This window comes from Oncorhynchus gorbuscha, linkage group LG16 (assembly GCF_021184085.1).
Source record: "Oncorhynchus gorbuscha isolate QuinsamMale2020 ecotype Even-year linkage group LG16, OgorEven_v1.0, whole genome shotgun sequence".
Classification (NCBI taxonomy): Eukaryota; Metazoa; Chordata; class Actinopteri; order Salmoniformes; family Salmonidae; genus Oncorhynchus; species Oncorhynchus gorbuscha.
In genome coordinates, this window is record NC_060188.1 from 42495834 (window position 1) to 42784191 (window position 288358).

The following is a 288358-nucleotide window of genomic DNA, read 5'->3' on the forward strand; positions in this document are numbered from 1 at the left end:
AAGACCTCTGGGGCCTAAAGTATTGATCCAGAACATCTCTCTGGGCTGTCGATGTTTGTCAACGTCGCAACAGCGTTTGTTTTTGCTAACATTCAATTCCAAAATAACTCACAAGCTGAGTGTCCTCTCTTTTTTAAACAGAGGGACACTGGGCTGTTGAGGTCATAACATTGAATGGCACTTCGGCGCTCACACATTCTAGTGCGTAACTTCCTTGAGGTCTCGCCTACGTTAAATTAGTTGCACAGGCAGCAAATCACATAGATCACACTGCGAGAATTGCAGTTGATGGTACCTTTGAATTTAGGGTCACGATCCGATCTGGGGTGCAGGAAACATCATACATTTGGTGTTACTGGCATTGGGTACAATTGCCACACGTGCATTTGCTGGGAGGAACAGGCAGGATGTTGGTCTTGTTTGCGCTTTGGCTTAGATCGGACAACATTGTCTTAAATGTTTTTAGCGCTATGTCAAGCAGCATGGGAGGCTGCTGAAATGTATTGCCTAGAGCTGGGTCTAAGCAGAGAATATGCCAACATGTTTTGATGATGCCTAGGAGTTCTGGACTTTGCTCAGTGTAGGTAGTGACCATTTGGATGGAGGATCTAGCTCGTGGGCTTGCTCAGTAGCTGCGCTATAGGAATTTCCACGAGTTTACTTGGTTTAACCATGTGTAGCCCTTTGCTCTAAATCTGTAATCTTCTGTCGAATGCACTTTGACTGAAGCAGAAGCTCTGACCCTATGTTGTTAACTTTGAGCATGGAGGAAGTTGTTTGTCGGTGCTCGTTCTGAATAGATGAGGGAGGTACCGGTTTTGGTGACGCCTATGTCCGGGAAGTCCAGACCTCCCTCGCAGGTGTCCCGTAATGAAATTCAGAAATTGGTGAAAGGACACCAGGAAGTTTAGGTTACCCTTGTAGAAAACAAACATGTCATCAATGTAGCATTTCCAAACAACCAGGCTCTCAAAAAAATGGTTAATTCTAAACGTCTCGTTTAGAATGAACTTTTTCCCACTTATCCGAGGTGCAGTTTAGTGAAGTCGGTTGCCATCCTTGTGCCCATGGCAGTCCTACTACACTGCAGGAAGTCGGCATCGTCAAACTTAAAGTAGTATTAGGTGACCATCAACCTCATGGGTTCAGCTAGGAAAGAAGAGGGTGGCTTGGGTTCTCATGTCAAGGAAATGGACAGCGTTCAATTCCTAGTTCATAAGGAATGACGGTGTACAGGGACTGAACGTCAAAAGACACTAAGAGACACTGTTCTGTTATCCCAATCAGTCAGTCAATAGTTTTAGAAAGTCACTGATGTCTTTGAGATAAGATGGCAGATTTGAGACAATGGGTTTCAGGTGGTTGACAGAGTGAGCTATTCTAAAATTAGTCTCCCAATCCCTGACATGATGGGTCTGCCCAGAGGGTTATCCGTGTTCTTGTGTAGCTTAGGCACCATGTAAACTCAGCAAAAAAAAGAAACATTGTTTTTTCAGAACCCTGTCTTTCAAAGATCATTTGTAAAAATGCAAATAACTTCACAGATCTTCATTGTAAAGGGTTTAAATGCTGTTTCCCATGCTTGTTCAATAAACCATAAACAACTAATGAACATGCACCTGTGGAACGGTCGTTAAGACACTAACAGCTTACAGATGGTAGGCAATTAAGGTCACAGTTATGAAAACTTTTAGAACAGGGCGTGTGAGTTTAGAACAGGGCGTGTGAGGTTGTGTTGGAAATATCTTAACACTCGTACTTTTTCATTTTTTTAAATCTATGATTTTGTGATTGAATGCTTCCTCCAATGTCTCTGATCTGTTCATTGTAGGTGGAGTCAGAGGGAAGTGGCATGTAGAAGTTTCAGTCTGAGCCTCACTTCTAAACAACAAAAAACTCCTGTAATCTGACTGTTCTGAAAAATGTCTGAAGGTCTACAGAGATGAAGTCATTAATGGGAACAAAAGACGAACCTCGATTCAGGAGGGATACTTCCGATGGTTCAAGATGCTTTAGGGAAAGGTTGACTATTTGGCTTTTTGTTTGTGTAGTGTTGTACCGGTGCGTAGTTTCCTCCTTGTTTTTCTGGTCTCATCTCATCCGCCTGTCCATTGGTTCACTGTGAATTGTGCTGTTCACCCAATTTTGTTGTTCCATTGGCATCTGTAGTTCAGTGTCTGTTGTACTAGAGGTGGATACTAGAGTTTACGGGGTGCATGGAATTGTCACAAACAACTAGTCTCCCCTAGCTGGGTTGACGCGGCCTCTTTTATGTCTTCTGTATTGTGCTCTAGGGGCTGACTTGGATAGCCAAGAGTACAGATAAACCTCAGAGTAATCTCGTTGTCCCTGCGGAACTTCTCCTTTTTGCACTCTCTCTCTCAGCTCATTTTAGGTTTGCTGGTTAGTTGCCCATCTTTCAAACACTCTTCTAATTGTGTCTCTATTAGGGTTTGTTCTCCTTATTTTGTAGGTAAGAGATTGTGGCTGCCTTCAACACGAAAGAGCATCTATTCAAGGTGTCAGTCCAGGTGTTGGTTAGTCAGATAATGTCACCCCAGGTAGATGGGTTTTGTCCGGTCCTAGTTGGATGTCTTTCCATTCAGAATGGAATACATTACTTGTCCGTCCTCGGTGACTCCAGCATAATAGCATTTTCAAAGGAGTTATCGCTTAAAAGGGTGTCCAAAAATGTATTGGAATGATTGATACTGTTATTTACTCCTTGGGCTATGGTTGGGGGAGCATTTACTCCTTGGGCTATGGTTGGGGGAGCATTTACTCCTTGGGCTATGGTTGGGGGAGCATTTACTCCTTGGGCTATGGTTGGGGGAGCATTTACTCCTTGGGCTATGGTTGGGGGAGCAAGCTGTCAAATCTTATATGTTAAGAAATTAAGGGTGATCTATAAATGTGAATTGAGGTGCAACCAAAATGTTTCATCACAAGGCGCATCGCTCACTCATCATTTAAAAGAGGACATTTCAGCCTTCATCAGAATAATTACGCAAAGGGAATGGACAATTATTGATCAATCAAGTACAAAGGAGGAGCGAAAACCCACAGAAACTCGGCCCTCCAAGGAATGAGTTTGTCACGCGAAATAGGGCATGGGGAAGACAATTAGGGTGAACTCTTCAGCTGGTGGTGCTAATGAGAGAGGGTGTGGTAGGTTATACAGGTTGGTCCTCAGTGTGGTCAATGTATCCACCTAGTGGTAAAACAGCAGAAAAGGAAACGGTTAAACAATTGGAAAGATAAGGTGAGCATATTTCAACTGCAGTTGATATAATAGATGTAAAACCATTACTATAGAATACATGTTGAATATGTTATGTCAGGGGTATCAAACACATCCCATGGAGTGCCTAGTGTCTGCAGGTTTTTCCTTTCAATTAAGCCCTAGACAACCAGGTGTTGAGAGTTCCTTACTAATTAGTGACCTTAATTCATCAATCAGGTACAAGGGAGGATCGAAAACCTGCAGACACTATTTTATTTATTTTTTATTTCACCTTTAACCAGGTAAGCTAGTTGAGAACAAGTTCTCATTTACAACTGTGACCTGGCCAAGATAAAGCAAAGCAGTGTGGCACACACAACACAGAGTTACACATGGAATAAACAAGCGTACAGTCAATAACACAATAGAAAAAAAGAACGTCTATATACAGTGTGCAAATGGCGCCAGGCCCTCCGTGGAATGAGTTTGACACCTGTGTGTTAGGTATTGGAAAATAAACAAGAGGGCTAAGTTCTTCAGCTTTATATATGCTTTTTTGGGGGGCATTCTACTGTCATAATTTGCATAATGCATCATTTTTGGTGGCAGCTAGTTTACTGTGCAATGACTTGAATCAAACAAATGAAGACATCAATTAGTGCTGTCTGTAAGCAAAAAAAAATGTTTCTCATATTTGTGCTTGTTTTGATGACTAACTCTAGGTCATGTGGGGGCACCACTGCCATGTAACCTCATCAAGCTGGTGGATGTGGCTGAAAAGAACTACTTTGCTGCCAAAGGAGAAGGAGAGGTGAGTTGAATGAAACGTCAAGGATATTTTTGTTGTTGATCATCTGTACTTGAACAGGGTCACAGACAGTTGGTCATTGAGGCTACTATAGTGGGTATCATCATTATTCACCCCACTGTGGATTTGTTCACATTTTGTTCCGTGACAATAGGATTCAAATGGATTTGGTTGTGATTTTTTTGTTGCTGTTCTTGTAAATAAACCTACACAAAGTACTCAATGTCAAAGTGAAAAGAAAATTCTACAAATGTTAACAAACTAAGACAAATGTAATAACTAAAATATAGTTGCAAAAGTGTTCACCCCTTTTGTTTGGGTAAGACTTTATTATTTCAGGAGTAGAATTTGGCTTAACAAATCACAAAATAAGACTCCCTCTTTGTGAAATAATAGGGGTTGACATGATTTTTCATTCTATCCCTTCCTCTGTCCTCCATGTGTACGTACAACATACTGTAAGGTCCCTCAGTGAAGTATTGAATTTCAACTACAAAGACCAGGGAGCTTTTCAAAAGCCTCGTAAAGAAGGGCAGTGATGGGTAACCATAACATATCAGACATTGAATATCTCTTTTTAAGAATGGTCACGTTAATAATTATGCCGTGGATGGTGTATTAAACCACCCAGACACAACACGTATACAATCATCCTCCTGATCTGCTGCAGGAAAGGATGTCAGGGATGTCACCTTGAGGCCAATTGGTGAATTTTAACTGCTACAGAGTTCAACTGCTGTGAAGGAAGAACTGAGGGTGCATTAACAACATTGTAGTCCACAATAATTGCCTAAATGACAGAGTGAAAAGAATGAAAATGTACAGAGTAACAAATATTCCAAAATATGACAGAAGGCACTGAAGTAATACTGAAGAAGGGAGAGAAAAGGAATACACCTTTTGGCCTTAATGCAAAGCCTTAGGTGTGGGGCAAATCCAACACAACACATCAATGAGTAACTCCCTCCTTATTTTCAAGCATAGTGGGGGCTGAATTCATTTCAATCCTACTTTGAAACACAACAAAATGTAAAACAATGCAATTGGGGGGGGGGGTGAATACTTCTGATAGCCACTGTATGTACAATATGTTAGCAATAGTCAAAATGATAGTTGGGTGCTGAACATATTCTCCTTAATTATCACTTTGTTTTCCTCTCTCTCTCGCTCTCTCTCTCTCTCCAATCATCCATTAGGTGTGTGTGAAAGGGCCCAATGTTTTTAAGGGCTACCTTAAAGACCCAGGGAGGACGGCTGAAACGCTAGACACAGACGGCTGGCTCCACACCGGAGACATAGGGAAATGGTTACCTGTACGTACACACGCTTGTCTATGACCCTTCACTTGCAAAGACAATTCCTCAAACATCTCTTTGCCATCCTTGTACAATATTCTATTTTATGGTTGAATCCGATCCACAAGTATCTCAGTTAAAATGTAAGGTATGAGCGTATTTCAAGACAGGATTCAGACCGGTTTCCCACTATCTCCTCATGACGTCTGCCCTCTTCTCTCCTGTCCCCTACACTCCTCAGAACGGTACACTAAAGATCGTTGACCGGAAGAAGCACATCTTTAAGCTGGCCCAGGGAGAGTACATCTCCCCTGAGAAGATAGAGAACATTTACATCCGCTGTGAGCCTGTGACCCAGCTCTACGTCCATGGTGACAGTCTACAGGTGAACTAACCTACCTCACTAACCACCTCTTCCTTATCACATCACAGCACGTGGTTTCGTTGCTTGAGCATTATGAGAGATGGTCACTGGACCCAGAACCACCTGAGGATACCTAGACTGTGTCCAGACTGTACATGTACCCATGTGCTCTAAACCAAACCCATGCAGTTTTAGTTTTTCTGTTTGTTGCCAGAGGACATAGATAATCGGGTCAAGCCAATTCATTATATATGTCGCTCAATTTGTTTATAAACCACTTATCCAGTCAAGTCAGTAGTGGATTTTCTTAATGCCACAGTATATGCTTGCCACTGTTTACTGTTTTACAGCTAGTTTCATAGAGACACAGACTTACTTAGGTCCATACTGTAGCTCCTTTGGGAGGATTGGTCATTGACTACTTGAACACACCCAGTTCTAATCAGTCTTCACCAGCTCATTCCCTCCCGTGTGCGTGTGTGTGTGTGTGTGTGTGTGTGTGTGTGTGTGTGTGTGTGTGTGTGTGTGTGTGTGTGTGTGTGTGTGTGTGTGTGTGTGTGTGTGTGTGTGTGTGTGTGTGTGTGTGTGTGTGTGTGTGTGTGTGTGTGTGTGTGGAGAGATGTATGTATGAAAATTATTATTATAAAATGGAGTCACAGGAGAATTTCCATAATCCAGAAAAAAAAAACATAAATTGATATATACACTACTGTTCTAAAGTTTGGGGTCACTTAGAAATGTCCTTGTTTTTGAAAGAAAAGCACTTTTCTGTCCATTAAAATAACATCAAACTGATCAGAAATAGGGTGTAGACATTGTTAATGTTGTAAATTACTATTGTAGCTGGAAACTTCTGATTTTTATTTTATGGAATATCTACATAGGTGTACAGAGGCCCATTATCAGCAACCATCACTCCAGTTTTCCAAGTTTATAATTTTAAAAGGCTAATTGATCATTAGAAACCCTTTTGAAATGATGTTAGCACAGCTGAAAACTGTTTTGTTTAAAGAAGCAATGAAACTGGCCTTTAGACTAGTTGAGTATCTGGAGCATCAGCATTTGTGGGTTCAGTTACAGGCTCAAAATGGCCAGAAACAAAGCAGTTTCTTCTGAAACTCGTCAGTCTATTCTTGTTCTGAGAAATGAAGGCTATTCCATGCGAGAAATTGCCAAGAAACTGAAGATGTCATACAACGCTGTGAACTACTCCCCTTCACAGAACAGCACAAACTAGCCCTAACCAGAATAGAAAGAAGAGTGTGAGGCCCCGGTGCAAAATGAATAGGAAATATAGTCAAGAGGTTGACAAGGTTATAAATAGTGATTTATTTTGCAACTCATTTCATGTATGTTTTCCAAAGAAAACAAGGACATTTCTAAGTGACACCAAACTTTTGAACGGTAGTGAATGTTTGGACACACCTACTCACTCAAGGGTTTTTCTTTATTTTTACAATTTTCTACATTGCAGAATAATAGTGAAGACATAGAATAATGTAGTAACCAAAAAAGTTTAAAAAATAAAAATAGATTTTATATTTGAGATTCTTCGCAGTAGCCACCCTTTGCCTTGATGACAGCTTTGCACACTCTTGGCATTCTCTCAACCAGCTTAATGAGGTGGTCACCTGGAAGGCATTTCAATTAACAGATGTGCCTTGTTAAAAGTTAATTTGTGGAATTTATTTCCTTAATGAGCTTGAGACAATCAGTTGTGATGTGACAAGGTAGGGGTGGCATGCAGAAGATTTGGTAAAAGACCAATTCCATACTATGGCAAGAACAGCTCAAATAAGCAAACAAAAACAACAGTCCATCATTACTTTAAGACATGAAGGTCAGTCAATCCAGAAAATGTCAAGAACTTTGAAAGTTTCTTCAAGTGCAGTCACAAAAACCATCAAGCACTATGATGAAATTGGGTCTCATGAGGACCGCCACAGGAAAGGAAGACCCAGAGTTACCTCTGCTGCAGAGGATATGTTCATTAGAGTTAACTGCACCTCAGATTGCAGCCCAAATAAATGCTTCACAGAGTTCAAGTAACAGACACATCTCAACAACTGTTCAGAGGAGACTGCGTGAGTCAGGCCTTCATGGTCGAATTACTGCAAAGAAACCACTACTAAAGGACACCATTAAGAAGAGACTTGCTCCGTGCAAGAAACACGAGCAATGGACATTAGACCGGTGGAAATCTGTCGTTTGGTCTGATGAGTCCAAATGTTTGGTTGTAACCACCGTGTCTTTGTGAGACGTGGAGTAGTTGAACGGATGGTCTCTGCATGTGTGATTCCCACCGTGAAGCATGGAGGAGGAGGTGTGATGGTGTGGGGGTGCTTTGCTATTGACACTGTCTGTGACTTATTTAGAATTCAAGGCACACTCAACCAGCATGGCTACCACAGAATTCTGCAGCGATATGCCATCCTGTCTGGTTTGCACTTAGTCCCACTATCACTTGTTTTTCGTCAGGACAATGACCCAACACACCTCCCGGCTGTGTACGGGCTATTTGACCAAGAAGAAGAGCGATGGAGTGCTGCATTAGATCTCCTGGCCTCCACAATCACCAGACCTCAACCCAATTGAGATGGTTTGGGATGAGTTGGAGCGCAGAATAAAGGAAAAGCACCCAACAAGTGCTCAGCATATGTGGGAACTCTTTCAAGACTGTTGGAAAAGCATTCTAGGTGAAGCTGGTTGAGAGAATGCCAAGAGTGTGCAACGCTGTCATCAAGGCAAAGGGTGGCTACTTTGAAGAATCTAAAATATATTTGAACTTTTCTCTCAAACACCACTAAAATTATAATTGCTAGCCTTTCCTTTGAGTTTGAGTCAACCTTTTTAGGTTACTGCTAACTTTTTTTTAGTTACTACATGATTCCATGTGTGTTATTTCATTGTTTTGATATCTTCTCTATTATCCTACAATGTAGAAAATAGTAAAGAAATTTAAGAAAAACCCTTGAATGAGTAAATTATGTAAAAAGGGCTTCATAAAAACATTTGATTGATAGGTGTGTCCACACTTTTGACTGGTTCTGTATATATTTATTTTCTCCCCTTTCTAACTTCTAATGTTCATATGCTATATGGTCTGTTACTCTTCCAGTCCTGTCTGGTTGCCATAGTTGTTCCTGACCCAGAGACAATGCCTGCTTGGGCCCTGAAGAAAGGCATGGAGGGGAGCTATCGGGACCTTTGTAAAAATACTGTATGTGATTTTAAATTAGTCTACATTCAATGGTGTGTTTGTTCCATTTGTTGCCATGATGAAAGGTGTCAACTATGTGTTATGTGAATAGAGAAATAGCCCTAGATTCTCAGTAAACTGATTAAACAAAATGAAAGTGTGCCCTGTTGAACACATTTTTGTTAAGAGTTGGACCCTTTGTTGAATAGGTTGGCACAACACACGGTATCATTTTCGAGAGTCATAGCGTGGTGGTGTTGTGTCTCTGTTTGTGTAAAGGTCCTGAAGAAAGCCATCATGGAAGACTTGCAGCGACTGGGCAAGGCGAGCGGCCTCCACTCGTTTGAGCAGGTGGGTGTGTCAATTGGGAGGTGTTCATTGGTGGGGGCAACTGACACTCCGTTTTAACAAATTACAAGTATCTGAAAGAGAACTCTATGATGACACAGGATCCTGTCTACATTTTATAATGTCTTCATTCTCTCCTAAGGTGAAAAACATCTACGTCCATAATGAGCTATTCTCGATACAGAATGGCCTGTTGACTCCGACACTAAAAGCAAAGAGACCTGAGCTGAGGGAGTTTTTCAAGGAGAAGATTGAAGACCTGTACGAAAACATCTCCATGTGAAACACGATCCACAAACTAAAAGCCTGGTTCTCAGCAACATCACTCCTCATTCACCCTTCACTCCACTTCACCCCTATGAAACCACAAAAACAGACTAAAATCAGGCAAACAAGTTACTGACTGTGGTTCAGGAAGGAATAATCGATTTCTCTTTTGACGCCCGCTGACCGGGTGTTGCCCGCTGCCCCACGGCAGCCAATGTAGATCTTCAACCAAATCAACCATCTAGAAACGGCAGCAACAGACAGTCAACATAGCCTGCACGTTCCTCTTTCCTTTGTAGGCCTATCAAAACACAACTTAAAGATTGCATCAGTTTTTTTTCCCGACATGATGTGCTCAGAGTTTGCCTGGTAAGAACATGCATACATGGGCTAAGGGCAGTGCATGCAGTGTGCTCTGCATTGTTGGGACTATTGTTACATGATACTTCAAAATTTGTCCTGGGATTTTCTGGCCGGCGATAGTCAAACTGTATGGCTTTCTCATGTAGTCGATATCGACAAGCTCCACCCATTTGACGGAGGTTAGAACAAAATGGACAGTGACATTTTGAGTTTACATAGTACAAATGTATAGGCTTTGGAGTTCATTTTGGTCGCAAAGTATTACTATGTAGATGTAAGCATATGAATGGATTTTTTTTGTTTTGCGTGTAGTGAGATGAATTGTAACTTATTGAATTTTCTGTCATATGGAATCATCACCATATCCTTGTATTGAATGAGTGCATCAATAGCGATTAGGGGTGGGGATGGGGCAGAGAAAAATCAAATAAATTCTGGAATGATTGATTTATTTTCCATGTCAAGCGATGCTCAATCAAACTAAAACAGGATTATCTTTGCATTTCAACACTGACTCATTTGGCTGGGCGATATAGACAAAGTGTTAACTATGATCACGATCGAGATAAAGGGTCATATGTTTACTATGGCACAACAAAAGTCTACGTCGAGCTAGCAGATGCTAGTGCCTGCTTCTTCTCAGCAGCCAACAACCACAATGTTGAGCGCCGAAGGTCTATAGTGTATATTTTCTTCAAGTACCTCAGATGATGTTTCATCATCATATTTGATGTCTGATTTTAGTGGGGGAAAGGCTGCACTTACAGAGCCTCTGAAATATGTTTGCGGGCAGTGGAACCTCACATTGTCGGTTACAGCTAACCAATTAACCTCCATATCGAAGTTGCATGGGGGTAAGGGTTTCGACTCAAGCTCAAAGGAAAGGCTAGCAATTGTAATTTTACTGGGTTTCGAGTGAACCGAGGCCTGACGACTAGCCTACAAAGTACATGCCTACATGATTTAGCTCTGCAGGCTAACACAGTGTTGTGACACAGTCAGCCAGGGCTCAAATCATAGCGTCCATCACATAGATTAATATAATGTATTTGTAACATCCAGCTCATTTTATTTGGTAAAACACTTTACATTTTTTACACCGTGTCAAAAGAAATTATTGACTTAAGCCCTTGGCTCCTATAAGGACCATAGGCCGTTGATGGTAGTCCTCCATCTCACTTATTTTGGGGCAAGTTTTTCAACTTTGCACCAATTGAGGCCGCTCTCAGTCATTTCGGCCTGGACAAATACACCTGTCAGATAAATATCTAACTGGATTTTTTTTTTTCATTAAAAAAAATCCTGAGTCACAATCACAAGTCTCTGCTTACCAACAAGCTGTTCAGAGGATAACATGAATCCACTTCACAGATAAGATGTGATTGACATATGTAGGGAAGAGTATGAGGATTGTGTGCATTGCATCTGGCAGAACAAGCATGCTTGTACAGCACTTTTGTAAATTAATGTAAAGTATAAAAGGTCAACAATTTTTCTTTGCATGTAAAACCATGGGACTGGTGAGGAATCAATAAAAATGTATAGTCAAATTCCAACTGATGAATTTAAACAGGGCAGAATATAAATAATCATGTAGTATGTTTAAAAATATATAAATAATAGTATGTTTTATAGTAAATCTAAATGATGGGCAGGAGAGGAATAAAGCTGTACATGTTGGATATTTGAATACTCTTGTGTTTTTCCTTCTTTGACTAATGACACGACTCCAGGTGAGGTCATGTTTCAAACCTGATACAGCGTTAGGACAGATAGAATAATGAGTTAGTTATAAAATGGGGTGATTCTAAAAAATGATTTAGCGCAAGTGTACTCTATTTTTGCATCTCACTTTTATGACCAGCAGGGGTCGCAGAAATACATTTTAGGGGGGTTCACCGCCATTCAAAATCATTTCTGAATAGCTCGAGAGGCTCAAGCTCATTCAAGTTGCTGAAGATCCAGAATGGAAATGCTCGCTATGGCCAATTACAATATTTTAATAATTTAATTAATAATATTTTGTTCAAACTATCTTTCTGATTCGCTGGCTTTCTAATTTGATCTAACAAGTGAAACACTTGGGCAAAAAAGTTATGTTGCCTAGCTAGCAGTAGCTAGTTTAGCAGGGGTCATTTCCTGGTCACTCAAAAACGTTTGTTAGCTCGTATTCATATTTTGTTTGAACAATTACAGTATGAGCTACTATGATTATACCTGAAGGCCTTATCTCCCTAGACTTATTTTAATGTATTCCTACACAGATAAGATATACAGTAGCCATCTATAACATTATTAGAAAAAAACATTTCTGACAACCAGCTACACACATTTACCTACAGCACAACTGGTTGACAAAAAAATTACCCAAGCCCAATGTGCTCACCAAACTAGTTTTCTACCTTCCAGAGAAAGTTAAACCCTGCTCATAGCTGATCAGTAGGTTTTCCTACTATGGTTGCTGTTCACTTGCCTGGCAGAAGCAAATTGGTCTGGATGCCAAACAAGCTGGTCATTACGCACATCTTTTGTTTAATTCTCAGAACTGAAGTGACTCTTCGCTAAACCCCTCTCTGTGTAACGGATGTGAAACGGCTAGCTTAGTTAGCAGTGTTCGCGTTTAATAGCGTTTCAATCGGTGACGTCACCTGCTCTGAGACCTTGAAGTAGTAGTTCCCCTTGCTCTGCAAGTTTTGTGGAGCGATGGGTAACGATGCTTCGTGGGTGACTGTTGTTGATGTGTGCAGAGGGTCCCTGGTTCGCGCGAGGGGACGGTCTAAAGATATTATGTTACATCTGCACAGCAAAAAGGTCCCAACACCCATAAATGAATCAACATGCACTAACCACAGGTGAGCTGCTTCATCGGCTTAGCAATTAATAGCAGTCATAAGGCTTGAGTCCCAAATGGTACCCTATGCTGTCAGGTAAGATTTGCAGCTACAATAAAGTGACATCCCATTACAGTGCTTACCTCAACAGATCTGTCTCTTCAACTGCTCCCCTCATTACTGAAAACATTAAATAAAACCAGTTTGCTTCACCTCTGATTTACTCTAGTGTAAGAGGTGCATAAACTGGCTGCAGGAGAGCAGACATAGGTAACAACCAGAGCAGTTTATTTAGGCAAAACAAACTGCACCCAGAAACAACGGGTTTAAATAACCTGTCGCAAACCAGTTAGAAATGCACATACACTTTACAACAAACAATTCCACACACAGACATGGGGGGGAACAGAGGGTTATATACATGTCACGTAATGAGGGAATGTAAACCAGGTGTGTGGGAAAACAAGACAAAACAAATGGAAAATGAAAAGTGGATCGGCGATGGCTAGAAGACTGGTGACGTCGACCGCCGAACGCCACCCGAACAGGGAGAGGAACCGACTTCGGCAGAAGTCATAACATCTAGCTTATCACTGCACAGAAGATCGTGCAAGTTGAGTTTGGAACATGCCCTCACTCACCTGCTTCTCCCAGCATCCTCTACCAGCGCTCACTCACCTGCTTCTCTCCGCATCCCCTACCGGCCCTCACTAACCTGCTTCTCTCCGCATCCCCTAACAGCCCTCACTCACCTGCTTCTCTCTGTTTTAGAGTGAAGTACATCAAAAAAATCAAGAGAAAACTGCAAGACTCAATAGAAGACAAAACAAGGAACAAACTAAACAAGACAGGCTTTTGAAAAATTAACTATTTTTTTCATAAAATTGTACAGTTATCTTAGCTAGGTGAATTGCTAGCAGAATTGTTTACTTGTTGCTAGGCAGTTGCTAGGGACTCTCCTGGAAGAAGCTAGCTAGTTTACAAAGAATAACAACAAAAAATATCTAGTTAACAGAAGAAAGGAAGACAAAATAAGGACAAAAGAAGGACAGAAGAAAAAGGAAAAGAAAGAGGACAACAAAGTGAAACAGTCAGCACTTCTATTGCAACTTCGTATTTCGTCGTCCTAACGTAGTCTACACTGCTATCTGCCCAGCAGCTAGCCAGCTAGCAAACGTCCACCGTCTACCGAATAGCAGCACTGTAGAAACTATTACACTCAACTGAACGACTTGATTAGTGTAGTGTTAGCTAGCTACATAGTTGTCTTTGCTGTCTTCGTATCCAAGATAATTGTGTAGTTTAGAGCGTGTAGTCTTAGAGTGATTATCTTAATTTACCGAGGTTAGCTAGCCAGCTATTTGTCGTCCTTAACGTAGGAGACACTGCTAGCTAGCCAACAGCTAGCCAACGTCTACTGAATAGAACTTCCGCACTCAACAACCCGGTCGCATTCCACTTCGCTCCACAGGTAGTATCACATTTTTCATTTCATTTCATTACAGCACAACGGTTTGATTTGTTTGATCGTAGCTAGCTACATAGCTAGCTACATAGCCGTCTGTGTATCAAAGATAATTGTGTAGTCTAGAGCGATTTTCTAGGTTAGCTAGCCAGCTATTGTCGTTCTTTTAACGCAACGTAACGTAATCAACACTGCTAGCTAGCCAGCTAGCCCCCGAATAGCAGCACTGTAGAAACTACTACACTCAACGGAACGACTTGATTAGTGTAGTGTCAACAACGCAGCCACTGTCAGCTAGCCTACAAAGTCAACAACGCAGCCACTGCCAGCTAGCCTACTTCAGCAGTACTGTATCATTTTTAATAATTTTAGTCAATAAGATTCTTGCTACGTAAGCTTAACTTTCTGAACATTCGAGACGTGTAGTCCACTTGTCATTCCAATCTCCTTGCATTAGCGTAGCCTCTTCTGTAGCCTGTCAACTATGTGTCTGTCTATCCCTATTCTCTCCTCTCTGCACAGACCATACAAACGCTCCACACCGCGTGGCCGCTGCCACCCTAATCTGGTGGTCCCAGCGCGCACGACCCACGTGGAGTTCCAGGTCTCCGGTAGCCTCTGGAACTGCCGATCTGCAGCCAACAAGGCAGAGTTCATCTCAGCCTATGCCTCCCTCCAGTCCCTCGACTTCTTGGCACTGACAGAAACATGGATCACCACAGATAACACTGCTACTCCTACTGCTCTCTCTTCGTCCGCCCACGTGTTCTCGCACACCCCGAGAGCTTCTGGTCAGCGGGGTGGTGGCATAGGGATCCTTATCTCTCCCATGTGGTCATTCTCTCTTTCTCCCTTACCCATCTGTCTATCGCCTCCTTTGAATTTCATGCTGTCACAGTTACCAGCCCTTTCAAGCTTAACATCCTTATCATTTATCGCCCTCCAGGTCCCCTCGGAGAGTTCATCAATGAGCTTGATGCCTTGATAAGCTCCTTTCCTGAGGACGGCTCACCTCTCACAGTTCTGGGCGACTTTAACCTCCCCACGTCTACCTTTGACTCATTCCTCTCTGCCTCCTTCTTTCCACTCCTCTCCTCTTTTGACCTCACCCTCTCACCTTCCCCCCTACTCACAAGGCAGGCAATACGCTCGACCTCATCTTTACTAGATGCTGTTCTTCCACTAACCTCATTGCAACTCCCCTCCAAGTCTCCGACCACTACCTTGTATCCTTTTCCCTCTCGCTCTCATCCAACACTTCCCACACTGCCCCTACTCGGATGGTATCGCGCCATCCCAACCTTCGCTCTCTCTCCCCCGCTACTCTCTCCTCTTCCATCCTATCATCTCTTCCCTCTGCTCAAACCTTCTCCAACCTATCTCCTGATTCTGCCTCCTCAACCCTCCTCTCCTCCCTTTCTGCATCCTTTGACTCTCTATGTCCCCTATCTTCCAGGCCGGCTCGGTCCTCCCCTCTCCCGCTCCGTGGCTTGACGACTCAATGCGAGCTCACAGAACAGGGCTCCGGAAGGCCGAGCGGAAATGGAGGAGGCGGTGGCCCGTTCCTGTAGGTTCATGCTCTACAACATCCGCAGAGTACGACCCTCCTCACACAGGAAGCGGCGCAGGTCCTAATCCAGGCACTTGTCATCTCCCGTCTGGATTACTGCAACTTCGCTGTTGGCTGGGCTCCCTGCCTGTGCCATTAAACCCCTACAACTCATCCAGAACGCCGCAACTCGCCTCCAATGGTGGAACAAACTCCCTCATGGTCAATCACCACCTGGGTCTAGGGATAGGATAAAGTAAACCCCCCCCCTCCCGGACCTGGCATCCTTTCACTCCCTCCTCTCTACATTTTCCTCCTCTGTCTCTGCTGCTAAAGCCACTTTCAACCACTCTAAATTCCAAGCATCTGCCTCTAACCCTAGGAAGCTCTTTGCCACATTCTCCTCCCTCCTGAATCCTCCTCCCCCTGCACCCCCCTCCTCCCTCTCTGCAGATGACTCTGCGTCAACCATTTTGAAAAGAAGATCGACGACATCCGATCCTCGTTTGCTAAGTCAAACAACACCGCTGGTTCTGCTCAAACTGCCCTACCCTGTGCTCTGACCTCTTTCTCCCCTCTCTCTCCAGATGAAATCTCGCGTCTTGTGACGGCCGGCCGCCCAACAACCTGCCCGCTCGACCCTATCCCCTCCTCTCTTCTCCAGACCATTTCCGGAGACCTTCTCCCTTACCTCACCTCGCTCATCAACTTATCCCTGACCGCTGGCTACGTCCCTTCCGTCTTCAAGAGAGCGAGAGTTGCACCCCTTCTGAAAAACCACTCGATCCCTCCGATGTCAACAACTACAGACCAGTATCCCTTCTTTCTTTTCTCTCCAAAACTCTTGAACGTGCCGTCCTTGGTCAGCTCTCCCGCTATCTCTCTCAGAATGACCTTCTTGATCCAAATCAGTCAGGTTTCAAGACTAGTCATTCAACTGAGACTGCTCTTCTCTGTATCACGGAGGCGCTCCGCACCGCTAAAGCTAACTCTCTCTCCTCTGCTCTCATCCTTCTAGACCTATCGGCTGCCTTCGATACTGTGAACCATCAGATCCTCCTCTCCACCCTCTCCGAGTTGGGCATCTCCGGCGCGGCCCACGCTTGGATTGCGTCCTACCTGACAGGTCGCTCCTACCAGGTGGCGTGGCGAGAATCTGTCTCTCACCACGCGCCTCACCACTGGTGTCCCCCAGGGCTCTGTTCTAGGCCCTCTCCTATTCTCGCTATACACCAAGTCACTTGGCTCTGTCATAACCTCACATGGTCTCTCCTATCATTGCTATGCAGACGACACACAATTAATCTTCTCCTTTCCCCCTTCTGATGACCAGGTGGCGAATCGCATCTCTGCATGTCTGGCAGACATATCAGTGTGGATGACGGATCACCACCTCAAGCTGAACTTCGGCAAGACAGAGCTGCTCTTCCTCCCGGGGAAGGACTGCCCGTTCCATGATCTCGCCATCATGGTTGACAACTCCATTGTGTCCTCCTCCCAGAGCGCTAAGAACCTTGGCGTGATCCTGGACAACAAACTGTCGTTCTCAACTAACATCAAGGCGGTGGCCCGTTCCTGTAGGTTCATGCTCTACAACATCCGCAGAGTACGACCCTGCCTCACACAGGAAGCGGCGCAGGTCCTAATCCAGGCACTTGTCATCTCCCGTCTGGATTACTGCAACTCGCTGTTGGCTGGGCTCCCTGCCTGTGCCATTAAACCCCTACAACTCATCCAGAACGCCGCAGCCCGTCTAGTGTTCAACCTTCCCAAGTTCTCTCACGTCACCCCGCTCCTCCGCTCTCTCCACTGGCTTCCAGTTGAAGCTCGCATCCGCTACAAGACCATGGTGCTTGCCTACGGAGCTGTGAGGGGAACGGCACCTCAGTACCTCCAGGCTCTGATCAGGCCCTACACCCAAATAAGGGCACTGCGTTCATCCACCTCTGGCCTGCTCGCCTCCCTACCACTGAGGAAGTACAGTTCCCGCTCAGCTCAGTCAAAACTGTTCGCTGCTCTGGCTCCCCAATGGTGGAACAAACTCCCTCACGACGCCAGGACAGCGGAGTCAATCACCACCTTCCGGAGACACCTGAAACCCCACCTCTTTAAGGAATACCTAGGATAGGATAAAGTAATCCTTCTCACCCCCTCCCCCCTTAAAATATTTAGATGCACTATTGTAAAGTGGTTGTTCCACTGGATGTCATAAGGTGAATGCACCCATTTGTAAGTCGCTCTGGATAAGAGCGTCTGCTAAATGACTTAAATGTAAATGTAAATGTTTGCTCTTCTATTCCTCCATCAGTTTAATTTTTATTTATTTATCTGTCATGCTGAGCGGGGATGCAGACCCTACTACTCAGTATCGTGATACTTGGTAATGTATTGTTAGTCAAATTGTGGTATCGTTACAACACTAATTCAATCCCATCATTCTTTCGGTTTAGAAGAGACAGTGGCCTTCCCCAGTGAGGAGCATTTTGACCTGCATGTGAAGAACTCTATTATCCTAGATGTCAGCCATGCTGAGGACATGAATATGCAGCAGACTTCTATCCTGTCCTCCATCATAGGTAAGGGATACAGTGCACTACTGGACATACTGTACAACCTGTGTCCCAAATGACACCCTATCCCTACATAGTGCACTACTTTGACCATGGCTCACTGGTCTCTGGTCAAGAGTAGTGCACTATCTAGCTAATAGGTTGCCATAGGACACAGACAATGTGTCGTTTTTAAAAGGAAAGTGAAACGTTGCCAACCTGGGATATAAAGTATTCCATGCTTCTTTATGTGTGCACAATGTTATTTGTATCTTTGCAGACATCTCCAAAATGAATGATAGATAAGATCAGGAAAAGAGGTAGATTGGATTCAATGTATTAGATGTCACATTCATTTTTTCATAGAATGAAACAGTATATCCTAACAAATGACATTTCTTTGTTCACAGCCATTTAGCACTGCCCATTAGAAACACATTTTTAGGGATTTGTTTATCATTGGTATTTTTTGTTTATAATATATAATTGACTTATTTCTGTCAAACACCTAACAAAAGCAGGAGGACACATTTCGAACTGATGATTTATTTCCCATGTATTTGTAGACAAGCTGTACAGTGCCTATTTCCATTGAAAGTGCACCCTTACCTGGAGAAGTAACTGTGCCCTCAGTCCCCAAGGAAACAACACGAGTATGAAAACGCTCACCTGTCTTTTTGTATTTCTCAGATTCCGACTGTATATCAGTGGCGTTTAAAGAGAAATTGTTTCATTCTCAAGAGAAATTGTGAATCGTCTGAAAAAGAGACTCTGCGTATCAAGGGGCTTTTCCTGGTTGAATAAAGGTTATAAAAAAAACACACACGCAAAAATAGTGTATTAATGTTAGCAATGAAATCTTTCTCTCAAAGTCAGTGATGATTAGACCCAGGACGATCAAATGCAGGAAGAGAGTAACATTCAGTGACTCTGTTACCACTGAGAAGATGGTGGTGAACAATGTGAGCCTGTCAGTGGCCACACGGCCAGTGAAATCACTGAGAGGACCGGAAACACAGGGGGCGACAGAGAGACGTCTGCCCCTGGAGAAGCCCCAGAAGTCCAGAAAAGACCCACACAACACTCCCCGGAGCAAACCAAGTTCTTTGACTTTGCAGACGAGAAAGAAAAGGACACTTCTTTCAAAAATTGTGGCAGAGGTACTCCTCCCTGAGGGTAAGCATTCTCTCTGGTCAATCTGGATGAGTCGCTGTCATAGAATGTTGTTTGACTGACCATGGGCCTGGTATTTTTCGCCACCAGATGATATTCACCAATGTTGGTGTACCTTCGAACAGATGCATTTGAAGATGAGGATGTAGCTGTTTGGTATGCTCACAATTTCTACACAGGATGACACAGGATGACGTCAGATTTTTGTAAAACAAACTGTAAATTCCACATCCTCGGTCTCTGTTTACCCTGCACTGAAATGTCTTGAAGAAATATGTCATTACTCAAAATGTCCATTAGAGGTCATGCCTTTCTCATGAGACCTTTCATCATGTCCTTTCAAGCATTTCCATGAGTAGGGCCAGGAGCTTTTCCTGACTATTGTGACTGGGCCAGGAAAAACTTGTCTCTATTTATTGGCTGTAAATTGGGCTCAAATCCTGCCACCCTATCCATGAAACATATTGTTTTGTTATAATCATTTATAGTGGTGGTTATTGAGTATGATTAATCTGCTGCTACATCTGTTCATTTTCTATTGTTTTTATTGAATATTGTGCTTTATTCACTCAGTTCCAGAACCAGCTGTGCAAGGTGTGCCGGTCCCACCCCTCCAGGAAGGAAAGCTACCACAACTTGTTAAAGCTGTCATCAATCGAGGTGAGAAAGCAAACAAACCACATTGGCTGAAGCTCATATATAACCTTATTTTACCTGTCATTTTCACAACACATTCATCTCACAAGGCCCCGTAAGCATGTTTTGAAATAGTTTTGCAAACTTGTAATTCAATACACAATTGTAAAAGATATACAACACTAATAAAAAGGCAGTTTGTACATTTGTTTAATTATTTATTTTAGGACAATTTTGTAAAAAAAAAAGAGAGAATGTTTTCACAGTCCATGTACAGGTTGTCTGTTTGTTTAAAAATAATAATTAAAACAATAAACATGTATGAAATTCTGTTGCTGTAATACATAATGTACATTGATTTTGTTTAACTAAATACATTGATAATATTACCACCCTGTTGGAGAAGAGCTGGTATTTGAGCTATTTGACATGTGACATACAGTATGTTTCAGGCTAGGAATTGAATATGAACCATATTTAACTCATCAAAATATGTAATCTTCTACGGTGTCCTGGCCTGGGATATATATATGGATTATTTATTATGTTTTGGGAGTTTTAAATGTACATTTTATTTCGTATCTCGACCAGATGGTAACTTTAAGCCAAAACATCAACACAGCATTTCTATTGACCACGTGGTGCTTGTCCAAAAATATCAGCCAATCAAGTATTTTCGACAAGGAGCAGTGGATCATCGTCCAATCAGAAACATGTAGTGGGTTTCCAAGCAGCTCGTGTGACTAATGCTTGTCATATGACTCCGACACAAATGGAATTAGTTTCAAGGAACTAGCGTTGCTCTTGGATTTAAAAGAAAGCGAGACGTTCTGTACCTAAATATTTGGTACAAAATGCCTCCAACTCTTTTCCATAAACTTTTTAATAAAAGAAATGCCTTTTCGCCGCCCCCAAGATGCAACAAAGAGGATCCCGCGTTCAGGTACGTGCGCATGCTATCAATAATAAACTAGCTAGCTAACGTCAGTTGAGCAGCTCATCTTGTGAAAGAGGTGAACAGAAGGTCCGGAGCCCTGTGTTAGGATACTGCTATGCAATCCGTATTAGTGTAACTAATGTCTGATGACAGCAGCTGAATGCGGCCCTTATTGTTGCCACCGGCTAGCTAACGTTAACCCACCTTGTGAACTCGCTCGAGGAACATGTTGGGTCAACTTGGTAGGAAATAAGGCAATGCCGCCACTCTTGGTGGAAATTACTTGAAGACGTTTCTGTAACACGAGACAAAGCAAGTGTTCACTTCTAATGCTACTCATTTGGGCTGGATAGGGTGTTCATAATTGGGGTGTGTTACCGTGGAATAAATGGTCGATTTTTAGAATTATTAAATATTCATAACTAGCTTGCTACAATTCCAGATTATTATCAACACTCGGTGCAATGTACAACGGCGCTGCAGACATGCTACTGTACCAATGTGTGTGTGTGTGTGTGTGTGTGTGTGTGTGTGTGTATATATAAATCATTGTACAGTAGCAGGCATTGAGATGTGGTTACAAGCCAGCCAGTCAACCAGGGACAGTATGTGCTCTGTGCACGTGACTGTTCAATGGGCCTATGACAAATGGATGGCTGGCAAACTGAAGCTGCTCTGTGAAGGCGCAGAAAATACTACATTAGTTGTGCTATAGTTTCTCTGATTACTATGGACATTACAAAACGTTTGATATTTATCTTCTGTCACTGCACATTGGGATATCCTTTTATACATTCTTTAAAAATATAGATCTTATGAATTATAGGCCTATCATTTTAAGAGATTTCAATGAATTCAGGTGGATTCCATTTATATCTGTCACTCATGAGAACCCATGATACTAAATACCTCCCCTATATGTGTCAAATCCACATTCATAAAGATGTCCAGGCTGAGAGAGAGATGCAGGGGAGATAATTTTGCACTGGCCCCCATCGTGGCATGGGGGGACTGATAGTTCACTTTAACACACACTCAAGCATTTTGGTGTCTCCTACTACAAAATTATTGATTTGCTTATCTGACAGTAAAACGACTCAGATACTGGACTGACTAAGAATACCAGGCAGGGCAGCAGGTTGGTTGACCCTCTGAGGAAAACCCTTAACAGAGCTCATATTTCCCTGGCTACGTGTGACCAAGGGCAGTATACTGTATATCGCTGAGAGATACCTGCCAAAGGCTTTGTTTGCTTCCCAGCCTGCCCGAATGCAAACGACTTCCTTCCTGTACCACAGAACAACACACACAGCCTTGAGTCAGTACTCAAAACACACTGCTCCTTCCCCAGTCAGATGTTATTCACACCCCTTTTTTTACACATTTTGTTGTGTTACCGCCTGAATTTAAAATTGATTAAATTGAGATTGTGTCTCACTGATCTACACACAATACCCCATAATGTCAAAGTGGAATAATGTTAATTTTTTTAATTTTTTAATTCTCCAATTAATGAAAAGAGATGTCTTGAGTCAAGTGTTCAACCCCTTTGTTATGGCAAGCCTAAATCCGTTCAGGAGTAATAATCTGCTTAACAAGTCACATAAATTGCGTGGACTCACTCTGTGTGCAATAATAGTGTTTCACACAATTTTTGAATGACTACCTCATCTCTGTATCCCACACATTAAATTATCTCTAAGGTCACAGTCGATCAGTGAATTTCAAACACAGATTCAACCAGAAAGACCAGGTAGGTTTTCCAATTTCTCGCAAAGAAGGGCACCTATTGGTAGATGGGTAAAAAAAATTTTTTTAAATACAGACATTCAATATCCCTTTGAACATGGTGAAGTTATTCATTACACTTGGAAATGTGTATCAATACACCCAGTCACAACAAAGATACAGGCGTCCTTCCTAACTCAGTTGCTGGAGAGGAAGGAAAACGCTCGGGGATTTCACCATGAGGCCAATTGTGACTTTAACTGCTCTGGGATATGTGGGACACCCACCTGGCCAAAAGCCAGTGAAAATGCAGAGTGCCAAATTTCAAATAAATTACTGTAAAAATCAAACTTTCATGAAATCACACATGTAAGATACCAAATTAAAGCTACATGTGTTGTGAATCCAGCCAACATGTCAGATTTCAAAAAGTATTTTTGTTCGAAAGCAAACAATGCTATTATTTGAGGGTAGCACCTCCGTAAACAAAGAAGGAAAACATATTTCAACCCTGCAGGCGCTACACAAAACGCAGAAATAAAAATATAAATCATGCCTTTGACGAGCTTCTTTTGTTGGCACTCCAATATGTCCCATAACCATAAACATCACAAATGGTCCTTTTGTTCGATTTAATTCCGTCGATTATATATCCAAAATGTCAATTTATTTGGCGCGTTTGATCCAGAAAAACACCGGTTCCAACTTGCGCAATGTGACTACAAAATATCTCAAAAGTTACCTGTACACTTTGCCAAAACTTTTCAAAGTACTTTTGTAATACAACTTTAGGTATTTTTTAAAAGTAAATAATCGGATCAAATTGAAGACTGGATGATCTGTGTTCAATACAGGAAGAAAAAAAACTGACGCCAACTTTCTGGTCACACCCCTAATAATAATAATAATATAATATATGATAATAATAAATAATAATATAATAATATAATATATAATAATAATATATGCCATTTAGCAGACGCTTTTATCCAAAGCGACTTACAGTCATGTGTGCATAGATTCTACGTATGGGTGGTCCCGGGAATCGAACCCACTACCCTGGCGTTACAAGCGCCATGCTCTACCAACTGAGCTACAGAAGGACCCCTCTTATCTAACAGTACACTTGAAGTGACCCTCGTTATGAACAGGGCTACTTCTTCATTACACAAAGGAAAAACCTCAACCAATTTCTAAAGACTTCGCCTGCTACATAAGTTCTCTTATACTCACAGACATGATTCAAACTCATAGACATGATTCAATATGCATATATTATCTTCTGGGGATGAGTAGCAGGCAGTTGAATTTGGGCATGCATTTCATCTGGATGTGAAAATACTGCCCCCTGTCAGAAGTTAAAACAGTTACAGAGTTGAATGGCTTTGATAGGAAAAAACTGAGGATGGATCAACATTGTATTTACTCCACAATACTAAACTAAATGACAGAGTGAAAAGAAGGAAGCCTGTACAGAATAAAAAAATATTCCAAAACATGCATCCCGTTTGCAATAAGGCACTAAAGTAAAATTGCAGTGAAGAAATTAACTTCATGTTCTGAATACAAAGCATTATGTTCGGGGCAACACAACACGAAGTGCTACACTTCATATTTTTAAGCATGTTGGTGTGGCTGCCTCCATGTAAAAAACAAAAATTAGATGAAAACCTGGTTGCTCATAGCCAAATAATGTTGTTGACTCGACATTTACTTATTGGCCAAAGCATAAATTCGAGAAAAAACACTCGGTTCTAGTGATGCACTGATAAGACATTTTTGGCTGATACCGATATCTGATATTTTCCTTGCCAAAAACAAACAAACTGATATCCGATATTTACAATTTTAGCGGCCTTTTAAGCATTCCAGTACAGTTAAATAGTTAACACACACACATGGATGATGCGGTCTAAGGCACTGCATCTCATTGCAAGAGGCATCACTACAGTCCCTGGTTTGAATCCAGGCTGTATCACATCCGGCCATGATTGGCCCAGTGTCTTCCTGGCCATCATTGTAAATAGAAATGTGTTCTTAACTGACTTGCCTAGTTAAATAAAAGTTACACACACCACTCTGACCAAAAAGTTATTTTGTTGGCATTTATGTATGTTCCCATTACAAGTAAAACATAATCATAACCTATTTCTTTCATTTACTTGCTGTGTTGATTAGAGGTCGACAGATTATGATTTTTCAACCCCGATACCGATTATTGGAGGACCAAAAAAAGCCGATACCGATTAATCGGACGTTTTTTATTTGTAATAATGACAATTACAACAATACTGAATGAACACGTATTTTAACTTAATATAATGGATCAATAAAATCAATTTAGCCTCAAGTAAATAACGAAACATGTTCAATTTGGTTTAAATAACGTAATAACAAAGTGTTGGAGAAGAAAGTAAAAGTTCAATATGTGCTATGTAAGAAAGCTAACGTTTCAGTTCCTTGCTCAGAACATGAGAACATATGAAAGCTGGTGGTTCCTTTTAACATGAGTCTTCAATATTCCCAGGTAAGAAGTTTTAGGTTGTAGTTATTATAGGACTATTTCCCTCTATACCATTTGTATTTCATTAACCTTTGAGAATTGGATGTTCTTATAAGCATTTTAGTATTGCCAGTGTAACAGCATAGCTTCCGTGCCTCTACTCGCTCCTCCCTGGGCTCGAACCAGCAACACAACGATAACAGCCACCCTCGAAGCAGCGTTACCCATGCAGAGCAAGGGGAACAACTACTAGAAGGCTCAGAGCGAGTGACGTTTGAAACTCTATTAGCGCGAGCTAACTAGCTAGCCATTTCACTTCGGTTACACCAGCCTCATCTTGGGAGTTGATAGGCTTGAAGTCATAAACAGCGCAATGCTTAACGCACAAGGAAGAGCTGCTGGCAAAATGCACGAAAGTGCTGTTTGAATTCATCTTTACGCGCTTGCTTCTGCCTACCACCGCTCAGTCAGATACTTAGATACCTGTATGCTTGTATGCTCAGTCAGATTATATGCAACGCAGGACACGCTAGATAATAGCTAGTAATATCATCAACCATGTGTAGTTAACTAGTGATTATGATTGTTTTTTATAAGAAGTTCAAGTGTTGGCTAGCAACTTACCTTGGCTTACTGCATTCGCGTAACAGGCAGTCTCCTTGTGGAGTGCAACGAGAGAGAGGCAGGTCGTTATTGCGATGGACTAGTTAACTGTAAGGTTGAAAGATTGGATCCCCCGAGCTGACAAGTTAAAAATCTGTCGTTCTGCCCCTGAACAAGGCAGTTAACCCACAGTTCATAGGCCGTCATTGAAAATAAGAATGTGTTCTTAACTAACTTGCCTAGTTAAATAAAGGTATATAAAAAAATAAAACCGTCTCCCAAAAATACGTCAAATAACACTATTTGATGTGTCAAATAACATGACATCTATTTCAGTAGCTATAGTTAGCTAGCTAACTATATAGCTAGCTGTCATCTAAAATAATCCTAATTTATAAGACGGTTCTTATTTGATTAATGGTGGTCAGACCATCTATGTGAAGCTAGCCACAATAAGGATTAGCCACAATGGTGGACTTTGCAGTTAGTCTTCAAAATAAAAGTATGGCATAATTCTACTATTTGTATTCATTTGCATTACTGTCAATGGCATACATTTTATTTTGAAGGCAAACCGCAAATTCCACTATTGTGCCTAATCCTTATTGTGGCTAGCGTCACATCACAACCCGTTGCGGTCGAGCCTTACTAGTCAGATGAAGCTAGCTGGCCGCTTTATAACGTTAGCTTTAGGAAACAGGGTTAAGTTGCGGTCATGTACCTACTTTATAGGTATGCATGGTACCTTTGACATCGGGTTTTGCACATCGGGGCGTTAAACTAGACATCCGATGTTGGCATTTTTAGCTAATATCGTCCGATTCCGATATGTTAACAGATATATTGTGCATCCCTCCCCAGTGCACTTGTTTTTGAAGCAAACTGTTTAAAAAAATAAATAAAAACACTTGAAATTTGCTTAGATAATGACATCATCCTCTTTGGCCAAGATGTGCCCTTATGTGGTTAGTCAAGCAGCTTCGTGCACAGAAATGTTTTTCACAAGGGAAGCCAAAGTCTACACTCTTTTGTCAGTGATTTGTCAACAGTAGGGGTTCTTCAATGAAGTGTTTGTCATTCAATGACACTTTATATGCAACAAAAAATTACTTGAGAAATACTGCACCAAACATCTTAATGTAAAATTGCACGACCATTTTATTTTTATTTTTATTTCACCTTTATTTAACCAGGTAGGCTAGTTGAGAACAAGTTCTCATTTGCAACTGCGACCTGGCCAAGATAAAAGCATAGCAGTGTGAACAGACAACACAGAGTTACACATGGAATAAACAATTAACAAGTCAGTAACACAGTAGAAAAAAAACTGATGGCTTAACTCCCCTCAGAATTCTAACCTTAACTAAAATACCATGATCTCTTCTGCAAAAAGGTGTAAATTCATGACAGATTTCTTAAGTTATCTCCGATTTAATTCGGAATATTTTGAGGAAGTGTAAAGATGGACAAACAGTACACTGACCGCTTTTTTCTTGTTTTTCAAGCAAAGGAATATAGTGGCAAAGGACAGAAACGACTCACACTTGTGAAATGAACAGTCTGCATTTATTGCTGTTATGGTAAAGTGCACTAGTAGTTCCATCAGTGTTTCCAAATCCTGAATCTATCCATACTATTTGACTTGGTCCTTCTGGGCTCAGGCAGACTGCCCCAGTGCCCACACATGGAAGCTTTGAATATCCAGGTGTATGCAAGTTTCATTGGATGAGCTGTCAAAGCAGTTTTCTTATTTACCAGTATACTCCCAAACCACTCTTTCCTAACAGGCCAAGCAGAGGCACAGAGAAACTCTGCTTTTTAACATCCTTAGTTATATTTTTGGGGAAGGACATCTATTTAATTAATGTTGTAATTAATTATAAGTAATATTTCATAAACATTCTCGAACACTGGACAAATACTTTAAGATGTAGTAGTGGAATGGTTGAGAGAGGTGAAATCTAGGCTCAAGTTCCCTCTGCACATAGTTTCAGAACAGTGTGTGTGTGTCATGTGCGGGATCATCAATCATAACGTCTGTCACAGTATCACTTCTATTCCCTAGTCAGTCACAACCTGTAAAAGTAGCTGCCAGGTTAGATGAGGGAAAGTTGTTGCTTTCATTTTTTTAGTTTTTTTTTTACATCTAATCTCCTGCTTCCCCGTCTTGAGTTGTAGTTTGGCTACTTTTTATTTATTTTTATGAATTGATCTCGTGAGTGTGTTGCATCTCATTAGGCAGGCCAGTAAGACAGCTTGTCGACATGTTCTTCCTATCAGTGCTATTTTAAGTGACCCAAGCATTCTCAGAACAGCAGGGTCATGGTAAAGATATATATTTTGCATAAAAGACCCTACCCTGTCTTTGCCTATGGTACTGGCATGGTAAGTACTAATAGTTGCCTATGTCATAATTAAAACAGAATAGCCTATTTGTGTGAGATTTAGGCTATCAAATGTAAAGTTATCTAGTCTACTAGGCCTTTTTCTGGAGCTCTTCCATGCTCTCTTAGTTAGCAGCACAATCAAGGTTTCCTCATAAACCACATCAAAGCCTTTGGAAAGCTGGTGTTTGAATGGTGTAGGCCTACCAGCATTTGTCCTAGATTTTAATATGCAGGCTTAAAAGCGCCCATGTTTCCCAGCTGATAACAGTTCGGAACTGTTTGTGCGTATATTATGACACATTTTATCTTAATTTGGTCTTCGGCAAGTTTTTTTTTGGGGGGGGTTGTTCATGCACATTATACTTTTTCTCGTAGCAAGCTGAGGCCGGCAGCCAGCTATGTGCCTTCGTCTGTGATTGGTCAACAGTAGGGATTCTTCCATTTTTGTCATTCAACGAAATGTTTTCACACACTTAAAAAAAATATTGAAATACACCACCAAACATCTTTGAAGGAAAATTATGCAACTAAGATCTCCTTAACTCAAGAAATGTGTCATTAATTGACTTAGATTTATTTAGACTTTGAGGAAGTTCTCTCAGAATGGTACTGTTGGCCTTTTAAGGGAGTATGCGCGCGCGCACACGTTCGTTTTGCCTAGCCGAGTTCAGCAAGGTGCCAGCTGAACTGAAGCATGCTGATGGCTTAACTCCCCTCAGAATTCTAACCCTAACTAAAATACCAACTTTGCCAGAAACCCTTTTTGCTGTTTCTTAGAATTGGCAGTCAGAGCTTGTCCCAAATGGCACCCTATTCCCTATATAGGTCAGTGCACTACTTTTTAACTAGAACCCAATGTGTCCTGGTCAGAAGTAATGCACTACATAGGGAATAGGGTGCTATTTGGGTTGCTGTGAGTCATGGAACTGGGCTTGTGGTATCAGTAATGTTTAAGATTTTACTGAGTTCATATAAGGAAATCAGTCAATTAAAATAAATTAATCAGGCCCTAATCTATGAGTTTCACATGACTGGGAATACAGATATGGATGTGTTGGTCACAGATGCCTTACAATGGGCCTCAGAATCTCATCACGGTATCTCTGTGCATTCCAATTGCCATCGATTTGAAATGCAATTGTGTTCATTGTCCGTAGCTTATGCCTGACCATACCATAACCCCACCGCCACCATAGGGCACTTTCAATGTTTACATCAACAAACCTCTCACCCACACAAGGCCGAACATGTGGTCTGTGGTTGAGGTCAGTTGGACGTACTGCCAAATTCTATGACATGATATTGCAGGCGGCTTATGGTAGAGAAAATAACATTAAATTATCTGCCAACAGCTCTGGGGGACATTCCTGCAGTCAGTATGCCAATTGCACACTCCCACAAAACTTGAGATATCTGTGGAATTGTGGTATGAAAAAACTGCACATTTTAGTGGCCTTTTATTGTCCCTAGCACAAGGTGCGCCTGTTTAATGATCATGCTGTTTATCATCAGCTTCTTGATATGCCACACCTGTCAAGTGGATTAATTATCTTGGCATAGAGGAAATGCTCAATTAATTAGGGATGTAAACACATTTGTGCACAACATTTGAGAGAAATATGCTTTTGTCAATCATGTTCATGTGTAATGTTACACCATAAACTGATATGAACACTTAAAGGCCTCTCGGAATGTAATCTAGCTCTAGCCTATTTAGTTGAGAGTCCCATATCAGTGATGTATCCCATATCACCTGACAACCTACTTTCTGTACAGTCTGGCAAAACAGAGACACTCAGTATTGTAGGGTCTTTCAGACAGCCATTTCTTGGTCTAGAACTGAAGGCCAGAATTAGGCATAGTCCCCTTCCACTCAGCTTGACTTAGAGTAGAATAACTATATTCCCCAGAGAGAAAGTGAGTTTGGCAATCATGTAACAGCAAGAACGTTACACCGTTCTTACACGTGTGATGCAGCATGATCCACTCAGTCATAGACACACAGCCCCTGGGTTTGTAGTTTCCTCTGGCATCCTTTCCATTGGACAATCAGGGGTTGAACTTGGGTTGATGAGAATGTGGATGTGATCCACACACATGGATCATGTGACTCATGGAGTGGAATGCAGAAGTGAGCGGTCACCTGGCTGAAACCAAGGAAACACAACAGGTTGTGGGTCAGGTGTCGAAGTGAGTCAGCCGTGGTGGGGACTTGGAGCTTTCAAGCTTCCTTGCATTAGCATCTTGTGGCTTCTCTGGGGCTGTTGAGAGAGATTGGAGAAAGGTTTCCCCCTTCAGCTCCCACTGACCCCTCCCCAGTTCAGACGCAGTCACTTGTGTTTTTAGTTTTAGCAGGGAGGGTATGTGTGTGTTGCCCACAGATCCAGTTGTGTGTGTGAGAGATGGTGTTTGTGTGTTGGAGTCGGTAAGCAGGTGTCCTCTTTCACCCATAAGAAAGTGTGATTAGGTTATTCTAGCACCCAGCGTCCTAAAGCAGGGTTTCATTTTCAGCCCAGAGTGTTTATAATATAGCCTAGCTGGACTGGTTCACCAGAATGCTTATCTGGAAAAGTACCCTCTGTGTATTCAAAAACAACCCCCATTATCAGACAGAGGAAAAGCGTCACAGCTTAGGTTGATTGTTTATGTAACATGCATGTTCACCCCACTTGGCTGCCCACCACACACACACACACACACACACACACACACACACACACACACACACACACACACACACACACACACACACACACACACACACACACACACACACACACACACACACACACACACACACACACACACACACACACACACACAGTGTCCCAATGGCCTCTGCAGCGTGTGCCTTTCTGGTGGGAGGGAGGGCTGTTTTGCAGTCACAGCGAGGAGGACATATTATTCCCTGTGAAGACTTCCAGTGGATGGCTGTGCCTGTCACTTTCTTTAGTTTCAGAGGGTGACTAGACTCCCGCCCAGTGGGCAGCGGCAGTGCCGGGATGCCTTTGTCCAGGCGCTGTCCAGCACAGCGCAAAGATCACCTGACAGTCTCATGTTGTTGTGTGAATTTAGTTCAGTGCTATTCTTAGCCACGCAGTGGATGAGAGGGCAAGGAGAGGGCCGGGGGAAAGACTGGCAGATGCACAATGATGCCCAGGTACCTAGAAATATTTCAAACGGCTTGCTGCTTGTGTGCATGATTATTGCCAGGTGTTTGTGATAGTGTTCAGGATTTGACCGTGTTGGATTTGAATGTGGTTAGAATACCTAACTCAAGGTTACTTTCTGCTTCACAGAGAGAGAGCTGCAGCTGTGTGTCGCGGTGCTTGAATCTACTTGTTTTTACGTGGCGCAAGGCTATATATTTTCACTATAATTGTGGTGACAGTGTGCTGCTGTGTTATGTAATGTGGTGATTAGTGCTCTGACAGCTTGCAGTTGCTTCTCGATTTGGAACCAGTGTGGATGCAGTGTTTACCGCCTTTCAGTCAAAGGCTGTACGTCTTTGTAATTTTTAGGGAGTTTACTTTGGCACTGCAGGGCTCCGACTCACACAATGCTTCTTTGTAGATTGTATGCTCTTTTGTAGATTGTATGCTCTGATTGATACAGCTGAGCTATAAGCAAATTGTTGTTGTTATTACAAATGCCCTCGTCTAAATGGTACATTTGAAGCATTCATAGACTGAGGGATGGAGAAACGCATTAAGAGGTGGATACTGCAAGGAAATTAATTTGTTTATAGGCCTTTTTTTGTAGCCTATTTTATACGCGCAGTCTGAATTGAGGTCAGCACTGTGCTGCTGTATGTAACAGTCTTGTGTGCTGCTGCTTTTATGAATGGCTCATAATAGCCAACTGTCACAGGGTCTGTTTCCTTGTTTCTCCCTGCTCCCTTTCTGTCCCTGGTTGATGGACACAAAGTTCTTAAAACTGCTCCACTTTCTCTCGTCTGCTGACTTCTGTTCTGATAAGATGGAGAGCTGCGTTGTCTTTTATCCTCTGCTGAAAGCATTTGCCAAGCTCATATTATGTTTTTGTACTCCCTTCTGTTTGTTAGGCTGAATGAATCCTATTACTAGCTTTAGCTAGGCCTAGTCTACATGTAAATGTGTCATGCTAAGGAGTAATGCCATGGTCCTTAAAACATATTGATGGGCTCGAGGCCTGCGCTACTGTCATTTGATCCTATCATTTAGGCCAATTATAGGACACTTCCGTTCACCTACTAACAAATTGACACTTCTCAACTACACGATAACTCACGAAAGAGAGAGGACTGACTTTTGCCCCAATGAGAAAAGTGAATGCCTCATGCATAACTCAGAGCCAACATCATTGATGACTTGGTTGTCTGAGGGGAATTGGATGTTTCTGAACAGAATATATAGGCTAGCTATGGAGAGCCTGGGGTGTAACGGGTTGGTTGCATCCCAAATGACATCTTTTAATCCCTATATAGTGCACTACTTTTGTGGAACAAGTAGTGCCCTATGTAGCGAATAGGGTGCCGTTTGGGACAAAGGCGCATTAACTTTGACTAGTCTGCTCTTTGCTACGTTCTACAATGGGTAGGGGAGTATTCTTGGCCTGCCATGGAATGCTGATTCCCGCCAGGGTAGGCCTTGCTTTCAAAATGGACAACTTTTGCACTCCTGAATGAGTCCAAGGATTATTACTTTATAGGATTTGTATACCATCACCTCATTCGCTTTCAAGGTTTATTTTCTTGAATGTTGTTTTTCGTTTAACCGACCTCCTCGATTAGTGCTGTCATTGAGTGAAGGTCTGATGGGCACATAAAGGGAATATTGTACTCGGACTTAGAAATGATTGTGAGGACCCTGATAATAACATCTATCATTGAAATAGATTCCTTATGTTAGGCCGATGTGATACGAGCTAGGCTTGGGCAGTATCCAGTGTCATACTTTCCTACCGACCGTGTACCATACTGGGATATTAGGTAATATTGGCGCTGAACACAAGGGGCAATGTTTTCAACCCCACCGAGGCTCTAATCCGAAGGTTATCAATGCTAACAAGTACATGTAAAATTCCGGAGAGAATGCTAACTAAATTCAAACAAAGGCATTGCAAACATTGTATAGTTTCCGACAAACTATACAAGTATCTAAAAAATGCTACTCAAAGTTTGCTGCACATACAAAACAAATATTAAACAGTATTAAACATTAAACAGTTAGTCCAGGAGGGGATTCTCTGCTGTTACCAAGCAAATCTTGATTTTGGAACTACTGTAGCTAACCACTTAGCTAGATAGCTAACTAGCTACTAAATTAGCAAACCAAATGCACAACTGCGGAGTATTTGGCATATTTTAGACCATTAACTTAATAGTAATAAGATACCTGGCTGGCAAACATTTAGTTGTGAATTCCATACTGTAACTAGATCATCTGGCGCGTGCAGCACAACAGTGGGTGACAAATAAGGCTCCTGTCTTTTGTCGTCGTGTGCTTGTAAACAAACACCACGTGAGGCTTTACCTGGGGACTGCAGGTAAGCCTTCTAATAAAAAATTGTGACAGGTGAAATGAAGAAACAGTCTTCTTTATCTTCTGAGGTACTGCACAAGTTGACTGCAAGTATTTACTTAACAAGTATCTGTAAATGTTCAAATGTATTACACTTCAAAGAAATAGTTTCAATGGTATTGACTGTGTTGAAAAAACATCCGGGTGCTTTTTCCCAAATCCCCCGGTATAGTGTGTGTGTGTACACGCAGTAGAGGTCGACCGATTTAATAGGAATGGCAGATTTTCAAGTTTTCATTACAATTGGAAATTTTGGGGCGCCGATTTGCCGATCTTTAGAATAACTTTTTTTTACAATTTTAATACCTTTTATTTAACTAGGCAAGTCAGTTAAGAACACATTCTTATTTTCAATGACTGCCTAGGAACAGTGGGTTAACTGCCTTGTTCAGGGGCAGAAAGACAGACTTTCACCTTGTCAGCTTAGGGGATTCAATCTGGCAAACTTAGTTATCTAGTACAATGCAATAACGACCTGCCTGTCTCTCGTTGCACTCCACAAGGAGAATGCCTGTTACGCGAATGCAGTAAGCCAAGGTAAGTTGCTAGCTAGCATTAACTTATCTTATAAAAGTTTCCTATAAGAACATCCAATAGTCAAAGGTTAATGAAATACAAATGGTATAGAGGGAAATAGTCCTATAATAACTACAACCTAAAACTTAAAACTGTATTATATTAAGTTAAAGTAAGTGTTCATTCAGTATTGTTGTAATTGTCATTATTACAAATAAATCAAATTAAAAACCGGCCGATTTAATTGGTATCTGCTTTTTTGGTCCTCCAATAATTGGTATCGGCGTTGAAAAATCATAATCGGTCGAAATCTAATATACAGTGTACCATCCAAGCCCCTAATAAATTATCAAACGACTTGAGATGAGCAAAGGATAATTTGATTAAAAGTTCCTTTAGATTAGAGGCTTAAGAAGACCTAGGAGTGTAGGTTATAATGTGACTGACACCAGTGTTTTGGTAAACAACGCGTCACACAACACACATGTACTTAGCCCAGACCAGTACACATCCCAGGTCCTGATGGACCACAGTAATGCAGAGAACATAAATACCAGTGGGCTGTGACTTGGGGTATTGACAGGGAGCTAGGACAGCTAAGCCCCCTCACCCCTCCTCAAAACAGTGGCATTTAAGAGGACCCCTCACAGACTCTCCAATAAACAGCTAGAAATAGGCCTATCCACTCCCTGTTTCCCATCCCTCAGATTTGAGAAAAATCCTCCTCTGTCTCGTCGTTCTGTCCATCACATTTTTTACGGCCCTCCAAACCAAGCAGGCCCTGTGGTGGAGGCTGGGAGGTGGCCATAGCTGTCTCTGCTCCCCATCAGGCAGGCGGCAGAATGAGGGGAGGAATGACAGCAATGGCACGACAGGCAGGCCCACCGACCGAAAGGGCTGACCGCTTCAGAGGACTTATTAACCAACTGTCAGTCTATCACTGTGAACCTGAACTTATCCTTTTATTTAATGGTGTTTACCTGGGCCAATATGGACCTCTGCTTGGTTCTGGTATTCTGACTGGGTGAAAACAGGTCTGACTGGGGAATGTCTGTCTTTACACACTGCTGATATTTTGAGAGTCAGTTTGATAGTTTGATTAACAGGTCTACATTCATTGCTAGTAGTGCCATCATGGTCATATGCTTCATGCTTGTCCCTCTCTCGCTCTCTCTCTCTAGCTGGTCATCCCCACAGCTGGACCCTAGCCAGATCAGATTGATAGTGTACCAAGACTGTGAGCGACGGGGGAGAAATGTCCTCTTCGACTCCAGTGCCAAAAAGAGGAGTGCAGAGGAAGCCCCTGCCTCGGTGAGTGACACTTCGGTGAGGGCTATGGGGAGGTTGTGTGTCTGTCTTGTCTGGGGAAGGTGTTTTATGAGGCTGTACACATAGCGTGGGGGAAATGGGTAGTGCTGTCTATAGCTCCTGTGGCTGTATTAGAGAGGGCTTGACCGGTTTGAACTGGACCTCTTATCTCCAATAATAATAGCATCAGCTGACACCCGCCACCGATGTGTAAACATTCCTCCAGACTCACATGACCACAGTCTCTGACTCTCTCTCACACATCTTCAGCCCTTTTGGAATTGCATTGTCATTGGTTGCTGCAATGTACTTTGGTGTTGACAACACCCCAACCGCTTGACCTGTATCACCCTTGTGTCCAAATAGAACATGTGTATTTACTTTAACAATCTATTGTACATTTTTGCATCAAAAAGCAATATGAGTTTATTGATTAAGGGCCACAATTAGCTAGGCCTGTCTATGCAACAAGTGTTGGTACCATGTTAGTCATTGCCTTTCAATGCATTCTGCAGCATGATTAAGGTTTAGTTCGCTCCTGTGTGACCCCTGTCACATGATGGTTTTTTGCCTGAGGATATTGTTTCTCCCTAGAGAGGTGGAGAGCAAGTTAGAGTGAGCGAGTTGGCTTGAGAGATGGAGAGCTAGAGAGGGAGGGGGGAGCAATGAGGTTGTACAAGCTACAAAGAGGGTGAGCAGTGAGTGAGCCGAGAGGGGGAGGGAGTGGGTGCTGCAGAGAGGGAGGGGGAGGGAGGGAGGGAGAGCAAGAGAGAGCAAGAGTGCGGTTGCAGCTCCAGCTCACGAGTTCCTGAGGAAGTCATATGACAGGCACTCGCATGTACCAAGCCTTTGTGTACTCTATCAGGGCGTGGCGAGACATTTGTTTGATGTGAGCCATTACTAAAGCAAAGCAACACACGCAGTCCAGTATAATAGGGTGCCATTCTCTGCAGACAAATTAAGTCACATCACATGGGGGGGGATACGATTTGTGTTTTAATCTGTATGGATTTAAGACCAACAGAAATAACTTTAAATGCTCTGACATCAATCTAATTTTGTGAGATACAGAAAGGCTCTATGTTGGTTGTGTTTGCGTAGAAATACGAGATAAAGCTTTGATAAAGGCTTGATTTAAAAAATATATTTTATTATTTACATTTAACGTCACTAACACTTTGGTTTCTTAGGAAATTCCTCAATGCACTGTTTGTTATTATCATTATTTAAGCAATGTATGTCTATAAAACATCAATCATTCATACATGAACAGAAGAACATTTTTGTCGCTCTACACGCATATCTTTTGGGGGAAAGTTTGTACCGCTAAACTATTGAATTCCATCCAGGTATGTGTAATTATACTGTCAGACAATTCCTCTAAATGTGCCCTCTGTGCAAAAGATATCCAGCATTTATGTTTAAAGATCAGTCAGAAGCTCATCAAACCTAGGACAGAGGCAATATGCTTCTTATTTATGTGATGGGCCATGACAAATACTAGTGTTTTTTTGGTGGGGGGGTGTATGTGTTAAACTCCAAGGACCAGGGCCTTATTCTACAATACTACTACATACATTACCAAAAGTATGTGGACACCTGCTCAAACATATCATTCCAAAATCATGGCCATTAATATGGAGTTGGTCCCAACCTTTGCTGCTATAACAGCCTCCACTCTTCTGAGAAGGATTTCCACTAGATATTGGAACATTGCTGCGGGGACTTGCTTCCATTCAGCCACGAGCATTAGTGAGGTCAGGCACTGATGTTGGGTGATTAGACCTGGCTCGCAGTTGGCGTTCTAATTCATCCCAACTGTGTTTGATGGGTTTGACGTCAGGTCTCTGTGCAGGCCAGTCGTGTTCTTTCACAATGATATCGACAAACCATTTCATTATTGCTCTCGCTTTGTGCAAAGTGGAAGCACAGAATCACCTGGAATGTCATTGTGTGCTATAGCGTTAAGATTTCCCTTCACTTGAACTAAGGGGCCGGAACCATGAAAAACAGCCCAGACCATTATTCCTCCACCAGACTTTACATTTACATTTACATTTAAGTCATTTAGCAGACTTTACAGTTGACATTGGGGAAGGTAGAGTTCCCCTGGCGTCTGCCAACCCAGATTCATCCATCGGAACTACCAGATGGTGATGCGTGATTCATCACTCCAGAGAACGCGTTTTCACTGCTCCAGACTCCAATGGCGGCGAACATTACACCACTCCAGCCGACGCTTGGCATTGCGCATGGTGATCTTAGGCTTTTTTTCGGCTGCACGGCCATGAAACCCCATTTCATGATGCTCCCGCCGAACAGTTATTGTGCTGACGTTGCTTCCAGAGGCAATTTCGAACTCGGTAGTGAGCGTTGCAATCGTGGACAGATGATTTTTACACGCTTCAGCACTCGGCGGTCATGTTCTGTGAGCTTGTGTGGCCTGCCAAGTCGCGGCTGAGCCGTTGTTCCTAGACGTTTCCGTCAGCAACAGGTGTGGCTGAAATAGCCGAATCCACTAATTTGAAGAGTTGTGTGTGTGTGTGTGTGTATAATTTGTTTGGTCCTCCCCCTGCAGAAGATATGCAGTAGTGAGGCCCAGATGAAGGTGTTTGGGAAGTGCTGCCAGCTGAGGCCTACAGGGGGCAGCTCCAGCTCTCTAGACAGCTCCTCCTCCTGCGCCTCCGAGCCCCGGGAACCCAGGGAACAGGGCCTGCGCTTCCAGGTGAGAACATACTGTTGGATAGAGAGGCGCACTTGGCTCAAGGCCTGTTTTGGCATGCGAAACACCATTGGAAAGGAGATTTAACTCTAGTACATCTCTATGGGTAAGAATGGTCCCTCTGACACCTCACACGCTGTTTGGATAGATGGGCCACAGCTCCTCAAAGCATACCACTGAGAGCTATTTCATGATCAAAAGACACTGGCTTGAACCCTAATAGTTTGACACTTGCCTGGGGCAAGTAAACTGAACAGTCACTCATGGACAGGTGTTTGTTACATACATACATGCATACATACATACATGCATGCAGTTGAAGTCGGAAGTTTTACAAACACTTAGGTTGGAGTCATTAAAACTCATTTTTCAACAACTCCACAAATTTCTTGTTAACAAACAAACTATATTTTTGGGCAAGTCTGTTAGGACATCTACTTTTTGCATGACACAAGTAATTTTTCCAACAATTGTTTACAGACAGATTCACTTCTAATTCACTGTATCACAATTCCAGTGGGTCAGAAGTTTACATACACTAAGTTGACTGTGCCTTTAAACAGCTTGGAAAATTCCAGAAAATGATGTTATGGATTTAGAAGCTTCTGATAGGCTAATTGACATAATTTGTGTCAATTGGAGGTGTACCTGTGGATGTATTTCAAGGCCTACCTTCAAACTCCATGCCTTTTTGCTTGACATCATGAGAAAATCAAAAGAAATCAGCCAAGACCTCAGACTAGACCTCCACCAGTCTGGTTCATTTTTGGGAGCAATTTCCAAACGACTGAAGGTACCACGTTCATCTGTACAAACAATAGTACGCAAGTATAAACACCATGGGACCACGCAGCCGTCATACCGCTCAGGAAGGAGACACATTCTGTCTCCTAGAGATGAACGTACTTTGGTGCGAAAAGTGCAAATCAATCCCAGAACAACAGCAAAGGCCCTTGTGAGATGCTTTAGGAAACCGGTACAAAAGTATCTATATCTACAGTAAAACGAGTCCTGTATCGACATAACCTGAAAGGCCGCTCATCAAGGAAGAAGCCACTGCTCCGAAACCGCCATAAAAATCCAGACTACGGTTTGCAACTGGACATGGGGACAAAGATGATACTTTTTGGAGAAATGTCCTCTGGTCTTAGGAAACAATAATAGAACTGTTTGGCCATAATGACCATTGTTATGTTTGGAGGAAAAGGAGGCTTGTAAGTCAAAGAACACTAGGATTAAATATCAGGAATTATGAAACTGGGTTTTACATGTATTTGGCTAAGGTATATGTAAACTTCAACTCTGTGTGTGTGTGTGTGTGTGTGTGTGTGTGTGTGTGTGTGTGTGTGTGTGTGTGTGTGTGTGTGTGTGTGTGTGTGTGTGTGTGTGTGTGTGTGTGTGTGTGTGTGTGTGTGTGTGTGTGTGTGTGTGTGTGTGTGTGTGTGTGTGTGTGTGTGTGTGTGTGTGTGTGTGATTGCGAAAAAAGAAAAAAAAACTACAACGACTTCCAGTAGCCTACAACTGATATTTCTGGTTTCTCCCCATTTGAGTGAAAGACAGACCATTTATGGCAGTCAGGCAAGTTGAGCCTGCTCTTAGAATTGTTTTACGAATAGTTTCTTATTTGTCCCCTATGTGTTGGTGAAAGGCAGGCAATATATGGTTCTGGATAAGAGCGTCTGCTAAATGACTTAAATGTAAATGTAATGTAAATGTTCTCTGCATGAAAAGCTCATTTACATTTGAGGGCAAGTGATCAAAGTGTTTGGACAACCAAAAAAATAAATGCCTTTCAGACTTTGTCAATCCAATGTATTATGGTTGTCTTGATGGTAGAAAACCATGCAGTTTACTCACCCTCTCCTCTCCTGTCTCTCAGGGGTCACGGTGCTCCTCTGACGCCAACATGTTGGGGGAGATGATGTTTGGCTCTGTGGCCATGAGCTACAAGGGCTCCACACTCAAAATCCATCAGATACGGTGAGATTCAGGGGAGGGGGGAAAGATTGTGTCCCACCGCACTTTGAACTGGAGATCTAAGAAATGTACACAGCAGCTGTCTTGATGTGATGTCATTATTGAATAGTGTAATAATAGTGAAGTCATCATAACTATGAAATAACACATATGGAATCATGTAGTAACCAAAGAAGTGTTAAACAAATCACAATATATTTGAGATTCGTCAAAGCCACCCCTTGCCTTGATGACAGCTTTGCACACTCTCTGCATGTCTTCAATATTATTCTACAATGTAGAAAATAGTGAAAATAAAGGAAAACCATTGAATGAGTCCAAACTTTTGACTGGTACAGTACATCACACATTAGGAGCACCAAGTCATCATTAATCCCCCCCCCCCTCCATCTTTCTCGCCCCTTCTCCCTTGTCTGCCCACAGGTCGCCCCATCAGCTGATGCTGAGTAAAGTGTTTACAGCCCGAACAGGGAGCAGTGTCTATGGCAGCCTGAACACGTAAGCCCTACTACCACCTGCCCTCATGTCTCTCATTCTCTCTCTCTCCTGTCTCTCTCTCGTCTCTCTCCTGTCTTCCTCTTCCTTCTCCTCTTTCTATACTTGCTCCATCTATCTCGATCTCTTCTACTGATGCCCTTTGAACCTGTGCCATTGTCTGTGTGCTCCTGGCAGACTGCAAGACAGCCTGGAGTTCATCGGTCAGGACCCCAATGCTCTGAGGCCGGATCAGAACACTGTGGCTAACGGTCTCCTGGGGAACATAGGTAACCACAACCACAGTACAACTGACTGGTCTGGCACCTACAATGTCTCACACATGAATGGCTGTATACTGTTCATATCGACACCTATGGGTTTTATTTTATTTTGGTTGTACTGAAGCACTGTTTTGTTTATCTATCATGTCTTTGTTTATCGTTTTATCCATGCATAGACACAGTTAACTTCCAAAATAAAGGAAACGCCAACATAAAGTGTCTTAATAGAGCGTTGGGTCACCACAAGCCAGAACAGCTTCACTGTGCCTTGGCATAGATCCTACAAATGTCTGGAACTCCACTGGAGGGATGCGACACCATTCTTTCACAAGAAGTTCCATAATTTGGTGTTTTGTTGATGGCGATGGAAAACAGTCTCAGGCACCACTCCAGAACCTCCCATACCTGTTAAATTTGGTTGTGATCTGGTGTCTTGAGACACAGACACACCCTTGAAAACCCCTATGCTCCTTTGAGACCCCTCTTTCAAAGTCCCTGAGAACTCCTCTTTTAGCCATGGTGGCCAAAATGAATGGCATTTTTATACATTACATTACCCTAAGACTGATTTGAATGTTAATTGCTTAATTAACTCAGGAACCACAATTGTGTGGAAGCACCTGCTTTCAATATACTTTGTATCCTTCATTTCCTCATGTTTCCTTTATTTGGGATGTGATCTGTGTTGCAAATCTTTATCAGACACTGGCTCTCTTTTTACGTGTGTTACATGTAAATGGACTTTATCTGAATTGATGTTTATTCTCCAGTCAAACGGTTTGTTCCCTTTCCTCGAATGTCCATTTCAGGACCGTTTTTAAAACGGGCTGAATTGAATTTGAGTTCTCCGCTGGAGCCTGTGCCTCTAGAGATTTATGAAGCAAACACAGATCTTTTGGCAAATTCATCTCTTGTTTTCTCTCTGTCATCCCCACAGAAAATACACTCTTCTCTACAATTTCGGGAATGTTTTCTAAAAAAGTATTTCACTGAGGTTGTATTTTCTGTGCGGGATCTTGGTCCACCTGACCGACTACTCTCCGTGCCAACTAAACATATCCGACGGACGTTGCGGTTCCGTTGTGGTCACATTGTGGTCCCGGACTGCTCCAGGTTGTCCGTCTCTCCGCCCGGGTTCGAGTGCCTACATGGTAGTCGGCCTCCTGCTTCTTTACTAATAGTGGTTCATGTCCGGTTTTGTTTTGTCTCTTCTCTCTGTCCGTTTTGTGCTGCGCAGGTTTATCTCAGCTCTGCAGCCCGCGGCGGGCCTTCTCTGAGCAGGGCCCTCTCCGTCTCATCAAGAGTGCCTCTTTCTTTTCAGGTTTGCGATGTGCTTGTGTGCAGTTGCATGCATGTGTACGCACGCTGCATGTGTCAGCAAGTGTATTGCGGGGCATGGTCAATATCTGCTTAATGGTTGTTGTACCCCTCACTTTCTTCACTCCCTTTGAACCATAACCTCTCCACCCCCTCCCCGCCTCCTTTTCCTCCCTCCCTCTCCAAACCGCCGAAACCTCTCCCCTTGTTTTAATGGAGTGGTGGCAGGGGTGGTGATTTACGTATAAATAGCCTCCATGTGACCCTCTGTAAGCCACTGCTAGGTGGCACGGCATGTTGCTCCCTAGCTATGCTATAGTGGAATGTTCATAAGGTGCAGGCCAGGGTGGGCAGGGGGGCAACGGCGCGTTGTAGCCAAGCTTGTGTTGATTTGACCGTAAATCATATCAACAGCACCACACCAAACAATGCCTTGGCCACCACATTTTTCTGCACTCGTAAACTATGGCGTGAACTTTCCCCTTGTCATTTAGCCCATTGTGTTCACGCCAAGTTAGACCTCTGCGAACGTACATGTTGTGTATCTCCGATGCTACTGCTGCTGCACCTGCTTCAACAGAGTGGGGTTAGAGTGAACACAACAAACCACAGTACCCTAGTAGAGGGCCCTGTAGGAAGTTTCTTGCACTGTGGCGGTATGTAATTGGTGGACTTGGTCATTGGGAAATGAAGGTTGCCCCTTGCTTTGAGAGTGGTGGTGGGTAAAGCACTGGCACCCCTCCCGGCTTGCGCTCCTCAGTGGGCCGAGTCGACCTGGTCTGTTTCTCAGTCTTTCCCCTTCTCTCTCTCTCCCTTTCTCTTTCTCTCGTTCTCTCCTGCAGGCCACAGTAACCCCATGGATATGCCGGGCAGAAACCTGTACGACGAGAGAGACAGTGGAATCGCCAGATCAGGTAATGCCTATTAACTAAATCCAGGATTAGCCTTGCTAGACACCCTGCACTGATCCTAAGCCTTATATGTCTCTCTCTCTCTGAGATGCTGCGCCTCGGTTACTAGGTTTTAGTACTAGATTCGTCTCACTGGTGTGTCCTCTCTCGCTGAACCATCTCGAAACAAGAGTGCTATAACAACTAATGGGGTTTAGATGAAGCCACATTCCTCTGGGTCACGACTGTAGACCAGTCAGCTCCACACAGCGTTTCTTTCTCTTCAAGGTCAAACTGGATTGATAGTGTCACCACGGCTGCATCCCAAATGGCACCCTGTGCCCTACACAGTGCATTACGTTTGACCAGGGCCTTTCTAATGGAGGCATGGCGCAGATGTTAACGGCCACCCTTTTTTTCCATTCATTGACCCCCACTGCCACCATGTAGCGATCCTTCATGGGGGTGTGGAGGAGAGAGAGAGATGCTGGAAAATCTTTTGCAGTGGAAACTGACCCCCAGCCCTGGCATTGCCAGCATGAGAGGAATCTCACTTTCTGTCAACCACCCGCGTCACAGGCAGATGCTTAAATATAGCACCTCTGAAAACCTGGTACTAGTAAATGAGGTTCTAATTTGGTCCCCTCTACCGCGTACACACACACACACACAAAAAGCTCCCCTTCTCCTACACCCATACACCTCCCTAGTCCTCAATCACAAACATTTGGCATGCCTCCATTGATCTATGCCTACGTGGTGCCTGGTATTGGGTCAGCTTTCCTTGTGACTGTGAGGTGATATTGAATGTCCCAGCCATGCTGTAATAATCAGGGAGGGCTGTGGGAAGCTGAACGAATGCAGTGCAGACGTCTGCTATGTGAGTTTCCCCTGTTCTGTTGTCTATGAGTAACCTTCCTGACTGACTCACTCTCCCTCTTTTCTCTCTGTTACCCTCCCCCTCTCTTCTATTCTCTCCTTTTGTTCTCTCTCCTTTCTCATTCCTCAACTCCTCTCTTTTGCTCTCTCCACTTCTATGGCTCTCTGTTACTCCCATTTCCCCCTCTGTCATTCCTCTTCTCTTACTCCCTCTATCCATGCCTCCCTCCCTCCACAGCATCTCTGAGCAGTCTCTTGATCACTCCGTTCCCCTCCCCGGGCTCCTCCCTCACCAGCAGCCAGGCCAGTAGCTACCAGAGACGCTGGCTCCGCAGCCAGACCACCAGTCTGGAAAACGGGGTCTTCCCAAGATGGTGAGACAGCAGCTCAACACAATGACACGCATTCCCCTTCTGGCGTGTGTCGTCCCCCCCCCCCCCCCCCGTCAGGGCCTCTCGAACGCCCGTGTGAAGTGGAGCCCCTCTAGGCCTTCCTCAAATTCCAGCAGGCATCGCTACTGTATATACAAATGACTGGACTGGAGGATCATAAAACTGTGTAATACACCGATCAATTACAGGACCCCAAACCGCATAGTCACTGGTATTGGCTTAATAGTACATGACCAGTTGCAAATGACATTTAGTTATTTCAGCGCATTGTTTATTCTGGGAGTTGTCCCTGTTGAAGAGTATCAACTACTCTTGGTGTTCTATCTATCCTGATTAGTGAGTTCTATTGCTCTCCCCCCTTTTCCAGGTTGAGATCTTATGTCATCTGTAAGGCATAATTTAACTCTCTCCTTTTGCCTGTTAAGAATACTGACGTTCACTTCATAGTCGCGATGTCTCTTGTGTCCCCCGTATAATTTCTGTGTTTTTTTTTCTTCCCTGCCCCAGGTCTGTGGAGGAGAGCTTTAACATGTCGGACGAGAGCGGCGGTCCTAGCTTGGGCGTGGCGAGAAAGAAGAAGATAGCCATCGGCGTCATCTTCCTCCTCTCCCAGGACGAGGAGGAGAACAGCAAGTTCCAGGACTTCTTCTTCTCCCACTTCCCCCTCTTCGAGAGCCACATGAACAAACTCAAAAGTGCCATTGAGCAGGTGAGGAGCTGCTCCCATAGATATTGTTGCCGGTGTGTGGAGAAGTCTCCCTGGCGTATTTGACAGTGATGGTAGATATACAAAATGATATGTTGTGAACGGAGAGGCATTTCAATCCAATACAACACATTACTGAGTAGCACTATTGATATAGTGGTGGCTACATCATGTTATGGGTATGCTTGTAATCGTTAAGGACTGGAGAGTTTTTCACAGGCAAAATCCAAGAGGAAAGCCGGGTTCAGTCTGCTTTCCAACAGACACTGGGAGATTAATTCTCATTTCAACGGGACAATAATCTAAAACACAAGGCCAAATCTATACTGGAATTGCTTACCAAGAAGACAGTGAATATTCCTGAGTGGCCGTTTTGATTTAAATCTGCTTGAAAATCTATGGCAAAACCTCGTTATCTAGCATTGATCAACAGCAAAAATCATTTTTGAAAGAATAATGGGCAAATGTTTCACAATCCGGGTGTGGAAAGCTCTTCGAGACTTACCCAGAAATACTCACAGCTGTTATCGCTGCCAAAAGTGATTCTAACATGTATGAATTCTTGTATGAATTCTTATCTAATCAAGATATATTAGTGTTTTATTGTTCATAAATGTTTTACAAATGTTCAAATTGTTCTTCTACTTTGACATTAAAGAGTTCTTTTTTTGTGTAGATCGTTGACAAAAAAATGACAAATCATTTTTAATACCACTATGCAACACAACACAATGTGGAAAAAGTAAACGGGTGTGAAACACTTTCTGAAGGCACTGTATCCAGTCTCTGTTCTTGTCCGTGTGTGTAGTCTCAGGGGGGGTTCCCTCTCTCTCTTCTCCCTCTCTAACTACATGCCTCTTAACATGCCTCTGTTCTCATTTACAAGGCCATGAAAATGAGCCGGCGATCAGCTGATGCCAGTCAGAGGGCTCTGGCTTACAGCCGCATGGTGGATGGCCTCAATGAATTCAGGTGAGTTACTGTTACTGTCATGCGTTTACTGAGACCGAGGCAAACCACACTGACAATGAGGAAGAGGCAAATCCCTTAGCTTGTTACCTAGGAGCCTGGGCAAGGAGGGAGGACAGGTGGAGGCATAATTTGTTGCCATAGGGTCTGTATATTTCCTTTTATGTAACATATATCAAAGTGTCGGAGAGCAGTAGATCATTAATCCACACATTAGTTCAAGTTGGTGTGACGTAGATAGCTTTTGACCTTCCTAACAGTGGGCAGTCCCCACAGGGTGTTCTCACATGCCCGGCCAAAATAAGCTCATTAATAATCTGCACTGTAAGCAGAGAGGGAGCATGCAGTCTCTACCTGTCCTGTCCACACTCGCACACGGTGAAGACAGGCCAGCTATACCCCTGCTGCTCCCAGTGCATGCTGGGAAATCCCCTGCTGCAGAGCCACTGACGCTGTGGGAGGGGAGGGAGAGACGTGTTGGGCACAGTGTGAAGTCTTCCTGTTGCTGCAGTCATATGCCTGTTGGTGCTGTGCCATGGCAACCCAAGCCCCTGCGCTGAGGAAACACGATCTCCCTCAGACAGTGTCCGGGCTACCAGAAGAGTAAATAATGTCAGTGCCATCAGCAGGAAGGCCAATATAGTTGCAGATTTATATTTGTGTTTGACCTTTAGGTCTCTGAGGTCATGGAAACATAATGGCGCAAAATGGAAGAAATGCTGCTTGATGACGAAGTCTGTTGTAAATTGCCGCAGTCTGGTATAATACACACCCATACCCCCCCCCCCCAAGGCAACATGGAAACACGCATACGATGCCAATTGGATATCTCCTGGATTGGGATATGATAAAAACCGATCAAAGTCTCTTCCTTCTTTGACTGACTTAAAATGATCTGCCCGCACAACAGTGGTATGGAGGTCACATGGAATGAATGTAGTATAAACTTAGACTCAGTCGGTTTTATAAATGTCCAGTGGACTTGACGTTCCTTCACGTCCGTCGCTGCCTTAATGTTCACCTGGAGGGCTGGTCAGATGGGCCGTAAGGCTAGACCGTGGGCTGGCTTCTCCACGTCAGGGAAAAAACCTCTCTACCCATGCCATGGGCTTTTAATAGGGTTCTTCACACTGGCGGCTGAGAAGTGTTGCTGTTATGAACTTTAGCAAAAGGTTCTGCATTTATGTGTTCGTTGAATAATAACATACGGTAGAGTAGGGTTGAAGGGATATTAGTTAGGCGATGTCTGCATATTACCTAGCAGTGTGTCAAATTGTCCCAGTCATTTCAAACCAAAATCTGATGTTTAACAACACTACTGCTGTAAAAGGAGACACAATATGCCTCCGGCAACTTGAGCCCTGGAATCAAGTGGGGTTATTTGTGTTCATCTTTTAGTTTCTGTGAATTAAATTCAGGGAAAGACCTTTTACAAATCATCGATCTCCTCACTACCTGTCATCTCCTTCCTATTACCTATAGCTCTTGTTCGATAGTTACACTACTTGTTTTCCCTGCTCACCAGCAAACATCTGGGATCTAAAACTATAATGCCGCACATTCCTCCATCCTCAGAGATTCCCTCAGTTCTGTGTAAAACTCTGGACTTCTTCCCGCTGTGGAATTTCCAGACGCTGAATTGCCTCAGAGAGAGGGTCTCCCTTGTAAGCAGGGCCTGGACCTAGAACTGTGGCCCTCTTGTTCACCCCGAGACAATGATGGCTTGTGTTTCTCCCTCCCCCTCTCCAGGACGACCATCGTCAACCTTTACACCATGCCCCGCGTGGCCGAGCCCGTTTGGCTCACCATGATGTCTGGAGCCCCCGAGAAGAACCAGCTCTGTGGACAGTTCATGAGGGAGCTCTCCCTGCTCATGGAGCAGGCTTCAAAGAACCAGTTGAGTGCTCCTGTCTGTCTGTGTTTCTCTGAGTGCTGTATGTGTGCAATAGTGAACGAGCTGAAAAGTCAGAGATCCCTGCCAATCTTTAGCTTGTTTTTTTCGAGGTTACAAAACTAAGCTTAATCATTTGCTAATGTAGCAAGACATTCATAGAACTCACTGTATTAGGATGCAGTAGTCTACTGCCACGTGATTTAGACTGACCACTATGATGTATTTCGGAATGATCATGAGTTCGAGAAGAGGGGAAACACGAGGCTGCGGAGGGGGTGGAGATTGAGAAAAATGAGTCAGACAGAGAGTGGAAGCGGTAGACAGTGTTTGCGTCCAAAATGTCACCCTATTTCCTATGTAGTGCACTACTTTTGACCAGAGCCCTATGAACCCTGGTCAAAAGTAGAGCACTAAATAATTCTCTCTTCCTCTTCTCCCAGGTTCCTCCCTGCCCTCCTCACAGCCATCCTCACCAACCACTTGGCCTGGGTTCCCACCGTCATGCCCAACGGACAGCCGCCCATCAAGATCTTTCTGGAGAAACACTCTTCTCAGAGCGTGGATATGCTGGCCAAGACCCACCCCTACAACCCACTGTGGGCCCAGCTCGGTAAGGACAGACCAAAATGTTACCTCGGTTAGTAGAAATCGCAGTCTACTAAATCGGCTGGCCAGTGCACACAATCCTTAAATTTCATCCCATCGTGGCATGTCAGGATCCATTTTTTTTTAAGCTGTTAAATGCTACGAAATTCATAATCACTCACTTCATGTTAAATAACATGGCAGAAATATATCTGTATATTTCACTATTAAAAGACGCTCTTATACTTAACAGTAACTAGCTGTAAATACCAAATAGTGGGCTTCATTTTAGCACATATAACTTTAGTGTACAACTCCACCTAGTGGCTGAAAAGGATCAAATGTAGCACAGAGCGCTGATTCCCTCTCCCAAATGTAATAGGGAAAGAATAAGTTATACACTTTTGACCACATTTTAATATTTTAATTGTAGCTGTACATATGTAACAAAGTGAAAATGAGAAATATGTAGTTAATTGGGATGAACTGTAGTTAACTGTGGTGTTTGTTTTGTGCCTGTAGGTGACTTGTACGGGGCCATCGGCTCCCCGGTGCGTCTGTCCAGGACGGTAGTGGTGGGTCGGAGACAGGAGCTAGTCCAGAGACTCCTCTACGTGCTCACTTACTTCATCCGCTGCTCGGAGCTGCTGGAGACTCACATGCTGGACAGCGCTGAGGACGAGGCTATCGTCATCCCCGGCTCCCTCATCACTACCTCACTGCGGCGCGGGGAGGTGGAGGAGTCCGACTATGTGCTGGTCACCATGCACAAGCCTAGCGGAGACTACCTGAGCCAGGGTCCCGAGTCCCGAGAGGACAGCAGCTACCCCTCAGACGGCAACAACAGCCTGCAGAGCAGCACCTACACAGACACTGACGCTGGAAATGGGCCTGAGGAGGAGGACGACGAGGAGGGGGACAGTAATAAGAACAGTCAGGGCTCCAAGAGCAGCGTCCTGCTGGCCCTGGCCCACTCCAGCCACAACACCAACGCTGTGCCCATCATCGTCCACACGGAGGATGATAGTGAGCCCGCGCCGCTGAAGGAGTCACCAACCTCCTGTGTGGATGCCAAGCTGGAGACGCTGGTGCGTGTGGGCTCAGCCTCCCCCGGGGAGCAAGCCTGTGTGCTCCTGGAGACCGAGCCTGAGGCAGAGCTGGAGGTCAAGGCCAGCCAGGAGGAGATGACAGAGGAGATGCCCATCAAGGTGTTCCACTCCTCAGGGATACCACTGGAGAAGAAGCCCCCTGACAAGACCGTACCTGTACCTGTACCCGGCCCCTTTCTGTCAAACCACCAGGAGGAGCCTGCCACCAAAGTGCTGTTTCTTATCGGCGACCCCCAGTCTCCAGGGTCAGACACCGAGAACAGGAGGAAGAAGGTGGAGGAGGACATTAAGAAGCACAAGAAATACATCATGGAGAAACAGAGGCAGCAGCAGCTACTACATCAAGCTCAACAACAGCTGTTACAACAACAACATCAACAGAAACTACGACGACAACAACAGCAGCAACAGTTACTACTACAGCAGCAACAGTTACTACTACAACAGCTACTGCAGCAGAAACAACAGCAGCAGCAGAGTGAGAGCTGTAGCGGTGGTGATCAGCGGGTGAAGTCCACAACCGGCACATCAGCGGACCAAACCAAGGCCAACGGTGGGGGGGAGAAGACTCTGATGCGCGTCTCCAGTAAGATGCCCCAGTGGAACCCTGTCAGCGAGGAGGAGTGCTCGGAGCTGTTCGACGAATACTTCAGTGACGAAAACCCTGTCGAGACCAGGACTATAGACGACGTGGCGAAACGCCTAGAGTTGTCGAGCGGCACGGACAAAACCCAGAAAGAGCTGCTGGACCCTTCGGGGGTCCAGAGCAGCAGTAGCACTAAGGGACAGGAGGGTACGGGACAGGGTGTTATGGGACAGGTAGGTGGGGCTGGAGGGGGGGCTGATGTCCAGACCAGGTGTAGGTGTGGCTCCACAGACACGTCCGAGGCAGGCTCCTGTCGGAGCTGTTCTGCTGAGCAGGACAAGGGCATTGTGATTTCAGTAACTGTCCGCAAAGGGGACAACATAGAGGACCAACAAAAGAAGGTGGCCCCGCTTAATGACTGGGAGATCCCCCGGAACGAGAGTTCGGACAGTGCGTTGGGGGACAGCGAGAGCGAAGATGCAGGGCAGGACATCCACAGGCAGAGCGAGAGCGACATCTACTACAGAGAGGATCAGGAACCAGACGAGTGGCAGGAGGAGGTGGAGGTCCCCTTCCCTGGGTGAGATACACACTGCCTCTGAACCAATGACTTGGCCACTTTCACACAGTATACGTCTTGAGTTTTACAGGGCATATTGATGTCAACATTAAAAACATTGTTTTCAACTCACATATCAACCTCTGACTTATGTGTCAGAATATGTTCTGATGTCGTCTATTCCATGTCTTAAATCAACAGGTCAAAGCTCGTGGAGAATTTCTCCAAACCGAGCATTGCCAACTTTGGGAGGTCCCTGTTCGGAGGGTACTGTCCGACCAACGTGCCAGACTTTGTTCTGCAGGGGATGCCCAACGATGACAAGTTAAGGCAGGGCCTCATGTCAGAATTGGCCCACGCTGTACAGGTAAAAGACTGCTATATACCTCAAGCACTAAACAGCTGGATTGTGAGGCTTCATGAGACCCTAAAGTCTAACTCGCTTAATCCTCAACATGCTGTATCTAATCTGCAGCCGTCTTGAGTCCAAAGTCTTCTCCTATTTCTTTTTTTTTTTGCAGCATCCAGTGTTGGATGAGCCCATTGCGGAGGCTGTCTGCATTATCGCAGACACTGATAAGTGGACGGTGCAGATAGCCAGCAGCCAGAGACGAGCAATGGACAACAACAAACTGGGGAAGGAAGTCCTGGTGTCCAGCCTTGTGTCCAGCCTCCTCCAGTCCACCCACCAGCTCTACAAAATGAATGTCTCCCCCAACTTTGTAAGTTCATACAAATGCCAAATTAGCATGCAGTTATTAGCAGTGTGAGTACTCCCTACTTTGGCTACTCGGTATCACAAACATGTAACAAGAGTATAACTCTCTTCAGTGCATAATGCACCTTGAGGACAGACTCCAGGAGATCTACTTCAAGAGTAAAATGCTGGCAGAGTACCTGAAGGGACAGACTAGAGTGCACGTCAAGGAGCTGGGGATGGTCCTGGGGTGAGCAGCTAAACTGTTCTTATACAATGGCATTCCGTCCCAAATGGCACCTATTCCCCTATATATTGCACTACTTTGGACCAGCGCCCTATTGCCCTGGTCCAAAGTAGTGCACTATATAAGGGGGTAGGGTGCCATTTATTGTCAAATATAAATGTTGTGATCAATGTTCTATCTGTTCTTAACATGCTGCACTTTGTTATTTACATCTGAATAACATTCACAGTAACGGCGTTAGAATATACCCATGGCTTGTTGCTCAGCTATGTACAATAATCTAAGCATGGCTTTTCTTATCATTTCAGTATTGAGTCCAGTGACCTTCCACTGCTGGCAGCTGTGGCGAGCACTCACTCTCCCTATGTGGCCCAAATTCTGCTATAATAGATGGAACCATAGCCAGAGGTGGTGTATGACTGATACTGTGCTCTGCCCTGGCCTAACATGGAGGCTTGACCCTGTCCGCCAACGCCCTGCTGACGTTCTCCGAGAGGGTCTCCTGGACAAGATGTGCATCCAAAATGGCATCCTATTCAAAATTTGTGTACTATGTAGGGAGTATGGTGTCATTTGGGATGAAGAAAGGGCCACCTCGATGAATCCGAGACCTCGGTGGAAACTGCTGTTGCTGCCACTGGGCATACAAACACACTGCCACAAGGGGGCAGCCTAGCCCACAGTCTACTCTCCGCTAGTAAGTGCTGAAGCTCTGCTGGCTAACTCCAGGCCAAGGAGGCATGCTGCTGCTGTGGAGCGTCCCTAAATCGTTCTCTTCTTTTTGAATGTTTTTTTTCCCCACCTCCAGACTATTTTAACCCTGTTAAAGGACAAGAAAGCCAAAGTCAGACATTTTCTGTTGAGTATGAATAATAAAGACAGCGATACTAAAATATGATAATTTTTTCATGTACTTTGTTTCTGTACAATCTTTAACCAGTTCATAGGAAGCAACGGACTCCGGAGATGGATGGGATGCTTTTTTGTTGTTGTAAATATCATAGAGAATATTGTTACTTTATGCCAGTTATGTTTGTGTTCTTCATGTATTTGTTTACACGTGTACTTGCCCTAAAATGTCTCTCTAAATGATCCATAATTCATTGGATTTCATTTGAAAATTAACTACATCTTTTCACTAATTATAAACATAGGCCTAGAGGTCATATCTGGGTAATCGATAGTCATTTTAATTATTAACCAAGGTTGAAAAATGCTTAATATGGCTTTGTCATACTTTATCACAGGTACAACACTACCTCAGATCTGCTTTTTATAGTTGCCCGCTAGAAATGCCTGAGGGAATAATATTTAGTTATTTTTAATCGGAGGAAATAAAACTGTGCGAACACAATGCTGTGCTTTATTGAAAAAGGGATGTTAATTGAATTCTTGAAAATAGGAAAACTATTGTATTTCTCTTGAGTACAATGAGAGCCCATTTCTACTGCGGTATGTTGAAAAAATACTAAATGATCTACATATATTTTCAAACTGAAATATTTTCAAGGTTTAAAACTTTTTTATCGCTTTGCCACCATTATACCATGTTTACGGCTGTATTGAATGCTACAAAAGGAGAGTGTGGAATATATGTTGGCAATATGTGTATCAGTTCATTACACTATACTCCAATGTTTAATTATGGCTAACTAAACACTGCGTTTGATTTTACAAAAGCAAGAGGTGAAACCACAAATCAGTTGTTTTTTTACAAATATTTTTACCAACCAAGAAATTGATGTTGCATTTGATTTTGAAGTACTTTGTCTGGAGAAAGAATGCCATGCAATGGATTCTCAGCGAAATGACGTTGCCATGAGCCGCGCCGGAGATATTGAGATGGAAGACTTCGCTTTCACACAGTCACACTGCTGTTCACAGCATGGTAGCCATGGCACAAAAACAGCAGAGAAGTTGAACTTCAGAAATTGAGCTTCACACTTCAACACTCTTAGTTGTTGTGGAACTTAGTTGTTGTGGAACCCGCTATGCTGTTTACTTTCTGCATCTACGTCATATCGCTGAGTCTACCTTTTAATGGACATGTAGCGTGAATGGATCAGGGGCTTCTGAAGAATTTATTTTGCTGTAAACATTTTTTTACATGCTTATCATGTATGATGCTAGGCCACTGCAGGATATGTTGTACTTATTGCATTTTGTAAAATCCCTGATTATTTCTTGGAGGTATGACTTTATATCTACTTTTGTCTTTATACATGAATATGAATAAATAATTTAGTATGATGTGTAATGGTTAATGTAAACTATACATATTCATTTTATTTCAATATGAATTGTTTCTCAAATGATCCTTTCCCAATTTTATGGGAATGTTGTGCAATAAAGATGCCAATGTTATAGATGCAAGTGTCTCAGGAAATACTTTCAGTATACATTTTTCATTTCAAATTCATGTTTCATTTCAGTACAAAGTATTCAGACCCCTTAACTTTTCCACATTTTGTTACGTTACAGCCTTATTCTAAAATGGATGAAACTGTTTTTTTCCCCCCATCAAACTACACACAGTACCCCATAATGACAAAGCAAAAAAAATGTTTTGCTAATATATTAATCATGAAAAGCATCACATTTACATAAGTATTCAGTATTTGCCCCAGTCTGAGGACCTGAGCGCTCTGGGGCAGGTTTTCATCAAAGACCTCTCTGTACTTGGCTCCGTTCATCTTTGCCTCGATCCTGGCTAGTCTCCCAGTCCCTGCCAATGAAAAACATCCCTACAGCACGATGCTGCCACCACCATGCTTCACCGTAGGGATGGTGCCAGGTTTCCTCCAGACGGGACTCTTAGCATTCAGGCCAAATATTTACATCTTGGTTTCATCAGAACAGAGAATCTTATTTCTCATGGCCTGAGAGTCTTTAGGTGCCTTTTGGCAAACTCCAAGCGGGCTGTCGTGTGTCTTACTGAGGAGTGGCTTCCGTCTGGCCACTACCATACAGGCCTGATTGCTGGAATGATGCAGAGATCGTTCCAGAAGGACAACTTTCTCCCATCTCCACAGAGGAACTCTGAAGCTCTGTCAGAGTGACCATTGGGTTCTTGGTCACCTCCCTGACAAAGGCCCTTCTCCACCGACTGCACAGTTTAGCCGGACAGCCAGCTCTAGGAATACTCTTGGTGGTTCCAAACTTCTTCCATTTAAGAATGATGGAGAACACTGTGTTCTTGGGGATCTTCAATGCTGCAGAATCTTTTCTGCCTCGACACAATCCTTTCTCAATTCCTTCAACCTCATTGGCTGGCTTTTGCTCTGACATGCACTGTCAACTGTGGGACCTTGTATAGACAGGGGTGTGCCTTTCCAAATCATGTCCAATCAATTTAATTTACCACAGGTGGACTCCAATCAAGTTGTAGAAACATCTTAAGGATGATCAATGGAAACATGGTGCACCTGAGCTCAATTTTGACTCTTAGAGCAAAGGGGCTGAATACTTTCAGTATTTCTGTTTTTTTATGAAATCAAATCAAATTTATTGATATAGCCCTTCGTACATCAGCTGATATCTCAAAGTGCTGTACAGAAACCCAGCCTAAAACCCCAAACAGCAAGCAATGCAGGTGTAGAAGCATGGTGGCTAGGAAAAACTCCCTAGAAAGGCCAAAACCTAGGAAGAAACCTAGAGAGGAACCAGGCTATGTGGGGTGGCCAGTCCTCTTCTGGCTGTGCCGGGTGGAGATTATAACAGAACATGGCCAAGATGTTCAAATGTTCATGAATGACCAGCATGGTCGAATAATAATAAGGCAGAACAGTTGAAACTGGAGCAGCAGCACGGCCAGGTGGACTGGGGACAGCAAGGAGTCATCATGTCAGGTAGTCCTGGGGCATGGTCCTAGGGCTCAGGTCCTCCGAGAGAGAGAGAAAGAAAGAGAGAAAGAGAATTAGAGAAAGCACACTTAAATTCACAAAGGACACCGAATAGGACAGGAGAAGTACTCCAGATATAACAAACTGACCCTAGGCCCCCGACACAAACTACTGCAGCATAAATACTGGAGGCTGAGACATTAAAAATCCCAAAAATTGTTTTCGCTTTGTCATTAAGGGGTATTGTGTGTAGATTGCTGAGGATTGGTTTTAAATCCATTTTAGAATAAGGCTGTAATGTAACCAAATGTGGAAAAAATCAAGGGGTCTGAATACTTTCCGAAGGCACTGTACATGCATACATACATATACAGTAAGCTACTGCAACTTACTGCGTTAGCTTTTAACCTGGGGAAGTGCCTTGGGAGTTTTGTCATAGCCTGGTATACAAAACCACCTTTATATTATCAGTTAACATCTATTGAGGGTTTTCAATGTGCCAAATCACTGCTAAACAACTAATATACTGTAGGTGTTTTTACTCATGGTCTCTCATGCCTGATTTAGCCACTATAGACTCTCATAGTGGATTTTCATAATGGATTTTCAAACAAACTACTAAGGATGCTGCTGGGTTATTATTTTCAATCAAGGAAAGGTGGAAGTTTTTCAGATGTGCCGATGCAGCATCTCTACACTGCAGTTTTACAAATAATTCCACGTCAGAAAATTACCGACTTGAAATACTGTACTATATTCTCGATTAACTAATTTATTTATACCTGATCTGCACAGGTATAGAAATGCCCGTTGCCAGTGATGCAATTGGTGGGATACGTTTTTCTCACAATATTTTGGAAATGAACGAAGTTATACAATCAAGGTTTTACCTTTTCAATGCATAACAAAAAAATATGCTAATACAGTAAACTAATATTTCATTTATGGAGGAGTTTAACACGTGTAGTATAATGTCATTTCTTACAGAAGAACTCGCTAGCTCTGCCAGGTCGTTCAAGATTGACATTGAAATTGGAGGATGTCGGGAAATGCCTTCAAAACTGTCCACTAGGGGAAACAGTGAGTGCTATTATCATCAAGTAGGCTTGGGTTTTGTTAGGGCGCTGTGGACGGAGTGGTGAAAGGGCGTAATCCTATGACTGGATCAGGTTGTACATTCAATCCTAGTCGTGGACGCTGGTTTTAACCCTATCCCAAACCTTAACTCTTACTCTCAGTTAACATGACCTTTATGAATTATAAAGCCTTTATGTGCTTAAAATAAGTCTGCTGCTAATGAGTCACTGACTGTCAGAGAAATGGAACTACAACATTAGTTGCAACATTTTTCACGTCACCCCCATGCAAACTAGTCTACACTACTGTTTGACAAAAAGCTAGTTAGTTTAGTAAACTTTCTGCTTCCCAGCTTGAACGAAAACACAAGGAGTGGGATGGTGCTCATTTGGTTCCTGAACAATGCTGTCCAGAGGAGACTTTAGGTCTGTTTTATAAGGTCAGCTAAAAGCGTCCGCAGACATAGGTTCGGTTTGCTCTTAGCAGAATTCGGCTAGGCATAGCGAACGTCTGTGTCTAGCATACTCCCTTAAAACACCTTCGCTTGAAAAACTGCAATATTACTGTATGTCCCTCTTGAGATGCTGTAGCAACAACATAGCCCGTATACACTTCTCCAGAACAGTTTTCGTGAGGTCCGGAGTTGAAGCGCTTTAAATGCATTTCTATACAATTTATAAACTCTAAAGTGTTATTTGGAGAACAGCAAAAAACAAGCAAAAATTACCCCAGCCATTATCACATTGGTTTCTGTAGCTTCATTCACCTGAGTCAATCTACAAACACCTAGCATATTTATATATATATTTTTTTTAATTGAATATTTAAAACATACAACATACTTGCAGTGAAGCCGCTCAACAACCACATCACAACAGTCATCTAACAGACACCCATCCAGAGCGACACACACAAGCAACCAGGGTCAACGTCCTGCTCAAGGGCACGTCGACAGTTCTCCTTCAAGAACTGAAACAGGGACCCGAACCAGCGATCCATCAGCCACCGGCCCAAGGTCCCAATCGCCAGGCCACCAGCCCTCCAAGATCCTCCCCACAGTTCCCCAAGAGCTGCCCTTCAACCATCCGTGACCCTCCCCCCAACAGTCCAACCCACAGAAAAATATATATAAAATAAAAAATTACATTCTCCACCCCCAAGACCATCAACCAACAAATTGAATGAAAGGCAAATACAAAGGTAAACAGAAAACCACAATGCAACAAACAAAAGACAAAGGACAACAAAAATCATAACAGCAAGGCCAACTGAATATGTTGAATATTGCTGATCTTTGTCTGGCGCGGGCTCTAGGCTGATCGTAAGAGGTGCAGTACTTAAGAATGACTGGGGGGGGGGCCTGTGGTGGAGAGCCTTCAAGGTCCCACACCCCTATCAGCCTGATAACCATGCATGTGGAGCGTTTGTGTGCTAAATAGCTGGACATTGGAGACAAGACATGAGCATTCTCCTGTATATAGTTCCTGTCCTGCATTGTTTTCTGTCAGATTTAAGATTTTTCTTATTTTCAGTTTGGGGAAGAAACTTGCTTTCTCCTATGGAAATGAAAAACACCTAGACCAAATGCGCTATGCAATAGCTCTGTACTTGATGAGCAAATCAGGTATGTTAAATTAACTATTGACAGTGTTGATGACAGGGGCACAACTTTCACCGGGGATGGGGGACATGACCCCTCCCAAATTCTAAAATAGTATTTTTGGCCCCGCCCAGTTTTATCATTGCACAAAAAAAGCATAATAGGTGTGATTTAGAACCATGCCGACACCTCAGAGCAGTCGGGTAGGGGACCGCAGGACCAGCACAGTACTGCTGAATTGTAAAAGCAAGCAGAGCAGAAACTGGCTACTCTTTATTTGACTGATGTAGCTGGCAAGGTAACTGCTGTTTGACTTAACAGAAGAATACTGTCACACCCTGATCTGTTTCACCTGTCTTTGTGATTGTCTCCACCCTGCTCCAGGTGTCACCCATCTTCCCAATTATCCCCTGTGAATTTATACCTGTGTTCTCTGTTTTTCTAGTGCCAGTTAATTTTGTTTCGTCAAGCCTACCAGCATTTTCCCCTCTGCTCCTGTCTTTCGATTGTTCCTGTTTCCTAGTTATCCCAGTGTTGACCATTCTGCCTGCCTTGACCCTAAGTGTGCCTTCCGTCCTGTACCTTTGCCCCACCTTTCTGGATTACTGACCTTTCCCTGCCCTGACCCTGAGCCTACCTACCTGCCGTCCTGTACCTTTGCCCCACCTATCTGGATTACCGACCTCTGCCTGCCCTTGACCTGTTTCTTGCCTGCCCCTGTTCAAATAATAAACTGTTGATACTTCAACGTTGTCTGAATCTGGGTCTTACCTGAAACGTGATACATAAAGTACCTACCAGTCAAACGTTTGAACACACAGAGTTATTCTTTATTTTTACTATTTTCTACACTGTTTAATAATAGTGAAGACATCAAAACTATGGAATAAAACATATAGAATCATGTAGTAACCAAAAAACAAATCAAAATATACAGTGGCTTGCGAAAGTATTCACCCCCCTTGGCATTTTCCAATTTTGTTGCCTTACAACCTGGAATTAAAATAGATTTTTGGGGGGTTTGTATCATTTGTTTTACACAACATGCCTACCACTTTGATGATGCAAACTATATTTTATTGTGGAACAAACAAGAAATACACAAAAGAACTGAAAACTTGAGCGTGCATAACTATTCACCCCCCAAAGTCAATACCTTGTAGGGTCAGTCCCCTTTTGCAGCAATTACAGCTGCAAGTCTCTTGGGGTATGTCTCTATAAGCTTGGCACATCTAGCCACTGGAATATTTGCCCATTTTTCAAGGCATAACTGCTCCAGCTCATTCAAGTCGGATGGGTTCTGCTGGTGTAGAGCAATCTTTAAGTCATACCACCGATTCTCAATTGGATTGAGGACTGGGCTTTGACTTGGCCATTCCAAGACATTTAAATGTTTCCCCTTAAACCACTCGAGTGTTGTTTAGGCAGTATGCTTAGGGTCAATGTCCTGCAATTTTAGTCTCATCTGACCAGAGCACCTTCTTCCATATGTTTGGGGAGTCTCCCACATGCGGTTTGGTGAACACCAAACATGTTTGCTTATTTCTTTCATAAAGCAATGGCTTTTTTTCTGGACACTCTTCAGTAAAGTTCCAATGGTGGAACAAACTCCCTCACGACGCCAGGACAGCGGAGTCAATCACCACCTTCCGGAGACACCTGAAACCCCACCTCTTTAAGGAATACCTAGGATAGGATAAAGTAATCCTTCTCACCCCCCCCCCTTAAAATATTTAGATGCACTATTGTAAAGTGGTTGTTCCACTGGATGTCATAAGGTGAATGCACCAATTTGTAAGTCGCTCTGGATAAGAGCGTCTGCTAAATGACTTAAATGTAAATGTAATGTAAATGTAAAGTCCAGCTCTGTGGAGAGTACGGCTTATAGTGGTCTTTGGACGAATACTCCAATCTCCACTCCGCTTTGCAGCTCCTTCAGGGTTATCTTTGGTCTCTTTGTTGCCTCTCTGATTCATTCCCTCCTTGCCTGGTCCGTGAGTTTTGGTGGGTGGCCCTCTCATGGCAGGTTTGTTATGGTGCCATACTCTTCCCATGTTTTAATAATGGATTTAATGGTGCTCAGCGGAATGTTAAAAGTTTCATGTATTTTTTTATAACCCAACCCTGATCTGTACTTCTCCACAACTTTGTCCCTGACCTGTTTGGAGAGCTCATTGGTCTTAATGGGCCACTTGCTTGGTGGTGCCCCTTAGTGGTGTTAGAGACTCTCGGGACTTTCGGGAACAGGTCTATAAACTCAAAGATAATTAGTAAAAATCCAAATAACTTCACAGATCTTCATTGTAAAGGGTTTAAACACTGTTTCCCATGCTTGATCAATGAACCATAAAAATGAATGAACTGTGGAATTGTCGTGAAAAAACTAACAGCTTACAGACGGTAGCCAATTAAGGTCACAGTTTGAAAAACTTACTCTGAAAAACACAAAAATAAAGATGCCCAGGGTCCCTATTCATCTGCGTGAACGTGCCTTAGGCATGCTGCAAGAAGGCATGAGGACTGCAGATTTGGCCAGGGCAATAAATAGCACTGTCCATACTGTGAGACGCCTAAGACAGCGCTACAGGGAGACAGGACATACAGCTGATCGTCCTCACAGTAGCAGACCACGTGTAACAACACCTGCACAGGATCGGTACATCCGAACATCCCACCTGCGGGACAGGTTCAGGATGGCAACAACAACTGTAAGAGTTACACGAGGAACCCACAATCCCTCCCTCAGTGCTCAGACTGTCCACAGTAGGCTGAGAGAGGCTGGACTGAGGGCTCGTAGGCCTGTTGTATCACCGGCAACAACGTCGCATATGGGTACAAACCCACCGTCGCTGGACCAGAACTGGCAAAAAGTGCTCTTTACTGACAAGTAGTGGTTTTGTCTCAACAGGGGTGATGGTCGGATTCGCATTTATCATCGAAGGAATGAGCGTTACACCGAGGCCTGTACTCTGAAACAGGATCGATTTGGAGGTGGAGGGTCTGTCATGGTCTGGGGCGGTGTGTCACACGATCATCGGACTTAGCTTGTTGTCATTGCAGGCAATCTCAACACTGTGTTTTAGAGGGAAGACATCCTCCCCCCTCATGTGATAACCTTCCTGCAGGCTCACCCTGACATTACCCTTTTGCATGACAATGCCATTAGCCATACTGCTCGTTCTGTGTACGATTTCCTGCAAGACAGGAATGTCACTGTTCTGCCATGGCCAGGTGAAGAGCCCGGATCTCAATCCAATTGAGCACGTCTGTGACCTGTTGGATCGGAGGGTGAGAGCTAAGGCCATTCCCCCCAGAAATGTACGGGAACTTGCAGGTGCCTTGGTGGAAGAGTGGGGTAACATCTCACAGCAAGAACTGGCAAATCTGGTGCAGTCCATGAGGAGGAGATGCACTGCAGTTCTTAATGCAGCTGGTGGCCACACCAGATAATGACTGTTACTTTTGATTTTGACCCCCCCTTTGTTCAGCGACACATTATTCAATTGCTGTTAGTCAAATGTCAGTTAGTCACATAAACTTGTTCAGTTTAGGTCTCAGTTGTTGAATCTTGTTATGTTCATACAAATATTTACACGTCAAGTTTGCTGAAAATCAACACAGTTGACAGTGAGAGGACCTTTCTGTTTTTTCTGAGTTTATATACTGAGATCATGTGACACTTAGATTGTACACAGGTGGGCTTTATTTAACTAATTATGTGACTTCTGAAGGTAAGTGGTTGCACCAGACCTTATTTAGGGGCTTCATAGCAAAGGGGTTGAATACATATGCACACACCACTTTAAAGTTTTTTAAAAATTTTATTTTGAAACAAGTACATTTTTGCATTTCACTTCACCAATTTGGATTATTTTGTGTATGTCCATCACATGAAATCCCAATAAAAATACATTTAAATTACAGTTCGTAATGTAACAAAATAGGAAAAACGCCAAGCGGGATGAATACTTTTGCAAGGCACTGTATGTTCTATTTTAGATTCTTCAACGTAGCCACCCTTTGCCTTGATGACTGCTTTGCACACTCTTGGCATTCTCTCAACTAGCTTCACCTGAATGCTTTTCCAACAGTCTTGAAGGAGTTCCCACATATGCTGAGCACTTGTTGGATGCTTTTCCTTCACTCTGTGGTCCAACTCATCTCCAGCCATCTCAATTGGGTTGAGGCCGGGTGATTGTGGAGGCCAGGTCATCTGATGCAGCACTTCATCACTCTCCTTCTTGGCACACATCTCTCCAGAATGTGCTCTCTCCCGCCAGGACCCCCTGCCAGTTCTATGACCAAAGTTGCGCTCCTGTATCTCATTATGGTAAATAAGTTTTGGCAGTTATAATTGTAATGGCTTAATTCAAATTGAACGACGACCAGGGTACTGCAGGCTGACATTAGCATCTAAAATATGTTAACTTCTTCTGTGTGCGATTTTAAAAGAATTGTAATAGGGGATCCTGTGTTTTGCTAACAATGCAGTACCTCTGTCGGCCTTTAAATTCAGAGGCTTCGACGAGAGTGGGCAGTTCTCCCCTGGTCAATACGCAGCCAAAGTGTACAGAGATCGGACACGGGTCAATGACAATAATGTGAATTTAATGTCAACGAGCACGGACTTATCCAAGTACTAGTGGTAACTAAAACCCATTTCCCAATTTGTTACTCAAACATATTTTACTTATTAAGTCTAAGACAAACATAACTGCAATTACACTTGTCTCAAACAAGCGTTTCGCTACACTCGCATTAACATCTGCTAACCATGTGTATATGACAAATATGATTTGTTTTGAAATATATTAGCGTAAGAACCATTGCGGACTCATAACATTGTAAAATGAGAGGCCTACGTCTGTATTAAAACATGTCCCAGTACAACCATGCCTAGATCCGCCCACTGTGGCGTAGTGTATGGAGCGGTCTTTACAAATACATTCGTATTATCACACCGTGGTGAGATTACCGTTCTCCTGGCTGCAGTAAACTATCTGTGGTGGAAAAAGTACCCAATTGTCATACTTGAGAAATAGTAAAGAAACCTTAATAGAAAATTACTCAAGTAAAGGTCTCCCACATAAACACTTACTTGAGTAAAAGCCTAAAAGTATTTGGTTTTACAGTTTTTCCCCAATTGTTTACACACAAAAATTGGAACTTGAAACGCAATCACCCGAAACCTGAAACCCATGTACCACATTCCCTAAACCAAGTCTGCAAAATTGCAAGCACAATTCCTGCTTTACACTCAGCTTTCAATTCTATGTCACATTTTTTTGCAAAACACTACACACAGTTCTCTACATTAGGCACAACATTCAAAATTTTGTCCCTTTTGGAAAGCAACGCCAATCACAATGCCAAGCTCTATACACCAATTGGCAACACCCACTCCTCACAGGTGTAAACGCAAACTGCTGAATTGTTCACTTAGAAATTAGAGCTTTAGCACTATAAAAGGAAATCAGTGGTGAAGTAAGAGCTAGATGTGAAGGAATGAGAGGAAGAGACGGACAGGCGGCTCAGATTAGATCGGGGCCACATTGGTTGACCATGTGCTCAACCGTGGATTGGGTATGAGGGAGGCTGGGCATAGTTCAGCCCAACCTGAGCCGCTAGATGGTTGCATCTATCATCCGTACATCCAGAAATGAGAACTGGTATTTACCTACTATCTACACTAGGCTCTTTATGTATGTATACTGCAGTCTGACATGTTACTCAGTGATTGTTGACCGATGTTGCAGTAATGTAATTTCATATTGAATGAAAATTGATTATTTTAGCTTACTGTAACCAATCATATATTTGTTGATCTTCTGCAGAACTGAGAGACGGCCAGGCCATGGTGGAAGATACCGGCTGTTCACACCAGAACAGGAGACCGCCATTGTGAACATGGTGGTGGCAAACAACACCATTAGACTAGGAGAAATCCAGAACCACATAATTGCAGACCAACACAATATTCAATAACATTCACCAGGTGGGCTTGTCTACATTGGACTGTGTATTACAGCGCAACCCAATCTGGATGAAACCGGTTTACAGGGGAGCCATTTGAGCAAAAAGTCGGAGGGTTAAAGAACAGCGCTATGAACATGTGCAAGTAAGTACTATACTGTGAATTTACTATCATATCAGCACTGTATAGACACAGTACTGTAATCCTGTGTACTGTGCTCTAGGTCTATGTCACATATTGTCTCGTCTGTTTTAGAGAGTCTTGGAGCTGGATGCCACTGCATTTGTATATTTACTTTTAGGCTTGCTTCAACCGAGCCAAAAAAAGGGAATGGAACATTATTGGCCACCATGCCATTGTGAATATCCCTGGACAGCGTGGAGGGAATCTCACCATGTGCGCAGCCGTTGGCCAGCAAGGCGTCCTCCATCGCCATGCCAACCATGGTCCCTACAACACCGGCTTTCTCGTCACATTCCTGGACACACTACATGGCATCCTCATTCTAGCCGAGCAGAGGGGTGGGCCAGTACAGCCCAGGTATGTTGTCATTTGGGACAATGTGAGTTTCCACTGGGCTGCTCTGGTCCGCAACTGGTTCATCCACCACCCAGAAGTTATTGTTCTATACCTCCCACCATATTCCCCATTCCTAAACACAATTGAAGCATTTTATTTCCCGGCATGGCAATGGAAGGTGTATGACCGACATCCCCTCGCACGCACACTTCTTCTCCAGGCAATGGTGGATTGCATGTGTTGAAGTTGATGTGGGGACTTTCGGCGGCTGGAGCCGTCACTCCAGGAGATTCCTTCCAAGCTGTTTAGCCAGAGAGAAACATTGCTTGTGATGTAAATGAGGTGCTGTGGCCAGACCAAACTAGAAGGCATATCAGATAGGGCTATGTCCTGGGAAATGTTCTTGTTACTTACAACGTCAAGCCAATCACATTAGCGCACATTAGCTCAACCGTCCCGCGGGGGGACTCCGATCCCATAGAGGTTCAAATCCCCAGCTACAATAAATGTGTCCTCAGGATATGGGGTTTCTAGTTTGCATAAAGCCCAGTGAAATTCTTTGAGGGCAGTCGTGGTATCGGTTTGAGGGGGAATATACACGGTTGTGACTATAACCGAAGAGAATTCTCTCGAGAGGTAATACGGTCGGCATTTGATTGTGAGGTATTCTAAGTTGGGTGAACAAAAAGACTTGAGTTTCTGTATTATCACAATCACAACATGAGTAGTTAATCATGAAACATACACCCCAGCCTTTCTTCTTCCCAGAGAGTACTTTTTTCCTGTTTGCACAATGTACTGAGAACCCAGCTGGCTGTATGGATGGGGACAGTATATTCCAAAAGATTAATGTATGTTACAATCCCTGATGTCTCTCTGGATGGAGATCCTCGCCCTGAGCTGGTCTACTTTATTATCCAGAGACTGAACATTAGCGAGTAATATACTCGGAAGTGGTGGATGGAGTGCACGCCTCCTGAGTTGGAATAGAAGTCCACTCCAAATAGCTATTTTCCACCGGCTGTGTTTTGGAGCAAACTCTGGAATAAGTTCAATTGCAAAAGTAATTGTTCAATTGTAAAAGCAAAAGAATCCAATTCGGGAAAGTCATATTCCTGGTCGTAATGCTGGTGAGTTGCCGCCGCTCTGTTATCCAGAAGTTCTTTCCGGCTGTATGTAATAACATAAAAAATGTCTGGGCTAATAATGTAAGAAATAACAAATGTAAGAAATAACACACAAAAAAAACAAAATATTGCAAAGTTGCTTAGGAGATAGATCAGAGCTGCCATATCTGTAGGCTCCATCTTTTGTCGTGACTCATAGCAGCCACATTGTATTCCTTCTCGTGTCTATGCGCTCTCCTCCTCTCACCTTTTCCCTTTGCTTGTTTACTTTAATGCACAACACATCAGCTGTATGTGATCAGGCTAAAAAACTTTCCAAGCCAAACCATATCATAACTGCTACACACAGCCTACATCCTTGTAGTAACGTCAAAGTCAACATAGCTAATATAACTTCTGCAATAGTAAACCCACTACAATCATGCAGTAACTACACAGCGAGCCCCTGTGGAAAATAAATGAGTAAATCCAAAATCTTACCTTGACTAGGAAGATCTCCAGTGTTGGATAGACATAGCCAGCTAGCTAGCTCTGTTTAAGTGGGGTGTTTGAGTAGGCTAAACTAGCTTGCTGAATTTGCTAGCTAAGTAAGTGAAACTGAAAGTGAAAGAGAGGGATTTCATCATTATTTATCTCTCTCTTGTTTCTCCTTCCTTTTGGAAGAAATTAATTTGTTCAAAGCGGATCAACTATGTTTTTCTCTCTCTATGAGTTAACTACTCACCACATTTTATGCACTACAGTGGTAGCTTGCTGTAGCTTATACTTTCAGTACTAGATTCATTCTCTGATTGTTTGATTCAGTGTACAATATGCTGCAAGAGCGCTGATAGGTTGGAGCACGTCCTCCGGAAGTTGTCATAATTACTGTGTAAGTCTATGGGAGGGGCTGAGAACCATAAGTCTTCTCGGTTTCGTTTGGAAGTCAATGTACCCAGAGGAGGAGGGAAGCTTGCTGTCCTCTGGCTACCCCATGGGGCTACCCTACAGAGTGCTGTTGAGGCTACTGTAGACCTTCATTGCAAAATTGTGTGTTTTAATCAATTATTAAGTGACGTGATTATATTTAGTATAGTTTTATCTAAAAATGATAACTTTTTAAATGGTCTGTTTAAAAATAAAAAATAAATTCACTTTGGAGGATGGTCCTCTCCTTCCTACTGTGAGGATCCTTAACTGATAGATTCTACAGACCCTACTGAGTACTTAAACCCCACTTTTATATTGGCACAAATAGTAGTTTTTTCCCTATAAACCCAATATTGTCAACATACCAGTCTGAACATTGTATTTGTCAACAGTGGTCTTAAAATAATGTTTAAAAACACATTTCAAAATAAATTCCTTCTTGCATTTCATTGTAAGCACAAAACAAATTGATTAACATGTAGTACCTTTTGAATGAGTTATACTCTTTGCAATGTTTTGAAATGCGGGCTTTTATTTCGAAGGTGCATTACCATAGGAAAGTGACATCACCGTTAGTGCTGCTAGCAGAATAGTAGTGTCAGCAGTCAATTCTTCCCAAATGAAGAATTGATCAGAGGGAGACAACTTTCTAACTGGACGCTAAATATGCATATCGTTCTTCACTAGTATTTTCACATATCCAATTTTGTATTATGTACTTTCGGTCAATTTGATGTGAACCAGTTGCGTTATTGAGGTTAGTTTTGTTCTCATTTTAACAAGGACTTTTCCCTCCATGTTCGGGCGAAGAAACGGGATAGCAACGGGATGGGTGAATAGCGGCATCGGCCTAAAGTGAGATGGGATCATTGCATTGATTTCTTGGGGATTTGTTTCTGGTGTGAAGTTATGACAATGACTGGATCGATGGAAACTTCTTTCAAACAAGCTTTAAAGAAACCTCCATCACAAAGGACAACAGAGGTACGCAAGCTAACGTTAGCTATGTGTTCTTAGTTTGAATTTCTCAAGTCAAAAAGTTAGCTAGCTAGCTGGAATAATTATCTCGATAGCTAGCATTCTAACGCACTAGTTGACGAGGAGCAATGTTTTATCCATTCACCCAACCAGTCACTCAGTTGTTTTTATTTCCAGGAAAGTGAGAATGAACCACCTTGGTGTGTGTGTGTGTGTGTGATATATATATATATATATATATATATATATATATATATATATACACACACACACACTGAAGTTACTCTAGCTAGCTATCCAAACTGAGAGCGAGTTTGCTAACTACTGCAATGGAAAGTGAGTTGTCAATGTTATTTAGATGACGTCATGAATGTCATTTAGTACGGTTTCCCTTTTAAGTTTTCTGAAAAGTTGATTAAACGATTATGCAATTGTTGTCCTATTCTACTATGGGGGCCTCCGGTCATATGTTCAATAGTATCTCTCTCTGGCTATCAGTTTGATTACTCGTAAGAGTTTTGTGGGATTGTCCATCACAAGGGATCTATCATCTGAAGATATTAAGATATTACGTTTTTAAAAGACAACTGTACCCCCCCCCCACACACACACAATGATTCTTTATCAACAGTAGCCTTTATATGATCTACCCATTTGATTGACTATTTCCAAGTTCTCTGACCTCTGAATGTGCTTCTTTGCTTCTACTTTTAGAATACTTTCATATTCCATGATTCATTCCTTCCCCTGTCATCCCACAGAGATGCAGAAGTTATTTATCTAAACCTCAGCTTAAATTAAGTTTTAGTCACGGCTCTTCCCTGACAATCCAAACCTCAGCCCAGTTTAGTTGGCATTGCTTTTGCCATAAGGCAATTCCACAGTAACTGAGTGAAAATGTTACTAAAACAGATGTACTTGAAATACATTTTCAGATGCGCAGTTTTATAACAGAACGACTTTTTGTGCTGTTTGTTTAACTCTCTTTGGTTTTTGTTTCACATACTTTTTTAAAGTGTACAAATCTGAGTCTCAGCATCACTCTGTTACTGTGGAATTGCCAGACTATTTCCCCAAATAGCCTACTCTGTTAAGCTGCAGAACATTTTGAATTGCAAGCACTTTTCAAGGCACAATTGGCTAAATCCTACCTACAACCTAGTTAAAAAGCCAATTTCTTTCACTGATCCACTGCTTTTTTCACTCAATGAACAGAAAGCCCTCTTTGCACCTTTTTGAGAGAGGGTGAGTGCATAATACAAAGTGACAACACACTCTACGCAACAGGTTCTGGTCCTCAAACATAAACAGACAGCTTGGGTAAAATTGCTATTGAGGAAGGTAAGTTTATCAGGTGAGTGATAAGAATGAAAATGTGGTCTTGGTGCTTATCTTGGAGGCAGACATAGGCATTGCATGCCTTGTTCTCAGATGTAGGGCTTTATTAGTGACTTTTATGCTGCAGGTATGGGTTGCATCCAGAATGGTGCCCTTTTCCCTACAAATTACATACTAAACTACTGATCAAAAGTATTGCGCTAGGGAACAGGGTGCCATTTGCGATGCACAATGATGTCCGTGTCCTGAGTTTCCTGTTAATCTCATCCTGCTCTATCCACTAAGAGGCTGTGCGAGTAGAGGTGCCCACTACTGTATGATTTACTGCAGGGTTGTTACGATATCAGTACTGCGCTACTCGGAAGAATTGTGTCAAGGAAACAAAACAGAAAGCGGATATAATTTATTTTTAACATTTGTATTGGTACAAGACAAGCACATATTTCCAGCCTGTAATGACTGAGTTGTGTGAAGGCTGCCTGCATGTAAAGCAGCATTCCATGCAGGACTCAGGGCGTGAAGAGGCATATTCCCTCGGAGCCAGTACTGATAGTGAAAGCAGACGCTGCAGGGCCACTCTGAAGTAGGCAGGCTACATTAGTCACAAAGGTCAACGTTTCACTGTGGTGAAGCAATGGGAATTCCTGTTGAATTCCTGAAAACAACACACCCTGAAAGTAAATTGTAGACGCTTTAAGGTTTTGTTATTTTATTCTGAACAAAAATGTAAACGCAACAATTTCAATAAACAAAACATGCAACAATTTCATCACTGAGTTTACAGTTCATATAGGAAATCAGTCAATATAAAATAAATAAATTAGACCTTAATCTATGGATTTCACATCACTGGGCAGGGGCGCAGCTATGAGTGGGCCTGGGAGGACATATGCCCACACACTTGGGCGCCAGGCCCACCCACTGGGAGCCAGCTCCAGCCAATTAGAATGAGTTTTTCCCAACAAAAAGGCTTTTATTACAGATACAAATACTCCTCAGTTTCATCAGCTGTCCGGGTGGCTGGTCTCGGACGATCCCGCAGGTGAATAAGCCGGATGCGGAGGTCCTGGGCTGGCGTGGTTACACGTGGTCTGTGGTTGAGGCCGGTTGGACGTACTGCCAAATTATTTAAAATGACGTTTGAGCCGGTTTATGGTAGAGAAATTAACATTTTATTCTCTGGCAACCGCTCTGGTGGACATTCCTGCAGTCAGCAAGCCAATTACACGCTCCTTCTAAACATGAAACATTGTGGCATTGTTGTGTGACACAACTGTACATTTGGCCTTTTATTGTCCTCAGCTCAAGGTGCACCGGTGGAATGAATGATCATGCTGTTTAATGAGCTTCTTGATATGCCACACCGGTCTGGTGGATTAATTATCTTGGCAAAGGAGAAATGCTCACTAACAGAGATGTAAACTCATTTGTTCTGCATATTTGAGAGAAATAAGCTTTTTGTGTGGTATTTTATTTCAGCCCATGAAACATGGCACCAACACTTTAAATGTTGCGTTCTATATTTTTGTTCAGTATACACGCAGAGCATGTCTACAAACAATTTTCACAGCATTAAAGTTTTTTTAAAGACTTTCTTTTTGATGTTTGTCTCTTATTGTTCTTATCCCTCAATACGGGCTACCAGAGCAGTAGACTACAAGCTCTTGCTTTTAAAACTTTCGACATGGTAGTCTTATTAAAGTGTATTTATTACTTTGCAGGAATCCCTGTCTGTCAGTTTGACTCCCCTCTCTGTGATTTATAGAAAAGGAAAGTGGGCCTTGTAACACCTCTATCCCACCGACAGCGGCATTGCGTTTTTGGTACACCAGAAGTACACTGATTTCCAATGGAATGCTGTGTTTGTCTTGCAGTGCATTCTGTGTTCTTTTTGGTGCGTAGGTTAGATATATCCAACGTATGCGTCAAATTGTATGTGCAGACTTGACAGAAGTGGAAGCAGAAGGTGAATGCTGAACTTCTTTTGCAAACATATCCAGTAAAAATTGTGGATTACGTAATGAAAAAAGTTTGACTGCAGAGTTTGGTACGCGGCATTTATGCAATGACGCTGTCGGTCTGATCGAGGCCCGACTCCTCTCCTATTCTTTCAAGGCAGCTCAAATATGTAGGTCACAAACATCCTGCGTACAGCCCTTTCAGACTTAATTTAGCACAATAACATTCCACTCAATAGCCTTGCACAGGTACACTAGAGAAGGACCTGGAAAATGTGAAGTTTGAGTATCTTTGGACATAAAAGTCTACATTGGGCTTTGTCCGTTCTTTTTTTCTTTTGAATTGTGTCCCCTTTAAGAAGTTTGGCTGTATAAAAAAGCTGGTGATAGGGCTCCCGAGTGGCGCAGCAGTCTGAGGCACTGCATCTCGGTGCAAGAGGCATCACTACAGACCCTGGTTCGATTCCAGGCTGTATCACAATTGGCCATTATTGGGAGTCCCATAGGGCGGCGCACAGTTGGCCCAGCTTCATCCGGGGTTAGGGTTTGGCCAGGGTAGGCTGCCATTGTAAATAAGAATTTGTTCTTAACTGAATATATATATATATATATATATATATAGCAGTGTTCTACTCCAAATTGTCCAGATTTCAAATATATATATATTTGTTTGAGATCTGGACAATTTGGAGCAGAACACTGCTCATGCAGCAAGTCTAAACAACCACAGTTTCCTGAGCTGATGAGCCATGCTGCCTTTATTTTCCCTTCAATTAATATATTGGCACTTTTTATTTGAGGTGAACTTGTTGTTTAGGGTTGAATTCTATGTACTGTCATTGGTCTTAAGGCAGTACCATTTTGTCAATGTTGAGACCCCCCCCTTTAATGGTACTATGGAAAAGATGAGTCACTCAGTACAACACAATACCTTATTGCAGTGAGTCCCACATTTCCTCTCGGTCTGGTCCTCTAAACAATGCTCTGGAAGTGGAACATCTGTTTCTTGGTTTAATTGCAAGGCTATGCACCCGCCCCCTCTCACACATTATTTTGTCATCACTAGAAGCCCATTTTCGGACATAAATATAGGCAAGACACAATATTTTTTGTGGCATTGCTTTAAAACACTCTGTTAAAATACCTTACAAGTCCACAGAATGTGCGCCGATTCTGAACATTGACTCTACTGGCAGTCCACCTCAGAGCACTAACATGAAAGAATGAAGCCGGACTTGAACTGACTCTTTAAAGCCCTAACTTAGCTGACACGTGCGGCAAGAATGCAACGTGCACACCTCTTGCATGCCGGGAATATGAGCTGGTTCCGTGAAGTGCCCACCCCTCAGGCTGTTCACTCATTGTGATGGAAGTTATCAGTCCTGGATCTGCTGGTGACTAAGTAAGGCAGCGCTATCATTATCTACTGGTTTTCATGTCTATGGGTTGGCCCAAAGAAGAACGACTGCCCCCTCTCATTTGAAGCCACAGAAGTTCAAGGCCGACCACGGTACTTCTGGCATTGTTTGCAGGAAATAGGATCCCCCCATTATAGTTGATGGGAAAATGGGATTCTTCATGTAAAAAAAAAAAACGTTTAGAAGACAATCATGGTACCAATAATTGCTTCTAATACAGCAGATGAACAGTACATTCAGAAAGTATTCAGACCCCTTTACTTTTTCCACATTTTGTTACGTTACAGCCTTATTCTAAAATGGATTCAATTGTTTTTTCACCTCATCCATCTACACACAATAGCCTAAAACAGAAATATTACATTTACGTAAGTATTCAGACCCTTTACTCAGTACTTTGTTGAAGCACCTTTGGCAGTGACTACAGCACCGAGTCTTCTTGAATTTGACACTACAAGCTTGGCACACCTGTATTTGGGGAGTTTCTCCCATTCTTTTCTGCAGATCCTCTCAAGCTCTGTCAGGTTGGATGGGGAGCTTCTCTGCACAGCTTTTTTCAGGTCTCCAGAGATGTTCGAATGGGTTCAAGTCCGGGCTCTGGCTGGGCCAATCAAGGACATTTAGAGACTTTTACTGAAGCCACTCCTGTGTTGGCTTGCCTGTGTGTTTAGGGGTCGTTGTCCTGTTGGAAAGGGAACCTTCGCTCCACTATTCTCTACGGACAGTTCCTTTGACCTCCATGACTTGGTTTTTGCTTTGACATGCGCTGTCAACTGTGGGACCTTTATATAGACAGGTGTGTGCCTTTCTAAATCCTGTCCAATCAGTTGAATTTACCACAGGTAGACTCCAATCAAGTTGTTGAAACATCTCAAGGATCATCAATGAACACAGGATAGCCCTGAGCTCAATTTTGAGTCTCATAGCAAAGGGTTTGAATACTTCTATAAATACGGTATTTTGGGCCTCCCGAGTGGCACAGGGGTCTAAGGCACTGCATCACGGTGCTAGCTGTGCCACTAGAGATTCTGTGTTCGAGCCCAGGCTCTGTCGCAGCCGGCCGCCACCGGGAGGCCCATGGGGCGGTGCACAATTGGCCTAGCGTCGTCCCCGGTAGGGAGGGTTTGGCCAGCTGGAATATCCTTATTTCATCGCACACTAGCGACTCCTGTGGCGGGCCGGGTGCAGTGCACGCTGAAACGGTCGCCAGGTGTACGGTGTTTCCTCTGGCTTCCGGGTTGGATGGGCATTGTGTCAAGAAGCAGTGCAGCTTGCTTGGGTTGTGTTTCGGAGGACGCATGGCTCTCAACCTTCACCTCTGCCGAGTCCGTACGGGAGTTGCAGCGATGAGACAAGACTGTAACTACTACCAATTAGATACCATGAAATTGGTTTTTTATTTTTTAATAAAAGAGCAAACATTTCTAAATTGTTTTCACTAATGAGGTATTGTGTATAGATTGGTGAAGGGATCTGAGTACTTTAAGAATGCACTATGTCCTTGAACCATTAAAAAAAAATCACACACAGAAAAGGTTATAAGGATACATTATAGCACCGGTTGGTATGGCTGCTGTTTTACGGGCTCCTAACCAATCATGCTGTTCTGTGTGTGTTTTCATGTTCCTTACTTTTTTGTTGTTGTTGTGCATAATGTTTCTGATATGTCTCTTATGACTGTAAAGAATTTCTGGATATCAGAACAGCGATTACTCACCTCGGACTGGATGAAGATTTTTTTTGTCTTTAACGAATCAGAGGGCAAAAAATGTACGGCTCCTCCCAGATGAGGCCCAAATCCTGTCATTTGCACGAAGGGGAGGTACCGATACAGGTGTGCAGATTCAGGTGCTTGGTGAGAATTCAACAGCGAGTAGATAATCCACCTTTGCACGCTCACCAGTAGGACAGATTTATTTATTTATATTATTTATTTTTATTTGACCTTTATTTAACTAGGCAAGTCAGTTAAGAACAGATTCTTATTTTCAATGATGGCCTAGGAACAGTGGGTGAACTGCCTTGTTCAGGGGCAGAGCAACAGATTTGTACCCTGTCAGCTCGGGGGTTTGAACTTGCAACCTTCCGGTTACTAGTCCAACGCTCTAACCACTAGGCTACCCTGCTGCCCCATGGTAATCACTGGAGAATAAAATGGATGAGCTCCGTTCGAGACTATCCTTCCAACGGGACATTTAATGACTGTAATATCTTATCTTTCACCGAGTGGTGGCTGATCAAGGACATGGATAATATACAGTTGGCTGGGTTTCTCGTGCATCGGCAAGACAAAACAGCAACCTCTGGTAAGATGAGGGGTGGTGGTCTGTCTATTTGTCAACAACAGCAGTCCACGATCTGTAATATTTAACCTCTTCAGTCGACCCTCTACTTTTTCGAACATTCTGTTAAAAATCGCGCAACATTTCAGCGCCCTGCTACTCATGCCAGGAATATAGTATATGCATATGATTAGTATGTGTGGATAGAAAACACTCAGACGTTTATAAAACTGGTTAAATCACGGCTGTGACTTTAACAGAATGTGCGTTTCATTGAAAAGTGCAGGAAAATCTGATCACTGAAAGTGGAAAAATATATCCATCCGCCACTTCAACCCATTGTAATGGGCGAAATACATTAAATAGGGCTGAGGTTGCAGTACCTACAGCTTCCACACGATGTCAACAGTCTTGTCATTTGCCAATTCTTTGTTTCTTGGTCAAACGGACAAGAGACAGGCTTTTTCTTCAGGTCTCCGACCGGATATTTTGGTTGAGAAATACACGGACAGTATTTCAAGACGGACCCCTATAGAAAACACTTCGTCTCGTGATTAATTTGATCGCTTATTAACGTTTACTAATACCTAAGGTTGCATTACAAAAGTATTTCGAAGTGTTTTGTGAAAGTTTATCGTTGACTTTTTGAATTAAAAAAAATGACGTTACGTTATGAAACGCTATTTTTTTTCGTTTATCACACAGTCTTCATAGATCGATATCTAGGCTATATATGGACCGATTTAATCGAAAAAAAGACCCAATAATGATTATGGGACATCTAGGAGTGCCAACAAAGAAGATGGTCAATGGTAATGAATTTTATTTTATTTTATTTGTGCGGTTTGTGTAGCGCCGACTATGCTAATTATTTTGTTTACATCCCCTGCGTGTCTTTTGGGGTGTTACATGCTATCAGATAATAGCTTCTCATGCTTTCGCCGAAAAGCATTTAAAAATCTGACTTGTTGCCTGGATCACAACGAGTGTAGCTTTAATTCAATACCCTGCATGTGTATTTTAATGAACGTTTGAGTTTTAACTAATACTATTAGCATTTAGCGTAGCGCATTTGCATTTCCAGAGCTCTAGATGGGACGCCTGCGTGCCAGGTAGGAGCAAGAGGTTAAGCAAGTCTCGAGATTTTGCTCACCTGAGGTAGTTTTAATCTATATTTTTCGTAGCTGTCTATTTACCACCACAAACCGAATCAGGCTCTTAGACTGCATTCAACAAGCTATATAAGGCCATAAGCAAATGAGAATGCTCACCCAGAAGCAGCGCTCCAAGTAGCTGGGGACTTGAATGCAGAAAAACTGAAATCTGTTTTACCTAATTCCTATCAGCATATCATGTGTTCATAGAGATGCGTACAAAGCTCTCCCTCACCCTTCATTTGGATAATCTGAACATAATTCTCTCCTCCTGATTCCTGCTTACAAGCAATAACTCAAGCAGTAAGTGCCCAGTGATGCTAGCCTACCAGACAAGCTAAATGCCTTATATGCTCGCTTCGAGGCAAGCAACACTGAACCATGCATGAGAGCACCAGCTGTACTGGATGACCGTGATTGTGCTCTCCGTGGACAATGTGCATAAGACCTTTAAACAGGTCAACATTCACAAGACCGCATGGCCAGACGGATTACCAGGACGCATACTCTGAGCATGTGCTGACCAACTGGCAAGTGTCTTCACTGACATTTTCAAACTCTCCCTTACCCATTGTGTAATACCTACGTTTCAAGCAGACCACCATAGTCCCTATGCCCAAGTAAACCTGCCTAAATGACTACTGCTTGTAGCACTCACGTCTGTAGCCATGAAGTCCTTTGAAAGGCTGGTCATGGCTCACATCAACACCATCATCCAAGAAACCCTAGACATAGTACAATTTACATACCGCCCCAAGAGATCCATAGAGGACACAATCTCCATTGCACTCCACAGTGCCTTTTCCCACCTGGACAAAGGAACACGTGAGAATGCTGTTAGTTGACTACAGCTCAGCTTTCAACACCATAGTGCCCTCACTAAGCTAAGGACCCTGGGACTAAACACCTCCCTCTGCAACTGGATCCTGGACTTCCTGACGGGCCGCCTCCATGTGGTAAGGGTTGGCAACATGCACCTGCCACGCTGATCCTCAACATGGTGGCCCCGCAGGGTTGCGTGCTTATTTATTTGGTGTATATAGTATTATTTATAATTTGACCAAGTGACAACCTTATGTGTTGTGCAAGAAGTTGGGCTATTGTATTTGTAGCGAGCTGTATTGCTGTAAAAGTATTGGTCCACATTCTAGCCCGTGTCCATCACTACATGCAGTAATTGCTTTTCTTGGCTCTCTACAAAAATCTTTCGGGCCAACTGTTATATTGTTTGTCTAGTAGCCAGCTAGCGGGGATATTGGCTATGACCATTGGCATTGTAGAACAACCGAGCTACAATGTATAACCTCAACATCTCCCTCCTGTACTGCATCCTGCATGTTGGACATGAAGAAGCCAAAGCTCAGTCTCGCCTCACTTGTCCAGTCATGTGAAATCCATAGATTAGGGCCTAATTAATTTATTTCAATTGACTGATTTCCTTTTATGAACTGTGAAATCTTTGAAATGGTTGTGTTTGTTTTTGCTCAGTATAGTTTGTTTGCCCTTGTTTAGTTAAGAAATATGAACAATTCCGACTTCAAGGGGCCTTGTGTTCTAACCGTCACCCTAGGCCAATTATCATGTTAGTAGTAACAATGTGTCAAGATCACAATTCCGGAATTATCAGCGCTTGAACTTCTGCACAGAGAATGTATTGCTTGTGACTTTCATCAAACGAGTAAACAGCAAGCGATCGAGGCACTGGAAGTACAACATGTTGTTCTGTGTCTTCCTTCCCAGTACACCAAATGCTGTTATGTCCCCCTGATAAGATGCCATTCCCCCAGGGCTACCGACTTGTTTGTGCTGCCAAGGCGATAAGTGACACTGTTGTCACCATCACGGGAGCCATGTTCAGTCAACATACCATCTTATTTCCCATGCAAATGTATTCAAACCGGGGGGGGGGGTGTGGTTGAGAGCTCTTCTTTAAATTTGGGCTAATCCCTATTGTGACGTCCCTTTTTATAATATCACTGGAGTTTATTAGGGCGGCAGGTAGCCTAGCCGTTAAGAGTGTTGGGCCAGTAACTGAAGCTGAAGCTGGTTTGTATTCCCGAGCCGGCAAGGCAGTTTAACCACCTCCTCCCCGGATGCCGATGACGTCGTTTTTTTTTTTTTTTTTTAAGGCAGTCCCCCGCACCTCTCTGATTCAGAGGGGTTGGGTTAAATGTGGAAGACTCATACCAGTTGAATTTATTCAGTTGTGCAATTGACTAGGTATCTCCCGTTCCCTGTTTAAAAAGTGTCCTTTTCTGTGTATTTAATATCCACCAGCCACACAGTTGTCTGGATAAATGTTATTGTACTTGACTTATTGACTAAATGTCTTAACAGATGCGGATTCGTCTTCAAGTGAAACACCTAGCTAGGCCTTGCAGGCAGCCTGTGGTCTCAAACAAGTGAAAGCATGTAGGCCACAGCCTCACAGAACCTGCAGTTTTCCTCCGCCCGATCTATGTAGCTAGCTACAGTATTGTATGCCTTCAGAAAGTGTTCATACCCCTTGACATATTCCACATTTTGTTGTGTTACAGCCTGAATTTGAACCTTTTTTTAATTATTATTTTTTTTTCTCTCTCACCAATCTACACATAATGACGGGGGGTATATAATCACAATACCCCAGACATATCGAATTTATGTGAGTATTCACACCCCCTGATTCAATACATGTTAGAATGACCTCTGCCAGTGATTACAGCTATGAGTGAGTCTTCCTGCGTACTTCTCTAAGACCATACATACCTGGACTACAGTATTTGCACATTATTCTTTACCATATTATTCAAGCTCTGTCAAGTTGGTTGTTGATCATTGCTCGACAGCCATTTTCTTGGCATAGATTTTCAAGCCGATTTAAAAAAAATATATATATATATATTTTTAAAGTCAAAACTTTAACTAGGCCGCGCAGGAACATTTGAATGTTGTATGTTGTCTTGGGAAGCTACTCCAGTGTATATTTGTCCTTGTGTTTTAGGTTATTGTCCTGCTCAACCAGGTTTTCCTGTATGATTTTTGCTTGTGCTTAGCTCTATTCTTCTTCTTTTTATCCTAAAAAACTCCCTAGTCCTTGCCGATATCAAGCATATCCATAACACGATGCAGCCACCACCATTCTTGAAAATGTCAGTGGTACTCAGTGATGTGTTGGATTTGCCCCAAACATAACACTTTATATTCAGTACATTTATTTGCCACATTTTTTTGCCGTTTTACTTTAGTGTCTTGTTGCGAACAGGATGTATTTAAAAAAAGATTTGTATTCTGTACAGGCCACCTCCTTTTCACTCTGTCATTTAGGTTAGTATTGTGGAGTAACTACAATGTTGTTGACCCGTTCTCATTTTTCCTCCTATCACTGCCATTATACTCTGTAACTGTTTTACATTACACCATTGGCCTCGAGGTGAAATCCCTGAGTGGTGAAATCCTCTCCGGGAAGGACGCCTCTATCTTTGTAGTGACTGGGTGTATTGATAGACCATCCAAAGTGTAATTAATAACATCACCATATTCAAAGAGATATTCAATATCTCTTTTTTTATTTTTTTTAACCATCCCAATAAGTGCCCTTCATTGCAAAGCATTGGAAAACCTCCCTGGTCTTTGTGGTTGAATCTGTGTCAGAAATCCACTGCTCGACTGAGGGACCTTACAGATAATTGCATGTGTGGTGCTCAGAGATGAGGTAGTCATTCAAAATTCATTTTTATTGCGCACAGAGTGAGTCCATTGAATTTATTATGTGATTTGTTAAGCTCATTTTTACTCCTGAACTTACTTTGGCTTGCCATAACGAAAGGGTTTGAATACTTATTGACTCAACACCTTTTCAGCGATTTGATTTTGTATTCATTTGTAAACATTTCAAAGAACTTAATTCCACTTTTGACATTTTGCTACTTTGTCTAGGCCAGTGACGCAACATCTGAATGTAAGCCATTTTAAATGCGTACTCTAACATAACAAAATGTGGAAAAAGTCTAGGGGTGTGAGTACTTTGTGAAGACACTGTAAGCCCAGCCGCCCACCCTTAAACACTTATTTTCGGGCTGGCAGCAGAGAGACTACAGCCTCACCAAAGTGAGCTCAGCACTTCTGCTCTCTCTCTCACTTCTGCTTTTTTTTGGTAGTTGAACCACTTTTTGCTACTCCCACAAGGTGTCTTCCAGGCTTATGGATAGAGAGAAAACGACCGTAGCCCTTGGATTATGACTTGGAGTTGACATCCCAAGTTGCTGTCATAACTTTGCTGTTCTTTTCAGCCCTCGTCGTGTCTGAAATGTCAATCTCTGCGAATTAGTTAAGATTACATAATGGAAAAACATTTTCCAACGTCAGGATTTGTGTTTTCCAGTCGAGCTTTTGGCTGTCTTGTCTGGCACAGGGGCTGGTGGATAGATGACAGCTGTACTGTAGTGTGGCGGTGGTACAGTAGCACTCTACCTTTTCCCATGATGCCCCATTACTACCCTTTCTATAAACTTCTTGTTTTTTTCCCCACAGGCTTTTAAGGATTTCACTAAAGACCCACTTTTATTTTTTTATTCCGTAAGGGATCAACCGCGTTGAAAGTATCGACTTTGGGGGCCAAGGAACCTGACTGCCCCCTTCTAAAAGCGCCATACTGCAGTGGTGGAAAAAGTACCCAATTGTCATACTTGAGTAAAGTGAAGATGTGTTATTTGAAACTGACTCAAGTGAAAGTCACCCAGTAAAATACTACTTGCTTTTAAATATACTTAAGTATCAAAAGTAAATGTAATTGCAAAAATATACTTCAGTATCAAAAGTAAAAGTATAAATAATTTAAAATGACTTCTATTTGACAATCCAAACGACAAAATAGTCTTAAAAAAAAATGTATTTGTATATTTTACATTTACGGATAGTCGAGGGCACACTCCAACACTCAGACTCATTTGTGTTTAGTGAGTCTGCCAGATCACTCGGTATGGATGACCCGGGATGTTCTCTTTTAATTCTGTGAATTGGACAATTTTCATGTCCTGCTAAGCATTCAAAATGTAACGAGTACTTTTGGGTGTTTGGGAAAATGTAAAAAGTAGATTTATTTTCTTTAGGAATGTAGTAATCCAAAAGTTGTCAATTATGTACAGTACAGATACTACTTAAGTATTTTTACTTAATTTAGTATTTTATGCCACTGCATAAAGGCTAGGCTAAGTACCATTTGATTAGTTTGAAGCTCTCATGGCAAAATGTAAGCGCTCTAGTCCTACCTGAAAGCCATGCATGATTCTGACTCTTTTATAAAAAATAATATATATATAACTCGGCAAGTCGGTTAAGAACAAATTCTTATTTTACAATGACGGCCAAACCCGGACGACGCTGGGCCAATTGTGTGCCGCCCTATGGGACTCCTAATCGCGGAACGGTTGTGATACAGCCTGGAATCAAAACAGGGTCTGCATTGACTCCTTTAGCACTGAGAGGCAGTACCTTAGACCGCTGCGCCACTCGGGACTCCTTGATAAAGCGCTAACAGGATAGAGGATTTACCCGAGCACTTTGCTGCTTTCTGATTTTTATTCTGCTTAAGACCGTTGGTCATATCTGACCTTACAGGCCTGCATGTCAAACCGCTAATGGAAACAACATTTTTTTCTCACAGAAGTTAAGCCTTAATGTCAAGTAAGGAGATTTGTAGCATAGTGCCGCTATATCCTCCCTGGTTTTAGAGTCTTGATCTGAAATGCTTAAATGCCTGAACGGGTGCGTAGATCTCTTCAGTTGGCCCTACAATACAGTGAAGCGGTCACATGTTGCCTCCGAGTCCACAGGCCTCTAATTCACTGCCTCAGCCTACGCTCGTTTCTGCCTGGGCGTACTCCAAGCCTCAAATAATGTGTGTATTATGAAATGAGGTATAAAGAGTCTGCTGTTTTCCCGTCATGTTTTCAGATACCGGGGTGAATGTGTGAAGTCTTCAGATGTGTTATTCTTTTACTGTTGATAGAAGTCTATGGAAATGTCCAGGAGGATGTTTATCCTGCAGCCTGAATGGCTCTGCTGTGGTGTTTTGTACAATGCCCTCCTCTGTAAGGTCTACATACTGTACATTTTTATGTAGGCTTGAAAGACAATTTGAACTCTAGTCTACATACAGGACTGTGCTTCTGTAGAGAGAAAGAGCTTACTTGTGTAATTATTGCACAGGGTCACCTGAGGAGCAGGCAGCCTATGTGCCAGAAGGTGGCAGCAACACTGTACCTGCATGTCACTTTGTTCTACACATATAAACAAAAGGACATTGCTTACATTTGCTGTTCAATTACATGATCCCACTTGCAAGACTGCTGCTGTCCTTGAGCAGCTTCTTGTGTTTTATGTTTAGGCCCACTTTGACTGATAGATATAATGAAATAGGCAATCCTAATCTTTTACGGCATCATTTTTGTCAAGCATATAGGCCTATGTGAAATGAAGAGCATTATTTTTTTATCATTGTACATTTGATTTAGTGTAAACGGACATGTTGGAAGAGAGTATGTTTTGACAGTTCAGATGATCGTATGTACAGTTTAAGTGATACGCTCTTCTGTAGTTAGCTGGTGATGTGTTTTAATGGATGGTTCAACACTGTGATGATGTCACATATCACAGATGGGGTCAGGCCACTTTGTGAACCTCTAGGGAGACGATCGGTCAAAGGTCATTCTAGAGTGCTTCTTCTCCCCCCCCCCCCGACACCGACACAGTTAAAGTCAAAGAAGCAGGGTGGGGGTGAATTTCATTTAAATAGCCTACAGAATTAGTCTATTTCATGAATTTATTTAGAATAGGCTAATTGAAACATAAGTAACCCCCTCACCCTGCAAAGCAGGCTTGTCAGTACAGGAGAACCGGACTGTGACTGTGATTGAGTTACAGCACTCCATGGGAGAGACAGACAATTTTATTGAAAAGGTTCACGCTGGTGATTCTGACATCCTGTCTGGGGCTATTGATGATCAGTTTCAGTCTGATCAATGATTGAAGGGGAGCAGAGTTGTTTTTTTGTTGTCATGAGGAGGTGGGATGGACTCTGGAAAGGAGGCCAGTTGTAGACCTAAGCCTATTGACATCAGTGTTTTAAATTTAGGCGACCATTGGCCTGGCCTTGCCCCCCCCCAGCGAGAGGAAGCTCCAAGCGGCGCCTGCATATTGAGTGGACCCCTACCCCTGCCCCAGGTCATGTGGGACACATTGACTGTAGGGGACAGGGGTCTGTCTGGCATGACCTGAACGCACTACTGGCCTCAGTCACCTCTGGGTCCTGGCCAGGCCGGCCCCATACTGCACTCACTGGTTGTGTTCCAAATGGCACCCCATTCCCTATGTAGTGCACTACTTTTGACCAGATCCCTATGGGCCCTGTTAAAAAGTAGTTTCTGACATAGGGAATAGGGTCCAATTTGGAACTCAACCGCTGCGCTCACCCGGCCAACTCCTCTGGCCTCAGAAAAAATAGTGCTTGCCACAGCAGAAGCTGCTCTCGCGAACCCAGTTAGCTCTGAGGGAAAGTCAATACCGTTTTAGTAGCTCGAAGACGTCGGTGTGCAGTATGTTGCTGCCAGTGTTTCCAAGAATTGTAGTTTTCTTCCTCGCTATAAGTGGGGCAGGCCTAGGGCTATTTCATGCAGACAGTGCTGCGAATGAATTGTACCGTGGTGTGCCTTTTCAGGTCGTCATTTGGCATCTTCTCCCAATCCAATTCAGTGGTGCTTGTGTTTTAAAGCCGATGGATGAAGAGGTCTACTTTTCAACATGAGGTAATATAGTCTATAAAAATACAGGCTTGCCTGTAAGTCTCTGATCATAAGGGTTATAGGAGGAAGACCGGTAACCCCTCCTAGCAGTTTCCTTGAACAAGACCCTCATAAGGAACACAGATCTTACTAGATAATATAGGCCAGGGGTTTTTCACTGGTCAGGTCACATGGTCAGGAAATAGGCTTAGCCCAACTTCTAAAGAATAGCCAAGTACAGCCCTGTCCGGAATAAGTATTTTTCTATCCAGACTATGACTGAGTTGATGACAGACTTGTGTCCAGACTACTCCATGTACAGACTATCAGGAGGAGGGTGGGGCTCAGTCACACTGTAGGTCAGGGGTCGGTAACAGGCCAAAACCGGCCCGCAACTTTATTATTTTTTTACCCACCAGTTTTGAGTTAAAAAATAAAATATTACATACACTACCAGTCAAAAGTTTGGACACACCTACTCATTCAAGGTTTTTTAAAAATATTTGTGATTCTTCAAAGTAGCCACTCTTTTCCGTGATGCACACTCTTGGCATTCTCTCAACGAGCTTCATGAGGAATGCTTTTCCAACAGTCTTGAAGGAGTTCCCACATATGCTGAGCACTTTTCTTCACTCTACGGTCCAACTCATCCCATAACCATCTCAATTGGGTTGAGGTCGGGTGATTGTGGATGCCAGGACATCTGATACAGAATTCCATCACTCTTTCTTTGTCAAATAGCCCTTACACAGCCTGGAGGTGTGTTTTGGGTCATTGTTTTGGGTCATAGTCCCACTAAACGCAAACCAGATGGGATGGCGTATCGCTGCAGAATGCTGTGGTAGCCATGCTGGTTAGGTGTGCCTTGAATTCTAAATAAATCACAGACAGTGTCACCAGCAAAGCACCATCACACCACCACTTCCTTGCTTCACGGTGGGAACCACACATGCAGAGATCATCCATTCGCCTTCCCTGCCTCTCACAAAGACACAGGTTGGAACCAAAAATCTCAAATTTGTACTCGCCAGAACAAAGGATATATTTCCACCAGTCTAATGGCCATTGCTTGTGTTTCTTGGCCCAAGCAAGTCTCTTCTTCTTCTTAGTGTCTTTTAGTAGTGGTTTCTTTGCACCAATTCGACCATGAATGCATAATTCACATGATCTTCTCTGAACAGTTGATATTGAGATGTGTCTGTTGAACTCTGTGAAGCATTTATTTGGACTGCAATCTGAAGTGCAGTTAACTCTGCAGCAGAGGATAAGTTCATTAGAGTTAACTATTGGTTTTCCTTTCCTGTGGCGGTCCTCATGAGAGCCAGTTTCATCATAGCGCTTGATGGTTTTTGCGACTGCACTTGAAGAAACATGTCTTAAAATAATGATGGACTGTCATTTCTCTTTGCTTATTGGAGCTGTTCTTGCCATATTATATTCTTGGTATTTTACCAAATATGGCTATCTTCTGTATACCACCCCTACCTTGTTACAACACAACTGATTAGCTCAAACGCATTAAGAAGGAAAGAAATTCTACAAATTAAATTTTAACAAGGCACACCTGTTAATTGAAATGCATTCCAGGTTACTTCCTAATGAAGCTGGTTGAGATAATGCCAAGAGTGTGCAAAGCTGTCATCAAGGCAAAGGGTGGCTACTTTGAAGAATCTCAAATATAAAATGTATTCTGTTTAACACTTTTTTTGGTTACTACATGACTCCATATGTTATTTCATAGTTTTGATGTCTTCATTATTATTCTACAATGTAGAAAATAGTAAAAATAAAGAAAAACCCTTGAATGAGTAGGTGTGTCCAAACTTTTAACTGTTACTGTATAGAAAATACAATCTCTTTTTGGGCATAGTTGTGGTCAATTTGTTGTGTACAAATAATGATATCCCCCCCCCTGACCATCTGCTCCGACTAAAATTGGCCCGCCGTTGAATCTAGTTGCCTACCCCTGCTCTAGGTGGACTCCTTCCACCTGTTCTTCCTGATTCTCCCTTTGTTTGAAGTAGAAGGAAGGAGTTTCGAGTGACTGACAGTCAGAGGGTTTCTATCAGCAAATCCTGACTGGCCTCTGGTTTTCAGGCCAGATGAGCTCTCCCAGGAAGTGTTAGCGGAAGTAGAGGCTAATACTGATGAGCCCAGCCGGCCATGGCTCTGATGCGTTGTTATTCATGGTTAAACCCCACGCACACGTACAGGAGGCCTATGCTGTACACACACACACACACACACACACACACACACACACACACACACACACACACACACACACACACACACACACACACACACACACACACACACACACACACACACACACACACACACACACACACACACACACACACACACACACACACACACACACACACAGTCACAGTCACTCACTTCTACCCCTCTCTGTATTTATTACAGTCTCCTGTGCCACATTCCAGCATTGTCTGGTGTTTTCCTTTTTACTCACTCTTGTGCGTTTTCTGCAGGATCTGTCTTCAACACTGAGAAATAATTTTGTGTCCACGGTAGAGCTAATGGGCAAAAGTCCCTATTGTGATAAATTGCCCGAATTGCTGTGATAATGATGAGTAAAATGACATGTTTATGACATTCTTTTAGTTTTTTTTGTCATCCTCTAAACTACTACTACAACTGTAATGGTTGTAGCCATCAATTGTCCCATTTAACAATCGCCTATATTAGCAAAATGCCTGCGATAAGTGATCGGTATGGTCTGTGTCTGATATTTTTCGGTTTATCATCCCAGGTGTATTACACACATCTGAGTACGGTACACCATGATTCGCTCAGCAAATACCCTAGGATGTCCACAAAGACAATACCCAGAGGTTTAATATTTTCAATGAATTTGTCCCTGAGCAGTCTCCGCTAACTAGCACTTGCTGTTTTGCTACCACACACATTGGTGTGTGTGTGTGTGCGCTCGCTCGCACGCGCTTGGCGGAAGTCACTGAGAGAATGTGCCACACCTGTTAATGTTAGTTGCCCATAGGCTCAATAGCTCCTCTTGTCCTACCACACCATATGGCCGCATGGAAGTTTCCACATGCGTTCTTCAGGCTGTCTGCTCTTAATGTTTGAACAGCTGTGTTTGATAGGAGTCTGTTTTTTAAGGGCTTTGTGTGTCAGTGAGTGTTTGTCGCTCCGGATTAAATTTGTCAGTTTGATAGGAAACCTTTTTTTTTGTTACACAACGGGCCTACGGTAAATTCCTCAAGGAAAATGGACATTCGCTCGTGCCCTTGGTCTGGTTTGCATAGTGCCGAGTTTACACAAAATGAATGTACAAAGGTTAATTTATTCCCTAGCAGCCAGAGGTTAATCTTTTTTTAAGAGCGTTGTGCTGCTCTGATATGGGATGGCTGAATGTGTGTTCTGTGTGTCTGTGGAAAAACGGTGGATTGACAGTCATTTGGTAATCCGTACAAATCCTCCAGCGTTTTGAGTCTTTGGTCAATCCTGACTGAGAGCCTGCGTGCCCAAACATTTGTGCCGTCGTTCTGTACATATCTGAGAGTATTAGGCCTATAGTGTACGAGTGATTTAGGTTTTTAGATCTCCAGTTCCTGCTTTAGTGTAGAGACCTTTTTGGCAGACCAATCACAGTTGACCCCGAGCTGGATTCTTCAAGTGTTTCAATTGTCAACCAACCTGTGTTGCCTTGCCTCTGGGTGAGGTGAGATGTCTGTTTTTGAACCTTTAAAAACAAATGTATCTCGCCTCCAGGACCTGCACACCGTTTACTGTCACCTCTACCACATGGATGTCCTGTCCCACCTCAGGGAGCACCAGCTCAGGTCAGATTTACCTCTCCGTCCAACCACTACACCAAAACACCCACCCTGCTAAAGCTGCCTACACCACATCTTAGAGTAGGAGCGCTGATCTAGGACCAGTTTGGCCTTTTTTTAAAACATCATGAATGAGATTTGGATTTCTACATGGTCGGGACGGGGGACCTGATTCTAGATCGGCACTCCTACTCTGATGAGAGGCATTATGAATACAGGCCCAGGTGTGGAAGCTGCAACTAGTGTCTGTGACTCATCCACATGACCCTTCCAGTCCAATCTCCTGTTCATACATAGGACAGAGTTGACTTGCGCACCCTGGGGCCGGCGTGCAGGCCATACACCCCTCATTAACCACAACCATTCCACGTAGTCAACACTCGGATATGAGAGCGGTCAGTGTGGTTGTGGTCATGTATGAACTGATCAGTTGGTAGTGTCTGAACTAGTGAGAGAAAATAGATGCAGTTACATATCGGAATATTGTTTCTGACGACATATTGTCTTGACAATATCGCAATATTATTTTTCCGCTAGTCGGCTGTACCTGCAACAAAACTCCAGCGTTCTTTTTTTTCATAGCTCGTTCTCCATCTTCTTTTTAAATAGGGAGGTCATTTTGTTTTCTGCACTTATTTCTCTGACTGGTTAAACTACTTATTTCAGGCCTCTCTCTTGTCCCTCTTTAGCAGATATGGTGAGTAATGTGTTCGGAACATCGAATTGCAATAAAATCACAGTGTTAAATCGCAATACATATCGTATCGGCACCAAAATATTGTGAGGTCCCAGGCATTTCTCAGCCCTAATCCGCATAAAATAGACCAGTGGCTGTTGCTTAAATTCAACTGAATTTATAAACAAAACTGACTTGATGAACATTTAATGAAAGGCGCCAGCAGGTTCTTTAGATCGGTAGGGCTGAAAAAGTTGGTAGTGTCGTATGAAATGGTACTACAGTATTCTAAAATGTTGGTGTCATAGGTTTCATGACAGTTTGGCACCGCAATATTACCGTGGTGCTGGTATACCAGGCAAAAATACTCACGAGAAGATATGTATATTGCGATTTCTTACGATTCTGTATGTATTATGATTTGATACTGTGGTTTTTTTCCAAATGTGTTGTGATTCGATCTTTCAAACATGTTGCTCACCATATGTCTGCTTGAGAGGGATGAGAGTTTTGATCAGTCATAGAAAGAAATGTGCTGAAGACAATTTGGCTCCTTATTTAAAAAGATGGAGAACAAAGGTTAAAGTACATCCAACTAGTGCCAAAATAATATTGTGATATTGTCAAAACGATACAATATATTGTTAAAGAATAATATCCCGATATGTAACAGTGGAATTTGTTTCCCCCAAAACTAATCTGAACTGATGATGCATAAACGTGTAATGTATAAAGCTGATAATGTAGGAAACATATGTATGGACCGATAACGCATGAACTAGTAGTGTCTGAGCTAAGTGTTTTTTCAGGTCGCTAATGTCCAAACAGTGGAGCGAGAAAATTTAATAAAATAAATAAAATAAACATTTATTTTGGGGGGGGTGGGGTCAGGATGGAAAAACTATTTCAGTGTAGATTGAAATTACTAAAACCAGATATAAAGTATGTAGAAATGACAATGGGCCTACTACATCTTTTATATATAATCTTTGAGAATCAACAATCACCAAAATAAAAGCTAGACAGTCTGGGAGAAATGAGAATTCAAAACCAAATGAATTTAGCAGTATTGATTTTGTTATTATGTTTGAACAAAAGAACACAGCGTTATCCATGGCAAAATGTGTAGAATTGTAGGAAATTAGCTTTTAAACTGCAAAAATGTCTCACAGCTCCATGGAGAAATTCAGAATTGCAGGAAATTGGTTTAAAATTGCAGAAAGTTATCTACACCTCCACAATGGCGACCTCTAAAATGCAATCTAAAGTTCAGCCGTGCTGACAGGCCGATCCACAACCATTGCCCAACACCTACGCGCCTTTTCTGATCCAGAAAAAACCTGTCGTGTGTGTAAATGTATAATCTAGAAAACTGGTAATGTATGAAACTGATTATGCATGAACTCATAGTCATAATAAAGATGTTGTTTTGTTGTTGTGCAGGTCGATGTGTACCTCAGCCAGGTATGAGAGACACGAAGCTAACCACATCCTGTTCTAGTAAGTGTGTACACACACACACACACACACACACACACACACACACACACACACACACACACACACACACACACACACACACACACACACACACACACACACACACACACACACACACACACACACACACACACACACACACACACACACACACACACACACACACACACACACACACACACACACAGGAAAACCTAAACATCTGCTTTGCTTCTCTTAAAGAACATTGCTTTCCCTTTCTGTTTGTCTACAGCATCAAATGCATTTATTCGTTGCGTACACAGTTTTGATGATGGTAGTGTCAACCCACTCTGCCTAGGTGATGACATTTCACTTATGTTATAAAATAGATTTTTTTTACCAAGGCAAATAAGATTCTTCATGTTCTGAATCATTCAGAGGGGTCTTACTTTAACATATCCTTTAACGTTATATCCAAAAAGTCTGGGCATGGGCACAGCTGTGGGTGCTGGTTTTTCGTAACAACCTTTTAGGTTTTTACATTTTGTGGTTGTTGTCTTCAAAGTTGTTTCCGCAGGCCGCAAAAAGTGAAATTGACATGACACATGCTGAATTAAAACTTGTTATACGTTCAGTGGTGCGTTGACATTTCAGAGTTACTTGTTTTTGTGAAAGTCTAAAATAACAGTTGCAACTGCAACTCCCGCGCGGACTCGGGAGAGGCGAAGGTCGAGCCGTGCATCCTCCAAAACACAACTCGGCCAAGGCGCACTGATTCTTGACACAATGCCCACTTAACCTGGAAACCAGCCGCACCGATGTGTCGGAAGAAAACACCGTACACCTGGTGATCGTGTTAGCATGCACAGCGCCCGGCCCGCCGCAGGAGTCACTTGTGCGCGATGGGACAAGGACATCCCTGCCGGCCAAACCTTACACTAACCCAGACGACGCTGGGCATTTGTGCGCCGCCCTGTGGGTCTACCCGGTCGCGGCCAGCTGCAACAGAGCCTGGACTCGAACCTAGAATCTCTAGCGGCACAGCTAGCACTGCGATGTAGTGCCTTAGACCACTGCGCCACTTGGGAAATACGGAAATATGTCATTTACTTAACTATCCAGACCCTTTGCTAAGAGACTCGAAATTGAGCACAGGTGCATCCTGTTTCCGTTGATCATCCTTGAGATGTTTCTACAATTTGATTGGAGTCCAACTATGGTAAATTGAATTGATTGGACATGATTTGGAAAGGCACATACCTGTCTATATAAGGTCCCAAAGTTGACAGTGCATGTCAGAACAAAAACCAAGCCATGAGGTCGAAGGAATTGTCCATTGAGCTCCGAGACGACAGGATTGTGTCGAGGCACAGATCTGGGGAAGGGTACCAAAACATTTCTGCAGCAATGAAGGTCCCAAGGAGAGTTGCATCCATTATTCCTAAATGGAAGAAATTTTGAACCACCAAGACTCTTCCTAGAGCTGGCCACCTGACCAAACTGAGCAATCGGGGGAGAAGGGCCTTGGACAGGGAGGTGACCAATAAACCCGTTGGTCACTCTGACAGAGCTCTAGATTTCCTTTGTGGAGATGGTTGTCCTTCTGGAAGGTTCTCCCATCTCTGCAGCACTACCCCAATCACGCCAGACGGAAGCCGCTCCTCAGTAAAATGCACATGACAGCCTGATTGGAGTTTGCCTAAAGGCACCTTAAGACTCTGACCATGAGAAACAAGATTCCCTGGTCTGATGAAACCAAGATTGATCACTTTGGCCTGAATGTCAAGCGTCACGTCTAGGAGAAACCTGGCACCATCCCTACGGTGCACCATTGTGGTGGCAGAATCATGCTTTGGGGTTGTTTTCCAGGAGCAGGTTCTGGGAGACTAGTCGGGATCGAGCGAAAGATGAACGGAGCAAAGTACAGAGAGGTCCTTGATGAAAACCTGCTCCAGAGTGCTCAGGATCTCAGACTGGGGCTACGGTTCACCTTCCAACAAGACAACGACCCTAGGCACACAGCCAAGACAACGCAGGAATGGCTTCAGGACAAGTTTCTGAATGTCCTTCAGTGGGCCAGCCAGAGCCCGGACATGTACCTGATCTCTGGAGAGACCTGTGGCTGTGCTGTGCTGCAACGCTCGCCATCCAACCTGGCAGAGCTTGACAGGATCTGCAGAGAATAATGGCAGAAACTCCACAAATATAAGTGTGCCAAGCTTGTAGCATCATACCCAAAAAGACATGATGCTGTAGTCGAGGCCAAGGTACTTCAATAAAGTACTGAGAAAAGGGTCTGAATACTTCTGTAAATGTGATATACATAGTGGGGCAAAAAAGTATTTAGTCAGCCACCAATTGTGCAAGTTCTCCCACTTAAAAAGATGAGGCCTGTAATTTTCATCATAGGTACACTTCAACTATGACAGACAAAATACTTTTTTGCCCCACTGTATATACACTACCGGTCAAAAGTTTTAGAACACCTACTCATTCAAGGTTTTTAAATTATAATAAAAAATAAAAAATCTACATTGTAGATTCATGGTGAAGACCAACTATGAAATAACACATATGGAATGCTTTTCCACATATTCTAAAAACTTGTTGGCTGCTTTTCCTTCACTCTGCAATCCAACTCATCCCAACCATCTCAATTTGGTTGAGGTCGGAGGATTGTGGAGACCAGGTCATCTGATGCAGCGCTCCATCTCTTTCTTTCTTGGTAGAATAGCCCTTACACAGCCTGGACTCATCAGACCAAAGGACAGATTCTTCCCTGTCTAATGTCTATTGCTTGTGTTTCTTGGCTCCAGCAAGTCTCTTCTTCTTATATGTGTCCTTTAGTTGTGGTTTCTTTCCAGCAATTGGACCATGAAGGCCTGATTCTCCTCTGAACAGTTAATGTTGAGATCTGTCTGTTACTTGAACTCAAAGGGGTTTGAGTATTTGTTTTATTTGATGACTTTATTATTTAATTATTAGTCATTGTCTCATCCATATAGAGCTGCTGCTTATGTTGTCTGCCAAAATCACAATATTAGTAGTACATATAAAGTAAATAAGGCATACTTTTATGACTGCTGAATACCAACTAGCAATCATGTATTTTCAGGTAGACCTACCACTCAAACCAACTGCTCTCTATTCCTCTCGATCACTTGTCTTCTGTCTCTTCTCTCCGTGTCTGCCGCACACAGATTGGACAAGTAGGCGTGCAATGGATTATGGTCATTGTAGTTAATTACCATGTTTTCTGTGACTGTTAAACAGTCTGATGGCCTGGAGATGGAAGCTGTTTTTCAGGGGGTGCTGTGGGATTATTTAAGATACTCTATGAAGAGGTAGGGTTTCAGATGTTTTCGGAACGGGTCTCTGCTGTCCTAGCTTCAGGGGGAAGCTAGTTCCACCATTGGGGTGCCAGGACTGAGAGAAGCTTGGACTGAGTGGGAGCTGACCTCCCATAGGGGTGTGAGGGCTAAGAGACCAGAGGTGGCAGAACGGAGTGCTCGGATTAGGGTGCAGGGTTTTAGCATAGCCTGAAGGTAGCGAGGAGCAGTTTCCTCTTGCTGCTGCGTAGGTAATGACCACGGTCTTGTAGTGGATGCCAGCTTCGACTCTTAAGCCAGCGGAGTGTGCAGTCGTACTCTACGTATGTAGTATAGCGTGAAGCTGCTGAAGCGAGTCACTACTTTGAAGTTTGTAGAGAACGACAGGGTGTTGTCCAGGGTCACGCCAAGGTTCTTTGCAATCTGGGAGGGGGACACCGTAATTGTCACCTGTGATGGAGAGGTCGTGGAGCTGGCCGGCCTTCCCCAAGAGGAAGAGCAGCTCCGTCTTGTCGAGGTTGAGCAGAAGGTGGTGGACTGACACCCAAGCTGAGACATCTGCCAGGCACGCAGAGAAGCGTGTCACCACCTGGGTGTCAGAGAGGGGGGGGGGGCTCCAGTAGTGTGAGTACGTGGTGCAGACACAGATTCTCTCCACGCCACCTGCAAGGAGCAGCCTGCCAGGTATGGTGCAATCCAAGAGTGTGCAGAGCCTGAGACGCCCAGCCCTGAGAGGGTGGAGGAGGATCTGATGGTTCACGGTGTTGAAGGCAGCGGATAGATCTAGGAGGATGAGAACAGATAAGAGAGAGTCAGCTTTGGCAGTGAGGGGAGCCTCTGTGACGAAGAGGAGAGCAGTCAGTTGAGTGACCCATCTTGGTAAAGGTCAAGAAGATGGTTCTGAGAGCGATAGCGAGAGATTTGGTCAGAGAAGGCACGCTCAACTGTTTTGAACGGAAAATAACATATACCGGTCTGCATTTTCTTGAGGAGGGGACCGACTTTGGCCGTTTTGAAGTAAGAGGGGATGCAGCCAGTGGTCAGGGATGAGGGAAGTGAGGAATGGGAGGTCTCCAGAGATGGCCTCACCGTACTCTGAATCTGGATTCCTTATGAAATACTAAAGCCCATGTAAACCTGCTAATCAAATCAAATTCAAATCAAATGTATTTATATAGCCCTTCTTACATCAGCGCTGTACAGAAACCCAGCCTAAAACCCTAAACAGCAAGCAATGCAGATGTAGAAGCACAGTGGCTAGGAAAAACTCCCTAGAAAGGCCAAAACCTAGGAAGAAACCTAGAGAGGAACCAGGCTATGAGGAGGGGCCAGTCCTCTTCTGGCTGTGATGGTCAAGATGTTCAAATGTTCATAAATGACCAGCATGGTCAAATAATAATAATCACAGTAGTTGTCGAGGGTGCAGCAAGTCAGCACCTCAGGAGTAAATGTCAGTTGGCTTTTCATAGCCGATCATTAAGAGTATTTCTATCGATCTTACTGTCTCTAGAGAGTTGAAAACAGCAGGTCTTGGACAGGTAGCACGTCCGGTGAACAGGTCAGGATTCCATAGCCACAGGCAGAACAGTTGAAACTGGAGCAGCAGCACGGCCAGGTGGACTGGGGACAGCAAGGAGTCATCACGCCAAGTAGTCCTGAGGCATGGTCCTATGGCTCAGGTCCTCCTCCTCCGAGAGAGAATTAGAGAGAGCATACTTAAATTCACACAGGACACCAGATAAGACAGGAGAAGTACTCCAGATATAATAAACTGACCCTAGCCCCCCCGACACATAAACTACTGCAGCGTAAAGTGCCAAACAGGCAGGATATATCCTCACCCACTTTGCCAAAGCACAGCCCCCACACCACTAGAGGGATATCTTCAACCACCAACGTACCATCCTGAGACAAGGCCGAGTATAGCCTACAAAGATCTCCGCCACGGCACAACCCAAGGGGTGGGGTGGGGTGGGGGGGTGCCAACCCAGACAGGAAGATCACGTCAGTGACTCAACCCACTCAAGTGACGCACCCCTCCCAGGGATGGCATGGAAGAGCACCAGTGAGCCGTGACTCAGCCAGAGGCAGAGAATCCCAGTGGAGAGGGGAACTGGCCAGGCAGAGACAGCAGGGGCGGTTCGTTGTTCCAGAGCCTTTCCGTTCACCTTCACACTCCTGGGCCAGACTACACTCAATCATATGACCTACTGAAGAGATGAGTCTTCAGTAAAGACTTAAAGGTTGAGACTGAGTCTGCGTCTCTCACATGGGTAGGCAGAACATTCCATAAAAATGGAGCTCTATAGAAGAAAGCCCTGCCTCCAGCTGTTTGCTTAGAAATTCTAGGGACAATTAGGTGTCCTGCGTCTTGTGACCATAGCGTACGTGTAGGTATGTACTGCAGGACCAAATCGGAAAGATAGGTAGGAGCAAGCCCATGTAATGCTTTTGGTTTAATGTAATGTATTTGGTTTATACATTAGGCTACCGACGTATATGTACCTTTATTGCAATTCAACTTTACCCTCCTCCATCCATATTGCATCTGTTAATAGGGCTGCCCCCTGCTGTATATTCCCTCTCTGAGGAGGACACTGAGACGCTACTGCCTGTCCTCACGGTAGACTGTTAATGAAGTGCCCTGTTTGGACAGAATATCAACAGGACTATCGAGGCCATGCAAGTGGATTTCTTCAAGGCAATTCAGCCTCTACTTAAACGATGCTAATGCATCTACTGTACCACCTCAAGCAACATTCAAGACTTGTTTGTTGGGCCAGATTATTATTATTATTATTATTTTACCCTGTTGAGGAAAAATTCAGGGCCTCTCCTTTTCAAATATAATGCACATGTGATGTCACCATGCAGACGTGTTCTTAAACGGCAATATGTAGACCAGGATCATCAGCTAGATTCAGCCGCAGGACAATTTGTTTTCTGGAGGGGTTGGTCGGGAGGTCGGAACATAATTACAAATCATTTGTCCTCTGCAAATTGACCGTAAACATATGTTTGACTAAAACCTAATCATTTCAAGCCTTGCTTACATTTGTATACGATCACTCTCTCTTTTATGCATGGGAATACTTGAACACATTTCTTATATGTCCAAGAAATGAAAATTCCACACCCTGGAATTTGTATTTTATTTAAATTTGCTCAGAAAACGTGGGGGGCCAAATAAAACCACCCGTGGGGGCCACCAGTTGGGGAACCCTGATGTAGACTAACACAATGTTCCTTGTAATCTTGTCTCCCCCTACAGCCAAGACAGCCTCGCCACATGTTGGTACATCCTCCTCTCCGGCTCAGTCTTCGTCAAGGAGCACATGTACTTGGCTAGATGCTGGTAGGTACCATCTATCGTCCATTGATCATCACACAGCCTCTTCACACAGACACAGACTGACTGGACGGGGTAAGGAGAGAGGCCGCGGCGTCCGAATGTCACCCTAGTCCCTATGTAGTGCACTACTTTTCACCAGGTTCCATAGGGTGCTGGTGAAAAGTAGTGCACTATATAGGGAAATAGGGTGCCATTAGGGACGGTACCAGAAGGGGGTTAGACTACCGGCCTGTTTGGCCGAAGGCAGCAAGCGGCGGTGTGCTTCAGATCTGTGTGGGCTTTGATAAGATGGCTTGTGATGAAGTGTCTGTTTTGTAGAGCAAGGAGTGAGCTCTGAACCGAGTGGGTTCTGCTACAGTTCACTGGCTTGTCTGTCAGACGAGGGGAGAGCCGGACAGACACACGTCTCTTTCTAACACACACATGCACTCTTTCTCACGGTCTCACTCACTCTCTCTGTCTCAGACACACGTTAAGTAGGGATCATGTCTTTTTGATGCAGTGCAGCTTTGAGGCAAGTGTGAGATTCCTTTAGCTCCACATGGCTATAATGACTGCAGCCACTGATAATGAGGGGTGCACGCGTGTGTGCGTGTTGCTGATTTGAGTACAGATGTCTCGGACACAGACACACCAGCCAGGCCCATTTTCACTGTTTTATTAATGCTTTTCTCTTCCTGCCCTGGTTGGTCTCTCCAACATAGCCCCCCCCCGCCCAGCATTGAAACACAAAGCTTTTGAAAGATAATTTGCACATGGTACCACTTCCTCTACCCTACTGCACAGCATATATCAGATTTGAAGCATTGAGGATGACAGAAATGGGGACAAAAAGCATTGAAAAACACTGTGTGAAGCTGAATTTGCATATTGGCAGCAATTGGGCGCGCATGAGGTGACTGCCATGTGCTTCAGTGCAGAAGGAGAAGGTGGGCAACCACGACTGCCTTGAAGAGATATTGAAGTGTGTGTGTCCGTTTGTTTCTGCCCGTGTGTGTGTGTGTGTGACTGCATGTAGGCCTATGCGTGACTGAACATGGCATCTGTGCGCGTTCGTGTGCGGGGCAGTTGATGACAGACAGAGCAGGGCGGTGGGGTTGGGGTGCTGCCTCTGCAGGGGTCCATGGGGTTGTTGGGGCTAGGAGGGCAGTGAGCAGGGGGAAGGGAAGAGGGCGGTGGGGTTATGGTGCTGCCTCTGCAGGGGTCCATGGGGTTGTTGGGGCTAGGAGGGCAGTGAGCAGGGGGAAGGGAAGAGGGCGGTGGGGTTATGGTGCTGCCTCTGCAGGGGTCCATGGGGTTGTTGGGGCTAGGAGGGCAGTGAGCAGGGGGAAGGGAAGAGGGCGGTGGGGTTATGGTGCTGCCTCTGCAGGGGTCCATGGGGTTGTTGGGGCTAGGAGGGCAGTGAGCAGGGGGAAGGGAAGAGGGCGGTGGGGTTATGGTGCTGCCTCTGCAGGGGTCCATGGGGTTGTTGGGGCTAGGAGGGCAGTGAGCAGGGGGAAAGGAAGAGGGCGGTGGGGTTATGGTGCTGCCTCTGCAGGGGTCCATGGGGTTGTTGGGGCTAGGAGGGCAGTGAGCAGGGGGAAGGGAAGAGGGCTGTGGGGTTATGGTGCTGCCTCTGCAGGGGTCCATGGGGTTGTTGGGGCTAGGAGGGCAGTGAGCAGGGGGGAGGGAAGAGGGCTGTGGGGTTATGGTGCTGCCTCTGCAGGGGTCCATGGGGTTGTTGGGGCTAGGAGGGCAGTGAGCAGGGGGGAGGGAAGAGGGCGGTGGGGTTATGGTGCTGCCTCTGCAGGGGTCCATGGGGTTGTTGGGGCTAGGAGGGCAGAGAGCAGGGGGAAGGGAAGAGGGCGCTGGGGAATGCGGAACTCCTGGCAGGACTGGGAATGGCCATGTGTTCCTGAGCAGCATGTAGCCCAGAAGCATATCCAGGCAGGAAATGAGCACACACACAGAACACACACATGCCCTGGAGCCATCGGACACACAGACCAGAGATAGAAACGCACTCCTTCCCTTAGAAAAGACTCAAGCCCACAATGACTCGCCTCCTCTTCCCACTGGATCTCTAAACAGACTGGACTTGGATTTACAACAGTTTGGGTCGAGACCTGTGCGATTCTATTTACTTACAAAACAATTGAGGATATGCTGGATATCATCTCCCCTCAAAGAGACCCAGAGAAGCAGATCTGTACGTAGCTGTTTGTCAGGTTAGTGTTTACGTGTTCGTCCCTCGTTTTTATTGTTCTGTTAGGAGTTGAGCCCTAGGACTTGGAGTCGTGGATGTATGCCTTAGTAAGTCATTTAGGAGCTTTTTAACTCCCCCTTCTCTGCTTGTGTACTGAAGCCGGCATCTAAACGCGGCTATGGGCTAAATCAGTGGTTCCCAACCTATTTTTCACCAAGAGACCCCTTTTTCCACATTTGAAAAATGTTACGCCCTCCCTTTAATTAGAATTGTTGGTTATTAAGAGAATATATTGAATACAAAGTAAAGTGACCCGATTTCCCCACATGTTATTCCGCTACCAAATGTTTTTAAAAATGTTTTTATGGTCATTTATATGAAACCTACATTTTAATTATACATAATTTAAAGAATGTGATTTGATCAATTGATAGCGACAGATTGACACATTTGAATCTGGTTATTCCCAAGGAAAGTCAGGTGTCTTTGACTCGTCTACTTTAGGACACAGCTCAGCTTCTGAATGACAAACCAAAGATATTCCCATGTGCAGCATCCGAGTCGCGTCTTCCTCTGACAGTTTACCACTTTGTTTATTATCCTAAAGCGTCAGTGATTTAGATTGTTTGTACCAATCACAAATTGTAAAAAAAATAATCATAATAATTGACACCTCAAATCAAGGAAGGTTGGGAGTGGGAACCCATGTACTAAACGTTTTGGAGTTCCCTGCGGGTAAGGCACGTATTGGCAGGATGCCATCGGGCCTGTGTGGTTTGAAGTGATACCGTACTATGTCGATTTGAAATCTCCTCTCAACGTCTGAAAGACAAGCCTAATACTACCCAGGGAAAGGCACATTTAGCAAGAAATGACTGAGCCAGCAATAGCCCATTGGAAGTGTCTCTTTCTGCTCGGTTTCACTTCAAAAAATGGATTCATCTTAACTTAACCACAGCCTCGATGAACACAATACGAAGTGATCCTATACCTGATGGGCAGGTTATCTTCTCAGCTCTTGTGAAGTTCTCATGTCTTTCCGTGTTTTGATTCTGGTGAAACCCACAGCCCTTCTCATAGACAGAGGTGGTTGATTATCTGCCAGTGGATCAGGTTCCTTAGAATCTCATATATTTTCATTTGTTTGTGTTTTTCTAAAGTAAACCTCATATTAAACCTCTAACCTAGTATTATTTCTCAGTAATGTAGACTAGTGGTTTTATTGACTAATTTATTTACTGCAAAATAGCCTCCGAACACTCTACTCAGCAAATTGGATGCAGTCTATCACAGTGCCGTCCGTTTTGTAACCAAAGCCCCGTATACTACCCACCGTTGTATGCTCTCGTTGGCTGGTCCTCGCTACATATTCGTCGCCAAACCCACTGGCTCCAGGTCATCTATAAGTCTTTAGTAGGTAAAGTTCTGCCCTGTCTCAGCTCACTGGTCACCATAGCAACACCCACCCGTATTACAGGCTCCAGCGGGTATATTTCACTGGTCATTCCCAAAGCCAACCCCTACTTTGGTCCCCTTTCCTTACAGTTCTCTGCTGCCAATGACTGGAACGAATTGCAAAAATCACTGAAGTTGGAGACTCATATCTCCCTCACTAACTTCAAGCCTCGTCTGTCAGAGCAGCTTACTGATTGCTGCAGCTGTACACAGCCCATCTGTAAATAGCCCATCCAACCAACTACCTACCTCATCCCCATATTTGCTTTTGCTTTTCTGGTCTTTTGCACACCAGTATTTATACTTGCACATCCTCATCTGCACATCTATCAATGGGGTGTTAATTGCTAAATTGTAATTACTTCGCTACTATGGCCTATTTATTGCCTTACCTCCTTACTTCATTTGCACACACTGTATACAGATTTTCTATTGTGTTATTGACTGCACGTTAGTTTATTCCATGTGTAACTCTGTGTTGTTTGTGTCACACTGCTTTGTTTTATCTTGGCCAGGTCGCAGTTGTAAATGAGAACTTGTTCTCAACTTTGCCTACCTGTTTAAATAAAGGTGAAATAAAAATAAATCTATAAATAGTATGCCGTGGTTAACAAAAAGCCTCTGTCCTTTCTGCTAGTGTCAATATTCAACCCTGTGGCTTGAGTTTGATAGAATTACACTCAATTTCACCTAAATACTTTCTTGAATTTCATCGACCCCCCCCCCCCCCCCCCCTTACATTGATGCTATTTTGTGATTGTTGCTGCTGGGCATAGTAACAATAGTTTGTTTTACGTAGTTGTAATGTAGCAGTCAAGCATTTCTAGTAACTAAAATGGGGTTCGACTAGTTGATGAGTATTTCAAAATGTTGTGAGTACTAGGCCTATCTAGTACTAGGTTCAGTGCATTGTGTTATTTTCATGTCGGTCAATTTATTGCTAGCCGATATGGTCTTGGCTGTAGTGTTAATGACTGTGGCGTTTTGTCCCAAGAGAGCAGAACAGTCTGAGCTAAGAGCAAGATGCTCCAGCTAGACAGTGGTTTGTGGTCGCGCTCTCTCTCTTCATTGTTAGTCATCGTTACCGTGGCGACACGGGTGCTAAACAACTTCTGTTTTCTTTTAGTTTCTAACCAAGCTGTTCCCGAACTGAGTTTACTTATTGACCAGGCTTGGTTACCAGGAGGGTAACATGACTACCTCAAGAAGTGTCTATATTTGGCTTAAAGACGTGTGTGTGTGTGTGTGTGTGGGGCTTTAGTTTCTCACCGAGGGCCTTAGGCTTTGCAGCTGTCTGGAGGTTTCGGTTGAACCTCTTCTCTTACTGGACATCTGGAGAGAAAAACCCCTCAACACCTGCAGAAAGACCTATCTGTTAGTAACCCCCCCCCCCCCCAAAAAAAAAATGTTAGGACTCTAAAGGACAGTAAGTTGCTTTTGGCTTTTTAGATTTGTCATAATCCAGTTACTTTACCACATAACTTTTTTGATAACAGCGCTTCGAGCGAAAAATAGGATCTCTGTGTTCCAGTCAATCTTGCCTCGCCCGAGGGGCCAGAGCTGCTGATGCCTTTGCTGTGGTGGGGCACTGTAGTGTCAGATAAGGGGAGAGAGGGAGATAATGGAGGGCTGGAGTGAGGCGTAGGCAGTAGGCATATATTAGCTCCTGGGGGATGAGATGGATGGAGCTCGGCAGGCATGCAGAAAGGCTTGGCAGGCAGCATTTCCCATCAGCTGACAGGCTGCACAAGGCCGGGCCCAGCCTCACTGGAGTGTGGAGAGAGTTGTCAAAGCAAGGCTTGACCTCCGGCTCTCACAGCTGATTAAGCCAAGCAGCCCTCCAACCCTATCTGAGCAGAGAGACAGTGAGCGAGTGTGTTGATGGTATCCTAAATGAAATGATCACGTATACAGACCAAAAATTCCAATTGGCTGTACTTACACTCTTTAACATCCTCCTCGATTTGACCCCAATAACTACCGTGGGATATGCCTCAACAGCAACCTTGGGAAAAACCTCTGCATTATCATTAACAGCAGACTAGTTCATTTCCTCAGTGAAATCAATGTACCGAGCAAATGTACAATTGGCTTTTTACCAAATCACCATACGCGAGACCACGTATTCACCCTGCACACCTTAATTGACAAACAAACAAACCGAAAAAGGACAAAGTCTTCTCATGCTTTGTTGAGTTCAAAAAAGGCTTCGACTCAATTTGGCATGAGGGTCTGCTCTACAAATTGATGGAAAGTGGTGTTGGGGGAAAAACATACGACATCACAAATCCACGCAGAGACAGGGAGGGGGCGCGGAGAGGCGCGCGGCGGGAGAGGTGCGCGGCGGGAGAGGTGCGCGGAGAGGTGCGCGGCGGGAGAGGTGCGCGGGAGAGAGAGGGAGAGGTGCGCGGAGGGAGAGGGAGAGGTGCGGAGAGGGAGAGAGAGGGAGAGGTGCGCGGAGAGAGAGGGAGAGGTGCGCGGAGAGAGAGGGAGAGGTGCGCGGAGAGAGAGGGAGGAGTGGTGAGAGGAGAGAGTGCGGGAGAGTGCGTGAGAGAGGAGAGGTGCGCGGAGAGGAGGGAGGTGCGAGAGAGGGGAGAGGTGCGCGGAGAGAGAGGGAGAGGTGCGCGGAGAGAGAGGGAGAGGTGCGCGGAGAGAGAGGGAGAGGTGCGCGGAGAGAGAGAGGGAGAGGTGCGCGGAGAGAGAGGGAGAGGTGCGCGGAGAGAGAGAGGGAGAGGTGCGCGGAGAGAGAGGGAGAGGCGCGGAGGAGAGAGAGAGGGAGAGGCGCGCGGAGAGAGAGGGAGAGGCGCGCGGAGAGAGAGGGAGAGGCGCGCGGAGAGAGAGGGAGAGGCGCGCAGAGAGAGGGAGAGGCGCCCAGTAGAAATGGTTTGATGAAGAATGCAAAAATCTAAGAAAGAAATTGAGAAACCTGTCCAACCAAAAACATAGAGACCCGGAAAACCTGAGTCTACGCCTTCACTATGAGAGAGAGAGAGAGAGAGAGAGAGAGAGAGAGAGAGAGAGAGAGAGAGAGATGCAGAGAGAGAGAGAGAGAGAGAGAGAGAGAGAGAGGACCTGAGAGAGAGAGAGAGAGAGAGAGAGAGAGAGAGAGAGAGAGAGAGAGAGAGAGAGAGAGAGAGAGAGAGAGAGAGAGAGAGAGAGAGAGAGAGAGAGAGAGAGAGAGAGAGAGAGAGAGAGAGAGAGAGAGAGAGAGAGAGAGAGAGAGAGAGAGAGAGAGAGAGAGACCACAAGAGGGCAACCAGTGAAGAACAAACACCTTTGTAAATACAACCCATAATTGTTTATTTCTTTTCCCTTTTGTGCTTTAAAAAAAATATTTGCACATTGTTAGAACACTGTACATAGACATAATATGACATTTGAAATGTCTCTATTCCTTAACTTTTGTGAGTGTGATGTTTACTGTACATTTTTTATTGTTTATTTCACTTTGGCTTATTATCTATTTCACTTGCTTTGGCAATGTAAACATATGTTTGACTGTTTAAGAAAAGAGCCTTAAGTCGTGCCCCCTGGCACGATATGATGCCCAGGATTCTGAGACATATTGCAACAATGGAAGTTTCAGTCTCACACACACTGAGCATGTTGATGACATCAGGCTACCAGACCTGTGGCTTAGTTAGAAACCTACCATTTCACCTGGCAAATTAGTTTACACACAAGCTTTGATATTTCCCAATGTTTACGTAATGGTTCCTTTGTTGCAGGGTGGATTCCATTCTCAGAAATCAGAAACATTCTTGTGTAATGAAACGTTTTTTTCCATCGGCGGACACCAAATGAAGAAACACTTTCTTTCTTTGGAGATCTGTCTCAAATCAAACTGCCGGGGAACATGTGCCGTTCTCGTTGTGTGAATCCACCCATGATTAGAGCATCTCTCTCTTTGGGCTGGGTAAGTAGGGCTTCGTCCCAATGGCAACCTATTCCCTGTCGTGCCCTAGTCAAAAGTAGTGCACTATTTCGAAAATAAGATGCCGTTTGGTACGCGGACAAATCGAATCAAAATCAACCTTTTATTGGTCACGAAATTCAAAAATAAAGACATTCAGAAAGAGCAGTGTCAGAGACTGGAATATAAAGATATGTTATTTACCCTCCAGAATTATTGGCACAGTGAAAATGTTTTGGTTGTTTTGGCTCTGCACTCCAGCACTTTGGATTTGAAATGATACAATGACTATGAGGTTAAAGTGCAGACTGTCAGCTTTAATTTGAGGGTATTTTCATCCCATATCGGTTGAACCCTTTAGAAATTACAGCACTTTTTGTACAAAGTTCTCCCATTTTAGGGGACTGAAAGTATTGGGACAAATTCACTTAATGTCTATTAAAGTATTAAAGTAGTCAAAAGTGTACTATTTGGTCCCAGGCTTGTGGCTCTACACACTTGTTGGATGCATTTGTTTGTTTTGGTTTGCGTTTCAGATGATTTTGTGCCCAATAGAAAACAAATGGCAAATAATGTATTGTCATTATGGAGTCACTTTTATTGTAAATACGAATAGAATATGTTTCCAAACACTTCTACGTCAATCCGAATTCTTACGCGTAGTCCTGAATGAATGGTGAATAATGATGAGTGAGAAAGCTGGAGGCGGAAATATCACACCGCCAAGACATGCTAACCTTTTGGGGCTGGGTTAAATGAGGAAGACACATTTCAGTTGAGTGCATTCGGTTGTACAACTGACCAGGTATCCCCCTTTCCCCTCTCACCATTACAATAGCATGGGAGGTTAGCGTTTTAGGAGCCGTATGATATTTGTGCTTCTGAGTTTCTCACTAATCACAGTTCATTCAGGACTATTCGTAATCATGTCCGCATCCATATTAATGTAGAAGTGGTTTTAAACATCCTATTCTTATTTACAATAAAAAATGCTGTCTTTACAATTTTTCAGTTTTGTTGTTGTTTGCGCTCGTTAGCATACTTAGCCACAGCCTCCATAGAGATTCTCTACATCATTTTGTTAGCATTCTGGCAATAGACGCCCAATGTGGTTTTTTGTTGTTTTTGTTTTGTTTTTTGTTGTGTTTTATTTTGGTGCCCCCTTGTGTGCTCAGCGGGCAATACCCTAAATCCCGGGATGAGAGAATGATGGTATGACGATATGAAAATCTGGATAGCGCCCAACCACTTGGGGTCAGCCCGTCAGGAAGTTCAGAACCAGGGCCCTGAGCATAGTGATGAGCTTGGAGGGCAGTATGGGGTTGAAGGCTGAGCTGTAGTCAAATGAACGGCATTCTTACATAGGTTCTTCTCTTGCCCAGGTGGGAGAGGGCAGTGTGGGCAGTGGGCAGTGGGCAGTGTGCAGTGCGATGGCGATTGTGTCGTCTGTGGACCTGTTGGGGCGATATGCGAAATGTAGTGGGTCAAGAGTGCCTGGTAAGGTGGAGGTGATAGGATCCTTAACTAGCCTCAAAACGCTTCACGATGAAAGAAGTGCGTGGTACTGGGCGATCAGTCATTTAGTTCAGCTACCTTTTTGCTTTCTTGGGTACAGGAGCAATGGTGGACATCTTGAAGCAAGTGAGGACAACAGACTGGGATAGGGAGAACACGCTTAAATGAGTTGTCACATCGGCCACTGAGAGGAAGAGCACACAGTCCATGACAAGGAGAGTGGGAAGGTACGATACAGGACTGTTCTTGCTCAGCACGCGTCTCGTAATTAAAATCAGTGAGTCTCACAGAGCAGTAGCTTCACAGTGCTGAAGTCCTCGCTTTCGCTCTTAATTGGAGCGCCATTATTTTCGGCGCCATCTGCTTCTTTCTGATTGTCTTCTATCTTCTCTCCTCGCACACTTCCCCGTTGGGTTGAATTAGTTAGTGACTGGTTTGGTATCTCATGAGGAAATCATGGTACAGAGAACCCGCTCCATTCCTGTGAATGGGGAAGTCACTGGGCTGACTGTGATACTATTATTCCGTGTGATTTGATCTGAAAGGAGAAGTGTGGAGGCTATCCGAGCCAGCCTGTTGTGTTTTTGGTGGTGCGCAACCAGTGAAGCGGTTGAGTCCTGTCGTTTGTCCCAAATAGCAACCCTGTTCCCTATATATATATATATATATATATAGGCTCTGGTCAAAAGTAGTGCACGATGGGCCTTGGTCAAAAGTGGTGTAATATATTGGGAATTTGTGACGCTGCCCGGTGTTGTGTGGAGACCAATAAGCTCATTTGTGATCCTAGTCGAACATGAGCTTGTTGTCCAGAGGGGAGCAGTTGACTCTGTATGAACCTGTCCTCCTACCTGTCCTTTTATTTGATTAAAAAGCATCCCGCTGAGAGAGCGGGCAGCAGGTAGCCTGGTGGTTAGAGCGTTGGGCCAGTAATCGAAAGGTTGCCGGATCGAATCCCCGAGCTGAGGAGGTGAAACTCTGTCGTCCTGCGTCCTGAACCAGGCAGCTAAGCCCACTGTTCCCCGGTAGGCCGTTATTGTAAATATGAATTTGTTTTTAACTGACTTGTCTAGTTTAAGGTGGAACTTGTTTTTCTTCAACTTTAGCCTGGCACTAAATGACCAATTCCAGTTCAACTCAATGCCTTAGCGGAGAATGAGTGTTGATTTCTCTGGATCACTCTTCGAAATAGGCCTGTTGTTGCTTGAATTGGAGGTTTGCATTCGCGGACACAGACATCAGTATTGACTGAATCTGCAATACATTGAAACTGCCACTGAAAATCAGCATCTCTAATTTGCTATGTCAAAGTGTATTCAGTGTTGTACAGGACGTGGGTGGATGCCAGCCTGGCCATGTGAAGACGTCTCTCTGCCTCTTGGTTTAATACTCTGTTGTCCTCTGTGCTGTGTGTTCTCTCTCCCCACAGCTTTGGCAAGCAGCTGGGGGGCAGGCGAGGCTGTGAATGCATCACTTTAGAGCCGACAGAAATGATCGTGGTGAGTTGAGCCGCCGCTTCGTCCCGCTTGCGCTCTCTCTTTCTCTCTCCCTTTCTCCATATCTACCGACTCAGTACAGAAAGACAGGAACAAAAACAGTGACTTGTGGCGTTAGGAAGCCACTTCACCCACGTGCGGTCGAGAAATCGTTGAGGGGGGGGGTGTTCTCGTATCCGGACCCATTGAGGAAAAGAAATGAACATCCATGGGCGCGTGGCGTTGCGATTGGCCGGGGCGAGGAGTCTGGGTCGCCAGGCAAAGGAAATGCACACAGCTCCTAGAGAATTAGATTGTTGTCCTGAATCTCTCCTCTCCAGGAGTATATCAGCTTCGTATCAACGAGGCCTTGATAGCCTCGATCTTAGGAGGACAATGATACAACTCGATGCGATGCCCACAAAAGTCACCCAATCAGTGCGCAGGCCTACGTTGACGTGTGTCTGTCTGTCTGCGAGGCAACTACAGCTCGTCATAGTTCCAGCACACCGGTCAAGAGGCCAGGGCAGGTACAGCAATCTACTCGAGCCATCTCCCTGAGCAGCCTGCCCAGTGAGCCTGGTGCACCGCTGCATCTGAAGCAGAGGCAAGGAGGGAGGGAGGAAGCAGGAAATGAGCTCCTCTATTAGATTTGGCCTGCTGGTCTAGGTCCTCTGTCCGTCTGCTGGTTATCATCCACTAGAGGAGGGGTATGGGGGGGTGGGGGAAATGAAAGTCTTCACCGTGTGCAGATGGACTGGCTGATTACCTGTGCCCGGGAGGACGGGGGGACTGGCATTACGTAAGCTGCTTGTTTGTTGTTCCTATATGCCCATATCCTCACCCTATCGTCCGTAGGACTGCTAATAACCACAGCCAGTGTTGTGGGTGCTGTTGGATCAGTCCACACAGGAAGCAGAGAGAGAATGAAACGAGACAGGGAATGTTGGGAACGACCCTTCATTGATGGCGTCGTAGCAAAGTCATTGGAGAATAATCACTTTAGTTCTAAACCGACAAAGGTGTCAATCATGTACCTTTACATTACTGACTATTTTAATGGACATGCGTTTTGCATCATTCCCACACCCAATTGTGGCCTCAGTGCGTTCCTGAACAGCCTAGCCGTGCCTAATGCTTAGCCACTGCATGTGTGTTCAAATGAAGCCATGTTGCATGACTGAAAAGGACATTCGTTCCCATTAATATTCCAGGGCAGGTAATGGAGGGAACCTGAGCCAATACAGACAGTCACGCAGACACACAAACAAACTCACTCACTCACTCACTCACTCACTCACTCACTCACTCACTCACTCACTCACTCACTCACTCACTCACTCACTCACTCACTCACTCACTCACTCACTCACTCACTCAGGTTCCCTCTCCTCACTCATGCTGCTGCACCACTCAGTCAAATCACTCACATTCCAACCAATTAGCTGATTGACTCCTGGGGAATTATCACAGACTAACTGCTCACGTCATTTGCGCAGCCAGGCCAGTGGTTGGACTCGTTGGAGATGTCTGGCATTTTACTCTGCCTGCCTGCCTGCCTGCCTGCCTGCCTGCCTGCCTGCCTGCCTGCCTTCCTTCCTTGTAGTTCACGCACCGAGACCGGCCCATCCAGGAGATAACTTGTTAATGGTCCGAGCAGGAAATATCTTTCCACATGGACAGACTCTTGGAGTTGAGACGTTCTGTTTACTACTATGTGTGTTATTACAGTTATTAGTCCTTAAGAGTGTTTTTAATGTTAGGTTGAGATGCTCAGTCAGTTAGGCTTTCAGTCTGGTTGGTTTTTCATTACAGCAGCATAAACCAACCCCTCCTAGAGTTGTTATTCAGTACATTTCAACCATGACAGAAAATCTTTGAGCCTCGTATCTGTGTCAAGCGGGGTCCGTTTCTCTGTTAATCTCTAGTGACAGGCTAAATGGCCAGGCTTTTACAGCACGGCCTTGACGTGTGGGCTTTACTCTCCCTTGCTGTCGCACACGCGTGTTAGTGGCTAACGCACGCACAAGCACACATGAGTGGTCTCTGCAGGAAAAAGCCTCATCTGTCCGTTGCCCTAAAAAGAGCATGGCTAAAACTCTCTGACTTAGTGCTGGACTGTCTGTCAAAGTGTGCACCTATCTCACTAAAGGTGCACACTTTGACAGACAGTCCAGCACTATCTCACTGAGGGAGCTAGAGCGAGAGTAATGTCACAAGGTTATACACCCCTCCCCCCCGCTACAGCGCTAGATAGAACTTTGTGGAATGCTGCAAATCTACAACGACCAAAAATAAGCATTCTGTCACTGCCAACGTGCTAAATTCGGGAGGCCCAATCGATTGTGAGATACGACGTATACATTTCATGTGATCAATTTGGGTCACGGGGTTCACAGTTTGACCTTTTCCGCGAACTCTGCCAAGCAAGCAGGAAACAACAGCCGCGGGCCTCCTGCGCGCGCGACAACATGCACAAGGGAACTCCACATAAACACAACACTGTCGCCGTCTACTTTTCAAAATACAACGGACTTTACCACATCACTCAACACAGCGTGCCTCTTACTGTAGGCCTATTGTCAGAGTCCATTTATCTCCTTTAATGCCTGTCCTGTCTCTGTAGCCTAAACAAAGCCGAAAAAAATGCTTGAGTCCCGTGTGCGGCACAACACGCGAAGCTTTTACCGCCCGGGAAATGTACAGTGCATCTGGGAAGTATTCAGACCCCTGGACTTTTTCCACATTTTGTTACATTACAGCCTCATTCTAAAATGGATTAACTTGTTTTTTCCCCCTAGTCAATCTACACACAATACCCCTATAATGACAAATCTAAAGCTCTGTCAGGTTGGATGGGCGAGCGTTGCTGATTGGTGATAATGACATGAACATATATATTCAGCAAGACGTCCATGCAAGCATTATAATATATTTACTACCCAAAAGTAATGCGAAGTCCACTCATAACTTATGACATGAGCAATATATTTAGACGTCTGGGCCTGACAGCTAACTGCAGGCTAACTAGGCAGAGAATTGCATAATGGGAGACGGAATGCACCCTGGGAATCGGCGTATGCTGTAGACGAGGGCAATAGAGGCTTTTTAAAATGACAAAAACAAGGATAAAACATCAATGCGTTTCAAATCTTACAGAAGTGCATAAATACTAACAGCATAATAATCTGTTATTAATGGCAGACTTGTCCTTTAAAGTTTTGGTTGGGGTTAAGGGGTCAGTTTCAGATTGTGGTTAGTTGTTTTGCAGGTCAGCTGTGTGCATATAGTCTCTACCGTCTGTCCCGGCCAGCTGATGTGCCGAGGAGAGGGGTCCGGGGCGTTGTCATGCCTCTCCCATCTCTTCTCATCCTCTATGCCCATCATGTGTTTCATTACATCCTGATGGATGACTGGAGCTCACAGAGATGACAGCCCTGCAGTCTGTACACCAAGACACACACACACACACACACATTCTGGGTTTATATATTGCAGACTACCCTCCCCACTCTGACCCTCCTCTGCATCCTCCTCCTCAATCCCACTCTACTCCAGGCTCACCCACTCCTATATGAATTAGAAATGTCATCGAAGTAATTGAGCGTAGGGAAACAGTCGTCAATAAAACTTGTTCTTGTGTAAGGTAATTGTCCACCTGTGATGTGTAAAATACAGTGGAAAAAGTTTGTTTGCGTGAGCAGGGATTTCACGACTCGGAGAAGGAAATAGAAAGCGAGAGAGGGAGGAGTTGGGGGGGGGGGGGGAAGCCCAGCATTGTTCAGACGAGTGCAGATGTTTTCTGTTAACTGAGTTTTTAACGGTTTTTTTTCCCGGCTCCCGCTTTTCTTTCCTCCAGCTAGGTCGGCGGTGGCATTTGGCCCTCACTGTGTCCAAACAAGCAGAATTTGATGGGTTTTACAAACACACCACAGAGACTGGAAGGTTACATCAGCTCCTCCACTGTCCCGATAAACCCGCTCTATGGCCTCGTAAAGTCTCCTCTCAAGCAACACTGACTTTAAAAAAAAAATGAAAAAGTAAAAACCCCACCGTATGACTGACAGTCAAAAAAGCGTTGTTGTTCTAGTGAAAATACTCTCTTTAAAATATGTGACTCTTGAACAGTTGAAGCATTCTAACTTAAAAAAAATTCGTAGTTTCAATGTTTTCCAATAGTTCCGTTTCACAAATCACCTCACAAATGTAAACTATTTGCTCAGCTTTGGTTATACACAGAGTGTACAAAACATTAAGAACACCTTCCTAATATTTAGTTGCATCCCCTTTTACCCTCAGAACAGTCAAAATTCTTTGGGGCATGGACTCTACAAGATGTTAAAAGCGTTCCACAGGGATGCTGGCCCATGTTGACTCCAATGTTACCCACAGTTGTCAAATTGGCTGGATGTCCTTTTGGTGGAGGACCATTCTTGATACACACGAGAAACTGTTGAGCATGAAAATCCCAGCAGCATTGCAGCTCCTGACAAAAACCGGTGCGTCTGGCACCGACTACCATACCTCGTTCAAAGGAACTTCAATCTTTTGTCTTGCCCGTTCAATCTCTGAATGGCACACATACATAAACCATGTCTCAAGACTTAAAAATCCTTCTTTAACCTGTCTCCTCCCCTTCATCTACACTGATTGAGGTGGATTTAACAGGTCACATCAATAAGGGATTATAGCTGGATTCACCTGGTCAGTCTGTCATGAAAGAGCAGGTGTTCCAAATGTTTTGTACACTCAGTGTATAACGTGAAAAGGAAATAAATTCCCCAGCAATAACAACAGTGTAGTAGTACAAAGCGCTCAGGAATTAATTGTATGGCCGGAATCTTTTTTTTCTTTTTTTTCTGTTCTGTTCTGCTCGGAAAGGATATTTGTATATTGACGGTTTCCTGCAGGAAACTGTGGCCTCACTGTGAGTTCTGTTGTACAGCAACAGCAACAGCCTCCTGACTCTAGACAGCAGACCGAGACAGAATGACTAGAGCTATTCTCGTCACAGCCTCGAAGAGAGCTAGAGAGAGCGCCTCACACCGTCCTCGTCTATATTCGCCTCTTCTCTCGCCTGTCTTGTGGATGCCGTCCCCATGACGCTGCGCTTGCACAGGCTATCTGTGCTGTGGAAGAACTGGATGTTCAACCAGGAGCCTGAACAGGACCTGATCCAGGATCAGATCTCAGAACCAGCAGCCAGTCAGAACTGGGATCAGTCAGAACAGGGACAGACTAGTAGTGGTGGAGGCCCTGCACTCCCGACCCAGAGCTCTAGCGCTGAAGCTCAGCTTGGTCATGTGTTTCAGGTGGACAATGCCAGCGAGGTCGAGGAGAGGGCGTTGCAGAGGGAGGCGTCCCAGAGACGTTCCCGCCGGCGCTTTCGCAAAGTCAACCCCCGGGGAGAGCGGGAACTGATCACTGACGGCCAGGAGCCCACGGTAAGGACTAACGCTAATGTATAGCCTACTCACTATCACAGTTGAAGTTAAAGGACGTATACTAGGCTCAGACAGGACGATACCATTGACAACAGTGTGGAAGCCAAGGTGTCGGTGTACTTAGGTCTCTGTGTGGAGTAAGAAGAGTTGACTGCTGTGGTGGAAGGTATAAAGGTTGAACAGACGGCTTAACGAAGTACTGGTTGTTATGTGACAGGTAAAGGTCTAAGAGCAGTTTGTGGTTGAGATGTTGGTCTACAGCTTCCAATGTGTCCAGGATACGTACGTAGGAATAATTGTTGCGTAGATTTCATGCCTGTATTCTACATTTTAATCCACGCTGAACTACCGCGGCTCTATAAAGCCTGTTCCATGTTCTGCAGGGGGCTTGCTTGCTATTCGTGTCAGTATGAAATGGTGTGTGTGTGTCCTGTGAGGAAAGTACAGTGCCTTCGGAAAGTATTCAGACCCCTTGACCTTTTCCACATTTTACGTTACAAGCTTATTCTAACATTTTGTTTTACACAATTTAATCAATCTATACAAAATACTCCATAATGACACAGCAAAACAGTTTTTTGAAATTTGCGTTAATTTATTCCAATTAAACTTATATTTCACATTTACATAAGTATTCAGACCATTTCTCAGTACTTTGTTGAAGCACCTTTGGCAATGATTACAGCTTCGAGTCTTCTTGGGTATGACGCTACAAGCTTGGTACACCTGTATTTGGGGAGTTTCTCCCATTCTTCTCTGCAGATCCTCTCAAGATCTGTCAGGTTGGATGGGGTGCATTCCTGCACAGCTATTTTCAGATGTCTCCAGAGATGTTTGATCGGTTTCAAGTCCGGGCTCTGGCTGGGCCACTGAAGGACTTGGCTGTGTGCTTAGGGTCGTTGTCCTGTTGGAAGGTGAACCTTCACCCCAATCTGAGGTCCTGAGAGCTGTGGAGCAGGTTTTCGGCAAGGATCTCCCTGTACTTTGCTCCGTTCATCTTTGCCTCAAGCCTGACTAGTCTCCCAGTCCCTGCCGCTGAAAAACATCCCCACAGCATGATGCTGCCACCACCATGCTTCACTGTAGGGATGGTGCCAGGTTTCCTCCAGATGTGGCGCTTGGCATTCAGGCCAAAGAGTTCAATCTAGGTTTCATCAGACTACTGAATCTTGTTTCTCATGGTCTGAGAGTCATTTAGGTGCCTTTTGGCGAACTCCATGCTGGCTGTCATGTGCCTTTTTACTGATTAGTGGCTTCCGTCTGGCCACTCTACCATAAAGGCCTAACTGGTGGAGTACTGCAGAGATGGGAGAACATTCCAGAAGGACAACCATCTCCACAGAGGAACTCTGGAGCCCTGTCAGAGTTACCATCAGGTTCTTGGTCACCTCTCTGACCAAGGTTCTTCTCTCCCAATAGCCCAGTTTAGTCGGGCGGCCAGCTCTAGGAAAGGTTTTGGTGGTTCCAAATTTCTTCCATTTAAGAATGATGGAGGCCACTGTGTTCTTAGGGATCTTCAACGCTGCAGAAATGTTTTGGTGCCCTTCCCCAGATCTGTTCTTCGACACAATCCTGTCTCGCAGCTCTACAGACAATTCCTTCGACCTCATGGCTTGGTTTGTGCTCTGACATGAATTTTCAACTGTGGGACCTTATACAGACAGGCGTGTCTTTCCAAATCATGTCCAATAAATTTAATTTACCACAGTTGGACTCAATCAAGTTTTAGAAACATCTCAAGGATGATCAATGCAAACAGGATGCACCTGAGCTCAATTTCTCAATCTCATATCGAAGGGTCTGAATACTTATGTAAATAAGGTATTTTTTATGTTTATTTTTATAAATTTGCAAAAATGTCTTAAACCCTGTTTTTGCTTTGTCATTATGGGGTATTGTGTGTAGATTGGTTTTAGAATAAGGCTGTAACGTAACGAAATGTGGAAAAAGTCAAGGGGTGTGAATACTTTACACTGTGTTTGACAAGTAGTGTGTGAACTGTTGGGGGTGTGTGTGTGCGTTGCGTGTGAGTGCAGCATATGAGTGAGTGTGTGTGTGTGTTTCTGTGTCTCTGTGTGTCTGTTACACCTGTGTGGGTGATACATCTGCATCTGTGCGTGTCAGCTCCCTGGTTTCCCCTCCTGTCAGTCGGGGGAGTTTCCCTCATGCTGCTGATAGTATCGCTGGGCGCAGGCACTGCCGTGTTTCAGTTGTTGTTCTCAGTAATCACCCCGGCCCATGCTCCATCACGCCCCCTGACAAGGCGGTCGACGTCCCCATCTCCGCGACATCCCTTCCCCTCTCCTGCTGGGATTGTTGAAGCCCAGCCCTTCCCGGAAGGATGTCCAGCGAAAGTCAATAGAGTCTGGCTTAAACATAGCCTCCCTTCCTCCCACCACCAGCCACCTGATCACAGAGCCAAACTGATCAATGCCTTAACAGTGAAGTCATAAGTTAACTCAAGTTGTGTTTTTGTCCTCTGTTGATCCTCCTGATGTCTTGTCTTTCTCTCTCCGCCCCTCCATCTCTCCCTCTCCATCCCTGATGCTTGCTGTGGTCGTCCTTTAGGATTATGCGTATAACCAGGTACGTTGGAAGCTTGACTTCTTCACTGACTGTGGCGGTGTCTGTTAAAGGCCCCAATGCAGACGTTTTTATATTGATATCAAGTCATTTCTGGGTAACAATTAAGTACCTTCCTGTCATAGTTTTCTATAAAAAAAAAAATTTTTTGCAAATCAATCAAGAATTTTGCTAGGATTGTCTGTGAGTGGGAGGGGAAAAACCCGAAAACGTATGAAAACCTGCTGATTAGATGATCCATTGTAGATTGTGTTTTCAACCAGCGACAGGAAATAACACTGACACAATGTTTCATCAGCTGTTGTACGACACAGGGGGAAAACATTCTACGCATGTTTCTCTTACAAGCTCACATACACGCCCACATTGACCTAGATACTTGAAGCTTTGTGTGTAGGTGTCTTTCCTCATGCTGAACAAATTTGCCTCAAGGACCCGTAAGGTCCGCCAGGATAGATTTTTAGACGACTTGGCTAAAGCGCCAACAAACTGGACCGCCAGGCTATGTTGTGTATACCAGACAAAAGCAGTGTCGTTGTGTCTACCTGTGGCCCTAATTGATGAGTATCCCTATGACGTGCTGTTGACATTGGCTGTCATTGATCCAGAAATATCACCCTCCTCCAGGCTAAGCCCCCTGGAGACCTGGGGTGTATTACTACCATGATGCACCATGGGATTTAATATACGGATGCTGACGAATGAACGGAAGGATGACTCCGTTGGCCCACTTTATTAGGACATCAATTGCCTACTTGCCTTCCTCAATTACACACACACACACACACACACACACACACACACACACACACACACACACACACACACACACACACACACACACACACACACACACACACACACACACACACACACACACACACACACACACACACACACACACACACACACACACACACACACACACACACACACACACACACACACACACACACACAGTCACTCACTTCTACCCCTCTCTGTATTTGCCTTAAAAGGACACATCACCTCACCTGGCTTTCAGAATTATGTACTAAGTGCTTTCCTAGCCAAGACACTATTACATGGATCATTACGTTTCTACGAGACCTGGTCTACCCGGTAACTGACCCATGAATGTCTCAACTTGGCCTGAATAGAATGACTAGGCTACATTCATGTTGGAGAGAGATGATCATTCGTCTGCACGTCTCTGCTTTGTCTTGGTGCGTCGCTAGGCTAGTCAACGGTCTGCGGTATTTCACTTCCTGTCAGTCTGCAAGACGTCTGCTGCAGGCTGTGCCTCTCTTCCTCTTACCCTTCCTGTCCTCTAACCTCTCCGGCACCAGCACCTCCACCAGTCACGTAGCTAGCGTTAGCATCTAGGTGTGTGGAAACATTCACGGCTATTGGAACGCAGCCTAGCTTTAGCGTAACTTCAGTGCTAGTCACTCGTTGGTTAGTGACTAATCATCAGGTCTCGGCGGATGTTGTATCTCTGTGTATTTCGGTATCACGATCATCACAGAGTCTGAGGTGTTCAGCCATTCGAGATTAGTCAGTGCGCTGCTGGCTGGGTTGTGTTACATAGAGGGCTGTCTGTCTGTACCCTGATCCCAGTGCTAATTTACACGTCAGCTCCACATCTCCGCCGGGCTCTGTAGATACTGTAGGTCATGATGACATTGGGATGTGTCTCATGGCGTCGTGCTGCAAATGGCTGCTCGCTGACTTGCTGTCACAGAGACCCTTGTGTCATCTTTTAGAGGTGAGCATGATGTTCTCTGTCTTGTCCCCCTACTCTCCGTTACCTTGTCTGGCATGTGACGTGTTGGGGCACACGTCCACTTCGCTTCATCTCGCCATCTAGCGCTATCCCGTCTGGTCCTATCAAAATGCACATTTAACCCCCGAGCGGCAGGAGTAGTAGTGTGCCCCTCTGTCAGAGCCAAACGGCCCCTGGGGTGAGGGATAGAGCAGGGATGTTGGCCAGTGGTGGGGCGGTGAGAGGAGGAAGGGGGAGAGGGGGTTGGGAGCAGAGGAGACCTCTGGGGGTTTTCAATTCCATGCTCCTCCCCTTTACTGAGGCCTGAGGCTGCTGGGTGATTTATCATGTCTTTCCCCTCAGCCTCCCAGCCCCCCTCCACCCAGCCACCACCCCTCAGCCTCCCAGCCCCAGCACACCAGGCAAACACACACAACACCAGCCTGCGCTGATGTACCGTTATACAAACACCACAAGGCTTTTTTACAACACAGTAATTAACTGCTCTGATATTCCATAATAAGAGCACAGCAGCTGTAGCAACAACACTGTAAAACACTGTTATCAGGCCAGCCACTTTGACTACCGGTATATGCAAGTGAAAGCCCTGGAGATAGTGTGTCATGTGAAACCGGCGGGAACAAGCAGACCAGGGCGAGTGGATCTGGGACCTGAGACGATACCGCAGGCTACGATCCAGGCCAGACCTACATCTAAATGTTAACATCATTCCCTCTGTGCTGCTTGAACCGCTGCTGCCCGCCGCTGCCTCTGGGGCTAATTTTAGTGATTACATCATCGTAGCTAAGATGACAGCCTTGCTGACCCCCCCCCCCCCTTTCCTCCCCAGCTCCAGGGGAAGGTTCTTATTTTCATAGTACTTGGAGTGCTATGGAGCCGGACTGTTCTGCTCAAGCCAGGCAGGCACTTTACCATGGGGCGTCTGGGGTCACCAATCCAAGACATGCACGCTCACACACAGGCAACACGTTCCCTCCTCTCTCCTCTTCCCCTCTCACTGCCCCCTCACCTTCTCCTCTCTTCCCTATCCTCCTCGCTCTCTTCCCTCTCCTCCCCGCTCTCTTCCCTCTCCTCCCCGCTCTCTTCCCTCTCCTCCCGCTCTCTTCCCTCTCCTCCCCGCTCTCTTCCCTCTCCTCCCCGCTCTCTTCCCTCTCCTCCCCGCTCTCTTCCCTCTCCTCCCCGCTCTCTTCCCTCTCCTCCCCGCTCTCTTCCCTCTCCTCCCCGCTCTCTTCCCTCTCCTCCCCGCTCTCTTCCCTCTCCTCCCCGCTCTCTTCCCTCTCCTCCCCGCTCTCTCCTCCCTCTCCCTCCTCCCCCGCTCTCTTCCCTCTCCTCCCCGCTCTCTTCCCTCTCCTCGCTCTCTTCCCTCTCCCCGCTCTCTTCCCTCTCCTCCCCGCTCTCTTCCCTCTCCTCCTCGCTCTCTTCCCTCTCCTCCCCGCTCTCTTCCCTCTCCTCCTCCTCTTCCCTCTCTCCTTCCTCTCCTCTCCCCGCTCTCTTCCCTCTCCTCCCCGCTCTCTTCCCTCTCCTCCCCGCTCTCTTCCCTCTCCTCCCCGCTCTCCCTTCCCTCTCCTCCCCGCTCTCTTCCCTCCTCCTCCTTCCCTCTCCTCCTCTTCTTCCCCTCTCCTCGCTCTCTTCCCTCTCCTCTTCCCTCTCTTCCCTCTCCTCCCCGCTCTCTTCCCTCTCCTCCCTCTCCTCCCGCTCTCTTCCCTTCCTCCCCTCTTCCTCCTCGCTCTCTTCCCTCTCCTCCCGCTCTCTTCCCCTCCTCCTCGCTCTCTTCCCCTCCTCCTCTCTTCCCGCCTCTTCCCTCTCCTCCCCGCTCTCTTCCCTCTCCTCCCCGCTCTCTTCCCTCTCCCTCGCCTCGCTCTCTTCCCTCTCCTCCTCGCTCTCTTCCCTCTTCCCTCCTCCTCCCCGCTCTCTTCCCTCTCCTCCTCGCTCTCTTCCCTCTCCTCCCCGCTCTCTTCCCTCCTCCCCGCTCTCTTCCCTCTCCTCCCCGCTCTCTTCCCTCTCCTCCCTCTCCTCCTCCCGCTCTCTTCCCTCTCCTCCCGCTCTCTTCCCTCTCCTCCTCGCTCTCTTCTCTCCTCCCCGCTCTCTCTCCCTCTCTCCCCTCTTCCCTCTCCTCCTCGCTCTCTTCCCTCTCCTCCACGCTCTCTTCCCTCTCCTCCCCGCTCTCTTCCCTCTCTCTCCTCGCTCTCTTCCCTCTCCTCCTCTCTTCTCTTCCCTCTCTTTCCTCGCTCTCTTCCCTCTCCTCCTCGCTCTCTTCCCTCTCCTCCCCGCTCCCTCTTCCCTCTCCTCCCCGCTCTCTTCCCCTCCTCCTCCCCTCCTCTCTTCCCTCTCCTCCCCGCTCTCTTCCCTCTCCTCCCCGCTCTCTTCCCTCTCCTTCTCCCCGCTCTCTTCCCTCTCCTTCTCGCTCTCTTCCCTCCTCTCTCTTGCCTCTCATCTCCCCATTCTCTCTACAGGGACTGGGTGGGAAGGAAAGGCCCTGTTAAAAGGCAGGAATCCTGTTTTGCAGGAGAGAAGTGGGCTCCAAGCCGGAGAACGGTACCCAGTACAGTACACCATACCACAGCACAGCGGTCTGCTGAGGCACTTTGTGTGGGTAGTGGAGCAGGAAAGCATTGTGATGGAGCCTTCATCAACTATTCATATGGCCAAAGGGGCTTGCCTGTTTAAACCGTGGGCATATTGGTGGTCTGGACCAATGTTCCCTCTAAGCTGCGCGTGTGTGCGGCCGCGCATTTCCTCCAGGACTGCCACGGAGAAGAAATGCCAGGCCGCGCACAGACGCAAGACATTGAACTTGGCCGAGTTCGCCCCATTAGTTTGCATTGTATAGATCAACGTTTTCTCTGTGATGGAATCAACACGCATCTAACTTTGCCAGACTGAGACGGTGATTTTGTGGTAGGCAGAGACGGTGTACTACAGAGCAGAATGCTATTGGCGGGGGTAGCCCATGAGCGCTCTTTCTGTTCAGAGCCGTGCGTGTGCACATTTGTTGACATCCCTTGCTAGTTAGCGAGTTATTAGCCCAGTTATATATAAGTATAGGTCAGCAGTGGGGAGTTACTGCTTCCTGCAACTTGTAGGCTACATTTCAAGCTGTCTTTGAAAAGCCAGTCTGGTCAAAAGTGTATGTATTAATTAAAGGGGCAGTGTTGTATTTTGAGACAGTCTTGAATATGCAAATAAGCCAATACGCAGAGTGATACTCTACATTGTCTAATTATCTGTATGGTAATAATAGGAGATTTTATTGTGTTAAGTGGTTTCTTGCGTCATTCAACACATAACAATGCAATTTACAGTTACCTATTTGGCCCATGTTGTTACAGACCAAGTAAAAAATCATGAATTAATGTCAAGCCCTTCATAATGTCAAAATGGGCCTCCCGAGTGGCGCAGCGGTCTAAGGCACTGCAGTGCTTGAGGCATCTCTACAGATCCGGGTTCGATCCCGGACTGTGTCGCAGCCAGCCTTGACCGGGTGACCCATTTGTCCCAGCGTCGTCTGGGTTAGGGGGAGGGTTTGGCCACCCGGTCCTTATCACATCGCGCTCTAGTGACTCCAGTGGCGGGCCGGGCGCTGTACACGCGGACACAGTCGCCAGGTGTTTTCTTCCGACACATTGGTGCGGCTCGCTTCCGGGTTAGACAAGCAGTGTGTCAAGAAGCTTCTGAGGACTCACGGCTCTCGACCTTCACCTCTCCCGAGTCCGTAGGGGAGTAGCAGCGATGAGACAAGACTGTAACTACCAATTGGATACCATGAAATTGGGGAGAAAGAACATAATAATAATAATAATAATGAAGTTTCATGCAATGTAGACCTGCATTGACCACCACATACAGGCTACTGTAGACTATATCATAGAAATCAACAACTATTTCCATGTGAAAATGTTCTGGGATTTGCTCCATTGGTTTTGTTGGTAGGTCTACATTATGCAGAAATAACCACAATGGCCTATTGGCTACTGTCTAAAATTGTAAGGGTACGGCCTCACTGTACACGCGCGCTGGAAGTTGCACAAAATTCTCACGTTTCAAGTTTCCGCTCACAAGACCAAACATTTGCTCAGTACCCCCAAATAATTTGAGGGAACGGTGGTCTGGAAAGTCAAGCGTGGGATTATTTTGCATCATACGGATTCTATAAAGAGCTGTAGACCAAAGGCAATGTTTGATATTTCTGCTCTAAGCTCTTAAAAGGAAAAAAAGAAATGTGTAACACCAATTATTAGAATAGCAACTTTCTGCGTTCACTGTTGCAGGAGGTATTTGGTAGGGGAAGAATAGTTGGGGAGAACCAATTGTATTCATGATTTGTTGTTGTTGTTGTTGCGTTTAATTAAATGGGCAGTGGTCCAAAATATATGCAAGTGGCTGGTGAAGAAAGAAAGAAACGTTCTCTGTGTGGAAGTTGTACAGCTTTTCACAGAACTCAGCATTCTGCTTGGCTGGCCATTTTTTAAACAGGCTGGAGGGGCTTTCGGCAGCTCACACATTCTAATTGTCCGCGCACAACTGATTAGCTGGGAATGTGAGCCCGGTGCCCCCCCCCCCCACACACACACACACGTTTGTCTGTGATGGTATACCCAACACAGCTTGATGATCACACACACACAGACGGAGGCGGCCTAGCGGGGGGGTGTGTGTGTTCAGTGTTCACTGAGCCTTGCTACGGCTCAGGGATATGGAGGGATCCCGTCTCGCCACTGTCATTCTCCTGAGCACTGCAGGGACAATGAGTCCCATGGGAGAAATCCCAACACACACACACTAATGCACACACACTCTATTCCAATTAGAATCACAATCTTGTTGATCAGAGCAGGGATGGACATTGTACAGTATACAGTTGAAGTCGGAAGTTTACATACACTTAGGTTGGAGTCATTAAATCTTGTTTTTCCAACCACTCCACACATTTCTTGCTAATCAACTATAGTTTTGGCAAGTCGGTTAGGACATCTACTTTGTGCATGACAAGTAATTTTCCCAACAATTGTTTACAGACAGATTATTTCACTTATAATTCACTGTATCACAATTCCAGTGGGTCAGAAGTTTACATACACTAAGTTGACTGTGCCTTTAAACAGCCTGGGAAGTTCATGAAAATTATGTCATTGCTTTAGAAGCTTCTGATAGTCTAATTGACATCATTTGAGTCAATTGGAGGTGTACCTGTGGATGTATTTCAAGGGTTAACTTCAAACTCAGTGCCTCTTTGCTTGACATCATGGGAAAATCAAAAGAAATCAGCCAAGACCACAGGAAATACAATTGTAGACCTCCACAAGTCTGGTTCATCCTTGGGAGCAATTTCCATACGCCTGAAGGTACCACACTCATCTGTACAAACAATAGTACACAAGTATAAACACCATGGGACCACACAGCCGTCATACTGCTCAGGAAGGAGACTTGTTCTGTCTCCTAGAGATGAACGTACTTTGGTGTGAAAACTGCAAATCAATCCCAGAACAACAACAAAGGACCTTGTGAAGATGCTGGAGGAAACGGGTACAAAAGTATCTTTACCCACAGTAAAACGAGTTCTATATTGACATAACCTGAAAGGCTGCTCAGCAAGGAAGAAGCCACTGCTCCATAACCGCCATACAAAAAGCCAGACTACGGTTTGCAACTGCACATGGGGACAAAGATTGCACTTTTTGGAGAAATGTCCTCTGGTCTGATGAAACAAAAATATATCTGTTTGGCCATCATGACCATTGTTAGGTTTGGAGGAAAATGCGGGAGGCTTGCAAGCCGAAGAACACCATCCCAACCGTGAAGCACGGGGGTGGCAGCATCATGTTGTGGGGGTGCTTTGCTGCAGGAGGGACTGGTGCACTTCACAAAATAGATGGCATCATGAGGGAGGAAAATTACATGGATTTATTGAAGCAACATCTCAAGACATTAGTCAGGAAGTTAAAGCTTGTTCGCAAATGGGTCTTTCAAATGGATAATGACCCAAGCATACTTCCAAAGGTGTGGCAAAATGGCTTAAGGACAACAAAGTCGAGGTATTGAAGTGACCATCACAAAGCCCTGACCTCAATCCTATAGAACATTTGTGGGCAAAACTGAAAAAGTATGTGCGGGTAAGGAGGCCTATAAACCTGACTCGGTTACACCAGCTATGTCAGGAGGAATGGGCCAAAATTCACCCAACTTATTGTGGGAAGCTTGTGGAAGGCTACCCAAAAAGTTTGACCCAAGTTACACAATTTAAAAGCAATGCTACCAAATACTAATTGAGTGTATGTAAACTTCTGACCCGCTGGGAATGTGATAAAATAAATAACAGCTGAAATAAATAATTCTCTCTACTATTATTCTGACATTTCACATTCTTAAAATAAAGTGGATATCTTAACTGACCTAGGATTAAATGTCAGGAATTGTAAAAAACTGAGTTTAAATATATTTGGCAAACTTATATAGCTTCCTTCCTGGTTCTCAATACATCCTCTAACGGAGTGTTCACAAGAAGCACTGTTGTAGCTGGAGACCAGTTGTTTGACTGAAGTCCCCTGATGACTGGCCTGTGGAATGATGCAATCATGTCTCCTTGTTGCTGCCTCCCTGCGTTGGCAGTTTTTAGCTCATGGACATGTTGCTATTGTTCATTATATTGCTAGGCTTAGGCCTATCTGTTCACATTACTCTCTCTTATACACACACACACAGGATGTACATCCTGCCGAACTCTCTCTGCTGCCTTGACTGCCTCAGAATCAGTGCGATTGTCTTATTTTTTTTCATGAGAAAAGGCTGTGAAATGGTGTTGGACAGTAGAGCAGTTAGTAGATGCAACTGATGACTGTGTTGGTTTGTGGTGGCGGGTTTGGAAGGATTTGCATGAAAAGGCACTCCTCAAGGTTCCTCTGACTGTTTGAGGAGGAATTGAGTGATTAGCAGAATGCCTTCCTTTGTTTTTGTGTTTTGAGTCGTGGACGGTAAAACCGGATTTGCTGAGATGTGTTTGTGCCTCCTGTATTAAAGAAAAAATAAAAAAGAGGGGAGACGATTCTGATCGAGGCTGCAGCTGGCTTTCACCTTCACACGCGCTCCCGCTCGCTGTCTCCCTCCTTCGTCTACCAACTTCTAATCAAATACATGAAAGGTCATTTTTATTCCCACTGAGGGGCTGGGGTCAGGTAGGAGTGGGTGTGGAGGGAGAGATGTTTTGCTTGGGGATCTCTCCTCTTTACGGACAGCGCTCCCAGAAAGCCTCTATGTGCTGGCCTCCTATTGGCTGCTCTCTAAAAGAATGATGTCATCCTTTAGCAGCACGCGGTAGCGCGCGGAGCGGGGGGAACGGGCTTGAGTTATTCCTCTCTTCAGCACAGTGGTGCAGGGAGAGAAGACTTTCCGACACGGACACATTTACTCGACAGCAGGCTGAAGTTGAGAACCTAATGACTTAGAAAGTTTCACATCCTCCTCCCTCACCGCCGGCTGCATTCTGCAGCTCTCCATAAGGGAGTCGTGGCTGTTATAGGTTTGGGTTTCTTTGTTTCTCTGGCCCAGGTATAATTCAGTGTGCTTCACAGTGCAACTGGGATAATACGCCTGTGCTGCAAAATCAAAGCCATCTACTTGATTTCAAATCCTATTTCACAACCAGGCACATGATTTGGAGTGTTTGTGAAAGGCAATGCATTAGCATATTTCCCTAGCAGACGCGTGCTGCCGCCCTCTGTTCTGTGTTCAGATAACGTGCTGTGATTTATGCTTTTTTTTCTCTCTTTAGTTATTTCGCCATTTATTTAAAGGAGTGGAGGTGGCTGAATGGCTTTATGTTGCTGCCTGATCAATAAAGATGCTCCCGCTCCTCTTTCTAGTCTCCCTCTCTCGGTTCTCTACCTCTCTCCACTCCCGCTAGACAGCCAATCGGTCTAATGCAGTTTCCCCCTGGCACTCGCTCTCTCCTCCTCTTCCTCCCTCCATCTATCCCTCCCATCCCTCTCCCTGCCCAGGTGATGTCATTCTTTTTCAGCCGGGCTCCCCTCCCCCCTCCCTCCCTCCGCCTATTAGCCGTTGGCTCTTTGCGGTGAACCGTCAAATCGATGGGAGGTTCTCCGGGGGGGGAGCAGTGCGCTAGCCTGGGTCTGTGCACTCTGAGCTGGGGAACGGGAGCAGGCAGTCTGGCCCCTCTGGAGACGGATGGGCACGCACGCGCGCTCACACACACACACACACGTGCTGCCGGAGAGCTACAGACAGAGAGAGCTGGAGAGGGAGGAAGAGAGCTGCAGTGAGCCAGGCGGTGTGAGGAGGGAAATAGACACAGATGAGTGCATGCTGACTGACTGGAAGTCTTGCTCGTGGTCTCTCTCTCTCTGGGACTATTGACTATTGACGGCACCGCTGGCTCTGCCCTGGAGAATAGGCCGTCTGTCAGCCATAGTTACAAACAGGTTGAAAAAATGGAAAGAAAACTACCAGGGACTTTAAATGACTTTTCCTCAACCCTTTGACTTCTCTCTAAGGATCCTTCTGTCTACAGTTTTACAGCACATCTGAACTTGAGCAAGTTTGCAGGATCGTTGAGGCTGAGGCCATGCAACCTGCTATGTCTTTGGGATTTAATGCATTTAGCACTCTGGAGATGTCGAATGGATAATTGTTTCTGCGTCCAGCTTTTTAAATACATTTCTTAATTTGAATGTGGAGGGTCACTAGTGATCCTCTAAATGACTCTCTCGCCATTGGCATTGGCTTCCCTCTTGATTGACGTGTGACAGTCACTGCCAGAACCTGAATGAACAATAGCAAACTGACAACTAACGCCCGAGGACATTTGGACAACGTTGAGGATTTGATCTCTTTCAGGGGCGATTTCCTCGCGCCCCCTTCGGAAGAAGCCTCCAGTCTCATCGGCGTCTGCTTCCTTTGCCTCCTCTTCCTTTTCCCCCCTGTCTTTTGGTGTCGAAAGGGGAAACTTTGCCTCCCTGCTCTGAACATGGCTTTCCTTGTCCGTTGCTATGCCAACTGCTTGCAGCCGTGGTCCTCCAAAGTAAGCGATGTCGTAATCCCTTCTGTGGCCAGCGCACTCTGCTGGGTTAGGATGCTGTGTGTGTGTGTGATGCGCTGCGTTTAGGTGTGAACTGTACAGCCGCTGCTTTTATCATTTATTCATGCATGCTTTGCTGTAAATTCAGATGCATTATTTAGATTATGGGCGTGTATTTATTAATTGGACATTCAGATTTCACAATGCATTCTACACAAAAAATTAAAACAGAGTGACAGGTTTGTGTGGTTGAGCCCATGTCCTATTTTGAATGGTGTGACTGATGAAATGAGTCTTTACACTATGCATGATGAGGTTGAATTTGGAATGCACAGCATGAAAGGTAAATGCGAGTGTGTGTCTATGGCTCTGTCACTATGCTTGTTGGGCTGTTCTGGGCTGGTTGATTCTCCTCTTACTTGACCGTCTGATTGACAAGATTTTGCCCACCTGAGCTGCAGGATCGGGGGCTGTCTGTCTCTCTCCTGTGCTAAGGTGTCCATCCATCCAGCCTGACTCGGCCCCTAATCACAGGTTACTCAGGCGTCCTGACAGACGACTGCCAGTAAAATCACAGTGTCGCCAAGGGACCAGACATCTTGGTGTTGAGAGCTTCCAAGATGCTTGTCTTCGTTATAAGAACTGTCTTAATGAGGGAGGGGTGTGAAGATGGTTGACACGTTAATCCCAATCTCTTGTCACTCCAGGTCTGCGTTCCAAGTTGAACTCTTTTTGACCAAGTTAATGGGTTCTCGACATTTTGTGTTGAATGGATTTGTGATCTACACATCAGCTTTTTAGGCTCTGTTGTTCTTCAGAATTAGCGTAAGGTTGACTAAATGTTTGCATTGATTGAAGTGAATAAATGGCTCTATAGCCTAAACCACAAGCTAATGCTCAGGAATCAATGTCTATGATTTATGGAAAGGGTAGATCATGTTAGGCCTTTGCCCTTTCATTTTAGTCTAACCACCTCAAGTTCTGAGCGCGGTGTTGTCAAAAACATTTTTACCTTAGGCGCACTCCATTTGCGCTAACGTATGTTTGTGTGTGTGTGTGTGTGTGTGTTTGTGTGTGTGTGTGTGTGTGTGTGTGTGTGTGTGTGTCTTGGAAGGGGTTGGGAATACGCAGAAGACACATTTCCAACTCGTGTGGCCTAATGAAGGTATCTTATCCACTGCTTTTTTGATAAAATAACTTTGAATGGCTGAATTTTACTGCCAACTAAGACACCTCTATGATCGGAGATAAGAGATCACACATCATCCGTCTGTTTGAGATGAGATGAGAAGCAGCCTGTTTGAAGACGTGGCTAATGAGAGTCGACGTGTGCCGCCCGTCGTTGATGAGACGAGCAGACCCGAGGAGAAAGGTTAATGAAGTTCCCCTTTAAGCCCATCAGCTCGAGCACCAGACTAAACTGAAGCTACAGTATGGACCGAAATAGCAACAAGGTCATGATCATTTGTGTTGTGCCCGAGCTGAGGAGGAATCTGATGAATTCACGAGTTTCTGACGCTCACTTACGGTTGGCCGTCTGGGGTTATTGACTCCCCATCTCTTTCGATCTACTGTTCTGTGGTTGGGAAATGGTTGTGTTATGCCATTCCATGTTTCCTCTGAACAAGATGGTCACTGCCAGCATTCATCTACCGGAGTCCTTCTCATCTGTGACAGTGCTGGACAAAGTCTTTTAACTTATTAGACTACTATGTGAATGCTATTGCGAATGAATGAGCTACTTCCAAACGGGAGCATTGGTATTCAATATTGACATAGCAGATCATGCCTTAATGAATACTCAAACACAGTGGAATAAGATTAACAAGTGAGCGACGCAATTAGAAAGTGACACTGATTAACTATGGATGGCTTCAGATGACAGAAGCCAATATCCGGTCCACTGTTTTCCCTGGCCTGAACCCCGTGAAGCCTGTCTCCATCCCCCTGTGTCACTGCAAACTTCCTGGCCTGACTGCCTGAGGCTCTAGTTTGTTTTGATGGGTTCCCGAGGGACCAGAGTCCATGGTCTCCAATCGTACAATTCAGGCCAGCGCCACAGTAATGGGGACTGCTGCTGCTGTGGGATGCTGCTCCCCTGCATCTTTAAGCCTCATCCTGTTTACTATTGGCCATCTCCGTCTGGACATCTCCCGTGACTTGTGCTGCATCCCAAAATGGCAGCCTGTCCCCTATGGGCCCTGATTGGACGTGGTGCACTGTATAGGGGATAGGGTGCCATTTGGGGCGCAGCCTTGGGTCGAGGGTTATTAATGGAGCCTGGAGCGCGTTTGCTCTTAGCGTCCATCCATTGTCCCCCGTTGACGGCTCTGCTCTGGGATCAGGACAGCTGTCAGCGGGTTGATAAGGCTTGTTGCCTTGTTCTGTTCTGCTGCGTTGAGGTGTTTACTATCTACTTGGCCACTGAATGCCTTTCCTTCCCTCAAGGGAGAGTGTTTCCCTGCTCAAGTGCAGAGTGCTTAGTCTTGCTACCTCCACAATCAATGGGCTTGCAGAACTTTGGATTGATGCCCCTTTGAATAGTAATGGAAGCGGAGGGGAGAAATATCTGCAGTGAAATGGATCCAGGGCAGTCAGGCAGGGAGGGTGTCCAATCGACAGGCTCTCTTGGTGGGGTAACTGTCTCTCAGCCCAACCTGGTCTCAGTGCATTTCGTATTTTCTGTACATAAATCCAAGGTACTCCGTTTAAATCAAATACAATTATATTGGTCACATACACATGTTTAGCAGATGTTATTGCAGGTGTAGTGAAATGCATGTGCTTCTAGATCCAACAGTGCAGTAATATCTAACAAGTAATATCTAACAATTTCACAACAATACACACATCAAAAGTAAAGGAATCGAATTAAGAATCTATAAATATTTGGACTAGCAATGTTGGAGCAGCATAGACTCAGATACAGTATTTACTTATGAGATGAGTAATGCAAAATATGTAAACATTAAAGTGACCAATGTTCCCATATTAAAGTGGACAGTGATAACAAGTCTATATGTATATAGGGCAGCAGCCTCTAAGGTACTACTGATGGCTGTTTAACAGTCTGATGGCCTGGAGATAGAAGCTGTTTTTCAGTCTTTGATGCACCTCTACTGACCTCGCCTTCTGGGTGATAGCAGGGTGAACAGGCAGTGGCTCGGGTGGTTGTTGTCCTTGATTATCGTTTTGGCCTTCCTGTGACATCGGGTGCTACAGGTGTCCTAGTCTGACATGTTACGTTTGGTATGTAGATGTCCATCACCCCTTTTTGTATGATATGTTAAGAATGACAATTCATATTATTATTATTATTACATTCGTTCTGAATTTGCAAAAATGTACAATATGTTCTGAATTTGCGGAAATGTATGATATGTTACGAATGTACGATGTTAGCTGGTTGGCATGGGTTAGCTAGCAGGCTAAAGTTAGCTAGGGTTGAGTTTAGGAGTTAGGCCAATGGTTAAGGTTAGGAGAAGGGTTAGCTAACATTGCTTAGTGGTTGGAAAGGAGCTAAAATGTAGTAAACCGTTTCAAAGTTGCTAAAACGTTAGTTGTCCGGGTTGAGATTCGAACTTGCAACCTTTTGGGACGCTAGAAGTTCCCGTTGTACGCCCCACTCATCCACCCCCCGACCCACCATCCTGATTTCCCTTTTTTTGCCTTAAGTAACCGTCTATCTTAGGTAACCATACCAAATGGAACACATACTAATTTGAGTGTTCCGGATTTACATTTACTGGGTTACGTCTAGTCTATGAGACCGGGCTCTGGCTCTCACTGGATGTGGACCTCCTCATCCAATCATATTCTATTATTATCAGGACGGATGAAGTCCGATGTGAAGCATTAGATCATATCCAAGGTATTATATAAGATTATTCTAGGTATTTTTAGATGAGGGGGAAAGTATTGGAAATCAAAATGTGAAATCTATATACATCTTTGCCGCTGTGATGTATTGGCCTTGGATGATTGTTAAATAATTATACAACTTGGTACAATGAATCATTTTCGACAACATGGCAGTTCATTGTGAAGCTGCAATGTGCAAAAGATAGGCCTAATTCACAAACACTTGATTACTGTACATCGATTGATCCTTATAGTTACTTGTGTTTAGAGGAATACGCATTGAACTTGTACTTGCTGCCGTACCCCGTTCAAAGGCACTTACATTTTTTTGTCTTGCCAATTCACCCTCTGAATGGCACACTTACACACTCCATGTCTCAATTGTCTCGAGGCTTAAAAAATATTATTTCTCCTCTCGTTCATCTACACTGATTGAAGTGGTTTTGACAGGTGACATCAATAAGGGATCATAGCTATCGACCTGGATTCTCCTGGTCAGTCTGTGTCATGGGAAGGTGTTCCTAATGTTTTGTACACTGTGTATATTTTCTCTCACAACCCAGACAGGCGTACGCCTTTTCAGTCTCACAACACACACCGCAGAGAGACATAGGGAGTGTCAAAAATAACACCCTATTCCCTATGGTGGACTACTTTTGTAGCCTCGCAAAGTCACCTGATCCGGCGAGCTTACATGAATGTTGCTTATATCTGTGGAGCAACATTCAGTGTAAGCTCGCGGGATCAGGCAGCTTTGCGAGGCTACTAAATTTGACCAAAGTGCAAAGGGAACACATCCATAGAAAGTTGTCGTGAATGGTAATATACGAGGGATGGGCCGGAGGCCTAATGCGCAGTCCTAATTACGGCGAAACCCTGCCCTTTTTATTTCTTCAATTACATTTCTGAACCGTCAAATGTTAAACCTAACCTTAACACTCACAGCTAACCTAATGCCTAATTCGAATCTTAAATTAAGACCGAATAGCAAATATTTGTTGTCATGAATATTTTATGATCATTTTAGAGTTTTTGACCGTGGAACTATTGAAAAGCCTAATGCATGGCGTATCGATCCTTATCGCCTTCCTGTCCAGATGACACCCTAGACCTCCCTGGACACAGAAAGCTGTCTACCAGCCCAGACCATAGCTTTTCTCCGTCTACTGTTGTCAGTAGAATATTAACATGTTTCAAGTAACAACAACAAAAAAACTAGCCTGAATTGTCAATTTTTATTATTTTGGTGTATTGTAATACATTTTATTATTCGAATTTTGCATCTCGTCCATCCATCCATTCTTGCACGCCATTAATTGGATGACGAGCCATTTGGCTACCTTAAATGAAAAGTTAACTTGTTTTGAACCAAGTCGCTCTCTTCTTATGTAAATAGCATGTTATACTATGATACGAGAAACTAGAAACCGCTCGGACATGGAAATGAATCTCTCGAGTCCAACAAAAGTGACTAATGTAAGCAGATAACGTTGACACAATTTCACGTGTGCGAAAGATCGTATATGGGTGTTTTTGGAGCCTTTGTTGATGTGTATCTGTGGTCCCCATACTGGGGCGGCAGGGTAGCCTAGTGGTTGGACTAGTTACCGAGAGGTTGCAAGTAAAATCACACAAAAAACTATCTGGACACGTCTATGACATTCCCCCCCAAAAAGTTAGAGCGTCGTAGTTGTGCTGTTGCAGAAACCGTGTGCCTGTTTTGACTTTGTAAGCTACTCTCATGAACGCATCCTCCATACCCTTACGATGCCATTACAACGCGTACCTTTCTGATAATGCACTACTCTGCAATATTAAAGCGACATATCATTTGAAAGCATTATACTTACACCTCTGTTTTTATGTTTAATTTCTTTTTTTGTACAAGTGGAAGAGATTTGGTATCATGATGAAAAACACTGTCAGGCTCTCTGGCCTGTGTAATTGCTGTCCAATAAATGTGATGATGAGCGTTGTTGAGTACTCTGATCTAGGCTCTGTGTCCCAAATGGCTTCCTATACCCTATAGGAATACTTTTGACCAGACTCATATGGGCCCTGGTCAAAAGTAGTCCCCTAAAATGGGAATAGGGTGCCATTTTGGATGCATCCCTGGCCCCCCTCTTCATTGGTATGCCCACTGTGCTGCTAGTGGTACCATTATAGGACCAAATGGCCTCGGACTACTAGTGGAGCCTCAAAGACATGCTAACTGCAGATGATCCCATTACTTAGCCGTCCCCCTGACACACACACACACACACACACACACACACACACACACACACACACACACACACACACACACACACACACACACACACACACACACACACACACACACACACACACACACACACACACACACAGAGCCCCCTCCACAGTCCCACAGCCCTGTCAACCATGTGCCCCCTCCCCACCAGACCCAGGCGCTGATGATATTTCAGCCAGGGTAGCTTCACCCATTCCAGCTGTTTCCATTATCTTAGTGCTATTGATTTTTTCCCTGCACTGGGTCGGCCTATACATAGCAGGCCCTTCTCTCTCTCTCTGGATCATTTTCAAGGGCATTTATAAATACAAAAATGCGAGGGCTGTGTGCCTGTCCTTCCAGGCAGATTGAGTTTTGGCCTGTCTTTGTCTGCTTGCTCCTACAGGGGCTCACATACAGTACTAATTGACTGTGATCCTTGGGCCTGTATGAGCCTGTATACCCAACCGCCGGTTACAGCCCGGTGTCACTTCGACCAATAACACCTAGTTAAACCCCCACAAGCCTTTCGCTACACTCGCATTTACATCTGCTAACCATGTGTATGTGACAATTCAAATTTGGTTTGATTTGGAAGTATAGTAGGATTTCTTCCCTCTGAGGAAGGATGTTTGTGAAGTGTGTTTGTGTGGACTGTATTGCTATCCACATGATCCACTCTGTTAGTTAGGACTCCACACTAAGCTGTCAGACAGGACTCCCTCCGCTGCGGTGTTTTCCACCATCTGGAGGGTTGAGAGGACTGTACCAACTGTGGAGAACAGGGTCCAGCTCCAGCAACAACACGAGAACAGAAGGGTGTGGCTGACTGTCCTGCAGGCTGGTCCCCCTTGTTTTAGTCCGGTGGTCCCTCCCTGGGCCTGTTGTTATTGTGGTTGTGCCTGGCAGGGGGTGGAGGATGGTACGAGGGCAGGAAGTATCTGGGAGGAGAGGGAGTTAGGAGGGGGCTCTGGAGTGACCTCTCGCTGGGTTTGGCTGGGCGGCCGGACGGACTGGGCTGTGTTAAAATACCGTGTTTAGCCTCCTGTGTCCTGCATACGGGTAGCACTGGCCCCATGACCTTCTTTCCTGAGAGGCCCAGACTCCCACCTTCCTGTTTCTCTATTTCACACACACACACACACACACACACACACACACACACACACACACACACACACACACACACACACACACACACACACACACACACACACACACACACACACACACACACACACACACACACACACACACACACACACACACACACACACACACACACACACACACACACACACACACACACCACATGGAGGCGGTCTGGGGCCCGTGCTCTATCGCTCTTGTTCTCTCTCTCAATTTCAATCTCAGGGCTTTAGTACCATGGGAAACATATGTTTACATTGCCAAATGAAGTGAAATGGATAATAAACTAAAGTGAAATCAAAAATGTACCGGAAATATTACTCTCTCAAAAGGAAGAGAGACATTTCAAATGTCATATTACGGCTAAGTACAGTGTTTTGACGATGTACAAATAGTTAAAGTACAAAACGGAAAATAAATAAACATAAATATGGGTTGTATTTACAATGGTGTTTGTTCTTCACTGGTCGCCCTTTTTTTGTGGCAACAGGTCACACATCTTGCCCCTCCCTCCCTCCCTCCCTCCCTCCCTCCCTCCCTCCCTCCCTCCCTCCCTCCCTCCCTCCCTCCCTCCCTCCCTCCCTCCCTCCCTCCCTCCCTCCCTCCCTCCCTCCCTCCCTCCCTCCCTCTCCCTCCCTCCCTCCCCCCTCCCTCTTATCTCTCCCCTCTCTCCCTCTTCTCTCTCCCCTCTCTCCCTCTTCTCTCTCCCCTCTCTCCCTCTCTTCTCTCTCCCCTCTCTCCTCTCTCTCTCTCTCTCCCCTCTCCCTCTCTCTCTCTCTCTCCCCTCTCTCCCTCCCTCTCTCTCCCCTCTCTCCCTCCCTCTCCTCCCCTCTCTCCCTCTTATCTCTCCCCTCTCTCCCTCTTCTCTCTCCCCTCTCTCCCTCTTCTCTCTCCCCTCTCTCTCTCTCTCTTCTCTCTCCCCTCTCTCCCTCTCTCTTCTCTCTCCCCTCTCTCCCTCTCTCTTCTCTCTCTCTCTCTCCCTCCCTCTCCTCTTCTCTCTCCCCTCTCTCCCCTCCTCTTCTCTCTCCCCTCTCTCCCTCCCTCTCCTCTTCTCTCTCCCTCTCTCCCTCCCTCTCCTCTTCTCTCTCCCTCCCCCTCTCTCCCTTCCAGTGCTGTTTGAGCATGTGACACAGGCCAGGGCGAGAGGAGGGAGGAGGTTTGCGATGGTCTCAGCCATGCCACACCATGAATATTAATGTTGGAGACAGACACATCAAACCTCACTGGCAGTGAACTGGACCCATCCCTCTGAGACAGAGCACAGCCCCCCCCCCCCCCCCCCCCAACACTGATATAAATGAACCAGGAGATTTTAATATGTAACCATTCCTGAAGAGGGAAGATACAGGAAAACTTGCTTTAGAGTTTTGACCTCACTGAATTTTCTCACTGACCAGCAGAAGAGGGTAAATTAAATGAGTGATTACGCAATGCCTTTAAACCTGTACACACACACACACACACACACACACACACACACACACACACACACACACACACACACACACACACACACACACACACACACACACACACACACACACACACACAAAACTTGGTAATCCATTGTGTAGTGTAATTCCAGCTGGGTGATTAAACATGGATGGCCTTACACTATTAGTCACTGTTGTCACACCCAAGACAGAGACAGCGTCACCCGTAGACTATCGCTATGTCTGTCTGTCTGTTAGTCAGTCCTGGCTGCCACTCTGACTGGCTCCAGGCTCTACCTTGGTCAAAAGTCAAAGCCCTTTGCTAGCGGGGCCAGAAACATCACCAGGCCGTCACTTAACATCCTGGCTATCACAATACTGGCCGTGCCCGCTCCAAAGTGAAGCCAAACCCTTCCTCCTCTGACTCTGTTCTGTTACAACACAGGAAGGGGGTGATTCAGCTCCCTGGAATCTCTTTTGGACCAGGAACATCCTCCCTAAGATAGGATAATGACAACATTTTGGTGTTACTGTTTCCTGTTTTTGGGCCAGGCGGACTGTGACACTCGTGCCAGGCTAGACGCTAGGCAAGGAGCAGCCTCTCGAGATGAGAGTTAAATGCGATATGATGATGACCGGCCTGTGATATGAAATGTGACACTACTTTGATTGTCATGCTTATGCTGCTGGCTCTGATTTGTGCGTTGGCGTATAACCAAAAGGGGAACAGAGAGTAACTACCCACCCCTTTGATTCAGTCCTCATTACGTGGGTGGGGTGAGGGAGAGAGATGTGAGGGTCTTTTCCTGACAGCCTTTCCCTACTCTCCTCTCGTCTCCCCGCGTGGCACGGCCCCTGCTCTCTCTCTCTCTCTCTCTCTCTCTCTCTCTCTCTCTCTCTCTCTCTCTCGCGCTCTGTTTCTCTCGCTGTCTATTCCTCCCCCTCGCCCAGTCCTGCCCGCCTCGCCTGACTTCGCACCCGTCACCTCCAATTCCAAGTTCAATTCATTACACCTCTCTCTCACCCGCAGTCTCTTCTCTGCCGAAGCCCTGCGTGTTCACTTCAAAGGGAGCGGGGGAGGAGGAAAGGGGGTTCTTAAAAGAGAATACTACCCCCCCCCCCCCTCTCTCTACAGCATCTTAATCAAGACTTTAGTTCGCTCTATAGCTCTGTTGTGTGAGAGTGCAGCAGGTGTTTTGGGAGCAGGGGAAAAGGTCAGGGTGTTAGGAAGCGGAGGGTCAGGATGCTCTCAGGGCAGGCTGGTTCACAGAGAGTTTAACGTGTGGGACGTCATGCCGGCGCCCGGTCCGCTGTACCTCTCTAACACCATTGAGCCAACCGAAGCGGTCTGTAGCCGCAGGGCTAATTTCCGACTGTGTGTGCGCGTGTGCTCTTCGGAGTGTGTGTGTGTGTTTCTCCGTGTGTGTGCATTTCTCGGAGCGCGTGTGTGTGTGCGCGCGCCTTCTTGGCGTGTGTGTGTGTGCGCGCCTTCTTGGCGTGTGTGTGTGTGCGCGCCTTCTTGGCGTGTGTGTGTGTGCGCGCCTTCTTGGCGTGTGTGTGTGTGTGCGCGCCTTCTTGGCGTGTGTGTGTGTGTGCGCGCCTTCTTGGCGTGTGTGTGTGTGCGCGCCTTCTTGGCGTGTGTGCAAGGCACTGCTCACACCTGACTACACTTATTTAGCATTTAGCTCCATTAAGGCTGTGATGCCATGAGTGGAAGAGGGCGATCTCTAAATAAAGATGGAATGAATATATTTTTTTATTGAGCCTTTATTGAACTCGGCAAGTCGGTTAAGAACACAATCTTATTTACAGTGACGGCCAAACCCGGGATGATGCTGGGCTAATTATGCCCCGCCCTATGGGACTCTCAATCACAGCCGGATATGATGCAGTCTGGATTCGAACCAGGCACTGTAGTGTGCAGTGTCTTAGACCGCTGCGCCACTCTGGAGCAGAATTGACTGACATCAAAGGAGACCTACAATGTGTGCCTTGTACTGTTTTTCTCAACTTATGTTGGCTTTATGACAGTTGCGTAACATGTTGAAATACTGGAGATTGTTCTCTTTCTCAGTATGTTTGCGTGGTTTGGAATTGAGATTATGACATTAACAATGACACTGTTTGCCAAGTGGTTGGACTCTGGTTCATGGGTACTGGCGTGCCATTGATGTTCATGTCGTGTCCCTTTCTAACGTTGCGCTGGCGTCATCATCATTCAGACGTACTGTTCAGATGTTCCAATTCCGAGAGAATGACAACTTCTACAGGCTATTTTTTTATTGAAATGGCTCCTTCAACGACAACCATCTCTTTGTTTTAGTATGTACTCATGTCTGTCCTCCAGTAGAACTCAGCAGTCAATGGTCCATAATAAGCCGCTAATTAGCATGACTCTCCGCCACCCAAATAGAACGCGTAACGACTCTTGTGTTGCTGGGGCTTTGAGATTCGGCTCAGCGTTTTAGTCTCCACCTCCCGTCCTCTGATACGTTGCAACTCTACCTCCAGTGCATCCGTCTATTGTGCCATTATAGTTCGCCTAATGGGGGGGTGGCAGCCAGGATTGACGCTCGTTTTTACTTCAGTTACCGTCATTGCTTTCGGTGTTTGGGTCTCAGGGAGGGATGGAAAGCTGAAAGGCTAGTGGAGTAAATCGACTGTATATCAATAGCCTGATCTTTCACTCGGAGTGCCCAGCTGCCCGGCCCTAAAACTGGCAAGCCTGTTACCTACAACAACACTCATCACGTGTGTGTCTGTCCGATGGCTGCCCTCTCCTCACTGACTAGCGGACACCTCTAGAGATCCACTCTATTCTAACCCACCTGATTTGAGTTGGGGGGGACGTGTGCCAACCACTTGGCAAACATAGGCACAGATACACACACCCTGGACACCATATGTGAATGAATTACCCCCCATTTATCTTCCGAGTTTGTACTGTTAGGTGACGTAAACTGGGATATGCTTAACACCCCGGACGTCCTACAATCTAAGCTAGATGTCCTCAATGTCACCCAAATTATCATAGAACCTACCAGGTACAAGCACAAAGCCGTAAACACGGGCACCCTCATAGATATTATCATAACCAACCTGTCCTCTAAATACACCTCTGCTGTCTTCAGCCAGGACCTCAGCGATCACTGCCTCATTGCCTGCGTCCGTAATGGGTCCGCGGTCAAACGACCACCCCTCATCACTGTCAAATGCTCCCTAAAACACTTCAACGAGCAGGCCTTTCTAATCGACCTGGCCCGTTGTATCCTGGAAGGATATTGACCTCATTCCGTCAGTAGAGGATGCCTGGTTATTCTTTAAAAGAGCTTAACTCACCAACTTAAATAAGCATGCCCCGTTAAAAAAAAAATGAACCAGGAACACCAGCACAAAAACATCCTGTGGTGTACTGCATTAGCATCGAATAGCCCCTGCGATATGCAACTTTTCAGTGCATCTAATAGACCCTGCAATATGCAACCAATGTACACAGGCAGTTAGGAAAGCAAAGGCTAGCTTTTTCAAACAGAAATTTGCATCCTGTAGCATAAACTCCCAAAAATTAGGCTTGGAAACACTGTCACCACCGATAAATCCACGATAATTGAGAATTTCAATAAGCATTTTTCTAAAAATCAAAATCAAATCAAATTTATTTGTCACATACACATGGTTAGCAGATGTTAATGCGAGTGTAGCGAAATGCTTGTGCTTCTGGTTCCGACAATGCAGTAATAACCAACAAGTAATCTAACTAACAATTCCAAAACTACTGTCTTATGCACAGTGTAAGGGGATAAGAATATGTACATATAGATATATGAATGAGTGATGGTACAGAGCAGCATAGGCAAGATACAGTATATACATATGAGATGAATATGTAAACAAAGTGGCATAGTTAAAGTGGTTAGTGATACATGTATTACATAAGGATGCAGTAGATGATATAGAGTACAGTATATACGTATACATATGAGATGAATAATGTAGGGTATGTAAACATTATATTAGGTAGCATTGTTTAAAGTGGCTAGTGATATATTTTACATTTCCCATCAATTCCCATTATTAAAGTGGCTCGAGTTGAGTCAGTGTGTTGGCAGCGGCCACTCAGTGTTAGTGGTTGCTGTTTAACAGTCTGATGGCCTTGAGATAGAAGCTGTTTTTCAGTCTCTCGGTCCCAGCTTTGATGCACCTGTACTGACCTCGCCTTCTGGATTATAGCGGTGTGAACAGGCAGTGGCTCGGGTGGTTGTTGTCCTTGATGATCTTTATGGCCTTCCTGTAACATCGGGTGGTGTAGGTGTCCTGGAGGGCAGGTAGTTTGCCCCCGGTGATGCGTTGTGCAGACCTCACTACCCTCTGGAAAGCCTTACGGTTGTGGGCGGAGCAGTTGCCATACCAGGCGGTGATACAGCCCGCCAGGATGCTCTCGTTTGTGCATCTGTAGAAGTTTGTGAGTGCTTTTGGTGACAAGCCAAATTTCTTCAGCCTCCTGAGGTTGAAGAGGCACTGCTGCGCCTTCCTCACAATGCTGTCTGTGTGAGTGGACCAATTCAACTTGTCTGTGATGTGTATGCCGAGGAACTTAAAACTTAGTACCCTCTCCACTACTGTTCCATCGATGTGGATAGGGGGGTGTTCCCTCTGCTGTTTCCTGAAGTCCACAATCATCTCCTTAGTTTTGTTGACGTTGAGTGTGAGGTTATTTTCCTGACACCACACTCCGAGGGCCCTCACCTCCTCCCTCTAGGCCGTCTCGTCGTTGTTGGTAATCAAGCCTACCACTGTTGTGTCGTCCGCAAACTTGATGATTGAGTTGGAGGCGTGCGTGGCCACGCAGTCGTGGGTGAACAGGGAGTACAGGAGAGGGCTCAGAACGCACCCTTGTGGGGCCCCAGTGTTGAGGATCAGTGGGGTGGAGATGTTGTTGCCTACCCTCACCACCTGGGGGCGGCCCGTCAGGAAGTCCAGTACCCAGTTGCACAGGGCGGGGTCGAGACCCAGGGTCTCGAGCTTGATGACGAGCTTGGAGGGTACTATGGTGTTAAATGCTGAGCTGTAGTCGATGAACAGCATTCTCACATGGGTATTCCTCTTGTCCAGATGGGTTAGGGCAGTGTGGTTGAGATTGCATCGTCTGTGGACCTATTTGGGCGATAAGCAAATTGGAGTGGGTCTAGGGTGTCAGGTAGGGTGGAGGTGATATGGTCCTTGACTAGTCTCTCAAAGCACTTCATGATGACGGAAGTGAGTGCTTCGGGGCGGTAGTCGTTTAGCTCAGTTACCTTAGCTTTCTTGGGAACAGGAACAGGAACAATGGTGGCCCTCTTGAAGCATGTGGGAACAGCAGACTATGGCTGGCCATGCTTTCCACCTGGCTACCCCTACCTCGGTCAACAGCCCTGTGCTCCCCACAGCAACTCGCCCAGGTCTACCCCATTTCTCCTTCACCCAAATCCAGATAGCTGATGTTCTGAAAGAGCTGCAAAATCTGGACCGCTACATATCAGCTGGGCTAGACAATCTGGACCCTCTTTTTCTAAAATTATCTACCACAAGCTTGTTCAACCTCTCGCACCGTCTGAGATCCCCAAAGATTGGAATGCTGTTGCGGTCATCCCCCTCTTCAAAAGGGGGACACTCTAGACCCAAACTGTTAGAGACCTATATCTATCCTACCCTGTCTTTCTAAGGTCTTCGAAAGCCAAGTTAACAAACAGATCACTGACCATTTTGAATCCCATCGTACCTTCTCTACTATGCAATCGGGTTCCCGAGCTGGTCATGGGTGCACCTGGTCATGGGTGCACCAGCCACGCTCAAGGTCCTAAATTATATCATAACCGCCATCGATCAAAGACAATACTGTGTAGCCGTATTCATCGACCGGGCCAAGGCTTTTTTTACTCTGTCAATCGTCACATTCTTATCGTCAGACTCAACAGCCTTGGTTTCTCAAATGACTGCCTCGCCTGGTTCACCAACTACTTCTCAGACTGCCTACTCTCTTCTCTGTATACATCAATGATGTATCTCTTACTGCTGGTGATTCTCTGATCCACCTCTACACAGATGAAACAATTCTGTATACTTCTGGCCCTTCTTTGGACACTGTGTTAACTAACCTCCAGATGAGCTTCAATGTCATACAACACTCCTTCCGTGGCCTCCAATTGCTCTTAAATGCAAGTAAAACTAAATGCATGCTCTTCAACTGATTGCTGCCCGCATCTACCCGCCCGTCTAGCATCACTACTCTGGACGGTTCCAACTTATGTGGACAACTACAAATGTCTGGTTAGACTGTAAACTCTCCTTTCAGACTCACATTAAGCATCTCCAGTCCAAAATGAAATCTAGAATCGGCTTCCTATTTCACACCAGGCCTCCTTCACTCATGCTGCCAAACATACCCTCGTAAAACTGACTATCCTGCCGATCCTTGACTTTGGCGATGTCATTTACAACATAGCCTCCAACACTCTAATCAGCAAATTGGATGCAGTCTATCACAGTGCCATCCGTTTTGTCACCAAAGCCCCATATACTACCCATCACTGCGACCTTTATGCTCTTGTTGGCTGGCCTTGGCTTCATATTCCACGCTAAACCCACTGGCTCCAGGTCATCTATAAGTCTTTACTAGGTAAAGCCCTGCCTTATCTTAGCTCACTGGTCACATAGCAGCACAAATAGCACACCCAACTACCTCATCCCCATACTGTTATTTTTTATTTTTTTGCTCCTTTGCACCCCAGTATCTCAACTTGCACAATAATCTTCTGCACATCTATCACTCCAGTGTTTAATTGCTAAATTGTAATTATTTCGCCACTCTGGCCTTTTGCCTTACCTCCCTAGTCTTACCTAATTTGCGCACACTGTATATAGACTTTTCTATTGTGTTATTGACTGTACGTTTGTTTAACTCTGTTGTAACTCTGTGTTGTTGTTTTTGTCGCACTGCTTTGCTTCATCTTGGCCAGGTCGCAGTTGTAAATGAGAACTTGTTCTAAACTGGCCTACCTGGTTAAATAAAAGTGAAATAAATAAAATAAAAAAAACACACACAATAACATATGCACTAAACACTCACGTACACATGGATTTTGTACTGTAGATATGTGGTAGTGGTGGAGTAGGGGGTCTGAGGGCACAGTGTGTTGTGAAATCTGTGAATGTATTGTAATGATTTTAAAATTGTATAAACTGCCTTAATTTGGCTGGACCCCAGGAAGAGGGGCATTTATTATGGGGATCCATAATAAATACAAATAGCTATGGCTGAGACGGAGTGGCTTTGGGACAGTTTGTTGGTATCTTAAACCAGTACTCCTTCAGTGTTTCCCCTAGATTATTTTAGCAAGGGTCTTGGAAGGGGGGTGGGGGATGTCACTGGGCATTCTGTGTTCTTGTGCATAAACATTATAACAAATTAAATTGGGGCCCCTGGGCATGTGCCCTCTATTCCCGGTTGGTAATCCAGCCATTCCAAAAGTACTCCTAAATTCATTGTTTTATTTGATTGGTTTCAATCGCATTAATTTTTTATTTTGGCGATTTCTAGTTTTCGAAGATAATATTATTGACCTACATATAAATAATATATTCTACACACTTTCTCTGGTTTTAGTCATTTAAGTGTATACTTTAAGTACGTTGTGGCAAAATGAATACAGCGTCAACACCGGTTTCCTCTTGTCTTGATACATAGGAAATGGAAATGGAGATCAGATCAGTTGTAGCCAGTGTTCTCAGTCTCTACATCTAAAATGGATCCATCTCACCCCCCCCCCCCACCCTCTGCGGCAGCTCAAAGTCAGCCCAGGGTTAACGTGCCCGCCCTGCTGCCATGTGGGAGGAGGAGGGACCGTCCAATCCTCCGGGTGACAAATGTTTGTCTGGGAGTATAATTGACGCTAGGGGGAGGGGACCGGAGTGAATCATTTTGACAGATGATGACGGCTCCGGTGACATCATCAGATGTCCTACCTCCTCAACCCCGAGCACAGCCAACTCTTCAGGCCAACGTGTCTCTGTCTCCATGGACTGCTTGGCTCTGTGATGAATATCTTTCATTTTGGGACGGGAGGATTTTTTTTCTATCAAACAGATTATGATGTTTTGAACCCCCCCCCCTGGATGAAAGCTGGGAAAAGAAATGCTTGTTGAAAGTGCTACGCACCCAGCAGTCTCTGTAAATAGGCTAACGCTAGCCTTCCCCTGCTGTGGTGAGCTGGAGCAGTAAGGCAGTTAGTTCGTAGTTGGGAAGCTCCACTATGTTTTAATGACGGAGCCCCTGCTGGGATCCTGTAGCGGGCACCTCAACTCCCCTGCCTCTGATGGAGCGGCCTATTCTGGACCGTTAGCCTGTCTGTGTGAACCAGAACCATTACTAGCATCACACTCAAACTGCTTCTCACTGCTTTATACCATCCCTGCATCCTAAATGGCTCCCTATTCCCTTGTATAGTGGCTAACGGAGACCTGTTCAGAAAGTAGTGCGCCATAAAGGGAATTAGGGTGCCATTTGGGACGTAGGCGAGGTCTCACGGGAACAAGGCGACTGCAGGTTCAACCCCGCGACAGTTAATTACTGTAGCCAGTCTACGGAGATGAAGTGAGTTCAGTATAATAGTCATATTTTCAAGGAAAGGTTAGAACACGAGTGAATAAATGACAAATTCTCTGTTGTGACTCTTCAGACTATGTTTGGATGTTTGGAGATGAGCGTTACAGGATCGGTCCTGGCTCGACTCGCGTCCCCTTGTTGATGTGATGAATTCATACAGCAGAAGGAGGCAATCATTCATTTTTAATCGCCCCACACGGCCGTCATTAATTCATGAGCAGAATGGGAGGAGAGCCCCTCCCCAGCCGGTGGTATGTGGGAGGGGACTGGAGTGTGATTTAAGTTGCTGTTGGTGTGAAATGTAAATTAGCTCTACGAGGCTGCAGCATTTGTCCCCCTGGCACCCTCATTAGCCAATCCCACCCTCCCACTGCCTCTCATATGTCATCAGACGACATCCACAGGATAAAAGACTCTGGCTGCCGTGCCCCGTGACATCAACACCCGCTCTGGTGTCACCACTAATGCTCCTGATTGGAGATAAATGCAGCAATGTAGATCATTGCAGCATTGTAGATAATTGCAGCATTGTTATTGCTGTGGTTTGACAGTGTGAGTTTTAACCTGAGTGGTTGGCGCATAGAGATCCTATATGTACTTTCACGGGTCGGAGGCCATGGAGGATGGATGCATACATTAGTTTTGTCCTCTGGGAATCGGATAGATTTGTTTAATGGATGCAGGGGGAGATTGGCCATTGTCTGAAACCTGACCCCATCATAAAGCAATCAATATTGACCCACCTGGCTGTGGAATAAACAGAATGGACCGCCCCTCTAGCGCTGATAGAAACATGGAGAAAAGAGCCTGTTCAAACCGGCCCCTGTTTGGCTGGCAACACTTTTCAGAGTTAGGCTACTCTGACAGCCCCGTCCGGACCCCTTCACCCCACTAGCCTGTCTCTTTACATAGGACTGTGGTGGGAGAGCCCAGCCCATCCAGGAGACCTATTTGTCTGTCTGGTCAATGACCATTTGTCTAACCTTCTGGTCAGTGAATGATTTCTGCAGCTCCAACTAGGTGTTATTGAGTAGAGTGTCGTTCTCATGATTGCAACTGGCTCTCCTCTCTCCTTGTACAGGCTGTTTTCTCTCAAGTGTGTGTTTGAGAGTTTTGCTGGTACATGGTTGGAGGATGGGCTCTCCCCAGTAGGGCTACCACAATTATCGTATAATCGTATAACCGACAATAACACAAAACATTTTTTTTTGCAGCATAACTGTCTAAATACATTCCTTTTTTGGTGTAGGGGAGATTTAACTTTATATTTAAGTAGATATGCTTTACCCATGATCTGTTTTCATTATTACATGAATAGGGTAATCATTTACCCACTCTGTTTTCATTATTACATGAATAGGGTAATCATTTACCCATGATCTGTTTTCATTATTACATGAATAGGGTAATCATTTACCCATTATCTGTGTTCATTATTGCATGAATAGGGTAATCATTTACCCATTATCTGTTTTCATTATTATACGAATGGGGTAATCATTTACCCATTATCTGTTTTCATTATTACGCGAATAGGGTAATCATTTACCCATTATCTGTTTTCATTATTACACGAATAGGGTAATCATTTACCCATTATCTGTTTTCATTATTACATGAATAGAGTAATCATTTACCCATTATCTGTTTTCATTATTACATGAATAGAGTAATCATTTTAAGAGCAGAACGGCACAGATGGGAGGATAAGCTTCTTTTTCAAACGTTCCAAGTGGTCAAAACTATTATTTTTTAAGATGGGGTTGTCACCAAAGCTGTGTTGTATTCGTTAGGTGAACCACAACGAATTTGCAAATTGCGCAAAAAAAAGACAATTGTGACATGAATCGCGTACATTTACATGACAATGAATCTTCACCCCAAATTCCGTAATCGTCACAGCCCTACTCCTCAGCCCTGTGGGGGATGGGTTGTAGAGGTAGTGGGGCAGCCCAGCCCCCACCCGTACATACCGTAGACTTAACTTGTTTAATATTGCATGGTGGCACGGCGATGGCTTTGGCGCCAGCGTCGGGGGAGTGTCTTGTTGTCTGGCCGGCAGCGCCAAGCTTGCAGAGGTTATGGAGGAAGTGTGCTGCAGGTTCACCCGCTGTCGACGCAACCGGGCCACCTCCCTCACCCGCTGCGGACTGGTAAGACCTGGGCACGCTGGGCTGATCAATGGACTATAGAAGCTGAACTGGGTCACATTGGATGTGTGTGGTTTGGTTGTTAGCAAGGCATTGGTGACTGCTCTTTCTCTTTTGGATTGACTGGCCTTTGTGGACTAGTGTGTTTCTTGAGTCTCTCATAGGTGGGATGGTTTGCTTGGTTGCTTGATGAAACACTGGGCTGTTGTGGCGTTATTCAGGTTGATTGGCCGTTTATCTTGTCCTCCAGTCTTTGTGAGGTGATCAGTATTGATGTGTTGTGTTGTAGCTTATGGCTTTGATGATTGTTTGTTTATATAACATCTCGGAGAACAAATCTGCGTCCTGAAAGAGAACGTCGGCAGTGATACATTTTTCTTTCAATTACAGCTTATCTTTTTCATCCTCTTCTCATTTCGCCAAATGGGACAAATTGGTTTACTGTCTTTGTTATGAAAGGAGTAACCGACTAAATGTTTTCATGACAAATAGATTTCTTCTCTGTTTTTTAATTAAGAGCGTTCTTACGTTTAGCTTCCAAGCGAAGTCGTCAAGCTTGAACGAGATCAAACTGCTTGTGTGTGTGTGTGTGTGTGTGTGTGTGTGTGTGTGTGTGTGTGTGTGTGTTAGAGAAAGCGTCCAGGCACTAAGTCATTCAGTGAGCTGCTGCCTGTCATATTGATAGGGCTGTATCATAGCGGCTGATCAGTGCCTGTTGAGTGAAGACAAATGGTATGACCGACATTGTGACAGTGGGCCTGGGTAGGTAATGTAAGAAAGAGGAGTTTGGGAGGCCAAGGCAGTGTGTGCATGCCAAATGGCACCCTGGTGTAAAGTAGTGCACTAAATCGGGAAAAGGGTGCAATTAGTGGCATAGTCACTGGTCCAGATTTACTGTCACAACCCTGTCTCAGTCTCCCTAAGGTCACCCGACAACCATAACACCCTTACCCCCCCCTCAAACCATCAAGCAGTATGACCTTTCACTGAGGGTCAGTGCCACGCTTCCCATTTATTTAGAATCCTCTCAAGTTTTGCCTTTGTTCCCCCTCCTGTATTTTGATGATGTGGCCTCTACTCTCGTATCAAGCTTCATGCTGCCAAGTCGACCGCACAAAGGCAGCTGCAACAACACACGTGTGTTTGTCTGTGTGTGTCTGTGTGTGTCTGTGTGTGCGCGTGTTCATCTGTGTGTGTCCTGTGGTATAAACAGCTGTCCTCTCTTCCTGTCTGTGTGTCTGAGCAGCTTCCCGGAGAACTCAACAAGATGCACCTTACTGACCACCCCCACAGCCAGGGGATGCACGTGCCGCCCAGCCAATCAGGATGCAGCATCGCCAGTGATTCGGGGAGCAGTAGCCTATCAGACATCTACCAGGTCTATACACACATTATGTAATTCACCATTCTCAAACTGAGCTGATGTTTGTCGGCGGGGTTTAAAATGATCATCTGCCAAATGCGGTTAGATTTTGTCATTAGTGGGGTAAGAATGCATATTTCAGCCGCCACGTTGGCGGGTAGTCACATGAAGTGTTTGGGAACACTTACATTTTTTTTGACCACATGTAGAAAGTTGGTCGAATTGACAAGAAAGGCTAGAAAGTGTGACTTTGTCCTCGTGCTTCTTGGCCGGTAGCATCGTTTTGTTCACATTCTAGGTTGTTTTTCAATGTTATAGTGCTGAACAATTATCCGAAATGTCAGTTATTTTTCTGACAATCACTTCAATTATTTGAATTTCATTTTGTTTGTTTTTTTTCTCCCTCTGAGCTTAATGCGCTGCAGTTTCTCTAGAGAGAAATCGGATCATGCCCAAACTCTGCGATGTAGTAGGGAGTTGTAGTTTCCAACAGGCCAATGTTCTACATAGTTTAGCACACAAAACATACTAATTATCTACAATGACCATAATCCATTGCAGCCTACTTGTCCGGTCTGTGTTTCTTTTATGCCTGCTACGTTAAAGGGACAGAAGAACGCGCAATCAAGAGGGGATACATAGAGAGCAGTTGCTTCGTGAGGTATTGGTATTCAGTAGTCATAAAAGTATGCCTTATTTACTTTGAATAACTTTTTTTCAGACAGCATAGACAGCAGCTCTGTAGAGATGAGATGACTTAGAATGAAATAATAAAGTCATCAAAAAAAAAAAATATATATATATATACATAACAAATTAAATATTTGATTAAATAAAGTCATATGAATAAATTACATTTACATTTAAGTCATTTAGCAGACGCTCTTATCCAGAGCGACTTACAAATTGGTGCATTCACCTTATGACATCCAGTGGAACAGCCACTTTACAATAGTGCATCTAAATATTTTAAGGGGGGGGTGAGAAGGATTACTTTTTCCTATCCTAGGTATTCCTTAAAGAGGTGGGGTTTCAGGTGTCTCCGGAAGGTGGTGATTGACTCCGCTGTCCTGGCGTCGTGAGGGAGTTTGTTCCACCATTGGGGGGCCAGAGCAGCGAACAGTTTTGACTGGGCTGAGCGGGAACTGTACTTCCTCAGTGGTAGGGAGGCGAGCAGGCCCGAGGTAGATGAACGCAGTGCCCTTATTTGGGTGTAGGGCCTGATCAGAGCCTGGATGTACTGAGGTGCCGTTCCCCTCACAGCTCCGTAGGCAAGCACCATGGTCTTGTAGCGGATGCGAGCTTCAACTGGAAGCCAGTGGAGAGAGCGGAGGAGCGGGGTGACGTGAGAGAACTTGGGAAGGTTGAACACTAGACGGGCTGCAGCGTTCTGGATGAGTTGTAGGGGTTTAATGGCACAGGCAGGGAGCCCAGCCAACAGCGAGTTGCAATAATCCAGACGGGAGATGACAAGTGCCTGGATTAGGACCTGCGCCGCTTCCTGTGTGAGGCAGGGTCGTACTCTGCGGATGTTGTAGAGCATGAACCTACAGGAACGGGCCACCGCCTTGATGTTAGTTGAGAACGACAGGGTGTTGTCCAGGATCACGCCAAGGTTCTTAGCGCTCTGGGAGGAGGACACAATGGAGTTGTCAACCGTGATGGCGAGATCATGGAACGGGCAGTCCTTCCCCGGGAGGAAGAGCAGCTCCGTCTTGCCGAAGTTCAGCTTGAGGTGGTGATCCGTCATCCACACTGATATGTCTGCCAGACATGCAGAGATGCGATTCGCCACCTGGTCATCAGAAGGGGGAAAGGAGAAGATTAATTGTGTGTCGTCTGCATAGCAATGATAGGAGAGACCATGTGAGGTTATGACAGAGCCAAGTGACTTGGTGTATAGCGAAAATAGGAGAGGGCCTAGAACAGAGCCCTGGGGGACACCAGTGTGAGAGCGCGTGGTGAGGAGACAGATTCTCGCCACGCCACCTGGTAGGAGCGACCTGTCAGGTAGGACGCAATCCAAGCGTGGGCCGCGCCGGAGATGCCCAACTCGGAGAGGGTGGAGAGGAGGATCTGATGGTTCACAGTATCGAAGGCAGCCGATAGGTCTAGAAGGATGAGAGCAGAGGAGAGAGAGTTAGCTTTAGCGGTGCGGAGCGCCTCCGTGATACAGAGAAGAACAGTCTCAGTTGAATGACTAGTCTTGAAACCTGACTGATTTGGATCAAGAAGGTCATTCTGAGAGAGATAGCGGGAGAGCTGACCAAGGACGGCACGTTCAAGAGTTTTGGAGAGAAAAGAAAGAAGGGATACTGGTCTGTAGTTGTTGACATCGGAGGGATCGAGTGTAGGTTTTTTCAGAAGGGGTGCAACTCTCGCTCTCTTGAAGACGGAAGGGACGTAGCCAGCGGTCAGGGATAAGTTGATGAGCGAGGTGAGGTAAGGGAGAAGGTCTCCGGAAATGGTCTGGAGAAGAGAGGAGGGGATAGGGTCGAGCGGGCAGGTTGTTGGGCGGCCGGCCGTCACAAGACGCAAGATTTAATCTGGAGAGAGAGGGGAGAAAGAGGTCAGAGCACAGGGTAGGGCAGTGTGAGCAGAACCAGCGGTGTCGTTTGACTTAGCAAACGAGGATCGGATGTCGTCGACCTTCTTTTCAAAATGGTTGACGAAGTCATCTGCAGAGAGGGAGGAGGATTCAGGAGGGAGGAGAAGGTGGCAAAGAGCTTACTAGGGTTAGAGGCAGATGCTTGGAATTTAGAGTGGTAGAAAGTGGCTTTAACAGCAGAGACAGAGGAGGAAAATGTAGAGAGGAGGGAGTGAAAGGATGCCATGTCCGCAGGGAGGCGAGTTTTCCTCCATTTCCGCTCGGCTGCCCGGAGCCCTGTTCTGTGAGCTCGCAATGAGTCGTCAAGCCACGGAGCGGGAGGGGAGGACCGAGCCGGCCTGGAAGATAGGGGACATAGAGAGTCAAAGGATGCAGAAAGGGAGGAGATGAGGGTTGAGGAGGCAGAATCAGGAGATAGGTTGGAGAAGGTTTGAGCAGAGGGAAGAGATGATAGGATGGAAGAGGAGAGAGTAGCGGGGGAGAGAGAGCGAAGGTTGGGACGGCGCGATACCATCCGAGTAGGGGCAGTGTGGGAAGTGTTGGATGAGAGCGAGAGGAAAAAGGATACAAGGTAGTGGTCAGAGACTTGGAGGGGAGTTGCAATGAGGTTAGTGGAAAAACAGCATCTAGTAAAGATGAGGTCGAGCGTATTGCCTGCCTTGTGAGTAGGGGGGGAAGGTGAGAGGGTGAGGTCAAAAGAGGAGAGGAGTGGAAAGAAGGAGGCAGAGAGGAATGATTCAAAGGTAGACGTGGGGAGGTTAAAATCGCCCAGAACTGTGAGAGGTGAGCCGTCCTCAGGAACGGAGCTTATCAAGTCATCAAGCTCATCGATGAACTCTCCGAGGGACCTGGAGGGCGATAAATGATAAGGATGTTAAGCTTGAAAGGGCTGGTAACTGTGACAGCATGAAATTCAAAGGAGGCGATAGACAGATGGGTAAGGGGAGAAAGAGAGAATGTCCACTTGGGAGAGATAAGAATCCCGATGCCACCACCCCGCTGACCAGAAGCTCTCGGGGTGTGCGAGAACACGTGGGCGGATGAAGAGAGAGCAGTAGGAGTAGCAGTGTTATCTGTGGTGATCCATGTTTCTGTCAGTGCCAAGAAGTCGAGGGACTGGAGGGAGGTGAACTCTGCCTTGTTGGCTGCAGATCGGCAGTTCCAGAGGCTACCGGAGACCTGGAACTCCACGTGGGTCGTGCGCGCTGGGACCACCAGATTAGGGTGGCAGATTAGGGTGGCAGCGGCCACGCGGTGTGGAGCGTTTGTATGGTCTGTGCAGAGAGGAGAGAACAGGGATAGACAGACACATAGTTGACAGGCTACAGAAGAGGCTACGCTAATGCAAGGATATTGGAATGACAAGTGGACTACACGTCTCAAATGTTCAGAAAGTTAAGCTTACGTAGCAAGAATCTTATTGACTAAAATGATTAAAATGATACAGTACTGCTGAAGTAGGCTAGCTGGCAGTGGCTGCGTTGTTGACACTACACTAATCAAGTCGTTCCGTTGAGTGTAATAGTTTCTACAGTGCTGCTATTCGAGGGCTAGCTGGCTAGCTAGCAGTGTTGATTACGTTACGTTGCGTTAAAAGAACGACAATAGCTGGCTAGCTAACCTAGAAAATCGCTCTAGACTACACAATTATCTTTGATACACAGACGGCTATGTAGCTAGCTATGTAGCTAGCTACGATCAAACAAATCAAACCGTTGTGCTGTAATGAAATGAAATGAAAAATGTGATACTACCTGTGGAGCGAAGCGGAATGCGACCGGGTTGTTGAGTGCGGAAGTTCTATTCAGTAGACGTTGGCTAGCTGTTGGCTAGCTAGCAGTGTCTCCTACGTTAAGGACGACAAATAGCTGGCTAGCTAACCTCGGTAAATTAAGATAATCACTCTAAGACTACACGCTCTAAACTACACAATTATCTTGGATACGAAGACCGCAAAGACAACTATGTAGCTAGCTAACACTACACTAATCAAGTCGTTCAGTTGAGTGTAATAGTTTCTACAGTGCTGCTATTCGGTAGACGGTGGACGTATGCTAGCTGGCTAGCTGCTGGGCAGATAGTAGTGTAGACTACGTTAGGACGACGAAATACGAAGTTGCAATAGAAGTGCTGACTGTTTCACTTTGTTGTCCTCTTTCTTTTCCTTTTTCTTCTGTCCTTCTTTTGTCCTTATTTTGTCTTCCTTTCTTCTGTTAACTAGATATTTTTTTAAATGATGGTTAATAAGTGATCAGCAGTAATGGGCATCACTAACATCATGGGACTTTTATTAAAAGTTGTATTCTGTGTTTTTACAGCATTCAACCCACATGATGCATAGTAAATGTTTAAAAAAATATATATATAATTATTTAAAAATAAAGGTATAATCCAACGAAACGACCTCAAAAAGCGTTAATCGCTCAGCACTACAATGTTAGTTTGAGTTGGCTGCAACTGTCTGCTGCTAGGAAGACATTGCAGTCCGACATTTTTTTCATCACAAGCTAGTGCCCAAGTTACCAGGGTAATGGCCTGTTCCTTAAAGGGCCAGTTGACATTTTTTGTCTCGCCTAATGATTGTGATTGATTGAGCATGGAACACGCCCAAAAACTTGAATTCACTCACTTTCTCATTCTCCTAGATGTATTTGTGTGCTTCTACATTTCTACTTAGGAGCACATCATGTACTCCTTGTGGCAGGGCTCTTGATGTTCAGTTGTAGGACTCGATGTTCAGTTGTAGGACTCGATGTTCAGTTGTAGGACTCGATGTTCAGTTGTAGGACTCGATGTTCAGTTGTAGGACTCGATGTTCAGTTGTAGGACTCGATGTTCAGTTGTAGGACTCGATGTTCAGTTGTAGGACTCGATGTTCAGTTGTAGGACTCGATGTTCAGTTGTAGGACTCGATGTTCAGTTGTAGGACTCGATGTTCAGTTGTAGGATTCGATGTTCAGTTGTAGGATTCGATGTTCAGTTGTAGGACTCGATGTTCAGTTGTAGGACTCGATGTTCAGTTGTAGGACTCGATGTTCAGTTGTAGGACTTGTAGGACTCGATGTTCAGTTGTAGGACTCGATGTTCAGTTGTAGGACTCGATGTTCAGTTGTAGGACTCGATGTTCAGTTGTAGGACTCGATGTTCAGCTGTAGGACTCGATGTTCAGCTGTAGGACTTGATGTTCAGTTGTAGAAGTATTTATCTGTTATTATTTTTTAAGTAAATGAAATGAAGCTATTTACCCCGGTTACTTCTTACTAGTAATACGTTTCTTGTTTTTGAAACGTTAGAAAGCATGCTCATCATTATTTAAATTACATTTTTGGTGTAATTATGGCTCGTAGAGTTTTTAATCTGAGTGGCTGGTGGCCCAAAAAAATGTATTTCCCACCCTGGTTGTAGGCCTATAACATCCCATTTCCAAAGCTTTTGAAGTTCCATTATTTTTAAGTAATGCTCCTAGCCTTTTTGTTCTCTCAATACTGTATGACTTTGAAGTCAGTCAATGCTTTCTTGGTGAATATACTGGATCTGCGTGTAAAGCAGGAAGGAAGAAAAGGGGTTGACTTTGCCATCTGAGGCTTCCCCAGCTTGACTGACCCAGCTCTCCCCAAGCGCTCTCCCCTGCCCTCTTGTTGCCACTCCTCACCCCTCTCCCCTGCCCTCTTGTTGCCACTCCTCACCCCTCTCCCCTGCCCTCTTGTTGCCACTACTCACCCCTCTCCCCACCCTTCCCCGGCTACCCCCTGCCTCTCCAGCTCAATGGCAGCGATGGTGGAAAGAACACGTCCTCTCCTCCTCTCCCTTCCGTCCAGGTTTGTTAATTATAGTGTGTGTTGGCTGGGCTTCCTGTGGATCTGAGGGGCCCCTCTGTCCCTCCTGTCGCGCTGTGTGGTAAAGGTCAGAGCACACAGGACCCCGCCCTACTTCTACTGCATCATCATCGCTAACCCCACCCACCTTTACCTTTAACTCCAGTCCACATCATTAACCCAGCCGTACCTCTACCCCACCTCTCCTCTCTCTCTGGCGGAGGGGATGGCTTTGGCTCAGTCCCTGTCAGTTTAGAGCTGCCCCGGCAACTGTTCGGAGACCTGCATGGGCGCAACCCCCCTCGCTTTCTGTCTCTGTGTGTGTCTCTCTCTCTCTGTTCCTCTCTTTCTGTCTTTTTCTCTCTCTTGCTTGCTTTCTCTCACTCTGTTTCTGTCTCTCTCGGGGTCTCTCTCGCTCTCCCTCCTCCTCCTCCACATGCTGAGAGAACCGAACTGCTCTAAAGTCTAACACCCAGACAAAAGCACAAGGGATCCAGAGATGAGGCGAAGAGGACACTGATCCTCTCAGGGTTTCACACCGTCTGTACAGACAGGCTTTCTTTAGCCTAGTTCTTGTCTGCCTCTACTTGGCCATTGTAAACTCTTGTAAGGCAGATGTAAGATCTCAAAAACTGTGCGATAATGCACTGTCTACCTTCAGTCAAACTGGGGGATATATGGATCGTTTTCAATAGGGCTACTTCGGTTGCAAGTAGATCATAGGAGGGCTTGACCCAGATAAAGGCTTGAGTCGTGCACCCTCACCGTGCTGTCAATCATCCAATTTAGGACTGTGTTGAGGCTCGTACCTGGACCTTAACACTGGAACCGCTGGGCCTCATGGGACTCCCCCCTCCCTCCACCTTCAAGCTAATGAGCAGTCATTCACTCAGCAATGTACTTGGATACGTTTCCTATATGCTATTGCTAAAAGAATAATCTGGTAGTGTTTATGAAGGTCTTAGGTAACATTAGAATGCAGGTTTTGTTTATTTCAAATAAGACATTAGCATTTTCATTAGTTTATGTTAGTGTAGGCTATATGTAACAATTAGAACATCAGTAGCTTAAACGGCATTGTAAGCGCCAAGTGTGCTTGATAAATTTTGGAAATCTGATCAAAAGTGTCGCTATGACAGCGGTCCAAAATAGTGAGTTATCGTCTGCTCGTGCTACCATGGTGTGCAATTTCACGCAATGGCATCAGCTGGATTTCATTTAGCACTTAGGCCTTGACCTAACAGTCGACACACATCCCTGCCACTTTCAATTGCTCGACACACTTCCCACAAACACGTCGCTTGCAGGTGACACAAGTGTCTTGGGCTCTTAGTGCACCTGGCCACCTGGCACGGTCTCCCCCCCCCCGGGAGCTGTGCGCCCAATTTGGCAAGTTGGAATCTTCGCTGCTGCCTTGGCCCTCACGTAGCCCGTGTGCCAAACTCTTGATGGGCCGGGTGTTGTTGATGCACTGCTTGAACAACACGTGTTGCGTTAACAGCAGCCAAGTCGTGCAGCAACAGGCCAGCGGCGGGCGGGTGCCTTCCTTCTAGCCGCGTTGTCTGATCTTGAACATCCACGCCAACCTATGGAACAGAATAGAGTAGAATACATTAGGATTGTTTTCCCGTAGGGGACAAAGCAGCACGTGTTGTACAGAAGAGCACAAGGCATTACATAAAGGTGCTGTATCCTCGTCGGTGATGGCAACTGTCGGATGCCATGGTGCTCTTGACCGAAACCTTCTTTCTAGCCTTGCCTTGGTACAGCGCGGCTGTTTTCCTGTCGTGCGCCACAGCCGTGCTGAGGAATAACGGCTGTGCAGGCGCCTTGTTTTGCGCAGAGGGAGGGAGCCCCCGTCTCGCTTTGTTCACGGTGCTTGTTTTATTTGCCAGCGACTTGTTCGCCAGTGACGGTGAAGTGAATTTGTCGTCCATGGTGACATGTCACGATTCATTTCTTCCCCCCACCGCCGGAGTCACTTTCATCAGATCGTGTAGCAGCGCTGACGCAGCACGTGCGTCCATTTGTCTTGTTCTTCTTGCCATTGTAAATTATGCACGCTCTCACTGTGTACTCCTAGTAGGTCAGAGTAGACATATGAGACTGCTTTGATTCAGTGGAATGATACAGGGTACAAACCATTTAGAGATTACAATTAGAATGTACCAATACAATTGAATGGCCACACTGTTCTTCAGTCACAATTGGTTAAATAATTATGCATCGTTGGCTTCCCCTCGCTCATCAACTCACCCATTCTCCCCCATCATACTTGTTATATGCACAAAACGTTGTTTCGGTTCAGTTTTCGAGGCATTTATCAGGGTGATTATCAACTGGGCACTGTCGGGAGAAGGAGCGGAGCAGACCCTACTGTCGGGAGAAGGAGCGGAGCAGACCCTACTGTCGGGAGAAGGAGCGGAGCAGACCCTACTGTCGGGAGAAGGAGCGGAGCAGACCCTACTGTCGGGAGAAGGAGCGGAGCAGACCCTACTGTCGGGAGAAGGAGCGGAGCAGACCCTACTGTCGGGAGAAGGAGCGGAGCAGACCCTACTGTCGGGAGAAGGAGCGGAGCAGACCCTATTGTCGGGAGAAGGAGCGGAGCAGACCCTACTGTTGGGAGAAGGGGCGGAGCAGACCCTACTGTCGGGAGAAGGAGCGGAGCAGACCCTATGGTCGGGAGAAGGAGCGGAGCAGACCCTATGGTCGGGAGAAGGAGCGGAGCAGACCCTACTGTCGGGAGAAGGAGCGGAGCAGACCCTACTGTCGGGAGAAGGAGCGGAGCAGACCCTACTGTCGGGAGAAGGAGCGGAGCAGACCCTATTGTCGGGAGAAGGAGCGGAGCAGACCCTACTGTCGGGAGAAGGGGCGGAGCAGACCCTACTGTCGGGAGAAGGAGCGGAGCAGACCCTACTGTCGGGAGAAGGAGCGGAGCAGACCCTACTGTCGGGAGAAGGAGCGGAGCAGACCCTACTGTCGGGAGAAGGGGCGGAGCAGACCCTACTGTCGGGAGAAGGGGCGGAGCAGACCCTACTGTCGGGAGAAGGGGCGGAGCCAGACCCTACTGTCAGGAGAAGGAGCGGAGCAGACCCTACTGTCGGGAGAAGGGGCGGAGCAGACCCTACTGTCGGGAGAAGGAGCGGAGCAGACCCTACTGTCGGGAGAAGGAGCGGAGCAGACCCTACTGTCGGGAGAAGGAGCTGTCGGGAGAAGGAGCGGAGCAGACCCTACTGTCGGGAGAAGGAGCGGAGCAGACCCTACTGTCGGGAGAAGGGGCGGAGCAGACCCTACTGTCGGGAGAAGGGGCGGAGCAGACCCTACTGTCGGGAGAAGGAGCGGAGCAGACCCTACTGTCGGGAGAAGGGGCGGAGCAGACCCTACTGTCGGGAGAAGGGGCGGAGCAGACCCTACTGTCGGGACAAGGAGCGGAGCAGACCCTACTGTCGGGACAAGGAGGGGCAGCGCAGGAAAAAAATGCAATGCCCTTCTAAAACGGGGTTATAACTCCAGTTCTGCTTGTGATATTACGATTCTTACAACGGCAGTGTCTTATATAGACTTATTTAGACAAAGTAAAGGATTGGGGGGATGACTTTAAAAATGGCGGTGTAATTTATTTATTGATGAGCAGTCAAAATGACTGCTTTAGCGTTTCTAGTGTGAAGGGAAGCTGTTGAGTTGAACAGAGCAGATCAGCCAGGTGTAGTATCTGTTACTGTGTCCTAGGGGGCAGCCAGATGGCATGCAATATTGCTACAGTGACTGGAGAGCTAGTCTTCTAACCTGGGGTTGTGGGTTCAAATCCCAGTTGATCTGAAACGACCGTAGGCCCAGAACCAGCTCCTTTCAGCCCTCCCAACCATCTGGCCAAACAGCATGGAGAAAATGGGCAATATGAATAATTAGTGTATGCGTAATGCTTAGCGACGTGCTTAGCGATCTCTTGTTTTTTTTGCTCAGGTTGTCTGTTCTGACGGCATGTTATATTTTTTGTTGTTGTGTTAGTTAAAACAATAACCATGGTTATGTCTGTCCCCTCTGCAGGCCACGGAGAGCGAGATGGGTGACGTGGACCTGTCTGGGCTCCCGGAGGCGGCTGTGGACTCTGAGGAGGAGGAGGAGGAGGACGAAGACCTGGAGAGGACGTCGGACACCCTACTGGGTAGAGACCTTGTCCGCGAGTGCCTGGAGAAGGACCCTGTGGACCGCAACGATGACGACATCGGTGAGCTGCACGCCCCACACTCCCCTGAATGCCCCCTTTTACTCAGTCGCGGTCTCTCTCCCTCTCACACTCTCACTCACACATAATCTCTTTCACTCACTCACGCACTCACACACACGCACTCACACACACGCTACCACACCCCCTCCCTCTGTTTCTATAAATACTAAGGGCCTTACCTTTTTAATTACCGTCTTTATTTTTGTGCGGGCAATCAGCCGGGCCACCTCATTAGCAGTCCAGTCCAGGGGACCCAGAGAGAGGCCTTCCTGGGGGGCTGTGGGATGCATGGGTTGAAAGTCCTTTGCTGTTGGCTTGTTAGGCAGTAGGCACATCTTCTCTCCGTTTCTTACTCTCTCTCTGGGGATTTTTCTGCCATTAAAATCATTGGGCGGGCCCCCTAAGTGTTTTTTTTTTCAGGTTGCCTAAAAATGTGATGGAAAAACACTTTCAGTTTAAACTTAAACGACTAAAACTAAACTAAATAAAGTATGTAGAAACGATAAAGGGCCTACATATTGTATATGTAATCTTTGAGAACTAACAATCACCAAAATAAAAGTTAGACCGACAGTCAGGGAGAAATGAAAATTCCCAAGATGAACTTAGCAGTATAGATTTTGTAATTGTGTTTGAGCGAAAGAGCACAGCATTAGCCATGGCCAAATGAGCTTTAAAACTGCAATGTTTTCTCACAGCTCCATGGAGAAATTGGTAGAATTGCAGGAAATTGGCTTAAATTCACACACAAAAAAATCCACACCACCACCTCTAGAATGTTCTCTAAAATTCAGCTGCGCCCACCACCTAAGCCCATTTTTGACCCTGCTCTCTCCTCTCATGTTCCCCCCCCCCCATCCAGAACAACTGTTGGAGTTCATGCACCAGCTGCCAGCCTTTGCCAACATGACCATGTCAGTCCGGAGGGACCTGTGTACTGTCATGGTGTTTGAGGTGGTGGAGCAGGCGGGGACCACGATCCTAAAGGACAAACAGGAGGTACGGGGCCATAGACAGTTTTCCCTGACCATGTGACGTTTACCGGGACTAACCGATGGGGTTGAAGTTATACGGGCTGTAGCTAGGGCCCAGAGTTTTCCCTGACCATGTGACGTTTACCGGGACTAACCGATGGGGTTGAAGTTATACGGGCTGTAGCTAGGGCCCAGAGTTTTCCCTGACCATGTGACGTTTACCAGGACTAACCGATGGGGTTGATGTTATACGGGCTGTAGCTAGGGCCCAGAGTTTTCCCTGACCATGTGACGTTTACCGGGACTAACCGATGGGGTTGATGTTATACGGGCTTTAGCTAGGGCCCAGAGTTTTCCCTGACCATGTGACGTTTACCGGGACTAACCGATGGGGTTGAAGTTATACGGGCTGTAGCTAGGGCCCAGAGTTTTCCCTGACCATGTGACGTTTACCGGGACTAACCGATGGGGTTGATGTTATACGGGCTGTAGCTAGGGCCCAGAGTTTTCCCTGACCATGTGACGTTTACCGGGACTAACCGATGGGGTTGAAGTTATACGGGCTGTAGCTAGGGCCCAGAGTTTTCCCTGACCATGTGACGTTTACCGGGACTAACCTATGGGGTTGAAATTATACGGGCTGTAGCTAGGGCCCAGAGTTTTCCCTGGTCTGGTTGCGTGGTAACATTATTCCAGCCTATAACAGCAGCCACCAGTGATCACAACCACATCTGGAAAGTGCCGTGTTTCAGCCTATAGTCACAAGGTTTCATCTCTCAGTGAAAGGGATGTAGAGTATGTAGCAGAGCAGCAGCCTTCAGTCGTTTAACCAGACTTACAGAACAAATTAATGAAGTTACATCCCTGGGAATAAAGGGAATCTTTCACGGCTGTCTGCAAAAGGCAGTGCCCAGCCGACAGCATAGTATATTACCTTGAATGGCCTCACCACTTACTTTAGCACAGGTGGATGGGCTCTGCGTTATTAAAGTGAGGCAGCAGGTGTCTATATATAAACACGCACACACACGCAGGTGTGTAAAGCAGGGGACGGCTACACGAGGCGATGTGCGTGTGTGAGTTCAGTATGACAGACAGGTTGGCGATGCTAGGTTTCCTCGACCCGCTGCCCGGCCTGGTCCGCTGTGGGCTGCTGTGAAGGTCAAGGGGGAATCAGTCAGCCATCACTGCACTGCAGGATCCTTAACGCTGCTACGAGACAATGAGGGGGAAAGGAAATAAATAGTAGAGGGGGGGTCAAGGCAGCTCACCACATTTCCTCGGTCTCCGTCCTTTACAATGCGTCCCTGTGATCTGAGCTCTGCCTGTCTGCGTTCCGCTTTTAAAAAGCCGTTATCGCCTTCATGGTTGAAAATCCATGTTCAGCCGTCTCAGAGTTACTGTGGACGTTAGCTAGATGTTCATCTCTTAGACGAGCACTTCCCCGCCTGCGGAGTTCTTCTGCACACACACACACCTCACCCTTAGTCTGCAGTCTGATATGGGGCTCCAATGCCCGCTGTTCTGCGCACGTTAGTGCCGAGATTCATAAGGTTGGACAACACACTTTCGCTTTTGGAGAACGTCTTCGGTTCGCTCAAGCTCTGTATACCACATCCAGAGACACATTATAATACCAGGCAACAATGATTACTTTGAGTGAAGGTCCATAAAAGCATCTCCTCTATTATGCTGTTCAGCCTGTCAGCCTGTCAGTCAGTCAGCCTGTCAGTCAGTCAGCCAGCCAGCCTGTCAGTCAGCCTGTCAGTCAGCCTGTCAGCCAGCCAGCAAGTCAGTCAGCCAGCCAGCAAGTCAGTCAGCCAGCCAGCAAGTCAGTCAGTCAGCCTGTCAGTCAGCCAGCAAGTCACGTCAGCCTGTCAGCCAGCAAGTCACGTCAGCCTGTCAGTCAGCCAGCAAATCACGTCAGCCTGTCAGTCAGCCAGCAAGTCACGTCAGCCTGTCAGTCAGCCAGTCAGCCTGTCAGCCAGTATGTCAGCCAGTCAGTATGTCAGCCTGTCAGTCAGTATGTCAGCCTGTCAGTCAGTATGTCAGCCTGTCAGACAGTCCCTGTTTTAGTGATGGTGTTTGGCACTGCTGCTGTCATCACTGTTCTCGCCCCCCCCCAGTTGGACCTGTGGTATGTGATCCTGAACGGGGCGGTGGAGATCAGCCATCCAGACAGCCGCATGGAGACCCTCTGCATGGGCAACAGCTTCGGCATCTCCCCCTCCATGGACAAGCAGTACATGAGCGGAGTGGTGCGCACCAAGGGGGACGACTGCCAGGTGAGTTGCTCTTCTCTCAGCTAAATATTTGGACTCCTAGCATCTGAACTCCTAGGCCGGAGTCTCAAATCGCACCCTATTTCCTGTATAGTACACTACGGGCCCTGGGACCCTACTGAATCCTGCTCAAAAGCAGTACAACATATAGTGATTAGGGTTGCCGTTTGGGGGCGCTGACTTTCATTTCACTGTGAATGGCCACTCGAGTCGAGACCTCTTGTCAGACTGCTATGATATAACCCCATTATACTGAGCAAGGAGCAGCCTCATCGAGAAATGGAATGGGAACTTTTCATTCCCTTTTGACAATCGGGTTGGAAGATTAAGATGGCGGTGTTCTTGTATTCCTTGCGAGTACAGAGATGGGTGGTATAAACGTAGTGTTGGGATCTATGGTGTAAATGTAAGTGATGCTTCTGAGGTTTTGTATCATTTCAGCCAGTAGTTTTCAATGTAGCACCCAAGAGCCAAAATGGGTCCCCGAAAATAGAGCACAATTGTGTACGACTTATTCCATTTCTATGATACGTCACGTCCTGAAATAAAAATATTTTCATCTGCAATTCATATGATATGTTACGAAATTCCAATTTGTGAGCGCTTAAGATGGTGTTTAATCTCTTTAAAACGGTGTTGACTTTCACAAGCAAAGGAGGGCTAGGTTGAAGAGCTATTGCTTAGTCATGCAGAAGAGGAACCAGGTCTTAATATAGAGATAGGAGGCAGCAGTTGTAAAAGTAGCCTGACCTCTCGAGAAGTGGTTTGAGCTGCTCTCTCAGTCACTACACAGTTTCTACACAAACAATGTCTAGTTCCTTGAAGAGCTCTTTCACCAGAAGCGTTGTTTGCTGTCACAGTTTCACACCCTGAACGACAGCTCAGCGAGACGGCCGCAGGCAGAAAGATGAACACCAGCCAGGGGTGTGTAGCTTGACCTTTCAGCCAGGTGAACGTTAGCTCGGGGAGAGTAGCAGAACCAAGATAGTAAACACCAGCCACAGTATGCTATCATAGATGGACCAGTTGCCATAGGAGTGGAGCTTGTCTGTTCGCTTGTCGACTAGCATTGCTGGACCAGTAGCACTAGCCACCAGTCATCCATCCCTGCCATGCCTCTCTCCTGCTCCCGGGGTTCTTCCGTGTTACTGTTTGAGTACCCAGCTCTAGTGCGGAGCACCAGGCTCCTGTACTATAAGTTCACCCGCTGTCCCCATGTCATTGTGGACCAGTTTGTGTGCATCGCCCAAGAGGACTACTGGCGGATCCTCAACCATGTGGAGAAGAACACGCACAAGGTGGAGGAGGAGGGAGAGATCGTGATGGTGAAGGAACATCGCGAGCTGGACCGCAGCGGCACCAGGAAGGGGCACATCGTCATCAAGGTGAGGAACAAAATATAAGAGTTAAAAGGCCTTCACCAGATTACACCATCCCTAGTCCTGAATGGTGACTCCCCCCCCCCCCCCCATTGAGTTTACATGTCAGTCCAGGTCTAGATTTAGGGTGTAATCTTGTCTGAGAAATCATCTTGAAATGGTCATAATTTTCTGGTTTGAATGTATGCAGACACCACCTACCGGTGACAATACCACTTAATATAATATAATGTTTATATACATTACTACATTACTCATCTCATATGTATATGTATATACTGTACTCTATATCATCTACTGCATCTTTATGTAATACATGTATCTCTAGCCACTTTAAACTATGCCACTTTGTTTACATACCCTACATTACTCATCTCATATGTATATACTGTACTAAGACTCCTTCGCTCCCCCAAACACCTACAGTACAGATGGGTGCCTGTTGCTGATCTGATCCTCACTTCTGTATTCTCGTCTTTCAATCATTTGAAAACGGCTCACTTTACTTACTATTGCCCGAAAAACACACTCTGTTTCCTTGGCGATCTCTTCTTGTCAGGTGACTGTTCACACAAGGTTTGCTTTGAAGTGCTATCCTTTCACCCTATTCCATTTTTTCTTAAAGTAATCCAAAATGACTCTGATCTCCTTGGTGAAAATAGTGCCTTAATTGCTGCCGAGGGGACTTACAAAATTGTATTGTAATTGTATTGAGAGTTGGAATGCAGTCGTGATTTAATGTGTGTCTGTCCACTCAGGGCACCCCAGAGCGTTTGATATTGCACCTGGTGGAGGAGCCATCGGTGGTTGACCCCACCTACATCGAAGACTTCCTCCTCACCTACCGCACCTTCCTCTCCAGCCCCATGGAAGTCGGCAAGAAGCTGCTCGAGTGGTTCAAAGTCGACAGCCTCAGAGACACGGTGTGTACAGTATTGTGTGTATGTGTGTGTTTGCGTTGTGCCTGCTTCCTTATGTGAAGGCGTGGGTATACTACACAGTAATCAATACAACTTGTGCCAGGTCAGCGTTCTTTGTTGTACGGGGGATTTGTCCCGTCCAGATACTCTCATAGTGCATAAATGATTTAACATAAGATTAGTCTTGTGCTGTCAATAGTCTTTATTGGGATGTCATTTGTCGCATAATCATTCTTCCTCTTAAAGGGGCCCTTCCCCTCAAAGAGAGAGTGGCTGTTTGTAGCTCTGTCTGCGGTGTGGTTGCTTCATCGTGTTCGAAGATGACCTTTGCTTCGATTAGAACAATGCTACTCTTATTTTTATTTTTTCAGCCACTGCATTTCCGGACTCTTGCAGTTCAAAGAAAGATTACTGAGAAATACATTTTTGCCATCTCACCTCACCTATGATAGAGTGCATTCAGAAAGTATTCATACCCCTTGACCTATTCCAAAAATGTTTGTGTTACAGCCTGAATTCAAAATAGATTTAATATCTTTTTTTCTCTCACCCATCTACACACAAATACCCCATAATGACAAAGTGGAAACGTGTTTTTTGAAATGTTTGCAAGTTTAGTGAAAATGAAATGCAGATATATCAAGTATTCATTCCTCTGAGTGTTAGTACTTTGTAGAAGCGCCTTTGGCGGTGATTACTGCTTTAAGTCGTCTTGGGTATGTCTCTATCAGCTTTGCACATTTTGGATTTGTGGATTTTCTCCCGTTCTTCCGTGCAGATTTTCTCAAACTCTGTTAAGTTAGATGGGGAGTGGCAGTTAACAGCAAGTCTTTTCACAGATTTTCAATGGGATTAAAGTCTGGGCTTGGGCTGTACCACTCAAGGACTTTCACATTCTTGTTCTGAAGCCATTACAGCATTTCTTTGTATCTATGCTTACGGTCATCGTCCTGTTAGACTGGGATGAAAATGTACATTGTAAGGTTGTTTGCTCTCTGAAGCAGATTCTCATCCAGGATTTACCTGTATTTTGCTCCATTCATTGTTCCCCCCCTATCCTTATCAGTCTCCCAGTCCTTGCCGCTGAAATGCATCCCCATAACACGATGCTGCCACCGCCATGCTTCACGGTGGGGATGGTGTTCGATGGGTGATGAGCTGTGCCTGGTTTTCTCCAGACGTAGGGCTTTGCATTCAGGCCAAATAGTTACATTTTTGTTTTTATCAGACCACAAAATCTTTTGCCTTATGATCTCAGTCTTTCACGTGCCTTTTTGCTAACGGTGCCTATTTCTCAGGAGTGGCTTCCATCTGTCCGCTCTCCGATGAAATCCAGTTTGGTGAAGTGCTGTAGAGGATCTCCCATCTCAGCCAAGGAACTCTGTAGTTCTGTCAGAGTGGTCATTTGATTCTTGGTTACCTCCTTGACCAAGGTCCTTTTTGCGCGGTTGCTTACTTTGGTCGGACAGCCATCTCTAGGTAGGAGTCTGGGTAGTTCCATATTTTTTCCACTTCCCAATGATTGAGACCACTGTACTTTCGGAAACTTTCAACACTCTAGAAAAGTTTTCATACCCTTTCCCACAATTCCCTCTCGGAGATCTACGGACAGTTCCTCGGACTTCATGGTATAGATTCTGCTCTGACACACACTGTCAACGGTAGGATCTTATATCGACGGGTGTTTTTCTTTCTATTCGAGTTGTCGTGAAATCTCAAGCATGATCAAAATAAATTGTGTGCACCCCTAGCTCGATTTGGAGTAGCACAGTATAAATGGATGTGAATACTTAATGTAAATGACATATTTTTGTATTTCAATTTCAATACATTTGCTAATATTTCTAGAAACATGTTTTCACTTTGTCATTATGGAGTATTGTGTGTAGATTGGTGAGTAAAACATATGTGTAACCCATTTTGAATTTGGGGTGTAACACAACAAAGTGTGGAACAAGTCTAGAGGTATGAATTCGTTCTGAAGGTACTGTGTCTTTGGAATGTTTGAAGTTTGGAGATTGCTTGCTTTTTTTGTTTGTTGAAAATATACAAGATTCTCTAATGAAGTTAGTTGACGAAGCTTTGACAGCCTTGTGTTTCGCTGTGTAGGTGACACGCATAGTGTTGTTATGGGTGAACAACCATTTCAACGACTTTGAAGGTGACCCGGCCATGACAAGGTTCCTTGAAGACTTCGAGAAGCTGCTGGAAACCACAGTAAGATCAGCGTTCCCATATTGTGTCTATACTAACGGTGTGTCCCAAATGGCATTCCATTCCCTATAGTGCACTACTATTGACCAAAGCACTATGAGCCCTGGTCAAAAGTAGTGCACCATAGAATGAATAGGTGTTCACGCCGTCTCTAAACTGAAGCCTCACACCTTCAGCTTCACTCTGTGGTCAGACAGACGTGCGGAGCTTCTGTCTGTGGGCGTAACAACTCAGGTGAGTGAGTAGGTGTTGAAGCCTGTTCTGTTCCTTTTAGAAAATGAAGGGTCACCTGAGGCTGCTGAACATAGCGTGCGCAGCCAAGGCCAAGTGGAGGCAGATCACCCTGCAGAAACCGTCCAGAGAGTCCCCGCTCTACTTCAGCCTGCATGGCGGAAGCGAGAGGGGCTTCGGCATCTTCGTGGAGTCGGTGGAGGGGGGCAGCAAGGCCGCGGAGGCCGGACTCAAACGGGGAGACCAGGTAGGGGAAGTGTTTACTCGTGTTGTGCTGTTTTTATATTGTACTTTTACTAGTCAAAGATACACGGAGTGGCCTTTTGCTTTTTGAAGTCGACATTTTTCTTCCATTTCATACGGTTTAGATTGCTGTTCTGATGCCCTTTGTGGGTATTTCCAGTAACAAGTGCAGTTTGACTCAAAGCTCTCTTGTCTTTTCCTCGTTCAGATAATGGAGATAAATGGTCAGAACTTTGAGAACATCTCCTACATCAAAGCTATGGACTTCCTGAGGAACAACACACACCTCTCCCTCACAGTCAAGACCAACATCTTCGGTTAGTACAATCTGCCCTCTTATCATATCTAGGATTTTTTCGTTAAAGATGCAGGACCATCTGAGATTAAAATGCCAGATGTCAACAGTTGTCTGTACCTGGGTCAGTGCCTGTATCTGTGGCCAGTCGTGTGTTGGGTTGCAAAAGGCTTGTAACTTTCTCAAGTTTCCCAAGTCTTCCAACCATACTTTCTGGGAAAACCTGGGAATTTGGCAAACGTTACCAGGATTTTACAACCCTACTTCTGTGACCTGCGTCTTGTCATTCACCCACTTTCACTCCTCTCCTCTCCCCAGTGTTCAAAGAGCTGCTAAGCCGGATCGTTCACGAGAAGAAGAATGGCGTTCCGCACATTCCCAAGATCCAGGAGAAGAAGGGCAACCGCTTCTCCATCCCGGACCTACCTGGAGACATGGAGTTCCCCACAGACCACAAGGCCACCAAGAAGATGAAGGCCAACACCGTTTCTGGAGGACGGAACAAGATCAGGAAGATGCTAGAGAAGACCCGCTTCAGCATCCTACCACCTAAACCCTTCAGGTAGGAGAGTATTGGGTTGTATTTGTTTGTCTGGGCTTTAAGGTAAAAGGGAGTCATTGTCATAGTCCTCATCTTTGATTTCGCTCCATGTCAGCGACAGCTGGACCATTCTCTTTCGCTCTACCCTTAAAAGCTTTTAAAGTTATTGTAGATTAAAGGAAAAGCTTTTTGGGGGAGGGTCTGTTCTTTGAAAACATAAACATGCAATTTTAGTCCGATTTCATACCTTCCATTGGACTCATTATGATTCGTACTGTTTCAGTGCAGGGTGAGAACGAAACAGTGTTACTTGCCCAGGGAGACGTTGGCAACGCTCTCACGTAAAGTTCTGCCTTTCCCCTCGACGCACGCTCTGCTCCGTCAGCTCGTAGTTTAATCACCCTGCATTTCACGAAACCGTTTAGCATCATTGAGCCATTGATCTGCCATAGCCAATCAACAACTGTATCTAAATCACATCGCTTTCATTCATGTTTTATTCCATTTACTCTGCGCAGACTTAGAGAGAGTGGAGATGAGAGAGACTGATTGGGGAGCATCACGCTTCTTTAGTCGTCTATCTATTATAGACCGACAATGTGATAGAACGTGGTAGTGGCTCACCGCGGCGCATGCTAGTAGCTAGCGATTACGGTCAACGTCATCAACAGCTTTGTGTGTGGTTGTTCTTCCTGCTGGGGTAGTGAAGTCAGTGTATGATTTCAGACGTCAGTCACTTCTGATGCTTGGCCTTACGTTGTCAACTCATCGGGCTGCTGATGTGATGGAACATGTCCTCTTCTCTCTACTTAGGCTGTGTGCCAATCGGCACCCTATTCCCCGCGTCTTGTTTTGACCAGGGCCCATAGGGGAATGGTTAACCGTTTGGGACCCGGACGTAGTGTAATAAACAGTGGTGAAGACCTTTACAAAGGGCAAGCACAGGTCTCCATCTTTATTCCACGTGTGATACTTGAGTCATGTGCCTTTTGCTGATGGCGGTGGAAGCAGGAGGATGGACAGGTCAGGGAAGGTAGCCTAGTGGTTAGAGCACTGGACTAGTAACCGGGACGGTTGCATGATCGAATCCCCGAGCTGACGAGGTATAAAAATCTGTTGTTCTGCCCCTGAACAAGGCAGTTAACCCACTGTTCCTAGGCCGTTGTTGAAAATAAGAATTTGTTCTTTACTGACTTGCCTTGTTAAATACATTTAAAATAAAAAAATGATATTAAAAAAAATATTTTAAAAAGTCGGCTACTCCCTGCAGTATTCTACAGTAGGCAAGTCACATGACTGCCTGGCTTTGCTGCTGGGTCATATATTGATCAACCAGTTGATTTACTGGGATTCCATTGGCAGCCAATAGACTAGGTAGTTTGAGCTGGACACGAATGGTGGTGATTTGACGAGACGACTGCAAGGGATAGCCAGGGTATTTATCATCTAACCTCTTAAACTCTCATTCTTATACTCATTATCTGTGTTTAAAAGTGTATAAGTAGATATATCAGCCATTTCTCCAAAGCGGGCTGTCCTGTGGGTTTCCTGATGTAAATGTGCACTGGGTGTACAAAACATTTACGACATAATATTGAGTTGCACCCTATTTTAACCTCAGAACAGCCTCAATTCGTCAGAGCTTGGACTCGACAAGGTGTCAAAAGCGTTCCACAGGGATGCTGGCCCATGTTGACGCCAATGCTTCCCACAGTTGTCAGGTTGGCTGGGTGTCCTTTGGGTGGCGGACCATTCTTGATACACACGGGAAACTGTTGAGCGTGAATAACTCAGCAGCGTTGCAGTTCTTGACACTTAAACTGGTGCTTTCACCTGGATTCACCTGGTCATTCTATGTTTTGTACACTCAGCGTATATTGGATGTGTAAATGTATATTCAATACTTTTAGTATATTTGATTAGTGTGAGGTTATCAGTTAGGTCAATGATGATTGGTTCAACTAAATAAGGGAGAAAAAAAATTGCTACTTTTGTGTCTGCCCATGTGTGTTTGACTGAGATGTGTGTAGGTACATCACAGGAGGTTGGTGGCACCTTAATTGGCAGGGGGATGGACTCATGGTAACGGCTGGAGCGGAATCCCTGGAATGGTATCACGCACCTGGTTTGACGCCATTCCGTTTGCTCTGGTCCAGCCTTTATTATGAGCCGTCCTCCCCTCCGCAGCCTCCACTGAGGTACATTTAATCAATGTCCATCTGTACGAGTCTACTGTCTGTCTGTGTGTGTGTTTAACGTCCAGTGTCTGGATACTGTGGCCTTGCCCCTCGTCCCTTCGTTATCTGCCTGTCTGTGTTGTTGCTGCTCAGTGCAAACATGCCGCTGGCACACTGTACTGTACTGCAGCCTTGTTGTTCTGTTGTTCTCATGCTCTTCACTGTCCTCTGTCCCTCCTCTAACTGCCTCACCTGCACAGGGGACTCTTTGGGTAAGACACTTGTGTGATTTAGTTCCCTCATTCACTGGCAACGTGGAGAAAACACAGCATGTGTTCCAAATTGGGACCCTTTTCCCTATATGTGCCCTGGGCATTCAGTGCACTATGTAGGGCATAGGGTGCCGTTTCTGACGCGGGCGCACACAGTCATTGGAGGCTGGGATGAATTCAGCAATGACCTTTTTTAACGGAAAGCCGGAGGACTGCATTGGGATCTTCATGCGACACAAAAATCCTTCCTACCCTACCTGTTTATTCCCCTCTGTGGAATTCTCCGCAGCTTCACGGTCGGTTAGAGTAGAGCTTGAGAATACGGTGAAGTGCTTCCATGTGCAGCTTTCTTCTTATTTGTCGGCTTCACATCCCATGGTGCTTCGCTCCACATTTTATGTATGCAACACACCGTAGCCTAAAGGAAATGGCATGTATTAATTTGATTGGGATTGAGGTGTAACATGATAAGGTGCTTGCCTATAATAGTAGCGTAAAAAGTGCTCACGTAACTAACCTAGGCGTAATGTAGACATCTGAATCACCTTGGATCGCGGAGGGCAAAGACTGAGTTTTGAGGTATGAGGAAGTAGAGTTTAAACGTTTGGTTGAATCTCAAGTCACTGAGGAATGTGATTGGCATTAGGACTTTCTGCGGTCGTGGAAAGTGTGCCAATCACATTCCTCAGTGACTTGAGATTCAACCAAACGTTTAAACTCTACTTCCTCATACCTCAAAACTCAGTCTTTGCCCTCCGCGATCCAAGGTGATTCAGACGTGATGGATTCCTATCTGTGACGCGTGTATGTTTCTGTTTGTTTATGTCTACATTCCGTTTATAGTGTGTCTGTCGCTACATTATGTCTGACATTTGTTGTCTTGGTTTTATGCCGTATCTATGTCGGTAAGTTGTTATGTGCGCTCTGCTAACCGCGCTAGCCTGGTCCCTGGTCTCTTTGTACTGTCTTGTCAAGCCCTATGGTCATTGTCACGCCAAACCATTGGCATTGGCAAGACCACACAAAAGGATCTGGGAGTAGCAGGCTTTGTTGGTCCCGTATCAGTCTGTGTGTGTCATTTGGGGGAGGAGGGACCTTGGAAGTGTCAATCAGTTAGTCCACCTGTGGGATGGGGGGGGCAACTTTTCTGACCAGCATCCCAAAATCTAAAACTGACCCTTACCTTAACCATAAGCCAAATTCTTACTGACCGTAACCTAATTTGAACCAATTCAGGAAATTTTGCCTAGGCTGAAATATCGCTTTTACACGTCAGCCAGGTCCCCTTCCGTCTCCAGCAGCTGCGAGGGCCGTTTAGTACGGAAACCGTCAATTAGAGCTGTGTCCCGGAGGCCTGATGTTGGTGTGTTGGTGTTCTGACACCGTCAGGGGAGTGGCATCCAGCCACAAAGACACCACCGCATCCCCCAATCGTAATGAGACCATTCGTCAAAAGGATCCCATTTGCATATCAGACCCTTTTTAATGCTGATGTCTCTCCCTGTCCCTGTTTACCCTCGAGAGTTGACTCTAGACACACTCACAGAGAGGCAGGCCCGGCGAGCAGACCTCTCATCCTAGCCCCATTGAAATGTCTGTCTTAGATTGAATGTCACGCATAAAGGTTTTTTTCCCCCCGGTGTCTGTACAAAGGCTTCTCATCCTTGCCATCCATCATGCATAGTGTTTGTTTGGGTGTCTGTGCGTGTCTTGTTGATGTGTGTATGTGTGCTCACTGGGCTGTCATCGTCATTCCTGGGCCTGGTTTGTGTTTGGTTTCGGTGCACCCTGCTCGTCAGCCACATCATTCATGTGATCTTTCATGGATGGATCTTAGCCAACCCCATAAGTATCCATCACTACCTATGAAAGGATTGCTGTGATTGCAGTGCACTGTAGAGATATCAAGAAGACCAGGAAGGCTTCTTTTAACTGTTTGTTTGAATGCGGCGTGATTGAATATGGCTCCGGGGCCAGGAGTTCCTGACCAGGGAAAACTCAAGCCCCTTATCGTAAAAGTGATCTGACATCCCCTCTCATCTCCCTCTCTCTGTCTCTCTGTGCCACAGTGATGGTGGCGTGGGTCAGTCTCAGGATGACAGCATCGTGGGCACTAAGCAGTGCAGGCACAGCGTGGCCATCATGCCCATCCCTGGCAGCCTCTCATCCAGCAGCCCTGACCTGCTGCAGCCAGCCACTAATGTGTTGGACTTCTCCAATCCAGCAGGTGAAAGACACACACACACACACACACACACACACACACACACACACACACACACACACACACACACACACACACACACACACACACACACACACACACACACACACACACACTCTCTCTTTTCTTGGTTAAATAAGGGTGAGATAAAAACACAGAGGCAGAAGCACTCACTGCCCCTTGGCCAACACCTGCCCATTCAGTCTCATGCTCACCACACGGCGATCACTGCTTGGGTAGTGAAGACTGCTCACTACTCCACTGAGACAATTACCAACTGAAGATGGGCGCACTTTACACAAGTGTTTACCTTGTTCTTTCTTCAAGCGGGGGGCCTCTTCTGACCGTGTTATGTCAGCAATAGGCGTAACAGTGGAGCTGTGCGGTGGGAAAACAGCAGTAATTACTCAGAGAGGAACACTTCTCACAGAGAGTGAAAGCACTTCCTGCTTGGAGAAACTCCTCACACTGCTCTGCCCCGCAGGCCCTCGGGTTAATCACAGAATTGATCATTATGAGCACGCCACACACACACACACACACACACACACACACACACACACACACACACACACACACACACACACACACACACACACACACACACACACACACACACACACACACACACACACACACACACACACACACACACACACACACACACACACACACACACACACACACACACACACACACACACGCCGGTGTTCTGTTACTCCTCTGTGTCTCAAGCATTTCCATTTCAAGAGCTCGGACATGAAACCGAATTAGAGCCTTATGGAAGGGATTAAACGCTGACAGATTTCAGAGCCCATCATTTTTTAAACAACTAAGCGGCCTCCCCGAGGAGAGTGGAGGGGGGAATATGCTTTTGATTTATCCTCCCCAATCGTTTGTCATTCAGCGCAGCCCCGCAGTCAGAGGGTCCAGTCTGCAGCCCCAATACATCACACAGGCCTGTAGAGGACTGCCCCCGCACCCCCCTCCCGCCAAGCCCCCTGAGATAGGAGATGAATCATCTTCTATTAGTGCCATTTCTCTTCTCCACCGACTGTGCTCTGGCTCTTTCACTGTGACTGACAGGTAGGTAGGGGGGATGTTCATCGACAAGTGCAGACCCCCCTCCCCTATCCACTCATTTCAAAGCGGCCCTCTCAGTGTGGGGAGTAATCCCTCACAAAGCCTGGACTCAAATTAGATTAAGAGGGGGGATCAGAGAAACTGGAGTTTGGAGTTAAGTATGGTGTTATTCTTCTAGGCCTTTGATTTGGGTGTAAGAAGGCGTGTGTGTGTGACTGCGGCAGACTCAGATCCCAGCTCTCTGTCCGACACACACTGTGCCTTCCCTCTCTCCAGTACACTGATCTGATTATAAACAGATGCTTTAGTGAAAGTCCCTCTGCCCCGCTGTCGTTCTCCGTCCTCCCACAACGGGATAGCTGACGTTCTCCGTCCTCCCACAACGGGATAGCTGTCGTTCTCCGTCCTCCCACAACGGGATAGCTGACGTTCTCCGTCCTCCCACAACGGGATAGCTGTCGTTCTCCGTCCTCCCACAACGGGATAGCTGTCGTTCTCCGTCCTCCCACAACGGGATAGCTGTCGTTCTCCGTCCTCCCACAACGGGATAGCTGTCGTTCTCCGTCCTCTCTTTCTCTTCCATGTTTCCAACCACTGTTCACTCCCTCTCTCTCTCTCTCTCTCCTCCTCTGTCTGCTTCCCCAGCCGTGGGCTTCTACTGTAAGTATCTACGTGCTTTCTTCCCAGTCTCAGTGGAAGATCAGGGTCTGTGTTCGTTTTGGCTACATTCAGTTTATGCTTCCAAGTTTCCCCTCCCGTCATTTTTTCCCCTCTTCCTTCATGAGCTTTTGAGTTCCGTCTCTCTGTGTCATATGTCATGGACCCCAGTCTAAGTTGGGCTCTGCGTGGAGGTCTTGGGCCTCGTTCCAAATAGCACACTGTTCCCTTACATAGTGCGCTACATTTGAAAAGAGCCCTATGGGACCTGGTCAAATGTAGTGCAACTCATTGGGACCCATCCTTCGTGATGGCTGAATGTGTTTGACTATTTTTATGTTGAAGGAGCTTCGTGTTAAAATGCCGTGCCGTGTCTGGCCCTGTGCTTTTCTCCCAGCCCTGTTGCGCTGCCCCTGTCTGCTAATGTTGCTTTAGGTGGGATTTATATCTAGTGGTTCTGCGACAGAGGGAACAGGAAAAAGGCTTAGCAGGCAGGGTGTTGTTGGGGGGGAGGGGCCTGATAGCGTTCCGTCAGCAGAAACTTCCGAAGATAACCGCCCAAGAGCCAGGAGTCTTTTCTCCGTGGAAAATGGGCTTTTCCTGTGTGGAGGCCATCTTTCTCACGTTACAATAAATAATTTGGTTTGTTAATCGTTCTCATTCGTTTAGGGCGGTATTAGTCCTGTCAAGGAGGTGAAAAGATAATTATTAGATATGATTGGAGGGTATATGATTGCTCTAGAACCTCGGCACAAATCACCCCCACATTTAGTTTAAGTAGGTTGAAATGGTTGATTATGGCTTAGCCACTGCACTGTATTTAGACTCATCTGCAGTTATTGGTGTGGCTCGGTGATTTGTTTCTGCCGATCTTGCTGCTGTAATGGGAATAATGAATGGGGTTTCCAGTTATGGGCTCAGCCATAGTGAGAGATGAGGCCAGAAAGGAGCACATAGCTTCCATAATGGCTGTGCCTCACAGTCCGTTGAGCATGCTTCACTCTACTCCCTGGAAAACACGGAGGGAGCTGTGCCGTGTTCGATACGGTCATCTCTCAGCCAAGCCCATTCCCCCTTTTTTTATTTACGTTTTCCTCTTGAAGTCATTCGGCTCCCTGCATGACTGCTCCCAGGCATGCGATCCCCCTTGTCCTCACTCCCTCCAATGTTATCCACGCTCTTCCCTCCACCCATACCGCTTATCGTCCTCCGCTATTCATGTCTCATTGTTTTACCCTGCTGATGAGTGTGTAATGGACCACAAGCACTTTCATGTGCAAGCAGAGAAAGTATGAAGTGCTTGTTCCCTTTGGCATATTGGGAAATGCATCTCACGTGCGTATCCCTTTGCCACGAGGGCAGTTTGCTTCCTTATTTTTAACTTTTGTGTTACCATGGAAATTGTCAACTGTTTTTTGTTGCCGGAAACTTATTTTGGGTCACTATATTTACGCTTCTGTATGAAAGAGACCTGCGTCCCAAACGGCACCATGTTTCCTATATAGTGCACTACTTTTTGACCAGAGCTCTTTGGGTCCTGGTCAAAAAAGTAGTGCGCTCTGTAGGGAATAGGGTGCCATTTGGGACGCATTCTGGTATTCCGTCCATCCTAAGTCTTCGAAGCTGTTCTTCTCCTCCACTCATCAGACATTCCAGACCAGGTGATCCGGGTGTTCAAGGCTGACCAGCAGAGCTGTTACATCATCATCAGCAAGGACACCACGGCCAAGGACGTGGTCAGTCACGTGGTCAACGAGTTTGGCCTGAGCGCGGCCCCGGAGAACTACTCCCTCTGTGAAGTGTCGGTCAGCCCCGAGGGCGTCATCAAACAACGCAGGCTACCTGACCAGCTCTCCAAGCTGGCTGACCGCATCCAGCTCAACGGCAGGTAAGACACTGGACTGTGGTCTTAAATACAGGTCTGGGATCAGATTACCCCACCCCAATCATATCTTTTAACCTTAAAGGGATACACAATGGGATAATATGATCTGACCCTGTATCAGTTGTTTAGTGAAACCTCTTCCCAGTTGGTTCCCCTCAGGTCTGAAAATGAGTTAGATTGTAATGAGATGGAGGGACTCCTCCTTCCTCCCCAGAAATGCCCTCGTCAGTTAAAATGTCTGCCCTCTCTGAAAATGAGTTCCCTCTCTGAGATGGAGGGCTCCTCCTCTCTCCCCGAAATCCCTCTCTGCCGCCGCTCTGCCCTCTCTGCCGCCGCTCTCCCTCTCTGCCGCCGCTCTCCCTCTCTGCCGCCGCTCTCCCTCTCTGCCGCCGCTCTCCCTCTCTTCCGCCGCTCTCCCTCTCTGCCGCCGCTCTCCCTCTCTGCCGCCGCTCTCCCTCTCTTCCGCCGCTCTCCCTCTCTCTGCCGCTCTCCCTCTCTGCCGCCGCTCTCCCTCTCTGCCGCCGCTCTCCCTCTCTGCCGCCGCTCTCCCTCTCTGCCGCCGCTCTCCCTCTCTGCCGCCGCTCTCCCTCTCTGCCGCCGCTCTCCCTCTCTGTCGCCGCTCTCCCTCTCTGCCGCCGCTCTCCCTCTCTGCCGCCGCTCTCCCTCTCTGCCGCCGCTCTCCCTCTCTTCCGCCGCTCTCCCTCTCTGTCGCCGCTCTCCCTCTCTGTCGCCGCTCTCCCTCTCTGCCGCCGCTCTCCCTCTCTGCCGCCGCTCTCCCTCTCTGTCGCCGCTCTCCCTCTCTGTCGCCGCTCTCCCTCTCTGCCGCCGCTCTCCTCTCTGCCGCCGCTCTCCCTCTCTGCCGCCGCTCTCCCTCTCTGCCGCTCTCCCTCTCTGCCGCCGCTCTCCCTCTCTGCCGCCGCTCTCCCTCTTCCGCCGCTCTCCCTCTCTGCCGCCGCTCTCCCTCTCTGCCGCTCTCCCTCTCTCCCTCTCTGCCGCCGCTCTCCTCTCTCTCTGCCGCTCTCCTCTCTGCCGCCGCTCTCCCTCTCTCCGCCGCTCTCCCTCTCTGCCGCCGCTCTCCCTCTCTGCCGCCGCTCTCCCTCTCTTCCGCCGCTCTCCCTCTCTGCCGCCGCTCTCCCTCTCTGCCGCCGCTCTCCCTCTCTGTCGCCGCTCACCCTCTCTGTCCCTGCTCCTCTCGTCACACATCAGACTCATCCCAACTAGGTTAACATGAATATTTGATCCTCTGTCACTGTGTGTGTGCCTCTCTCTGCAGACTGACTGCACGCCTGGAATAATTCATACATACACAGCCAGCGGCAGCACACAGAGCCCTGGTGCCTTATGGGTAATAGACAGCCCCTTGGCGCCGGGCGGCGGCCAAAATAGAGCAGCCTAGGCTAGACAATGGAAGTCGAAAAATATTCTCGTCTAGTATATACTGTTGCTTGTGTAGACAACAGTATATAAAAACAAACAATATATACAGTTGAAGTCGGAAGTTTACATACACTTAGGTTGGAGTAATTTTTCCAACAATTATTTACATACAGATTATTGTATCACAATTCCAGTGGGTCAGAAGTTTGCATACACTAAGTTGACTGTGCCTTTAAACAGCTTGGAATATTCCAATATACCTTCAAACTCAGTGCCTCTTTGCTTGACATCATGGGGAAATCAAAAGAAATCAGCCAAGACCTCAGAATGAAATTTGTAGACCTCCACAAGTCTGGTTCATCCTTGGGAGCAATTTCCAAACTTCTGAAGGTACCACGTTCATCTGTACAAACAATAGTACACAAGTAAAAACACCATGGGACCACACAGCTGCCATACCGCTCAGGAAGGAGACGCGTTCTGTCTCCTAGAGATGAATGTACTTTGGTGCGAAACAGCAGCAAAGGACCTTGTGAAGATGCTGGAGGAAACAGGTACTAAAGTATCTATATTCACAGTAATAATATTGACATAACTTGAAAGGCCGCTCAGCAAGGAAGAAGCCACTGCTCCAAAACCGTGAGCAGAACTGAAAAGGCGTGTGCGAGCAAGGTGGCCTACAAACCTGACTCCGTTACTCCAGCTCTGTCAGGAGGAATGGGCCAAAATTCACCCTACTTATTGTGGGTAGCTTTTGGAAGGCAATCCAAAACGTTTGACCCAAGTTAAACAATTTAAAGGCAATGCCACCAAAATACTAATTGAGTGTATGTAAACTTCTGACCCACTGGGAATATAATGAAAGAAATAAAAGCTGAAATAAATCATTCTCTCTACTATTATTCTGACTTTTCACATTCTTAAAATAAAGTGGTGATCCTAACTGACCTAAAATAGGGAATTTTTACTAGGATTAAATATCAGGAATATATATATATATAGTACACTGCTCAAAAAAATAAAGGGAACACTTAAACAACACAGTGTAACTCCAAGTCATTCACACTTCTGTGAAATCAAACTGTCCACTTAGTTAGCAACACCGATCGACAATAAATGTCACATGATGTTGTACAAATGGAATAGACAACAGGTGGAAATTATAGGGTCCTTCTGTAGCTCAGTTGGTAGAGCATGGCGCTTGTAACGCCAGGGTAGTGGGTTCGATCCCCGGGACCACCCATACGTAGAATGTATGCACACATGACTGTAAGTCGCTTTGGATAAAAGCGTCTGCTAAATGGCATATATATATATAGGCAATTAGCAAGACACCCCCAATAAAGGAGTGGTTCTGCAGGTGATAACCACAGACCACTTCTCAGTTCCTATGCTTCCTGTCTGATGTTTTGGTCACTTTTGAATGCTGGCGGTGCTTTCACTCTAGTGGTAGCATGAGACTGAGTCTACAACCCACACAAGTGGCTCAGGTAGTGCAGCTCATCCAGTATAGCACATCAATGCGAGCTGTGGCAAGAAGGTTTGCTGTGTCTGTCAGCGTAGTGTCCAGAGCATGGAGGCGCTACCAGGAGACAGGCCATTACATCAGGAGACGTAGAGGAGGCCGTAGGAGGGCAACAACCCAGCAGCAGGACCGCTACCTCCGCCTTTGTGCAAGGAGGAGCAGGAGGAGCACTACCAGAGCCCTGCAAAATGACCTCCAGCAGGCCACAAATGTGCATTGGTCTGCTCAAATTGTCAGAAACAGGCTCCATGAGGGTGGTATGAGGCCCCGACGTCCACAGGTTGGGGTTGTGCTTACAGCCCAACACCGTGCAGGACGTTTGGCATTTGCCAGAGAACACCAAGATTGGCAAATTCGCCACTGGCGCCCTGTGCTCTTCACAGATGAAAGCAGGTTCACACTGAGCACATGTGACAGTCTGGAGACGCCGTGGAGAATGTTCTGCTGCCTGCAACATCCTCCAGCATGACCGGTTTGGCGGTGGGTCAGTCATGGTGTGGGGTGGCATTTCTTTGGGGGGCCGCACAGCCCTCCATGTGCTCGCCAGAGGTAGCCTGACTGCCATTAGGTAACGAGATAAGAGGTAACGAGAGGTAACGAGATAAGATCCTCAGACCCCTTGTGAGACCATATGCTGGTGCGGTTGGCCCTGGGTTCCTCCTAAAGCAAGACTATGCTAGACCTCATGTAGCTGGAGTGTGTCAGCATTTCCTGCAAGAGGAAGGCATTGATGCTATGGACTGGCCCGCCCGTTCCCCAGACCTGAATCCAATTGAGCACATCTGGGACATCCTGTCTCGCTCCATCCATCAACACCACGTTGCACCACAGACTGTCCAGGAGTTGGCGGATGGTTTAGTCCAGGTCTGGGAGGAGATCCCTCAGGAGACCATCCGCCACCTCATCAGGAGCATGCCCAGGCCATGTAGGGAGGTCATACAGGCACATGGAGGCCACACACACTACTGAGCCTCATTTTGACTTGTTTTAAGGACATTACATGAAAGTTGGATCAGCCTGTAGTGTGGTTTTCCACTTTAATTTTGAGTGTGACTCAAAATCCAGACCTCCATGGGTTGATAAATTTGATTTCCATTGATAATTTTTGTGATTTTGTTGTCAGCACATTCAACTATGTAAAGAAAAAGGTATTTAATAAGAATATTTCATTCATTCAGATCTAGGATGTTCTTTTAGTGTTCCCTTTATTTTTTTGAGCAGTGTATATAACCTTTAACTTGGCATGTCAGTTAAGAACAAATTGTTATTTTATAATGACGGCGTACCCCGGCCAAACCCTCCCCTAACCCGGACGGCGCTGGGCCAATTGTGCGCCGCCCTATGGGACGTCCGATCACGGCCGGTCGTGTTACAGCCCAGGATCAAACCAGGGTCTCTAGTGACGCCTCTAGCACTGAGATGCAGTGCCTTAGACTGCTGCGCATGTCCCTCTTTCCAACATCCCTCTCTTTGTTGCCCCCCTTATCCATGAAAATAGAGCTGTGCCTGGTCGACCTGTTGGGACTTCTCTATGCATTGAGTAACTACTTCCGGCGCCGACTGAGATGGCCGCCTCGCTTCGCGTTCCTAGGAAACTATGCAGTTTTTTGTTTTTTTACGTGTTATTTCTTACATTAGTACCCCAGGTCATCTTAGGTTTCATTACATACAGTCGAGAAGAACTACTGAATATAAGATCAGCGTCAACTCACCATCAGTACGACCAAGAATATGTTTTCCGCGACGCGGATCCTGTGTTCTGCCTTACAAACAGGTCAACGGAATGGATCGCATGCAGCGACCCAAGGAAACGACTCCGAAAAAGAGGGAAACGCGGCGGTGTTCTGGTCAGACTCCGAAAAAGGGCACATCGCGCACCACTTCCCAGTATTCTTCTTGCCAATGTCCAGTCTCTCGACAACAAGGTTGATGAAATCCGAGCAAGGGTGGCATTCCAGAGGGACATCAGAGACTGCAACGTTCTTTGCTTTACGGAGACATGGCTTACTGGGAAAACGCTATCCAGGGCGGTGCAGCCAACGGGTTTCTCCACGCATCGCGCCGACAGAAACAAACATCTCTCTGGTAAGAAGAGTGGCGGGGGCGTATGCCTCATGACTAACGGGACATGGTGTGATGAAGGAAACATACAGGAACTCAAATCCTTCTGTTCACCTGATTTAGAATTCCTCACAATCAAATGTAGACCGCATTATCTTCCAAGAGAATTCTCTTCGATTATAATCACAGCCGTATATATCCCCCCAAGCAGACACATCGATGGCTCTGAACGAACTTTATTTAACTCTTTGCAAACTGGAAAACATTTATCCGGAGGCTGCATTCATTGTAGCTGGGGATTTTAACAAAGCCAATCTGAAAACAAGACTCCCTAAATTTTATCAGCATATCGATTGCGCAACCAGGGGTGGTAAAACCTTGGATCATTGTTACTCTAACTTCCGCGACGCATATAAGGCCCTGCCCCGCCCCCCTTTCGGAAAAGCTGACCACGACTCCATTTTGCTGATCCCTGCCTACAGGCAGAAATTAAAACAAGAGGCTCCCACGCTGAGGTCTGTCCAACGCTGGTCAGACCAAGCTGACTCCACACTCCAAGACTGCTTCCATCACGTGGACTGGGATATGTTTCGTATTGCGTCAGATGGGAATATTGACGAATACGCTGATTCGGTGTGCGAGTTCATTAGAACGTGCGTCGAAGATGTCGTTCCCATAGCAACGATAAAAACATTCCCTAACCAGAAACCGTGGATTGATGGCAGCATTCGCGTGAAACTGAAAGCGCGAACCACTGCTTTTAATCAGGGCAAGGTGTCTGGCAACATGACTGAATACAAACAGTGCAGCTATTCCCTCCGTAAGGCTATCAAACAAGCTAAGCGTCAGTACAGAGACAAAGTGGAATCTCAATTCAATGGCTCAGACACAAGAGGCATGTGGCAGGGTCTACAGTCAATCACGGACTACAAGATGAAATCCAGCCCAGTCACGGACCAGGATGTCTTGCTCCCAGGCAGACTAAATAACTTTTTGCCCGCTTTGAGGACAATACAGTGCCACTGACACGGCCTGCAACGGAAACATGCGGTCTCTCCTTCACTGCAGCCGAGGTGAGTAAGACATTTAAACGTGTTAACCCTCGCAAGGCTGCAGGCCCAGACGGCATCCCCAGCCGCGCCCTCAGAGCATGCGCAGACCAGCTGGCCGGTGTGTTTACGGACATATTCAATCAATCCCTATACCAGTCTGCTGTTCCCACATGCTTCAAGAGGGCCACCATTGTTCCTGTTCCCAAGAAAGCTAAGGTAACTGAGCTAAACGACTACCGCCGCGTAGCACTCACTTCCGTCATCATGAAGTGCTTTGAGAGACTAGTCAAGGACCATAGTCAAGGACCCTGGGTCTCGACCCCGCCCTGTGCAACTGGGTACTGGACTTCCTGACGGGCCGCCCCCAGGTGGTGAGGGTAGGCAACAACATCTCCTCCCCGCTGATCCTCAACACGGGGGCCCCACAAGGGTGCGTTCTGAGCCCTCTCCTGTACTCCCTGTTCACCCACGACTGCGTGGCCACGCACGCCTCCAACTCAATCATCAAGTTTGCGGACGACACAACAGTGGTAGGCTTGATTACCAACAACGACGAGACGGCCTACAGGGAGGAGGTGAGGGCCCTCGGAGTGTGGTGTCAGGAAAATAACCTCACACTCAACGTCAACAAAACTAAGGAGATGATTGTGGACTTCAGGAAACAGCAGAGGGAACACCCCCCTATCCACATCGATGGAACAGTAGTGGAGAGGGTAGCTAGTTTTAAGTTCCTCGGCATACACATCACAGACAAACTGAATTGGTCCACTCACACTGACAGCGTCGTGAAGAAGGCGCAGCAGCGCCTATTCAACCTCAGGAGGCTGAAGAAATTCGGCTTGTCACCAAAAGCACTCACAAACTTCTACAGATGCACAATCGAGAGCATCCTGGCGGGCTGTATCACCGCCTGGTATGGCAACTGCTCCGCCCTCAACCGTAAGGCTCTCCAGAGGGTAGTGAGGACTGCACAACGCATCACCGGGGGCAAACTACCTGCCCTCCAGGACACCTACACCACCCGTTGTTACAGGAAGGCCATAAAGATCATCAAGGACATCAACCACCGAACCACTGCCTGTTCACCCCGCTATCATCCAGAAGGCGAGGTCAGTACAGGTGCATCAAAGCTGGGACCGAGAGACTGAAAAACAGCTTCTATCTCAAGGCCATCAGACTGTTAAACAGCCACCACTAACACTGAGTGGCTGCTGCCAACACACTGTCATTGACACTGACCCAACTCCAGCCATTTTAATAATGGGAATTGATGGGAAATGATGTAAATATATCACTAGCCACTTTAAACAATGCTACCTTATGCTAAATGACTTAAATGTAAATGTAATGTAATAATGTTACTTACCCTACATTATTCATCTCATATGCATATGTATATACTGTACTCTACATCATCGACTGCATCCTTATGTAACACATGTATCACTAGCCACTTTAACTATGCCACTTTGTTTACTTTGTCTACACACTCATCTCATATGTATATACTGTACTCGATACCATCTACTGTATGCTGCTCTGTACCATCACTCATTCATATATCCTTATGTACATGTTCCTTATCCCCTTACACTGTGTATAAGACAGTAGTTTTGGAATTGTTAGTTAGATTACTTGTTGGTTATCACTGCATTGTCGGAACTAGAAGCACAAGCATTTCGCTACACTCGCATTAACATCTGCTAACCATGTGTATGTGACAAATAAAATTTGATTTGATTTGAACTGACCCTCGATCTGACTTGGTGGGTGATACACAATCTTAGCCAGCAGAAACCCTCCAGTCCTCACTCCTGACAAGCCCAAACACTCATCTAGCCAGGGGAGTCTCCCCAACCAGCTCCAGCATCAGCCCCAGTGGCCCTCCAGTCAGTCCCAGATGGCTAGAAGCAGCAGGAGGCCTCCTTCCAGGTGGCCAAGCAGCAGAGACCTAGCCCCCTCTACTGTACCCATCTCTTATTCAGATCCCCATCCCTGATGCCTTGAGTTGGCAGGGTCGGCCAGGGCATTTTAAGTACAGATCAAGTACGATAACGGGCGCCCGGACGTTGCCCATGAAAAGTGGCACACTGTAAATGCATTGCTGGCCGCTGCGTTGCATTCTAGGTTTAGCTGTAGACATATTTTGGCTCCATTAAGAAGCGCTAGTCCAATGTGCTGCTTTTGGACGCTCTCCCAGAAAAGGGCATCGGGGAGATGTGTTTCTCTCTCTCTCACCCACCCATGGGAAAATGTATGGCTGTAATGGATCACCACTGTCAGGGCCTCTCGCTCTCTCTCTCTCTCTCTCTCTCTCTCGCTCTCTCTCGCTCTCTCTCGCTCTCTCTCGCTCTCTCTCGCTCTCTCTCTCTTGCTCTCTCGCTCTCTCCCTCTCTCGCTCTCTCTTGCTCTCGCTCCCCCCCACAACACATCTTAATACTGCTGCTGCCCTGGTGGTGTCGACCAGGGAGTTGACATAGTATACAGACGTTTATTCATGTGGTTATATATTTTCTAATGATAATGATGCATTTTATAACTAAGCCATAAGATACCTCTGGGGTTTGTGGTGTTTGACCAACGTACCACTCTGCGTTGCGTCGTCCCTACGGACATCCCTTAGCCGTGGTATATTGGCCATATACCACAACCCCCCGAGGTGCCTTATTGCTATTATAAACTGGTTACCAACGTAGTTAGTCATTTTCTGTCATTCCGTGATATCCCACGGCTTTCAGCCAATCATCATACAGGGCTCATAATAACTCATTTGCCGTGAATAAATAAAGGTCCCGTATCGTTTCTAGACGTTGTCTTGATGTGATGTCTGCTTTGTAATCAACACATGGTTTTCCCGGTATTAACCTTTATTATTACTGTGTGTGTGTGTGTGTGTGTGTGTGTGTGTGTGTGTGTGTGTGTGTGTGTGTGTGTGTGTGTGTGTGTGTGTGTGTGTGTGTGTGTGTGTGTGTGTGTGTGTGTCCTGTCCCCAGGTACTACCTGAAGAACAACATGGATACGGAGACGTTGTGTTCAGACGATGACGCCCAGGAGCTGCTGAAGGAGAGTCACATCACCCTGCTCCAGCTCAGCACGGTGGAGGTGTGTGTATCTGGTGTATTTACATGTGTGTGTATTTCTGTGTGTTTAACAGAGGGGTTGAAGACCGTACAGCAGCGGACACGTTCCCCGTTTCGTATGCGTTAATAAAGTTGTGGTGCTGTTCTGCAGGTGGCCGCCCAGCTCTCCATGAGGGACTTTGAGCTGTTCCGTAACATCGAGTCCACCGAGTACGTGGACGACCTTTTCAAGCTACTGGACTCCTCGGGGGGAGTCCAGCAGACGCGCCTCAAGCAGTTTGAGGAGGTCATCAACCAGGAGACCTTCTGGGTCGCCACGGAGATCCTGAGGGAGCCCAACGCCATGAAAAGGATGAAGACCATCAAACACTTCATCAAGATTGCTCTGAACTGTCGAGAGTGCAAGAACTTCAACTCCATGTTCGCCATCATCAGGTGAGTTAGTTGGGGGCTGGAGACCAGTCCCTCCCTCCCAAGGCAACACTCCCTGTTCTGTTCTCTATCTGTTCCCATTCTAAGCAGTTCATTGCATCTGCGTGCCCCGCAATCCTATATCTGTCCCTACGACTTATTGCCTGTCCAAATTGAGTCCCAAAACAGTTGTTACATTTCTGCTTTGTTATGTTGTTAACTCTGCCTTCTATGGTTTGGCTACATTGCGCTTCTGTTGTCCATTGTGCTATTACTTTGACGTGAATCTTCAGGGAACTATAGTGTGTGTGTGTGTGTGTGTGTGTGTGTGTGTGTGTGTGTGTGTGTGTGTGTGTGTGTGTGTGTGTGTGTGTGTGTGTGTGTGTGTGTGTGTGTGTGTGTGTGTGTGTGTGTGTGTGTGTGTGGCAGAGGATGTCCTCTGAGAGCTTTCTGACAATGGGAGTATGGTTCGGCTCGTTGTGGTGTCCTCACTCAGCCATGGAACGGCCTGGCTGCCGGAGCGCGTGCGTGTTTGCCTGACTCTGCATGTGTGCGTGTCTGTATGCATCTTGTGTCGTGTGTGTTCCCTACTGTCTTTGTCATCCAATGTGTAACGAGGCCCTCTGCCTCAAGCCCTCTTTAGAGCAGTCAGATCAGTCAGTTCCCCTGCTGGCTGATGGACTTGGCTGGCTGATGGACTTGGCTGGCTGGCTGGAGATTCCACTTCAGAGCAGAGAACAATGAGGTTAAATCTAGAGCAGTGCTGCCAGGTCTGTCAGGAGCGGGAGAGGGAGAGGAGGGGGTTGGGGGGGAGGGAGGAGAGGAAAGAGGAAACACCCGTCATAATTTGCTGCTCTCTAAATGAATCTGCTCTGAGGTCACAAAGCCACAGGACCTCATTGAGGAAATGGGAAAACAAACACTGAAGATGCATCGTTTTTGGATGGCGTGTTTTGTTGTGAGTGAATGAGTCATAGGCTTAGGCAGTATACTATGTATACCGGGTTATTTTGAAATACAGACGGTATGATTTTCTATACTGTAAAAATGAATTGTATATTATGAAAACAAAATGCAGGGGGAGTGGTACGCCCCTGCTTTATAACTAACTATAAGTTCATATATTTGGCACACCTGAGATAGTTATCTCCAGCTCAGGGGTCAAGCTATGGATTTAGTTTGCTAACTTGCTAGCTAAGTGGCTAGCTTGCAAGACCAAGCTTCATGGTTTCAGCAGAGACAATCAATCCCCCCCTGGATCAAGATCCCTGCTGCCTGAAGTTGTTTTGTGCTTAAAAAAAATATATTTATATATATATTTGGAAAGAAATAGCGCCCCTTGTGTGCACTGCCGGTAGTTTTTTATTGAACCTTTTTTTTCCCTCCAATTTTAAAGTGCGTTGTAGATCATTCCACACTTAAGGTGAAAAAACTCAAACTAAAAGCAGATCGACCCATCTCAGTAGAGATGGAACAGATCTCCAGAGTTGGCCGTCCCTGAGCCCGGGTCCAGTATCCTATATACATCTATAGGTTAACAATGAGGTAAGGTATGGCAGAAATGTAAGCAATACAGCTTTATACACCAGTATGGTACAGGAACGGTATGAAAATCTGCATACCGCCCAACCCTAGTGAGTGAATGGGTATACATTCAAGAAAGAGAGTAGTACTCAATTGTGATAATGTGCATCATCCCCTAAGTGGTACACATTGCTTTCAGCTTTCACTTCTGTATTCCCTGAAGTGTGTCTCTGTACTGTGTGCATGTTGTGTCTAGGCTGGTCTGGGCAGTGGAGTGGTCATCTGGCCAGCTCGCCCTGCTTCCCCACTCCTCTCCCGTTCAGTTCAGAGCGGACTCACCTTTTCCTAGCCTCTGGGTGTCTCTATACTCTCATGTTGTTTCCTTTCCTTGCTTCTTCTCTTTCATCTGCGTTGATGTGAAAAGACTGAGAGGGTATGAGGATGAGGTCTAACTGTGGGCTGCCTCTCACTTGTCCACTTTATTTAGCTAAGTGTGGATGAAGGAAAGTAGAGCAGGGCAGAAAACCACTGGAAAGCCACTGAAGGAGAGTTTTTGAGCCCTAACCAATCTCTCAAGTGTCCTGTCCAGGGTGTACATCAAGCGGCCTCGCGCCCACACTGCAGATACAGGAGATGGGCTGTTGTTGCCCTATAGGCCATTCTAGCTTGGACAAGGCTTACCTACCTTACCATCTCTCCTCTATAGCTGTGGTCTGAATCCTAACCCCTGAACTCTCTTCCTTGTCTTCTTCCCAACAGTGGTCCGAACCCCAACCGCTGACCTCTCCTCCTTGTCTCTTCCTCTACAGTGGTCTGAACCCCAAACCCTCACCTCTCCTCCTAGTCTTTTCCTCGACAGTGGTTTGAACCCTAACCCCTGACCTCTCCTCCTTGTCTCCTGCCCGACAGTGGCCTAAATCTGGCTCCGATAGCTCGTCTCAGGTCATCGTGGGAGAAGCTGCCCAGTAAGTACGACAAGCTGTTCCGCGACCTGCAGGACATCTTCGACCCGTCCAGGAACATGGCCAAGTACCGCAACGTCCTGAGCAGCCAGAGCATGCAGCCGCCCATTATCCCCCTGTTCCCCGTCGTCAAGAAGGACCTCACCTTCCTACATGAAGGTATGGATGCCTTTCTCAGTGCCTGCCTAAAATACCTTAATCTTGTCCAGTGGAAACCATATCGGATTAATTTATTGGTCACTCTTTACTTGGAGAGTCCCATAAAGATGCTCTACAGATGGTCATACTATCAACAAACCATCTGTTGATAAGCAACTGCTTGCTAAGGTTAGAAAAAGGGTTAGGTTTGAAAAAGGGTAATCAGGTCAAGATTAGGGTTAGGATAGGGGTTAGTAGATAGTAGAAATGTTGTTGACAGTTATTGGACATAGACTGAACATCTATAAACCATCTGCTTGGGATTATCCAAAAAAGAGTGTTACCTGTTTATCTAAACTTTATTTATACACACTTGTCGGATTAAGATGTTATACAATATAATTTGCTAGAGCGACCTGTCACAGTGATTTAACCTCTCTGGGATATTCGAGACGGTAGCGTCCCACCTCAACAACAGCCAGTGAAAGTGCAGGGCGCCAAATTCAAAACAACAGAAATCCCATAATTAAAATTCCTCAAACATACAAGTATTTCACACCATTTTAAAGATAATCTCCAGCCACAGTGTCCGATTTCAAAAGGCTTTACGACGAAAGCACACCAAACGATTTTTTAAATATTTTTTTTACCTTTATTTAACTAGGCAAGACAGTTAAGAACAAACTCTTATTTTCAATGACGGCCTAGGAACAGTGGGTTAACTGCCTGTTTAGGGGCAGAACGACAGCTCGGGGATATGAACTTGCAACCTTTCGGTTACTAGTCCAACACTCTAACCACTAGGCTACCCTGCCGATTATGTTAAGTCAGTACCTAGTCACAGAAAAACACAGCCATTTTTCCAGCCAAAGAGAGGAGCCACAAAAAAGCAGAAATAGAGATAAAATTAATCACTAACCTTTGATCTTCATCAGATGACACTCATAGGACTTCATGTTACAAAATACATGTATGTTTTATTCGATAAAGTTCATATTTATATCCAAAAATCTCAGTTTACATTGACGCTTTACGTTCAGTAGTTCCAAAACATCCGATGATTTTGCAGAGAGCCACATCAATTTACAGAAATACTCATAATAAACATTGCTAAAAGATACAAGTGTTATGCATGGAATTTTAGATCGACTTCTCGTTAATGCAACCGCTGTGTCAGATTTCAAAAAAGCTATACTGAAAAAGCACACCATGCAATAATCTGAGTACGGCGCTCAGACAAAACAAAACAAGCCATACAGATATCCGCCATGTTGTGGAGTCAACAAAGTCAGAAATAGCATAATAAATATTCACTTACCTTTGATGATCTTCATCAGAATGCACTCCCAGGAATCCCAGTTCCACAATAGTTTTTGATTTGTTCGATAAAGTCCATCATTTATGTCCAAATACCTCCTTTTTGTTTGCGCAATTAGCCCTGTAATCCAAATTTCCTGAGGTGCGAGCAGACAGTCAAAAAGTTCCGTTACAGTTCGTAGAAACATGTCTAACGATGTATAGAATCAATCTTTAGGATGTTTTTATCATAAATCTTCAATAATGTTTCAACCGGAGAATTCCTTTGTCTGTAGAAATGCAATGGAACTCAAGCTAACTCTCACGTGAACGCGCGTGGTCAGCTCATGGCACTCTGGCAGACCTCTGACTCATTCAGCTCCTATTCCCCCCTCCTCACAGTAGAAGCATCAAACAAGGTTCTAAAGACTGTTGACATCTAGTGGAAGCCTTAGGAAGTGCAATATGCCCATAGACACTATATTCGATAAGCAAGCAGTTGAAAAACTACAAACTTCAGATTTCCCACTTCCTGGTTGGATTTTTTCTCAGGTTTTTGCCTGCCATATGAGTTCTGTTATACTCACAGACATCATTCAAACAGTTTTTAGAAACTTCAGAGTGTTTTCTATCCAAATATACTAATAATATGCATATATCAGCAACTGGGCCTGAGTAGCAGGCAGTTTATTCTAGTCACCTTATTCATCCAAGCTACTCAATACTGCCCTTCAGTCCCAAAGAATTTAAGGTCATTGTTTTGACTGAAACCTCATCATGTTAACTTTTCATGTTGAGTTCTTAGCTAGTTAAAGTCCAGTGTTTTTACATCTAGACCGTTGCACCTTCCGCCAGTATACTCTTATTGGCATGTACTGTATTAGCATATATACAGTGAATCATGCCTAACTCAGGCACTCATTAGACAACGGACTAATCTTCTGTCCATTAGCTACATTAGCATTTCACAGACTTGCTGTTTAAGATGGAAAAAGCTTTCAAACCATATTGGGGTCATTGACATGTTGTTTCCGGGCGGTTTCCATATGGGCCTTGGTTTTCCACTTCCCCCTGGCACAGCTGAAACAGAGGTCACTCTCAAGCTTTGCTCAGGGGTTTTTTACTTCTGCTTCCCTTTTTGCTTCGGCATCCCTTATGAGACCAAGTTAGAACAACCACAGAGATTTCGGTATTATGCAAAGTTTTAAAAAGTCCAAAAATGGTGTAGTACTAAAACAGGAAATGGATGGTTTGGTGATTGGGATGACAGATGGAAGACGTTAATGACGTTTATTTTGATTCCCCCATTAGCGTGTGTTTGCCGGTATCTCCTCACAGTGAGATGTGTTGCACAGGCCAGGGAACCCATTGTTATCACACGGTGTTAGCAGAAGTGTAGACGATGCATGATAATGTGAGAAGTAAATCAATCACTCCCATCTAATGCGAAATGCTGTGAGAACACATGAACAGCTACACATTAAGTGTCACACACACACACCCTTCTGGTTCAAAAACCAGCGCTCGGCTCTTAAATGTAACCCAATTAAACAGGCTGAAGGAGGGAACCAGTCATTAGTGTTTGAGTGTTATATCTCCCTCAGATATTTACCGAAATAAGTGATGGTCACCCCACGCTTTGTTGTTTTTATGAAAACCTAGATTGCACATTTAATGAAGTTGAAGAAAAGCTCACATGACTGTTTTCGCCGCAGGTAATGACTCTAAAGTAGACGGTCTGGTGAACTTTGAGAAGCTGAGGATGATCGCCAAGGAGATCCGTCACGTTGTCCGTATGACCTCAGCCAACATGGACCCAGCTCTTATGTTCCGACAGAGGTGGGTGCTCGCTCCCCTGGCTACATTTACTGCCCTCAAACACAGATCTAGTCGAGCCTTTTTAGATCATATTGAATAAGATTACATGGACTTGGGGGACCTGATCCTAGATCAGCACTCTCAATCCTCTCAACCTCTCCCAATCCTACCCTTAACCATGAGGGGAATGAAATGATAGCTGATAAGGTATCAGGGGGTAGAGGTGTCATCTGCCTACTCTCCGCCCCCTGTACTACCCAGTGTGTCCTACAGTCCAGCCTGTCACAGACAGTGCATGCCTGCCCCCTTCAGGCTCCCTCCACACCAAGCAGCACCAGTTTCCCACTATAAAGTGCGTTCGGAAAGCATTCAAGACCCCCTGACATTTACCCACAATTTGTTACGTTACAGCCTTATTCTAAAATGGATTAAAAACAAAAAAACAAAATCCTCATCAATCTACACCCAATACCCTGTAATGACAAAGACAAAACAGGTTTTTAGAAATGTTTGCAAGTGTATATATAAAAAATTAAAAAGGAAATATCACATTAGACCCTTTATTCAGACCCTTTACTCAGGACTTTGTTAAAGCACCTTTGACAGTGATTACAGCCTTGAGTCTCCTTTGGAATGATGCTACAAGCTTGGCACACCTGTATTTGGGGAGTTTCTCCCATTCTTCTCTGCAGAGCTTCTCAAGCGCTGTCAGGTTGGATGGGGAGTGTCACTGCACAGCTATTTTCAGGTCTCTCCAGAGCTTATTTTATCGGGTTCAAGTCCAGGCTCTGGTTGGGCCACTCAAGGACATTCAGAAATTTGTCCCAAAGCCACTCCTGTGTTGTTTTGGCTGTGTGCTTAGGGTCGTTGTCCTGCTGGAAGGTGAACCTTCGCCCCAGTCTGAAGACCTGAGCGCTCTGGAGCAGGTTTTCATCAAGGATATCTCTGTACTTTGCTCTGTTCATCTTTCCCTTGATCCTGACTAGTCTCCCAGTCCCTGCCCCTGAAAAACATCTCCTCGGGCATGATGCTCCCACCATCATGCTTCACCGTAGGGATAGTGCCAGGTGACGCTTGGCATTCAGGCCAAAGAGTTCAATCTAGGTTTCATCAGACCAGAGAATCTTGTTTCTCATGGTCTTTGTCCTTTAGGTGTCTTTAACTGAGGAGTGGCTTCCGTCTGGCCACAAACATAAAGGCCTGATTGGTGGAGTGCTGCAGAGATGGTTGTCCTTCTGGAAGGTTCTCCCATCTCTGCAGAGGAACTCTGGAGCGCTGTCAGAGCGACCATCGGGTTCTTGGTTACCTCCCTGACCAATGCCCTTCTCCCCCCGATTACTCATAAATGCTGCAGAAATATTTTGGTACCCTTCCCCAAATCTGCACCTGGACACAATCCTGTCTCTGAGCTCTACGGACAATTAATTCGACCTCGTGGCTTGGTTTGCACTGTCAACTGTGGCACTTTTATATAGACAGGTGTGTGCCTTTTCAAATCATGTCCAATCAATTTGAATTTACCACAGGTGGACTCCAATCAAGATGTAGCAACATCTCAAGGATGATCAATGGAAACAGGATGCACCTGAGCTCAATTTCGAGTCTCATAGCAAAGGGTCTGAATCCTTCATGTAAATAAGATATTTGTTCTTTATATTTTCATCAATGTGAAAAAATGTATAAAAATCTGTTATCCCATTGTCATTATGGGGTATTGTGTGTAGATTGACTAGGGGGAAAAAACAAGTGAATACATTTTAGAATGAGGCTGTAATGTAACAAAATGTGGAAAAATTCCAGGGGTCTGAATACTTTCATAATGCACTGTACATCCATTCTCAAAACAGAAAGTATACACACACCCCTCTTTCACACTTCTCACTGCTACTGGACATAATGGCAAAACACAAGGTGGATTCACAAGAGTTACATTCGGCATGAAATGTCCCACACACACAGTTAAAGTGGGGAATGTGGCAAGTTCCCGGTGTTTTCCCTTTGCTCTGTCCCCCAATCTCCTCATGTGGTCACTGTGTCCCTGTCCTTCCTTGACTGTACTGTCTCTGTAAGCCACGTTGCTTCAATGTCATTGGGTCTTGCTTGCAGGAAGAAGAGGTGGAAGAGTTTAGGGTAAGTCCCCTGGTAATAGTCCAGTCATCCAGTCACCATGCACCCCCAAGTGGCCAGTGTCCCCCCCCAAACCGCATGCCCCCTCCCCTACATGTACCATTCAGTCCCTAACCCTTTCATTCACAGTGTGCGCCTGTGTCCATCCTTTCCCAAAGGTCACCATTGACTCTTGAGTCCGTTTTGCGTTGTGTGTGCATCCTGCCATTTTCCCCTGACTTTGATTTTTCATTCCTTTCATTTTCTAACCCTTTTCGACTGTCTTCGTCAAACAGAATGTTATTTTTTTTATTTATCGACCCACGTTTAAGCATGGTGCATCAGCGTGAGACGGCCTTGTCGCATGGTTGTTATAACCTGCTGTGCTCCAGTGCTCTGTTTACAGTCAGCATCAGAATGGTGTTTTAGTGACCTGCCCATCAGTTATAAAGTGTTCTCTCTGAATGTCCAGACTGTATGCCACAGTGACCGTTGAACAAGGTAGTATGTCTGTTATGCATGTCTGTTAAGTGCCTCCACTGGAGTCCTGGAGAACTGACCCGTCTCCCTCCCTTCCTCTCTCTTATTCCCTCCGTTCTTCACTTCACCCCGCCTTCCATTATGCCCTGCCTTCCTCTCAACCCTGGCTCCCTCCCTCCATCCCTCATTCCATCCACTTCTCCTCCCATCCGACACCCCCTTTTCTCCCCCTCTCCAGGTCTCTGAGTCAGGGCAGCACCAACTCCAACATGTTGGACGTGCAGGGCGGGGCCCACAAGAAGCGCGTGCGTCGCAGCTCGCTGCTCAACGCTAAGAAGCTGTACGAGGACGCTCAGATGGCCCGTAAGGTCAAGCAGTACCTGTCCAACCTGGCGGTGGAGACGGACGAGGAGAAACACCAGATTATGTCTCTACAGTGTGAGCCTGTTTACAGCACCTGTGAGTCTACACCGTAACCACAATGTCGGTGGCCAAATGCAACCCCGTATAACACTTATAGTCACCTAGAATCACTTAGAAACACCAAGTGTTACCAGGCTATATCATCCCCTTGCCGTCACTGGCTGTGACAGGGTTGGGTAATTCTCTCGACTCTGATGCTCCCAGCCTCCCGCCGAGCTCTTCTCTCACAGAACTGAAGGTTATTTTACTCTCCTACAAAAGGCACACTTTAATAGTCATTTCAGGGGAGAGAGCTGTGGGACAACATTTCCTCAATGCACTTGTAATGAAGTTGTGTTTTTCACTTGAGCGTTTGACACTTATTGGGTGTTTAACTTGCCCAACACTGCCACCTAGTGGGCTTCAGTTGTTTCACAGTTGAGAAGAACCTTCTGCAATGCCCTATTGAGAGAGGAGGGAGTTATGCCTTTGTTGATTAGAAATGAGTCAAGTGTACAAATAAATGTTTTTCATACAATTATACCCATTTCATTCATCTCCCTTTAAATGTGTAAGATGCATTTCAATTTCCTGTCTGTGTGACTACCTTCTTAATTTTCCTCTCTCTGTGTTTACTATATTTACACACCAACCCTCTGAAGTAACTCATCTCCTGGTCAGGCCATTGATCAGCGCTGCTGTCTCTGTTATTATGATGAATGATTTCCTCTTTCCATGACTGCAGTGTCCAAGAACCTGAGCGAGCGACGGTCCACCAAGTCGGACATCTCTCCTGTGTCGCTGCGCTCGGCGCTGCCCGGGGGGAAGGCCCAGAACCGCGTGTCCCAGGTGCTACAGATCCAGGTACCCCTCTACCCCCAACGGAAGAAGAGCACCGCCAAGGACATTCACGCCACACACAGTGAGTCACTGGAACTGTTACGCTCTTCTAGTGTTGCCGAATACCTGGTGCCTTTCACAAAATTCCCAGGTTTTCCAGAAATCCCGGTTGGAAGATCCTTGGGATCAGGATGAAGTAAGCATGAAAGCAGGAATCTTTCAACCAGGATTTCAGGAAAAAGATGGGAATTTGGGAAAAGTTACCTGAATTTTACCGATTTGTAGAAGACGGACACATTTCGGTTGAATGCATTCAGTTGTGCAATTGACTAAGTATCTCAATTTTCATTTATTTATTTGTTCAAATTAATTGTTAGTTACAGTATACTGACAATATATTGGTCCCTAGAAATAGCATCAGAAGATACGGTATATAATTCCAGGACAATTGAGTTTGATCACACTATTTCTATGTCAATGTAAACATGTTTCGTATTAGTGAGTTCATTTATAGTGAGTCCTTGTTAACGATGAGATCGTGATGTCTTGTGGGTGATCTTTTAATTTATCCAGGAAGTCCAATTGAGGCCAGAAGACCTCTTTTACAAGGGAGACGTGGCCAAATCGTTAATATTCTGTAGTACAATAATGGTGCCACACCCGCTGTATGGCTCTTTCTAACAGTGTATGTCCCTGTCTGTGCCAGACTCCAACAGTGTACATCTCTGTCTCTCACCTGTTCCCAGACTCCAGCTCTCCCCTAGTGATAAAGAGGCCTCCCAGCTCCCAGCTCAGCCAATCAGAGGACAGTCCCTGGAGTGGGAAGAGGTCTGCTGAAGACACCGTGTCCATCGTGTCCTCCCTGCACTCCAGCCCCACAATCTCGCCACAGGGCTCCCCGCGCAAAGGTCTACATCCCGGTTACTGCATACTACATTACCTACCGCTTAAAACATTACCATCCTGGTTACCAAGGTTGGGGTCAATTCCATTTCAATTCTTGTCCATCCAGGAAGTACACTGATTCCAATCCTCTTCAGTGCTTTAAATGTGTACTTGGAATTTGGTTTACTTGCTGAATTGACTACAATTTCATTATTGAATTGACCCAAACCCTGCTGGCTACTGCACATTATATTACAGCTTACATTATTACCTTGCATCCCAAACGTCTACATCCTGGCTCTACTGCACATGACCTCTCACATCAGAATCGACTCCCATCCATTCTTTCATCTCACAACGAAACATAGCCCATATCATACCCGCACCTCAAGGTTTGTACCTCACGGTCCGCACCCTCTGTATCAGCACCTCAAAACCAACATCCCTCACACCCAAAATACACACGCATGCATACACTGCCCATATACTCAAAGCATCTTCTTTTCCCCTCATCTCACCTATCCATACGGTAATTTAGTTTTATCTTTGCCATCAGGCTCCTCAATCGTTCTCCCTGTCTCTCCTGTTTGTCTACAGTGGGTGGCATGGCCAAGCCTCAGCATAACTCCAACAGCCAAATGAACATGTCTGGCTCGTCGTCCTCTCTGACCAGCGAGGCCAGCACCAAGGCGGGCACGGCGGGCACCCGCAGCTACGGCATAGGTGGGGCTCTCCTCCACAAGAGGTTACTGCAGATGACCAGGCAGCACAGCAGAGACAGGGAGGAAGACAGGGACAGAGAGATGGAGACCGAGCAGGCAGTGCTAGGGAGATGGAGCTACCAAGGCCCCCAGGCAGGTCCAGCGTTCAGCCCCAGGTCAGGGATGATTAGCACTCTCAGGGCTCCACTCCACTCCGGGCCTCAAGGAGACCCAGGATCAGAGTCCGCAAAGGCCACCTGGCGAGGGACGCCCGCTCCCCAGACAGAGGCCCAGAAAGGGCCAGCGCCTGTAACACCCCCCAGGCCCAAACCTCCAGATTCTCTATTGCGGAAGAGGTTGAGAGAGCTTTCCCCATTCAGGATGCTGAGGGAGAGGAGTCAGTCTAGGGAGAAGTTGGCTGCGTTGGTGATGGTTAGGCCACCAGTGGAGGATCAGGGGCAGACAGGGTCCTCTAAGGCCCAGGAGGGTAGCCCAGGACAGGGACGTGCTGAGCAGGCTAACGGTCAGGCCAGGAGGTCAGCCAGCCCCAGCAGGGCCTTTGCATGGCTCTGCAGAGACCGACACAAGAGGAGAAAAACTATCTGACAGACAGACTGAGACTACAATACTCCCTGTGTAGAATACGGCACACAAGTTGGCTTAGAGTACCGAGATAGACTGAGAAAGGACATTCTGTGTGAAGGGAACTGGAGAAATATTCTATGTGTACTTGAAGTTTTGTCATGAGTTTTCAGCAGTTCATTGAATGATAGGGAACGTGTCCATGTACTGTATGGTACATGTTGGTTAAGGTTCAGTCCAAGTAGATCTACAACAATTTGACAACCTATGCATAGTTATTAATACAATGCAGCTAGTTTTAATAATTTGTTCATTCAAAATGTCACTATTACAATATGTAATAACTGATTCTTAGATATTGGACTGTATTTATTACATTCAGAAGATATAAAAAGTTTTAGGGTTAGTCGGTTGTGTTTAAGAGACTTCACAGGTCAATGGCAATGTGGTTATAAGGGAGCTCCCGTTTTCTATTGTTTTAATGTTGATTATTCGCTGTTCTTTTTGATGAAGATGAGATAAACACTGGATTTTTTTTATATCCAGTTGGAAGTTTGAAGTTTACATGCACATTCGCCCAAATCATTGAGTTTTTTATTGTTTAACTTGGGTCAAATGTTTCGGGTGCCTTCCACAAGCTTCCCACAATAAGTTGGGTGAATTTTGGCCCATTCCTCCTGACAGAGATGGTGTAACTGAGTCAGATTTGTAGGCCTTGCTCGCACAAGTTTTTTCAGTTCTGCCTACACATTTTCTATGGGATTGAGGTCAGGGCTTTGTGATGGACACTCCGATACCTTGACTTTGTTGTCCTTAAGCCATTTTGCCACAACTTTGGAAGTATGCTTGGGGTTATTGTCCATTTGGAACACCCATTTAAGACCAAGCTTTAACTTCCTGACTGATGTTTTGAAATGTTGCTTCAATATATCCACATACTTTTCCTCACTCATGATGCCATCTATTTTGTGAAGTGCACCAGTCCCTCATGCAGCAAAGCACCCCCACAACATGATGCTGCCACCCCCGTGCTTCACGGTTGGAAGAGTGTTCTTCGGCTTGCAAACCTCCCCCTTTTTCCTCCAAACAAAAATATGGTCATTATGGCCAAACAGTTCTATTTTTGTTTCATCAGACATTTATCCAAAAAGTATGTTCTTTGTCCCCATGTGCAGTTGCAAACCGTAGTCTGGCTTCTCTATGGCGGTTTTGGAGCAGTGGCTTCTTCCTCGCTGAGCGGCCTTTCAGTTTATGTCGATATAGTACTCATTTTACTGTGGATATAGATACATTTGTACCTGTTTCCTCCAGCATCTTCACACGGTCCTTTGCTGTTGTTCTGGGATTGATTTGCACTTTTCGCATCAAAGTACGTTCATCTCTAGGAGAAAGAACGCGTCTCCTTCCTGAGTGGTATGATGGCTGTGTGGTCCCATGGTGTTAATACTTGCGTACTATTGTAACCAGACTTGTGGAGGGCAACAAAAAAAAATGGGCTGATTTATTTTGAGTTTTCCATGATGTCAAGCAAAGAGGCACTGAGTTTGAAGGTAGGCCTTGAAATACATCCACAGGTACACCTCCAATTGACTCAAATGATGTCAATTAGCCTATCAAAAGTTTCTAAAGCCATGACATAATTCCCTGGAATTTTCCAAGCTGTTTGAAGGCAGAGTCAACTTAGTGTATGTAAACTTCTGACCCACTGGAATTGTGATACAGTGAATTATAAGAGAAATAATCTGTCCATAAACAATTGTTGGGAAAGTGACTTGTGTCATGCACAAAGTAGATGTTCTAACCGACTTGCCAACACTATAGTTTGTTAACAAGAAATGTGTGGAGTGGTTGAAAAACAAGTTTTAGTGACTCCAACCTAAATGTATGTCAACTTCTGACTTCAACTATATATATATTTTACCTTTATTTAACTAAACAAGTCAGTTAAGAACAACTTCTTATTTACAATGACTCATTTTTTGAACGATTTAATAAAACAATTTCATTAAACTAGTCAGGATCAGTGTTAGACATGCTGCTGGCCTGCCAATGTAGTGAGCCTGTAGTACAAAGCAGTGTCTCCCACCTCGTTTGTTACAGGCTGTGTGTGAACGAGCACAACTCCAGGCTGATCGTCTCGTCCTCTCTCCCCAGGCTATGCCCTGATGCCTGCAGTGAAATCCGACAACCTGTCCGACTCCAGCCACAGTGAGATCTCGTCCCGCTCCAGCATCGTCAGTAACTGCTCTGTGGACTCAATGCCTGCTGGCCCTGCAGAGGAGCGCCTAGGCACCAAGGCCAGGGACACCACTGAGACCCCAGGCATCACCATGCAGCTCACACACGCCAACTCTGACTGCAGCCAGCCCAGCACTAGGTAATACACACAGTATTAGACTCTCTCACACAGACACACACACATACACACGTGTTTTGTTCCTCTATCCTCATGGGGACCTAAAATGTATTTCCATAAAAAAATCCTAACTTTAAACTCCTAACGCTTTACCCGATTGTCATGGAAATTACCACCAGGGATACCTGAAGTCAATCTTAAATGAGTCATTCTTTATTAACAGCATCCTGGAGGTCACAGTCAAACTTAAATGCATAAAGTACCAGTCTGGAGTGAGCTCCGCCGGGGCAGTCCCGTTAGATGTCTTATACTAGATGTCTTATACTACTTACACAGACAGGTTATATTTGCCTGATTTAGCTTATTCATAAATAATTCATCATTAACGTTTGGTTTGTGCATGTGACCGACCAATAGCTCACGAGGCTTCGCCTCTCCAAGCTGAGACCTTGAAACTGAGATATCCCTTTCCGTTCTCAAAACAATGTTCTGGCTGTACTACCAAATTTCCGATACTGATTGTGAGGATTCCTCCCAGGCACGTTTAATCAGTGACTTGCACGAACCCAGTCAAATTGGTTATTAGTAAAGCACAAACATAAAATGTTCCTTCACACTAACCCTAATTGTAACCTAACCCTGAACCTAACCCCTAAGCTTAAAATAGCCTTTGTCCTCATTGGGATGAGGGAAATGTCCCCACAAGGTAGAATTTTCTTGTTTTACTATCTATCCCACAAGGATAGAAGAACCAACACACACACACACACACATAATATACTTCCTCAAAGGAGTTCCCCAATAAGGGGTTCCAATTATGTCCTCATTCACACTGTGAACAGGAAATCATAAAGGGGCCACTGTTTATCAGCATCACATGTTTGCTCTCTGTCCCAAATGAACTGTGTTGCTCATTTTATGTGCACAGCCATTTAAAATTCCAACAGGTAAACAACCGCCTTTTACTGTCCCTCCATGATGAGGCATCCCTGACATAAATACAACAAATAAATAAATAATTGACTTCTTGACCACACTCTGCTTTTGTGTAATATTTCATTACCTGGGAACCTGCTGCGGCGTCAGTCGGTTCATTAAATCAATTTGATTTTTTACGCTTCGTAATAAACAGTTCAGTGAATGAAACGCTGTCTGGTTAATGAAAGAAAGGAGAGGAGCACACCTTTACCATATGGCGGGTACAGTGATAAAATCCTAGAAACACTTTGTGCTCTGCTTGTGAGACTGAGAGGTATTGGGATGGAGGGAGGAGGGAGGAGGTAACAGGACATATTACACAGGAATCGTTCACCTTGTTGCTTTGTCCTTCAAGGTGAGAGGAAATGAACTCTTGTTTACTCTTGCTTCCTTCTCTGTTTCATTGTGTTTTCTCTCCTGGTAAGTTATTTTACTTGTTTCTCTGTTGGGTTCATCGTTCTTCTCTGTTTCATTGTGTTTCCTCCTTTCTCCTCCTGGTCAGTTCGTTGGCGCGGGGCCAGGTGATGCGGGGTTCCACCTTCACCTCCTCCACCTCCACAGAGGAGCTGACTCCCGACCACGTCTCCCTGGACAGTGTGGCCGACAGCGGGCGGGGCAGCTGGACCTCCTGCTCCTCCAACTCCCACGACAGCTTTCAGAGCTTGCCTGTCCCCCTGCTGGGCCGACCCCCCACCTGGGACCACCTAGTGCCTGGGGGTTTCCGCCACACCCAGCTAGCAGGGCCTATAGTGGAGGTTGAGGCTGGGCCGGCCTGGGTTGGGGTAGCGGGAGGACCGGGGGCGGGATCCGGGGGAGGAGAGGACGCCAAGAGGCTCTCCAGAGACAGTTCAGAGCTAAACCAATCACGGCAGAGCTGGGCCTCATCCTCCTCGCTGTCGGACACCTACGAGGGGAACTACGGCACCATCAAACGCCGCACTACCGAAGGCGTCTCCGCCGCCCCTGGGGAGAGCCCTGACGCACCCCAAAGCACAGATCCCGTCTACAAAATGGTCACCTCAAGCACAGAGAAAGGCCTCATAGGTGAGGGTCTTCTGTGTGTCTCTCCTATCAGCGCTACTGTGTTGTTGTGTTAGTGTAACTGTGAACCCCACTTGTGACGTGCTATGGGTGTGGTGTGTGTGGAGGAATGACAAAAGCAGATTCTGTTGATATGGATGCACTTGCTGTGCCTGGCCACTAGTCTCAAATGCTTCTGTTTTTTCACTCATGCTGCGTGAGACTGTCGTTGGAAGTGCAGTACAGTGGGGTCCCCTGCTTGTGCTTCTGCTGTTTGCACAGCTGTAGTTTCATCATAAGCATGTACTATTACTCGCTCACATACTTAATTCTTCAGCTGGTCCATTATCTAACCTGTCAATCAGGCTTTTCCTGTTTCAGTAATCTTCTGTTAATGGAGCACAGTGTTCTGGTAATGGAGCAGAGACAGTGTTCTGTTAATGGAGCACAGTGTTCTGGTAATGGAGCAGAGAACCGAGATAATGGATATGTCCCAAATGGCACCCTATTCCCTAGATAGTGCACTACGTTTGACCAGAGTCCACTTGGGACAAGCCAATATATTGTCCTCTGACTGGATGGACAGAAGGATTAAGAGTGCAGTACTGTACAGTACGAGCCAAATCTGCTGCTGCCATTTATCTCACCCGCCACGCCTAAGTATCTCTTTATGTGAGTGGTTTAGTTGCTACATGGTGCTGGTGAAACATCTCATTGATTTATTTTCTCCATTTTTGTTTCTTTTCTCCCTCTTTCCCTTCCTCCCCCATTCATCCACCTACTCCTCCCCCATTCATCCACCTACTCCTCCCCCATTCATCTACCGTCACACCCCCCCCTCCCGTCTCCTCCCCCATTCATCCACCTACCCCTCCCCCATTCATCTACCGTCACACACCCCTCCCGTCTCCTCTCCCATTCATCCACCGGCACACACCCCTCCCGTCTCCTCCCCCATTCATCCACCTAATCCTCCCCCATTCATCTACCGTCACACCCCCTCCCGTCTCCTTCCCCATTCATCCACCGGCACACACCCCTCCCGTCTCCTCCCCCATTCATCCACCGTCACACACCCCTCCCGTCTCCTCCCCCATTCATTCACCGTCACACCCCCTCCCGTCTCCTCCCCCATTCATCCACCGTCACACCCCCCTCCCGTCTCCTCCCCCATTCATCCACCTACTCCTCCCCCATTCATCCACCTACTCCTCCCCCATTCATCTACCGTCACACCCCCTCCCGTCTCCTCTCCCATTCATCCACCGGCACACACCCCTCCCGTCTCCTCCCCATTCATCCACCTAATCCTCCCCCATTCATCTACCGTCACACCCCCCTCCCGTCTCCTTCCCCATTCATCCACCGGCACACACCCCTCCCGTCTCCTCCCCCATTCATCCACCGGCACACACCCCTCCCGTCTCCTCCCCCATTCATCCACCGGCACACACCCCTCCCGTCTCCTCCCCCATTCATCTACCGTCACACCCCTCCCGTCTCCTCCCCCATTCATCCACCGGCACACACCCCTCCCGTCTCCTCCCCCATTCATCCACCGGCACACCCCCATCCCGTCTCCTCCCCCATTCATCCACCGGCACACCCCCATCCCGTCTCCTCCCCCATTCATCCACCGGCACACACCCCTCCCGTCTCCTCCCCCATTCATCCACCGGCACACACCCCTCCCGTCTCCTCCCCCATTCATCTGCCATCACACACCCCTCCCGTCTCCTCCCCCATTCATCCACCGGCACACACCCCTCCCGTCTCCTCCCCATTCATCCACCGGCACACCCCCATCCCGTCTCCTCCCCCATTCATCCACCGGCACACCCCCATCCCGTCTCCTCCCCCATTCATCCACCGGCACACACCCCTCCCGTCTCCTCCCCCATTCATCCACCGGCACACACCCCTCTCGTCTCCTCCCACATTCATCCGCCATCACACACCCCTCCCGTCTCCTCCCCATTCATCCACCGGCACACACCCCTCCCGTCTCCTCCTCCATTCATCCACCGTCACACACCCCTCCCGTCTCCTCCTCCATTCATCCACCGTCACACACCCCTCCCGTCTCCTCCCCCATTCATCCACCGTCACACCCCCTCCCGTCTCCTCCCCCATTCATCCACCGTCACACCCCCTCCCGTCTCCTCCCCCATTCCCGGCGGCCAGTGTACTGTGTAACCTCCCCCACCAAGGACGATAGGTACAGGGGGCCTCCCCCCACCCCTCCGGGATACCAGGGCCTCACCCTGGTCGATGGACAGGATGGAGCTCCCCTGCGACCGTCCCACTTGCGGCCGCCTGACTATAGCGTGGCTCTGCAGAGGTCTAAGCTGCTACAGAGCCCCGGAGGCCTGGTGGAGGCCCGGAGACTGGGGGTGAACCTCCTCCACCACGAATCCCAGAGCCAGTCCCGGCCGGCCAGTGTCTGCCTTCAGGGCCTAGGGGATAGTGAGGATGGTACGTGGAGAACGACAGAGTCCAGCCCCAGCCAAGGTTAACATGGAGGACTATAGCGCCGGCCATGTCGTACTAGACTAGACTATAGCTCAGGGGTCTATGTGATGCTGCTGGAGTGCTGTAGTTACTTTACTGTCAGAGTTGGGTTCCTGGCAGATGGTTCACCATTGAAGGGCTGAGATGTGGATGTACCTGGCCTACTGTTCATGCTATCTGTAATCTGAGTGTCAGCTTCTTGGTTCTTCTCTGTCTTATCAAAAATAAAAAAGTAGACGTCACAGTATAGAACGGTAGTATTTCTCATGTTTCTGGTCAAACTAGAGTGACACGATCTCATGCGAGCCGCTAAGTTAGCCTGTTATAGTGTCTATGATACCGCTGTAAGATCCTCCTTTTGTCTGGAATCATTGTGTCAGTTATGGTTTTAACTCTCCTCTCTGGTCTGTTGCAGATGAGCAGGTGTCAGCGGTGTAGAGCTGGCTGGACGCCTGAACGGACACTGCAGGCCGTTGGAGAGGGAGGGAGGGGTGGTCTAAGCTACAGCAGCTTCCTTGCTGCCTCTCCTCTGGGTTCACGCCCCTCTCTAGTCCCTCCCCGGCTCGGCTGACAGCTGCTCAATGCTAAACCAACGACGCCCCACAGAACTTGTACAATCATCTGTTTTACTCCGTTTTAAAATGGGTTTAGAAGCTCCCACGTTTTTAGACTCCCACACCCCTGAAACATGACTGTATACAGACTGAGATGTGGTGTGACGTCGCGGCATATGGCTCAGGCGTTTGGGGACGCTGTGCTGAGGATGAAGAAGGGATGGACGATGGCCGCTGATGTCTTTTTTACAGTACCTCCATTTGCTTTTGTGCTCTCTTGTCCCGGGTGTTTTAAATGACTTTTTCCTCAGTCGCTGCTTGAAAGTGTTTTTTTTTTTTTTTGTCGTCGTCGTTTGCTTGAAGCTCTGTTTTAAATGGCATGTGAACACAAGTTATATGAGAATATCCAGGAAGGGAGAAAATCAGAACAATCATTTTTCTTCTCGTTAGTTGATGAAGCAGAGATCAAGCAGGCTGCAGAAACTCTCCACAAATACTTTTATTGTGAGTGAGTGAGTGAGTGAGTGAGTGAGTGAGTGAGTGAGTGAGTGAGTGAGTGAGTGAGTGAGTGAGTGAGTGAGCGAGGGGCAGCGAGTGAGCGAGGGGCAGCGAGTGAGCGAGGGGCAGCGAGTGAGCGAGGGGCAGCGAGTGAGCGAGGGGAAGCGAGTGAGCGAGGGGAAGCGAGTGAGTGGGTGAGGGCAAGTGAGTGAGGTGAGTGCGCGTCTCATGCCATTGTGTATGAGGCACCCTCATCCATTGAGGCTCTCTCTCTTGTTAACTCTTGTCTTGTGAACCCACAGTAACATGAGGTACTTTAGTGTCATGCTGCCACATCTATGTTTAATAAATGATTTTATAAGTTGTTTTTAATGAGTTGACGAACAAAAAGGCTCACTGCTGTAGAATAGCACAACATGTTACTTTATTGCAGTACAGTAAAACAATGTATTAGCACTGTACAAACATTAGAGTTGGCAAGCGTTAAATGCTAGGCATGCAGCCAAAAGCCCAAGTTGTTTACAAAGATGCTTACAAACTTGTTTACAGTGTTTGTTTGTTTGTTAGACTAACAGTTGTCTATTAAATTACAGGCTAAAATGTAAAAACATGATGATTTCAGGTTAATTTGACATGTCAAGTCTTTTTGTATGCGATAGGAATATGTGGATGCAGCATAAACAACACATTTGTTGTGTTTTAATGTACCTCTTCCGTCTCTGCTATTAAGTGTGTGATCTATCCCATTCTTGTTTAATAGTCAGGGCAACAAAAGAAAAAGCAACGCTCGTCAAGGCAAAATGTATTTAAATGCCAGGTTTGCAATGCGTCGACATTCCTTGTTCAAAATATAGCTACACTTTGGAAAAAGAGTACATTTTGTAGGGTATTTTAAAGAATTTGCTTTCAGTGTTTGTTCTTATTGCAAGCGAAGGCTCATTATTTGTACAGTCTGAACATGTTTTTACCCTCTAGGGTTGAGGGTTAAACTGCAGAATGGTATTGTAGTTATGGATATAACTGGAGTTTCTCATTTAGATCCATTTTCTTTGGCTGTTTGTACGTGATGCTTGTTTCAGTTTTATTTGCCGTACAAAGACTTGAAAATATGAATGGCGATATATACCGTGCGTATATAAATGTATACATATATTTTTGGTTTGTCATAAATGAATGTTACTGATCATGTATAGATGAACAGAGAGTCCTCCTATAAAGACTATTTTTAATATTTTGTTATAATGAAATCCAAGATTGTGATTCCCCCTTTTCTGTCATTGGGCAGGAATCTTTTAAGGATTTTTCTTTCTCCCTCTCTTTGTTTTGCTGCCATCTCTGTATATATATCTTTGCTGCTTTGTTTCTGATACGTTGTTGTATAGGTGTTATTGTATGTATTGACTCTGCCGCCCTCACCAGGTTCATTGCAATCACTGCCTCCTTGCCTCACACACCTCGCCTGCGTCCCAAGTGGCACCCTATTCCTTATATAGTACATTACTTTTGACCAGAACCCAGGGCTGTAGTACACTACATTTGACACAAAAGTAGTGTACTATGTAGTTAACATAGAGTGCCAGCCTCCTGACTGAGGGCTTCTGGGTAATTTTGGACAGGCACGTTGCCTATGGCACGGAGATGGACCCAGGTCCATCACTGGCTGTGGCCTAGTTGCCTTCTGCGCTGAAAGAGTTCCCCTGAACATGCCCTAAGCCCCTGCCACCTGCCCCTAAGTAGCCCACACACTGTGAGCAGGGTCACTTTCTGGAGGGGACAACATTCAGTTTCTCCGATAGAGATGTCAAGTGCAGAGCTGACAGTATTCCCTTGTCTACATGATAAAGAAGCACGTCTGTTCTACATAATATATTTCTATCTGGGGGTTCTGTGATGTTGCATCCCACTGAGCTCAACCAGGAGCAGAGCTTTTATCAGTGTCTGCTGCTTTCACACAACTGTGGCAACATCCTCTCTTCCTCAGCGCTGATATCCCTACCCATGTCCCTACAGAGCTGTAGGGTTCGATCATACAAGTACAATGATATTGAATGGTTCTATTCCATTCACCTTTGCACATTCCTCCTCAGAATCCTATAAACAATACAGCACCTACTGCAGTATACATTTACATTTACATTTAAGTCATTTAGTAATTGTTCACCATCACCTTTGAAGAGAAATCAGAAAAATAGATACACATCTACACTGAGTATACCAAGCATTAGGAACACCTTCCTAAAAATAGCCCCCCCCCCTTTGCCCTCAGAACAGCCTCAATTCATTCGGTCATGATGGACTCTACAAGGTGTCGAAAGCATTCCACAGGGACGCAGGGCCCATGTTGACTCCAATGCTTCCACAAGTTGTCTGGATGTCCTTTGGGTGATGGACCATTCTTGATACACACAGGAAACTGTTGAGCGTGAAAAAGCCAGCAGCGTTGCAGTTCTTGCCAACAACCGGTGGCTCCTACTGCCATACCCCATTCAAAGGCACTTAAAGCACACGTACACAAGCCATGTCTCGAAGCGTAAAACTCCTTTCACTCGTCTCCTCCCCTTCTTTTACACGGATTAAAGTGGATTTAAAAAGTGATGTCAATAAGGGATCGTACCTTTTCACCTGGATTCACCTGGTCAGTCTGTGTCATGGAAGGAGCAGGTGTGAATGTTTTGTTATACTCAGTGTATATGGGGATATTCCCTCGTTTGAAATAAGTTGCCTTATTTAAGTATACAGCTGTAGAACTGTGTAAACGTCAAGACATTTGCTTTACCGTAGACTAGAGAAGTCATCCATTTTTGTCGGTGGATGATGATATTGTTCTGACTTGTGTTTTCCCTCTGACTGTGTGGCTTGCCTCTGCATGGCCCGGCTCACTGTGCTCCTCTCTCTGCCATTCAGGTCAGCTGGTCATATTGATCAGGGAACACTTTATTGATTGATGCCAAACCCTACCAATCCTCTGTTTACCTACTACTAGGCTGAGAAATAGCATGTCGTGCACATAGGGAAAACTAAAACACCCCCTGTAGTCAATTAGAACAGTTTAGCTTTGAAACTGCGCCTTCTCAATCAGTACGTTCAGTTTACCTGTGTCGAGATTCGATTGGCTGATCACCTTCACCATTGCCGACAGTACTCTGTCCAAGGACTTTATATCGGAATGATATTTTCCCTGCATTCAGTTGAATCCACTCCCAATGTTATAATTCAACCTGTACTATAATCCAGATAGAAGCGATTATGTCACGTTAGTAGGAATTCAACCAAAAGCTAATTCCTGTAAGGTTGCCCCTGACAACACTGGCTTTCTCCGTAAGCGTTATTAAATAAACCGCTCGCTAACCGCTGGCTTCTGGTTCTGTCATATTACCTGGAATGCAATAAGTGAGATGTGAAATGATGTTATGTAACTCAACAAAATTATAGGCATTTAGCAGAACTGCACAATTGTAAGCTTAACTGTAGCAATTGTACTGCACAGTGTCGGTTACAAAGATATGATTTGGTCTGTGGCTTACTTTGGTTGACACTTTTCATAGCTGTTGTAACTTGTGTCTTTTAGAAAGACAATTATTTGCTTGTATGCTTTTTTGTTGTTGTTGTATTTTTACCAGTGATTGTAAATACTTATTATATTTTTGTTTAAGAGAATGTTTAAAAGCAAAAGTTAATTTTATTTCTCCAAGTCTACTGATATGAATTTGGACAATAATAAACTGTTAAACGTTGTACTTTTGTCTGTTTGCACTTGCAGTGTATAGCTAATTAAGTGTATGGAAATAATGTGAGCAGCTCACTCTCACCCTTTAGCCTCCTACTCAATCACGTCTGAATATTACTCCTAATCAATGCATCGTTTTCTCTGTTCAGAGATGTCATTTTGGTGTTTGGTATTACAGCATCTAATCTATATTATGCTAATCAGAGAAAACAGATATGCTCACAACAATGTTGTTATAGTATTTACACAGAGAAAGGCAAACACCAGTGTTTGGAAATCGTCCCTCTTTTTCAAAATGGGCCCCTTCCTGCAATGCTTAATATCTGTTTGGATCAGGTGTTGAGCTGGGAGAAAATCATTTGGAGCGCATGCTGTTTTCAAGGGCAGTCAGTTTTTAAAAAAAATGTTTTTTTAAAGTCATTCACGGTTTATTGCCTGAGTCAGAGGGAGAGGCAAGGCGTGTGTGTGGCTCGCTGTGCTCAGTGTTAGTCACACAAGTTGTATTAGTCGTATGTACGGGATACACATAGTATACATCGTTCCATCTCGACAATGCAACAACAACAAGAAATACAAGATTAGTATACGAACTTGAAGTAAACAGCAGTAGAATAGAATAAACATTTTAGCGTGTGTGTGTGTGTGTGTGTGTGTGTGTGTGTGTGTGTGTGTGTGTGTAGCATGAGTGGACACCTTCCTAATATTTAGTTGCACCCCCTTTTGCCCTCACAACAGCCTCAATTCTTCAGGGTATGGACTCTACAAGGCGTTGAAAGCGTTCCACAGGAATGCTGGCCCATGTTGACTCCAAAGCTTCCCAGATGTCCTTTGGGTGGTGGACCGTTCTTACTACACACTGGAAACAAGCACGTCTGTTCTACATAATATTTTTATATCTGGGGGTTCTGTGATGTTGCATCCCACTGAGCTCAACCAGGAGCAGAGCTTTTATCAGTGTCTGCTGCTTTCACACAACTGTGGCAACATCCTCTCTCCTCAGTGCTGATATCCCTACCCATGTCCCTACAGAGCTGGAGGGTTCGATCATAGAATTACAATGATATTGAATGGTTCTATTCCATTCACCTTTGCACATTCCTCCTCAGAATCCTATAAACAATACAGCACCTACTGCAGTATCATTGTTCACCATCACCTTTGAAGAGAAATCAGAAAAATAGATATACATCTACACTGAGTATACCAAGCATTAGGAACACCTTCCTAAAATAGCCCCCTCCCCCTTTTTTTTTGTCAGAACAGCCTCAATTCATTCGGTCATGATGGACTCTACAAGGTGTCGAAAGCATTCCACAGGGATGCTGGTCCATGTTGACTCCAATGCTTCCCGCAGTTGAATCAAGTTGGCAGAATATCCTTTGCGTGGTGAACTATTCTTGATACACACAGGAAACAGTTGACTGTGAAAAACTCAGGAGCGTTGCAGTTCTTGACACACTTAAACCAGTGAGCCTGGCACTTACTACCATACCCCTTTCAACGGGACTTAAGTCTTTTGTCTTGCCCATTTAACCCTCTGAATGGCACACATGCACAATCCATGTCTCAAGGCTTAAAAATCCTTTAACCTGTCTCCTCCCCTTCATTTACACTGATTGAAGAGGATTTAGCAGGTGACGTCAATAAGGGATTATAGCTTTCACCTGGATTCACCTGGTCAGTCTATGTCATGGAAAGAGCAGGTGTTCCTAATGTTCTGTACACTCAGTGTGGGTGTGTGCATGTGTGGAGAATCAGAGCAGGTGGTCACTCCAGTTCAAGTGTTCAGCAGTCTGATGGCTTGTATATGATAACGGGCTCAGAGAGTTTCTATCAGACCTCATGCTCCGATACCGTCTGCCCAACGGTAAGGGAGAGAACAGCTCGTGGCTGGGGTGTGTGGGGTCCTTGATGATGCTGCATGCCTTCCTCATGCACCGTTTCAAGTAGATGTCCTGGATGGGTGGGAGCACCATCCCAGTGGTGTACTGGGCCGTCTTCACCACCCGCTGGAGGGCCTTGCAATTCCCATACCAGGCCATGATGCAACCGGTCAGGACGCTCTTGATGGTGCAGCAGTAGTATTTGGAGAGGACCCGAGGAGGCATGCCGGATTTCTTCAGCCACCTTAGGAAGTAGAGACGCTGTTGCACCCTCTTAACAAGAGCGGGGGTGTTGTTGGTCAATAACAAGTCTGACTCTCTTTACTGCAGTCCCATTGGTCGGAGTATGTTCCCTCCTTTGCTTCCTGAAATCAACAATCAACTCCTTTGTTTTGCTGACATTGAGAGAGAGGTTGTTGACCTGGCACCACAATGCCAGTTCATTTACCTCCCTATAGGCTGACCCGTCGATGGTTATCAGGCCTACAACCGTGGTGTTGTCAGCGAACTTGATGATGGAGTTGGTATCGTGCAAAGCTTTGCAGTTGTGGGTGAACAGGGAGTACAGCAGAGGACTGAGGACACACCCCTGTGGAGCCCCTGTGTTAAGAGTCAGTGTAGAGCCTGGTGGAAGGAGCTATAGGAGAATGGGCTCATTGTAATGGCTGGAATGGAATGAATGGAATCTAGTCAAACGTGCTTTCCATGTGTTTGATGTGTTTGACACCATTCCATTTAGTCCATTCAACACATTATAATGATCCCGTCCTCCTATAGCTCCTCCAACCAGTCTCTACTAATGTGGAGAAGGTGTTGTTGCCAATCCTCACAGCCTGTGGTCTGCCCGTCAGGAGGTCCAGGATCCATATGCCGAGGGCGGTGTCAAGACCTAGGGCTCTGAGCTTGGTGTCGAGCTTGGAGGGGACGATAGTGTTGAACGCTGAACTGTAGTCCATGAACAGCATTCTCACATACAGTACAAGTCAAGTTTGGACACACCTACTCATTCAAGGGGTTTTCTTTATTTGTACTATTTTCAACATTGTACAATAATAGTGAAGACATCAAAACTATGAAATAACACATATGGAATCATGTAACCAAAAAAGTGTTAAATCAAAATGTATTTGGATTTAAAGTAGCCACCCTTTGCATTGAGGACAGCTTTGTGCACTATTGTCATTCTCTCAACCAGCTTCACCTGGAATGCTTTTCCAAATGTCTTGAAGGAGTTCCAAAATATGCTGAGCACTTGTTGGCTGCTTTGACTTCACTCTGCGTTCCAACTCATCCCAAACCATCTCAATTGGGTTGAGGTCGGGTGATTGTTGAGGCCAGGTCATCTGATGCAGCACTCCATCACTCTCCTTCTTGGTCAAATAGTTCTTATACAGCCTGGAGGTGTGTTGGGTCATTGTCCTGTTGAAAAACAAATGATAGTACCACTAAGTGCAAACCAGACAGGATGTCATATCGCTGCAGAATGCTGTGGTAGCCATGCTGGTCGAAGTAAATCACAGACAGTGTCACATTTTTACATTTACATTTAAGTCATTTAGCAGACGCTCTTATCCAGAGCGACTTACAAATTGGTGCATTCACCTTATGACATCCAGTGGAACAGTCACTTTACAATAGTGCATCTAAATCTTAAAGGGGGGGGTGAGGGAATACTTATCCTATCCTAGGTATTCCTTAAAGAGGTGGGGTTTCAGGTGTCTCCGGAAGGTGGTGATTGACTCCGCTGTCCTGGCATCGTGAGGGAGTTTGTTCCACCATTGGGGGGCCAGAGCAGCGAACAGTTTTGACTGGGCGGAGCGGGAGCTGTACTTCCTCAGTGGTAGGGAGGCGAGCAGGCCAGAGGTGGATGAACGCAGTGCCCTTGTTTGGGTGTAGGGCCTGATCAGAGCCTGGAGGTACTGAGGTGCCGTTCCCCTCACAGCTCCGTAGGCAAGCACCATGGTCTTGTAGCGGATGCGAGCTTCAACTGGAAGCCAGTGGAGAGAACGGAGGAGCGGGGTGACGTGAGAGAACTTGGGAAGGTTGAATACCAGAAGGGCTGCGGCGTTCTGGATGAGTTGAAGGGGTTTCATGGCACAGGCAGGGAGCCCAGCCAACAGTGAGTTGCAGTAGTCCAGACGGGAGATGACAAGTGCCTGGATTAGGACCTGCGCCGCTTCCTGTGTGAGGCAGGGTCGTACTCTGCGGATGTTGTAGAGCATGAACCTACAGGAACGGGTCACCGCCTTGATGTTGGTTGAGAACGACAGGGTGTTGTCCAGGATCACACCAAGGTTCTTAGCGCTCTGGGAGGAGGACACAATGGAGTTGTCAACCGTGATGGCGAGATCATGGAACGGGCAGTCCTTCCCCGGGAGGAAGAGCAGCTCCGTCTTGCCGAGGTTCAGCTTGAGGTGGTGATCCGTCATCCACACTGATATGTCTGCCAGACATGCAGAGATGCGATTCGCCACCTGGTCATCAGAAGGGGGAAAGGAGAAGATTAGTTGTGTGTCGTCTGCATAGCAATGATAGGAGAGACCATGTGAGGTTATGACAGAGCCAAGTGACTTGGTGTATAGCGAGAATAGGAGAGGGCCTAGAACAGAGCCCTGGGGGACACCAGTGGTGAGAGCGCGTGGTGAGAAGACAGATTCTCGCCACGCCACCTGGTAGGAGCGACCTGTCAGGTAGGACGCAATCCAAGCGTGGGCCGCGCCGGAGATGCCCAACTCGGAGAGGGTGGAGAGGAGGATCTGATGGTTCACAGTATCGAAGGCAGCCGATAGATCTAGAAGGATGAGAGCAGAGGAGAGAGAGTTAGCTTTAGCAGTGCGGAGCGCCTCCGTGATACAGAGGAGAGCAGTCTCAGTTGAATGACTAGTCTTGAAACCTGACTGATTTGGATCAAGAAGGTCATTCAGAGAGAGATAGCCGGAGAGCTGGCCAAGGACGGCACGTTCAAGAGTTTTGGAGAGAAAAGAAAGAAGGGATACTGGTCTGTAATTGTTGACATCGGAGGGATCGAGTGTAGGTTTTTTCAGAAGGGGTGCAACTCTCGCTCTCTTGAAGACGGAAGGGACGTAGCCAGCGGTCAGGGATGAGTTGATGAGCGAGGTGAGGTAAGGGAGAAGGTCTCCGGAAATGGTCTGGAGAAGAGGGGAGGGGATAGGGTCAAGCGGGCAGGTTGTTGGGCGGCCGGCCGTCACAAGACGCGAGATTTCATCTGGAGAGAGAGGGGAGAAAGAGGTCAGAGCACAGGGTAGGGCAGTGTGAGCAGAACCAGCGGTGTCGTTTGACTTAGCAAACGAGGATCGGATGTCGTCGACCTTCTTTTCAAAATGGTTGACGAAGTCGTCTGCAGAGAGGGAGGGGGAGGGGGAGGAGGATTCAGGAGGGAGGAGAAGGTGGCAAAGAGCTTCCTAGGGTTAGAGGCAGATGCTTGGAATTTAGCGTGGTAGAAAGTGGCTTTAGCAGCAGAGACAGAGGAGGAAAATGTAGAGAGGAGGGAGTGAAAGGATGCCAGGTCCGCAGGGAGGCGAGTTTTCCCTCATTTCCGCTCGGCTGCCCGGAGCCCTGTTCTGTGAGCTCGCAATGAGTCATCGAGCCACGGAGCGGGAGGGGAGGACCGAGCCGGCCTGGAGGATAGGGGACATAGAGAGTTAAAGGATGCAGAGAGGGTGGAGAGGAGGGTTGAGGAGGCAGAATCAGGACATAGGTTGGAGAAGTTTTGAGCGGAGGGAAGAGATGATAGGATGGAAGAGGAGAGAGTAGCGGGGGAGAGAGAGCGAAGGTTGGGACGGCGCGATACCATCCGAGTAGGGGCAGTGTGGGAGGTGTTGGATGAGAGCGAGAGGGAAAAGGATACAAGGTAGTGGTCGGAGACTTGGAGGGGAGTTGCAATGAGGTTAGTGGAAGAACAGCATCTAGTAAAGATGAGGTCGAGCGTATTGCCTGCCTTGTGAGTAGGGGGGGAAGGTGAGAGGGTGAGGTCAAAAGAGGAGAGGAGTGGAAAGAAGGAGGCAGAGAGGAATGAGTCGAAGGTAGACGTGGGGAGGTTAAAGTCGCCCAGAACTGTGAGAGGTGAGCCGTCCTCAGGAAAGGAGCTTATCAAGGCATCAAGCTCATTGATGAACTCTCCGAGGGAACCTGGAGGGCGATAAATGATAAGGATGTTAAGCTTGAAAGGGCTGGTAACTGTGACAGCATGGAATTCAAAGGAGGCGATAGACAGATGGGTAAGGGGAGAAAGAGAGAATGACCACTTGGGAGAGATGAGGATCCCGGTGCCACCACCCCGCTGACCAGAAGCTCTCGGGGTGTGCGAGAACACGTGGGCGGACGAAGAGAGAGCAGTAGGAGTAGCAGTGTTGTCTGTGGTGATCCATGTTTCCGTTAGTGCCAAGAAGTCGAGGGACTGGAGGGAGGCATAGGCTGAGATGAACTCTGCCTTGTTGACCGCAGATCGGCAGTTCCAGAGGCTACTGGAGACCTGGAACTCCACGTGGGTCGTGCGCGCTGGGACCACCAGATTAGGGTGGCCGCGGCCACGCGGTGTGGAGCGTTTGTATGGTCTGTGCAGAGAGGAGAGAACAGGGATAAACAGACACATAGTTGACAGGCTACAGAAGAGGCTACGCTAATGCAAAGGAGATTGGAATGACAAGTGGACTACACGTCTCGAATGTTCAGAAAGTTAAGCTACGTAGCAAGAATCTTATTGACTAAAATGATTAAAAATGACACAGTACTGCTGTAGTAGGCTAGCTGGCAGTGGGTGCGTTGTTGACACTACACTAATCAAGTCGTTCCGTTGAGTGTAATAGTTTCTACAGTGCTGCTGTTCGGGGGCTAGCTGGCTAGCTAGCAGTGTTGTTTACGTTACGTTGCGTTAAAAGAACGACAATAGCTGGCTAGCTAACCTAGAAAATTGCTCTAGACTACACAATTATCTTTGATACAAAGACGGCTATGTAGCTAGCTATGTAGCTAGCTACGATTAAACAAATCAAACCGTTGTACTGTAATGAAATGAAATTAAAATGTGATACTACCTGTGAATGCGACCGGGTTGTTGAGTTCTATTCAGAAGACGTTGGCTAGCGTTGGCTAGCTAGCAGAGTCTCCTACGTTAAGGACAACAAATAGCTGGCTAGCTAACCTCGGTAAATTAAGATAATCACTCTAAGACTACACACTCTAAACCTAAACAACACAATTATCTTGGATACGAAGATACGAAGACAGCAAAGACAGCTATGTAGCTAGCTAACACTACACTGACCAAGTCGTTCAGTTGAGTGTAATAGTTTTCCCAGTGCAGCTAATCAGTGGACGTTGGCTAGCTGGCTAGTGAAGGCTACTAGTGAAGACTACGTTAGGACGGCGAAATACGATAATTACGCAATTATCTTTGATACAAAGACGGCTATGTAGCTAGCTGAGAAGAAATTGCTAAGATTAGACAAATCAAACCGTTGTGCTATAATGAAATATAATGAAATGTAATGAAAAAGTTATACTACCTGCGGGAGCGAAGTGGGATGCGACCACTCGCTCGAAACCGGAAACCATCAAAGCACCAGCAAAGCACCATCACACCTCCTCCTCCATGCTTCACGGTGGGAACCACACACGTGGAGATCATCCTGTTCACCTACTCTGCGTCTCACGAAGACACGATGGTTGGAACCAAAAATCTCACATTTGGACTCATCAGACCAAAGGACAGATTTCTACCGGTTTAATGTCCATTGCTCGTGTTTCTTGGCCCAAGTAAGTCTCTTATTATTATTGGTGTCCTTTAGTAGTCCATGAAGCCCTGATTCTCCTCTGAACAGTTGATGTTGAGATGTGTATGTTACTTAAACTCTGTGAAGCATTTAATTTATCCTCTGCAGCAGACTGATTGTCGGATTGACTGACCATCATGTCTTAAAGTAATGATGGACTGTCATTTCTCTTTGCTTATTTGAGCTGTTCTTGGACCATGTCCATAATATGGACTTGGTCCTTTACCAAATAGGGCTATCTTCTATACCACCCCTACCTTGTCACAACACAACTGATTGGCTCAAACGCATTCCAGGTGACTACCTCATGATTCTGTTTGAGAGAATGCAGAGAGTGTGCAATGCTGTCATCAAGGCGAAATATAAAACATATTTGGTTGTGCTTTACACGTTTTTGGTTAGTACATGATTCAATATGTGTTATGTCATAGTTATGTCTTCACTATTATTCTACAATGTAGAAAATAGTAAAACATAAAGAAAAACCCTTGAATGAGCAGGTGTGTTCAAACTTTTGACTGGTACTGCAGGTGTTCTTCTTGTCCAGATGTGTTACACCCGTGTGAATAGAGATGGAAACGGCATCTTCTGTGGATCTGTTGGAGCCGTAGGCAAAATGGGTCCAGTGTGCCTGGCATGCTGGCCTTAATGTGGGCCATGACCAGCTTCTCGAAGCACTTCACGATAACTGAGGTGAGCGCTTTGGGATGATAGTAATTTGGGCATGTCACCTTGTTTTTCTTGGGCACTGGGACGATAGTGTTCTCTTTAAAGCCGGTGGGGACTACAGCCTGGGACAGGGACATGTCCGAGAAGATGCTTGTCAGCACACACTCTGAGGACAGAGCCAGGGATGCTTTCTCGGCCGGCAAGCTTTTTTAGTATTCTCCATTCTGAGAGTTTTCCTCATGTCAGCCTTGGAGAGTGAAAACACAAAGGTCAACCGGAGCAGCGATAGTGTTCCTGGATGGCTCAGTAGTCTTCTGCCTCGAAGCGAGCATAGAATTTGTTAAGCTAGTCTGGGAGGGAGGTTTTGGTGGGCGCCGCACAGATGGATTTGCCTTTGTAGTCTCTAAGTCCTTTCCACCCGCGAAGCGAGTCTTGAGTTGTCGAACATCAATTCAAGTTTGAGTCTGTATTTGTCTTTTTGAGGCCTTAATGGATTTGCAGAACTTGCCTTGCCTTGTATGTGTCACGTGCCACCGAGTCATCAGGGTTCGTTCTGCTGACATCGAATGCTGCAGTACGGGCTCTCAGCATTGTACGAATATCGCAGCTCATCCAGAGTTTTTGGTTGGGTTATGTTGGGATTGTGGGTACGTCATCAACACATTTCCTAATGATGCCTGTGACTGACTATGTATATTCCTCAATGTTGATTGATGAGTCTGGGGTGCATGAATCTTTGAACATATTCCAATCAGTATTCTCAAAACAATGTTGGAGCATTGAGTCTGCCTTTGTCCAGTGCCTCACTATTCGCTGTGTTGGTGGCTACCGGCATGTTAAGCAGCACATTCAAAGGATGGAGTTCACAGAGAATTGATCAGAACAGAGAGTAAAAGTTCACATCCCAGTTGAGTTTGCTGGAAATGATTCCCTGAAAATTACACACAAAAATAAATTATACATCAAAAGTTTAACTTTGTCTCTCTGAGTTGCGTTGGGAAGTGGAGGGAAAATCACATATACCAGCCTTACATGGCTAAAGATTTTTGTTATTTTCACAGATTGTGATTTATCTTTAATGCTATTAAATAATAACTTCATTTATTATCCATAATAATCTAACTTGTGATATATGGCTGTCTGGCCAATGGCTTGTGTAGATATTTTAGTAGATGGTGGTAGCTAGAGTGTAGACTGGATGGACAGACCCAGCACTAGGATAAAGTCATATCAAAATCGAATGATATTTTTTTCACATGCTTGGTAAACGACAGGTGTGGACTAACAGTGAAATGCTTACTTACGGGCCCTTCCCTACAATACGGAGAGAAATAAAATAAACAAATAATTGAAAGTAAAACACATAATGAAAATATAAATAACAATAGATCCACAATGAGTAATGAAAACGTGACTATATATATATATATTATATATATATACACAATGGGTACCAGTACCGAGTTGATGTGAAGGATACATGCAAACTGAGATAGACAGCCAGTCTTCAGAAAGTATTCATCCCGCTTGACTTATTTGTTGTTGTGTTACAGCCTGAATTTAAATTGGATTCAATTGAGATTTAATTGAGCTTGAGAAATTGTTTTACATTAATTAACTTAAAAGCTGAAATGGCTTGATTGAGTCAATAAGTATTCGAAACTCTTTGTTATGGCAAGCCTAAATAAGATGGGGAGTAAAAATGTTCTTAATAACAAGTCACTTAATAAGTTGCGTGGATTCATTCTGTGATCTGTAAGGTCCCTCAGTCGAGCAGTGAAATTCAATCACAAAGACCAGGAAGGTTTTCCAATGCCTCGCGAAGAAGGGCACCTCTTGGTAGATGGGTTAAAAAAAGCAGGTATTGAATATCCCTTTGAGCATGGTGAAGTTATTAATCACACTTCGGATGGTGTATCAATAGAATCAGTCTTTGCAAAAATACAGGCATCCTTCCTAACTCAGTTGCCGGAGAGGAAGGAAACCACTCAGGGATTTCACCATGAGGCCACCAGTGACATTAAAACAGAGTTTCATGGCTGTGATAAAACGATGTAGTTACTCCACAATTCTAACATAATTGATATAGTTAAAAGAAGGAAGCCTGTAGTGCCTTGCGGTCGGAGGCCGATCAGTTGCAGTTGATGCAACCGGTCAGGATGCTCTTGATGGTGCAGCTGTAGAACCTTTTGAGGATCTGAGGACCCATGCCAAATCTTTTCAGTCTCCTGAAGGGAAATATGTGTTGTGCCTGCTTCACGACTGTCTTGTTCTGTTTGGACCATGATAATTTGTTGGTGATGTGGACACCAAGGAACTTAAAGCTCTCAACCTGCTCCACTACAGCCATGTTGATGAGAATGGGGGCGTGCTTGTCCCTCCTTTTCCTGTAGTCCATGGTCATCTCCTTTGTCTTGATCACGTTGAGATAACGTTGTAGTTTTGGCACCACACTGCCAGGTCTCTGACCTCCTCCATATAGGTTGTCTCATCATTGTCGGTGATCAGGCACTGTTGTGTCGTCGGCAAACTGAATGATGGTGTTGGAGTCATGCTTGGCCATGCAGTCATGGGTGAACAGGAAGTACAGAAGGGGACTGAGAATGCACCCTTGAGGGGCCCACGTGTTGAGGATCAGCGTGGCAGATGTGTTGTTACCTACCTTTACCACCTGGGGGCACACTGTCAGGAAGTCCAGGATCCAGTTGCAGAGGGAGGTGTTTAGTCCCAGTGTCCTTAGCTTAGTGATGAGCTTTGAGGGCACTATGGTGTTGACCGCTGAGCTGTAGTCAATGAATAGCATTCTCTCATAGGTGTTCATTTTGTCCAGGTGGGAAAGGGCAGTGTGGAGTGCAATAGAGATTGTGTCATCAGTGGATCTGTTGGGGCGGAATCAGCGTGGCGGATTTGCTGTTGCCTACTCTCGCCTCCTGGGGGATTCCCGTCAGGAAGTCCAGGATACTTTAAGGAGGCAGTTGAAATCGGTGATGGGGCCACATTTATTTTAGGAGTTCTTGCATTGGAATAATATTGAATTCTGTTTAACATAAAGTTTAAATACCAAGACTCTGAGACCATTGATTAAGTGCTTTTGATGTGACAGTTTGACGTGAAATCTCAGCTGCAATGTATCAGCACAATGGACAGCGGCCTGAGCAAGGTTGTTTTGGTAAGGAATATAGGCTACAAGGTAAGATAATTCACCTATCACAAACAGCCTATGAGAATGTAGTTGTACACACAGCTGTATTACCAAAATAATGTCAACTAAATGCTGAAAGTAGTAGTCTAGTTATTCATGCATGAACAAAAACACTGAATAGCAGTTTGGCTTAGACTACCGACACAACTGAGAAATGCGACCGAATGAATGCAAACAGAACAAAATAGCGGTACCAAGTACTGTAGGGCTAGTAGACAAAACATCTGATTGATAAAGGCATGACACAATCTATATTTAGGCGACATTAACAGTAAACAAACGCAGTAAACAAAAGGCAAATGAGAGCCAAAACCGCCTGTAGCCTACTACAGTGAGATGCAGCCATGCACAGCTGTCATGCCAATTAAATAGGCCTATAGGTCCGCTTTAAAAAATGAGGTGCTCATGAGTTCAGCAACACGTTTTGAAATGGCACGATACACTTCAATGAAACAATGACAGCCTAATATGAACAGGTTTCCAATACGTACAGTTCCACTTACAACCATGAACACCATCATAGAATGTATCTATTTCTGTGATGAAACGTACTGATATGTAGTTATGCCCAGGGGTGTCATTTGGGTTCTTGCATTGGAATTACGATTGAAGTCGGAAGTTTACATACACCTTAGCCAAATTCATTTAAACTCAGTTTTTCACAATTCCTGACATTTAATCCCAGTAAAAATGCCCTGTTGTAGGCCAGTTAGGATCACCACTTTATTTAAGAATGTGAGATGTCAGAATAATGGTAGAGAGGATTATTTATTTCAGCTTTTATTTCTTTCATCATATTCCCAGTGGGGCAGAAGTTTATATACACTCAATTAGTATTTGGTAGCATTGCCTTTAAATTGTTTAACTTGGGTCAAACGTTTCGGGTAGCCTTCCACAAGCTTCCCACAATAAGTTGGGTGAATTTTGGCCCATTCCTCCTGACAGAGATGGTGTAACTGAGTCAGGTTTGTAGGCCTCCTTGCTCGCACACACTTTTTCAGTTCTGCCCACAAATGTTCTATAGGATTGAGGTCAGGGCTTTGTGATGGCCACTCCAATACCTTGACTTTGTTGTCCTTAAGCCATTTTGCCACAACTTTGGAAGTATGTTTGGGGTTATTGTCCATTTCAACGACCTGTTTAAGACCAAGCTTTAACTTCCTGACTGATGTCTTGAGATGTAGCTTCAATATATCCACGTACTTTTCCTCCCTCATGATGATCTATTTTGTGAAGTGCACCAGTCCCTCCTACAGCAAAGCACCCCCACAACATGATGCTGCTACCCCCGTACTTCACGGTTGGGATGGTGTTCTCTGGCTTGCAAGCCTCCCACTTTTTCCTCCAAACCTAACAATGGTCATTATTTATATTTTTGTTTCATCAGACCAGAGGACATTTCTCCAAAACGTACAATCTTTGTCCCCATGTGGAGTGTGCAGATTGATTTGCACTTCTCGCACCAAAGTGTGTTCATTTCTAGGGGACGGAACGTGTCTCCTTCCTGAGCGGTATGACGGCTGCATGGTCCCATGGTGTTTATATTTGTGTAATATTGTTTGTACAGATGAGTGTGGTACCTTCAGGCATTTGGAAATTGCTCCCAAGGATGAACCAGACTTGTGGAGGTCAACAATTTTCTTTCTGAGGTTTTGCCTGATTTATTTAGATTTTCCCATGATGTCAAGCAAAGAGGTCTGAGTTTGAAGGTAGGCCTTGAAATACATCAACAGCTACACCTCCAATTGACTCAAATGATGTCAATTAGCCTATCAGACGCTTCTGTTATGCAGGTGAATGAGGACCCAAAAGCGATTTAGCGAAAACAGAGTCTTTATTCCAGTAAAACTCAAGACGAAAACAAAACATGAAAAAACTTAAATCCACTCGTAGTGACGAGGACAGACTGGAGACTCGACCATTGACTGCAGGTTGCCTCGGGAAGGCACCGACCGTAACAGACCAAGACACCTGCTACACGCAGCATCTGAAGGAGACAAGACACGACAGGGCGAGACAACGACACAGCACAGCGAACTTCATACAAGGATCCGACAGGACAGAAACGGAAAACAAGGGGAGAAATAGGGACTCTAATCAGAGGACAAGATAGGGGACAGGTGTGAAAAGACAAAATGAGTGAGTAGGAGAATGAGGAACAGCTGGGAGCAGGAATGGAACGATAGAGAGAGGAGAGAGAGGGAGGGGGAGAGAGAGGGATAGAAAAAGGGAACGAACCTAATAAGACCAGCAGGGGGAAACGAACAGAAGGGAAAGCATAATGACAAGACAATATAAGACAAAACATGACAGTACCCCCCCACTCACCGAGCGCCTCCTGGCGCACTCGAGGAGGAATCCTGGCGGCAACGGAGGAAATCATCAATCAGCGAACGGTCCAGCACGTCCCGAGATGGAACCCAACTCCTCTCCTCAGGACCGTAACCCTCCCAATCCACTAAGTATTGGTGACCACGTCCCCGAGAACGCATGTCCATGATCCTACGTACCTTGTAAATAGGTGCGCCCTCGACAAGGACGGGGGGGGGAAGACGAACGGGAGTGCGAAGAAAGGGCTTGACACAGGAGACATGGAAGACAGGATGGACGCGACGAAGATGTCGCGGAAGAAGCAGTCGCACAGCGACAGGATTGACGACCTGGGAGACACGGAACGGACCAATGAACCGCGGAGTCAACTTATGAGAAGCTGTCGTAAGGGGAAGGTTACGAGTGGAAAGCCACACTCTCTGGCCGCAACAATACCTAGGACTCTTAATCCTACGTTTATTGGCGGCTCTCACAGTCTGCGCCCTGTAACGGCAAAGTGCAGACCTCATCCTCCTCCAGGTGCGCTCACAACGTTGGACAAACGCCTGAGCAGAGGGAACGCTGGACTCGGCGAGCTGGGACGAGAACAGAGGAGGCTGGTAACCCAGACTACTCTGAAATGGAGATAGCCCGGTAGCAGACGAAGGAAGCGAGTTGTGAGCGTATTCTGCCCAGGGGAGCTGTTCTGCCCAAGACGCAGGGTTTCTAAAAGAAAGGCTGCGTAGTATGCGACCAATCGTCTGATTGGCCCTTTCTGCTTGACCGTTAGACTGGGGATGAAAACCGGAAGAGAGACTGACGGAAGCACCAATCAAACGACAGAACTCCCTCCAAAACTGTGACGTGAATTGCGGACCTCTGTCTGAAACGGCGTCTAACGGGAGGCCATGAATTCTGAACACATTCTCGATGATGATTTGTGCCGTCTCCTTAGCGGAAGGAAGCTTAGCGAGGGGAATGAAATGTGCCGCCTTAGAGAACCTATCGACAACCGTAAGAATCACAGTCTTCCCCGCAGACGAAGGCAGACCGGTAATGAAGTCTAAGGCGATGTGAGACCATGGTCGAGAAGGAATGGGAAGCGGTCTGAGACGACCGGCAGGAGGAGAGTTACCTGACTTAGTCTGCGCGCAATCCGAACAAGCAGCCACGAAACGGCGCGTGTCACGCTCCTGAGTAGGCCACCAAAAGCGCTGGCGAATAGAAGCAAGAGTACCTCGAACGCCGGGATGGCCAGCTAACTTGGCAGAGTGAGCCCACTGAAGAACAGCCAGACGAGTAGAAACAGGAACGAAAAGAAGGTTACTAGGACAAGCGCGCGGCGACGCAGTGTGAGTGAGTGCTTGCTTAACCTGTCTCTCAATTCCCCAGACTGTCAACCCGACAACACGCCCATAAGGAAGAATCCCCTCGGGATCAGTAGAAGCCACAGAAGAACTAAAGAGACGGGATAAGGCATCAGGCTTGGTGTTCTTATTACCCGGGCGATAAGAAATCACAAACTCGAAACGAGCGAAAAACAACGCCCAACGAGCTTGACGTGCATTAAGTCGTTTGGCAGAATGGATGTACTCAAGGTTCTTATGGTCAGTCCAAACGACAAAAGGAACGGTCGCCCCCTCCAACCACTGTCGCCATTCGCCTAGGGCTAAGCGGATGGCGAGCAGTTCGCAGTTACCCACATCATAGTTGCGTTCCGATGGCGACAGGCGATGAGAAAAATAAGCGCAAGGATGAACCTTATCGTCAGACTGGAAGCGCTGGGATAGAATGGCTCCCACGCCCACCTCTGAAGCGTCAACCTCGACAATGAATTGTTTAGTGACGTCAGGAGTAACGAGGATAGGAGCGGACGTAAAATGCTTCTTGAGGAGATCAAAAGCTCCCTGGGCGGAACCGGATCACTTAAAGCACGTCTTGACAGAAGTAAGAGCTGTGAGAGGGGCAGCAACTTGACCGAAATTACGAATGAAACGCCGATAGAAATTAGCGAAACCTAGAAAGCGCTGCAACTCGACACGTGACCTTGGAACGGGCCAATCACTGACAGCCTGGACCTTAGCGGGATCCATCTGAATGCCTTCAGCGGAAATAACAGAACCGAGAAAAGTGACGGAGGAGACATGAAAGGCGCACTTCTCAGCCTTCACGTAGAGACAATTCTCTAAAAGGCGCTGGAGTACACGTTGAACGTGCTGAACATGAATCTCGAGTGACGGTGAAAAAATCAGGATATCGTCAAGGTAGACAAAAACAAAGATGTTCAGCATGTCTCTCAGTACATCATTAACTAATGCCTGAAAAACAGCTGGAGCATTAGCGAGACCAAACGGCAGAACCCGGTACTCAAAATGCCCTAACGGAGTGTTAAACGCCGTTTTCCACTCGTCCCCCTCTCTGATACGCACGAGATGGTAAGCATTACGAAGGTCCAACTTAGTAAAAACCTGGCTCCCTGCAGGATCTCGAAGGCTGATGACATAAGGGGAAGCGGATAACGATTCTTAACCGGTTAAGACTCTAGGGGCAGTATTTCATTTTTGGATAAAAAGACGTGCCCGTTTTTAGCGCAATATTTTGTCACGAAAAGATGCTCGACTATGCTTGGAATTGATAGTTTTGGAAAGAAGACACTCTGACGTTTCCAGAACTGCAAAGATTTTTACTGTGAGTGCCTTAGAACAAAACCTACAGGCAAAACCAAGATGTTTGAGCGACCAGGAAATCAACAGGATTTCTGATGGCACGTTTTCCATGATCGCCTTATATGGCTGTGAATGCGACAGGAATGAACGGACACTTCCTATCGTTTCCCCAAGGTGTCTGCAGCATTGTGACGTATTTGTAGGCATATTATGGAGTTAATTCGGAAAAAAGTTTGACGTGTAGGTGACTGAATTTTCGGTTAGTTTCGGTAGCCAAATGCATAGTAACAAAACGGAACGTTGTGTCCTACACAAGCATCTTTCAGGAAAAACTGGACATCTGCTATGTAACTGAGAGTCTCCTCATTGAAACATCTGAAGTTCTTCAAAGGTAAATTATTTTATTTGATCCCTTTGCTGGTTTTTGTGAATATGTTGCGTGCTAAATGCTAACGCTAAATGCTAAGCTAGCTATCACCACTCTTACACAAATTATTGATTTTCTCTGGTTCTAAAGCATATTTTGAAAATCTGAGACGACAGGATTGTTAAGAAAAGGATAAGCTTGAGGATAGGCATATTTATTTCATTTCATTTGCGATTTTTAGAAATCGCTAACGTTGCGTTATGGTAATGAGCTTGAGGCTATGATTACGCTACCGAATACGGTGTGGGTAGGACTAACAGGTTAACCGTTATGTCATTCAGCCCTCGATAATCCATGCAGGGGCGCAGAGTACCGTCTTTCTTCTTAACAAAAAAAAACCCCGCCCCGGCAGGAGAGGAAGAAGGCACTACGGTGCCGGCGTCAAGAGAAACAGACAAATAATCCTCGAGAGCCTTACGTTCGGGAGCCGACAGAGAGTATAGTCTACCCCGAGGGGGAGTGGTTCCCGGAAGGAGATCAATACTACAATCATACGACCGGTGAGGAGGAAGGGAGTTGGCTCTGGACCGACTGAAGACCGTGCGCAGATCATGATATTCCTCCGGCACTCCTGTCAAATCACCAGGTTCCTCCTGAGAAGAGGGGACAGAAGAAACAGGAGGGATAGCAGACATTAAACACTTCACATGACAAGAAACGTTCCAGGATAGGATAGAATTACTAGACCAATTAATAGAAGGATTATGACATACTAGCCAGGGATGACCCAAAACAACAGGTGTAAAAGGTGAACGAAAAATCAAAAAGGAAATAGTCTCACTGTGGTTACCAGATACTGTGAGGGTTAAAGGTAGTGTCTCATATCTGATACTGGGGAGATGACTACCATCTAAGGCGAACATGGGCGTGGGCTTCCCTAACTCTCTGAGAGGAATGTCATGTTTCCGAGCCCATGCTTCGTCCATAAAACAACCCTCAGCCCCAGAGTCTATCAAGGCACTGCATGAAGCAGCCGAACCGGTCCAGCTTAGATGGACCGACATAGTAGTACAGGATCTTGATGGAGAGACCTGAGTAGTAGCGCTCACCAGTAGCCCTCCGCTTACTGATGAGCTCTGGCCTCTTACTGGACATGAATTGACAAAATGTCCAGAAAAACCGCAATAGAGGCACAGGCGGTTGGTGATCCTCCGTTCCCTCTCCTTAGTCGAGATGCGAATACCTCCCAGCTGCATGGGCTCAGTCTCTGAGCCGGAGGGAGGAGATGGTTGTGATGCGGAGAGGGGGAACACCGTTAACGCGAGCTCTCCTCCACGAGATCGGTGACGAAGATCTACCCGTCGTTCTATGCGGATGGCGAGTGCAATCAAAGAGTCCACACTGGAAGGAACCTCCCGGGAGAGAATCTCATCCTTAACCTCTGTGTGGAGTCCCTCCAGAAAACGAGCGAGCAGCGCCGGCTCGTTCCAGTCACTAGAGGCAGCAAGAGTGCGAAACTCTATAGAGTAATCCGTTATGGATCGATCACCTTGACATAGGGAAGCCAGGGCCCTAGAAGCCTCCCTACCAAAAACTGAACGATCAAAAACCCGTATCATCTCCTCTTTAAAGTTCAGGTAATTGTTAGAACAATCAGCCCTTGCCTCCCAGATAGCTGTGCCCCACTCTCGAGCCCGGCCAGTAAGGAGTGATATAACGTAAGCAACCCGAGCTCTCTCTCTTGAGTATGTGTTGGGTTGGAGAGAGAACACAATATCACACTGGGTGAGAAAGGAGCGGCACTCAGTGGGCTGCCCGGAGTAACAAGGTGGGTTATTAACCCTAGGTTCCGGAGACTCGGCAGACCAGGAAGTAGCTGGTGGCACGAGACGATGACTCTGGAACTGTCCAGAGAGGTCGGAAACCTGAGCGGCCAGGGTCTCAACGGCATGACGAGCAGCAGACAATTCCTGCTCGTGTCTGCCGAGCATAGCTCCCTGGATCTCGACGGCAGTGTTACGAGAATCCGTAGTCGCTGGGTCCATTCTTGGTCGGATCCTTCTGTTATGCAGGTGAATGAGGACCCAAAAGCGATTTAGCGAAAACAGAGTCTTTATTCCAGTAAAACTCAAGACGAAAACAAAACATGAAAAAACTTAAATCCACTCGTAGTGACGAGGACAGACTGGAGACTCGACCATTGACTGCAGGTTGCCTCGGGAAGGCACCGACCGTAGCAGACCAAGACACCTGCTACACGCGGCATCTGAAGGAGACAAGACACGACAGGGCGAGACAACGACACAGCACAGCGAACTTCATACAAGGATCCGACAGGACAGAAACGGAAAACAAGGGGAGAAATAGGGACTCTAATCAGAGGACAAGATAGGGGACAGGTGTGAAAAGACTAAATGAGTGAGTAGGAGAATGAGGAACAGCTGGGAGCAGGAACGGAACGATAGAGAGAGGAGAGAGAGGGAGGGGGAGAGAGAGGGATAGAAAAAGGGAACGAACCTAATAAGACCAGCAGGGGGAAACGAACAGAAGGGAAAGCATAAAGACAAGACAATATAAGACAAAACATGACAGCTTCTAAAGCCATGACATAATTTTCTGGAATTTTCCAAGCTGTTTGAAGGCACAGTCAACTACTGTATGTAAACTTCTGACCCACTGGAATTGTGATATAGTGAATTTTAAGTGGCTAGTGGTGACTATTTAACAGTCTGATGGCCTGGAGATAGAAGCTGTTTTTCAGTGTCTCGGTCCCAGCTTTGATGCACCTGTACTGTCTCTGCCTTTTAGATAGTAATGGGGTGAAAGGGCCGTGGCTCGGGTGGCTGAGGTCCTTGATGATCTCCTTGGCTTTTCTGTGACCCAATGTCACACCTCAGCTTCTTGATGCTCTCCAATACACTGTGGACCACTTTGACTCCAGTGTAAAGATACGTTGCTTTTTGACTGGAGTCATTTGTTTGGAGGATTGAGAACATTTGAACTTTTTTGCTTTTTTATATAGGGACATAAAACAGTTTCAACTGAGAGGGCTAAGAACACCTTTTGCTACCTCATGGAGCCGGGCCCAGGGATGGAGTTGGGTTGGAGGCTCATCGACGTAGCCGCTCCTCTCGATGTCCTTCTGCCTCTCCGCTGTGTGTTGAGAGTGGTTGTATGAAACAGTTTTGTCAAGCAAAGCTCTTAACTTCTATTCAGTTTCGACATAAATTTGGTGTCTGCACTGTACATTACTTCCTTACTTACAGATCTACCTGACCCCCCCCGCCTCCCATCATTTCCTTTCCTGAAGATGAAATGCATGTTTAGGTTCCACCTCTGAAAAATGACAAAGGCTACTTACAGATATTCACAAATTGGGTATGGGAATTTCCACGTGGAGTTGATAAATGTCCCGAAATAGGGCACTGACGGCCGTCAGTGTAACTAGCTGACCTGCTGACCGTATCTTAGCAACACGCCCCGCCCACCTCAGGATTCTTCTTCAGCCATATATTCCCTGTGTTTGAGGGGTGCAAAATCCACTTGTCACTTAAATCTCACCGAATTGATTGCTTTCATTTGACTCCTGCAACCCTTTCATACTCTGGCTTGTGCCTTTCATTTTTCCCCCCTGTTGATGTTACGACTACGGAAATGTTTGTATTGACCTGTCAAACATACCCCGGTAACGGCTGAAATGGGACCAATGGAATACATCGTCTGTCCGTTGAATCTATAAGAATACTAAAAGCTTCATCAGGAAATTTACATCACAAAGAAGGAGAAGAATTGAAAAAAGGTCATATTTAGTACAGTTGAAATGTTTGCAAATTAGACGTGCTGAAATGAAAGCCACTTCTGAAAATGAACACTGATTGTAGTGATATTATGTGTGATCTCAGAGCCAAGCGTGTTAATTTTTAATTTGAGGGTATCCTGCTGTTGCCATACCTGTAGAATTATGCAAGAGAACGTGACAACAACAGTAATCAATGAGGCAGTCTAAACTCCACAGGTGAGTGCTGGTAAGGTAGACAGAGCAAGTGTTTGGTGGTTGAAGCCCTGCTCTGCCCTTTATGTTAATTTGTTCATATATGCAAATACACCCGTGTATTTACTGTCATGTTTTGTCATTGATTGTCATGTCTTGTCCCTGTGCTTCCCCTTCTATTCGTTTCCCCCTGCTGGTCTTATTAGGTTCTTTCCCTCTTTCTATCCCTCTCTCTCCCCCTCCCTCTCTCCCTCTCTCTCTCTATCGTTCCGTTCCTGCTCCCAGCTGTTCCTCATTCTCTTAACTACCTCATTTACTCTTTCACACCTGTCCCCTATTTTGCCCTCTGATTAGAGTCCCTATTTCTCCCTCTGTTTTCCGCTTCTGTCCTTGTCGGATCCTTGTTTGATGTTTGCTGTTCTGTGTCCTTGTTCCGCCCTGTCGTGTTTTTGCCTTCTTCAGATGCTGCGTGTGAGCAGGTGTCTATGTCAGCTACGGCCTGTGCCTTCCCGAAGCGACCTGCAGTCTGTGGTCGCGTCTCCAGTCGTTCCTCTCTACTGACGAGAGGATTTCAGTTTTCCTGTTTTGTATTTACCTAAGATAATATCCAGGATTATCGTTTTTGTTTAAGACTGGAATAAAGACTCTGTTTCTGTTAAGTCGCTTTTGGGTCCTCATTCACCAGCATAACATTTACAGAAATGAGGCACGTATTATTATTTATTTTAACACAACATACTGTATAGAAAATTACCTGATACAATAAGAAAATGTATATGTGTCTGCTAAACGTCTAAAATAGAAATGCAATGTGAGTGCATTCTAAAAATAAATAAATACATTTGGCAAATTGAATACCTGAATTCCCACAAACAAAATCTTTGAACTCCATTGATTATTTGTCCAGTAAAATATTTTGTGCTTTAATTCAGTCAATATCTGACGGAATATAAAGAAATGATCTTCATTGTCCAACTGTTGTATTTATTAGAATTGTTTTTAAAACATTTTAACAATTGAAATGACCGTTGCTACTTATCTAGATAGATAGCTATCTTGCTAACCTTATCTAGCTAGCTATCTTGCTAACCTTATCTAGCTAGCTAATGTTATGTTGTTGCTGGGTTTTTTTTACCACAATGTTTTCAAAACATTAGCCGGCTGGATGTAGATCTAGATTTGTCATAAGCATTGATTTAGGAAAAACTTTGCCACAGATGGAAACCACAGGCCTGTCTTTGACTTTGCCATCCATTGTTATCTCACGTTTGGTCATCTTCCATAAATTGCGGCCGCAAATCCCCCATAGAAATAGTTTGAAAAAAAAAAGAAGATTACGCTCAGGTAATATGTATAACTATAGGAAGATAGCTGATATGTGTTTTTTCTACATGGCAAAGAACACAGTGCAACCTTTGGTAGGCTGCAGACAGGTCAAAACCATTCATCTTGGAGCGGGTTTGCAAAATGCTATCGTATCACGCAATTATACCACTTATAAAGTTGTCCTATAATTAATACAACCTGGCTCAGAAATAAGTCAAAATTGACAAATTATCCAATGGATTATGAACATGTTCTGGTGTAATATATTTGATTTTCTGGTAAATATGTAAAACTAGTCATTTTAATTAACATGTAGATATTTGCCGTTACTCATCTCATCTGTATCTATTCTATTCTACTGCACCTTAGTCTATGCCACTCTGATATTGCTCGTCCATATATTTATATATTCTTAATAACATTCCTTTACTTTGATTTGTGTGTATTGTTGTGAAATTGTTAGATCTTACTTAGATAGTACTGCACTGTTGGAGCTAGAAGCACATGCATTCCGCTACACCCACAATAACATCTGCTAAACATGTGTATGTGACCAATGAATGTGATTTGATAAATAAACAAGTAGAAATTCTCCATGGCTCAGGCGGAAAGTGGACACAAGGCTGTTTGGTTCAGCTTAGTCACAAATAGGCATAACTTTGCAGCTGTTTCTGGTTAATTAACAATGATAGGCCAGAGCCTGTTGTTTCCAATGGGAGCGAATGAATCAAACTGTGCAGAACAAGCAAGGAGGTGCCAAGCACAACTTAGTGAGATCCTATTGGCGCTTTCTGGCATTTATTTACATATTTCCGTTAGGGAACACCTACTCTGTGAAGCGCCCTTGTGCAATAACTACATTCGCCCTTGCACTCCTTCTAAACAACACCGTTTTTGGAAACTTTGGCAATGGGTAAAGTCTACAAAACGCAGTCCACTCTGTTTGTTAAAGATTCTAGTTTTGGAAACAGAAAACTGTATGGAGATCAAATATTTCATTGACAAGAAAATTCGCAGAATATCTGCCAAAATCCATCTCGCTCCATCTTCTCCCACTGCCGTCCACTGGGCTTCCCCTTATCACCATATTTGGTAGTGAGTAGAAACGGCAACCAGATGCATCACATTTATACATCCAGTGAAATATCTGTCTCATTGTTCTATCTTTGATGAAACGTAGGCTAAAAATAATTTGTATGTCATATCATAGGAAAAGACACCACATTCACACGGATTTGCACGAGGTGGGCAGTTCAGATTTGTCACTTTAAGCCCAAACATACATACTTGGACTATAACGATGACTTATTGACTTAAATCGTTTTATCATGTAAGCTCTGGCCATTGTCTTTCAGCTGGAAAAAATGGACTTCTACTGGTATGGGCCTTTAGTCTTGTGCTGGGTCTGTCTGCAGGATTGACTTTTGCAATTGCTGAGAGACGGTGGAGGTAGTGAGTGTCCTGTGTGTGTTCCAGCCTTTGGCCCCTAGCCTCCCTGTTGTCTGAACAGTGTTATTTATGTCCTGACTGTAGACAAGTGTAGAAAGAAGGAAGAGGACAGGGTGATTCTGGCCTGTATCAGGCGCAGAGGGCAGCTTGGTGATCAATGACTGTCCAGACAGCCCAGTGTTCCCGAGTACAAGTTATACTCTGAGTGTGACGTTCTTCACCGGCCATGTCAGGTACCAAGGTTGGCCTTGTCCCTTTTCACATCCTTGTCCTGTGCTGCGACCTCTTCCTCCTAGCGTCCTGTACAGGGAGTGTACTTGTCTTGTACATTAAACTTCTTCACGGTACAGAAACAGGTGACAGGCCCCTGCCCTATCCAACATTCTGACTCAGACAAGGATTCTCATGTGCTGTTAGTGCAGCTGTAAGGCTATAATTGAGATCTTCCTCATAATTACCACATGCTGAACAACGTTGTTCCCCACAGTAGCTGCCTGGGCACAGTCGCCAGGCAAGAAGAGGTCCATACAAAGCTTAAAGGGTAGTTAATCATCTGATTTGCCTGGCGTTGATGGGATAAAACCCTCTGTCCTCCATCAGGCACCAGGGGGCAGTGGTCCTCCTCTGCTGATGCCCAGCTCTCTGATTATCAGCTTGTCTCCCACTAAAACTGAAACTCACGTTTTAATCAAGAAGATTTGTGTAGGAGGACAATTTGGAAAACATATTTTCCGTGGGAGATTGCCCTTCCCATTAAGGTACAAATTGCCAAAATTGGTTTGTGTTGAAACAATTCCATTCTGACTTTGTCGAGCCAGTGATTATATTTGTCACAATTGTCTTTGCCCTTTGTGGGGTTTTGTCCCTCTACAAGTCAACGTTGACTCCAGGGAAATGGCCCTGTCCTCCACACAGTCATTTTAGTCATTGCTATTAATGGGCATTGAGGTGCATTTGACATTGTGTAATTATGTGAACGTGTGTGTGATCCTGTGTGTGTGCAATTGTTTCTGTTTGTGTATTTATTTGAGATTGTATGGCTCCGCTCATCAGTGCAGCACTGAGGTGAACAGAGAAGCCATCATCTGTTATAATCTTCCCTCCCCAGCCATACAGAGGTGGTCAGAGCAGCACGTAAAGGACCTGATAATGGGGAGCACCTATATCATTCCCCTAACGAGAACCATCACTTTCATTTAGGGAGTACAGCTATGGCCCTAACTTCAAAACAAAAGTTAGTATACACAGTCAGCAGCATCATAGGGCATCTTAACAGTTCCCAGGTCCCTCCCACAGAATGCCAATTATCCCGTGTTAAATGATACAGGATATAATCACAGGGAGGTCCTTTGCTAAATACACACAAAGATATTGCGTAGTTAGCGCTGTGGGAGCTGTAGGTCTACACAGTACATCTCCTGACGTGATTAGTTCTGTCTTGGTCTCCGATGAAGTACACTTCACTCAGTGGAAGGTTAATCAAAGAGCACACCAAGTGTGTGTGGCTCCAGAACACCACCCATGACTAAGAGGGCGTGGGGGTTGCCTTACACCGCGTTTCAATAGTGAGGGGGGTCAGACGGGTTGCGAGAGCGTGAGGGGTGAAGGGTGGTCGCATGGAAAAGAAAAGGTGCTCTTTTCTCTCGCACGCCCTCTCTCCCTCTCTCTCTCTTTCTCCCTCTCTCACTTTCTCCCTCTCTCACTTTCTTAACTGCCTTAACTTCAACTGCTTCCCCCCTACACACACACACACACACACACACACACACACACACACACACACACACACACACACACACACACACACACACACACACACACACACACACACACACACACACACACACACACACACACACACACACACACACACACACACACACACACACACACACACACACACACACTCTCAGCCCGGCAGTCCTTCACCTGAGGGATCCAAGGCGGTGCGTGAAGAGAGAGTGTGAGAGAAAGCGGAGGAGAGGAAGTAGAAGAGGTCTCTGACTCAGTGTGAAGCCCCCTGTGCCCCCAGCTTGGCCCTAGCAGGAAACAGTGCTTTGATCATTCTCCAGAGGAGGATGCACTTCATTTATGCATGAAATAAGTGATGCATTACATCAGAGCAAAGCTAGATTAAAGCACGATGTGATTTGTTAAAGTGACGGAGCTAGTGTCGTTGGGCTGAGAACAGCTCGGAAGTAAGCCATCTGTCTAGGTAGAGTGTGTTTGGAGGGTTAGGTCTGACAGATGCATACAGTATGCATTGGTAGGCTCAGATGGTGGTTGAGATGACACCTGTGTCATTTTCCTGTTTTGCAAAGAATACTGTTCTTGTGGTTCTTACCACGGTCATGGTCTATTTCACAGCATTTTACAGGAATAGTCACACCTTATCTGATATATAAAGATATGAATGTTTCTGTTTTAAAACCTGTTTGTTAGTTTTGTATTCCAACAATTCCCATTGTGATTGTCACGCCTGTGGATGTTACATCCCCGCTGATTTTTTCATTTCCCCTTTCATTGCCCTTTCCTCTCGAACCTCTGTCGTTATCCCTTAAGCTAACACACATTTATTCAGCCTCGGATGGGATGAAAAAAAATATTCAGTGCGAAGGCAATTTGAGAGTGTGGTGGGTAGAACACACAAACCTTCATGAGATCCATCAGAAGTTATTCTTTTGAAACGTGAGATAAGATGGCGGTGCGTGTCACCCCGCGAGGACCTTACAACTCGTCTCAGCCCATCTCAGTGGCATTGACACCGGAGCTGTGGACAGGGATATATAGGGCCTGTGTGTTTGAGACATGGATTCAGATTCACTCTTCCCTTCCTTCTCGTCCTCCTTCAATTCAAAATTTCAATTCAATTCAAAGGGCTTTATTGGCTTGCTAACATTGCCAAATCAAGTGAAGTAGATAAACAAAAGTGGAATAAACTATTTTTTTAAATGAACATTAAACATTACAATCGCAAAAGTTCCAAAAGAATAAAGACATTTCAAATGTCATATTATGTGCAAATAGTTAAAGTACAAAAGGGAAAATAAATGCACGTAAATATGGGTTGTATTTACAATGGTGTTAGTTCTTCACTGGTTGCCCTTTTCTTGTGGCAATAGGGTCACACATCTTGCTGCTGTGATGGCACACTGTGGTATTTCACCCAGTAGATTTGGGATTTTATCAAAATTGGGTTTGTTTTCCAGTTCTTTGTGGATCTGTGTAATCTGAAGGAAATATGTGTCTCTAATATGTGGCAGAAAGTGCAGCTCCGTTTCCACCTCATTTTGTGGGCAGTGTGCACATAGCCGGTCTTCTCTTGAGAGCCAGGTCTGCCTACGATGGCCTTCTCAAAAGCAAGGCTATGCTCACTGAGTCTGTACATAGTCAACGCTTTCCTTCATTTTGGGTCAGTCACAGTGGTCAGGTATTCTGCCACTGTGTACTTTTTGTTTAGGGCCAAGTAGCATTCTAGTTTGCTTTGTTTCTTTCCAATGTGTCAAGTAATTGTCTTTTAGTTTTCTCATGATTTGGTTGGGTTTAATTGTGTTGCTGTCCTGGGGCTCTGTGGTTTGTGTTTGTGAATAGAGCCCCAGGACCAGCTTACTTAAGGGACTCTTCTCCAGGTTCATCTCTCTGTAGGTGATGGCTTTGTTATAGAAGGTTTGGGAATCACTTCCCTTTAGGTGGTTGTAGAATTTAACAGCTCTTTTCTGGGTTTTGATCATTAGCGGGTATCAGCCTAGTTCTGCTCTTCATGCATTATTTGGTATTCTTGGATATTTTTGCAGAATTCTGCATGCAGAGTCTCAATTTGGTGTTTGTCCCATTTTGTGAATTCTTGGTTGGTACGCGGACCCCAGACCTCACAACCATAAATGGCAATGGGTTCTATAACTGATTCAAGTATTTTTAGCCAGATCCTAATTGGTATGTTGAATGTTATGTTCCTTTTGATGGTATAGACGCCCACCTTGCCTTGTCTCTCAGATCGTTCACAGCTTTGTGGAAGTTACCTGTGGTGCTGATGTTTAGGCCGAGGTATGTATAGTTTTTTGTGTGTTCTAGGGCAAAGGTGTCTAGATGGAATTTGTATTTGTGTTCTTGACAACTGGATCTTTTTCGGAAAACCATTATTTATGTCTTACTGAGATTTACTGTCAGGGCCCAGGTCTGACAGAATCTGTGCAGAAGATCTTGGTGCTGCTGTAGACCCTCCTGGTTGATGACAGAAGCACCAGATCATCAGCAAACAGTAGATATTTGACTTCAGATTCTAGTAAGGCGAGGCCGGGTGCTGCAGACTGTTCTAGTGCCCTTGCCAATTCGTTGACATATATGTCATCCATTCCTCCCCATTCCTCTCAAAAAACTTAGAAAAAGCTGTTGCACAGCAACTCACTGCCTTCCTGAAGACAAACAATGTATACGACATGCTTCAGTCTGGTTTTAGACCCCATCATAGCACTGAGACTGCACTTGTAAAGGTGGTAAATGACCTTTTAATGGCGTCAGACCGAGGCTCTGCATCTGTACTCGTGCTCCTAGACCTTAGTGCTGCTTTTGATACCATCGATCACAATTTGGAAACCCAAATTGGTCTACACAGACAAGTTATGGCCTGGTTTAGATCTTATCTATCGGAAAGATATCAGTTTGTCTCTGTGAATGGTTTGTCCTCTGACAAATCAACTGTACATTTCGGTGTTCATCAAGGTTCCGTTTTAGGACCACTATTGATTTTACTATATATTTTACCTCTAGGGAATGTCATTTGAAAACTTAATGTTAAATTTCACTGCTATGCGGATGACACATAGTTGTACATTTCAATGTAACGTGGTGAAGCCCCCAAAATTGCCCTCGCTAGAAGCCTGTGTTTCAGACATAAGGAAGCGGATGGCTGCAAACCTTCTACTTTTAAACTCGGACAAAACAGAGATGCTTGTTCTAGGTCCCAAGAAACAAAGAGATCTTCTGTTAAATCTGACAATTAATCTTGATGGCTGTACAGTCGTCTCAAATAAAACTGTGAAGGACCTCAGCGTTACTCTGGACCCTGATCTCTCTTTTGACGAACATATCAAGACTGTTTCAAGGACAGCTTTTTTCAATCTACGTAACATTGCAAAAATCTGAAACTTTCTGTCCAAAAATGATGCAGAAAGATTAATCCATGCTTTTGTTACTTCTAGTTAGACTGCTGCAATGCTCTACTTTCCGGCTACCCGGATAAAGCACTAAATAAACTTCAGTTAGTTCTAAATACGGCTGCTAGAATCCTGACTAGAACCAAAGAATTTGATCATATTACTCTAGTGCTAGACTCCCTACACTGGCTTCCTGTTAAGGCAAGGGCTGATTTCAAGGTTTTACTGCTAACCTACAAACATTGCATGGGCTTGCTCCTATCTATCTTTCCGATTTGGTCCTGCCATACATACCTACACGTACGCTACGGTCACAAGATGCAGGCCTCCTAATTGTCCCTAGAATTTCTAAGCAAACAGCTGGAGGCAGGGCTTTCTCCTATAACGCTCAATTTTTATGGACTGGTCTGCCTACCCATGTGAGAGACGCAGACTCGGTCTCAACCTTTAAGTCTTTACTGAAGACTCATCTCTTCAGTAGGTCATATGATTGAGTGTAGTCTGGCCCAGGAGTGTGAAGGTGAACCCTCGACAACTACTGTGATTATTATTATTTGACCATGCTGGTAATTTATGAACATTGAACATCTTGGCCATGTTCTGTTTTATCTAGACCCTGCACAGCCAGAAGAGGACTGGCCATTCCTCATAGCCTGGTTCCTCTCTAGGTTCCTCTCTAGGTTTACCAGCTGATGTAAGAAGGGCTATATAAATATATTTGATTTGATTTGATGTTGAAGAGGGTGGGGCTTAAGCTGCATCCCTGTCTCACCCTACGACCTGATGGGAAGAATTTTGTGTGTTTATTACAATTTTAACTGTTATTTGTGTACATGGATTTATAATGTCGTATTTGTTGTTTGTTTAGTGTTTTCCAATTTTCACAGAAGTGGTTAGAGTCTATGGATTCTTCAATTACATTGAGCTGATTTCTGACGTACTGTTCCTTCTTTTTCTGAAGTGTATTGTTTTAGTGATTCACCATAGTGAATTTGTTGTTGTCTAATTGTTTTTGGGTGGGTTTACACACTACTTTCCTTCCATCTGATGCTCTGATGCCTCATGATTGAGTATTGCTCTGTTCAAGTAGACTTGCTGTGATCTGATAAGGGTGTCAGTGTGCTGACTGTGAATGCTCTGAGAGACTCTGGGTTGAGGTCAGTGATAAAGTAGTCAGTACTACTGCCAAGAGATGAGCTATAGGTGTACCTACCATAGGGGTCCCCTCGAAGCCTACCATTGACCATGTACATACCCAGTGTGCGACAGAGCTGCAGGAGTTGTGACCAGTTATTGTTGGTTATGTTGTCGTAGTTGTGGCTAGGGGGGCATATGGGGGAGGGAATGCTGTTACCTCCAGATAGGTGTTTGTCCCCCTATGTGCTGAAGTTGTCAGGTTCTTGTCCAGTTCTGGCATTTAGGTCACCACAGACTAGTACATGTCCCTGGGCCTAGAAATGATTGATTTACCCATCCAGGATGGAGAAGCTGTCTTCATTAAAGTGGGGGGGATATAGGTAGCACACAGGAGGACATTTTTCCAAATGTAAAATGTTCCTGTTTTGATGAATTTAATAGAGTGAGTTAGGTCTGCTCTTTCTACTCCCACACACAATGATGAGATCTAACTGTGATTATGAAATATAAGGACTATTGCCTGGAGTTGACTGTTACATTCATGTGTTTTCAAAGAACTCCTGCTTGTTCACACCACTGGGTGACATTCAGAATGTTTACTTTAAGAGTGTGTGTGTGCGCACACAACCTGGTCTCAGAGCATTTCGTGTTATTCTGTACGTAAATCCGAGATGCTTATTTTAGTTTGAAAGGGTACGTTTCGAATGGTATGTATTCATTTGTGGATGTTCATCACCCATTTCACAACATTTGATATGTTACGAATTACAATTTGTGTTATATGTTACAAGTTCGCAAAATGCACTGTATGTTACGAATATGCAAAACGTATCATACAGTATGTTACCAATTCTAGCTAGGTGGCTAACATTAGATAGCTGGCTAATGTTAGCTAGACTAGGGGTTAGGGTTACGTTTAGGAGTTTGTTTAAAGGGTTAGGGGAAGGGTTAGCTAAAAGGGTTACGTTTAGGGGAAGGATAGTTGCAAGTAGTTGCAAAGTAGCTAAAAAGTAGTGAGTAGTTGAAAAGTTCCTCATGAGCAAAAATGCTAAAGTTGTCCATATTGAGATTGGAACTCTGTTCGACGTTCACTTTATACGCCCACCCATACACCCCAACCACCCTACTTTCATTTTTGACTTAAGTATCCAACCAACAGTCTTCTGTAACCATACAAAATGTAACATATCATACTCATCTGAGTTTCCCGGATTTATGTCTCCTATGTTACGTCTAGTGTGAATGTGCAATATTTTCAGACTCTGCTGTGTTGCCCAGGCTACAGTATGATACACGGGCACATTAGTCACAGCTGTCAGTCTGCCCGGGCTGCTGATTGCCCAGGTCTACTGATTTATCCAGTACATGAGCACAGGGAAGCAGGAGTTTGTCTGGCATTCAAAAAGTGGCAGCAACAGCTTCTGTTTGGACTGCCTCTGTTCAAAGGTATAAATAATTTAGTCTACAAATTACAGTGTCTAATTTAAATGTGTAGGTGACTTTTGGGAGGCAGCTTAGGTTCTGTCTGGGTTTTGTAATATAGGATAGGATATGGGGGGCTACCTACAGTCTGACATTGCTGCTCTGGACTGGCCCTGTGGAGAAGTAAGGGAATGGTGGTGATAGCTGGCTTTTGTGCCGTCTCTCTATTTCACACACTTTCTGTTTCTCTCTCTCTCTCTCTCTCTCTCTCTCTCTCTCTCTCTCTCTCTCTCTCTCTCTCTCTCTCTCTCTCTCTCTCTCTCTCTCTCTCTCTCTCTCTCCTAATTTAAATGACCTTCCATAAAAGTGAAAGTGCTCACTTACCAGTAGATTACAAATTCAGGTTGAAGGAAATTAAGTGGAAACCATAAATGCTATTTGCTGAAATTACCATTCGAATCCACAATCCGTAAACTCAAATGGCATTTTAAGCAGTGAAACCGTGGGTATTTTAGTGACTGGGGTAAACAGTTTACAGCTCAGCAAGTAAATGATTTTAGGAGGTGTAAACTATGCCTGTTAAATGAAGCTTGAACCGGCTTCATTTGACAGCAAAACCTCAACATTGATATGGGTCTCTATATTGTAGAGGCAAATAGTTTCTATCGGATGGGTGTGCTGTGGTCTTCATATGCAGTTTTCCTCTTGAATGTGGATATGTTTAGTATCTTGAGTTAGCTCTCTTGCTACTGCCCGGTACCCATGGGGCACGCAGACCGTGCAGACATCTGTTAGTGTGCAGCTTGGAATGACACCGGATTACTGGGCTGATTGATGTAGCTGTGTTTACAGTGGAGCTCGGACCAGAGATAAAAATGAATGGATTCCTCCTTCCTGTTTTCTCTTTCTCGCTCCCTTTTAAAGGACAGGATGTGAAACCTAATTTCAGGCTCAGACTTTGAAGAGAAAGACAAGAGAAAGACAGCCCGTGTGTGACTGCTGGGCTGACAGAGCTGGCACCAGGCGTGGCCTAGTGGAACAGTGCTCTTTGGTGGGCTCTCTTGGCGACCTGCTACACTGGCGAGCCACACCCTACAAAAGCGCGTCTGTGTGTGCTTGCACGTATGTGTGTGTGTGTGTGTGTGTGTGTGTGTGTGTGTGTGTGTGTGTGTGTGTGTGTGTGTGTGTGTGTGTGTGTGTGTGTGTGTGTGTGTGTGTGTGTGTGTGTGTGTGTGTGTGTGTGTGCATGCATGTTTTGGCTGCAATGGAGCGTAGAGAGAGAGGTGAGCGGCATTTCACCTTACTGAGTTTGACATGGACTGAAAACCCCCAGTAGATCCAAAGTGGCTGAGTGGAACATGTGATCGTGATGGCCCGTCCTGCTCGGTTTGGCCTGATTGAGACAGCTCTGGCTAGGACAGCCCTCTCTGCTCCTCAGCACACCCAGTCAACCAGCCACCCATGATGACCTTACCAACACCATCCAGCATGAACATTCCAGGCACCCTTTCATTTCTTTTCAATTTACATTTTTTTTGTGGGACAGAAAACGTTTGAATCCCACGCTGCCCAAAATGCCATGGACTTGTGCAGATCTGTCATCATGGCAAAGGGTGGCTACTTTGAAAAATCTAAAACATACTTTGATTTGTTTAACACTTTATTGGTTGCTACACGATTCCATATGTGTTATTTCATAGTTTTGATGGCTTCACTATTATCCTACTAGGTAGAAAATAGTAAAAATAAAGAAAAACCCTTGAATGAGGAGGCGTGTCCAAACTTTTGATTGGTACTGTACAATCTCTCTAATTTCTTTCTCCGTCATATGCTATCTCTCTGCTATGTGCAGTCTGCAGTCAGTTCTCGTGCCATGGTGTTATGTGGAGCAGCACAGACGGTGAGAGAGGGAGAGCCTCCCCACGGTTCAGGTGTAATTTAGCAGGTAATGAGCATTCTGCCTCTGTTACATGCCACAGCAGGGAATACACCCAGTACCACAGTATATCTGTGTCCCAAATTCACCCTATCCCCTAAACAGTGCACAATTATTATTTTGTGAGTGAGAGAGAGAAGACCTGTGACAAGCCGCCAGGAGAGACTGATCTGTAAAGAGGTCTATGGAAAACGAGAACCGCCGAGCGGCTCTAGCCACTGTGCAGGTTTTCAGTGACTGATTGAAATAGAAGTTCGATTTAAAGGCTTTCGTCGGAGTCACCTTGAAAATGTGTTGATGCAGTGTGTAATGTATATTCAAGCGAGCTACGGACCTTCATGAGAGCAGCCACAGTAGTTAAAGTCAGAGGGTTATCGAATTTGATCTTATTGCAGGTAATAGAAAAGGGACAAATCACGATGCTTAGCTTTGCTGTGTGTGTGTGTGTGTGTGTGTGTGTGTGTGTGTGTGTGTGTGTGTGTGTGTGTGTGTGTGTGTGTGTGTGTGTGTGTGTGTGTGTGTGTGTGTGTGTGTGTGTGTGTGTGTGTGTGTGTGTGTGTGTGTGTGTGAGTGAGTGTGTGTGTCAACTCTCATACGCACACCTATTAATGATTCCCCTCCATCTCCCGACCCTCACCCAGGAAGTGCTGCTGGGAAGTTCTCTCTCTGGCCTCTTCTCCATACGTGATGGTGCTTTATTTACAGGAGTGCACCAGGGGCTGATAAATAAAGGAGTTAAGCTGCTCCAGATGGGCTTGATTGATAGGCCTGTTCAGGGATGGAAGTGATGCATCCTGACATATAGATTTCTCCCCCTCTTCCTCTACTTACGTGTCCCTCCCAGTAAAGAGCCTGCAATCAGGCTGGATTAATGGGCTTCACTTTGTCCTTCCCCTGCGAAGGGCAACACGCTGGGCTTGCAACTCTGGTCATGCAGGGAGAATGGATGAAACACACCTCAGTGAGAGAGGGAGCAAGGTTCACCAGATGCCCAAATTTGTCTCCGTTGATCTTTTTTGTCTAGACCGAGACTGACTGAGGGCTATTTAGTCATTCCATCTGCGCTCCCCCCACCCTCTCTCTCTCTCTCTCTCTCTCTTCCCCATCCCCCCCAGAATACACAGCATGACTCAGGCAGCAGAAGGGCTAGCCTGTCTGAGTAAAGGTGGGATAATAGTCCTAATAGCATGTACATAGTCAGTCTACGGGACCACTGCAGACTAGTCTAATATATATTGCTGAATATAAAAAGTTGAGATATCCTCACTACAATTTGACTGAAAATATGATTAATTGTATTTCACTTCACACTTTTAACAAAAACATACTGTAGGCTGCTTCAGGGAATAAGACAATTACTTAATGCCAGATGAGTTAAAATTCCCAACTGCTTAATACAATTGTATTATTTGAGCCGGGCCGAATAGTTGCCAGTTATTCAAATGCTGCTCAAGAGGTCACTGAGGTGCAACTCACTTGAGATTTCCCAAACGAGTTCCTTCCAAATCAATCGATGCATTATGATACAGAGTCCTTAACCTCCATACCAATCAATATTCCTGATGAGATTACTGGAGGTGCTTGCGGTCAATCGCGTTGTCAATGTGATTGATGACTCTCCCTGCACTCACAGGTGTCGTATGGCTCGGCGGTTCCGTACTGTACTGTATGAAGGGCCACTAACTGCAGTCCTGGCAACCAGGAGAGGGAGGAAAGGGGTAAGCGGGGGCTAGAAGACAGGAGCCAGAAGATGTGGGTTAGGCCCTATGAAACTCACAGTGTGGTTTTGGGCTAGCACCGGCCTGGGCAACTCCAGTCATCAGGGCCCTGATTGGTGTCACACTTTCCCCTCATCCCTTGCCAACACACCTGATTTAAACTAATTTCATTCTAAACTGAAGATCGTGATTAGTTGATTATTGACCCGGTAGCAGGTCGCAAGTATCGTACTAGTCGGAGCTTCCAATCGGCTCACTCAATCACCTCCACTGTTAAGTGCAGCCAGACTGGGGAACAGGACTTCGTTCACACAGCGATCAGGCTGTATACCAGCATTATCAGCAACCATCACTCCTGTGTTCCAATGGCATGTTGTATTAGCTAATCCAAGTTTATCATTTTAAAAGGCTAATTGATCATTGGAAAACCTATTTTCAATTGTTAGCACCGCTGAAAACTGCTGTTCTGTTTGAAGAAGCAATAAAACTGTCCTTTAGACTAATTGAGTATCTGGAGCATCAGCATTTGTGGGTTCGATTACAGGCTCAAAATGGCCAGAAAAAAAGTCCTTTCTTCTGAAACTCATCCGTCTATTCGTGTTCTCAGAAATGAAGGCTATTCCATGTAAGAAATTGCCAAGAAACTGAAGATCTCGTACAACACTGTGTACTACTTCCTTCACAGAACAGCGCAAACTGACTCGAACCAGAATAGAAAGAGGAGTGGGAGGCCCCGGTGCACAACTGAGCAAGAGGACAAGTACATTAGTGTCTAGTTTGAGAAATAGACACCTCACAAGTCCTCAACTGGCAGCTTCATTAAATGGTACCTGCAAAACACCAACCCCAATCTCAACGTCAACAGTGAAGAGACGACTCCGGGATGCTGGCCTTCTAGGCAGAGTTGCAAAGAAAAAGCCATATCTCAGACTAGCCAATAAAAAGAAAAGATTAAGATGGGCAAGAGAACACAGACACTGGACAGAGGAAGATTGGAAGAAAGTGACAACTAGAATGCCAAAGGTCTGCAATGCTGTAATTGCTGCAAATGGAGAATTATTTAACGAAAGCAAAGGACACATTTATTATTTCAATTAAAAATCATTAATTATAACCTTGTTAACATATTGACTATATTTCCTATTCATTTTGCAACTAATTTCATGTATGTTTTCATGGAAAACAAGGACATTTCTATGTGACCCCAAACTTTGAAACAATAGTTTAGGTAGGGGTAAAGTGACTGTGCATAGATATTAAACAGCGAGTAGTAGCAGTGTAAAGACAAAATGTTATCACATAGATTTTTGGGGTTGGAATGAAGTGGCAACAAAGTGGATTTTGCACAGTGAGCAGTATGTGTGGTTCAGACACAAACAACATAACCTAGTCCCGTTGTAACCTAAATGAATAAATAACATATGCCATTTAGAGGACGTTTTATTCCAAAGTGACTTACAGTAATGTGACGAGCGAAGCTATTTAATGGATGTAACTTATAGCCAGGGGCAAAGGAATGACAGCAGACACCACGTTGCTTTGGAGGTAACGGAGGGTCCAGCGTAACTCCCGGGAGGGTGAGATTATTTTGGAGTCAGTCGTCCACACAGGTGGCACCTCTCCATGCCCTCAGAGAGATACAGGTCTGGACATGCCACCCCCATTACCCCATGCCCACTGGCACGTACCTGATCAAGCTCTGCCCCAAATGCCCCAAACCTGTCCTGCCCTGATGAGGTGAATAAATTATTGTCTGTTATTTGTCATGTATTATCAATTGCTAGCTACTTTGTAGACAGTTTGACAAGATCACGTGTTAACTTATTTGTGGGTACAAACTAATTAGTGAGTGTTTTTAGCAAGCTTAGCACGGCAATTCAATGTCTATTCCACGTTGGTTCAACGTGATTTCATTGAAATGACGTGGAAACAACATTGATTCAACCAATGTGTGCCAAGTGGGTAGTTAGCAAAGTTAGCAACTAGCTTGTGGACTGTTGTGGTTAGCCAATAATCACTCGTTTTGAAAGTTGGATCGTCATTTAAGGTTTTCATTGGAGTTTTTTTGATTTTGATGAAAGTGCCTCCAGTCTCCGTGAATTTTAATATAGACATGGATTACGTTTCTATAGACACAAAGCCAAAGGAATGAGATCGCTGGGACAGGATCTTATGCATCTGAGATATCACTTTTTAAACATTTATATACCAGCAAGCAAAGGATGAAACAAAGCAACATGGATTTTTTTTTTTTAAGACAAAGGTGACATTGTAAGCCTCAAATGAAACCGCTACATTGCTTCAAAAGACGGCACCAATACACTAGATATAATTTTGAACTTTTATCTATCATTTCTATGGATAATTTAACCTAATACCTATTTGTTTCACTTGAAATTAAGAAAAGATGTGGACAAATATTGAAACGTAAAACTTAATTATTATGACCTCGCCTTACCTGGTTCTCTAACTAACTAAACAATCATACAAACGAAATCATTTGCAAATGTGTAGGTCTAGACCATTTTGTTGACATTTCTAAATTGCTCCTCTCCACTGACATTCCCTTAAGATTTGGTGAACTCAATTCATTTTCGTCCCATTGGCTATTGGGTCACCTTGTCCTTGAAAACAAGATGCACTTTTAGTGAAGGAGATGTCGAGAGAAGCTTGCTCCACATAGACAGCTCGGGGACCTAGAGGAGGTCTTTACTAATACAACCGTAACTGACAGAGGACATTACTTCACAAGACTAAAGACAAGACAAAACACAAATAAATAACCAAATAAAACACATTTCTTCCCAGTCTCCTTCTCACAGCATCATGTGGGATGTGAAATAAAGTTGTTTAGTGACTTTGTTTCTACTCATGGCAATTTACCAATTTCGCTGCTCAATTACTGACCTTGAGACGAGAAGTGAAACACGGTGACCCTCCCCTCTCTGTAGGGTTCAACTCATTTTCAACATACAGCCCCCCATGAGTGTCCATGTCCTCAGGAAAATCCTCAGCACCACACTGGGGATCCTACGCAGTACTGAGGGGAGAGAGTCCTGTCTCTGGACACCACACTATTTAGATTACTTTCACCTCATTATTTTACCCCTCACTGTGATGTGGTCAGAGACAGACCCCTGGGGATAGAGCATGCTCTGTTTTCAAAGTTTGGATTGAAACTACTGTGTGTGGGCATTTGTGGACATGTATGAGGGTTTGCGGGCACGTGTGTGTGTGTGTCTGTATACATGTGCATGTTTTTGTGTGTGCAGGCGAGTGTGTCTGTGGCATCTGGGTCCGTGCCGGGCGGTAGATCACATTTTCACTTTAAGCTATAAAGTTGTTATAAATTTGTGATTGAACATCGACACCCCAGTGTCTAGACTACAGTCGGTTGACATTTTCAATCATTAGGGGAGTTCATTGATAAAAGTAATATTTGGAGTGGGTAATTCTGACTGCTGTCACCTTTAAATGACACGGCCCTCTGGTGACTTTGTCCTCTGAGAGGTGGGCTGAGTGACGATGGCTGGATATGAGACATTTCTATGCATGGTGGATCATTTCCATCAGGGAGATTCAGCTCCACACAGCCAATCTCCATAGATTCTCCATGCCAGACATGTTATCTTTTTCTGATGGGAGACAACTTCAGCCAGGGCCGGCCCTAACCTTCTGGGGGCCCTAAGCAAGATTCGGTTGCCTACCCCACCTCGTGGGCCCCAAATTGTTGGGCCCCACTGCAATTCTACATATTTTGCCATGGGGTGGAGATAATGTTGCCATTTAAAGCAATTTTTGGACAATTACTTTCCTTTTGTCAATCAGCTGAATAATAAAAAAAATATATATATATAACACTCAATTCTTGCAATTCTACCCATTTTGCCATGGGGTGGAGATACATTTTTGCAGTTTTTAAGTACATTTCCTGTAATTCTACACATTTTGCCATGACTTATGCCATGTTAATGATATCTTAGTGAAAGTGACTAACAATGGGGTCATGCCGTACCTAGCCAAGTTGTCAGGTAAAATGGAAGCTGGACATAAAGATCTGGCATTACGCAGGGACAGATCAAATCATATCCAATCCCAGGACAAACAGTTGGATATGTAAACCTGGGTTTTCCCATGTGTACTGTGTATGAATAACTCTACAGCGAGGAGATGTCAACAGGATCCTAGCCTATAAAGGGAAGGTAAACAGTCTGCTATAATCTGCCTGCTGCTTCCCATCTACTGCATCCCAGATTGCACCCTATTCCCTATATAGTGCACTTATTTTGAACAGGGCCCAAAGGGCCTTATTGAGGGGAATAGGGTGCCATTTGGGACGCATCCATAGAATAAATAAACCGGCTCCGTCTCCCAGTCCCTAATACATGTTTACATTCTACCCCTGGCAGTTGAAGGATCCATTTGAAATCTCAGAGGTTGTCTAGCATCGCAGCCTGTTTGTCTGCCACACTCAGACAAACAAAACAATTGTGATGGCAATACAGATGTGACAGAGTGGGTGAGTTATAATCATAATAATAGTCATGATCATTCCCCACCATCTTGCCAGCCAGCAGCATGTATGTCCCGGCCATTATTCTGGGCAAACTGCATTTGGCATGCGTTGTCTTCCAAGGCCTCCACTGCAGCGCTGAGCCTCAGGATCGATGTCCAGCGCCAACATAATTAAACATGCAGCCATCAAGATAAAACCCAATTACTCCCTCTCCGTGTATTGGCGGCCAAGATCAATATTGGACTAAAACAGAAAGGGCCTCCAACGGTTTGATGTTGTCCATGTTGGGGGTAGAAGGGAACCGGACTTCAGCGGAATGTAGAACATGTTTGCGTGGCTCGTTTTTGTGTGAGATATTTCTGATTTGTCATGACAGCATTTCAGTGTGATGGTAATTTCAGTGTGATGGTATTTCAGTAGTGTCACGGTCGACCTCCTCTTCATCTGAAGAGGAGAGGCGAGAAGGATTGGAGGACCAAAATGCAGCGTGATATGTGTTCATGTTGAATGTTTAATTAAAGAAAGAACTGAACACTGAAACACTATACAAAAACAGTAAACAAAATAACAACCGTGAAGCTACTGCGAGCTGCGCTGAAACAAGCCATCAACATAGACAATCACCCACAAACAAACAGTGCAACCCAGGCTACCTAAGTATGATTCTCAATCAGACAACTAATGACACCTGCCTCTGATTGAGAACCATACTAGGGCGAAACATAGAAATACCCCAAAACATAGAAAAACAAACATAGACTGCCCACCCAATTCACACCCTGACCATACTAAATAATGACAAAACAAAGGAAATGAAGGTCAGAATGTGACAAGTAGGCCTCGGTGATGTAGCTGCTGAGCACATTGTGACTCTCCTGATGTTAACCTCCACGTACAATTTCATGCCAGAGGATCAGATATCTTTCCCTCTTCCGTGCAGCACAACACGCTGCGATGAACCCAATGATCAAAAATATTCAAATTGCTCTGTGCTCCGAGAGCTATGAAAGGTGCATAACACTCATTCCTAAATATAAGCCATCCATTAGTGCTCCCTCCAGTCTCTATGTTATATTCACACTGTCAGCATCATCAGATCATCTCAATTGTCTGCAGCCATACATTGTCGAATATCAGCCAAGTGCAATAGCCTGAAAGTGTGAGTTTAAACCGGCTTCCCTACGAGCTGTGACTGTTTAGAAGGAGCCATAGGGGAGGCAGGCAGGTGCATTGGCCAACTCTCATAATGAAGATTAAAGAGCCACTGAGGTCTAGAAGGTCGTCCCGATCGGGCCTTGCTCATCACAAATTGGAGGAGATGGACGGACTGCGCATGAAATGAGAGCCTGTGATCAGGTAAGATCGCAGGCTGTTACCACAATGGCTTTTTCATCTTTGTTAATAGAGTTCCCTCAAACACGAATACCTTACTGGAAAAAGTACGGCGTCCTTCACTCTCTGAGACCTCTCTATTACTTTCACTCTGCAAGCCTGGGCGGCCCTCTTTTACAACTGCTTCTTCAACAGCAATTATGTTCTGGGGAGGAGTGGTGTTGGATCATAGCCCTGTGCTAAGGCAAACATTTCAGTAATGTAGTATGCAGCATTCCATGTCACCCGGGGCGGTCTATCATCAGCCAGGGAAGTTGCTATTTAGAGGGGAGGCAAATGACCTGAGTTTGCCGTAACCAAGGACGTCCCGGTGGTCTATGCCTTTTATTTTTTTCTCCAGTGGCGACGATGGCATGTAGATATAGATGGCACAGAGCTGATGTGAAGCACAGAAGGCTCCTCCCGCTGGGCATGCCACGTCATTTCAACGTGGAAATGTGGGTAATATTTGGGTTGGGATGACGATCAAGGAGATTTCAACCTTTATTCACCCACTCAAAAAGGACAGCCAGAGGTTTGCTGAATTCCCAATGTGTTATCACTAGGCTTTCAACCATTTAAAAGCACAGCCAAATTCCAATGGAAAAACAAAGTCTGATTTTTGGTTAAGTTGTCATCTAAACGTGTTATCACTGAGCTTCCAAATAAAGCGAAGCCGGGTTCAGAAGGGAAACCCGAGTGTGGTGGCATTGGCTGATCGCATCAGCTGACATTGCACCAATTGGATTCACACTCTACTTACATGCGGTCTATTTAAGTTGACCAGTTCTGCACATGCTTTTCCTCGATGCCCCATCTAACGCGCACACATGCGCTGCTGTCTCTTGCTGCCATTGCCGTTGCTGCTGTAACCAGCTGTTACTTGTTATGCTTGCTGTTTTCTGACACCCAACCACCATCCGTCCAGCCTCCACCTGTCTGGGTATCGTGCTCACTTCCTTGTAGTTATTTGATCATCTTCATATGAAGCTTCACTCTGGCATTGAGCCACCCTGAAGGAGCAAAGTTTAACACCAAGACTATGCATTGTAATTTTTTCTAATAATCTTTCTGAACCATTTAAAAGAACAAATGGGAATACAATATTTATACAACAGGTTCATGTGTTATCACTGCGCTGCATCTAGTAGCACAACCAAATGACCTGGGTTGCAGTTGAGATTACGTACATAGTGCATGTGATCAATGCTGTTCAAGATTCTGCGCAGATTATTATAGCAATTGTGAAGATTTCCACAGACCTGCAACTTTTGTTTAACATCTATGCTCTCTAGGATTACATCAGTACACATTTGTAGTTACAGTAACATAAAAATGTGGCTATGAATAAATAATGTTACATTAGTTCGTCATATAGCCTTAACTTTTAGCTATTTACTGTATTGCAAAAGTGATATTGAAACGTGCTTGGTTGTCAACGCAACCCAGTAGCGATCTGTCAATTAAGTTTTGAGCCCCACGCTAAAATAATATATACATAGTACCAGTCAAAAGTTTGGATACACCTACTCATTCAAGGATTTCTTTTTTTAAACTATTTTCTAGATTGTAGAATAATAGTGAAGACATCAAAACTATGAAATAACACATTTGGAATCATGTCGTAACCAAAAAGTGTTAAACAAATCCAAATATATTTTATGTTTTATATTCCTCAAAGTAGCCACCCTTTTCTGTGATGACAGCTGCCTTCTGTACACCCCCCTACCTTGTGTCAGGACCTGGTTACGAACCCGGGTCTCCGGAGTGAGAAACAGTCACTCAACCAACTGAGCCACGAATAGTTGGCAGAACCCAGAAGATGAGGCAGACACAGCAGTACTTGAGACGGTGTATTTAATGAAGTAAAAAGTGAAGTTCTTCAGGAAAACATGTAACTCCACAACCTCAAAAGGAATTCCACAAGAACAAAGGTAATCCTCCAAGACAAAAAGGTAAATCCACAAGGTGGAAGGTATAGCACAAAAAGCCTAAAAAAATACTCAAAAACAAACAAGAACAAAAAACAGAATTCCACAAGAGAGTCCACCGGTATCAACAAGAGTTCACAGAGTACTAGGGCTGGGTGCTAACATACAAACACAGAGCCAAGGACTGAGGAAAACAAAGGGTTTAAATAAAATCAGGGGAAACGAGGCACAGGTGCAAATAATAATGGGGATCAAGGGAAAACAAAAGGTCAAAAGGCACAATGGGGGCATCTAGTGACCAAAAACCGGAACAACCCTGGCCAAATCCTGACAGAATCCCCCCCCCTAGGAACGGCTCCTAACGTTCCTACCAGCTCTCTCAGGGTGGAGGGCCCTGAACTGACGAATGAGGTCAGGGTCCAGTATGTCTTTGGCAGGAACCCAGGAGCGCTCCTCGGGACCGTAGCCTTCCCAGTCCACCAGATACTGCCAGGACCGCTGCACCCGGCGGGAATCCAGTATCCGATGGACGGTATAAGCCGGCTGGCCTCCAATGACACGAGGCGGAGGGGGAGGTCTGTCTGCCGGGACAAGGGGAGAAAAAACAACAGGTTTTAATAAGGAAATGTGAAATGTGGGATTAATCTTAAGGGATCTGGGTAAGTGTAGGCGATAAGAAACTGGGTTAACTCTCCTGGCAACCTTGGCAGAAGGTAACTTAGTCAGAGGGACGAACCTGGCCGCCTTTGAAAATCTGTCGATTATGACTAGGATAGTAGTATTGCCATGGGATGGAGGAAGGCCAGTAATAAAGTCCAACGAGATATGGGACCAGGGTCTGTGGGGAACAGGTAAAGGGTGAAGGAGTCCTTGCGGGCGGAGGTGAGAAGATTTGCCCTGGCAGCACACGGGGCAAGCATTGACGAAAGTGGCAACGTCTTCTCTTATGGTAGGCCACCAGAACTTACGCTGGATGAACTCCAAGGTGCGACCTACGCCCGGGTGACAGGTGAGGCGAGAGGAGTGCCCCCACAGAAGGACCTGAGTCCTCACTGCCTTGGGGACAAACACCCGATTGGCAGGACCTCCGTTCGGGTCCGGTTCAATAGCTTGAGCTCGTCTCACGGTATCCTCAACTTGCCACGAGATCGGAGCCACGATCTTAGCAGCAGGAAGGACAGGCATGTCCGTGTCATCTCGGTTGGCAGGAGCGTAGACTCGGGACAGGGCATCCGGTTTGAGATTCTTCGACCCGGGCCGATAGGTGAGGATAAACTGGAATCGATTGAAGAAAACAGACCATCTAGCTTGTCTAGAGTTCAACCGCTTCGCCTGCTGGATATACTCCAGATTTTTGTGGTCCGTAAGCACTTGAAACGGGTGAGAAGCCCCCTCGAGCCAGTGTCTCCATTCCTTCAATGCCATCTTAACCGCTAGGAGTTCACGATCCCCCACATCGTAGTTCCTCTCAGCCGGGGTAAGCCGGTGTGAGAAGAAAGCGCACGGATGAAGCTTCTTGTCTTCACCCCTCTGAGACAGGACAGCTCCAACACCAACCTCTGAGGCGTCTACCTCCACCACAAACGGTTCATCCGTAGTCGGTAGTATCAGGATGGGAGCAGAGAGGGCGCGCTGCTTGAGTCCTTGGAAAGCCATCTCAGCTTCTCTTCCCCACAAAAACCTTGCATTGCCACCCTTGGTAAAAGCTGAGAGAGGGGCTGCCACCAAGCTGAAGTTCTTGATGAACTTGCGGTAAAAGTTAGTGAAGCCCAGGAAACGCTGAACTTCCTTAACGGATTTGGGGGTGGGCCAATCCGCTACCGCCCCTACCTTCCTGGGGTCCATTTGGACTCGACCGGGTTCCACTACAAATCCCAGGAATTGTACTCGGGATGAATGGAATTCACATTTTTCCGGCTTAACGTACAGATGGCTGTCTAGGAGGCGTTTGAGTACTTGTCTGACATGCTTTGTGTGTTCTTGAAGAGAGCTCGAAAAGATGAGGATGTCATCCAAGTAAACGAACACAAATATGTTAAGCATATCCCTAAGCACATCGTTTATGAGCGCTTGGAACACCGCTGGGGCGTTGGTCAGGCCGAAGGGCATCACCAAGTATTCATAGTGACCAGTAGGCATGTTGAAAGCGGTCTTCCACTCGTCACCAGGTCTGATTCGCACAAGATGGTATGCGTTCCGCAGGTCAAGCTTAGTGAAAACAACTGCTTCCTGGAGCAGCTCGAAGGCTGTGGCCATAAGGGGTAGCGGGTAACGGTTACGGACGGTTATGGCATTGAGTCCCCGGTCGATGCAAGGACGTAATCCACCGTCTTTCTCGGCCACAAAGAAAAACCCTGCTCCCGCCGGGGAGGTGGATGGGCGCATGAGGACTGCTTCCAGAGCGTCCTTAATGTAGGTATCCATAGCAGCTCGTTCGGGTGGAGATAGGGAAAAGATCCGACCCCTGGGGGGGCAAGTGCCCGGAAACAGTTCGATGGGGCAATCATAAGGTCTATGGGGTGGTAGCATGGTGACCCTCTGTTTGCTAAATACCAGTTTGAGGTCATGGTAACACTCGGGAACTCGGGTCAGGTCGATGGATTCTAAAGACTCGGGAGTAGAACTCGGGGAATTCGGGAAAATACAAGTAGCTTGGCACATAGGACCCCACTGCTTGATAGTGCCCACAGACCAGTCGATGTGAGGGTTATGGCTGTGAAGCCAGGGGTATCCAAGGACGAGAGGGAACTCGGAACAGGAGATCAAATGAAAGTTCATCAATTCCTGGTGTTGTGAAACTGAAAGTCGCAAGGAGGTAGTGACATGAGTGACAAGTCCAGATCCCAAAGGGCTTCCATCCAATGTAGTAACCCTCATGGGGTCACTTAGAGGTTCAGAGGGAACGCCATTCTCCTTCACCCAGACACCATCTATGAAGTTACCTGCGGCTCCAGAGTCTACCAAGGCTTGAAGGTGAAGCTTGTGGTTGTCCCAGGAAAGGGTGACTGGAATGAGCAGACGGGAGTTGGACGGATGGGAGGAGGTTATGTTTCCCGTTACAGTTCCCCCCCGGTCTGTACGGGACAGAGCGTTTGCCTGGAGCCCGGGACACGTGGAACGGAAATGGCCCGGTTTGCCGCAATATAGACAGCGTTGCTCCCTCATCCAGTTTTATATCTTTATGTTTGAAGCCTGAAATGTGGCAAAAGGTCGCAAAGTTCAAGGGGGCCGAATACTTTCGCAAGGCACTGTATATATATATATATATATATATATATATATATATATATATAACATAATTCCAGTTTCACATTATTGGGTATTGTGTGTAGGCCAGTGACACAAAATGAAAAATGAATTAATTTTTAATTCAGGATTTAAATGGTCAAGGGGCGTGATGACTTTCTTAATTGGGGATAGGGCTGTTTTACTGCCCTCGCTGGAGTAATTGCGTGCCCATAGTAAACATAATTTTTTTGTTGTCAAAAGTTGCTAATATATGCAAATAAAAAATATTATTGAATAGAAAACACTCTAAAGCTTCTAAAACCGTCTAAAACCGTTTAAATTATGTCTGTATGTAAAGCAGAACTCTCAGGGCAGTCATTCTCCCAAACTCTCTCTTGTCATCAGAAAAGTTGGCCCAACTTTGACGTCATCGCCCCGACCCTTCCCAAGCACCTACAGGTCTGGGAATAGTCTCTTTGCTTTTAGCGCGATCTCAGCTTTCAATGGGGATTCTCATTGTGAGAATCGCACGCTCACAAGAGTTTTGGCGGGCCGAAACCTTTCGGTCACGCGAAAAAACAGGTCACTCTCATGCGCGCTCTGCTCCGGTCCTGTCTTTTTTCCAAGATCGATTATATAATGCATGCGTTTCTGTTCATCCTCACGATTGCTGTACACCTTTATAACATGTTAAAGCTTGATTATGAACTTAGTTTGATAAGTTTAGTCGACATATAATATGTAAGTTCGACGTTTTGGTGCGCATCCACTTGACTTTTGGCTACATTTCAACCGAAATGTGTCGTGTTTGAGAACCGAAAGACACAGACTGCAAAACTAAACGCTGTTTTTGGTAAGTATAATTCCTTCCAGGTCTTCTGATGGAAGAACAGCAAAGGTAAGGGAATATTTATGTGGTAAATTTGGGTTTCTGTGGACTCCAAGATAGAGGAGCCATAATGCTACTTTTTGAGCGCCGACTCATAGTATAGCCTAGTGAACGAAACCTGTAACGTTAAAAATAAATGTAACACAGCGATTGCATTCAGAAGAAGTGTAGCTAACTATATATATGTAGAACATGCATATTTAGTCAAAGTTTATGATGTGTATTCCTTGTTAGCTGACGTTATCTGCCGGAGACCTGGCCATGTGGCGCCATGACAACAACCTCTCCCTCAACGTGATCAAGACAAAGGAGATGATTGTGGACTACAGGAAAAAGAGGACCGAGCACGCCCCCATTGTCATCGACGGGGCTGCAGTTGAGCAGGTTGAGAGCTTCAAGTTCCTTGGTGTCCACATCACCAACAAACTAACATGGTCCAAGCACACCAAGACAGTCGTGAAGACCGCAAGGCACTACAGAGGGTAGTGCGAACTTCCCAGTACATCACAAAGGGCCAAGCTTCCTGCAATCCAGGACCTCTATACCATAAGGTGTCAGAGGACGGCCCTAAAGATGGTCAAATACTCCAGCCACCCTAGTCATAGACTGTTCTCTCTGCTACCGCACGGCAAGCGGTACCGGAGCACTAAGTCTAGGTCCAAGAGGCTTCTAAACAGCTTCTACCCCAAAACCATAATTTTGCATTGCCCCCCCCTCTTTTACGCCGCTGCTACTCTCTGTTGTTATCATCTATGCATAGTCTCTTTAATAACTCTACCTTCATGTACATATTTCCGTAACCAACCGGTGCTGCCGCACATTGACTCTGTACCGGTACCCCCCTGTATATAGTCTCACTATTGTTATTTTACTGCTGCTCTTTAATTACTTGTTAGTTTTATTTCTTATTCTTATCCATATTTTTTAAAACTGCATTGTTGGTTAGGGGCCAGTAAGTAAGCATTTCACTGTTGTATTTGGCGTATGTGACTTATGGAATTTGATTTGATTTGATAGTAGTTAGTGAAATACATCTAAGCTAAGCAGGGCTGGGGTTGCTTAAAACCCTATGGGAGACCAAAAATATGTAGATTAACTCTGGGCTGCACCTCCTACTTCAGTCTATTGATTTGTATCCTGATAGTGGATACAATTTTGAAGATCTGATGGTTCAGATTCAACACGTTGTACAAGGTTTGTTTATGTTGAAAATTGGTTACCATGATGACATATTCTTGCGGAGGAAATTTCACCCTAAAAAAAAACAGTTTATGTTGATAACTTTTTAAAATACTATGTCTTTTACACATAGATTCCATCACAATATGTTGACAAACTACTTTGAATCTATGTTGATTCAACCAGTGTGTGCCCAGTGGGCTGAGTAGGGATACGTCCCAAATAGCATCCTGTTCCTTTATCGTGCGCTTCTTTTGACCAGAGAATAGGGTGCGATTAAGGACGCAGCCCTGGTGTTTGAGGTGAGAGAACAGTAGATAAAATGAATGGTGGTGCAGAGCAGATCAGCGACTGTCTGGCTGTCAGGAGGAGAAAGGAATCCAATCACTCTCTCACACCTCTCAGTAAAAGGCCTGAGAATAAAGGTGTTATTTTTGTTTTTCTCTTCTGAAATGTTACATTTCTACCTCTCTGACCTCAACGTGTTGAGAGAAATTCATTTCTTGCAATGTCCTGTGTTTTTATTGCTAGGTGACATAAAAATGGAACATCCTCACGATCATAGTGCAATTGTCAAACGCACGCTAGTTTTGCAATTTCACTCTTCTAGCTTCAAACCCTAGTGCCAGGATTGGTCATTTTAAAGTCATTATGAGCGCAATAGCTGGTGGTGGTGCGAAAGAGCTGGGTTTTTATGAATACATAGGTTGTAGGTTTGATGAGGGCTTGGCCACTCGCAGGCCAATCAAGGCGTTCCATGGCTTAATACTGCATGCGTTTGTCTCAAGTTCTGTTTGTTATTGACGGTCTTTGCTTTGTCATCAACTCCAATTCAGCTGGGGGCACAGAATATTCTTGTCCTAGTTCATTGTGGCTTGAGTCTACAGCTTATTAAATCACATAGGCCACAGTAACACGTGATAGCAACAGAAAAATAAAAATGTCCAGTGTTTTGACAGTCATCATTGTTGTAATTGGCTTCAAAGAGTATAGTTCTTAATGCATGGCATTAAGTATTAGGACTAGGCTCCCATAAATTGTATGGTATGTGTGAGGCAGGTTCTCAATAAGCAAGATATAGCCTAGGCATACCGTTGATATGGCATTACAGGACTGAAAAATGGGAATAGCCTACGTTTGGAGGAGCACGTCTTAGGCAACTGGACAGGAGGCGCTCTTTGAAAATGTGGATGGATGCAGGCCGAATGGACTATTGCAGGTAGGCCTATGTGAATTGTGAATAATGCAAAGCATATCTTTTATGGATACCTGGCTAAAGCAGGGCTCAACGCTGAATTTTCTTTACTAGGAGCACACCTAAGTTGAAAAATGTATGTGCACACAAAGACATTTATGTAGGAGCACAATGAAACATGTTTGAGATAATAAAGCTAGAATCCTTTTTCTAGGCACTCCTAAATTAAAAAACCTCGACAGGATGGGTGTCCCTATACTGGGTCGGTTGAGCTAACGTGCGCTAATGTGATTAGCATGACAGTTTTAAGTAACAGCAAACTTTCCAGGACATAGACATGTCTTATATGGGCAGAAAGCTTCAATTCATGTTAATCTAACTGCACTGTCCAATTTACAGTAGCTATTGCAGTGAAGAAATATCATACTATTGTTTGAGGAGAGTGCACAACAACAAAAGAGGATAGTGCACAACAACAAAGAACTTTTATCACGGCAGCTGGTTTGATACATTCCCAGAGATAAAAGGTAGCATAGTTTTGTTTGATAAAATCCATTTTTATATTAAAATGTAGGAACTTAGTTCTATAGTTTGAACCCCTGCTGTCTCTGGCTCCACACCCACCCCGCCGGCCATCTAGATGTGTGAAAGTTAGTGTATAAGCTAATGATACATCATGTATGACATTCTAGGAGTGTGAACACTTAAATGTTGTATTAGCATATGTATGTTCTCTATAGTTATGTAGAGTACCTGAAAATGTATCAATTGACCAATTCGGCACATTTGGGCAGACTTGATACAAAATATTGTCCTGCATTGCCATGCTTCACTGGATTAATCTGAAATGTTGCACTTGCGCACACACTGCTGCCATCTAGTGGCCAAGATCTAAATTGCGCCTAAACTGCAATAATACATTATGGCCTTTCTCTTGCATTTCAAAGATGATTAAAAAATAAATACAATGCATGTTTTTTGTTTGCATAATCTTTTACCAGATCAAATGTGTTATATTCTCCTACATTAATTTCAAATTTACACAAACGTCAAAGTGTTTCAAATCAAAATCAAATCAAATGTATTTATATAGCCCTTCGTACATCAGCTGATATCTCAAAGTGCTGTACAGAAACCCAGCCTAAAACCCCAAACAGCAAGCAATGCTTGAAAGGACAAAACATAGGAAGAAACCTAGAGAGGAACCAGGCTATGAGGGGTGGCCAGTCCTCTTCTGGCTGTGCCGGGTGGAGATTATAACAGAACATGGCCAAGATGTTCAACTGTTCATAAATGACCAGAAGGGTCAAATAATAATAATCACAGTAGTTGTCGAGGGTGCAGCAATTCAGCACCTCAGGAGTAAATGTCAGTTGGCTTTTCATAGCCGATCATTAAGAGTATCTCTACCACTCCTGCTGTCTCTAGAGAGTTTAAAACAGCAGGTCTGGGACATGTAGCACGTCTGGTGAACAGGTCAGGATTCCATAGCCGCTGGCAGAACAGTTGAAGCTGGAGCAGCAGCATGGCCAGGTGGACTGGGGACAGCAAGGAGTCATCATGCCAGGTAGTCCTGAGGCATGGTCCTAGGGCTCAGGTCTTCTGAGAGAGAGAAAGAAAGAGAGAATTAGAGAGACCATACTTGAATTCACACAGGACACCGGATAAGACAGGATAAGTACTCCAGATATAACAAACTGACCCTAGCCCCCCGACACAAACTACTGCAGCATAAATACTGGAGGCTGAGACAGGAGGGGTCAGGAGACACTGTGGCCCCATCCGATGATACCCCGGACAGGGCCAAACAGGAAGGATATAACCCCACCCCTTTTGCCAAAGCACAGCCCCCACACCACTAGAGGGATAACTTCAACCACCAACTTACCATCCTGAGACAAGGCAGAGTATAGCCCACAAAGATCTCTGCCAACCCAAGAGGGGGGTGTGCCAATCCAGTTTCCTTTCAAATAGTATCAATAATATGCATATCCTTCAGGTCACCACTAGAGGTGACCTTATTGTGCCAAAATTTAAAAAAAGGGTTCGATCCTTCCAGGTAGCACAACAAAATGTTTGGGAGCATATGCGAGTAAAATGGTCACACTGTTTTGCTAAGGGCTTATTTTTTAATAAAACAAAACGGAAAACAATTGTTGCAGGGACATAACTTAAATGTTTCTAAATATGATGCTTCACTGTAGGGATGCTGCCAGGTTTCCTCCAGACATGACGCTTGGCATTTAGGCCAAATAATTCAATTTTGGTTTCATCAGACCAGAGAAACTTGTTTCTCATGGTCTAAGAGTCTTTAGGTGCCTTTTGGCAAACTCCAAGGCTTCCGTCTGGTCAGTCTACCATAAAGGCCTAATTGGTGTGGTGCTTCAGAGATGGTTGTCCTTCTGGAAGGTTCGCCCATCTCTACAGAGTAACTCTGGAGCTCTGTCAGTGTGACCACCTGGTTCTTAGTCACCTCCCTGAACAAGGCCCTTCTCCCCCGATTGCTCAGTTTAGCCGGGCGGCCAGCTCTAGGAAGATTCTTGGTGGTTCCAAACTTCTTCCATTTAGAATGATGGAGGCCACTGTGTTCTTGGGGACCTTCAATGCTGCAGAATTCTTTTGGGACCTTTCCCAAGATCTGCGCCTCAACACAATCCTATCTCAGAGCTCTACGGACAATTTCTTCGACTGTCAACTGTGGGACCTTATATAGACAGGTGTGTGCCTATTCAAATCATGCCCAATCAATTGATATTACCACAGGTGGACTCCAATCAAGTTGTAGAAACATTTCAAGGATGATTCATGGAAACAGGATTTACCTGAGCTCGATTTCGAGTCTCATATCAAAGGGTGTTTCTGGTTTTTGTTTTTAATACATTAGCAAAAATGTCTAAAAACCTGTTTTAATTTTGTCATTATGGGGTATTGTGTGTAGATTGCTGAATAAATTGTTTTATTTAATCCATATTAGAATAAGGCTGTAACGTAACAAAATGTGGAAAAAGTCGAGGGGTCTGAATACTTTCCGAAACTATGTAGATAAACAGGGGACGTCCGCTTACTGTTTTACAAAATAATGGGTGCCCGCTCACTGTTTTGCTGCTGCCAAACTTAATCTTTCAATAAAGCTTTAGTGTTTAAGGTTTATTTCAAAGCGGTCTCACGCGCCATGTTTCTAAATATGAGATTTAAGGAACAAAAAGCACATCTCTCTTGTTCAATGTCACTGCTGGATAGGATGCACTTCTGTTGCCCAAATACATGCCATAACCAACCACTGTACTGCTAAGACCAGCTTCCGTTGTCCAAATACATGCCATAACCAACCACTTTACTGCTAAGACCAGCTTTCGGTTGCTCTTAAATATCCCCACCATCTCATACTGAAATTGACACTTTGGCTCACATTTTGAGGACACAGCTCAGATGTTGCCACCCCTCCCACCTCAGCACAAGCAAGCTCATATGATACAGGTAAATTACCAATCCTGGCACTAAGGTTTGAAAATAGAAGAGGTAATTGCAAACGAGCGCGCGTTTGACAATTGAGCTGGCTTAACGCCAGCCGAAAATAGAGCCCTGTATCTTATACAATGTTCGAGTACAATTGAAATCCCAAAATGTATACCAAGGTCCTCTAACCTACAAAATGTTTAATATAATATCTCTTGTATATACTGTAGGCTATTTGGATTTCCCAGACAGAAATCTTTTTTTTTTTTTTGGGGCTCAGAACTCATATCTGTTCTATCTGTACAACCGCTGTAGCGGGATATTAGAAATCCATACAACCCCCAGATTACAAACGTGATATATGACTGGTCGGCCGTGGAATGACTCTTGCACTGCCCATTTCGGATGCGGGAAAATACTTGGCAATGAAGAATAATTTGCACATTGAGACGTGAAAAGGTCATGTCCATGAGGAGGTTTAAGACCAGGGCTATTACTCCTAAAGAGAACAGGGAGAGGTCCCGAGGAGAGGAGGGGGAGCTAGGGGGTTGGCCGGTGGACAAACCACACCACAGCATAGAGCTCTGCACACAGCTAGGCTAGCTCAGATGAGACGTAAATGATAGCTCCTTACTCCATGAACTTCCACTTTATTAACACGGAGGATCCCGGCTTTAATGGGCTTGGCGGGTTTTGTGTGCAGTCGTATCTTTGACTGATCTCCAACACTTGGCACAAGAGAGCAAATGAGGAGAAGAGGGGTGGGGGGGTTGAAAGAGAGGAAGGAGAGTAAGGGTGATTGAATTACTCTTTTTACTGCTGATCCCCGGGCGGCTTTTCGAAAACCCAACGGGCATCCACTGCATATGCCTGCCTAATCTGTTTCCCCAGCTGTGCCAGGTGTGATGGCACCCAGCCCTTCTGCAAGGGCACCAAACTAGCCACAGGAAAAACTTTGGGTTCTGGGCAAGGCTGAAGAACAGCAGCTGCATAAATTCTCCCCTAATTATATTGTAAATAGCTGCAGCACCACAATAAATCTTTGTTGGACACCTAGAGCATCACACAATGCATCTGTTCTGCCTGCCTCCCCCTCTTGCTGTTCTGAGAAGCACTTGTTCACTGATTCACTGATACTCTTGCCTAACATTTCCGCTTGTCTGTCTGGAATGTTCTTTGATCGTGCCAAATTAGTCGATTTTGAAGACTAGCATACACCAGTGCATGTCCTCTATGTGGCTATGTCTCAATAGCTGCTTTATGTGTTGAGTAGTAATCTCCTCTGAACAGAGAGAAAGGCCTATCTGCAGCCCTCATAGGAGAGGAACCAATCTCTCTTTGATTCTCTCTTTCTTCCTTCAGAGAGGCTGGCCTGTCCCGTGGAGGCCAATCTCATCTGGTATTGTACAAAAGGAAATAAATGGGTTTGAAACATGTACCATCTGATAAATCCACATCTCTATAAGGCTATGTTGTCGTGCTTGTGTTTGTTTGAAGTGGAGAGTCTCCTGCTCCTATTACATGCTGATTATCTCTCAGAGATTGCCTTCAGTGAGGAGGAACAGTCAGGTTGAATCCCAAATGGCACCCTATTCCCTATGTCGTGCTTTCCCCCAATTGGGCTCTGGTCAAATGTAGAGCACTATTTGGGGAATAGGGTGCCATTTGGGACGCAGCCGTAGTCTTTTCTCATGAGCAGATGGCGGAACCATGTTGCTGCAGGATAATGCTTTTAGTTTGGTCCTGTCAAGGCTGGGATGGCGTTGGCCACTGTGCAGCTGCCACAGAACCATAGACGTTTGGATCTGCTTCACTTTGTGTCCATCTCTGTGTCCATTTGAGACTGTGTCGGGCGGCCGGGGCTTGGAGGCTTAGAAGATGGGCTGTAGTCTGGCTGGGGACATCATGCGTGTACATCTGATTTGATCCGCTTGAAATAGCCACACAGACCAAATAAATTGATTGTTAGTTTGTCTGCTTCTTCGCCAGATATTTTAAGTTGTGTGTTGGATGTGTAAGCCTATGCCCTGCAGTGAGGCACAATGCTATTTCCTAGGCCACTGGATGAGTTCACCTACAGTATTTGGCATGTATCCAAACAGCTGCCTCCGCTATGCACCACCAGTGTCTAGGCATGTCTTTGAACAATGCAGGTGTGAAGTTGTCTGCTTTATTTTTCCCTCTCTAGTGGGTGGTGAGTAACACTATCTCCGCTTGACGGACGTTTCTTGGAGGGCGCGGGATGGAGGGAGATCTGGAGGTCTGGCAGCAACATGTGCTAATGAATATAAATGATATGAGTCTCAGAGTGCTTTGGCTTGCCATTCAGCATCACTGCCTGGTGAGAGTCTGGTGTACTCAGGCCTGCTGTTAGAGACTAAGCATGCCATATTATATCAGTAAATGCAACGGGTCCTTATCAGTCGGAGTGTTGCAGTAGGGGTTCATAAAGTTCACAGCGTTTCAATGCATTACGTATCTTTATTGTAACTTTTGAATTGATTTGTATCGACGGAATGACATCAATCGGCTTGTGTAATATTATCAAGGCATTTTCTAAAAGTCACATACAATGCTTTTACCTTTAAAAAAATGTAATAAGTGTACCTTCAGCAGTTAGGAGATTGGTGCCAATCCAATTTGAGAGACAAGGAAATTACGTTTCCATTGCAGATGTCATGAAGCATTAATCCAATAAACTGTCAATCCAATCAACTTCCCTCTTCGGCGGGGAAAAAAAAATCGATGGAAGGAGCCAAAGGGGAGTATGCAAATCAAAGTAACATTTGGTTTCGCCATGGGCTGAAGAGCATCCATTATCATAACTCACCCAGGGGCCATATCCTGCTCTGCTCGGGGGGAGAGGTTCGCTCCTCTGTCATGGAGCTGTTACTTTATGGAGAGCTTGCCACGCTGCTGCTTTTAATGGACATTAAAAGCCAGTGACCAGCGTGTCAATGCTCTCCGTGCTCCACTGAGACTCTCTGTCATTTACATACGGTGCAGTATGGAAGCGTTCGGCTCGCCGGACCTGATGGGAAACGGACACTCTCCGTCAGGGCTTGTTTGGCTTGTAAAGGCCTCGATGGCTCCTTATATGGCAACGCAATATCTCATGGGTTAGTGAGAGGTTGATAAAAAGGCTTCCTCCCTGAGAGCCAACTCTTATGGGAATGTCAAAGCTTTTAGACACTTCAGGGGGAAATGGAGACTGATGCCACAGGGTTTCAAATTGTAGTACAGTGAAAGCATCAGTTTATTGCTGGCTCGGGTGCATTTATCCGTTCCTGTCCTAGCCCTCCTTTAGAAGTTATATTTCCTCTGAACGCCCTCACCTTGACGTTATGCAGGGTGCTTCCCAAGTGGCACCCTATTCCCTATACAGTGCACTACTTTCGACCAGAGCCCTGGGTTGTCATTTAGGACACATCCTGTATGTTAATTTCAATGAAAGGATGAACTGCTCAGGCGGCTATAGTTGCTAACCTATTACCGATATCAGGACAGGAACAAAGCACCTTCAAATTGACAACGCATCAAAGGACAGTTTTAGGTGTTAGGGTTAAGGTTAGGGTTAAGGTTAGTGGTTAAGCGTTAGGGAAAATAGGATTTTGAATGGGAATACATTTTTGGGTCCCCACAAGGATAGTACAACAAACGTGTGTGTTTATGTGTGTGTTTGTGTGTGTATCCGTGCATGCGTCCATGTGCATGTGTGTGCGTGTGCGCGTGTGCGCGTGCACATGTGCATTAGTGCTTGCATGCATCCATGCATGTGTGCGTGTGTTTGTTTTAGGAGAACAAAATGTCTTGCTGGTAGTAAAGTGGGCCAGGCAGGTCAGTCTGTGAATGGAGAGAGTCATTCATGGATGGCTACATTCTGTCAGGAGAGAGGAGAGGATAAAAACATGTCCCTGTAGCAAGCCTATAGCGCTGGTCAAAACAGCGTGGCAAAGCCATTTCAAGGACACTCTGTCTGGAGTCATGGGGATGGCTCCGGATTCATGAGGTAGGGTCAGGAGTTTGTGTCCTAGTAGACTGCTGCTCGATCTGCCTGTAAGCCTACTGCCATATTTCAGCTGGCTCACTCTGGCTTTTTCACAGATTCTACAAAAGCCCCCAGCCAAAAGAGGACAGCCTCTGCCAATTAAAAGCCATAGTGGTAATGATGATGGTTATGATCATCGTGATGCCTGAGCATCATCTCAGATGAGTTTCTTTGCAGCTGGGTTTTACATCGTTTGTGGGGGAGCGTATCGAGCATCATACTTCACTGAGATTTGGAGCATCAACAGAAAATGAATCGGACACCTTGAACTCGACCCTGAACACTGTATCTGGCTGGTATATGCCGTACAGAAGGACTATTCAATCAGACAGCCCCTTTATCAATTTAAATGACCAATTCTAAACATTAATAGACTCAATAAAAATATAAATGCAACATGAGCTGAAATAAAAAATGACAGAAATGTTCCAAATGCACAAAAAGCTTATTTCTCTCAAACTGTGTGCACAAATTTGTTTACATCCCTGTTAGTGATCATTTCTCCTTTGCCAAGATAATCCATCCACCTGACAGGTGGGCATATCAATAAGATGATTAAACAGCATGATCATTACACAGGTGCGGCCTCACAACCGCACACCACGTGTAACCACGCCAGCCCAGGACCTCCACATTCAACTGGTGGCTGTCTGTAATAAATCCCGTTTCTGGGGAAAAACTCATTTTGATTGGCTTGGCCTGGCTCCCAAGTGGGTGGGCCAGGCTGCCAAGTCATGTGAAATCTATAGATTAGGGCCTAATTTATTTATTTCAATAGACTGATATCCTAATATGAACTGTAACTCAGTAAAAAAAAAATGTTTTTGCAAGTTGCGTTTATATTTTTGTTCAGTGTAAAATAAATCCGCAAAAGAAACCCTGCAAAAACCTGCTGTTTAGTGCCAAAAGGAGCCCTCGTTCAAAAAACACCATGACACTTTATCCTATAAACATCTAGCTGACAACATCGCTTGTTTCATAGTCTGCTGAGCATCATGATCTATTTTTACATAATGATGTTCGGTAGTTAAGCAAGTGTAATACTGCTTTCAAGAGAGCAGCCTATGTCAGCATTTCTCTGCGATTGCCGCCACAAGAAAGCCAACACATACATTACATTTGAATAAAAGTGCTTCAAATCAGATCAAAGTTGATTTGTCACCTGCGCCGAATACAACAGGTCTTACAGTGAAATGCTTACTTACAGGCTCTAACCAATAGTGCAAAAAGGTATTAGGTGAACAATAGGTAAGTAAAAAAACAAGAACAACAGTAGACAGAAACAGAAAAACAGTAGTGAGGCTATATACAGTAGTGAGGCTACACACAGTAGTGAGGCTATATACAGTAGTGAGGCTACACACAGTAGTGAGGCTATATACAGTAGTGAGGCTATATACAGTAGTGAGGCTACACACAGTAGTGAGGCTACACACAGTAGTGAGGCTATATACAGTAGTGAGGCTACATACAGTAGTGAGGCTATATACAGTAGTGAGGCTACACACAGTAGTGAGGCTATATACAGTAGTGAGGCTACACACAGTAGTGAGGCTATATACAGTAGTGAGGCTACACACAGTAGTGAGGCTATATACAGTAGTGAGGCTATATACAGTAGTGAGGCTATATACAGTAGTGAGGCTACACACAGTAGTGAGGCTATATACAGTAGTGAGGCTACACACAGTAGTGAGGCTATATACAGTAGTGAGGCTACACACAGTAGTGAGGCTATATACAGTAGTGAGGCTATATACAGTAGTGAGGCTACACACAGTAGTGAGGCTATATACAGTAGTGAGGCTACACACAGTAGTGAGGCTACACACAGTAGTGAGGCTATATACAGTAGTGAGGCTACACACAGTAGTGAGGCTACACACAGTAGTGAGGCTATATACAGTAGTGAGGCTACACACAGTAGTGAGGCTACACACAGTAGTGAGGCTATATACAGTAGTGAGGCTATACACAGTAGTGAGGCTACATACAGTAGTGAGGCACAGTAGTGAGCCTACACACAGTAGTGAGGCTACACACAGTAGTGAGGGTATATACAGTAGTGAGGCTACACACAGTAGTGAGGCTACACACAGTAGTGAGGCTACACACAGTAGTGAGGCTACACACAGTAGTGAGGCTACACACAGTAGTGAGGCTATATACAGTAGTGAGGCTACACACAGTAGTGAGGCTATATACAGTAGTGAGGCTATATACAGTAGTGAGGCTATAAATGTAGCGAGGCTACATACAGACACCGGTTAGTCAGGCTGATTAAGGTAGTATGTACATGTAGATATGGTTAAAGTGACTATGCATATATGATGAACAGAGAGTAGCAGTAGCGTAAAAAGGGGGTGGTGGGTGGTGAGACACAATTCTGATAGCCCAGGTTAGCGGGAGCACTTGTTGGCCTGGCCAATTGAGGTAGTATGTACATATGTACATGAATGTATAGTTAAAGTGACTGTGCATATATGATAAATAGAGAGTAGCAGCAGCGTAAAAGAGGGGATGGGGGAGGCACACAATACAAATAGTCTGGGTAACCATTTGATTACCTGTTCAGGAGTCTTAGGGGGGGTAAAAACTGTTGAGAAGCCTTTTTGCCCTAGACTTGGCACTCCGCTACCGCTTGCCGTGCGTTAGTAGAGAGAACAGTCTATGACTGGGGTGGCTGGGGTCTTTGACAATTTTTAGGACCTTCCTCTGACAACGCCTGGTGTAGAGGTCCTGGATTGCAGGCAGCTTAGCCCCAGTGATGTACTGGGCCGAAAGGCATTACCCTCTGTAGTGCCTTCCGGTCAGAGGCCGAGCAATTGCTGTACCAGGCAGTGGTATGCTCTCGATGTTGCAGCTGTAGAACCTTTTGAGGATCTCAGGACCCATGCCAAATCTTTTTAATTTCCTGAGGAGGAATAGGCTTTGTGGTGCCCTTTTCACGACTGTCTTGGGGGCGTACTCTGTCCTCCTTTTCCTGTACTCCACAATCATCTCATTAGTCTTGGTTAGGTTGAGGGATGGGTTGTTATTCTGGCACTATGGTGATCTGCTTAAAACATGTTGGTATTACATACTCAATCAGGGACATGTTGAAAATGTCAGTGAAGACACCTGCCAGTTGGTCAGCACATGCTCGGAGCACAAGTCCTGGTAATCTATCTGGCCCCACAGCCTTGTGTATGTTGACCTGTTAAAGGTCTTACTTATGACGGCAAAGGAGAGCGTGATCACAGAGTCGTCCGGAAAAGCTGATGCTCTCATGCATGCCTCAGTGTTGCTTTCCTTGAAGCGAACATAGAAGTGATTTAGCTTGTCTGGTAGGCTCGTGTCACTGGGCAGCTCATGGCTGTGCTTCCCTTTGTAGTCTGTAATAGTTTGCAAGCCCTGCCACATAAGACGAGTGTCGGAGCAGATGTAGTATGATTCAATCTTAGCTCTTTGTTGACGCTTTGCCTGTTTGATGGTTCGTCAAAGGGCATAGCAGGATAGCAGGATTTCTTGTCAGCTTCCGGGTTAGAGTCCCGCACCATGAAAGCGGTAGCTCTGCCCTTTATTTCAGTGCGAATGTTGCCTGTAATCCTTGGCTTCTGGTTGGGGTATGTACGTACAGTCACTGTGGGGAAGACATCCCCGATGCACTTATTGATAAAGCCAGTGACTGATGTGGTGTACTCCTCAATGCCATCAGAACAATCCTGGAACATGTTCCAGTCTGTGCTAGCAAAACAGTCCTGTAGTTTAATAACATCTGCTTCATCTGACCACTTTTTTTATAGACCGAGTCACTGGTGCTTCCTCCTTTATTTTTTCTTGTAAGCAGGAAATCAGGAATCAGGAGGATAGAGTTGTGGTTGGATTTACCAAATGGAGGACAAGAGAGACAAGGGAGAGCTTTGTATGTGTCTCTGTGTCACGATCATCGTCAGGGTGGAAATGACCGGACCAAGGTGCAGCGTGGTGATCGTACATTTCTTTTTATTTATAAATGTCACCAACAAACAAAGAATAAGGAAACAACCGTGAAGCTTACTTCGGCTATACAGGCCACTACCAAAGACAACTACCCACAACTAATATGGCAAAACAGGCTGCCTAAGTATGATTCCCAATCAGAGACAACGATAGACAGCTGCCTCTGACGCGGCCAAACACACATAAATACAAAACGTATAATGCCCACCCCACATCATACCCAGATCTAACCAAATAGAGAAATAAAACGTCTCTCTAAGGTCAGGGCGTAACACTCTGTGTGTGGAGTACAGGTGATCTAGAATTTTTTTCTCCCTCTGGTTGCACATTTAACATGTTGATAGAAATGTGGTTGAACTGATTTAAGTTTCCCTGCATTAAATTCTCCGGCCACTAGGTGTGCCGCCTCTGGGTGAGTGGTTTCCTGTTTGCTTATTTCCTTATACAGCTGACTAAGTGTGGTCTTAGTGCCAGCATCTGTTTGTGGTGGTAAATAAATAGCCACGAAAAGTATAGCTGAAAACTCTCTATGTACAGTGGGGCAAAAAAAGTATTTAGTCAACTACCAATTGTGCAAGTTCTCCCACTTAAAAAGATGAGAGAGGCCTGTAATTTTCATCATAGGTACACTTCAACTAAATGAGAAAAAGAAATACAGAAAATCACATTGTAGGATTTTTAATGAATTTATTTGCAAATTATGGTGGAAATTATGGTGGAAAATAAGTATTTGGTCAATAACAAAAGTTTATCTCAATACTTTGTTATAAACCCTTTGTTGGCAATGACAGAGGTCAAACGTTTCCTGTAAGTCTTCACAAGGTTTTCACATTTACATTTACATTTAAGTCATTTAGCAGACGCTCTTATCCAGAGCGACTTACAAATTGGTGCATTCACCTAATGACATCCAGTGGAACAGTCACTTTACAAACTGTTGCTGGTATTTGGCCCATTCCTCCATGCAGATCTCCTCTAGAGCAGTGATGTTTTGGGGCTGTTGCTGGGCAACACAGACTTTCAACTCCCTCCAAAGATTTTCTATGGGGTTGAGATCTGGAGACTGGCTAGGCCACTCCAGGACCTTGAAATGCTTCTTACGAAGCCACTCCTTTATTGCCCGAGTGGTGTGTTTGGGATCATTGTCATGCTGAAAGACCCAGCCACGTTTCATCTTCAATGCCCTTGCGGATGGAAGGAGGTTTTCACTCAAAATCTCATGATACATGGCCCCATTAATTCTTTCCTTTACACGGATCAGTCGTCCTGGTCCCTTTGCAGAAAAACAGCCCCAAAGCATGATGTTTCCACCCCTATGCTTCACAGTAGGTATGGTGTTCTTTGGATGCAACTCAGCATTCTTTGTCCTCCAAACACGACGAGTTGAGTTTTTACCAAAAAAGTTATATTTTGGTTTCATATGACCATCTGACATTCTCCCAATCTTCTTCTGGATCATCCAAATGCTCTCTAGCAAACTTCAGACAGGCCTGGACATGTACTGGCTTAAGCAGGGGGACACATCTGGCACTGCAGGATTTGAGTCCCTGGCAGCGTAGTGTGTTACTGATTGGTAGGCTTTGTTACTTTGGTCCCAGCTCTCTGCAGGTCATTCACTAGGTCCCCCCGTGTGGTTCTGGGATTTCTGCTCACTGTTCTTGTGTTCATTTTGACCCTACGGGGTGAGATCTTGCGTAGAGCCCCAGATCGAGGGAGATTATCAGTGGTCTTGTATGTCTTCCATTTCCTAATAATTGCTCCCACAGTTGATTTCTTCAAACCAAGCTGCTTACCTATTGCAGATTCAGTCTTCTCAGTCTGGTGCAGGTCTACAATTTTTTTTCTGGTGTCCTTTGACAGCTCTTTGGTCTTGGCTATAGTGGAGTTTGGAGTGTGACTGTTTGAGGTTGTGGACAGGTGTCTTTTATACTGATAACAAGTTCAAACAGGTGCCATTAATACAGGTAACGAGTGGAGGACAGAGGAGCCTCTCAAAGAAGAAGTTACAGGTCTGTGAGAGCCAGAAATCTTGCTTGTTTGTAGGTGACCAAATATGTATTTTTCACCATAATTTGCAAATAAATTCATAAGAAATCCTACAATGTGATTTTCTGGATTTTTTTCCCTAATTTTGTCTGTCATAGTTGAAGTGTACCTATGATGAAAATTACAGGCCTCTCTCATCTTTTTAAGTGGGAGAACTTGCATAATTGGTGGCTGACTAAATACTTTTTTTGCCCCACTGTAAGTAGTGTGGCCTGCAATTCATCACAATGTACTCTACTTCAGGTGAGCAAAATCTAGAGATTTCCATAGATTTCGTGCACCAGGTGTTGTTTACAAATATGCACATTGATGTCCCGTTAGGTAGGATATTCCTGATCGTATCTCGTCTAACTTATTGTCCAATGATTGCACGTTGGCAAGTAATATTGACGGTAATGGCAGCTTTCCCACTCACCTTCTGCGGGACCTCACGAGGCATCCCGCTCTGTGTACCTGTGTTTCTTCCTCTTGCAAATAACGGGGATGTTGGCCCTGTCGGGTGTTTGGAGAATGTCTTGTGCGTCTTGCTTGTTGAAGAACAAATCTTTGTCTAATCCGAGGTGAGTGATCGCTGTCCTGATATCCAGAAGCTCTTTGTCTAATCCGAGGTGAGTGATCGCTGTCCTGATATCCAGAAGCTCTTTTTTTGCTGTAAGATACGGTTGCAGAAATATTATGTACACAATAAGTTACAAATAATGCGGATAAAAACACATAATAGCACAATTGGTTGGGTTCTCGTAAAACTCTTGCCATTTCTTCCGACACCATTTAAAAAATAAATAAAGATAATTCTGTTTGTGCATAGTTTTTAGAAGATAATTGTGTTTGTGCATAGTTTTTAGAAGATAATTGTGTTTGTGCATAGTTTTTAGAAGATAATTGTGTTTGTGCATAGTTTTTATACCTATTTCAGGAAGAGTAATCCCATGTGGAAAACTTCTGGCCCCCTTATAAATAACCTTTTTCAAATCATGCCCCCGTAAGAATATAGTTGAATATCCCTGTCGTACAGCTACTAGCTATGTCCCCTGGAATCTGTCATGCATCCTGATTTGCTGAGAGGTTGAAATGGGAATGTGATGATTGGATGAAGTGTGTGGGTCATGTTTCTCTTTGCATTCATCTGTTTCTCGCCAGTGCTTCATTATGTTTTTGCATGTATGTATGTGTGTGTGCTGTTCAGGTGTGGACCCCCGTTATCTCCTGTCCTGCTGTACCTCTGTGTGTGACATTGCCAGATGAGGGGGGACTCAGTGTGGGGCAGCCAGGGGCCATTAGATTAGGACCAGAAATGTACAGCATACAGACCTAGTGCATCACAAATGGAACCCTTTTTGCTATGTAGTGCACTACTTTTGACCACTGGCCTATGGGCCCTGATAAAAAGTAGTGCACGATAAAGGGGATAGTACGCCATTTTGGACACACACCCAGTCATTTTGTGTTGGCTTAACAAGGTCTCCATAAGCCCTTCATAAGGTCTCCATGAGCAGGAAGTATATATGGCTTATTTAGTCTTATCCACAATGGCATGTGTGTCCTCCTCTTTTCTGTGTGAATGAAATGGATCAAATTGCTAGCTTTCCAATCTATGTAGTGGGAAAAGAGTGGAGGACAGAAAAGGGAAGCTTAAATGGAAACCTTTTGGTTCACATGAGTAGAGACAGGTTTCATGACTTATAAAGGTCACCAGATGTACTGCTGGAAAATAGTACTAGAAATAGATAGTAAAAAGAGAATGGAGAGTAAGAGGGACTATAGTGTACTGTGTAAATGGCATGGCATGTGTGCATATGTAATACATAAAGTATAACCGTGTGAACTCTAAACCCTGGGCTGGTGGATGCTAATACAAAGTATTATACAGAAACCCAACCTAAAACCTCAAAGAGCAAGCAATGCAGATGTTGAGACACGGTGACTAATGGGGAAGATGGGTGACACCTAGAGGGGGGTGGAGACAAGCACAAAGACAGTTGAGAGAGAGGCAGAGAGCGAGGGAGCGCAAGTCCGGTGTACAGGTCAGGGTTCCATTGTAACGTACTGTATTTATTATGGATCCCCATTAGCTGCTGCTACTCTTCCTGGGGTCAGGCAAAATTAAGGCAGTTACACAATTTAAAAAACATTACAATACATTCATAACAGATTTCACAACACACTAAGTGTGTTCCCTCAGGACCCTACTCCACTACCACATACCTACAACACAAAATCCATGTGTACGTGTGTATAGTGCGTATGTTATCGTGTGTGCATGCACGTGTCTGTGCGTATGTTTGTGTTGCTTCTCAGTCCCTGCTGTTCCATAAGTTCAATTTTCTTCTGTTTTTTAAATCTGATTCTACTGCTTTCATCAGTTACCCGATGTGGAATAGAGTTCCATGTAGCCATGGCTCTAGGTGTTATTGTGCGCCTCCCATAGTCTGTTCTGGACATGGGGTCTGTGAAGAGACCTCTGGTGGTATGTCTTGTGGGTTATGTATGGGTGTCTGAGCTGTCTGCTAGTCGTTTAAACTGACAGCTTTGTGCTTTCAGCATGTCAATACCTCTCACAAATACAAGTAGTGATGAAGTCAATCTCTCCTCCACTTTGAGCCAGGGGAGATTGACATGCAAATTATTAATGTTTGCTCTCTGTGAACATCCAAGGGCCAGCCGTGCTGCCCTGTTCTGAGCCAATTGCAATTTTCCTAAGTCTCTCTTTGTGGCACCTGACCACACGACTGAACATTAGTCCAGGTGGGACAAAACTAGAGGCTGTAGGACCTGCCTTGTTGATAGTGCTGTTAAGAAGGTAGAGCAGTGCTTTATTATGGACAGACATCTCCCTATCTTAGCTACTGTTGTAGTTAATATGACCATGACAGTTTACAATCCAAGGTTACTCCAAGCAGTTTAGTGACCTCAACTTGCTCAATTTCTACATTATTTATTACAAGATTTAGTTTAGTGAATGATTTGTCCCAAATACAATGCTATTCATTTTTGAAATAATACAATTAATTTTGAAAGCCATAACAAAACAACCCCCACTGTATAATCGGTTTCTCTCAGCCAATCATCAGTAATTTGTGTAAGTGCTGTGCTTGTTGAGTGTCCTTCCCTGTAACTATTCCCCAGGTCATTGCTATAAATGAGAACGTGTTCTCAGTCAACTTACCTGGTAAAATAAAGGATAAATTAAATTAAAAAAAATAAGCGTGCTAAAAGTCTGTTGTCAATTTGTTTACCGTAAAATTGTATCTGGTGAAACTCAATTTTTTCCAAAACTTTACCAAGGGTTGGTAACAGGCTGATTGGTCAGCTATTTGAGCCAGTAAAGGGGGCTTTACTATTCTTAGGTAGCGGATTGCCTTTGGCTTCCCTCCATGCCCGAGGGCACACACTTTGTGGTAGGCTTAAATTGAAGATATGGCAAATAGGAGTGACATTATCATCCGCTATTATACTGAGTAATTTTCCATCCAAGTTGTCAGACCCCTGTGGCGTTTTATTGTTGATAGGCAACAAAAAAAATCCCCCTCTTCCACACTAGCTTTACGGAATTCAAAATAACAATTATTTTCTTTCATCATTTGTTCAGATATACTTGAATGTGTAAGTGTCAGTGTTTGTTGGTTGAATGTCATGCCTAAATTTGCTAATCTTGCTAATGAAAAAATTATTAAAATAGTTGGCAATATCAGTCGGTTTTGTGATAAATTAGCTATCTGATTCACTGAATGATGGAACTGAGTTTGCTTTTTTTCCCTAAAATGTAATTGAAGGTGCTCCAAATCTTTTTACTATCATTCATTATGTAATTTATCTGGTTTAATAGTCTAGTTTCTTTTAAATTCAGTTTAGTCACATTTCTGAATTTGCAGTATGTTGTGCAGCCACACTTATTTGCCATTCCTTTTGCCTCATCCCTCTCAACCATACAATTTTTCAATTCCTCCTCAATCCCCTGGGATTTAAATTTTTTACAGTCACTTTCTTAATGGGTGCATGCTTATTAGTAATTGGGAAAAAACATTTCATAAATGTGTCAAGTGCAATTTCTCTTTTGCTCCTCATTATACACCATAGACAAACAAATAGTCTTTACATCAACAACATAGGAATCACTACAAAACCTATTGTTTGACCTCTTATACATTATATTAGGCCCCGCCTTTGGAACTTTGGTTTTCCTAGATATGGCTGATATAATGTGATCACTCCATCCGATGGATCTGGATACTGCTTTCAGTCACATTCCTGCAGCATTCGTAAAGACATGATCAATACATGTTGATTTCATTCATGTGCTGTTTGTAACTACCTTGGTAGGCTGACTGATAACCTGAACCAGGTTGCAGGCACTGGTCACAGTTTGAAGCTTTCTCTTGAGTGGACAGCTTGATGAAAGCCAGTCAATATTTAAATCACCCAGAAAATATACTTCTCTGTTGATATCACGTACATTATCAAGCATTTCACACATGTTATCCAGATACTGACTGCACTTGGTGGTCTATAGCAGCTACTCACAAGAATGGGCTTTAGGTGAGGCAGATGAACCTGTAGCCATTTAACGTCAACAGTATTTAACAAGAGATCCTTTCTAATCTTTACAGGAATGTGGTTCTGAATATAAACAGCAACACCTCCACCACTGGCATTTCTGTGTTTTCTGTAAATGTTATAACCTTGTATTGCTACCACTGTATCATCAAATGTATTGTCTAAGTGAGTTTCAGAGTCAGGATATGAATGCCTGTCACGGCTCAGGAGAAGACCCAGATGCAGACAGTTTTGAAGTACCTACCTGGGCGCATACCTTGTTGACTGGGGTGCCGGTGTTGGAACTCAGCGATAAGGCCTGGGTCCAGGATGTCCCTAGCAGGGACCCAGCACCTCTCCTCTGGGCCATAACCCTCCCAGTCAACCAGGTATTGGAATCCCCTGCCCCGTGGTCGAACCATCAGAAGGCGCCTCACTGTGTACTCCTGTTGGCTGCCGATGAGACGGGAAAGAAGGGTGGGCCTAGAAACAGGAGACAAAGGGCTGTGAGACATAGGTTTAATCCTAAACACATGAAAAGTGGGATGTATACAAGGGTACAGGGCAACAGAAGACAAACAGCAGAGGGGGTAACAATCTTGGAGATGGGGGAAAGGACCGATAAAACGCAGGGGGGGAAGAGTTTGCGGGACTCCACCCGGAGGGGCAGACCCCGAGTGAACAGCCATATCTTCAGCCCAAACTGATACCAGAGAGCCGGGGTCCGGTGGTGGTCCGCTTGGCATCGATACCTGGAGGTCGTCTTGAGAAGAGACGACCGGGCTCTCTTCTAGGTACGGTGACAGCGGCGGACAAACATCTGGGCAGAGGGTATGCCGACCTCTTCCTTGCTGCAGAAAGAGCGGGGCTGATAACCCAGGGAACACTCGAAAGGTGAGAGCCCAGTGGAAGAGCGAGGGAGAGTGTTACAGGCGACTTCAACCCACATGACTTGCTGGTTCTAGGTTGTGGTGTTGGGGTAGGCAAGGCAGTGAAGAGTTGTCTCCAGGTCTTGATTGGCTCGCGCCGACTGGCTGTTGGACTGAGGGTGGAACCCGGTGGACTGGCTGGCCGATGACCCAATGAGCGTGCAGAATGCCTTCCAGGAACGAGAACTGAGATCCCTGGTCGGAGACCATGTCCACTGGGAGTCCATGGATCCAGAACACATGTTGCACCATAGGCTGGGCCATCTCTGGCAGAGGGTAGCTTGGGGAGAGATTTGAAAACCGGTCCACTACTGTCTGGATGGCGGTGTTACCATCAGACGGTGGAAGACCCGTGACGAAGTCCAGGGATATGCGAGACCTGGGATGGTGAGGGACAGGCAGTGGTTGAAGGAGACCAGCCAGAGTTTGCTGAGGAGTCTTGTTCTGCGCACAGACCATGCAGGTGGTGATGAACACAGAGACATCTGGGACCATGGTAGGCCAACAAAAGCGTTGCCACACAAAGGCCAGAGTCTGATGGGACCCCGGGAATCAGGCAAGCCTGGAGGAATGGGCCCACACCAGGCCCGAGGAGTGGACAGCGTCAGGAACAAACATCCGGGGTCCCATCAGGAACACCCTCCAGGGTTCGGCTGGGAACGCTGCTCCTCACGGACCAGCTTTCCCCAGCTGAGTGCCGTCACCAGACACGAGGTAGGAAGAATGGTCTCGGGTCTAAGGGTGTCGCCACGGGGCTATAGCGCTGTGACAGCGCATCCAGCTTGATATTCTTGGATCCTGGTCAGTAGGAGAGGGAAAAAATCTACTGGGTGAAAACAGGGCCCTTCTAGCTTGCCTGGGCTTGAGACGCTGGACTGTGTGGAGATATTCCAGGTTCTTGTGATCCGTCCATACAATGTACGTTTGTTCCACCCCCTCCAACCAGTGTCTCCACTCCTCCAATGCCATCTTCACTGTGAGAAGCTCACAATTTCCCACATCGTAACTCCTCTCCATGGCATTGAGGTGATGGGAGAAGGCAGTGCAGGGATGTAACTTGAGTTCCAGGGCAGAATGCTGGGACAGGAGAGCCCCCACTCCGACATCCGAAGCATCGGTCTCCACCACGAAGTGACGGGACGGGTCAGGATGAACCAAGTATAGCCTACCTTGCTGGCATGAAAACGGACCACAGGGAAAATGTCCTCCATTTGCTATTTGACATTTTTCAAAGTATGGTGGAGGGATCATCAGGGTTTGGGGCTGCTTTGTTGAAGATCAGATCAAAAATGATTAACAATTTATTCAGAAATCAAATTTATTCAGAAATCAAATTAAATTGTTTACCTTTGATGAGCTTCGGATGTTTTCACTCACGAGACTCCCAGTTAGATAGCAAATGTTCCTTTTTTCCCAAAATATTATTTTTGTAGGCAAAATAGCTCCGTTTGTTCTTCACGTTTGGCTGAGAAATCGCCCGGAAATTGGAATAATGGCATAATTGGAATAATGGCTACCTCTGTATTTTATGCGAAAATCACTCTGGGAGCCATCAGGTGACAAGTTGCGCAATGTAGCCACTTGAGGGTATTCTTCAACATAAATGCGTAAAACTACATCACAATGCTGTGGACACCTTGGGGAATACGGAGAAAAAGTAATCTGGTTGATAGCCCATTCACTGCTCAGTAGGGACGCATTGGAACGCAGAGCTTTCAAAAGATGAGTCACTTCCGGATTGGATTTTTCTCAGGCTTTCGCCTGCAATATCAGTTCTGTTACATTCACAGACAATATTTTTACAGTTTTGGAAACTTTATAGTGTTTTCTATCCTAAGCTGTCAATTATATGCATATTCTAGCATCTTATCCTGACAAAATATCCTGTTTACTACGGGAACGTTATTTTTCCAAAAATGAAAATACTGCCCCTAGTCACAAAAAGTTAAGCGGACTGTGTTTGTCTATTGTTGTGACCTAGATGAAGATCAGATCAAAAACGATTAACAATTTATTCAGAAATCCAGGTATTTCCAAAGGCTTCACGTAATTTTTCTTGCCACCTTAGATTTATTAGACTTTTTAAAATGTAGATGTTCCAAAGGTATGCATCATTGGCTTATAGGCTATGCGTGGAAGCCAGGAGTTGCTAAATGTGTTTATGTTAGTCAATGGTAAATTTACCGTGAGGCCGACAGTTATTTGCTTGACAAACACCGGGTGACAAAATTTCATGACCGCCGCAGTCCTACATGCGACCATCATTTATTTGCCATGCTCCTCTTGCTGTGCTCCTTAAACGCCACTATCAGATGGGAAAGGAGAGGCAGGAGATGGCTCCCTTGGCAAATGAACACCGGGCAACACTGGCCAGTCGGATAAAGACAAACAACAAGGCTGAGATCCATCCAACAAATGCGAACAGCGCCCAAACAACCGAATGGCGCCCAACCACCGGTGTAGAAAAGGTAAACATTCCACTCTGCGTTTTCCCCAGGTCCTTACGTAGGCTGACAACCTGCGTGATCAAGGAAGCCACCTCAAGCCTATAGTCCTCGGCAAGCAAACAAATGCAGCATTGTAACTCTGAATGATACAGTTTGTCCTAAAACAAAGCGCAGTAGATACAGCTCCTACAGCCCTGGAACTGTTTGTTGACTTCTCTAGACTTGTAGGTCTCCATTGGAAAACTCATCTGGGACTAACTTTGTTAGCTTGATGGCTAGGTAGTCCTGAGGGATTGTCATAGGGCTCTGGTCCTCCGGGAGGGGAGAGCGAGAGAGAGATGGGAGGATTAAAGGGAGCATACTTAAGATCACACAGGACACCAGATAAGACAGGAGAATTACACAAGATATAACAGACTGACCCTAGCCCCATAGCACATAGACTATTGCAGCATAGATACTGGAGATTGAGACAGGGAGGGTCAGGGCCCAGTCTGACGATACCCCCGGACAGAGCCAATCAGGCAGGACATGAGCCCACACACTTGGCCAAAACACTGTCCCCACACCAGCAGAGGGATATCAAAATCCCATGAAGATCTCCCCTACCACAAGCCCCCACTGCATCATTCCTTTCCCTCCATCTGTTCCCTTCACCCCTCTTTTCCCTCATTTCCGCACTTCTTTTCCATCCCTGTCATCCCTCCATTCCTTCCGCACCCAACACATGGAATTCAGGCCAAGAGATGTACCATTCTCTAATGAGTCTGGGCATCTCTTCCTCCCTCCCCATCCACTCCTCACCCCTCCTTCCCTCCCCTCCACTCATCTAATCTTTCCCTCCCACTCACTCTTCTTAAGCTGTCTGCCTTCTACCGCCATGGGATCAAAGCAGGCCTCCTTCTTCCTTCCATGCCAATTCTAATGATCCCCCATATCTGTGGGATCAATTTAAAAAATGGAAGTGAGAGTGTGATTTTTCTTTTTAAACTCAGTGTGGGTACACTTCATTCTGGATGTTTGTGGTTCTGACACAGCAGTATTGGATGATGCCTCCTTCTGTACATGTCTCCCCACCGTGAATGGGATTGACAGAGACGGGGGGCATGGGTGGAGTGCTGCTAGCTTCTGTACTCTGTCTCTGGCACTGAGTATTTACTGAGACTCTGCCGCTGCAGACATCATGTTCAGAAGAGAGACAAACATTAATTAAGCTGCGCAGCAGTACGAACTAGATTAATTTAAATGTTTCGACTCCAGAATAGACGTGATCCTAAAGTAATTGCCTCAGCAAACCATGCTTATATGCTCGTACTTTCTGCCACGTCGCCTGATAATGCCTCCAATAGTGTATTAGTTGTCTTTGATGTACTGCAGAATAGACAATAGTTTGCTGTTCTCACACTTTGAAAATATTCGATTCTGTGTTAATTAACCTCTCCAGGGCACAGCCATTAAAACTGGAGGTCTGATCATTGTTTAGAAGACATGCACAACACATTTATAAATTGCAGTCTTTCTCGATGAGAACAGATAGGTGGCATCCCAAATGGTACCCTGTTCCCGACATAGTGCACTACTTTTTTTTTTACCAGAGCCCTATGGGCCCAGGTCAAAAGTAATGCACTGTTAAGAGTGCAATTTGGGATGCCGCCATATTAGTCAGCTGTTTCAGATGTCTATATAACTTCTTTCAACTGATCATATAAACTGGGATGTTCTGGTCCGTTGAGAGAAACCATTATATCTTTTAGACAAGCCAATGAGAATCCACTTTTGGGAATGGTCCTCTCCACAATCCATTTTGACTTAAATTATAGTAGTTTAGTGGATATTGATGTCTTGATACTGCACTCTGGGCTAGCTGGGCCTATGGAAGGAATTACCAGCTATCATTAGATGAGAAGGCCTCAGGGTGTGAGAGGGGGATGAGATATCAGCTACACATTGATGAAAAGGTGATTATGGCGTTTTACCTGGATTTAAGGATTCTGTGAAAATCTAGACTTAAATACCAGGAAATAAAAATTGTATGATCTTCCCAGTTTCTTCTGGACGAAATCATCACCGATACTGACATGTCTTACTGTACAGTGGTTTAGTATACAGTAGCTGCTGGTACGATCGCTGTAATTTACTGTGTGATGTCACTGTGGCTGACTCTGTGACCCCTTAGAGTGACATATCATCTCAGTATTCTGGTGACAACAGTCTGTGCAATATAGAAGCTGTGGTAAACATGTTTAAATGCCCTTCGGGATTAATGTCTGGTCATTGACCAGCAGAGTGGTGGGTGAACCAGAGTTAGAGGCTGCTATTAGCTAACAAATAATTAAATGTTTCTGCCCAGGCACATCTTTAAAGGCACATAAAGCAGGTGGGAGGAAGGAAGAGAAAGTCTCCTCTCCACAGTTGAAGACGGTAAGGCTAGGGGGTAGAGGGGTGAGGAGGAGGAGAGGTAGGATGGGGGAGTTGGCTGGACAGGCCTTATGCCGAGGAGACCATAGATGCAGCGTGTCTTCCGTCACAGTGCCAATATCTTGGGGAAACCCAGTGTGGTATTCCATTCCTATACAAAGGCATTTCACAGTTTAGAAAGTGATTTTCCAACTAGCAACTACAGCTCTGCTGGTGAGAATGCGTTGCACCAATGTATCAGTGGAGGCTCCTCAGAGGAATAAGGGGAGGATCATCCTCAGTGAATTTAATAAAAATGAAAATAGTGAAACATCAGAAAAGTTAGATAAAACTATACTAAATGTATTCACTCACCAAATCATTGATTAAAACACACTGTTATGCAATGAAGGGCATGTGCTGACCAACTGGCAGGTGTCTTCACTGACATTTTCAACATGTCCCTGATTGAGTCTGTAATACCAACATGTTTGAAGCAGATCACCATAGTCCCTGTGCCCAAGAACACAAAGGCAACCTGCCTAAATGACTACAGACCCGTAGCACTCACTTCCGTAGCCATGAAGTGCTTTGAAGGACTGGTAATGGCTCACATCAACACCATTATCCCGGAGACCCGAGACCCACTCCAATTTGCATACCGCCCAAACAGATCCATAGATGATGCAATCTCTATTGCACTCCACACTGCCCTTTCCCACCTGGACAAAAGGAACACTTATGTGAGAATGCTATTCATTGACGACAGCTCAGCGTTCAACACCATAGCACCCTCAAAGCTCATCACTAAGCTAAGGATGGTGAGGTGGTGAGGGTAGGTAGATACATATCTGCCACGCTGATCCTCAACACTGGAGCTCCCCAGGGGTGCATGCTCAGCCCCCTCCTGTACTCCCTGTTCCCCCATGACTGCATGGCCAGGCACGACTCCAACACCATCATTAAGTTTGCAGACGACACAACAGTGGTAGTAGGCCTGATCACCGACAACGACGAGACAGCCTATAGGGAGGAGGTCAGAGACCTGGTCGTGTGGTGCCTATCCCTCAATGTAACCAAGACTAAGGAGATGATAGTGGACTACAGGAAAAGTTGGACCGAGCACGCCCCCATTCTCATCGACGGGGCTGTATCGGAGCAGGTTTGAGAGTTTCACGTTCCTTGGTGTCCACATCACCAACAAACTAGAATGGTCCAAACACACCAAGACAGTCGTGAAGAGGGCACGACAAAGCCTATTCCCCCTCAGGAAACTAAAAAGATTTGCCTGCCATCTAGGACCTCTAGACCAGGCGTTGTCAGAGGAAGGCCCTAAAAATGGTCAAATACCCCAACCACACCAGTCATAGACTGTTCTCTCTACTAACGCATGGCAAGCGGTAGCGGAGTGCCAAGTCTAGGACAAAAAGGCTTCTCAACAGTTTTTACCCCCAAGCCATAAGACTCCTGAACATGTCATCAAATGGCTACCCGGACTATTTACATTGTGTGCCCCCCAACCACTCTTTATACTGCTGCTACTCTCTGTTTATCATACATGCATAGTCACTTTAACTATACTCTCATGTACATACCACTGGCCCGACCAACCAGTTCTCCCGCACATTGGCTAACCGGGCTATCTGCATTGTGTGCCACCACCCGCCACCCGTCACCCGCCAACCCCTCTTTTACGTTGCTGCTACTATCTGTTCATCATATATGCATAGTCACTTTAACCATATCTACATGTACATACTACCTTAATCAGCCTGACTAACCGGTGTCTGTATGTAGCCTCGCTACTTCTATAGCCTCGCTACTGTATATAGCCCGTCTTTTTACTGTTGTTTTATTTCTTTACTTACATATTGTTCACCTAATACATTTTTTGCACTATTGGTTAGAGCCTGTAAGTAAGCATTTCACTGTAAGGTGACCTGTTGTATTCGGTGCACGTGACAAACTTTGATTTGATATGAGGTTTACAATACTCTCAACAGTTGTCACGTTCTGATCTTCGTTCTTTTGTTATGTCTTTGTTTTAGGTTGGTCAGGGCATGAGTTGGGGTGGGTTGTCTATGTTCGTTTTTCTATGTTGTTTTCTATGTTGTATTTTGCGTTTGGCCTGGTATGGTTCTCAATCGGAGGCAGGTGTCATTAGTTTTCTCTGATCGAGAATCATACTAGCCTTTGTAGCCTTTTTCCACCTGTGTTTCGTGGGTGATTGTTTTCTGTCTTTGTGTATGTCACCAGACAGGACTGTTTCGTTTCGTGTCATTCTCTTTGTTATTTTTGTTTTAGTGTTCTGTGTTTAATAAATTCATCATGAACACATACCACGCTGCGCATTGGTCCTCCGATCCTTCATACTCCTCAGACGACGGTGCGCAGGTATAGCCTGGTGTGTTACATCGCAGCGCCTCATATTGGCCGGGCTAGAGTGGGCATCGAGCCAGGTGCCATGAAGCCGGCTCAGCGCATCTGGTCTCCAGTGCGTCTCCTCGGACTGGGGTACATGGCACCAGCCCTACGCATGGTGTTCCTGGTTCGCCAGCACAGCCCATTGTGGTCTATTCCACCTCGCAGCACTGGCCTGGCTACAGGGAGTATCCAGCCAGGTAGGGATGTGCAGGCTCGGTGCTCAAAATCAAATCAAATCCAATTTTATTTGTCACATACACATGGTTAGCAGATGTTAATGCGAGTGTAGCGAAATGCTTGTGCTTCAAGTTCCGACAATGCAGTAATAACCAACAAGTAATCTAACTAACAATTCCAAAACTACTGTCTTATACACACAAGTGTAAGGGGATATAGAATATGTACATAAAGATGTATGAATGAGTGATGGTACAGAGCGGCATAGGCAAGATACAATAGATGGTATCGAGTACAGTATATACATATGAGATGAGTATGTAAACAAAGTGGCATAGTTAAAGTGGCTAGTGATACATGTATTACATAAAGATGCAGTAGATGATATAGAGTACAGTATATACGTATACATATGAGATGAATAATGTAGGGTATGTAAACATTATATTAGGTAGCATTGTTTAAAGTGGCTAGTGATATATTTTACATCATTTCCCATCCATTCCCATGATTAAAGTAGCTGGAGTTGAGTCAGTGTGTTGGCAGCAGCCACTCAATGTTAGTGGTGGCTGTTTAACAGTCTGATGGCCTTGAGATAGAAGCTGTTTTTCAGTCTCTTGGTCCCAGCTTTGATGCACTTGGACCTCGCCTTCTGGATGATAGCGGGGTGAACAGGCAGTGGCTCGGGTGGTTTTTGTCCTTGATGATCTTTATGGCCTTCCTGTAACATCGGGTGGTGTAGGTGTCCTGGAGGGCAGGTAGTTTGCCCCCGGTGATGCGTTGTGCAGACCTCACTACCCTCTGAAGTTTGTGAGTGCTTTTGGTGACAAGCCAAATTTCTTCAGCCTCCTGAGGTTGAAGAGGCGCTGCTGCGCCTTCTTCACATTTACATTTACATTTAAGTCATTTAGCAGACGCTCTTATCCAGAGTGACTTACAAATTGGTGCATTCACCTTATGACATCCAGTGGAACAGTCACTTTACAATAGTGCATCTAAATCTTAAAGGGGGGGGGTGAGAGGGATTACTTATCCTATCCTTATTCCTTAAAGAGTTGGGGTTTCAGGTGTTTCCGGAAGGTGGTGATTGACTCCGCTGTCCTGGCGTCGTGAGGGAGTTTGTTCCACCATTGGGGGGCCAGAGCAGCGAACAGTTTTGACTGGGCTGAGCGGGAGCTGTACTTCCTCAGTGGTAGGGAGGCGAGCAGGCCAGAGGTGGATGAACGCAGGGCCCTTGTTTGGGTGTAGGGCCTGATCAGAGCCTGGAGGTACTGAGGTGCCGTTCCCCTCACAGCTCCGTAGGCAAGCACCATGGTCTTGTAGCGGATGCGAGCTTCAACTGGAAGCCAGTGGAGAGAACGGAGGAGCGGGGTGACGTGAGAGAACTTGGGAAGGTTGAACACCAGACGGGCTTCGGCGTTCTGGATGAGTTGAAGGGGTTTAATGACACAGGCAGGGAGCCCAGCCAACAGCGAGTTGCAGTAATCCAGACGGGAGAGGACAAGTGCCTGGATTAGGACCTGCGCCGCTTCCTGTGTGAGGCGATGCTGTCTGTCTGGGTGGACCAATTCAGTTTGTCTGTGATGTGTATGCCGAGGAACTTAAAATTTGCTACCCTCTCCACTACTGTTCCATCGATGTGGATAGGGGGGTGTTCCCTCTGCTGTTTCCTGAAGTCCACAATCATCTTCTTAGTTTTGAATAATGACGAGCTTGGAGGGCACTATGGTGTTAAATGCCGAGCTGTAGTCGATGAACAGCATTCTCACATAGGTACTCCTCTTGTCCAGATGGGTTAGGGCAGTGGGCAGTGTGGTTGAGATTGCATCGTCTGTGGACCTATTTGGGCGGTAAGCAAATTGGAGTGGTTCTAGGGTGTCAGGTAGGGTGGAGGTGATATGGTCCTTGACTAGTCTCTCAAAGCACTTCATGATGACGGAAGTGAGTGCTACGGTAGTCGTTTAGCTCAGTTACCTTAGCTTTCTTGGGAACAGGAACAATGGTGGCCCTCTTGAAGCATGTGGGAACAGCAGACTGGGATAGGGATTGATTGAATATGTCCGTAAACACACCAGCCAGCTGGTCTGCGCATGCTCTGAGGGCGCGGCTGGGGATGCCGTCTGGGCCTGCAGCCTTGCGAGGGTTAACACGTTTAAATGTTTTACTCACCTCGGCTGCAGTGAAGGAGAGGCCGTGTCAGTGGCACTGTATTGTCCTCAAAGCGGGCAAAAAAGTTATTTAGTCTGCCTGGGAGCAAGAAATCCTGGTCCGTGACGGGGCTGGTTTTCATTTTGTAATCCTTGATTGACTGTAGACCCTGCCACATACCTCTTGTGTCTGAGCCGTTGAATTGAGATTCTACTTTGTCTCTATACTGATGCTTAGCTTGTCCGATTGCCTTGCGGAGGGAATAGCTACACTGTTTGTATTTGGTCATGTTACCGGTCACCTTGCCCTGATTAAAAGCAGTGGTTCACGCTTTCAGTTTCACGCGAATGCTGCCATCAATCCACGGTTTCTGGTTTGGGAATGTTTTAATCATTGCTATGGGAACGACATCTTCAACGCAGGTTCTAATGAACTCGCACACCGAATCAGCGTATTCGTCAATGTTGTTGTCTGACGCAATACGAAACATGTCCCAGTCCACGTGATGGAAGCAGTCTTGGAGTGTGGAGTCAGCTTGGTCGGACCAGCGTTGGACAGATCTCAGCGTGGGAGCCTCTTGTTTAAGTTTCTGTCTGTAGACAGGGATCAACAAAATGGAGTCGTGGTCAGCTTTTACGAAACGAGGGCGGGGCAGGGCCTTATATGCGTCGCGTAAGGTAGAATAGCAGTGATCCAAGGTTTTGCCAGCCCTGGTTGCGCAATCGATATGCTGATACAATTTAGGGAGTCTTGTTTTCAGATTAGCCTTGTTAAAATCCCCAGCTACAATGAATGCATCCTCAGGATGTATGGATTCCAGTTTGCAAAGATTCAAATCAATTTCGTTCAGAGCCATTGATGTGTCTGCTTGGGGGGGAATATATACGGCTGTGATTATAATCGAAGAGAATTCCCTTGGTAGATAATGCGGTTGACATTTGATTGTGAGGAATTCTAAATCAGGTGAACAGAAGGACTTGAGTTCATGTATGCTTTTGTGACCACACCACGTCTCGTTAGCCATAAGGCATACACCCCCGCCCCTCTTCTTACCAGAAAGATGTTTGTTTCTGTCGGCGTGATGCGTGGAGAAACCAGCTGGCTGCACCGACTCCGATAGCGTCTCTCCAGTGAGCCATGTTTCCGTGAAGCAAAGAACGTTACACTCTCTGATGTCCCTCTGGAATGCTACCCATGCTCGGATTTCATCAACCTTGTTGTCAAGAGACTGGACATTGGCGAGAAGTATACTGGGGAGTGGTGCACGATGTGCCCGTCTCCGGAGTCTGACCAGAAGACCGCTATGTTTCCCTCTTTTACGAAGTCGTTTTTTTGGGTCGCCGGCTGAGATCCATTCCGTTGTCCTGGGTGAAAGGCAGAACACAGGATCCGCTTCGTGAAAGTCATATTCTTGGTCATACTGATGGTGAGTTGACGCTGCTCTTATATTCAGTAGTTCTTCTCGACTGTATGTAATGAAACCTAAGATGACCTGGGGTACTAATGTAAGAAATAACACGTACAAAAAACAAAAAACTGCATAGTTTCCTAGGAACGTGAAGTGAGGCGGCCATCTCTGTCGGCGCCGGAAGTATATGTTCGAGACCTCCAGTGCGCCTCCACGCACCAGGCCTCCGGTGGCAGCCCCCGCACCAGGCTGTCTCTCCGTCTCCTCCCTACAGGTTCTCTCGCCTGTCCAGCGCCGCCAGAGTCTCCCGCCTGTCCAGCGCCGCCAGAGTCTCCCGCCTGTCCAGCGCCGCCAGAGTCTCTGTAGGGCAGCACCATGGTGTGACAGCTAGTTTCGTCCTCCTCTGGGTACATTGACTTCCGTAACCTCTTACGTCGACCCGACACGCATGCGTCCCATCTAGCCATCTGGAAATGCTAATGTGCTACACTAAATGCAAATAGCACTCGTTAAAACTCAAACGTTCATTAAAACACACATGGAGGGTACTGAATTAAAGCTACACTCGTTGTGAATCCAGCCAACAAGTCAGATTTTTAAAATGCTTTTCGGCGAAAGCATGAGAAGCTATTATCTGATAGCATGCAACACCCCAAAAGACACGAATGGGACGTAAACAAAATAATTAGCATGGTCGGCGCTACACAAAACGCAGAAATAAAATATAAAACATTCATTACCTTTGACGATCTTCTTTGGTGGCACTCCTAGATGTCCCATAAACATAACTATTGGGTCTTTTTTCGATTAAATCGGTCCATATATAGCCTAGATGGTGAGGGTAGGCAACAACATCTCCTCCCCGCTGATCCTCAACACGGGGGCCCCACAAGGGTGCGTTCTGAGCCCTCTCCTGTACTCCCTGTTCACCCACGACTGCGTGGCCACGCACGCCTCCAACTCAATCATCAAGTTTGCGGACGACACAACAGTGGTAGGCTTGATTACCAACAACGACGAGACGGCCTACAGGGAGGAGGTGAGGGCCCTTGGAGTGTGGTGTCAGGAAAATAACCTCACACTCAACGTCAACAAAACTAAGGAGATGATTGTGGACTTCAGGAAACAGCAGAGGGAACACCCCCCTATCCACATCGATGGAACAGTAGTGGAGAGGGTAGCTAGTTTTAAGTTCCTCGGCATACACATCACAGACAAACTGAATTGGTCCACTCACACTGACAGCGTCGTGAAGAAGGCGCAGCAGCGCCTATTCAACCTCAGGAGGCTGAAGAAATTCGGCTTGTAACCAAAAGCACTCACAAACTTCTACAGATGCACAATCGAGAGCATCCTGGCGGGCTGTATCACCGCCTGGTACGGCAACTGCTCCGCCCTCAACCGTAAGGCTCTCCAGAGGGTAGTGAGGA

At 45.4% G+C, this 288358-nt stretch overlaps 3 protein-coding genes across 16 annotated transcripts in view; all 3 read left to right on the forward strand.

Annotated features, from left to right (window-relative positions):
- The window catches only part of LOC123999083 (long-chain-fatty-acid--CoA ligase 6-like), a 48744-nt gene extending 37187 nt beyond the window's left edge, over positions 1–11557 (forward strand). For all 5 annotated transcript variants that reach the window (XM_046304463.1, XM_046304461.1, XM_046304465.1 and 2 more), the window contains 6 exons: positions 3946–4034; positions 5228–5344; positions 5568–5711; positions 8809–8910; positions 9169–9240; positions 9380–11557. In XM_046304463.1, the coding sequence (XP_046160419.1) occupies positions 3946–4034; positions 5228–5344; positions 5568–5711; positions 8809–8910; positions 9169–9240; positions 9380–9520 (665 nt within the window). In that variant the 3' untranslated portion in view covers positions 9521–11557. The remainder of the gene's footprint in view (positions 1–3945; positions 4035–5227; positions 5345–5567; positions 5712–8808; positions 8911–9168; positions 9241–9379) is intronic.
- Positions 11558–19302: 7745 nt separating this feature from the next.
- LOC123999126 (folliculin-interacting protein 1-like) lies at positions 19303–54266 on the forward strand. Of its 4 annotated transcripts, XM_046304568.1 has the most exons (20): positions 19303–19437; positions 19525–19590; positions 20008–20094; positions 35487–35616; positions 38192–38338; positions 40215–40315; positions 40736–40810; positions 40985–41076; positions 42308–42391; positions 43230–43301; positions 44395–44530; positions 45056–45257; positions 46141–46226; positions 47973–48119; positions 48558–48727; positions 49225–50977; positions 51158–51323; positions 51478–51678; positions 51788–51903; positions 52209–54266. In XM_046304568.1, exons 5-20 carry the CDS (start codon positions 38216–38218, stop codon positions 52285–52287), a joined length of 3603 nt encoding a protein of 1200 aa, XP_046160524.1. In that variant the 5' UTR covers positions 19303–19437; positions 19525–19590; positions 20008–20094; positions 35487–35616; positions 38192–38215; the 3' UTR covers positions 52288–54266. The 4 variants fall into 4 exon arrangements, with proteins under 4 accessions (XP_046160524.1, XP_046160521.1, XP_046160523.1 ...); XM_046304565.1 differs by lacking the exons at positions 19303–19437; positions 19525–19590; positions 20008–20094 and adding an exon at positions 20816–21013; XM_046304566.1 differs by lacking the exons at positions 19303–19437; positions 19525–19590; positions 20008–20094 and adding an exon at positions 31251–31388.
- A 13278-nt stretch (positions 54267–67544) lies between these two features.
- On the forward strand, positions 67545–203976 carry LOC123999125 (rap guanine nucleotide exchange factor 6-like). 7 transcript variants are annotated; one of them, XM_046304557.1, is made up of 33 exons: positions 67545–67932; positions 87596–87666; positions 89780–89836; positions 96398–96481; positions 106976–107045; positions 112334–112465; positions 115034–115051; positions 146576–146707; positions 157163–157343; positions 158206–158342; positions 160444–160602; positions 161832–161984; positions 162737–162901; positions 165008–165115; positions 165387–165590; positions 165795–165903; positions 166200–166443; positions 170941–171098; positions 172824–172838; positions 174483–174723; positions 183729–183837; positions 183967–184250; positions 186660–186871; positions 189862–189985; positions 192071–192094; positions 192789–193009; positions 193698–193874; positions 194539–194700; positions 195275–195400; positions 198115–198337; positions 199797–200338; positions 202499–202789; positions 203241–203976. In XM_046304557.1, the coding sequence occupies exons 1-33, from the start codon at positions 67858–67860 to the stop codon at positions 203261–203263; spliced, it is 5031 nt and encodes a 1676-aa protein (XP_046160513.1). In that variant the 5' UTR covers positions 67545–67857; the 3' UTR covers positions 203264–203976. The 7 variants fall into 7 exon arrangements, with proteins under 7 accessions (XP_046160513.1, XP_046160520.1, XP_046160516.1 ...); XM_046304564.1 differs by lacking the exon at positions 202499–202789; XM_046304560.1 differs by lacking the exon at positions 192071–192094.
- The last annotated feature ends 84382 nt before the right edge of the window (positions 203977–288358 follow it).

Bases quoted from the DNA above. Each gene is read 5' to 3' on its own strand.
- LOC123999126 (XM_046304565.1), top strand. From the start codon at position 20,925: ATGCCTCCAACTCTTTTCCATAAACTTTTTAATAAAAGAAATGCCTTT. The intron at 48,120-48,557 runs GTTGAGTGCTCC...CTCTTCTCCCAG, and splicing joins GAGCAGGCTTCAAAGAACCA to GTTCCTCCCTGCCCTCCTCA. The intron at 51,904-52,208 runs GTGAGCAGCTAA...TTATCATTTCAG, and splicing joins GAGCTGGGGATGGTCCTGGG to TATTGAGTCCAGTGACCTTC.
- LOC123999125 (XM_046304557.1), top strand. From the start codon at position 67,858: ATGACAATGACTGGATCGATGGAAACTTCTTTCAAACAAGCTTTAAAG. The intron at 166,444-170,940 runs GTAGGAGAGTAT...TCTGTGCCACAG, and splicing joins CTACCACCTAAACCCTTCAG to TGATGGTGGCGTGGGTCAGT. The intron at 202,790-203,240 runs GTACGTGGAGAA...GGTCTGTTGCAG, and splicing joins CCTAGGGGATAGTGAGGATG to ATGAGCAGGTGTCAGCGGTG.